Source organism: Globicephala melas, chromosome 14 (assembly GCF_963455315.2).
Source record: "Globicephala melas chromosome 14, mGloMel1.2, whole genome shotgun sequence".
NCBI lineage: Eukaryota > Metazoa > Chordata > Mammalia > Artiodactyla > Delphinidae > Globicephala > Globicephala melas.
The window spans coordinates 79,952,870-80,210,695 of record NC_083327.1 but is presented as its reverse complement, the minus strand read 5'-3'; the positions used below and the strand labels follow the sequence as shown (position 1 = coordinate 80,210,695).

At 44.9% G+C, this 257,826-nt stretch overlaps 2 protein-coding genes and 1 long non-coding RNA gene across 8 annotated transcripts; 2 read left to right on the top strand and 1 right to left on the bottom strand.

The window, feature by feature from the left end:
• The first annotated feature begins 72,608 nt into the window (after positions 1-72,608).
• On the top strand, positions 72,609-110,916 carry LOC132593384 (uncharacterized). Its single transcript, XR_009558822.1, has 4 exons — positions 72,609-73,113; positions 76,495-76,652; positions 99,911-100,047; positions 110,666-110,916. It is a non-coding gene; the product is annotated as an uncharacterized lncRNA (long non-coding RNA).
• Positions 110,917-113,563: 2,647 nt separating this feature from the next.
• Positions 113,564-163,143, top strand: EZR (ezrin). Its single transcript, XM_030853036.2, is given in 15 exon segments — positions 113,564-113,937; positions 113,939-114,257; positions 115,204-115,290; positions 139,098-139,181; positions 143,650-143,745; positions 144,584-144,858; positions 145,425-145,508; positions 146,491-146,637; positions 153,362-153,458; positions 158,780-158,943; positions 159,316-159,446; positions 160,085-160,245; positions 160,531-160,623; positions 161,885-162,136; positions 162,234-163,143. Coding segments are annotated over 15 exon segments (2,514 nt in total). The 5' UTR covers positions 113,564-113,578; the 3' UTR covers positions 162,399-163,143.
• On the bottom strand, positions 161,173-242,897 carry SYTL3 (synaptotagmin like 3). Of its 6 annotated transcripts, none has more exons than XM_070043519.1 (15): positions 242,297-242,894; positions 239,551-239,769; positions 224,781-224,845; positions 201,083-201,134; positions 199,995-200,067; positions 198,246-198,324; positions 196,739-196,863; positions 192,466-192,597; positions 179,760-179,938; positions 172,453-172,555; positions 169,307-169,477; positions 167,183-167,288; positions 166,157-166,262; positions 164,994-165,199; positions 161,173-164,234 (listed from the first exon to the last, which is right to left on the bottom strand). In XM_070043519.1, exons 1-15 carry the CDS (start codon positions 242,404-242,406, stop codon positions 164,125-164,127), a joined length of 1,836 nt encoding a protein of 611 aa, XP_069899620.1. In that variant the 5' UTR covers positions 242,407-242,894; the 3' UTR covers positions 161,173-164,124. The 6 variants fall into 6 exon arrangements, with proteins under 6 accessions (XP_069899620.1, XP_069899619.1, XP_069899618.1 ...); XM_070043518.1 differs by having other exon boundaries at positions 192,466-192,600; positions 199,995-200,064; positions 242,297-242,892; XM_070043517.1 differs by having other exon boundaries at positions 192,466-192,600; positions 242,297-242,871.
• Between the last annotated feature and the right edge of the window lie 14,929 nt (positions 242,898-257,826).

Genomic DNA, 257,826 nt, shown 5'->3' with positions numbered 1-257,826 from the left:
CTAAATAGTAATAAAACGGATAATATGTAAGAACTTTATAGAGATTGTCATCCCTGACAAAAATTCCCATATCACTGAAATAGATCTGAAAGGTAGAAGTGATTTTCTCTAGTGTAGGTATCATGGTGTTTAAGCCATTCTGACTTCTGTTGAGCTGAGGAATATTGGCGTGGGCTGAGAAGTCACTCAGAGCATCACATGGTGGTGACTGAAAGGAGACACCAGAGCCAGACTGCCTGGTCCTGAGTTCTTCGCCACGCATAAGGGGTTCGCCTCTGTAGTTGGGAAAAAGAACTGTTTTATCAGACTGTGGTTTATTTTGAAAACATGTAGGGGAGTGGAGGTTTTGCAGAAGGAAAAAGTATTTGGACATGATAGTTCCTTTAAAACTCATAATGGGTGTGGGAGAAGTGGCATTTTGCATATCATATCAAAATGTTATGGTACCATAACCATCCGAATGTTAATGGTACTCATTTCTTCGAACCTAAAAAACTTTCATTTTCTTGTCATGTTGTTAAAACATATTAACCACATCAGCTAAATTTTTTATCTATAATTTTAGTTTTCATATGTTTTATTTACTATGCAAAATCTGTTCCATTCTGCTTTTCTCTTTTGTTTGTGGGTGACTCACAGTTTTATTATGTGTTCTATAGCTCAGTAGCCATAGCCATTTATCTCAGTTTATTTAGCATAAAGGCATTCTGAAGAGGCCCAAATATGGGTTTGATTTCCCCATAGCCCAATTAACACCTATTGTTTTTTAGCCATAGCTCCTAGGTCTAACCAGAACCAACCTTCTCCAAGCTTCTCCAAGTTTGTTCACAGAGACCCAAACAAAAATGTTACAGATCAGGTGTCACTATCATGAAAAACTACTATTAATGGTATTGGATTGATGTCTCTAATTCTCCCTTTGAATTAGAGCATATTAACCTTTCTGTTTTAGTGCTTTCAACTTACAGATTAAAATTTAATAAATTGATAGCTTAGGTGATATTTTTCTGTTTTTCATAAACCATGAAAATAGCATAAATGAAATATATGAGTTAAAAGATACAGTAGTGGTGTTATAGGTTTGCTTATAAATAAAATCAATCAAGGTATCGAAGTTTGAAATTTCAGTATAAAAATATAACATTTAAAGAATTTAAAATTCTTTTTGAAAATAGAATTTGAAACATTAATACATTTTTATCACAATGTGCATTTATAACTTTCGTAAATTACACATTTTGTTGTTATACATCTTTATATTTATAATGAACTTGTGTGTATGGTCTTCTAACATTTTGGATTATATTGATGTCTATTTTTACCACTAGGTGTCAGTAAATCCCTAAAGTAAAGTTGACTTGCCTCCAACGTCATACATAATTTAATGACCCTAAAGAGACCTTGGTAGACAAAGAGTTCAGAAATATATTGTACTCCTTGGAGACTCTAGACCAGGGGTCCCCAACTCCTGGGCCGCGGATCACTACCGGTCCTCAGGCTGTCAGGAAGCGGCCGCACAGCGGGAGGTGGGCAGCGGGCCAGCAAGCAAAGCTTCATCTGCTGCTCCCGTCACTCGCATTACCGCCTGAACCATCTTACACCTCCCCTATCCCTGGAAAAATTGTCTTCCACGAAACCAGTCCCTGGTGCCAAAAAAGTTGGGGACTGCTGCTCTAGACTCACACTGAATATTTTATCTTGCCCTAAAGTCATCTGCCAGCTCTGCAGGGACTGCAGCAGACTCCACCCTGTACCTCAGACCCTTAAAATGGTGGTGTTAGAATGGACGTTAGCTGTATGTACTCCAGTCTTCTATCCAATACAGCATCCTTAACAGGTGGTCACTTAGTCTTTGTTTAATCACTAAGGACGGGGCTTTCGCTTTATGAGCTGCCCTAGAATAGTGATTCTATCTTATTTAGTTTTGTCTCCCCAGGCTCAAGCTATGGTAAATACTTAGTCAATTACATTGTTTGACAGTTCTCATTATGAGAAATCTCTTCTATACTGAGTCAAAATCTGTCCCATTATAACCTGTTCTTTTTCGTTTATAACCTGTAATCAATTGGCATGATTATGGTGGAGGGAGACAGAATAATTTTATTACCATACCAGCACTGTCCTGTACTCCAATAGTTTTTTCTTTTTTCCAAGTTTTTCTTTCTCCCAATGAAGTACCACCACTGTTCCCAATTATTCCTTGTATGGCATAGTTTTAGAACTACTCACTCTCCATCCTGGTTACTGTTACCTTGAAATTCCTATTTGGTCAAAGTCATCTTAAAACATGTTACCCAAAATTAGGTATCCTACTATAGATATAATCTGACTCAGCAAGGAGTATTGTGGGACTATTATCTCCTATGATTTGGACATCACCAACTCACTTCTTCTAAATTCAGATATCTAGAAACCTCATTTTTAGAGCATAAGAGAGAGAAAGCCAAAGTGACTTCTGAGCAGTCACAGTGTCCGAGTCCACACATTTTGCCATGGACCATCTAAAGCTATTCTAACATTGCTACCCAATTGGGCTGTTTATTAACCCCACAGCGTATTAGAAGTAGCATATTGACAAGGAGAGAGGGACTGCTATGGGAAGACCGTGGGCTAACATTTATAAGAAAAAAAAGGTAGAAGAAAGGCAGGAAACAATAGATAGCTCAAAAGGCACAGCAGTCTGGGGCCAAAATTGAATATTCCTCATCAGCTCTTGAATACATGATTACATTACAGCACAGTACAGAAATTAATGTTTATGGAAGAAGCACTTCTGGAATGGTGGAGTAAGGACCTCTGAAACTCAGCTCCTCCATAAAAGCAATGAGAACACAGGCAAAAATTGTCAAAAAAATAACATTTTCAGAACTCTGGAAATTAACCAAAGGCTTGCAACAATTAAGAGTATTCATTCAAGAACAGTAGCTGAATCACAGAAGAGTAAGCTTTGTGGCATTTTAACTTGCCCTATTCCCATCTCATTCTTCCCAGCTCCACAATAGCCTTGAAAACCAACAGACTCAAAACCACGGTAACTGAGAAAACAAGCAGCCTATCAGCCACTGGAGGGAGCAAAACATGCCCTAGAGCTCTCCGGAAAAGCCATATCCCTAGAAAACTGTCAGTATTTGACCTGTCTGGGGGCTAGCTCCCTGGATAAGTCTTTTTACAGGGCTTATCTTTATTTGACCTGACTCAGAGCTTGCTCGGTGAGGAAAGTCCCAACACCAGGGCATTTGTTTAAAAATAAATAAATAATCAGCAGTAATTGTCTAACATCACAGCTGCCTGAGGTGGAAATGCCAGTTGGAGCAAACAGGAGGCTGGCCAAAAAACTTGAAAAGGAAATCTGAGGAATGTGATGTCCACAGGAGGTTTTGAAAAGCTTCAACATATTCCTGGGAATCTATATGTGTAGGGTGCTTTGTAGGGCTGTTTGCATGCCCAGGAGAGACCTGGGAAGGCCCTTATCTCTCATCCCTGGCTGACCTTGAGGATCTACACAAGCAGGAGTTAAAAGCTAAGTCAGAGTTGTAAACTGCTGAAATACTGAGGGTATGTCTCGACACACACACAGAGCCCCTCAGCAAAGGGTGTAAGACTTACTGGTTCAGGGCACTTAAGAAATCTCTCTAATCATTAGCTGAACACTAAGCTAACTGAGCAGACTTCAGTGGCAACACAAAGAATACAGACTTTACAGAATTTGTTCAGGAAGGCCATTAAACAGACAAACACCAACAAAAAACCCAGGTTGAAGGGGTAGAGCAAGAATCTGATGTCCAGAGTTACCACATTTTAATTCTTTAAAATGTTCAGGGCCTCTCTGGTAGCGCAGTGGTTAAGAATCCGCCTGCCAATGCAGGGGACACGGGTTCGAGCCCTGGTCCGGGAAGATCCCACATGCTGTGGAACAACTAAGCCCACGAGCCACAACTACTGAGCCTGCGTGCCACAACCACTGAAGCCCATGCGCCTAGAGCCCATGCTCTGCAACAAGAGAAGCCACTGCAGTGGGAAGCCCACGCACCGCAACGAAGAGTAGCCCCCGTTCGCTGCAACTAGAGAAAGCCCGCGCGCAGCAACAAAAACCCAACACAGCCAAAAATAAATAAGTAAAATAAAATGTTCAAATTTCAACAAAAAATACACGACATGCAAAGAATAAGAAAGTATTGCCCATGCAGAAGAAGAAACAAAGCAGTCAATAGAAACTGTCCCTGAGAAAGTCCAAATTTTGAACCTATTTAACAAAGACATTAATCAACAATTATAAATATGTTCAAAGAACTAAAGGAAACCATGTCTAAAGACGTAAAGTATGAGAATGATTCTCACCCAAGAGTGAGTACCAAGAGGCAGAAATCATAAAAAGGAACCAAATAGAAATTCTCGTGTTGAAAAGTACAATAACTGAAATGAAAAATTAACCAGAGCGCCTCAGATGTGAACTGTTAGAAGAAAGAAGCCATGAAATTGAAGTTAAATCAATTGATATTATCCATTCTGAGGAATAGAAAGAAAAATGAATGAAGAAAACTGAATAGACCCTCAGAGACATGTGGGACACTATAAGAACACTGACAGACACATAGTGGGAATCCCAGAAGGAGAGGAAAGAGAGAAAGGGGCAGAAAGAACACTTGAAGAAACCATGGCTGAAAACATCCTCAATTTGATGGAAAAAAAATGTTAATATTTACATCCAAGAAGCTCAGTAAACTCCACGTATAATAAACTCAAAGAGATCCACAATTGCACACATCATAGTCCAACTGCCAAGAGACAGAGACAAAGACAATTCTGAGACAGCGCCACCAGGGAAGCCCCATAGTGGGTTTTATATATCATTTTTTTCACTGACTGTTTCTCAAGTAACTTTAATTCAAAATAATCAATATGCCACTGAGACATATTTGGGGGCAGCATGCCCTGGGCCTCAACAGCAGCAAGACAAAAATAACTCATCATATACAAGGGCTCCTCAATATTAACAGCTTATTTTTATTCAGTCACCATGGAGGTCAGAAAGCAGTAGAATGATGTACTCAAAAGTGCCAGAAGAAAAAGGCTGCCATTCAGGAATTTTATATCCGACAAAACTGCTCTTAAAAAAGGAAGGAGGGGGCTTCCCTGGTGGCGCAGTGGTTGGGAGTCTGCCTGCTGATGCAGGGGACACGGGTTCATGCCCCAGGCCGGGAAGATCCCACATGCCGAGGAGCGGCTGGGCCCGTGAGCCGTGGCCGCTGAGCCTGCGCATCCGGAGCCTGTGCTCCGCAGTGGGAGAGGCCACAACAGTGAGAGCCCTGCGTACCACAAAAAAAAAAAAAAAAAAAAAAAAATGGAGGAAGTAGGCAATCTGAATAAGCCTATATCTGTTAAATAAATTGAATCAATAGTTAATAACCTTACAAAACAAAACACCAGGCCCACATGAGTTCACTGGTGAATTCTACCAAACATTTAACACATTATACCAATTCTCTACAATTTCTTTCACATAATAAAAGCAGAGGGAATATTTCCTAACCTACTCTGTGAGACCAGCATTACTCTAATACCAAAATCAGACATAGACATTACAAGAAAACTACAGACCAATATCTCTCATGAACCTAGTTGCAAAAATCTGCAGGAAAATATTAGCAAATTGAATTCAACAACGTATAAAAAGAATTATAGGGGGCTTCCCTGGTGGCACAGTGGTTGAGAGTCCGCCTGCCGATGCAGGGGACACGGGTTCGCACCCCGGTCCAGGAAGATCCCACATGCCGCGGAGCGGCTAGGCCCGTGAGCCATGGCCACTGAGCCTGCGCGTCTGGAGCCTGTGCTCCACAACGGGAGAGGCCACAACAGTGAGAGGCCTGCGTACCGCAAAAAAAAAAAAAAAAAACAATGGAATGGCACATGGAAATGCTAACTGGTCAGTAATTACATCAAAATTAAATGGGTTAAATGCTACAATCAAAAAGCAGAGATTGGCAAAATGGATTTTTAAAAAACAATTTAACTGTACTATCTATAAGAGACATAATTTAGATTGAAAGAACCATTGGGTTGAAAGTAAAAGGATAGAAAAAGATGACATGCAAACAGTAACTAAAAGAGAACTGGAGTGGCTATACTAATATCAGACAAAATAGACTTTAAGACAGAAATTGTTACAAGAGATAATGAAGTGTATTATATGATGATAAAAGTATCAATTATCAGGAAGACATAACAATTATAAACACATAGGAATATAACAACAGAACTCCAAAATAATGAAGCAAAAACTGACAGAACTAAAGGGAGAAATAGACAATTCGAAAACAACAGTTGAGGACTTCAAAACCCCACTTTCAGTAATGGATCAAACAACTAGGCAGCAGATCAACAAAAAAAATAGAACATGGGAACTACATTATGAACCAACTAGGATTACACATCCATAGAGCACTCCTCCCACCAACAGAATATATATTCTTTTCAGGTGTACCTGGAACATTCTCCAGGATAGGTGATGTTCGGCCATAAAATAAGCCTTAATAAATTTGAAATATTAAAGTCGTACGAAGTATGTTCTCCAACCACAATACATTTAAATTAGAAGTCAATAACAGAAGGACATTTTGGAAATTCACAAATATGGAAATTACACATACCCCTAAATAAATAGGCCAAAGAAGAAATCACAGGAAAATTAGGAAGTATTTTGCAATGAATGAAAACTAAAATATAACTACCAGGGCTTCCCTGGTGGTGTAGTGGTTGAGAGTCCGCCTGCCGATGCAGGGGACACGGGTTCGTGCCCCGGTCCGGGAGGATCCCACATGCCGTGGAGCGGCTGGGCCCCGTGAGCCATGGCCACTGAGCCTGCGCGTCCGGAGCCTGTGCTCTGCAACGGGAGAGGCCACAACAGTGAGAGGCCCGCGTACCACATACACACACACACACAAAATATATATATATATATATATATATATCTACCAAAATTTATGGGATGCACCTACTTTTTTTGTTTGTTTGTTTGTTTGTTTTGGGCCATGCTACGCAGCTTGCGGGATCTTAGTTCCCCAACCAGGGATTGAACCTGTACCCTCAGCAGTGAAAGCGTGGAGTCCTAACCACTGGACCACCAGGGATTTCCTTTTGTTTAAAAGAAGAAAGATCTTAAGTCAGTAACCTAACCTTCCACCTAGGAAATTAGATGATGAAGAGTGATATAAACTCAGAGGAAGCAGAAGGAAGAAAATAATAAAGGTTGGAGTAGAAATAAACGGAGAATAGAAAAACAATAGAATCAATAAAGCCACAAGTTGGTTCTTTGCAAATATCAACAAAATTGACAACCCTTAGCTAGACTGACCAAGAAGACTCAAATTACTAAAATTACAAATGAAAGAGAGGATATCACTACCAACTCTACAGTAATAAAAAGGATTATTATAAGAATATTATGAACAACTGTATGCTACAAAGTTAAATAACCTAGATGAAATGGACAAATTCCTAGAAAGACACAGATTACCAAAACTGACTTAAGAAGAAATAGAAAACCTGAATATACCTATAACAAATAAAAAGATTGAGCTAATAATTTTTAAAACTTTTCACAGAAACCCAGGCTAGGATAGCTTTACAGGTGAATTCTAATAAGCATTTAAAGAAAAAGTGATACCAATCCCTCACAAACTCTTCAAAACATAGAAGAGGGAATACTTCCCATTTCATTGTATGAGGCTAGTTTACCTTGATACCAAAGACGTCAAAAGAAAACTACAGATCAACATCCTTTAAAGTCATAGTTGCAAAAATACTAGCAAATTGAATCCAGCAACATATAAAAAGTATTATGGGGCTTCCCTGGTGGTGCAGTGGTTGAGAGTCTGCCTGCTGATGCAGGGGACACAGGTTCGTGCCCCGGTCCGGGAAGATCCCACATGCCGCGGAGCGGCTGGGCCCGTGAGCCATGGCCACTGAGGCTGCGCATCCGGAGCCTGTGCTCCGCAACGGGAGAGGCCACAACAGTGAGATGCCCGCGTACCGCACAAAAAAAAAAAAAAAAGGATTATGTATCATGACCAAGTGGGATTTATCCCAAGGATGCGAAGTTGTGAAATCTGAAAATTAATTGATGTCATATACCATATTAATAAAATAAAGAACAAAACCTGATCATCTCTGTAGATGCAGAAACAGCATTTGACAAAATTCAATTTTTTTAATTAAAGCAGCCAACAATACTGGGAATAGAGGAGACCTCCCTCAGCCCTATAAAAGGCATTTAGGAAAACCCCACAGCTAACATCATAATGTAATGTGAAAGACTGAATGCTTTTTCCCCCTAAGATCAGGAACAAGACAAAAATGTCTACTCTTGCCGCTTCTATTCAACATTGTACTGAAAGTTCTGGCAATCGCAGTTAGGCGGGAAAAAATAAATAAAAGGCATCTAGCATCCAGATTGGAAAGGAAAAGTAAAACTATAATTGCAGAAGACATGGTACTGTGTACAGAAATTTTAAGGAATCTACGAAAAGACTACTAGAACTAATAAATGAGTTCAGCAAGTTTTCAGCCTATGAAATCAATAGTATGCAAAAGTCAACTGTATTTCTATACACTAGCAATGAACAATCTGAAGGGAAATTAAGAAAGCTATTTTATTTATAATAGCATCAAAAGGAATAAAATACTGAAGTATAAACTTAACCAAAGAGATGCAGAACGTACATAATGAAAACAACAAAACTGATGAAATTAAAGACCTAAATAAATAGAAAAACATTGTATGTTCATGTTGGAAGACAATATTGGAAAGATGGCAGTGCTCCCCAAAGTGAGCTGCAAATTCAGTGCAATACCAGTCAAAATCCCAACAGTCTTTTTTTCAGAAATGGAAAAGCCTATCCTACAATTCATATGGAATTTCAGGAGAACCAAAAAAAAAAACTAAACAATCTTGAAAAAGAAGAGCAAAGTCATAGGACTCACACTTCCCAATTTCCAAACTTACTACAAAGCTACAGTAATGAAAACAGTGTACTGTGGGATAAAGATAGATGTATAGATCAACAGAGAGTCAAAATAAACCCATACATTTATGGCCAATTCATTTTAACAAGTGTTCAGAACTATTCAGTGGAGAAAGAATAGTCTTTTCAACAAGTAGTGCTGGGACAACTGGATATCCACATGTAAAAGAATGAAGTTTGACTCCTACTTCACACCATATGCAAAAATTAGCTCAAAATGGATGAACTCATGGATTTAGCTCAAAGACCTAAATGTAAAAAGCTAAAACTTTAGAACTCTTGGAATAAAACATAGGAGTATAATTGTGTGACCATGGGTTAGAAAATGGTTTCTTATATATGACATCAAAAGCATAACTGACAGAAGAAAAAAATAGATAAATTTGATTTCATCAAAATTTTAAATGTTCTTCAAAGGACACCATCAAGAAAGCAAAAAGACAAACCACAGAATGGGAGAAAACATGTTCAAACTGTATTCCTAATAAGGAGCTTATATCCAAAATATACAAAGAACTCTTAGACATTTTTCCAAAGAATTTAAACAAATGGGCAATGAGCACATGAAAGGGGTTCAATGTCATTAGTCAACAAGGAAATACAAATCAAAATCACATTATTATACTACTTCATACCCACTAAGGTGGCTAAAATCAAAGCCAGACAATAGCAAGAGATGATGAAGATAAAGAGAAATTGGAAAGCTCATTTACTGCTGCTGGAATTGTAACATGGTACAGCCACTTTGGAAAACAGTCTGGCAGTTTCTTAAAGTGTTAAACGTAGAGTTATGTATGACCCTGCAATCCACTCCTAAGTATTCCATTTCTCCACCCAGGAGAAATAAAAACATATCCCCACAGAAATGTGTACATGAATGTCCATAGCAGCATTTTTCATAAAAGCCAAAAAATGGAAAGAATCTAAATATCCATCAATGAATAGATAAACAAAAAGTAGTATATCCAAACAATGCAATATTATTTGGCAATAAAAAGAAAGAAGTGCTGTTTATATGCTATAACATGGATGAAGCTTGAAAGTAAATTATACTGCAGAAAGAAGCCAGTCATAAGTCACATTATGTCATTCTATTTTCTGTGAAATGTCCAGCATAGGCAAATCCTAGAGGCAGAAAGTAAATTTGTGGTTGCCAGAGGCTGTAGAGGGTGTAACTGGAATGCCTGCTAATGGGTATTAAGTAATGAAAATGCTCTGAATAGTGGTCATAGTTGCACCAAGTAGTACATTTTAAATGGATGAGTTTTATTATATGTAAGTTATGTCTCCATACAGCTGGCATAAAAAAGTTAATGTTTATAAAGATAACCTTGAAGCATCAAAAAATTAGTGAAATTATGTTCAGTGCATTCCATGTAAGATTCTTAGTGTGTAATGCTCTATAGAAAAAAATTGAAGATCAGACAACTGCACAATTTTGCTGTCCACAATAATTTATTCTTCAGTCTTCCTGGATAGATGAAAGACTGTTTTTCTGCCCCAAATATGTTCAGTAATTGAGGCTTCCTATAGATAAACTAGTTTTTGCTGTCGCACAAAGAAAGAGCACCATATTCTCAGTCTTTTGAATTGTTGCTCCTTCAGATATACCTACCTTAGGATAAAGAGTTCCATGAAAGAATTTCAGAGGAGCAGATTTCCACCACCCAATAAGTAACCAATAACTAAAAAGCTTTCCCCTTCAAAACAACAAAATATACATAGGGAAAAAACCCAGCAAACATACTGCTTTTAATTTTCTACAAGTGGAATTTTTTTTTGCAAATATTCTTTGCTGACTTAGGGTATATGACTATATCTTAGTCATTTAGGAAATATTTAAATCCATTAGGAAATTCCAACTGTCAGAATAGTAAATATTTTTAAAATTCAAAAAAAATAAAAAAAAAACTTAAAGTTTTAAACCCTAAAGATGGCTGAGATACAATACCAATTTATTTACAAGTCAATCCTTCTTGCCACATTATGGTTTCTAACCCATTCTACTATGAGTTCACTATGAGTCTACCAGAAGAATTTCTGCATTTCAAGGTGAAAGAATTTTCGTAGCCATCAAAATTCAGCAAGCAAATAAAGTTAATGATTTATGGCAGGACATTGGTTATGTATGGATTTCAGGCCCTAAAAATGAGTTGAAGACCATCTAATCATAGTACAGAAAGAGACTTGAGAACCTTTCCAATCCTGTGGATCTCAAAATTCGATTCAGTCCACAAAAACTCTTCATCAAGCATGGCAAACGTCGAAAAATAAGGACAACGCTATGAGTTTTTTGTTTAAAGATCTTTAATTCTGAGATTGTATTTGGGAAGGGGGTGATGAAAGAAATTGAAATAAAGGTAACAGAGGGTAGTTGCTTGGGATTTTTCCCTCTACATGTGCATTCTTAAACTTGTTTTTTAAAAGTTATGAGTCTGTGGAATCTAAAAATGTAGGAATATTTGTCCAGACCTCCCTCATCTCTTGAGTAGGGTACATATATTAATAACTCATGACAATGCCTATCCTATAAATGAAACTAGCAAAAATTCTTTTCATTGGGAGTGAGAGGAGGCTTGAAATTTTACTTTCTATTATCACTTTCAAGATCTATAGACTTTTTTTTTTTTGTGGTACGCGGGCCTCTCACTGTTGTGGCCTCTCCCGTGCGGAGCACAGGCTCCGGACGCTCAGGCTCAGCGGCCATGGCTCACGGGCCTAGCCGCTCCGCGGCATGTGGGATCTTCCCGGACCGGGGCACAAACCCGTGTCCCCTGCATCGGCAGGTGGACTCTCAACCACTGCGCCACCAGGGAAGCCCAACAAGTCTTTTCCTACCTGCTTTAGAGGCCCCAGAGAGTCATTTTCACCACCTACAGGTCAGAGTAGACTTTTTTATTGAAGTGTAATTGATTTACAATATTATATTAGTTTCAGGTGTACAACGTAATGATTCAATATTTTTATAGATTGTAATTCATTTAAAGTTATTATAAAGTATTAGCTATATCCCCTGTGCTGTACAATATGTCCTTGTAGCTTATTTATTTTATGCATAGCAGTTCGTACCTCTTAATCCCCTATCCCTACCTTGTCCCTCCCCTCCCCATTCTTCTCCACACTGGTAACCACTGATTAGTTCTCTATATCTGTGGGTCTGTTTCTGTTGTGGTATGTTCATTCATTTGTTTTATTTTTTAGATTCCACGTATAAGTGATAACACACAGTATTTGTCTTTCTCTGTCTGACTTATTTCACTAAGCATAATACCCTCCAGGTCCATCCATGTTGTTGCAAATGGCAAAATTTCATTCTTTTTTATGTCGGAATAATACTCCATCATATATATACCAGATCTTCTTTATTCAGTCATCTGTTGATGGACACTTAGGTTGCTTTCATATCTTGGCTATTGTAAATAATGCTCTATGAACATTGGGGTGCATGTATCTTTTCAAATTAGTGTTTTTGTGGGGTTTTTGGATATATATACCCAGGATTGGAATTGCTAGGTCATATGGTAGCTCTATTTTTAGTTTTTTAAGGAACCTCCATACTGTTTTCTATAATGGCTGCACCAACTTGCATTCCCATCAACAGTGCACTAGGGTTCCCTTTTCTTCACATCCTTGCCAACATTTGTTATATGTGGTCTTTTTGACAAAAGTCATTCTGACAGGTGTGAGGTGATATTCATTATGGTTTTGATTTGCTTTTCCCTGGTTATTAGTGATGTTGAGCATCTTTTCATGTGTCTATTGGCCATCAGTATGTCTTCTTTGGAAAAATGCCTATTAAGGTCTTCTGCCTGTTCTTTGATTGGGTTGTTTGTTTTTTCTATATTGAGTTTTATGAGCTGTTTGTATATTTTGGATATTAACGCCTCATCAGTCATACCATTTGCAAATATTTTCATATTTTCCCCCTTTCCGTAGGTTGTCTTTCATTTTGTCAGTGATTTCCTTTGCTGTGTAAAGGCTTTTAAGTTTAATTAGGTCCTATTTGTTTATTTTTGCTTTTGTTTCCTTTGCCTGAGCAGACAGATCCAGAAAGATATTGCTATGAGTTATGTTAAAGAGTGTTCTGCCTGTGTTTTCTTCTGTGGTTTCAGGTCATACATTTAGGTCTTTAATCCATTTTGAGTTTATTTTTGTATGTGGTGTGAGAAAATGTTCAAATTTCATTCACTTTCCAGTTTTCCCAGCACCAGTTATTGAAGAGACTGTCTTTTCTCCACTGTATATTCTTGCCTCCTTTGTCATGAGTTAATTGACCATAATTGTGTGGGTTTATTTCTGAGCTCTCTATTTTGTTTCATTGATCTGCGTATCTGTTTTTGTGCCAGTACCATTACCTTTTGAGTACTGTTGCTTTGTGGTATAGTCTGAAGTCAGGGCATGTGATACCTCCACCTTTGTTCTTTTTTCTCAAGATTGCTTTGTCTATTCAGGATCTTTTCTGGTTCCATATAAATTTTAGGATTATTTGTTCTAGTTCTATGAAAAGTTTGATAGGGATTGCATTATATCTGTAGATTGCTTTGGGTAGTATGGACATCTTAACAATATTAATTCTTCCAATACATAAACATGGGATATCTTTCCATTTTTTTGCGTCATCTTCAGTCTCCTTTATCAGTGTTTTGTAGTTTTCAGAGTATAGGCCTTTCACCTCCTTGGTTAAGTTTATTCCTAGGAATTTTATTCTTTTTGATGTAATTTTAAACAGAATCATTTTATTGCTTTTTCTTTTTGATAGTTCATTATAGTGTACAGAAATGCAACAGATTTCTGTATATTAATTTTGTATCCTGCAACTTTACTAAATTCTAATAGTTTTTTGGTGGAGACTTGGAGACTTCAGGGTTTTCTATATAAGGTATCATGTCATCTGCAAATACATGACAGTTTTACTTCTTCCCTTCCAATCTGGATGACTTTTCTTTTTCTTGTCTGAGCGCTGTGGCTAGGACTTCCAATAATATGTCAAATAAAAGTTGCAAGAGTGGATATCCTTGTCTTATTCTTGATTTTAGAAGAAAAGGTTTCAGCTTTTCACCATTGAGTATAATGTTGGCTGTGAATTTGTCATAAATGGCCCTTATTATGTTAAGATATGTTTCCTCTATACCAACTTTGATAAGAATTTTTATAATGTTGAATTTTGCCAAATGCTTCTTCTGCATCTATTGAGATGACCCTGTGATTTTTATCCTTCATTTTGTTCATAGGGTGTGTCAGATTAATTGATTTGTGGTTATTGAACCATCCTTGCATCCCTGGAATTAAATCCCACTTAATCATGATACATGATCCTTTTTAAATCTTGTTGAATTCTGTTTGCTAATATTTTGTTGAAGATTTTTGCATCTGTATTCATCGCAGATATTGACCTGTAGTTTTCTTTTTTTGTTGTGTCTTTGTCTGATTTTAGTTATCAGAGTAATGGTGGCCTTATAGAATAAATTTGGGAATGTTCCCTCCTCTTCAATATTTTGAAATAGTTTGAGAGGGATAGGTATTAGCTCTTCTTTATATGTTTGGTAGAATTCCCCTGTGAAGCCATCCAGTTCTGGACTTTTGTTAGCTGGGAGGTTTTTTTGTTTGTTTGTTTGTTTGTTTGTTTGTTTTTTGCGGTACGTGGGCCTCTCACTGCTGCAGCCCCTCCCACTGCGGAGCACAGGCTCCAGACGCGCAGGCCCAGCAGCCATGGCTCACGGGCCCAGCCGCTCCGCGGCATGTGGGATCTTCCCAGACCGGGGCACAAACCCGCGTACCCCGCATTGGCAGGCGGACTCCCAACCACTGCGCCACCAGAGAAGCCCCAGTTTGCTGTTGTTTATTCCATTATTTTATTTCATTGAGACTATTTGGAAGTTATTAAACATTACTAAAAAGGAAAAAGATCACCTATAGTCTCACCACCAAAAGCTAATAGCAGTTATCACCTATAATATTTTCTTCCAGTCTTTTTTTTTTTTAACATGAATGTGTATGTTTATAATTCCACCAAATTGGGATCATGTTGAATATCGTTTCATTTTCTGCTGTTATCATTTAATCTCTTTTGCATTTCACACTTCATTCAGTATTCTTTACAAACAGTACCTAAAGTGCAATTACTGGTTTAATGATGTCCTACTGTTGGTCCTTGAAGAACTTTAGGCTCAATACATATTGATGTTAATTGCTTTCCAGAAAGATTGCCCCAGCTTTTTTTTTTTTTTTTTTTTTTTTTGCGGTACGCGGGCCTCTCACTGTTGTGGCCTCTCCCATTGCGGAGCACAGGCTCCGGACGCGCAGGCTCAGCGGCCATGGCTCATGGGCCCAGCCGCTCCGCGACATGTGGGATCTTCCCGGACCGGGGCACGAACCCGTGTCCCCTGCATCGGCAGGCGGACTCTCAACCACTGCGCCACAAGGGAAGCCCTGCCCCAGCTTTTTACCCTCCCATCAAGGTCAGTGTAATTTGGATGTTATATTTTTACCTTCTTGAAATAAATCACCTTTAAGCTAAAAAGCAAATAGGAATCTCAACCTCCAGTAATGACAGAATAAGACCTGACTGGAGAATTCCCCACAGAAAGCAACTGTAAGCCCTAGACATAATACAAAAAGCAACTATCTCAATGAATTAGAGAGTGAACAGAGCAGACAGAATTTGGTGGAAATGACAAGCTCAGAGTAGGAGAGGAGGGAGCTGCACAAAGTAAGTTCCCTGTTTTATGGCTTCTATTCTGGGGTTAAACGTGGTCTATGAGTAGTGCATGGTCTTGGAGGAGGTGCTAATTGAAAACAGCAATCTCTTTGGCCAGAGAATCATGGCCACTGAAGAGAGTAGAGGAATCTTGGAAGGGAAAGAGCAAGAAAGGGTTCCACCAAATGTGTCTACTCACATCTGAGTGACCTCTGAACCATGTATATATAAACCAAACTGAGCAGCCATCTAAGGACAAAATATCTGAACTGAGACTGGAACTGCCACCCAAAAAATAGATTTTACAATTCAAGCACAGACAAGATAGTTGCCTGCTTAAACAAAAGAAACAATCATGTGAGAAAAATAAAAGAATCCAGAATTTCCCCAATTTAATATTTATCATTACTGGGATACAGTCGATACCTACTTGTCATATAAAGAACCAAGAGAATGGAACACATTCTCAAGGTAAAAGAAAATCAACTGAGTCCAACACCAGGATGTTCCAGATACTGGGACTAGAAGACAGTGATTTTAAACTGCTGTCTTCTTCAATGAAGTAAAATAAAATATGCTTTCAGTAAGTAAAACCTAAGAAATATCAGGAGAAAAGTAGAAATGATTAAAGAAAGAACAAAATGACATTCTAGAACTGAAAAATACAATTTCTGAAGTTTTTAAATTATTGGATGGACTTATCAGACAAATGGAGATGACAGAATAAATAGTATACTTGAAGAAAAATCAATAGAAATTATTCAGTGTGAAGAACAGAGAAAAAAGTAAAAGATATCAGATTGTCAGTGAACACCAAGCAGAATAAACAGGAAAAATTTCACACCAGGGCACATCATAGTCAGACTGTTGAAAGCCAAAAATAAATAGCAAATGTTGAAAGTCATAAGAGGAAAATGACACATTACATACTGGGGAAAAATGATTTGATTAACAAATGAGTTCAAATCAGAAACTATTCAGGCCAGAAGAGAGTGGACCAACATCTTTAAAGTGTGAAAGAAACAAATGACCTGGAAATATATACCCTTCAAGAATAAAGGTGAAATAAAGACATTTTTAGACCAAAGAAGACAGAATTTATCACCAAGAAACCTACATTTCAAGAAATGCTAACAGAAATTCTTCAGGCTGAAGGGAAATGATACCAGATAGAAAGTTGGATCCTCAAAAAATAATAAAGAGGATGAGAAAGGATAAATATCGAGACACGTAAAAGATGATTTTCTTCTTTTTGCTTTTTCCACTTTTAAATTCTTTATACAGTATAAGTCTTATAGCTGTTTAAAGCAAAAATTATAAAAATTGTCCTTGATAATAAATAATTAAATGTTTACTCAGCAAAGGTTTATGAGTACCTTTGAGAACAAAATTGCGTACTTAATATATGCCAGGCACCATATCAAGCCTTTTTGCATGCCTCAATTTAATTATCACAGCAGTCCTATAAGATAAGAATTCCCATTTTACATTAGAGGAAACTGAGACTATGAGAACTTAGGTGACTTGCCTGTGGCTGGCCTGCTCGTTCACAGCAGAGCCAGTACCCGATTCCAGTTCTGCCTGATCCTCAAGCCCAGGCTCTCAACTCCCTATACGGAGCTGCCTCCCATCTATTTGGACTATAAGGTATGAGACACATCTGGAAATACGAAGTGCCAGAAGAGAGATAGAGACCAGAGCCTGCAGTGCTAGTGGGAGGAGAGGTCAATGTGGACTGCAGAGAAACAGGGAAACCTTTAATGAAGAGGGGGAGATTTTAACAGGGCCTTGAACACTGGTTAGGGTTTGTATTGGCATTAAGGTAGGAATAAGCAAAATACTTGGGAAGGAAGTATGGGGTTAGTAAGCCTACTAGACTTACACTAACATTTCATGGTGGAAACCAGTATGAAATTGGTTTAGAAAAGGAAATTGGAGGGAATTCCCTGGCTGTCCAGTGGTTAGGACTCCATGCTTTCACTGCCGAGAACGCAGGTTCAAATCCCTGGTCAGGGAACTAAGATCCTGCAAGCCATGCCAAAAAAAAGAAAAAAGAAAAGTAAATTAGAGCCAGGCTGGAAAAGCTTGGATATAAGTATAAGGTATAGCCATGTGTCTGTGTGTGTGTGTGTGTGTGTGTGTATGTGTGTGTGTGTGTGTGTGTGTGTTTTATATATATATGTATATAAAATCATATCAGAGGCACTTTTCCAAACCTTAGACACCTCACTAGTATAATCAATCCTCTCTCTTTCCTTCACACCTACTTCTTGAAACAGGGACTGCACTTGTCCTCGCATTCTTACCTCCTACTGTTTTCAAACCCATGGCAATCTGGATTTTGTCTTCATCACTCCCCTGAAACTGGTCATCCTAAAGTCTCCAGTGATTTCTCAAGTTTCAGATACAGACTTGCTTATCTTACTGACTTTCACAATAATTAACATTCCTAAGCCCTCCTATGTGAAGCCGAAACTAATTCTCATGTGTCTCTGTCTTGGTCTGTCCCATGTGCGCTTCTCCCTTCCTTTCTCTGCTAGTAGTCAGTGTTCTTCAAGGTTCTCTTCTCTCTCATCTCTCACTTAGTGCTTCTACTCCCCAAATCCCAGGTAATCTCATCAACACCCACGACTTCAACCCACCTACACTCTGATGAGACCTCGGGCCTAAGCTCCAAATCTATATCACTAACCATTTCTAGATAGCTCTGTCCAGAACTATGAACTACTTCCAAGTTATCAAATTAGCCTGCCAGAGATTCATGGATGCTGGTAAATTTTGACATAAGACTCCTGAGTCGGAGACATAGGGTGATATGTTACTCACAGCAAGAGTTGTACCCAGAATATCAGCGTTTTTGTGCTGGCTCTGGAGCTCTAGTTCCCACAAGGCAAAATGAAGGCCAGACGGAACTTGCACATGCGGTGAGTGGCCTTATGGGAAAGGAACGTGAGCTTAGAGAACTCCAGTCTTCTATAGTGGGCAGCAGGCATGCCTGCTCTTTGCTCCAGAGGGAGACACTATCATTTTCTTCAAAAGTTGTTCAAGTGTTTTGGGACTTCCCTGGCAGTTCAGTGGTTAGGACTTCACCTTCCAATGCAGGGGGTGCAGGTTTGATCCCTGTTTGGGGAGCCAAGATCCCACATGCCTTGCGGCCAAAAACCCAAACCATAAAAGAGAAGCAATATTGTAACAAATTCAGAACAGTCCACATAAAAAAAAAAAATCTTAAAAAAAAAAAAATGTTGTTCAGGTTTTCTTCAAAGGTTATTTGCTATCTAAACACCCCTGAAAAGATAGAGTCTGAAACAGAGGGCAGTCCATGACTTGCTCTCAGGATGCACAGAAACTAAGGTGACTCACAGAGAACTGTTTCTTTACAAGTTCCATTGTGCTTTCACACCGGCCTCTCAAATGCAAGACATAGTTAAACAAATTCATCATCATCTTCTGAATTGGTTCCTTTCTGTCTTCACTATATTGAATTAACGGTACTACCCACCATTGATTTCCTTACTTCTATACATCAATATAGGCTAAAAGCTGAAATACTTAAAAAGAAATCCAAAAATCTCAATGGCTTAAACCCAATAAAACTTTATGTTACTCTTATGTAAAACCCAGTTCAGATGTTCCTGGGATGGTGACTCTCCTGAGAATCTCCCTTACAAAAAAATAAATCAAATATCCAGGCTGTTCCTGTTTTGTGGCTCCACAATCCTGCGGCTTCAGGGTCTCTTTGGCTTAATCACATGTGCAGTCATTCAACTCGACAGCATTCCCTCTCCCGTCATTTTCTTCTAGACCATTGCAACCACCTGCCTCCAGTCTTAGCGTCCTCTCACTTATACTCTGGCAATCCATCAGAACTTTAGATCTGATTGTGTCACTTTCCTCCTGAAAATCCTTCATTGTCTTAACCGTAGTATACAAAGTATAAAGTCCAAACTCCTTAATAGGACATGCAGGGCCTCTGTGATCTGGCCTCTTCCTATCTTTCCAGGCACATTTCCCATGACTCTCGCACACATAACCCTTTGTTCTCACCAAATCAAATTACTAATGATTTCCTGATTTTTATTTCCTCTGGTTTGCTTCTCTGCTTTTGCACGTGTTGTTCCTCTTGCCTATAAACCTCCCCCAACCACTGCCACACACACACATACACACATATGCACACACATACACACACACCATTTGCCTGTTTAGCAAACTTCTCATCCTTAAATACTCAGCTAAAGTGTCCCCACTTCATGAAGCCTCTGCCTTAGGACTGTAGCGTTCTGGCAGCACACATACCAGCCTGAATAGTACTTACGGGAGAAAAACTTAGAAACAGGAGTAGTGAAGTGCAGAGTTTCCCCATTCTCCATCCCAATCTGGGGGAGCTGACAGGGATTGAGCAGAGCTGGAATTAGACTCCAGGAGAGAAACCTCAGCCCTGTGTTACGACATGCATCTGATCAGTTGCATAATAGGTAAGTATTAGGCCCTCCCCTAGCATGATCAGGGTCTGAGATCCAGGCCTTATAGCTGCGGCTGTATAACGTGGTGGATCCGTGATTTCCAGCTCTGATCTGCCACTCGGCATTCCATCAGGACTGACTGCACTGCCTTAAGCACTTAGCTATGGCCGGTTTCCTTAGCGCAGACTGAAGATCCCAGTGGTCTCCATGGAAAGCCAGCTCTATCTCTGAAAGGCCAATTCTGCAGAGGCGGAGTCCTGGATAGGTTGACCTCTACCTCAGTTCACCTCCCTGCATCCAAAAGCTGCCTCATTCCTTGTTCCATCAGCATCTCGTGCCATTTCACTCACGAGGACTGAGATGCCAGTCCTTGACATACTCTAAAGAGGCATTGCAGAACAGACTAGAGGCTGTAAGGTCCAGATCCAGGCAAGAAAAGAGGTCACAAGATCAGAGCCAGCGTCATGGCTGTGGCACCTGTGTCCCGTTGCTTTTATAGGGGCTCGAGCTTGATTTAATGCCCTGTTGTCACTACCTTGAAATTTTTAATAGTTTTTGCACAGGGGCGCCACATTTTTATTTTGCATTGCAGCCGCAAACTAACGTAGCCAGTCCTGTCCAGGGTGTTCCCTGGAACGTCGGAAACAAGCGTCCTTCTCATTCTTACATGTGGGAGACTGACTGTTCTAACTCCCTGCTGGGTTGGCCCATATTCAGCATGACGTGTTGGCCAGTGGGCAGACAGGCACACCCTTAGGCAGACAGCACAATGTCAGGAGTGATCCTCTTATCCAGAACCACCCTGGCCAAGGAAGCAGGCCAACCTGCTGGGTCTTTATGCCTTGGAAAATCTCACTGGCTCTTTGTCTAAGCACAGCTAACAGGTCACTATCACTGTTGTCAGCTCAGTTACCCCCAGCCAAGAATGAAGCCACTTGAGCAATTGTGGTGTCTCCTGTATTCCACCGGAATATTCCACCATCACAGGAACTGGGGCCGGGGGCCGGCTGCTCTGGATAAGTGTCACGTGTAGTCACAGGGATCAGTTGGTCAGTGGCCATTCTCCCCAGCAGTGGGCACAGCGATGCCATGAGAATGGACTCTCTGAGGTCAGCAGTGTTGCCCTCAAGCATTCTCCAGTGGCGTCCCTGTCATCCTGGCAGACTGAGCATGGCCTGCTCAGTCCCAGGGCCGAAGGTCCATTGCTGGCACTATGTTACCTCAGATTCAGCCCCCATCACGTGGTGTTATCACTGTTCATCAGCCAGTTTCTACCACTAGACTGTGAGCTCCCTGAAGACCGAGATATGCTTTACATTTGAATTTTCGGATCCACATCGTGGGCATCGACAAATGTCCACCACGTGAACAAAACCAAGGAAGGGTTAGCCAACATTCGTCTGGCTTAAACTTCAACAAAGCTATTACATCAAGCTCACTTCATTTAATTGTTTTCCATATTTTTCTGACCCCTTGGTTTGCCGGTACCCATTCTTATAATTCACCTCAACTCATACATTCACACTTGTAGTGTATGAACAGTGCTTGCCCAAATGACCAACGCCTTGTTTACTTTTTCACATACCTAGTAATATTTTTGTGTCAACCAATTTTCATGCTTTCCTATGACTTTGGTTTTTCCTAAATTTCTAGTATCTGATCACTTTTTTAATAAGATGAATCAATAAGATACACTCTTTAGGATGCTGTTACTAACATCACCTTAAAAAAAACTCGTTTCAAAAGTAATTTTGGCAATTAAGTTAATCAGTGACTCATTTTTGTTAGTTACCTTGTTGGATAAAACTAAGTTACTCAGTGCTTTAAAGGTAAACTTATTAACTGCCTCTTGGTTGAGTTTCTGTGTTCTCTGTAATGCAGTCATGCCACAGGGTGGTAAACTGGACTCCGTTCTCAGGGGTTGCGCTGAGGCCGCTGAGAAAGAGGCAGGAGGTGCAGGGTACTGCCTGGGGAGCAGGGGCGCTTGGAGCAGTGCCCCGAGGAGCTGCAGGGAGCCAAGTACCCCAGAGTGGGGGTCCTTTGGGGGTGACTGGAGTGCTGTGCAGTTTCTAGGTGGGAAAGAGGCTTCCCGGAGACCACTCAGGAGTTTGACCTGCAATCCCTGGAGCTGGAGTTAATTGCCATTGAAGGGTTTATAGCAGACTTTAAGAAGTATCACCAAATAATAAAGAACGGATTTACACAGCATGTCATGAGTGACATGCTGCTGGACAGGAGCATTCAGACGCCCCTCAGGACATTCTAGGGCAGGACCTAGCATGCCCCTTGTTCCCGCCCGCCCCACCGACCAACAGCTCGGTGACGTGAGCGTCTGGCTGGCAGGCCCTCAGAGCCACCCTAGCAGCCGATGGCAGAGCCCGCTTCTTCAGGCAGTGTGAGTGCAAGAGTCAAGCCCTCACATCCGCCGTCCAGAGGGCCCAGATGGCAGAGCACAGCTGCCCACCTTGGGGGGGGTCTCCCTCTCCCTGGCCCGGGCTCGGAGGGGAGAGAAACAGGCGTTCACAGCAAGCTGGGGAGACTGGGGGAGAAAAGGAGGAGGGGCCCGACACACCACCCCCGGGCCTCTGCCACCCCGCTGCAGACCAGCAGACCTGAAGCTGGCTGAGTCCCGGAAGGGGAGGCACTTCCGGTTGGATGAGCGTCTGGATTTTGACCGTTGCACTGCGTTAGACTCAGTTATTAAACTGGAGGTTTAAGTGCCTTAAGAGTGACCAGAGGGCTTCCCTGGTGGCGCAGTGGTTGAGAGTCCGCCTGCCGATGCAGGGGACACGGGTTCGTGCCCCGGTCCGGGAAGATCACACATGCTGCGGAGCGGCTGGGCCCGTGAGCCATGGCCGCTGAGCCTGCGCGTCTGGAGCCTGTGCTCCGCAACGGGAGAGGCCACAACAGTGAGAGGCCCGCGTACCGCAAAATAAATGAATGAATGAATGAATGAATGAATGACCAGAATCCAAGAAGCAAGGAGAAACAAGTCCACGGAGAGGGCCTAACGAGCCAGTGGGGGAAGAAAGAAGTTGTGTTCTGCCTGCCCTGCCTCAAGTACAGCTTGCTCAGTACTCTGCTACCTCTGTGTAGGAGTAAAGTGTATTCATTAAATGCCGTGAAGGTCAACTTCTCGACATTGCCACCCTGTATAGATTCTTTTGTTCTATTGCACAATCATTTATCTTTCTCTAAACATAACACAAAGGAAATGCAAACACACATGTTTACAGAGCATTGAGTTTCTAAGCAGACATACAGCCAGCTTGCGATCTTGCCCTGGTAAAGTTGAATACTTTGGCAGCCAGCAGCGTTTCAGCAGGTCCCTGAATTGTAAGCGAAGCCACCGTAATCAATAGAAAATATCAGGTAGCGACTTCACATCTTTTATTCTCATTCCTTTTAGGAAGAGTCCTTAGAAGTTTAAAAGTTTACCAAAATAACAGGATTTTGCACGATGCTGAACTGAATCAATTTAGTTAAGAGGGTTCTCAATATTTATCTTCAAACTACTATATCCAGTTATCTGTTTTTAAAAAATCTATCAGAAAATGAGAATGGAGTTTTTAAATATAAAATAGTAAAGCTAAATAAAAGGCTCTCCTATAAAGCTGAAGTTCCTTGACAGCTGAACCCAGTGAGTTCAGAGGAGACAGGATAGGCCACGCTGGCCTTGGCAGTAACATTGCGAGAACTCAGCAGCGGTGTGCCAATGTTGCATCAAGGAATGCTGTGACCCCGCTACTGTTCGTCTGCTTCTCTAGAGCTTCACTTCAGACTCTGAAGTAATAAAACATTTGAGTTTTATTTCCACGAGGTCTAGGAATTATTATTTAGTAGGTGGCTCAGCCTGATGGGTCATCCAAGACCATTCTAGCACATGTGTGTGTGATGAATGTTAATTTTTAATATAAGAACAATACTGAATAAGAACTATTCCCTTTAGCCTGACACACCAGAACTAAACTGACTATATCTTATAGACAGATGTATTTGCTGTTGTTACATTAATACCTCTATACACATATAAGGGAATGCTACTTGTGATATCTTTGTCTGGATTTGGTATTAAAGTGGTGCTGGCCTCATAGAAAAAGTTCAGAAGTATTCCTTCCTCTGCAAATTTTTGGAATAGTTTCAGGATAGGTGTTAACTCTTCTCATTTAGAGAAGAGTTTAGTTTTGTAGAATTCACCCATGAAGCCACCTGGTCCTGGACTTTTGTTTGTTGGGAGTTTTTAAATTACTGATTCAATTTCATTACTGGTAACTGGTCGATTAATATTTTCTGTTTCTTCCTGGTTCAGTCTTGGGAGATTGTACCTTCCTAAGAATTTGTCCGTTTCTTCTAAGTTGTCCATTTTCTAGGCATATAGTTGTTCATAATAGTCTCCTATGATCCTTTGTATTTCTGTCATGTCGGTCGTAACTTCTCCTTTTTCATTTCTAATTTTATTGATCTGGCTCCTCTCCCTTCTTGATGCGTCTGGCTAAAGGTTTATCAATTTTGTTTACTTTTTTCAAAGAACCAGCTTTTAGTTTCACTGATCTTTTCTATTGTTTTTCCTGTCTCTATTTCAGTTATTTCTGCTCTGATCTATATGATTTCTTTCCTTCTCCTAACGTTGGGTTTTGTTTGTTCTCCTTTCTCTAGTTGCTTTAAGTATAAGGTTAAGTTGTTTATCTGAGATTTTTCTTGTTTCCTGAGGTAAGCTTGTAAACTATAAACTACTGAGGGAATGGTATTTGAAGTGTGCCTCTTTTAAAGAATTATGCTGAGAAATAACATAGTACTTTCAAAAGATTGAAATCATACTACCTACTCCCTGAAGGCCAATTGAAAATTGTGTATACCAACTTAATTTTTCTCTGCTCTTCAGTCTGGATTGTGGAAACTTTCATTCTGGCTTCTGTATTATGATGTCTGGTCAAGGATAAAATCTTCTGGGAGGGCAATAGTAGTTTTAAGAAAGGAATGACCTCAGATTTGTATTTTGAAGATAATTCTAGCAGAACTTTAAAATAGATTTTCGGTATTATTGGAAACAGGAAGGTACAATCCCAGTTGTCCAGACAAGAGATAGTAAGGTATTGAGAGCGTGGAAAATGAAAGCAAGGGACAGTTATGAGAGACAAAGCTGAGAGATTATAGATGAAGCAAAGTCTGTAAGTTAAGAATTTAAGAGAAGATGAAATCAAATTCAGGTGAAGAAATTGGACTAATTAATTGCTCACTGAGTCTCAGTTTTCACATTTCTAAAATGGAGATTTAACAATATATTCCCTCAGCCTCATCACAAGATTTCTGTAAAAAATAAAATAGGTAAATGTCAAATGGCTTTGTAGTTTCAAAAATGATCCACAGATATTTTTTCTTATTATCTCTTGAAATAGATTTTTAAAATTTGTGTGCCAAAGCAAAAATATGTCACCAACAGATTGAGCCACAGCCGCTTGTGCAATAAATACACACTGCATGCTTGCTGTGTGCTAGGAACTACTATTCTAGACACTGAGGTTCCAGCAGTGACCAAAACAGACCAGAGGCCTGCCCTCATGAAGCTCCCACTCTAGTATCAAAAGACATAGGAACAGCCTTTGGGAACCTACCCTGCTTCTGAGTAGAGACAGTGAAAGATGAGAAGATAATGGAAGTGCCTGTGATAGAAACAGGACTGAAAGGAACTGCTGGTTTGCAGGGAAGGAACAGGGCGGCTGTGATTTGGAACCTGTTCAGGTTGTGGGGAAACATCCTCGTGGAGGTGTGCAAATAAGCTGTTGGGGTGACAAGAGTTTGGGCCACAGGGAAACTGGACTGGTTTGGGGGCACCATCTCATAAAGGTGGTAACTGAAAGTGAAAGAATGAATGAGATCTTGGAGAGTGAAAGAGGAGAGAAATTCACAGGGTGATAGTTGTAGAATGCAGTTAATGGACAGGAGGAAGGAAGAGGAGGCAGTGAAAGGAACAGATGATATGACAGAAAACCTGGAGGAAACCTGAAGAAATGGGACAGTAGAACAGAAAGTTGGATTTAGCTTCTAAAAAAATCATTGTAGGATTCCTTTAGGCAGCCTTCCATCTTAATTTAAAATTAATTAAACTTGGGCTTCCCTGGTGGCGCAGTGGTTGAGAGTCCGCCTGCCGATACAGAGGACACGGGTTCGTGTCCCGGTCCGGGAAGATCCCACATGCCGCTGAGCGGCTGGGCCCGTGAGCCATGGCCGCTGAGCCTGCGCGTCCGGAGCCTGTGCCCCGCAACGGGAGAGGCCACAACAGTGAGAGGCCCGTGTACCGCAAAAAAAAAAAAAACCAAAAAAATTAATTAAACTTGTAAAAATCACACTTTATACAGACTCTAGATATACCTCAACTTCATCTAAGAAAACCATACCTGAATTTTTCACATTTCTAGACTAAAAGTTAATATTCAGTCATAATAGGATACTTTAAAAATAATTCTCTAAAATGAATATCAAAACGTGACTAATTAGTTTCTGATATAAGTTGTCAGCAGTTCTTTTTATGATTTATTTAACATAGTACCACATTTCATCATTCACAGCATAGTTGTGTATTAGAATTTTGCTACCACACCTCCCCGCAAAAAAGAAATGCTGGAAGTGATAAGCTGAATAATGGTTCGCCGAAGATGTCCACATCCTAATCCCCAGAAACTGTAAAGATGTTACCTTTCATGGCAAAAAGGACTTTGTAGATGTGACTAAGTTAAGAATCTTGAGATGGGGAGATGAACCTGGATTATCTAGTTGGGCCCAATGTAATCACAAGGGTCCTTATAAGAGGAAAGCAGGTGGGTCAGAGTCAGAGAAGGTGATGTGACAGTGGCAGCAGAGGTTGTAGTGATATGCAGCCACAAGCCAGGGATTGTGGGCAGCCTCTAAAAGCTGGAAAAAGCAGGGAAATATATTGTCCTCTGGAGCCTCCAGAAGGAACCAGCCCTGCTGACACCTCAGTTTTAGCCAACTGAAACTAATTTCGGGCTTCTGACCTCCAGAACTGTAAGACAGTAAACATGTGCTGTTCCAGAGTCACAAAGTGGTCATTTGTTATGGCAGCAATAGGAAACTAATATGCTCAATAAACATTCTTAGTGGAAGAGAGGACTTTAAAGTCAGATGAGTTAATTGTCAAAATTCCTAAAACTTCAGGGATTACTTTCATAAACTGTCTAAAAACAAAAACAAATAATAGAAAACAGACCTATGCTCTGGACTGCACTAATAATTGACATGCCTACTGTCATGTTGTTACTGATGGCATAGTGATTGCCACCAGCAAGTCCACTCGAGGAGAATTCTGTGTATGTACGATATTAGAAACCCTTGTTGTTTTACTTTTCATATTTTTTCAGATTCATATGATGGCTTTTCTTTTTCCAAGTTCAATTACTATGCAAGAACTTGACCCTTTATAATGTAGAAAATACTGGATGTAAGCACCAGGTCAGTGGTTGCTCCCTGTGCTATCCCAAGTTGCTCTCCCACACAGCCTTGCACACAGCAAGGGGGTGCTCAGTGGCTGTCTGTTGAGTAAATGAGCAGCGTGAAGCCCCCTCAGGAGCACTGCACCCTTGTCCTGGCCCCTGCCTGGCGGCTGTGGAAGGGGGAAAGCCCTTCCGTTCTCTCATTTCACTTTCTTCATTTGTCGAGTGAGGGCCTCAACTAGATCTATGTAAAGTCTCTTCCAAATTCCTGAATACTGTGAATGACGGCATCATGCTCACTCTTGTTTACTTCTCACAGGCAGTGATGGATGTAAAAGATTGTGTCAAGAATCCTCCACCATTTTCATTTGTGACCCTCCCTCAAATGCCCACTTTTTTTTTTTTTTTTTTTTTTTTTTTGCGGTATGCGGGCCTCTCACTGTTGTGGCCTCTCCCGTTGCGGAGCACAGGCTCCGGACGCACAGGCTCAGCAGCCATGGCTCACGGGCGCAGCCGCTCCGCGGCATGTGGGATCTTCCCGGACCGGGGCACGAACCCGCGTCCCCTGCATCGGCAGGCGGACTCCCAACCACTGCACCACCAGGGAAGCCCTCAAATGCCCACTTTTAAAGTCAATACCAATGTCATCTCCCTCAAGCCTCCTGAACATCCTCCAAGGAACCTTTTTTGCAGGGCTTGGACGAGCAGTGCAATGGGACTCCAGCCACAGCATCAAATGTGGTAAGACTCCTGGCTGCTGCAGTCATAGACGTCTGTAACAGACATTTAAGGGTGCCAAGTGCCCAGGAAAAAAAAAAAGCCCAAAGCATGTGAGGCTTTGTCAGTGTGGAGAGAATAGCTAAGTGTACAAGACGTAGAGCCATGCTAAGCTCCCTGCACTCGGTGTGGCACTGCAGCCCCCCAGCTGCCCCAGATACAGTGAGCACTGTCATTAGCCCCCTAGATACAGGGGGAACTAAGACCACTGAAGCTGAGTAATTTGTCCCAAGGTCACATAACTATGCAGAGGCAGGGCCAGGATTCACACCCAGCAGGCTGGCTCCAGAGGCCCCTCCTACTAAGCTGGGAAAGGACAATCAGCTCTACAACTACCATCTAAGTGAATTAGCAAATAGGAAGCTTGCCTCTAGAAATTCTGTTTATATGCTGACTTTCGAGAGAGAACTGACATTGCTTAAAAAAAGAGATATCAGGGCTTCCCTGGTGGCACAGTGGTTGGGAGTCCGCCTGCCGATGCAGGGGACACGGGTTCGTGCCCCGGTCTGGCAAGATCCCACATGCCGCGGAGCAGCTGGGCCCGTGAGCCGTGGCCGCTGAGAAAAAAAAAAAGATATATCAGCATCTGGGTTTTCAGATTAACCCTGATGCTACTTTTCTGGTCATATTTAGACCATATAGAACCTCAGAAAGTTTGTATCACTTTAAAATAAAAAGTGACTGCATTCATATACTGCACACAGGATTTAATTAGTTATAGAGCTAGTTCCACATAAATGAAGACAATGGTATAACAGTTTACATGACACTGAAATAGTGTAGTCTTCCCAGAAGTCAAGAGAGAACAGTTTGGTTTACATGTGTGTAACGTGTGCTTCGTTTTTTCTTTTTTTTTTTTAGTAGTATCCAATAAGTTGCTATGCGTGGGTTTTTTAGGGAAAAAAAGTATTTGTAAACAAATGAATATGCCCCCAATTTTAATGAAAAGTTATCATTTAAAAATTGTTTAAGGTTCAGGTTCCCATTCTTCAGTTAATACAGGCAGCAAATATCCCTGAAATGACTCATCTACTTCTGATCATTAAAAAAAAAAATCTTATTTCTTCTACTTAGGAAAATTTTTTTAAATGTGATGGCAAATAAAAGCTGTCTATAGCACCTTAAGAACAGACTATACAGGGACTTCCCTGGCAGTCCTGCGGTTAATACTCCACGCCTCCACTGCAGGGGGCACAGGTTCCTTCCCTGGTTGGGGAACTAAGATCCCACATGCCACGCAGTGTGGCCAAAAAAAGAACAGACTATACAAAGGACTCATAAATACACAATACACAAATTTGTTATTTCTAATACTTTTTATTTCTTGTGTAGTACCTGCTAAAATTATTCCTAACAAAGTCACAACAAGTGAGATACATTTAGATGGCATACCTATATAAATCACAAAATAACTTTAGTAGATCTAGAGATTACAGTGTTGTAATTGCTTCAGTATTATTCATGTATAAAGTATTAGTCATTCCTTTAATACTGTTCATGTAAGTTCTTAAAGAAATCATCATGCATTGCTTTCTCTTGGGGGCATGTCAGCTAACAATTTCCATTGGACTCCCTCAGCAGGGTCATGTCTCCTGTCCTAAAAAAATGGGTCCCATGGAAAATCATGTTGTTTGGTCAGGGTTCTGGATTTTTTCAATGAGAGAACTGTCTTATATTCAATGTGCTTTTATATTTTTTTATATATTGTGTATATGTAATTTTACAGATCTTTATCCAAGATCACTCTTCATCCTTTGCATCAAGAAGATTTTGACTACAACATTTTGAATCATCTGTTTTCATTTTTTGGATGGAGGAAGAAGGGATAAACGAAAATGTGAACATTTCTATTTTGTGGTTGGTTTATCTATTCAGTATAGATTCTTCATGAAACCCTTTTTTTTGACACTATTGTTTTCACTCGTGAGTCAGAAAAAACATAAACCACTATCTACTCCTTCCTCCAACCAAAAAAAAAAAAAAACCCAACATAAAAAGATAGTATTCAATAAGAAGAGGCATAAATATCGCCTGTCAAGCAGATGACAGTTTTGTTAGTGGGATGATCAGGGAGGAGCCAGCCGCACGTTTGAAGGAAGAGTCTAGAGTGCACAGCTGAACCACGGGAAGAAAACAGTTAGTCTCCATAGTGTGTCATTTATTTATTCAACAAATATTTATTCAGTACCTACTGTGTGTCAGGCTCTTGTTTGTGACTAGGAACACGATGGTGAACAATCAGATAAAGTTGCTACCCTGACTTTCACATCTCCTGAAAACAAATAAATAAAATTCTGCCCCCCTCATTTAGCAAACTCCATCAGCCCCATTATGATCATTATGAGATACACCTAAAAGTACTTTTCAAACAACACTTTTTTTAACTTTTTTTTTTTTTTTAATTGGGGTATAGTTGTTTTACAGTGTTGTGCTAGTTTCTACTGAACAGCGAAGTGGAGTTCCCTGTGCCATACAGCAGGTTCTCATTAGTTATTTTATACGTATTAGTGTATATATATGTCAATCCCAATCTCCCAATTCATCCCACTCCCTCCCCCGCCAAACAACACTTTTTTCAGTGAGTATAAGTTGTGATTCAGCTGGTCTGGGTGGGGGCCTGGCTATCATTTCTTTTAAAGCTTCCCAAAGTTAGTGGAATGTGCAGCCACACACACTGGTGAAAAGTTGAAAACCTCTAAGCATTGTTTCCTCTCTGGGTTCTTTCCTAAATGGTGGTTTCTTTATTCTCATTTGACCCAGAATATACTTCCCAATGTTAACAGAAAAAATAGAATTGGAGCCACTGAATTAGGGACTGCTGCCAAACCCTAGCCATGCGTGCCAGCCTCCCAGCCCCCAAAGAACGGTGGCTGGAGGGAGTGTGGGCCATAAACACGGTGCTGAGGGGAATATGGTCGTCACTGACCCCATCTGCCCTCCTTAGCCACCTGCTACGTAAAGTGTTCAGGTAGAAGTGTGGATAAGAGTTCAAGCCCCCTGGAGGAAAAAATGCCCCAAATCTGTCTTATTTATAATTAAAATGACTATAACAAAATTGTGTCTTATTTACTTTGGTAAATGGTAAAAACAATATTATAAAATTATATAAAAACAATCTATTCCTTTTTATTCAGAAATTTAGGAGATATCTATTGATAGATTTTAAGAACATAGTCATGGATTTATTTTCAGGTACTATTGGCCAAAGCAAATATTACAATATTAAAATAGCATCACATAATAAAAATCAATGAAGTATGAATGCTTCAAGTTTAAATAAGTTATCTATTTTAATTGATCAGTTATTTAGTGTGATTATTATAATATATATATAATTCCTACAACGCTTTCATGTCCTGTAACTTGCTTTGGTTGAAAATGTAGTTTAATTAAAGGTGGTTTATGAGTTTCTAAGTTGATAATTAACCATAAACTGTAATGAATCTCACCGGGTGGGAAAGTCTCACAGTGTACAGTGTGGTCTGACAATCCTGACATATGGCTTATTGACTGTAAACCTCATATCATGTTCTCTTAAAACTATTCCATAAGTTCCAAGACATACTCGGTGCAGCATATAGTACTTTTTTAAGAATATTTATTTATTTATTTTGGCTGAGCCGGGTCTTCGTTGCGGCATGCGGGATCTTTTAGTTACGGCATGTGGACTTCTTAGTTGCGGCATGCATGCGGGATCTAGTTCCCCTACCAGGGATCGATCCCAGGCCCCCTGCACTGGGAGTGTGGAGTCTTACCCAGTGGACCACCAGGGAAGTCCCCAGCATATAGTACTTTTTTTTGTTTTATTTTTGTTTCTTTTGAATTTTATTTTATTTTTTATACAGCAGGTTCTTATTAGTTATCCATTTTATACACATCAGTGTATACATGTCAATCCCAATCTCCCAATTCATCACACCACCATCCCCCCCAGCCACTTTCCCCCCTTGGTGTCCATACGTTTGCTCTCTACATCCGTGTCTCAATTTCTGCCCTGCAAACCGGTTCATCTGTACCATTTTTCTAGTTCCACATATAATACAGTACTTTTTAAAAACAGAATTGCTATGCTTCAACAGCTTCCAAATTAAGCAAAACTGATTTTATATTTTAAATTGCTGCCTGGGTGAGCAAAGAGGAGAATATAAATCCTAAAAAAAAACATTTGTACCTCTATAATATGTTTGGAATTTGTCAGAGACCACTAATAAATATCTTTTCTTCACTCATTCATTCCTTCAGCAAACATTTATCGGGCTCCTGGGTTTGCGATATACAAGGATGAACAAGACAGACAGCGTCCCTGCCTTTCCAGAGCTTAGACTACTTCAGTTTGTTTTACTGCAGAACAGTGTGCCAAGGCGCACAGCAATATCAGAAGGAGGAGCCCAGATAGGGATTTAGCCAATGTCCAGCATTGAGAACTGAAGTAACAATGGAGAGAGTTTTAATTTGGTAGTAATCTTAAAGTATGTCCATCTGGAGGCAAACAAATGGAAAGACATTTTGTAAAATTCAAATTATACTGTTTAAATAGCTAAAACTAGCATTTACAAATAACTGCACTTAGAAAGCGGGGAGGAGGTTAGTTCTTTGAAGCACTGTGCTGTTTAGGAGATAATCAGGTGTAGGAGCACGTTCTTTATGATGTTTAGAAATATTGTGGATGTTGACTGCATTACCCACAACCCGATCCTCCCCGGAGCCTTGTGCGAGGAGGCATCGTATTTCACCAGTGTCTTTTCATCAGCTTCATTGAGTTTACTGACTGAAGAACCAGTGTTGAGAGACACTGTAAACCACCTGCTAAAATATTCTGATACTTACTTAAGACTGCACCAAACACTCCCTGGGAACGGGGCGCTAAAGTCAGCACATTAACTCTTTCAGACCGAAGAGGCTGCATCAGGCAGATGCAGCAGTGCCTGGAAGCAGAGCAGTTAGGTTGATGCTGCAGGCTGCTCAACTCTGAAGCCCTTTGCAGAGCCTCTGAGATTCTGGGAAAGAGGCCTCAGAGGGTTTATTCAATTGAATTCAATTCCATCTACAGAGCAAGGTTAACAAAAGAACCAGTATAAGTTACCTGCTTCATCACAGAGAACATAGACAGAGGACCTGTGATGTTAGCCAAAGGGTCCAGGGCACTAAAGTATAGGGAACACAGGTAACTGAGCCTGCTGCATCCACCATTAAATCTTTGGGACCAAAGATTCTGAAATTATGTAATAAAGCTCTGAGCCTCAACAGATTTAAAAATAATAGAATCAATGTTACTGATCTACCAACAAGACAGTCTAATCCATAACTTTGTTTTATAGCAATTTTATAAATGTATCATTAAAAAAAAGTTTGAGTTCTTGCTTTTTCTGGTACGGAATAAAATTGGTCAATAAATTTTTGGTAAGGAAGGTTGCGGGTCTAGTATTCTTAACTGAAATCAAAAGTAAATTGCAAAAATATAAATGAGGTTTTCAGTCCATTCTTTAGACTTGAGGTTTGAACACTGCCAACTGCCTGTCTTCTGTCATTAGTGGCGGAGTACATTCTTGGGGAATGATGTCAGCGGAGGGCTCTGAATGCTAATGGAAAATCACATTTTGTCCTTCTGAATTGTTAATGCAAAATGTTATTGACTATAATCAGCTACAAGAGATGAAGGAAAACTAAAAAAAAAAATTACGTTCATTCCATGACCACACTCTCCATTGGGTGATCAGACAATGAAAAGTATTTTAAAAGGGGATTTTCCTGGAAAATCCAACAGTTTTACTATACATCCAAATTAAACTTTTATGAATCTTATACTGTAGAGGCACTGTACTCCTAAGAGAACACAAAAAAGTAGGGTTATTTTTTTTCTCTCCTGACTCACAGTTAACTTAATGCCGCTAAAGTTTAGAAGAAGAAAATATTCTTATCTGATAATAAAGTAATTGTGGGTTCTCTGCTTTATGAGAAAAGAACAGTCCACACTTGTAAAATGCAATTCCAGTATGCAGACAAAATCACTATTTATATGCATTTATTAGTTAGGTAGTAGCCATCAAATAAAATGAGCTTTGCTACCCCTGAAAAAGATTTCACTTAAATTTCCAGTTTCAGAAGCTCAGTCTTCTTACGTATACTAGTTTTTCATTGTTTTTTATGCACTATTACTTTTCTAAGTGCATTTGTTACATAAGGTGAACTTACCTTGGATTTCCCAGGCAGCCTGTGTAATTGAAGTGAGCTCAATAAGCATTTTTAAATGATGGTAATAAAAGTTCCACTTCTGGCAAAACTGAGTTTTTTCTGGGCCAGCACTCATACCAAGAACAATTTAGAAAACCTGGACAGAATATAACAAAAACAGGTTTGAAGATTTCAGAGATCTCCCAAGGCAGTGAGTACCTTCAGAGCTAAGATATGAAAGAGGTGAGAAGCCAAGAGAAGTAAGCCCGACATCCGGGACCACTTTTCTCCTTGAGGCAATTGTCAATTCAGAAAGCAAAAGCAATAGCTGACAGGTTAAAAAGCTGAACAGAGCTTTTGATTGCTTCAAGGGCTGAGGAATAAAACTTGGACTTCTGAGTCCACCCAGGTTGAAGGGCCCCTGTAAACACTCTAGGCTTTTAGTTGGGACCCCTAAGAAAGATAAACCAAAAATAGACCAGCTCTAAAAGACTGGAGCCCGGCTATGAAACCTCTCAATCTCTGACAAAAATCAGGTGATCTATCCCCAGCCCAGCTGTCTGCCAAAAGCAAAAGTAGATCTTCTCTGGAGGAAAATACCATCATGCAGCACCTCAATTTATCACTAAAAATTGTATGCATAACATCCGGCACTCATTCAAAAATAACCAGAGCATAGGAGAAATCTGGCAAATTCTGCTTCAACCACGTGATCAAAATAAACGTCACTAAAAGTGGGACTATCTAAAATTTTGTGCCTCCTTAGTGATGCACTAAGAAGGACACAACATCAGTTATTATCCAGTATTTCTGCCAAATAAGCGTAACTTGATTCCAATCAATCAAACTCAAGTTGAGAAAGCTGTAACACAACTGATTCATACTCGTCAAAATTTGTCAATGTTATGAAAACAAAGGCAGAGGCAATGTTTCAAATTAAAAGAAAACTAAAAGAAATGTGACAACTAAATGCAAGATGTGACCCTGGATGGATCTGAGATAAGGAAAAAATATAAAAGATTGAAACAAAGGGCATCAATAGGAAAATTTGAATATATTGGGTGGGCCAAAATGTTCATTTGGTTTTTTCTGTAAGATGGCTCTAGTAGCACTTAGTTGTCTTTAACTTCATTCGAAACAATTTTGTTAGATTGTATGTGACAGCTGTCATATCAGCACGCATTTAAAAAAAGACATCAAAATTGGTGAATTTTTGTGTAGCCATGTTAACATTGAAGACAGAAGAAAAAAGCAACATATTCGGCATATTATGCTTTATTATTTCAAGAAAGGTAAAGATGCAACTAAAACGCAAAAGAAGATTTGTGCAGTGTATGGAGAAGGTGCTGTGACTGACTGAAGTGTCAAAAGTTGTTTGCGAAGTTTCGTGCTGGAGATTTCTCGCCGGACGATGCTCCACAGTCAGGTAGACCAGTTGAGGTTGATAGCAATCAAATCAAGATATTAACTGAGTACGATCAATGTTATACCACGCGGGAGATAGCCGACATACTCAAAATATCCAAATCGAGCATTGAAAGTCATTTGCACCGGACTGATTATGTTAATTGATGTTTGGGTTCCACATAAATTAAGAGAAAAAAACCTTCTTGACCATATTTCTGCATGTGATTCTCTAGTGAAACGTAATGGAAACATTCCGTTTTTAAAACCAATTGTGACAGGCAATGAAAAGTGGATACTGTACAACAATGTGGAACAGAAGGGATGGTGGGGCAGGTGAAGTGAACCACCACCAACCACACCAAAGGCCGATCTTCATCCAAAGAAGTTGATGTTGTGTATATGTTGGGATTGGAAGGGAGTCCTCTATTATGAGCTCCTTCCGGAAAACCAAACGATTAATTCCAACAAGTACTGCTCCCAATTACACCAACTCAAAGCAGCATTTGACGAAAAGCATCCAGAATTAGTCAACAGAAAACACATAATCTTCCATCAGGACAATGCAAGACCACATGTTGCTTTGATTACCAGGCAGAAACTGTTACAGCTTGGCTGGGAAGTTCTGATTCCTCCACCGTATTCACCAAACACTGCACCTTCAGATTTCCATTTATTTTGGTCTTTACAAAATTCTTTTAATAGAAAAAATTTCAATTCCCTGGAAGACTGTAAAAGGCACCTGGAACAGTTCTTTGCTCAAAAAGATAAGTTTTGGGGAGATGGAATTATGAAGTTGCCTGAAAAATGGCAGAAGGTAGTGAAACAAAAGGGTGAATACGTGTTCAATAAAGTTCTTGGTGAAAGTGAAAAATGTGTCTTTTATTTTTACTTAAAAAACCGAAGGCACTTTTTGACCCACCTTATAGATTGTATTTTAGACAAAATTATCATACCAGTATTAAATTTCTTTTTTTATTGAGGTATAATCGACACACAACATTATATTAGTTTCAGGTACACAACATAATGATTCAATATTTGTATATATTGAGAAATGATCACCACAATAAGTCTAGTTAATGTCCAACCATACATACTTACAGAATTTTTTAAATTTTTATTTATTTGGCCATGCCATGCAGCATATCAGATCTTAGTTCCCCGACCAGGGATTGAACCCATACCTCCTGCATTGGAAGTGTGGAGTCTTAACCGCTGGACTGCCAGGGAAGTCCCCAGAATTTTTGTGTGTGTGTGTGATCACAGCTTTTACGATCTACTCTCTTTGCAACCTTCAAATATGCAACACAGTATTATTAACTATAGTTGTCATGTTGTTCATTACATCCCCATGAATTACTTACCTCATAACTGGAAGTCTGTAACTTTTGATGCCCTTCATGCATTTTGTACAACACCCCCTCCCACCTGCACCTGGCAACCACTCACCTGTTCTCTGTATCTATGAGCTTGGTTTTTATTTTTGTTTTGTTTTTAGAATCCACATATAAGAGAGATCATACAGTATTTGTCTTTTTCTGTCTGACTTATTTCACTTAGCATAATGCCCTCACGGTCCATCCATGTTGTTGCAAAGATTTTATGGCAAGATTTTATTCTTTTGATGGCTAAATAATATTCCATGGTGTGTATGTGCATATGTGTGTATCACATTTTCTTTATCCGTTCATCCATTGATGGACACTTAGATTGTTGCATACCTTGGCTATTGTAAATAACACTGCAATAAACATGTATCTTTTCAAGTTAGTGTTTTTGTTTTCTTCAGATAAATAACCCGAAGTGGAATTGTTGGATCATATGGTAGTTCTTTTTTAAATTTTTTGAGGAACGTCCATACTGTTTTCCATAGTGACTGCACCAATTTATATTCTCACCAACAGTGCACAAGTGTTCCGTTTTCTCCACATCCTCACCAACACTTGTTATTTCTTGTCTTTTTAAAAATAATAGTCAACGTAAGAGGTGTAAGGTGATATCTCATTGTGATTTTGATTTGCATTTCCCTGATGATTAGTGATGTTGAGTAACTTTTTATGTACCTGTTGGCCAAATGTATGTCTTCTTTCAAAAAAATATCTATTCAGGGAATTCTCTGGCAGTCCAATGGTTAGGACTCGGTGCTTTCACTGCTGTGGCCTGGGTTCAATGCCTGGTTGGGGAACTAAGATCCCACAAGCTGTGCAGCATGGCCAAAAAAAAGTTCTATTCAGACCCTCTGCCCATTTTTTAATCAAACTGCTTGTTGTTTTGCTATTGAATTGTATGAGTTCTTTCTATATTTTGGATATAAACCACCTATCAGATAATGTGATTTGCAAATATTGTCTCCCATTCAGTAAGTTGCCTTTTCATTTTGTTGACGGTTTTCTTTGTTGTGCAGATGTTTTTTAGTTTCATGTAATCCCACTTGTTGATTTTTGCTTTTGTTGCCTGTGCTTTGGTGTTAAATCCAAAAAATCATCACCAAGACTGATGTCAAGGGGCTTACTGCCTATGTTTCTTCTAGAAGTTTTACAGTTTTAGGTCCTATATTCAAGTCTTTAATCCATGTTGAGTTAATTTTTGTGTATGGTGTAAGATAGTGGTCCCATTTCATTCTTTTGCATGTGGCTGTCCAGTTTTCCCTACACCATTGATTGAAGAGACTGTCCTTTCCCCACTGTATATTCTTGGCTCCTTTGTCATAAATTATTTGACCATATATTCATGAGTTTATTTCTGGGCTCTCTGTTTCATTGATCTCTGTGTTTGTTTTTATGCCAATACCATACTGTTGTGATTACTATATTTTTCTAATATAGTTTGAAATCAGGAACATGATACCTCCAGCTTTATTCTTCTTTCTCAAGATTGCTTTGGCTATTCAGTGTCTTTTGTGGTTCCACACAAATTTTAGGATAGTTTGTTCTATTTATGTGAAAAATGCCATTGGAATTTTTATAGCGATTACACTGAATCTGTAGAATGCTTTGGGTAGGTAGTATGGACATTTTAACAATGTTAATTCTTCTAATTCATGAACATGATATACCTTTCCACTTATTTGTGTCTTCAATTTTTCTTCATCAACCTCTTATAATTTTCATTTACAGGTCTTTCACCTTCTTTGTTGAATTTACTCCTCAGTATTTTATTCTTTTTGATACAATTGTAAACGGGATTGTTTTCTTAATTTCCCTTTCTGATAGTTTGTTATTAGCATATAGAAATGCAACAGATTTCTATATCCTGATTTTGTATCCTGCAACTTTACTGAATTCATTTATTAATTCTAACAGTTTTTGTTAGAGTCTTTCGGGGTTTTAATATTTAATATCATGTCATCTGCAGATAGTGACAGTTTTACTTCTTCATTTCCAATTCGGATGCCTTTTGTTTCTTTTTCTTGCATAATTGCTGTGGCTAGGACGTCCACTACCATGTTGAGTAAAAGTGGCAGGAGTGGACATCCTTGTCTTGTTCCTGATCTTAGTGGAAAAGATTTCAGTTTTTCACCATTGAGTATGTTAGCCATAGGCTAGACATATATGGCCTTTATTATGTTGAGGTACGTTCCCTCTATACCCACTTTGTTGAGAGTTTTTATCAAAATGGGTGTTGAATTGAATTAAATTTATTGAATTCAATAACTGCATTGTAGTTATATAGGAGAATGTCTTTGTTTTTAAGACATATGCTGAAGTATTTAGGGATACAATTCCTATAAGGTGTCAAAGCAAAAAAGAATAAGAACAGTTGGTCAAAGTTGAGTATTTCTGTCCACATGCCCCTCTTCCTGGGGTCTTGAGCAGGAAGCAGAGACGGGGCAGCCTTGACAACCATGTTGTAGTTGTGTGATCCTGTGCTCTGCCCCCCACCCCCCTTGCCGATTGGTCCATGATAAGACAAGTGACCCAAGGGAGACAAGGCACATTCTTTCACACTGAAAGCTGGAATTTCGAAGAGACAGAAAGAAACAGAGAGTGGTAATTGCTAGTATAAGTCACATTAAAGACAGTGCCTTTTCAGGGGCTTCAGTAGTTGTGGTTCACAGGCTCTAGATCATAGGCTCAGTAGTTGTGGTGCATGGGCTTAGCTACTCCACGGCATGGGCATGTGGGATCTTCCTGGACCAGGGCTTGAACCCGTTTCCCCTGCACTGGCAGGTGGATTCTTTATGACTGTGCCACAAGGGAAGTCCATGGGTTTTTTTGTTTTGGTTTGGGTTTGTTTTTTTTTTTGCGGTACGCGGCCCTCTCACCGTTGTGGCCTCTCCCATTGTGGAGCACAGGCTCCGGACGCGCAGGCTCAGCGGCCATGGCTCACGGGCCCAGCCGCTCCGTGGCATGCGGGATCCTCCCTGACCGGGGCACGAACCCGCGTCCCCTGCATCAGCAGGCAGACTCTCAACCTTCCCTGCGCCACCAGGGAAGCCCAGGTTTGGGTTTTTTTTATCATACTTCTGTTGTTTGTGTGTTAACACAATCTGACTTTAAAGGAATTGTTTCTTAGTAATAATAATCTGGCTTCTATGGTTCACATAAGTAACAACAAGAAGTATAGCCCTTGTTACATTGTTCAGCTGGTCATAAAATCATAATGTGATGTGCCTCTTTCCACTTCTGACAAAAGGAACAGTTTACACACTATTAAAATGCCTGGCTAAATTTACTGGATAAGAAGCATGAATTAGAACATTCTGTCAAAAGTGTATTAATTTTTGTATATTAGATTTTCATAAATTATGGCTAAATGATGATCACTTACAGTATCTGCACCTACTAAATAAGATTTGTGCCAGATCAAGTATTCTGCCTAATTCAGCCACATCAAGTTCTGAAACATTAAAAAATAAAGCATATACCATTTGTTTTAAGAGAATATTTTAAAATTTGTCTCATTGAAAAAACACTCTCTCTCTTATTTTCCAAGGCAACCACAGGTGGGCCACTCCTCAATAAAGGGAATTCCAGCACTCTCCAAACTTCCCCATAGTGAGAATTATCTGGTTGCTTGTTAATCACACAGCTCCCAAGGTGATCCTAATTTAGTGGGTCTAGGGTGGAGCCCAAACTTCACCTTAGGTAGTTGTTATCATCAGAAAAGCTGGATTTGATGATAGTTTTGTTCCTTCTCTGTTGCTTTTGAAGTTGCTGACGTTGACAGTTGTGGTTCTGCAGCAGTTGGATATTGTTTCCATAGCTATCAGTTAGGTCAAGCTGGTTGACAGTGTTGGTCAAATCTTCTGTAACATACAGATTGCCTATTTGTTCTATCAATTACTGAGAGAGGGGTGTTAGAAATCTCATTTTAACTGAATCTTTTATTTCTCTCTTTAGTTTTGTAAGTTTCATGCATTTTGAAACTTTTTCATTAGGCATATACACATTTAGGATTCTTAGGTGCAACCAATTGCTTTGATTAATTGATCCTTTATCATTACAAAACTTCCATATTTTTCTTCAGTAATACTCCTTGTCTTGAAGTCTTCTTTGTGTTATATTAATATAATCACATCAGCTTTTTTTTTTTTTCTTTTTTTTTCTTTTTTTGCGGTACGCGGGCCTCTTGTGGCTTCTCCCGTTGCAGAGCACAGGCTCCGGACGCACATGGTCAGCGGCCATGGCTCACGGGCCCAGCCGTTCCGCGGCATGTGGGATCTTCCCGGACCAGGGCACGAACCCGCGTCCCCTGCATCGGCAGGCGAACTCTCAACCACTGCGCCACCAGGGAAGCCCACATCAGCTTTTTTATACTTACTGATTGCATAGTGTAACTTTTCCATCCTTTTGCTTTCAACTTGTCTCTATGTATTTGAAGTATGTCTCTTCTATACAGCATATAGTTATCTTCCTTTTTTCCAATCTGAAAATTTGTAGATGTTAATTGAAGTTTTTAATCCATTTATATTTAGTGTAGTTATTGTATAGTTCAGTGTAAGTAAGTCTACACATCTATTGATATGATCAGATTTAAGTCTACCATCTTCCTATTTGTATTCTAGTTGTGCCATCTGTGTTTTGTTTTGGTTTGGTTTTTTCTTCCTCCATTCCTCCTTTCCAGCCTTCTTCTCAGTTAATCAAATATTTTTTAGTATTCCATTTTAACTCCTTTCTTGTCTTTTTAGCTGTACCTCTTTATTTATTTAGTGGTTATTCTGAGATTACAATATTTATGCTTATCTCACAGTCCACTTAGAGTTAATATTGTCATTTCACATAAAATCTAAGACCCTTATGAGAGTAGAATGTCTGTTTAAGTCTTCTGCCCATTTTTTGATTGGGTTGTTTTTGGGTTTTTTTATAAATTTATTTCACTTATTTTATTTTTGGCTGCTCTGTGTCTTCGTTACTGCATGTGGGCTTTCTCTAGTTGTGGTGAGCGGGGGCTACTCTTCATTGCAGTGCATGGGCTTCTTATTGTGGTGGCTTCTCTTGTTGTGGAGCATGGGCTCTAGGTGCGTGGGCTTCAGCTGTTGTGGCTTGTGGGCTCTAGAGCGCAGGCTCAGTAGTTGTGGCACACGGGCTTAGTTGCTCCGCAGCATGTGGGATCTTCCCGGATCAGGACTCGAACCCATGTGCCCTGCATTGACGGACGGATTCTTAACCACTGCACCACCAGGGAAGCCCGGTTGCTCTTTTTTTTTTATCTTGAGCTGTAAGAACTGTTTGTATATTTTGGAAATTAATCCCTTGTCAATTGCATCATTTGCAAATATTTTCTCCTAAGCTGTAGGTTGTCTTTTCATTCTGTTTGTTTCCTTTGCTGTGCAAAAGCTTTTAAGTTTAATTAGGTCCCACTTGTTTATTTTTGTTTTTATTTCCATTACTCTAGGAGATGGATCCAAAAATATATTGCTGCAATTTATGTCAAAGAGTGTTCTGCCTATGTTTTCCTTTAGGTGTTGTATCTTGTATCTGGTCTTACATTTAGGCCTGTAATCCATTTTGATTTTATTTTTGTATATGGTATTAGAGAATGTTCTAATTTCATTCTTTTACATGTTGCTGTCCGGTTTTCCCAGCACTAGTGATTGAAGAGATTGTCTTTTCTCCATAGTATATTCTTGCCTCCTTTGTCAAAGATTAATTGACCAGAGGTGTGTGGGTTTATTTCTGGGCTTTCCATCCTGTTCCATTGATCTATATTTCTGTTTTTGTGCCAGTACATACTGTTTTGATTACTGTAGCTTTGTAGTATAGTCTGAAGTCAGGGAGTCTGATTCCTCCAGCTCTGTTTGTCTTTCTCAAGTTTGCTATGGCTATTCAGGGTCTTTTGTGTTTCCATACAAATTAAAAAATTTTTTGTTCTAGTTCTGTGAAAACTGCCATTGGTAGTATGATAGGGATTGTATTGAACCTGTAGATTGCCTTGGGTAGTATAGTCATTTTGACAGTATTGATTCTTCCAATACAAGAACACAGTATATTGTTCCATCTGTTTGTGTCATCTTTGATTTCTTTCATCAACATCATAGAGTTTTCAGAGCACAGGTCTTTTGCCTCCTTAGCCTGATTTATTCCTAGGTATTTTATTCTTTTTGATGGGATGGTAAATGAGATTGTTTCCTTAATTTCTCCTTCTGATCTTTCATTGTTAGTGTATAGAAATGCAACAGATTTCTGTGTGTTAATTTTGTATCCTGCAACTTTACCAAATTCATTGATGAGCTCTAGTAGTTTTCTGGTAGCTTCTTCAGGATTTTCTATGTATAGTATCATGTCATCTGCTAACAGTGACAGTTTTACTTCTTTTCCAGTTTGGATTTCTTTTATTTCTTTTTCTTCTCTGATTGCTGTGGCTAGGACTTCCAAAACTATGTTGAATAAAAATGGTGAAAGTGGACATCCTTGTCTTGTTCCTGATCTTAGGGGAAATTCTTTCAGCTTTTCACTGTTAGTATAATGATAGCTGTGGGTTTGTCATATATGGCCTTTATTATGCCCACTTATGGAGAATTTTTATTATGCCCACTTTTGTCATATATGGCCTTTTTCTGTGCCCACTTTCTGGAGAATTTTTATCATAAATTGGTGCTGAATTTTGTCAAAAGCTTTTTCTGCATCTATTGAGATGATCATATGGTTTTTATTCTTCAATTTGTTAATGTGGTGTATCACAGATTGATTTGCAGATATTGAAAAATCCTTGCATCCCTGGGATAAATCCCACTTGATCATGGTGTATGATACTTTGAATGTATTGTTGGATTCGGTTTGCTAGTATTTTGTTGAGAATTTTTGCATCTATGTTAATCAGTGATATTGGCCTTTAATTCTCTTTTTTTGTGGTATCTTTGTCTGGTTTTTGTATCAGGGTCATTATGGTCTGACAGAATGAGTTTGGGAGTGTTCCTTCCTCTGCAACTTTTTGGAATAATTTCAGAGAGATAGGTGTTAACTCTTCTCTAAATGTTTGGTAGAATTCACCTGTGAAGCCATCTTGTCCTGGACTTTTGTTTTTGGGAGTTTTTAAATCACAGATTCAATTTCAGGCTTGTAATTGGTCTGTTTATGTTTTCTATTTCTTCCTGGTTTAGTCCTGGGAGATTGTACCTTTCTAAGAATTTGTCCATTTCTTCTAGGTTGCCCATTTTATTGGCATATAGTTGCTTGTAGTATAGTCTCTTATGGTCCTTTGTATTTCTGTGGTGTCAGTTGTAACTTCTCCTTTTTTATTTCTAATTTTATTGATTTGGGCCCTCTCCCTTTATTTCTTGATGAGTCTGGCTAAAAGTTTGTCAATTTTGTTTATCTTTTCAAAGGACTAGCTTTTAGTTTCTTTGATCTTTTCTGTTGTTCTCTTAGTCTCTATTTCATTTATTTCTGCTCTGATCTTTATGATTTCTTTCCTTCTACTAACTTTGGGTTTTCTTTTTTCTCTAGTTGCTTTGGGTGTAAGGCTAGGATTTTTATTTGAGATTTTTGTTGTTCCTGAGGTAAGCTTGTATCACTATAAACTTCCCTCTTAGAACTGCTTTTGCTGTGTCCCATAGGTTTTGGATTGTCCCATTTTCATTTTCATTTGTCTCTAGGTATTCTTTAAATTTCCTCTTTGGCTTCTTTGGTGATCCATTGGTTGTTTAGTGTTACTCTGTTGTTGTTTTTTTAATATTTATTTATTTTCTTTATTATTATTAGTTTTGGCAGCGTCAGGTCTTAGTTGCTGCATGCGGGATCTTTTGTTGCCACGCGTGGGCTCTTCGTTGTGGTTCATGGGCTTCTCTCTAGTTGTGGCGTGTGGGTTTTCTCTCTCTAGTTGTGGCGCGTGGGCTCTGTAGTTTGTGACATGTGGGCTCTCTCGAGGTACACAAGCTCAGTAGTTGTGGCACACGGGCTTAGTTGCCCCGCGGCATGTGGGATCTTAGTTCCCTGATCAGGAATCGAACCCACTTCCCCTGCATTGGAAGGTGGATTCTTTACCACTGGACCACCAGGGAAGTCCCAGTGTTACTCTGTTTTTGAAGGTCATTTTTATTAACCTATACCATAACAACATGTTCTAACACAACACCAACATGTGTTTACTGACTGCTTTAAAGATTCTTTAGACCTGAAACTGCTCCAGTAGAACCAAGACAGAACATTGAATTTGTATATTAGAAAGCCCATAGCTAACTTTAGAACAAAATTGGGTTCAAGAAGTTAGCCAGGGCCTTCCCTGGTGGTGCAGTGGCTAAGAATCTGCCTGCCAATGCAGGGGGCACAGGTTCGAGCCCTGGTCTGGGAAGATCCCACATGCCGCAGAGCAGCTAAGCCCATACACCACAACTACTGAGTCTGCGCTCTAGAGCCTGCGAGCCACAACTAATGAGCCCACATGCCACAACTACTGAAGCCCGTGCACCTAGAGCCTGTGGTCTGCAACAAGAGAAGCCACCACAATGAGAAGCCCGCGCACCGCAACAAAGAGTAGCCCCTGCTCACCACAGCTAGAGAAGACCTGCATGCAGCAATGAAGACCCAACGCAGCCAAAAATAAATAAATAAATAAGAAGTTAGCCAGGCCAATTCCCATGAATCCTAGTTACTAGTGGTAGGAGGCGGGTAGCACCCAGGGAGTGGATGAAAGTGTCAGGAGCATGAAAGCATCTTCAGAAACATCCCTAGAGTAGAGACCACCACATTTTTTATCTTCTATCCCTATTTTTTTTATGTTTTTTTATTGTGGTAAAAGTCATATAACATAAAACATACTATCTTAACTGTGCAGTTCAGTGGCACTAAGTACTTTCACATTGTTGTCAACTCTCACCATCATCCATCTCTCAAATTTTTCAACTTCCTAAGCCAAGACTCTGTCCCCACTAAACACTAACTCCCCATTCCCCTCCCCACCGCCCCCCACCCTCCAGCCCCTGGCATCCACCAGTGTGCTTTCTAACTCTGTGAATTCGACTATTCTAGGTACCTCGTATAAGTGGAATCAAACAGTGTTTGTCTGCACCTAATGTATATTGGAATGCATTTTTAAGGTTAACAGAAGGTAGCTTCTATTCCTATTAATGGGGTTTCCAAAATAATGTTTTATTTTATTATATTTGTTAATATTACCAAAAGTCTTATCCTCATTATATATATATATATATATATACATATATATATGTATATATATATATTTAGAAACCAAATGTGATTTGAAATGTTGCATAACTTTTTTTTTAACATCTGTATTGGAGTATAATTGCTTTACAGTGGTGTTAGTTTCTGCTGTATAACAAAGTGAATCAGCTATACGTATACATCTATCCCCATATCCCCTCCTTCTTGCGTCTCCCTCCCACCCTCCCTATCCCACCCCTCTAGGTGGTCACAAAGCACCGAGCTGATCTCCCTGTGCTATGCAGATGCTTCCCACTAGCTATCTATTTTATATGTGTTAGTGTATATATGTCCATGCCACTCTCTCACTTCGTCCCAGCTTACCCTTCCCCCTCCCCGTGTCCTCATGTCCATTCTCTACGTCTGCATCTTTATACCTGTCCGGTTCTTTAGAACCATTTTTTTTTAATTCCATATATATGTGTTAGCATACTGTATTTGTTTTTCTCTTTCTGACTTACTTCACTCTGTATGACAGTCTCTAGGTCCATCCACCTCACACAAATAACTCAATTTCATTTATTTTTATGGCTGAGTAATATTCCATTGTATATATGTGCCACATCTTCTTTATCCATTCATCTGTCAATGGACACTTAGGTTGCTTCCGTGCCCTGGCTACTGTAAATAGAGCTGCAATGAACATTGTAGTACATGACTCTTTATTTTTTATTTTATTTATTTTATTTTTGGCTGTGTTGGGTCTTCATTGCTGCACACAGTCTTTCTCTCGTTGCAGCAAGGGGGGCTACTCTTCATTGCAGTGTGTGGGCTTCTCATTGCAATGGCTCCTCTTGTTGCAGAGCACGGGTTCTAGGCACAGAGGCTTCAGTAGTTGTGGTGCGTGGCCTCAGCAGTTGTGGTTCGTGGGCTCTAGAGTGCAGGCTCAGTAGTTATGGCACACGGGCTTAGTTGCTCCGCAGCATGTGGGATCTTCCCAGACCAGGGCTCGAACCTGTGCCCCCTGCATTGGCAGGCAGATTCTCAAGCACTGCGCCACCAGGGAAGCCCCTACATGACTCTTTGAATTATGATTTTCTCAGGGTATATGCCCAGTAGTGGGATTGCTGGGTCATATGGTAGTTCTATTTTTAGTTTTTTAAGGAACCTCCATACTGTTCTCCATAGTGGCTGTATCAATTTACATTCCCACCAACAGTGCAAGAGGGCTCCCTTTTCTCCACACCCTCTCCAGGATTTACTGTTTGTAGATATTTTGGTGATGGCCATTCTGACCATCAGATACCTCATTGTAGTTTTGATTTGCATAAAATATTGCATAACTTTTAAAATTATTGGTTTAATACTTTATGGTACAGTAATTTGAAGGTCTGGTTTTAAGCTCGTTTTATTTCATTACTTGGTTAACTGAAAAAAGTATCTCATGAAGATGAGTAGAGTCAAATGGAAGAAAGGTATATATCATTAGCTGTGTTTGTTAAATTACAATACTCATTTATTCATCACATTCACCAATACACAAAAGTTTTGGGTTGAAATTCAGCTAGCAAATTTAAATCCTCTCTGATACCCATCACTTGTTCTTGCAAACTAATCAGAGAGTGTTCCATTTTTATAATTTTAATAAATGGTTTGAAAGACTGAAAATTTTAACTTGGAACATTTTAAGCAGGTTAGAAAATTCTGTTTCCAACTTTTGAAGTGGGGAAGTATGAAAAATTTAACAAGTGACACATCATTTTCAGTAACAAAATCACATAATAATAATAGAAATAGTTCCAAAACAAAACAGTGCATAAAAATGATCCTCCATGGACAAAGGAAATAGTTTAACCTTGAGTATATTTTATTTTGGTTTCCAAAAGTAGCCACCAGGAACTTGCCATGTCAGAAAGCATTTACAAATTTGGAACAGTTTTTTTACATAAGAAAACTGTGTATATCATCTTTAACTTTCATAACTCTTTTAAAAAACTTTTCTGTGAGAACTAGTGAGCATCTGCGTGGTACAGAAGATTTTCATAGTCATTTCCTATCATTAAAAATCACTATCGGGGGCTTCCCTGGTGGCGCAGTGGTTGAGAGTCCGCCTGCCGATGCAGGGGACGCGGGTTCGTGCCCCAGTCCAGGAAGATCCCACATGCCGCGGAGCGGCTGCGCTCGTGAGCCACGGCCGCTGAGCCTGCGCGTCCGGGGCCTGTGCTCCGCAACGGGAGAGGCCACAGCAGTGAGAGGCCCGCGTACCGCAAAAAAAAAAAAAAAAAAAAAAAAATCACTATCGGGAATTCCCTGGTGGTCCAGTGGTTAGGACTCGGCACTTTGAGTGCCGTGGCCCGGGTTCAGTCCCTGGTCGGGGCACTAAGATCCCGCAAGCCGTGTCATGGCCCAAAAAACAAACCAAAAAAATCACTATAAATAACTCTAGTTCACAGATTTTTTTGCTAATACGTCTTTATTGAGGTATACTGACATGTAATAAGCAGCACACATGTAAGGTGTACAATTCGAGTTTGGACCCATGTACATTCCCACCAGCACAATCAAGGTCATGAACACGTCCATCATTCTGAAAAGTTTTCCCACGCCCCTGGGAATCCACACACACCCCCGTCCTGAGGCAACGGCTGATCTGCTTTCTCTCACTGTAGATGTGTTTGCATTGTCTAAAATTTTACAGAAATTCAGTCATACAGTATATACTTTTTTTGGTCTGGCTTTCTTTTACACAGCATGATTATTTTGGGATTCACCATGTCATTGCATGTACAATAGTTCATTCTTTTATTAGTGAGCACTGTTCCGTTATATGGCCACACCCTAATTCATTTATCTATTCACCAGCTGATGGACCGTGGCCTCATTTTCCAGTCCTTACTTGAGATGTGAGCTTCTTATTTCTGTTAAATGAGTCAGTCAAGATCTAGGATGTGGGATGGGAGACGAGCCAGTACTTAGGGCTGATGTCAAGTGTGGCATAATCCTACAGACTCTCCACTTCAACAAGAACGGGACCAAGCAGCCTGGCGGTTCCTGTGTGAAGAACGTTCTCTGGGAAGAGACGAGCCATCTTTGTGTTTGTCACTGATCCCCAAGCTCAGCTGTGGAATTCTCTGGTCCTCTGTGAAGCCAAGCTATTATTTCTTCTAAAACATCTTTATATCCTGAAGGGAAAAGAATGTGTGTGTGTGTGCGTGTGTGTGTGTGTCACAAAAATGTGAGACTTGCTTAATGAGATTCATATCAAGAAATGGCTAGCAAAGTCCCCATGAAAATGCCCTTGCTCGACTCTGCACGACCCATCATGCAGTAACCACGGGGCCCTACATAAGGAACCCAGGGTCAGTTCAGAATTCAAATGTGTAATTTGACCCAGCTGTTTAACGGTCTACCACAATAAAAGGGTAATCCTAACAGCTCTAAAGCTATTTCTAGCGCAGATCCTTACCCCAGCAGTCAAGTTACAGCCAACCATGCCCACATGTTTCCTAAGGGAAAAGCAAAATTAGAAAAGGGCAGTCTCTCCATTTGTTTTAACCTCTCTGATCTAAGATGAATCTACTTATCAGAAGTCTTGTGGGAAAGCCACAGAAGGTCTTCTTTCCCTGGGCAATAATACAGCTTCAAGTAACGTGTGCACTCTCACAACCCCGACCTCCTGGCCGTGCTCCGCCCCGGGGGAGGGGGAGAGAGAGGAGGAGGGGCTTCAAATGCCCTTCAAGGCACACCAAATCATCTTCTGCCCGTTTCTTTCTTTGGACCAAGAATTTAATTGAAAAAGAACTTTAAGTCTAACTAAGTATATGTTTCAGAACTCCTACCATTTTACCTACATTAAAGTGACTGGGGATGGAGAAGAGTCAGTTAGAGATAACGGTACCGCCCACCCATTCTAAAAGTCGACTTGGGCAACAACAACAACAGGCCCTCTGCCTGGGTATGTAGGTGTGTCTCTGAAACATCTAAGGAAAGGTTGTCAATCTGAGACCATCTTCAAGTTTCCGTAAAACAACCAGGGATGAGCTTGATGACCTTGCAAATTCCCTTCCCGGTCTGACATTCTGCAATCTGATGGGAAGAGACTTGGAGAACCAGAAACAATTCTGCAAGGACGTTCTTTTTAAAGGTGTTTCTCAACATTTGTTCCATTTCTGTCTTTAAGTCCACATGCAGAATATGTCATCACTCTTTCTTCGCTGCTCCAGTAACCTACCATGTCACCATCTGAGGTCGTGCTGCCCACTCACTGAGGGCCACGGGCTGTCTTGTTCACCTGTGTGTGTCTCTAGAATCCAGTGCAGCGCCTGGCAGCAAGTAGGGACTCCGTAAACGTTACTGGGGAGCGACTGAAGAAATTCGATGGATGGATGGATGCCCAGTGTGTAGTGCTAGGATCACGGGGTGGAATAACTCAGAAGACAGCTGTGGCCCTTTGGGAGGCAGGAAACGAGGACGGCTCGAATCCAGTGAAAAATTAGAGAGAGTCTGGCAGAGACAGAAGTGCAACTTCTCCATCGCAATTACTCATGGACCGCCCTGGCTGGAGCCTCTCTATAGCTCTAGGTTTCTTATCCGATGGCCTAGTATCTGCTAGTCTGAGGGATTTCCTCTGTGCTTCCACCTTTCAGATAAATTACCCTCCAGGACCTAAGCTCCCTGAGCAGGAATCTTTGTCATTTTGAGTAGCTTCTATGTATGTCCATATATTTATTATGAACACAATGTATTTCAAGTGTCTAGAACAGTGCCTGGCACTTAATAGATACCCAGTGTATATTTATTGAATGAGTGGATACATTCAGAATGAGAAAGTTCACTCTGAGTCTGAAGCGAGAGCCATTATTTTCTGACCAAGCCGATATTTTTTGTGGTGCAGAGTGGTTGCAGACTTTGAAAACACAAGGCTTAGGTGAACGAATGACGGCAAACAGGCTCTACAGAGCAAAGCAGTGGGGCGGATGGGCCAGCTGCCTGGCTGCAAGGCCCAGCTTTGCCCCTTAGGGGCCGCGCGCTCAGGAGCCTCCAGGTGCCTCTGTCCCCCGCAGCCGCGTGGGCTTAACGACAGCACCTTCCTCTCAGGGTTTTTAGGAGGATTAAGTAAATCAGTAGGCAAAACGCATGCAGAAAAGAGCCTGGTGCATCCTGCTAAGTACTATATATGCCGCGTTTATTAGGGTTTTTCTGGATCCCTTGAATTTGCTGAAATTGTGTGCAATCATTAGCTGAGAGAAGAGTGTTGAATTCTCTTAGCAGTGTGGACCAGGCAGTCCTAAGTGATCATCCAAATGGCTTTACTCCTCCATAGTCCCAAAGGGTCAGCAGGATAGCAGCTCTAATAACTTGAAAACAACGTTTGCAGTTACTACCCTTTCTGCAGAAGCCCAGCGCTGTGGAGATGAATCGAATGCATACATCAAGTTATAATCCAGGAACTGTCTTTATTAAAGCTAAAATACAGCCAAGAATCCCAGCCCGTCACCCTACCCCCGCCCACCCCCCACCCCCCGCCGGAAAAAAAATGTCCCCACTGAAAAGGTAAACTGGACCAACTGCTTAGTCTCCCCAAGGAAAGGTTTCCCGGCCGTCACTGCACTGGGCTGCAGCTCCTATAGGTTCAGGGATTCAGTCCCTGTTGCAGGAACCAAAGTTCCGGGCGTTTTGCTAAATTCCATTTTTGTTCTATAGCCCCTTCTCAGATTATGGCGCCATGGAGGCAGGGACTGTGTCCTGCGGAGCCCATCTGTCCTCCACTTGGCCCTGCACGATCACTACACAGGGGCCCCGCGCCACACCCGACATTCTCACCCAGGAAACTGCTTAAAATCCGGGCTGCCTTAAAAGGAAACAGAGGGGCAGAGCACAGAAGCACGAGAGGCCTCCCAGCCAGCGAGCACTGGGAAGGCAGGCAGGCACTAATCCCAGGAGGGGAAGGGGTGGCTTGGTCTGGTTTCAGCCCCAGTGGCCGTTACCAGACCTTGGAGTACAGGGTTTGGTGTTATGCCTCGCCAAGAATCCTCGGCGCATTCTGAAAGAAAGAAGTAAGGCGACAGAAAAGAGATTCATAGACCTAAACTCTGTATAGCTTACATAAGGCTATATAAAAAGATGCTCACTGAGGCAGAAAGCTGTGAGCTCTCTAGACAATGTCTTTATTTACATACATTTTGACAGGCATATATAATGATGATATAGATGATATTTATTGAAAAGGAGAAGTGTTCACTGCATGATCAATTTTTTTAAAGTGATGAAAACGTGTATTGTGCAATATCACTTTTTAAAAAATGAAATAAAACTCTTCCTATATAGCTTTTTTACCTCAAGTATAAATAGTAACCATATGTATGTAGTACTTTATTCATTATTTTAGTGGTTTAAATTTTAAAAATTAATAGGGCTTCCCTGGTCGCGCAGTGGTTGAGAGTCCGCCTGCCGATGCAGGGGACACAGGTTCGTGCCCCAGTCCGGGAGGATCCCACACGCCGCAGAGCGGCTGGGCCCGTGAGCCATGGCCGCTGAGCCTGCACGTCCGGAGCCTGTGCTCCGCAACGGGAGAGGCCACAGCGGTGAGAGGCCCGCATACCACAAAAAATAAATTAATTAATTAATAATAGAATACTAGCACTTAATGAATTGTTAATGAATACGTATCACTTTTGAAGAAAGAAACAAACTTTTTTTAAACTCACAAAACTGCCAAAGAGAGGAAGCGAAGCCAGAGGAATCCGTTTCTGATGAGGGATTTCAAAACCGAAGGCCTTTCTTTGGGGAGGGGCTGTCTGCCCTAACTCCCTATGTCATGTCACACCTCCGTCCTGTTCCCCGCTCACACGGTCAGAGCCCCGGGTGGCATCTTGTTGAGGCATGTGGCTGCCACGTCCCTGCCTAGAGTCCTAGGGTCACCCCTGTGGTCCGTACAAGGGACTTGGTACATGAGTCCATCACCTCTGTATTCAACAGCCAGCCCCATGCTTGGACTGCTAAGAGGTAACACCCTATAAAAAAGAAACATGAAGGAGAAAGAAGCGATTCACCGGGACGACACCCAATACTGACTTTGAGAAAGAGGCCAGTTTCTTCCCAAAGGTAAGTGAGCATGCCTGGAGAAGCGGCCTCTGCTGGGTAGGTATGCAATGCCAACCTTGATCTGTCACAAGCATTACTGAAGAAAGCGCTCTGAGGGCACGTGCCAGCTTTAATTAATAGCTAACCACCCCATATTGGAGATGGTTTTTCCTGCTGGAGTGGAATTTTCCATGAGACTTACTGACAATATTTTATGTCAAATAAGTTAAAAATCGAGCTGAAAGGTCCAGGCTGGAATGGGGTGATCAAGAAAGGAAGGCCGAACAGAAGTGCCGAGGGCACAGTTTAATGTACTATTACATCCCTGGCGCAGTCAGTTACATGCGTTAGCAAACATAAGGACTTGAAGGTAACCTCTGAAACACAGAATTCAAGAAAAGTAGGGCATTCTTGGCCCTCGTTTAATTGCTACCTCTGAGGAGAGCAAACCCAACCGCTAAGAGGCAACGCCTGCAAATTCCCTTCCAGTGAATCTTTCCAGGGCCCTAAATTCAAACAGCTGGAATTATCATTCAAGCACCATCCACTTAGCCTTTGAAAATGAGGGATCTGTCTCCTGATGGGAAACGTGCATTTCGTTTCACCAGCGGGACACAGTGTTCTGGGCCTCGTTTATTCTCCACATAAACAGCCTTTGTGGAGGATCGTGTGTTTGGCATTTACTACTTAACACAGGTTACAGCAAATTCATTTCTGTCATGAAAAGTTCCAAGTGTACAGAGGAAGTGAAGAAGAATAAAAACCTTATAACAAAACAACCTCTGCTTCCCAAGTTTTCAATTGCAAATAACAAAAAAGGTGGCTTGAAAACATCACTAAATTCCGTTTTAAACATCCGAAATTCATAAGGGGAGACCCAGTCATGGGAAGAGGAAGTAATAAAATAAATAACCGAGCAATGAAAACTTGGTGGCCCAGATGGTGGAGGACGAGTAAGTCAGCATCGTGTCCGGACAGGGAAGCCAAGCGCCCGCGCCGCGTCCTCAATCCTGCCTCGAGTGGGGAAAGTGATATGCGGCTCAAATCCCTAGAACTTATAACTACAGGTACTTTAAGAGGAGGAGAAAACCTTTGCATAGTAAAGCCCAGACTCTTGGGCTTCCAAACTGGGTCCCAAACAAGAGATATCAACGCACTCATACTGGCGTGTAAAACTACCCGGCATGCAGCAACCTGGATGGACCAAGAGATGATCATACTAAGTGAAGTAAGCCAGACAGAGAAGGACAAATACCACACGACATCCCTTATATGTGGAGTCTAGAAAAGTGATACAATTGAACTTATTTACAAAACAGAAGTAGAGACATAGAAAACAAACTTATGGTTACCAGAGGAGAAAGGGGTGGACGGATAAATCGGGAATTTGGGGTTAACAGATACACACCACTATGTATGCAATAGATAAGCAGCAGCAAGGACTTACTGCAGAACACAGGGAACTACATTCAATATCTTGTAATAACATATAATGGAAAAGCATCTGAAAAAGGACATGTATATGTATATACACATCTAGATATAGATCTGAATCACTTTGCTCTATACCTGAAACATCGAAAATCAACCACACTTCAATTTTTAAAAAAGGAAGCCCCCCCAAAAAAATCCACAAAACAAACAAACAAAAAGATACCCAACATGTATTTGTATCTCTGTTTTCTAAATCAATTAAATATGTCTTGGCCCTGAGGCACCAACCTGGCAGAAAATCCAGCCTGATGGGGCTTTGCGAATTTCCCGTTCTACGTGGCCCTGGGCTCAAGCAGGAGCAGGGGACTGAGGAAGGGCCTGTGGACCAGGGGCTCCCGCCCGTGTCCACGTGGCCCTCATGTCGGTAGGTTGTCCACTTCTTCCTGGCTGAGCGTCAGCGTGAAGACCCAAGCCAAGGCTTCCAGGTCGGGCTGGCTACTCCTAGAGGGCACACGGCTCAGGTGACCCATCCAAGACATTGTGGGTACACAAGGCACAGTTCTGCCCCCAGGGGGGAACCCCACAGGCCTAAACTCAAGCCATCCACCCTCTCTCCAGGGTGTCACACTCCTCTCTTCCTGTCCACGCAGCAGCCTCCTTCCCCTTCACTGGTGGTAGAGAAGGTGCAGGACGATTTCAGCCTCATAACTGCCTTCCCCCAACCAAAGGGGTAATCGGACTCTAGCCCAGATATTACAAACCAGACGCCTGAAGGCAAAATTCTGAGTTGTTTTGCCCCACACTCTGTTTGCTTTTGTTACTTGCCAACACACACCCACACAAATCTAGAATTTGCACGTAAAAACCCAGCTTCCTATTGTTTATTGAAAACTCAAGTGCTCTGGAAATATCAGGCCTACGTGCCCACGTGCCGTTAACTGATTGGAGCTAATGGCTTTTCATGGGACTGTGTTCTCTGCTTTGCCACAGTCTCCACTATGCCCTATTGTTGCCATAAGGCCACTTCACAAACTTACATTACCTACTTGTGAGAATCAGATTTGGCAATACTTGATCTAGGCCTTAGGACACAGATATGTGGCTGCATTTCTAGGGATAGGAAACGGAATTCTTTCAGATTTCCCAAAGAACAAGACAAAACATAATGTTTCAATAGCTTATCCTGTTATATACGTACAAATATGATTCCTTTGATGGCAAAGCACAGGAGGAGCTAACCACCAGCAACTTCCCAGTCGCACTTGGCACACAGCCACCAATTCATCCACGTGTTAGAGAAAGAAACCCTTCTGATACTTGTTAAAATGGTGAGGCAGACTTACTCACGACTGTTGTGATCCGTACAGGGCCCACTGCAAAGGGGTTTTGTAGCAGGGGAGAGACTGGGCTCAACTCCGGATACAAAGAAAAGTGGTCATTTAGAGTCAAAGGGCAGGATGAGGGCAAATAGATGGAAAATTACTAAGAGGAATCATCAAGGGTGACAGGGGATTTCTGGCTAAAACAAGCTACCAGGACTCCTGCTGAAGGCGGGCCAGGCTGATCGGATATCCATCACCTGGGGTCGAGGGATGAGGAACTTGGTCAGATTTCAGGGGTGGTCAGATATTGAGGGTGGGGTTCTGGTGGGGCTGATGTAAGGCTCCCCAGAGCCCGGGCCTCCTTGAAAAGGTGCTCAGAGGAGCCTGACTAGAGTGCGGCCCAGGAGAGCCTTTGTCCTGCCTCCTCTCCTCGGAGACAGCCCCCGCCCTCCCAAAGCCCAGAAGGCCTGTCACCGGCTGGCAGTGTCTGTAAAATGCCAGCCTTTCCTCCCGCAGTTCAAGGAGCTGTGACTAAAATTTCCTTGGGGCAAATCCCCAAAACAGCAGGGATTGCGGCTGGTGAAAGGCGGCACTAAGTGACCGGTGGCGTTAACCGTGTATCCCAACAGCGGAAACAAGAGAGCTAGCCTGGAAGTGATAGCGGCCAGGAGCTCAGCCCCACCACTGTCCACTGAGGGCACACACCCCTCCCAGGTGCTGTGTCACCACACAACAATTGAAGGTAGGAGGCTGTATCACACGTCACAGAAAAATACTAGAATGCATGCAAGTAGACTTGTTGTCGGGCAGCCTCCCAACATCCATCTCACTCCCTTAATCAGAACGACACAGTTCTAGAGTGAGATTTCTAATGTATCTGAGTCTCAAGGACGACTTAAGATAGGAGCAGACCCTCTTTCCTGGGCCCAGGCCACCAGATGTACACCCAGAAAGGGAGCTCACCCCACTGCCTTGGCACATTCAACCGCAGGAATCAGCGCTCCATATTGCTTCTAAGACTCCCATCTGTCCAGTGAAGACACTCAGCACACCATGTAAGCAGTGCATTTTTGCCTTCGAAACGTCTCATATTTCCAAGTCCAGTCTCCAAGCCGCTTGACCTGAAGTGTGTTTGTCTTTAGAAAGCAGCCATTCTTGACAAAATGCACACACGGAGGACTTCCCTGGTGGCTCAGTGGTTAAGAATCTGCCTGCCAATGCAGGGGACACGGGTTCGAGCCCTGGTACGGGAAGATCCCACATGCCGCAGAGCAACTAAGCCCGTGAGCCACAACTACTGAGCCTGTGCTCTACAGCCCGCGAGCCACAACTACTGAGCCCGCGTGCCACAACTACTGAAGCCCACACGCCTAGAGTCCATGCTCCGCAACAAGAGAAACCACCGCAATGAGAAGCTCACGCACCACAACGAAGAGTAGCCCCCACTCGCCACAACTAGAGAAAGCCCGCGCAGCAACAAAGACCCAACACAGCCAAAAATTAAAAAAAAAAAAAAATGCACACACAGAGAGACAGCTATCTACCTGCTAGAGCCTCCACGAGAGACGCGCCCCTCCCTCTCCAACGCCTCCACTTCTAAATTGCAAGCTACAATTTTTGGCATGAGCATTAGAAACCATGATACATAAGAAGGTTAGGGAAAGGAGAAACATGATTTACTCTTCTCCCTCCCACCGGGTTACCTGAATTTCTAAAGGTAGCGGTACACTCAGATTTTTCTTTAGGGTTAAGTACGCAAGAAACTCAATGATCAGAAATGAGGCTAATGATAAATGCCTTTCTTCAGTCCTCATAGCCCTCTTCTCAAAGAGGTCCACAGAGCGGGAAAGATATAGGAGACAAAAGAGATAAAGAAAAATCTAGGGCAAACCAAAAAAGTAGAAAACCTCACAGCAGTGTTCTTGAAATCTAAATTGAATCCTGATTCATCAAATATTTTGAGTTTGAATCCTAAGATCAATCTCTTCTTTTTCATTAAAAAGAAAATATCTACCTACTAACATTGTATAGAACAAGTAAGAAACAGAATCGAAAATATAAATTCAAGAATATTTTACACCTAACTGAAACCATGAAAAATTTAGAGAAGTGAAAGTAGCTAAAATAAGCCCTCATTCTTTTGTTAAACCTTTGCTGATGCCTGCTTAGAGCAGAGCCAGAGAAAGGCTTAAATACAAAGGAGAGGGAGGGTTGCCCTCTGATCAGCAGTCGTGAGAACATGGGGGAAGGCAGGGGACTGGCAGGGGGAGGGAGTTGGGAGTTAGGGGCTCAGGCCAGGGGTCCTACTGCCCCCTGCCTGGGTGCTTCCACCTCCCAGCAGCTGCCCTTTTTCCACCTGCAAAGCCCCTTCCCAAGTCCAACTGCTCTTACGAAGGTCTGTTATGGTGTGTTTGGTTAGAAGCCCCCAGCCTTCCTGGGCTCAATTGCTGCTGAGTCTTTTTAGATGTTAATTTGATGATTCACTCAAAGGCTTTCAAAAGAGGCTTTTAAGTAATGAAAGACGCAAAGGGGTTTTAAAGCCCTGGCAAGCGATTCTGGAAAGGTACAAAAGCATGCTGCAGAACTGGTTTGGCTTGGAACTGAAACCACACAGAGGAGAAAATGTTTGCAGTATAGGGAGGCGTCACTTCCAGAAGGGAACTTAGCAAGGGGCCCATTTCCCAGTGTGGTTTATTTATCTTAAGAGGTTTCTTCCCTGTCCAGGTATCAGTATCACAGGAGACTGGAAACAATCACCAAGTAAAAACTCCTACATTTAAATATTTAAGATTCATATCCAAGCAATAAGTTTCCTATGATTAAATTTAATATATTAAGTTTCATTATAGAACTATTTGTTCATCAGTCTTGTCCAAGATGCAGGATTCTGGATGACTTTTACACTTAACTTTACTGTGGAATTTCCTTTCCATTTGCAAGATTTAAGTGTTTAACAAGTATTTGCTGGTGAAGGGATTAGCAAAAGCACTGGTGAGTCACACGAGAATCTGTTTACACACTAAACCGCTAAGACGGAGGGAAAGTGCAGAGGAGGGGTGTCTTCTCAGGGGAAAAGGTAGAGACTAGGATGCACGACCCCTCCAAGAGTGTGGCTGCCACCACTGAAGTCCACCCACACACCCGCCAGCCCCTACCAGAGCAGGGAGGGGCTCAAGTGACTTCTTTTCTTTTCTTTCTTTCTTCCTTTTTTTTTAAAATGAAATATTTCAAACATATGGAAAGATGTAAAAAGGCATACAATCAATACTTTTTACTCCCCACCACCAACTTTTAAGAAATAAAACATTTCAAATAGTTCCCAGTGTAACCCTAATTCTCCTCTCTCCCTTCAGGAAGCAACTCCTGTATTGAATTGAGTGTCCTCATTTCCATGTTCCTTTACTAAGCGTGTACATACTACTAAACACTAGTTAGGTATTATTTTGTACATTTTAAAGCCCCATCTGAATGCGTTACTGCAGGGCTGCCCCAAGATGTGCAGGGTCCTGGGCAAATATTTTTTGCAGGGTCCTTGAGTTGCCCAAAATTGTGTGTCAGCACCCTGCTGGCAGCCCAGTCTTGCTCTATGAAGTTCAGCCAGCAGGGACCACCTGCCCTCAGTCCCAAGGAAGCACAGGCCAGAGCGCCTCCGGGCTTCTGGTCAACCTTACATGCTGTGCAGGGAGAGGGCAAGTCCATGGTCTCTGCCTCAGCTCAGAACGCCGTACCCAGACATCTGGGCCCAGGCACCGGAGAGGCGGGGTGGAGGAGTCCCTCCAAAGTGCAGGGACACCTAGACAGGAGGACCCAGGACAGGGGCCCAACTTGCCCCAGTCTAAGACTGGCACTGGTTTACTGTATGTCCACTTCCGCAACTCACGTTTGCCACTCAACACTGTGAGATCTCTCCACGTCGACCACCATAGCGCCAGCTCGTTCATTTTCATTGCTATTTAATGAATAGATAATTTCTTTATCCATTCTCCCGATGATGACATTTCCTTTGTTTCCAGTTTTCCACTATAAAAAACTCAGTGTTGGGGCTTCCCTGGTGGCGCAGTGGTTGAGAATCCGCCTGCCGATGCAGGGGACACGGGTTCGTGCCCTGGACCAGGAAGATCCCACGTGCCGCGGAGCAGCTGGGCCCGTGAGCCATGCCCGCTGGGCCTGAGCGTCCAGAGCCTGTGCTCCTTAACGGAAGAGGCCACAGCAGTGAGAGGCCCGTGTACCACCAAAAAAAAAAAACAAAAAAACAACAAAAAAAAACTCAGTGTTGATTCAAACCTCAAACTCCAAACCCATACAAGTGGAGATGTGTTGTTACAAGGTCTTGGAAGCTATTTTTTCCCCCCACTCAGAGCAACGGCAAAGACAAATTTCCTTATTATTTCTCTTTGCTAAAAGTCAGATTTTTTTTTTCTTCTATTCAGCCCTTTCCCAGAGGACGTAGCCCTTTGAGGGTCTTGGAACTATGTGGAGTTCTCTTTTTTGTCTCCCTACTTGCATGGGCCCCCAAGACATTGTTTACCAAGCTCACGGGGCCAATCCAAGCATCTAGGTTACCAGATTGGCAAATACTCCCCCCATGGCAGTAGCTTCAGCATTTGCTTACAACTCCCATTTCCAGCCCCCTTTCCATTTGTGACCCCTGGAAATTTCCTTGATCGTTTTCTGACCTCAGATAGGTTTTGAAAAGGATATTTGTTACATTTAACCTAACATTTCTAGGTATTTTGTATTTAGGTTGTTTTCACTTGGTTGTGGTTTGTCTGTTTGTTCTGGTGGTAGAATTAGCAGAGGTTCCAGTTTAGTTCATAGCGTTGTGTGTCTTGGGAGCAGGGCACAGGGCATTAGTTTTTGCTGGTAAAGTTCTAGCAGACCAAGCAGGGCTCAGGTTCAACCACTGTGGCAGCAGCTGCCCCACATCTAGAGTGAAGCTGACTGGGGCAAAAGCAGCAGCTCACCAGAGGCGCCGCTTCCGGGGCGCTGTTCTCAGAGCCATTCTTGGAAGCCCCACGAGGGTCCTGCCCCTTCAGCTCTTCCAGCAACCCTGGCAGAAGCGGATTCCCTTTGTCAAAGCTCTTCCTCCTTAAAACAGGAAGAGTGCTATTTGTTATCTCCAGCTGAACCCGGCCTGACACAAACACCAGAAGCCTAAAGATAGAAGTGATTAAATATATAAAAAAGGAATCAGCCATATTTGTAATTGAAGAAATGCAAATTAAAGCAAGATACATTTTTTAAAATTTTCCTATTATTTTCTAAAGAGACATTTCACCTATCACATTGGCAAATATTCAAAATATAATGCCCAGTCATGGTAGAGACTTGAGGAAGCAGAGATATCATACCATCATTCACTGCTGCTGCTAATATAGAATTAGTACAATCTTCCTGGACGAGAAAGTTTTAAAAATGTGTATGACCTCGGACCTAGTGATTCTACTTCTGAGAGTTCATCCTAAAGGAATAATTAGGATGTGCACAAAGATTTAATTGCAGGAATGTTCAATGAATTGTAGTCTAACTTATTTAAAAGGAAATTATGTCATGTTGAACAATTGAGGGCTGGTCAAATAAATTATGGCATGTACGTAATATAGAACACTATCCAGATTTAAAAAATCGATAGTAGAAGAATGCTAATAACGGGAAACTCTTGCCAATATATTAAATGAAAATAGCCGTTGTAAACAATGGGCACAAGAGGGTTCCATTTTTGGTAAAATAAGAAGTTGATAAAATAATGTTTTCAAAATATTAACTAATAATATGGATGAATCTCACAGACATCATTTTTTTTTAACACATTTTAAATATTTATTTATGTTTGGCTGTGTTGGGTCTTCGTTGCTGTGCACGGGCTTTCTCTAGTTGCGGCGAGCGGGGGCTGTTCTTTGTGCCGGTGCACGGGCTTCTCATTGCGGTGGCTTCTCTTGTTGCGGAGCATGGACTCTAGGCGTGCGGGCTTCAGTAGTTGTGGCACACGGGCTCAGTAGTTGTGGCTCACGGGCTCTAGAGCGCAGGCTCAGTAGTTGTGATGCACCACCGGCTTAGTGGCTCCGTGGCATGTGGGATCTTCCTGTACCAGGGCTTGAACCCATGTCCCCTGCATTGGCAGGCAGACTCTTAACCACTGCGCCATCAGGGAAGTCCCTCCCGGACATCATTTTGAACAAAAGGAGCCAGATATAAAAAGTGCACATTAAAAGAAATGAAAATGGTGTTTACCTTCATGTGTGGGAGGCAGGGGTGCAGGGAGAATGGATATTGACTGGGAAGGAACATAAGGGAAAGTTCCAGGGTGCTGGAAATATTTTCTGTCTTGAGCTGGGATGTCAGCATGTAGGTGTCCACAAAAGTAAAACTGTTTTGAGTTGTGCACTTAAGATGAGTGTTCTTCAGGCACTTTATTGTTTGTGTGATAAACCTCAATTTAAGAAAAGTAAAAATCTTTCTGCTGATTGTCCCGTGCCCTGCCCCTAAACACCGCTACCATCATATTAGAGCTTCCAGTATGGTCGGTCACCTGTTCAACGTCTGGAGAGAGGTGTGAGGGAGCGGTAGTCCGAGCAGCAGCAGAGTTAACACCCAGGGGCGTTAGGCCATCGGCAAGGTGCAGCTTCACACTGAGGCTCGGCTTAGTCTCTGATCCTACCCATGAGGATAACCCCATCTTAAACTGTCCTAGGGTATGAAAAGATGAGAGGAGAATATGCCCCAGGAGAGGAGGGGGATGAAGGTGAGCGGTGGGGAGCACAGACACTGAAAATATCTAGTTCATGAAATTCCTAAGCAGAGAAAGTGGTTAAATGCCTCCCATTGCAAAGGTATAAAGGAAGGAGGGAAAGAGAGAGGAAGGAAGGAAGGAAGGAAGGAAGGAAGGAAGGGAGGAAGGAAGGAAGGGAGGAAGGAAAGAAGGAAGGAAGGGAGGAAGGAAGGGAGGGAGGGAGGAAGGGAGGAAAGCAGAGAGGGAAGGAAGGAGCAAAAAAGACTTAAAAGATGTAGCTAAAATATAATACAATTATGGATGATTTTTTAAATTTTCGCTTGTCTGTATTTTCTCAATTTTTGTTTTTTACAATTGTGTATTATTTTTGCAATAAGAAAAGGAAGCTGTTTGTTCCTGCTTCATGATACTTACACTGCATGCCGTGGTGGGAAGTCAACAGTTCCCAACAGGTCCTGTTCAATTTTGACCTTAGGTCAATCCACCCTGGTTTTACGTGACCTCAGGTGGACCCACCCTTGTCTATGAGCATCTTGGGTAATTTATCACCTTTAGGATTGTGCAAGCAACATGACTTTGTTGGGAGTCTTTTTTCTTGATAACAAATTACTAAAGACATAACCCAGAAAGAAAGTGTGCCCAGGAGCACGTATGCGCAGAGCAGGCTGGTTTCTCTCCAGCGCTACACACAGGTGGGCCCTAGGCACAGAGCCGCAAAGGAGGGGGTGGGTTACCTTAGGCCACCAGGGCCTCGGCTTTCCATGCTCCTCCCCGCTTTCAACACTTGTTCCCAGGAAACGTTCTGTAGTCTCTTTCATACTGAATTTAAAAGCACTTAGAGAGAGATCAGAGCTCTCAAGGGGCTCAGAATCTAAGATCAGAATCTAAGCAGAGACGCTCTAGTTGCAGATTTCTGCAAAAACAATCAACCGCTGCACAGGTGTTTTAATGATAGAATAGGAAGCCTGCGTCAGCCCTTGAATAAAAGCTGCCACCAAGTCTGCCACTCTAAGGCCCTGACCCCACCCCAGCTCCCACCCCAGGCACTGCTCCACGTTCCCTGTTCCTGCCTGGGATGGTCCGTGGTTGTTGGCACGTTGTAAAGCCATGTCAACATTGACTGGACCCCATTCTACACTCAGTTTGGTGACCAGACGCCACTGAACAGAAAGTTTGAGGCAGGCTGTATTGCCCCAAGAGGCTTCTCTGGGGGAGGCGGGCTCATCAAGTACCAGAAAGATGCAAGTACAGACGGTCCCCAACTTACAGTGGTTTGACTTACAATTTTTCCACTTTATGATGTTGCAAAAGTGAAACACATTCAGCACTCGCTGTCACTGCCCAGCATCACGAGAGACGATGGTCCCGCATTTCCCTGGTCCAGGAAAAGATCCAAATTCCAAATCTGAAGTACGATTTCTACTGAATGTGTGACGACAGTCAACAAACCAATACCTTATAACCACTCTGTACCCAGACAAGCATTGTTTTTCACTTTCAGTACAGTATTCAATAAATCACATGAGATATCTCAACACTTTATATAAGATAAGCTTTGTGTTAGATGATTTTGCCCAACTGTGGGCTAATGTAAGTGTTCAGAGCATGTTTAAGGTGGGTGAGGCTAAGCTATGGTGTTTACTACGTCGGCTATATTAAATGCATTTTTGACTTAACGATATTTTCCATTTACAATGGGTTTCTCAGAGTGTAACCCCATTGTAAGTCAAGGAAGATCTATAGTTGGGACCAGTAGGGATAGTTTGCGTAAATGATTGAAGGCAGGACAATGATGAAACTCATGTGGCTGGAGCAGAGACTTCTAGATGGAGCTCCTTCTCCCCAAAGGCTGGAGCAGAAACTGAAACACACTTATTGATGGACAGATGGATGGTAGGATAACAAAGAGTGAGCTGATTAATTTGTATTTTATCTTAAAAGTGATAGTGAGTCAAACAAATGATACTGAGCAGCCCAGTGATAAGTTGAAATTGTACTTTAGAAAGATGTATCTGCAGGATGGATAAGGAAGGGAGAACTGGTGATGAGGAAGCTAGGCTGTAGCCTACTCCCCAGGAGAGAAAGCACTTAGGGAGCCAGCCACAAAAACAGACATTGTGAATTAAGAAGCATTGGACTTTAGTGCCTCATTGGGTGTGAAGGGTTCAAATGAGGAAAGAATCGAAGACAGTGCTGACATATAAACCTGGAGAAATCTGATACATCCCCTAGCTCTTCCCATTCGTTCATTCACTGAACACCAGTTGAGCACTTACCACGTACAAAGAGCTAGAGATTTTTAAAAGATGGGTAAGAGAGACAGCATGTACTCTTGAGAGGCTCATAGCCTAGTGTGAGAGAAGATAGAATCCACAAAATGATGTGAAGATGCAGGACTTGCACTTGGTCGGGGTGCTGCAAAGCATGGAGAAGGGTCTTTAATTCTCATGACAGGTACTGTCATCGACATGAACCCTGCTCCCCCATGCTGGCTCATTCTGTCATGGCTTTAAATAGAGGCAAAGGCTGGAAAATTCCTAAGGGGCTGGGTGGGGGGTGGATCTCTGGGACCAGTGAGAAGGAGAGCACTGCAGATGGGAAGGAGCCCCAAGAAGCATGTCTCCCTTTCCTGAGCACAAGGTGTGGTGGGTGGACCCCAACGGTACCAGGTCACCTCACATTTGGTTACATCCCTTCTTAGATTCTCACGTATTTTTCCTCTCACTGTTCTGCAGATAACGCTGAGAGTCCTTGATGCTGGAGCTGGAAAAGACAGTTTAGTATATACAACCTCATCTGTAGATGAAGAAAACTTCCCTTTCAGTGCTCCTTGTTCTTCATTCCTCTCCATTTGCTCTCACTAACAAGGCTTAACTATGCTGGGTCATTAGAAAGCTAAGTGGGGACTTCCCTGGTGGTGCAGTGGATAGGAATCCGCCTGCCAATGCAGGGGACACGGGTTTGATCCCTGGTCCAGGAAGACCCCACATGCCACAGAGCAACTAAGCCCACGAGCCACAACTACTGAGCATGCGAGCCACAACTTCTGAGCCCACACGCCACAGCTACTGAAGCCCGTGTGCCTAAAGCTCATGCTCTACAACAAGAGAAGCCACCACAAGGAGAAGCCCGCTCACTGCAACAAAACAGAGTAGCCCCCGCCCGCCACAACTAGAGAAAGCCCGTGTGCAGCAACAAAGACCCAGTGCAGCCAAAAATAAAATTAAATATTTTAAATAAAAAAAAAGCTAAGTGATAAGTACACAATAATTTTTTTTTTTTTTTTAATTTATGGCTGCATCGGGTCTTAGTCGTGGCATGCGGGACCTTTCGTTGTGGCACTCGGGCTTCTCTCTAGTTGTGGTGCTCGGCCTCAGTAATTGTGGCGCGCGGGCTTAGTTGCCCTGCGGCATGCAGGATCTTAGTTCCCCGACCAGGGATCAAACCCATGCCCCCTGAATTGGAAGGCAGATTGTTAACCACTGGACCACCAGGGAAGTCCCCATAATAAAGTTTTAATGGAGTCACAGAATGGTGCTAATAGCTGGTAATGACTTAATGTGTTTTTCCTTCTAGGGTCATTTACATTTTATAATAGAAAGTTCTTAAACACCCTTAACAACAACAACAACAAACCCCAAACAAATATTAATAAAAGCCAACAAAACAAAATGAAAACAGATGAAGGTATGCATGCCCCCAGGTGGATTGTATCAGATTAGAGCAGAAGAGGGTAGACAGGCTTTCTGCAGAGGGGAGTAAGAGCTTCTCAAATTTCACCCTCCAAACCCAGGTTGCTGCCCCCTTGGCCTTCTATGAACGCAGCTGACCCTGTACATACAAATTCTTCTCACACGGACTAAGATGATGGATGTATGACCTAACTGGGAGAAAGGGGCAGGTGGGAGATAACAGTATGAAGGCAAGAGGACACCAAAGAAACACAAGACATGAGTGATGACAATCCCTCACTCCTCTTTCCTAATACTGGGATTTGAAATTATTTTACAAGCAATGTAAGGTATGTAATGTCACTTGCATCTCAGAGATACAGATCAGTGAGTTGGGGTCAGAATCCCTGGGAATCATCAAAAGACAGGCCATCTATTTTCAGTGCTGCTGCTGATGAGCTGGGACCCACCTTCCCACAGGAGGCTGACTGTGTTCTCCAGTCCTCTGGCCTGACTTCCTCTCCAAACAATGTAGAAATGTGTACACTGTACAGAGGCCCAGCCAAGGGGACAGAGAAGCTGAAATCCAGCTCACGCTCAGCTCACTAAGCCTTGAATCATGGGCAGGTCTGCACCGCACCAGAGAAAAGAGCACTTTTTTTTTTTCTTTTTTAGTGGTCTGACCAAAGAAGTGTCTGTACCTAATTTGAACACAGGAATATGTAGGTTAGGGACATCTATCTACTTCTTGTCTCCCTGGAACCTACACAAGACTAAATTGATGCCTCTGGAAATAAATAAGCTACTCTTGGTCTCTCCAACGGTCCATGTCAGACCATGCCAAACAAAACAGTGCTGAATTTAAAAGAACACTGTGAAGAGGAATCTCCCTTGTCTTTCCAAGTCCCTTGAATGAGTGTCCACTATTACCCCATCTATTCAACATTGCACTGGAGGTCCTAAACAGTGCAACAAGGCCAGAAAACGAAATAAAAGGTTTAAAAACTGGACAGCAACAAGTAAAACTATATTTATGTGTAGATGACAGGATTATATAGAAGAAAATGAACAAATTATTAGAATTAAAAATAAACTTAGGGCTTCCCTGGTGGCTCAGTGGTTGAGAATCTGCCTGCCAATGCAGGGGACATAGGTTCAAGCCCTGGTCTGGGAAGATCCCACATGACGTGGAGCAACTAGGCCCACATGCCACAACTACTGAAGCCCACATGCCTAGAGCCCATGCTCCACAACAAGAGAAGCCACCACAATAAGAAGCCCACGCACCACAGTGAAGAGTAGCCCCCGCTCATTGCAACTAGAGAAAGCCCAATGCAACAGAGACGAAGACCCAATGCAGCCAAAAATAAATAAATAGATAGATAGATAAATAAATTCATCAAAGTCACTGGCTATAAGGTCAATATACAAAAATCAATCATATTTCTATATACAACAAAAAAATTGAAAATGAAAAATATTTAAACACTATTTATAATAGTATCGAAAATATAAATACCTAAGAATAATTCTAACAACAACAACAACAAAATGTGCCCAATCTCTATGCTGAAAACTGTAAAACATTTCTGGGAGAGAAATTAAAGAAGAACTAAATAAACAGATATTCCAACATAAATGAGGGAGAGTAATCTATAGAGTAATAACATTTCTATATTCTACTTAAAGTGATAAAATATTAGTTCTAATTAGACTGTGAAATATTAAGTATGTACATTATAATCCCTAGAGCAATCACTAAAAACATATACAAAGAGATATAATTTTAAAACTCAATAGAAAATTAAAATGGAATACTAAAAAATATTCAAATAATCTAAAACAAGGCAGAAAGGGGAAATAAAGGAAAGAAAAACAGAGAGAACAAACAGAAAAGAAATAACAAAATGTTAAAACAACCTAAATCCAGACATATCAATAACTACACAATTAAATGCAAATGATCAAAACCACAGGTCAGCAAACTTTTTCTATCAAGTGCCAAATAGTAAATATTTAAGGACTTCTCAGCTATATAGTCTGTTATAACGACTCAGCTCTGCTTTTGTAGGGGAAAAGCAACCATAGAAAAGATTTAATCAAATGAACATGGCTGTGTCTCAATAAAACTTTATTTACAAAAACAGGCAACTGGCAAGATTTGACCCACAGGCATAGTTTGCTGGCCGCTGGTCTAAACACATCAATAAAAAGATAAGAGATTTTCAAAGTGGATTAAAAAACAAGACCAAACTATATGCTGTCTATAAAACAAAACAAAACAACACAGACACACACCCTGTCTTAAATAATAAAAGGATGAAAGGAAATGTACTGTTTAAATACTAACCAAGAGAAAGCTGGCGTGGTTAGGTTGATATCACAAAGTGGACTTCAGAGCAAGAAAAATTACCAGGGATAAAGAGGGACATTTTGTCGAAAGACAATTCTCCAAAGGCTCTAACATTGTCAACATCTTGTGAGCAGAGGCAATGACTGTCTTGGATCTGGAGTATCTTTTCAAGGATGTTGTACAGTCAGCAGCGCTGGAAATAGAAATGGCCCTTCCCTCCTTAGCAAGGGGCTGGTTTGTTTTCATTCTAGTAGAATAAGGATAATGTCTCCCTTTGGATCAAAGGTCAGGAAAGTCTGCTGCCCATTATGAGATTTGGGTGCTCTAATCTCAGGGATCCTCTGCTGTGATGCAACCCACTGCATGTACAGGTGCCATCTGGTCCCCTTTGCATCATCCAGTGGGAAATGGGGCTCAAGGCAGTAGTGCACATGCTGAAACTGTGGCTACTGCTTTAGTGGCCAATAAAGTCCTGTGACATTGACCTGGGAGCCTGTGTCTTCTGTCAGTACCCATAAAACTGTGGCAGGATAGCTTGTTAGTTTGCAAGGAGGGTAAAACCTCAGACCCTTCACTGTTCTTACAAATGATAAAAAGGGTCACCATGATAACACAGCCATTCTAAACGTGTATGCACCTAACAACAGAGCTTCAAGATGCCTGCGCAAAAAGTGATAACACTGAAAGGAGAAACGGACAAATCCACAATTACAGGTGGAGAGTTCAACACTCCTCTCTCAGTAATCACTAGAACAAATAGAGAATTAGCAAGGATACAGAACTGAAAAACACCATTAACCAAATAACCTGATTGATATTTCTAGACTATTTCACCAGATACATTTTTCCTGAAGAACATTCATCAAAAGAGACCATATCCAGGTCATAAAACAAACTTTGATAAATTTAAAAGAAGTAAAATCATATAAAATATGTCCTATGACCATAATGGAATTCAGAAATCAATAAGAAAAAGATAACTGGAAAGGGCAGGGCAACTAAGCCCACAGCCTGCAAGTAGAGAGAAGCCGGCACGTCACAACGAAGACCCAGCGCAGCCATAAATAAATAAATAAATAAATAAATAACCCAACAACCCTCTCGCATGTATTTAATCTAGAAAAATGAAAACGTATCTTTACATAAGAACCTGTACACAAATGTTTACAGCAGCACTAATTATAATTGTTAAAAAGTGGAAACAACCCAAATTTTCTTCAACCAGTGAAAAAACAGTGGTACCTGCAGCAACACAGATGAATCTCCCAGGCGTGACACTGAGTGAAAGAAGCCAGACCCAAAAGGCTACCCATTATATGATTCTATTTATATAACATTCTGGAAAAGGCAGAACTATAGCCACAAAGAATAGATGAGTGGTTCCCAGAGGTTACAAGCAGGGCAAGGATATGACTACAAAAGGGCAGCACAGGGAGTTCTGGTGTGATACAACTGTTCCCAATCCAGATTATGGTGGTTACACCCTACATGTGTCAAGTCCCGTAGCACTGTAATTTTTTCTTTAATTTAAAAAACTCAATGTTATTGTATGTTCACTTTAAAAACAAAATAAAATAAAGACACCATAAGAAACTTAACAGGCAAGACACAGACTGGTAGACTATATTCATGATACATGTGCCTAATAAAAGACTTATATCCAGAAAATATAAAACATTCCCAGAAATTGTAGGGAAAAGACAGACGAACCCATTAAAAAATAGAAGATCTGAACAATCATTTCACAAAAATAAGTAACCTAAAAGGTCAATAAGTTAGTAAAGGGGCTCAACATCATTATCCATTAGAGAAAACCAAATGAAAGCCACAAGGAGATCTTGGTACATACCAAGAAATTGTTTTAAAAACTGTTAATGCCAGGGCTTCCCTGGTGGCGCAGTGGTTGAGAGTCCGCCTGCCGATGCAGGGGACGCGGGTTCGTGCCCCGGTCCGGGAAGATCCCACATGCCGCGGAGCGGCTGGGCCCGTGAGCCATGGCTGCTGAGCCTGCGCGTCCGAAGCCTGTGCTCCGTAACGGGAGAGGCCGCAACAGTGAGGGGCCCACGTACCGCAAAAAAGAAAAAAAAAAACTGTTAATGCCAACGGTTGGCAATGATGTGAAGTAACTAACTCTCATATATCAATTCAACTTTGGGGGGGAAACTGCTAAGCAGTGTCTATTAAAACTAAACATATACTTATCCTATGACATAAAATGTCCACTCATCTGTATAAACCCAAGATTGTGTGCATGTACTCACCAAAAGACCATATGAATGTTCACAGCACCTTCATTCCTAATAACTGAAAACTGAAAACCAAAATGCCTGTCAATGGTGGAACGGATAAATTAATTGTTGTATATTTCATACAATAGGATACTACCCAGTAGTAAACAAACTACTGATGTACGCATATACCATGGATGAATCTTACAGATATTACGTTGGGTGAAAGAAACCAGATGGGAGAAGGCACACTATTTGGCTGCAATTATATGAAGTTTAAGAACAGGCAAAATTAATACACAGTAATAGAAGCCAGAATACTGGTTACCTCTGGGGTGATAAGTATTAACTGGGAAGGAGCAGGTGGACACCTGGGGTGATGAGGTATATTTTCAATATCCTATATCTTGATCTGGGAGCTGATTACATGTGTAAAAGTTCACCCAGCTGTTCTCTTAGGATCTGTGCAGCGTATTATGTGAAAGTTATACCTCAATTTAAAAAAAGGGAAGAAAGATGAGGAATGAAGGAGGAAAGAAAGAAAATGAAGGAGAGAATGAAAGGAAGGAAGGGAGAGGGAGGGAAGAAAACGAGACAGAGATGAATATGATCTCCAGGGGAGCTCCTCAAAAATACGTTATTGGGTAGGTACTGTCGTCTGCATCTTAAAGACGCGACACGCCGAGGTTTGTTGATGTGTTCAGTGTCACAGAGCGGGTGTGTGACGCGAGCAGAGGCTGGAACCCCGTGTGCACGACGCCAAAGCCTTTGTTTTTCCACCTACTATCTCAAGTCACCTCCTCCTAGAAAGGTGATCCCAAGAAATGCCTCCCTGAATTGATCATTTCTTGGTGGGAAGGATGTCTATCTTACATCCTTTTCAAACAGGAAAGCAGTTAGAGGAGTGTAGCGCTGAGTTCTGTTGAAGTGGAGCCCGACAGCGCCGCGTCACTCACACAGAAACGCAGATTCCGCGGCTGATGACGAGCCGCAGCGGACCACCCTCCCCGCCTACGACAGGCGGAAGCAGGCGCGCGAGGGCCCGGCTCTCGCCGCCCCTCCCCGCAGGTGGTCGGGCCTGGCAGCTCACCTGCGAGCGCGCGGCTGTGAGCTGGCGGCTCAGGCCCGCACGCATTTATAAGGCGCTATTTTGGTCGCGCGTCCTGATTGGCCGGCCGCGGCTGAGGACACGCTCGCGCGCGCCGCGGGGCGAGGCGGAGCCGAAACCCGGGGGAGGAGCGCTTCCGGCGGCCTAGAGGTCTGACGAGTACGGGGGCTGCGGCGTGCGGGGCTGCCGAGCTTCCCCGAGGGCGATCTGGGGCCGCCGTGGCCACTCAGCAGTCTGTCGGTTGGGTGACATTTTAACGAAAGAGCCTGTGTCACCGAAAAGGGGCTGCTAAGAATCAACTGATTCACGCTTTTGGAGGGAGTTGCCAGAAGCCCTGACACTCACGAGCCACATGGCGGGAACTGCGAGAACCATAGCAGACGCGAGCTCGAAGCTGCTCGAGTGTCAGTTCCTGTGTGTACAAGCGCTTGCCAGCTCCCTCTGCAGACCTGTCTTTCTGTCATTCTTACCTCGCCCTTTGCTAAACCAGCCCTCTGCGGCCGCCAGCCCTCTGAGGCCGTCATCCGACTGTGGCCGGGCCTCCATTCCTCTCTTACCTCGGTGCTGTCATTTACCCTTTTCTGAAGCAAGAGGAACAAAACACTCCCTGGAAGTCTCAGGAGGATCTCATTTCCACCACATTCCCCTATCGTGGTAAGAGCCACGTCTGGCCTTCCCTGCTTTCTGGCTGTCCATCAATCAGGTGGTATTACTTCTCTGAGTTTCAAGGTTTTTTCTTTTGGTGACAGAGGCTGGTTTGAGCTTCTTTGGTGAAAGTTACTAAATAACTACAGAGTGTGATTCACGGAAAATCCTATCGTGCTTAAAAAGATAAGCAAAAAGGACCATCTGAAGGCACCACTAGCTATTGGATGGGAACTTAGCTTGAAAAGGATTCTGTTTAGGAGTTCTGTTACCTCATTAGAATCACAAATATTACCTCTGGTTGCAAAACCCTTAAAGGCCTTTGAGATTTCCTGAGCTCACAGCCTTGAAAATCATTTGCATTTAGATATGTAGAAAGAATATAACTTAGTAACTATTGAACACATCAATAAAAATTATCATTCATTATCTTTTTTTAATTGGGGTTTCTCTAGTTGTGGCGGGCGAGCGGGGCTACTCATCGTTGCGGTGCGCGGGCTTCTCATGGCGGTGGCTTCTCTTGTTGCCGAGCACAGACTCTAGGAACGCGAGCCCAGTAGTTGTGGCTCGCGGGCTCTAGAGCACAGGCTCAGTAGTTGTGGCTCATGGGCTCTAGAGCACAGGCTCAGTAGTTGTGGCACACGGGCTTAGTTGCTCCACGGCATGTGGGATCTTCCGGGACCAGGGCTCAAACCCATGTCCCCTGCATTGACAGGCAGATTCTTAACCACTGCACCACCAGGGAAGTCCCTCATTAAGTATTTTCAATAAGCCAGGCATTGTAAATGCTTAACAGGCATTTCTCTTAATGCTTACAAAATCCCCATGACTTGGATACCATTATTCCTCCCATTTTACAGAAAGGAAAAGTAAGGCCAGAGGGATTGAATAATTTGACTGAAGTCACATATTAATCTGGCGTCAGTGCTGGGATTTATACCCACGGTGGTCTGATTCCAATGTTTGTGCCCTTAAGTACGAAGCTCTGTAGTTTCTTTTTTCCTTGTCTTATCTGATTAGGAATTCAGTCTTGTCTGGCACAAAAGGAGTTGAGGTCAGTCAGTAAGTGCTGTAACTTCTCAGGAAGATGTTTGTCCTGCTGCTGGCTTAAGAAAAGGATTGCTAGGAAGCGAAAATAATGGTGCCAGGGGTCTTAACATTCTCTGCTTCCCCTGAACAACAGACCGTATTCAACCTGGAGTACAAAGTTTTGGAAAAGATTTTGAATTCTGTTGTGCCCCTTGATACGCAGACTGGACTGTTTACAAAGTGGCCTCACTTAGATCCACTTGGTTGGTTAGGAGCCGAGAAGCAAACTGGTCTTAACAGTGACTTTCAAACATTTTTCTACACATTCCCCCACAGAGCTACCAGAACCACCTGATGGAAGTTAAAAATGCAAGACACGCAGTGGCTCCAAGGCTCCAAATCCCCAGCCCGCCACCCTCCTTCTCTGTCTGATGTTGTGTGCGTTTCCAAGCTTCTCTGAAACTCATTTTTCTTATCTGCTGCAAGGATTAACTGAGATCTGTGAAGTTCCTGGGTTAGTGTGTGGTGTATATAGATACTAGATGTTTATTCTCTTTCTTGCCCTTTTCCTTGACTGTTTAAGAAGGAAAGGACCTAGTTGTGACGATTAGCCCTTTATTTCTTTTACAGAGCTACACTGACGGTACTAAATTTCATAGTCAAGTAATAGTTTACATTAAGGCCATTTATTATCATCTATAACTTTAAAAATTCTTATTGAAATTTCAGCAACATCATTTCCACATAGCAGCTTCAGCTTTCTTTGTGTCTGTCATTCATTGAACAGATAGTTACTAAAAATCTGTTAGGTATAAGACATGGTTATTCTTTAATAGAGCTTTCTGAAAACATTTCAACAAAATAGCCTGTTCACAAATAGGCATTAGGGAAATAGACTGTATTTTATGGTAATAATAGCTTGTTCTTTCTTACTGGGCCTAAGCTTCAACTCTGAACTTAACTCTTCTTGAAAATTATTTGGTCTGACAAGACAAAAAAGAAAAACAAACATAAAAAACTAAGAACAGGAACAACTAGGCATTAACAAAAATTAAAGGCATGTTTAAAAAATATATAATGCAGAGGATGTTTCCCCTTAAAAGCCAATTCATTTTTGTTGATTGATCTTGCATAATCAATGAACAGATCGTTTTCATCACTGCTAATCAGGCAAAGAGACGCTTTTAAGTCTTCTTTTCAAATATAAAGTTATAAATATGCTGTGTTCGTGCGTGTGTTGCACGGCGAGGTGGCAGTGGATATTACTACAAAAATGCAAACTTCACGAACCATTACACATCCAAGTAAGTTTTAAGTAAACTGAGCCTCCAGAAACTTGCAAGGCATTACGTTTAACTACATGGTTTGAATTTAAGTGGAGCTGCTTTTTCCTAATTCAAAAGTGTGTGTATTAGGCAATGGGCAACACGTACTTGATACAGAAATACCTGTTTGGATTATTTGATTCAGTCAAATGAGCAGCCAATTCAGTTGGAAAGAAATGAGACAAATCCACTTTTTTCGGCCACTTTAACCTATACTTTTAGACTTAGAAGTCTTTCATAGAATTTGTGTCTTAGGGGTGAGAAATTAACATACAATTATATATGATACGAGAAATTAATATATACCATAATATACAAGATCAGCTATTGAAAGTAACTGAGTTATTAACTACAAAAATGTAGTAATATGAACTGAGCACGTAGTGTAATAGACACCGAATGCCAATATTGCTCAGTATAATGGTTTTGATTCATCCTTTTAACTCCTTTCATTGCCAGCAAGAGTAATTTAGGGTGTGATTGGCTCAGATTACTTTTTTGCTCCAATAAAGGGCTCCTTTTGAAAACCTGCCTGTCACTCTTTACTGTTGCCCCAATACAACATCTTCTGTTGACAAAACTGAGAAACCAAACAGTAGCAGGTAATGGAAGTGCCCTCTACTCTTGCAAAGCAAGTGAACACAGCCTCCGCCCCGGAGTCTCACCCAACGAGGATCTACATGTTAAATGGCCCTTCTGAAGCATGCATGCATGCATTCATTCATTCATTCAACAAATAATTCTGGGTCTCTTCTTATGTCCCAAGCATACAAATAAATATGAAAGTCATGGTAACTGCTATAACTGGCTTGCAGTCTAGAGGAGGTGAGAGATGAACAAGCACATAACGCAGCTGAGAACTCATTTCTACCACAGAAGAATTTAAATATGTGTGCAAGGGCGTAGAATTGGAGAAAGCTACAGAGACTGTAGGCAACACCAAGTTCAAGGGCTCAGGCTGTGGGAGTCTTAGGAGATGAAGACAGAACACAACAGCCTGAGATCCACACTAAAGCATTTGATCACCAAACTGCAGGTTGTGTGGAGTCCAGAGGCGTTAAGAGGGTGTCAGAAAAGCTGCTTCCTGAAGTCTGCAGACTGGCTGTCCGTGCTCTACCAAGGGAAGAAAAATGGAAGACTTGGATCTGGTCTACGGTTCTCCTGAGTGGTGGTATTGCCCAAGCACATGCCATGGTAAGGTATTTTACTAGCTCTGCTTTACCCAGGATTAGAACTTCAGCTGCACTTGTGGGTTTTTAGGGAAATTATCTTGCCAGACATCAGTCCTTGTTCTCTGACAGTAAACAAATGGTTCCAGCAGCCTGGGGGATAATTGTCACACTTAATACACACAGTATTATAATATGTTTAGACTTGGACTTTTGTCTAAAAACTGCAAGTTTAAGGCTTTTTACTGACATTGCTCACTTTACTGTGAAACACACGATAAGCCTCTTTGCTTTACTTGGGAGTTTATAGTAATGGCTCGTTCAAGGTCCTGGCCAGTTTGCATTACAGAACGCCACAGTCACTACAGGGACACATTTGAACACAAGCACAATCGATAAGATGAAGGCTGAGTGTTCCTGCCGAAGGAATCAGTAGAGCACAAGAAGTGCACACGGTGGCATGAACACCTGAAGATCGGTTCAGAGGTACATCTGAGCTAGGAAAGGTGCTGGATACTGACTCTGTAATGCCTGTGTTTAAAGACTGCGTAACTCAAATTTCGTTACGCAGTCTTTATGAATGAAATACAGAAATATGAAAGTCGTGGTAACTTTGAAATACAGAAATGTTCCTCGCCATTCACTGTGTCTTACACTGGGCAATCTTGATTATTCCCTTGACAGTAAAACTAGGGAATTATACCAGGTGGATCTGGGCAGGATGGTTCATGATGGTAGCATTTTACAGCAGGAATCCTAAAAATGCCTGGAATGCAAGATAAACCCTTCTCTGGCTAACATCAGCAATCATCAGATACCTTCCCATGGTCCTTGGTCACAAGCCCCTTCTTCAAAGCTCACTTCAGATGACAGAGATCACTGGCTGAAACATTGTGGTGATTGCTGTGGGAATCTTGACTAAAGGGAGCTAGCTAGCTAGATAGATAGCTAGATAGCTAGATAGCTAGCTAGGGCAGCTGCACCAGGTGCATGAAAAGCCTTTTAGGAAGGAGCTGTTTCACACCACTAGGGATAGGCTGTCAAGATGGGCAGACTTTGAAAAAGCCTGATGTCTAGCCATTTCCTAGGCATTCTCCAAAAACTGGAAGTTTCCAAGGAAGAGCCAGTGGCATACATTCTAGAACTGGCTGCATAACAACTCACTTGCCAGTAGAAGTGTAACTTTCAGAAACATGCTGGTGCCTGCAGCCCCAAGGGTCTGAAGCTCTGCTGGACAAAGACCAAGGACAAGACTCAAAAGAGGCTCCAGCTCCAGTTCTGGCTCCAGCTCAGGCCTCCTAAAGGTGGCTACGCACCATAAAGGTCTCCATGTGCCATGTGAGGAAAGAAGGACGGGTGTCTTCCTGGGCTGCTGTCTGCATGAGGCTGGCGTCCTCCTGTGCTGTTTGTACAAACAAACCTGAGGCAGGAGCTGTCCAGAAAAATTAATGTCGTTGATAATGGGACAAAGAAGATTATGTGTCACCTGATAGGATGCAGTAAGAACATGAAGCACTTCTGTGAAATTCCTACCCAAAATGCCTAATCTGAATCTAATTATGAGAACATATCAGACACACACGAATCGAGGAACATTCTACAAATTAACTGACCTATAACCTTCACAATGTCAGTGTTGTGAGAGACAAGGAAAGACATATCAACCATTCCAGACGGAAGGAGATTAAAGACATTTGACATCTAAATGAAGTGCCTAATCCTGGATTGTATCATTTGTCTCTAAGGAATGTCATTTGGACAAATGGTGAAGCTTGAATGGAGTTGGTAGTAGTTGTAATGTTCCAGCGTTGATTTCCTGGTCTTGATGGCTACGTTGTGGTTATGTAGAAGACTGTCCTGTTGGTAGACCATCTGCAGTAAAGTTTTTAGGGGTAAGAGGAAATCATGCCTGCAACTTACTCTCAAATTGTTCAAGAACTAACAAGATCTTTGAATTATTCTTGCAACATTTTTGTATTTTTGAATTTTTTTTTTTTTTTTGCGGTACACGGGCCTCTCACTGTCGTGGCCCCTCCCGTTGCAGAGCACAGGCTCCGGACACGCAGGCTCAGCGGCCATGGCTCACGGGCCCAGCCGCTCCGCGGCATGTGGGATCCTCCCAGACCAGGGCACGAACCCGTGTCCTCTGCATCGGCAGGTGAACTCCCAACCACTGCGCCACCAGGGGAGCCCTGAAATTTTTTTTTTAAATTTATTTACCTTATTTATTTATTTTTGTCTGTGTTGGGTCTTCGTTGCTGCATGCAGGCTTTCTCTAGTTGCGGCGAGCAGGGGCTACTCTTTGTTGGGGTGTGACGGCTTCTCATTGCGGTGGCTTCTCTTGTTGCAGAGCATGGGCTCTATGAGCACAGGCTTCAGTAGTTGTGGCGCGTGGGCTCAGTAGCTGTGGCTCGCAGGCTCTAGAGGGCAGGCTCAGTAGTTGTGACACACGGGCTTAGTTGCTCCATGCCATGTGGGATCCTCCCGGACCAGGGCTTGAACCCGTGTCCCCTGCATTGGCAGGAGGATTCTTAACCACTGCGCCACCAGGGAAGCACATATTTTTGAAATGATTAAAACAACACAAAAATCCAAGGACTTCAAGCGTGCTAGGGCTAATACTTTGTATTCTACCATTCGTTCATTTACTACCATTTACTATTATGTACTACTATTCATTCAATTACTACCATTCGTTCATTAAGCATTTAGTAGGCACCCACCAAATGTGAAGCAGTCTGTCTAGTCGCCCTTGCTGAGCCAATTGTGCCCCACTTTAAAAAAAGGGATTCTGAAAAGTTGGGCCTGGCAGCACAAATTTACTATTTATTTATTTATGGCTGTGTTGGGTCTTCGTTGCTGCACGCGGACTTTCTCTAGTTGAGGCGAGCGGGGGCTACTCTTCGTCGCGGTGCGCAGGCTTCTCATTGCGGTGGCTTCTCTTGTTGGGGAGCACGGGCTCTAGGTGCGCAGGCTTCAGTAGTCGTGGCGCACGGGCTTAGTTGCTCCACGGCATGTGGGATCTTCCCGGACCAGGGCTCGAACCCGTGTCCCCCTGCATTAGCAGGCAGACTCCCAACCACTGCACCACCAGGGAAGCCCCCAAATTTACTTTTTGAGATCAAGTGTCTATTGAAGTCAGAATCTTCAGCACAGTGAACACAACCCCTCGTTCTTTCCATTGAAGCGTCCTTACAGTTAGGCGCCATCTTGAATCATAAAATGCTTACCTAAATGTTGCTAAGGCTCTAATTGCTTACTGCTCAAGATTAATGTCATCTTCAGATTGGAAATACACCCAGGGGCAGGTCCAAGTTTTATTTATGCCCCCCCAGATAAATAATACAAAATTATGAGTTAAAAACTTGGCACAGGACCTTTGCAGGGGACCAGGCAAGTGAGGTGCCTGAAACTCATGATCTACTTTCTCCGTAAATCCACCCCTGACTCCACACAAATCAGACCGACCACCCTGTTCATGAGAGTCAAGAGGTCACCTGACTGGACGACTTCCTCTGCGGTGGTGTCTTTTAAATCTAGTGAATCAAGATTCTTCTAGGACTTTTGTCTCCAGATAAACCTAAGCTTTGATTTGGGCTGTCGCCTTAGACACTCTCTTGGTATCAACAGAATGACCGAACCCACATGTGAAGGAGACCTGTTCAGTGGAATGCCAGAGTTCTCATGGGTTTGTTCACCAGGGGGGTCATGTTTCGTGCACAGAGGTCATATAATAAGGCCACAGAGAACGACTGTGGACTTTACGGTGTCATTTGTATAGTCATTCTGGAGAATGTCACAAGGCTGTTAAGTAGAGTAACCATTTACTGCAGTATTTTTCTCACCTTTACCACGTAGGGAGTGTCACCTACATAATGAAGTGCCCGGACATGTGTGGTACTGCAAGTGCCCGGGCACGTGTGGTACTGCATAAGATACTACAGACCCTTCTTAACAGGGAATCCCCAAGCCTCGGCCTTATGTGATCCTCCATGACACGTCCCCACCTCCTTTCGGTTCTCAGGGTCCCATCATTAGAGCCACCGTGGTCCTCATTTAGCTCCTTACTGCCCACAGGTCAAGGTTTTGACTCCTTGGGTGCACACAGGCCCTCACATCAACCTCCACTGTGCCTTTCCAGCCTCCCCTCCCCTTGGCCCCGTTCCCTCCTCCACTCCAGCCAACCTGGATGCTCTCCCGAAAGAGACCACGTCCTTTCACACCCACCTCTTTGCCTTCACATCCTTCTCGCAGGGCCCAATGCATCCTTTTACCTCTTCTCCCTCTGGAGCCCTGAAGAAACAGCCTGTCTTAGTCGGCTCAGGCTGCTATAACAAAATACCACAGACTGTGTGGCTTATAAATGATGGAAATTTATTTCTCACAGCTCTGCGGGCTGGCAGCATGGTCAGGTTCTGGTGGGAGCCCTCTTCCTGGTTCATAGCTGAGGCTTTCTTGCTGTGTCCTTATGTGGTGGGAGGGCTGAGGGACAGCTCCGGAGCCTCTTTTATAAGGGCACTGATCCCATTCATGAGAGTTCTTGCCTCCCAACCTGAGAACCTCCCAAAGACCCCACCTCCTGATACCATCATCTTTGGGGGTTAGGGCTTCAACATATGAGTTTTGGGGGGACACTTTCAGACCATGGCAGAGCCCGAATGTCACCTCCCCTCTCAGAGATAGATTGGGCACAGAGTGTGCTAGTCTTACTTCTACCTTCGTCACCTTCAGTTTAATAATACATTTTTTGTCAGTTGTTCCCAGTGGCCCTGAAACAGCCAGAGGCAGCAGGGGCCTCATCTTGCCCATCTCTGTAGACCCAACACCCTCACGCCGCGCCTGGTGTATGTTTGCTATGCGATTGTTTCAGTAAGCTTCAGCTACTAATAATATCAGCAAGTATTCTATTCACTGACTGCTTATTCTCTGCCAGGTTGAACCAATACATGCAGCTGCTAAAATGCATGTGACCCGAGGAGCGGGTGGGGCCTCTGGAAGGCCTCCTCCCTCCAGTAAATGAGGGTGAGATGCCTGAGTTGTCCTCTTGGACTGAGACCTGGGATCCAGAGGTCCACGGGTGGGAGGGGCTCCCAGGTGGCCAACTTTGGTCAACCAGAGGCCACTGTGGGAGCCTCCCAGGTTAGGGGACATTCTCTGAGGTGGGGCTCCTCAGGAGGGCGGGGCAAGGAGAACAGGCCATAGGTGATAGGGCTCTCCAGCCAGTGCCAGGGAAAAGAGGAGACACAAGAAGTGGCCTTGGGTCTCTTTACCTGTACAGCTGGGAAACATCCTCGCATGTTGGCTAAATCCTTGAAAGAACAGATGAAGGACTGGAGTAGCGCTGATGCACTAATAACGACCGTGTAAAACCTTCATCATTTCACATACAAATCCGTCTGAGGAAAACGCAAAGCTCAGCCAACTGGCCTTAAAATTGTTCGTTGCGCCCCGTTAAAGAGAAAGGGAGGAGAAAAAAAAGGCTTGAAAAGTGCCAGAGACTGTGGAAAATAAATCATTGCTGTTTAGATTCTGCCCATTTCGTCAACGTTCCCTGCTGCTCTTCCAGAGAGGTCTGGCCTAGCTGGAGCTTGACATTGCCTGATACCTTCCATTTGTCTCTTGGTTTATCTCTTAAAGGGAAGTATTTGGGAGAAGCGAACGCCCCACTCTCTGCCGCAGGTGCCTTAGTGACCGCATTCAGCGCGGCTCTCGCTGTCGTGGAGGGCTAGAGTACGCGGCTTCAGGGCCTGGAGATAACCAGCCCTAGAAAACCTGCCGCTAGGACATTCCGATCCTGGATCTCGTTGCACCTTGGGTTCAAACATGCCCAGGTCCACTGTGGCTGAAATAGGGTCTGCTGTATGGTGCCATTTCAAGGTAAGGACAGGCTTGTTTAGAATATGTTAAAGTCACTTTTTCCACCGATAAATTAGTCCTGGGCACCTTGAGTCCTTTCCCCTGTTTATGTCCGGGAGCAGGGGCAGTCTCAGTCCTTCCTAGGCCCTGGGATCAAGGCCCTTCTGCCCTCTCGTCAAGACCATGCAATTCTCCCATCCATCCCAGCATCATGGGCTACCCTGCACCCTGAGGGCCACACCTGAAAAGAAGGGGGCTCCTGCTTTAATTGGGAGCCCTGTGTTCTGGGATATGTTGGCCCAAGGCTCAGAAATAAATAGGAGACCTAACCCTCTTCTGCTTCAGCTAATAATAATAACAGCAACAACAATATCAACAAGTATTCTAGCTACAGATTGCTTGTGCTGTGCCAGGCTTTACACCGAGCACTTTACATATCGTCTCATTCCATCCTCACTCCAGTCCTAGGGGATTGGTGTTACCATCCTCATTTCTCAAACCTACCTAGTCTCCCAGCTACTGAACGGCAGAGTCCAGTTTCCAAGCTCCTAGCCTCTCCAGCCCTTCCGCGCCCCCAGGGATATCCGGCAGGCTGATCCTGTCCTTGAACCTGGAGCAGTTGCCGTACACCATGAGGATTCCCCAGGTCACCCACTGCCTTATGGACGATCTGGGGTATTTTTACTCTCCTTCCCATCCAATCTCACCACGGGGGACCCATCTCAATCCCTCATGCTCCAGGAAACCTCCCTGACTCTACCAGGGTCCACTGACCAACCCCCTTCAAGAGCTCTCTAGTACCCCAAATACTCAAAGTGTGATCCACAGACCAGCAGCCTGGGCACCGACAGGGCGGTATGTGGAACCTGAGACCCTATCCCAACACATGTTTTAACAAGACTCCAGGCGACTCCACTGCATTTAGGCCCTCTGTGATCTATGTCTTCCTCACTTATCAATGGCCTTGTATGGTTGTAGAGCTGTTTCTTAGGTGGCCCCTTTGTCTTTCTGGAGAGATTATAAGTGGAATGTTGGTTTGCCGCAATCACTGGAGGCAGTGTAAATTGGATAGTTGGAACAGAACAGGTAATTCGGGGTCCTTGCCCCCAGAGCGATCGTATCGTAAGCCCTGTTGAACGGCGTCTTGTACATCAGTATTATCCCAGGGATCCCAGTGGCCTTTTGGACACCACCTCCCCTTGACTTTTGTTTGGGTCCTGGAGGTGCATAAACATTCATTGATTTATGTAGGGGTTTTAGGGCGCTGAGGTTCCTGGAAGAAGTGACACTTTGTTTTTTTTAATGCTGAAAGAACCCAGCCCAACCTCTGGAATTCTCCCCTAGGGCTGTCTCTCTGACCCCACGTCTCAGGTGTCCCAAGTGCCCCAATCCTTACTGCATTCTTGGCAGCCCAGCTACACTGAATCAAAGAGGAAGCCACCTCCTGGGGGCTCTGGAATTTCAAAGCCCTGTTCATGAAAGAGTTCGTAGGAATCCTGCGGTTTCTACCAGGCTACCACCAGGTCCCCTGACTCATTGTTCTTCTCCAGAGCTGTCGCTGCCTCTTAAACAGCTCTCACTTTTAAAAATCACCTATTTAACATGTGCATCAGTGCTGAGAGAAAAACTATATATATATTTACTTTTTCTCACTTCCTGGGGGAAGGGTGGGACCCACACTGACTACTCTTTAGCAGGTGCAATGACTCACTCTGGGAGTGCGGGCCTTTCAGCAGGGAGGGGAGTGATTTGCGTGGTCTTTGGAATGCAGGTATGGGCTGTACTTTCAGGCGTGTTTGCTGATAAAGGATAGTTGTGAGAGGCAAACCTGTTACCTAAAATCACGTAGTGTGTGTGGTGTGTGTGTGTGTGTGTGTGGTGTGTGTGTGTGTGGTGTGTGTGTGTGTGTGTGTGTGGTGTGTGTGTGTGTGTGTGTGTGTGGTGTGCCTTCCGCCAGCCCCCATCCCTTGGAGGAGAGGACAGTTTATATTAGGGCAGCCTTTGGCAGGGCTGGCGTGCCAGAAGGTTCTCTCTGTAATGGGAGTCAGTACATCTCCTTGGGCGTAGCCCCAGGCCTGCCCTCGCAGGGAATGTACTTCCTCTTGGCGGATGCCAAGTTAGATGCTCTTGAGGCTGTAAGGATGCAACTGAGGCAGGTGGTGTCAGAGCGCGTTGCCTGGCTCTCCACGAAGACCAGTCCCAGGCTTTCAGGGCGCAGGTCTGGAGCGCTGAGTCTCCAGTCAAGGTCAGGGGGGGGCATGCTCACCCACAGCATAGGCTCAGCTCGTGGACAAGGGAGCTCTGGGCTGGCTCTTGCATTCACGGTTTGCAAGACCCTTGAGCCTTGGTGCAAGTGAGCCAGTGGCCTTAGAACAGCTCAGAACAAGGCCAAGGAGAGTGCAGTTGCGGAAAGCAGCAGTTGGGTGGAGAGGCCTGGTGTGGTGACGATTTGTGCGTTGGGCCATCCTTTCCCCTTCTCTGTTCCAGAGGTGTGTCATAGAAGGGTTAGGACAGTGAAGTCCAGCGAGCCTGTCAGGGTTCCAAACTCAGTTCTGCGGCATACTAGACGTAGAGCCCTTAGGCAAGTTACTAAACCTCTCTGTGCCTCAGTTTCTTCCTCTATAAGATGGACCATAATAGCATCCACCTCATAAGATTGTTGTGAGGATTGAAGGGATTAATTCATGTGAAGAGTTTAGAACAGTGGCTTAATGAGTATACCATTATTCTTTGGGAACAAAACTCAACATCCTAGAGGGTGGCAGGGATGGGGTAGGGGAAGCATTTTAATCTTCTGAAACCCAAGAGACAAACTTCACCCATAGATTTTTCTATACTGTCAAAAAGAAAGACCAGCACATACGTCACTTCCTATTGTCAGGGTTACCTTTTCAGATTATGCTGTAACGTGGTAGCAAAGCCCTAACTCTGCTTTAGGAGAAAATCATACGTTAAGAAAAAAAATTGAACATTGAACATGGGGCTGGCTCTCAAGCCATTTCCATTTTTAGAATTAACTCTATGGTCTCCTAAAATGAAAAGAATATCAGTGTTCCGAGTCTATAGCTGAGAGCTTTTGATTGATATTTCTATGTAAAACATATGGTTTTATGGAGGAAAGACAGGTCTTCAACTTAAGTGTGTTTAGATTTCTGCCTCTTTTTACAGTACCTGTAATACCAATCACCACTTCACTTTTTTCAGGGTCTGCCCTGAATCTGTTGAAAATCCATGTAACTGGAAAAGGCAACACTATATTAATCTTTGTGCATCCATTCGTTCATCTGATAGCCAACAAGCATTTACTAAGCATCTACTACGTCCCAAGTTAGATGTTGTTAAGACTGTAAGGATGCAAGAGATCCAGGGCCCTATCTTGGGGAGACTATAATACAACAGCACACAACACACATACACTAAACGAGGATGGAATCTGTAAAAGAAGAAGAAATACAGAAGACACCACAACATGTTCACGTCAGGATTAGCTAACTTGTTTAAAATTATAAAATCAAATCCAGTAACATTTGCAAATGTGGACATGTTCTCTGTTGAATAGCTCAGAGGCGTAGTGACTACTCAACCTGAGGAGTTTAGAGGCTTGGAGAGAATCACAGTCACACAAGCCACAGCCAGACGAGCCAAACAATGGTAATCAGACGAGAAAAGCAAACAACATGTCTCTTTAAGCAAAAGATTTCGCAGGTGGCAATGAAAAGCAAACAAAAGAACAAAGATCTAGCATAGCGTTCCCTTTCATAAACAGTTTACTATAATCTTACGAATTAATATAAACTCCATATGTACTTCTTGTACTAAGAAAATGCCCTGCTTTCATGAAACAAAAAGAGCAATTCCCTTTAGAGAAAGGGAACTGTTGTCACATAAAACCTATTGCCTAGCAACAAAACAGCAACTCATCACGCCTTTCTCCCAGCCACAGACACACACATTTGTAAGTCATGCCTCCTGACTTAGAAATACAGGATCCTTTTAATAGGATCCGTGGTTACGGTAAATGGGTTTTAAGGTTCTAGTTTAAAACGCAAATCAGTATGAAGTCCTGCCAATTGCTAAGAAGTTAGTCGTATAGTCAGAGCCTCGGAAAAAGCCATGATATAATAAAACTGGGTTCCTTTGGGCTGGGTTCTCTTTTTCTTTTCCTATACTGAAAGTTTCTCAGAAGTGTTTCTCTCCCTCTCTCTCTCTCTCTCTCTCTCTCTCTCTCTCTCTCTCTCTATCTCTCTCTCTCTTGCCCCTTAGCCAGGGGCACTGGGATGGTCCTTCGTCTCTGGCTCTCATGCTCAGTGTGAAAATGGAATCATGCAACACAGCAGCTCTCTTCAGAGTCTAAATCTATTGCTGAAAACCCAAGCCCATTTCAATGTCAGATTTGTTTCATTGCCTGATGCTAAGTCAAAATGAGCCGCTCATCTCACTTTCAAATGTTGTGTATAACAGAACCAGTGGACTCGATGTTTGGGAGTGAGTTGCTTACCAACATTCTGTAGAATAGACTGTTTCAGTGATATGACTCACAGATAAATTACTTCACCCTCCTGGACCTCAAACTGGGTGTGCCGTTTGCTATAGATTGACTCAGTGCTTAACCCTTCCAGGTATGGGGAAATTCCACTCACCTTCTTTCTCCCACAAGTCTCAGATGTTTCTGAGTGGTGGCAGGGGCGTCCGTGGGAGGCACAAACTGCTGGCTTGGGAAGATGGTGGCCCTCGGGGGCCACCTCACCTGAGAGCTGGATTCATTGTTTCTATGTTCCAGCTATCAACAGGGGCATTAATTACAGGAAAACGCAAATCTCAGCAGTTTGGCAAGTAGGGGTAAACACTGGAATACCTTTCATCACTAGCTGTGTAGGCAGTTTTACGTTCAGGAAAAGTTCAATATTCCATGAGATGAAGCATGTTATCCCATCCCATTTACTGCCTTTTTGAAATAGACATTTAAAGTGTGTTTTTCTTGTCAGCATTCCAAGGTCTTAAACCTCTAATGCTAGCTGAAGGCGTGAATAGGAGGGAGGAGTCTGTATACCTGCTCTGTGTGTGCCCCATCTAAATGTTTATAAATGTTTTCTTGTGCAAATAAACGGGGACATTGCTGTGACACCAATAGGCATACATTCAGCTTCAGTCATCAGGGACTTTGTGATTTGATGATTTGTCATATTCTTCCAATCTTTTTTCTGCTTAAGATCAGTTACAGTAGGAGTCCAATGACTTGTGATAACAGCAAAGGCAAAATATTTAATCTGAGCTCTGAAATGTTGCGATAGTCTTATTACTGCTAATAGAAGGCTGATGATTTCTGCAAGAGTTTAGAAGAATCTAGAGTGACAAGCTGAAACAAGAGACTGAGAAAGAAGTTTTTTTTTTTTTAAAAGACATTCATTTTTTAGAGCAGTTGTAGATTCACAGCAAAATTGAGGGGAAGGTACAGAGATTTCCCATATGCCCCCTCACCCCCCTCACAGACTCCCCCATTGTCAACATCCCTCACCCCAGTGGTACATTTGTTACAACTGATGGACCTGCATGAACACATCATCGTTACCCAAAGTCCATAGTTTGCATTAGGGTTCATTCTTGCTGTCGTACGTTTTATGGGTTTGGACAAATATATAATAACATGCGTCTGCTATTATAGTATCATACAAAATAGTTTCACTGCCCTGAAAATCCTCTGGGCTCCACTTACTCATCCCTCCCTCACCCCAGTCCCTGGCAACCACTGATCTTTTTACTGTCTCCTTGGTTTTGCTTTTTCCGCAGTGCCGTATAGTTGAAATCATACAGCCTTTTCAGGTTGGCTTCTTTCACTTAGTAATATGCATTTAAGTTTCTTCCACATCTTTTCATGGTTTGATGGCTCATTGCTTTTTAGTGCTGAATAATATTCCACTGTCTGAATGTACCACACTTTGTCCACCACCTAGTAAAGAACATCTTGTTTGCTTCCAAGTTTTGGCAATTATGAATAAAGCTGCTATAAACGCTCATGTACAGGGCTTTGCGTGACATAAATTTTCAACTCATTTGGGTAAATACCAAGGAGTGTGATTGCTGGATTGTATGGTAAGAGTATATTTAGTTTTGTAAGAAACCACCAAACCGTCTTCCAAAGTGGTCGTATCAAAGTGAGGAATGAGCGTTCCTGTTGCTCCACACCCTTACCAGTATTTGGTGTTGTCAATGTTTTAGATGTTGGCTATTCTAATAGGCGTGCAGTGGTATCTTCTTGTTGTTCTAATTTGCATTTTCCTGATGACAAATGATGTGGAACATCTTTTCATATGCTTATTTGCCATCTGTATATCCTCTTTTTTTTTTTTTTTTTTACTTTTTGGAGCTTATTGAGCTTTTTTTTAACATCTTTATTGGAGTATAATTGCTTTACAATGGTGTGTTAGTTTCTGCTTTATAACAAAGTGAATCAGTTATACATATACATATGTTCCCATATCTCTTCCCTCTTGCGTCTCCCTCCCTCCCACCCTATCCCACCCCTCCAGGCGGTCACAAAGCACCGAGCTGATCTCCCTGTGCTATGCGGCTGCTTCCCACTAGCGATCTATTTTACGTTTGGTAGTGTATATATGTCCATGCCACTCTCTCACTTCGTCCCAGAAGGTTTGGGCTGAATTTTATTCAGGTTCTTTGTTTTCTTATTCTTGAAAGAAAGTAGTTGTAAGGAGTAAGTAAGTCTCTTCATCACCTAAACACCCAGATATGTCGCTGTGCCTCTGGACCCCATGGTGCAGTAACATTCCACCTTCCAGAACAGCCCTCATGCTGCCACAAAGGTGACTCAGAGGCTAAGGGGACAGCCTTGGAGACCCCGACTCTGTACCCTTCCTACTAGATGACCTTAGGCAAGTTAATTCACATCTCTTACACTTAGGTTTCTTTTCCATAAAAATTAAGATCATAACAGTCCTTATGTCCAGGAGTTTGTACAGACTAAATAACATTGACAGTGGTCTAGCACAGTGCCTGACACATAAGGTAAGGGCTCAGGAAATATTACTTGTTATTAATAAGAAGTGAACCATGGTATGGAATTATTAAGTGAAACTGGGCTTTAAGAATAGGAGTATTGGGCTTCCCTGGTGGCACAGTGGTTAAGAATCCACCTGCTAATGCAGGGGACACAGGTTCGAGCCCTGGTCCAGGAAGATCCCACGTGCCGTGGAGCAACTAAGCCCACGAGCCACAACTACTGAGCCCACATGCCGCATCTACTGAAGCCCACGCGCTCTAGAGCCCATGCTCCGCAACAAGAGAAGCCACTACAATGAGAAGTCCGCACACAGCAACAAAGTGTAGCTCCCGTTCGCCACAACTAGAGAAAGCCCATGCGCAGCAACAAAGACCCAACATAGCCCAAAATAAAAATAAATAAATAATAAAGCAAGCTATAGTATTTGAAAAATAGTAACGTATCAGTGAATATGGGCAAAGTCAGTACAAATTTGAGTATTATTGTGGAAATAAACTTTTTGCAAAGTTGTTTAATGTTAAGAAGCTCTTCTTCGGCTTCCCTGGTGGCGCGGTGGTTGAGAGTCCGCCTGCCGATGCAGGGGACACGGGTTCGTGCCCCGGTCCGGGAAGATCCCACATGCTGCGGAGCGGCTGGGCCCGTGAGCCATGGCCGCTGAGCCTACGCATCCGGAGCCTGTGCTCCGCAACAGGAGAGGCCACAACAGTGAGAGGCCAGCATACCGCAAAAAAAAAAAAAAAAAAGAAGCTCTCCTTATCTCTGAAAATTAATTTCCTCCTATTACACTTGGAATAGATTTCCTGTATATTTACTAAATATTCTATTTACTAAAAAATCTCTCATACATGTTTAGAGAATTTTTTTTTGTGTGTGTGGTACGCGGGCCTCTCACTGTTGTGGCCCCTCCTGTTGCGGAGCACAGGCTCCGGACGCGCAGGCTCAGCGGCCATGGCTCACGGGCCCAGCCGCTGCGCGGCATGTGGGATCTTCCCGGTCCGGGGCACGAACCCGTGTCCGCTGCATCGGCAGGCGGACTCTCAACCACTGCGCCACCAGGGAAGCCCATGACTTGTATTCTTTTTTAAAAGTTTCTCCTACTGCTCAGTCATTGCTCAGAGAATTCAAACTAATTGAAATCTGAGCCCAGTTATAAATTAGGAAGCTTATTTGCTAAGAGACAAAGAAATAATCATGATGAAAACCAAAGGACATCACAGATGATCTTAGGCTTTGGACTATACATACATTTAAATAATATGTGTGAAGTATGTAAAGAAGTTAGTTCAAAGTACCACGCAAATTTAGGTCTATTTTTATTGTTGCTTAGTAAATTTAAGATCTAGAATATTTTTTAAAGGATGGACTGGCTTTTATCCTTTAAATACCCTAGCAATGGAAGGAATATTGGCAAAATAGGACTCTTTTAAAATTAGTAATTTATTTTTCTAAGTGCTTTTCTTTCAATAAAAGCACAATATGCATTCTAATTGTTCTTTCATAGAACCTATCAGATGTATTACTTACATATCACAGTTTAGAATTTTTAAAAGAGGGCTACAAAATGCTCTGTATGTCCTGATGATGTTTCAGTGGTTGCATGATAATCCAAATTTACATTCAGGTTAATATCAGTCACAGTGATCTATAATTAGTTGAATTTTAAAGGCATTGTACTGCTCCGGATTTTTGGTGGTGATTGACAAAATACCCAACTCAAAAAGGCGTAAGAAAGAGAAGGGAATTTCTTAGTTCACTGAACTGAAAGATTCAGGGGGATTGGCAGAGTTGGTCCCAGGAGCTCAAACAATGTCATCCAGACCCAACCTTTCTTTCTTCTCTTGGTGTGGTTTCTTCCGATTTTACTTAGTATTCGGCTGTGCTGATGTCACATCCTAATAGTAGGAAGTCCATTTCTAAGTCTCCCAATAGTTAAAAATATAAAATAAAATAACATAACCCAGATTTGAGTCCCATTGGAGGAATTAAGGATCACATGAAGCTAATCACTGTGGACAGGGGACTCTCACCTTCTTATTGGTCATGTTTGTGTCACATGCCCAAACTTGGAGCTAAGGTTTGAGTCAGCTCACCAAACCACATGGACCAAGAATGGGGAGTGAACAGATGTCCAAGGCAAGTATTGATGCTGTTACTGGAAGAAGGGGGAAAGAATGTTGGGTAGCTAAAATCAAGAGATGTCTGTGATTGGCTCAAATAGCACTTTGTGTATCCAAGACCTCTAATTGTACTGTTTTATCATTTTTTTCTCTATTCCCTATTAGATTGTAAACCCCTTAAAAGAAGAGAACATGATTATTTGATTATGGCCACCTTTTCCCCTTTACTCTCTACTTTGGACAATGCCTAACATTTAGCTGGTACTCACCAACTGATTTTTGAATGAATGAATGAATAGCAATTGATACCAGCAAGAAGTATTTAAATTATTACAGCAAGTAACAGTGAGATTAGTGCTATTAAAAGGTTTACTTATTTTCAGTTCATACCACTTACTGGTTCTCTTTAAGGCAAGTATGAACATCTTAAGTGTAGTCTGAAATTATCTAACATTTATAAGTTATATGATTCCTTTATAGGTTGTGTACACTTAATATTCCCCAAACATAGGACAGAATTAAAGGTTGTTTTCATTATTCAGGGTCCTTTGAGATTCCATATGAATTTTAGGATTGTTTTCTATTTCTTCAAAAAATGCCACTGGTATTTTGATAGGGATTGCATTGAATCTGTAGATAATTTTGGGTAGAATGGACATTTTCACGACATTAATTCTTCCAATCCATTAACACAGAATTCCTTTTCATTTATTTGTGTCTTCTTTAAATTTTTTTTCACAATCTTTTGTAGTGTTAAGTGTACAAGTCTTTCACTTCCTTGGTTAAGTTTATTCCTAAGTATTTTATTCTTTTTGATATTATTGTAAATGGAATTGTTTTCTTAACTTCCTTTTTCAGGTTGTTCATAGTTGGTATAGGAATGAAACTGATTTTTGTGTGTTGATTTTATATCTTGCAACTTTGTTGAATTTTTAAATTAGTCCTAACAGTTTTGGGGAAGGGAATCTTTAGGGTTTTCTACATATAAGATAATGTCATCTCCAAACAGAGATAATTTTACTTCTTCATTTTTGATTTGCATGACTTTTATTTCTTTTTCTTGCCAAACTGCTCTGATTAGAACTTCCAGTACTGTGTTGAATACAAGTGGCAAGAGTGGTCATCCTTGCCTTCTTCCTGATCTTAGTGGAAAGCTTTCAGTTTTTCACTGTTGTATATACTGTTAGTTGTGAACTTTTCATATATGGCCTTTATTACAGTGAGGTGATTTCCTTCTATTTGTAGTTTGTTGAGTATTTTTATCATGAAAGGATGTTGAATTTTGTCAAATGCTTTTTCTGCATCAATTGAGATTATCATGTAGGTTTTTTCCTTCATTCTATTAATGTGATGTATTACATTAATTGATTTTGTTATGTTGAACCATTCTTGCATTCCAGGAATGAATCTCACTTGGTCATGATGTACAATCCTTTTAATGTGCTGTTGAATTTGGTTGATAGTATTTTGTTGAGTATTTTTGCATCAATATTCATCAGGGATATGGGTCTGCAGTTTTCTTTACTTGAAGTATCTTTGTTGGGTTTTGGATTTCAGGGTAATGCTGCCCTCATAAAGTCAGGTTGAAAGTGTTCCCTCCTCTTTAATTTTTTGGAAGGATTTGAAAAAGATTATTGTTAATTCTTCTTTAAGTGTTTGATAGGATTCTTCAGGGAAGCCATCTGCTCCTGGACTTTCCTTTCTTTTTTAAATAAATTTATTTTATTTTATTTATTTTTGGCTGCGTTGGGTCTCACTGCTGCACATGGGCTTTCTCTAGTTGCGGTGAGGAGGGGCTACTCTTCGTTGTGGTGTGCGAGCTTCTCATTGTGGTGGCTTCTCTTTGTTGCAGGGCATGAGCTCTAGGTGCACGGGCTTCAATAGTTGTGGCGTGCAGGCTCAGCAGTTCTGGCTCGCGGGCTCTAGAGCACAGGCTCAGTAGTTGTGGCGCACGGGCTTAGTTGCTCTGTGGCATGTGGGATCTTCCTGGACAAGGGATCAAACCTGTGTCCCCTGCATTGGCAGGCGGATTCTTAACCACTGCACCAGCAGGGAAGTCCCCTGGACTTTTCTTTGTTGGAAGTGTTTTGATTACTGATTCACCTCCTTATTAGTCACAGATATGCTCATATTTTTAATTTTATGATTCAGTCTTATTGTTTGTTTCTAGGAATGTATTTACTTATCTAATTAGATAATCTAGCTTATCTAATTTGTTGGCATATAATTGTTCATATTAGTCTGTTATGATCCTTTTTCTCTTTGTGGCTTCAGTTATAATGTCTCCTCTTTCATTTATGATTGTTGTTATTTGAATCTTACCTTTATTTTCTTAATTAGTCTAGCTAAACTTTTTTCAATTTTGTTTGTCTTTTCAAAAACCAATTCTTAGTTTTAATTTTTTCTATTGTTTTTCCATTCTCTGTTTTGCTTATTTCTGCTAATCTTTGTTATTCCTTCCTATTGCTAAATTTGGGTTTGGTTTGTTCTTTCTGTAGTTCCTTAAGGTGTAAAGTTAGGTTGTTGATTTGAGATCTTTCTTGTTTTTCTCATATAGGTATTTACCACTATAAACTTCCCTCTAGTATTGCTTTTGCTGCATCCCATAAGTTTTAGTATGTTGTATTTTCATTTTCAGTTCTCTCAAGATACTTTCTAACTTCCCTTGTGATTTCTTCATTGACCCATTGGATGTTCAAAAATGTGTTATTTAATTTCCATATATTTTTGAATTTTCCAGTTTTCCTTTTGCTATTGATATCTAGTTTTGTTTCATGTCAGAGGAGACACTTGGTGTGATTTGAATCTTCTTAAATTTGTTAAGACTTGTTTTGTGGCCTAGCATGTGATCTATAGTGGAGGATGTTACTTGTGCACTTGAGAAGAATGTGTATTCTGCTTCTGTTAGGTGGAGTATTCTGTGTCTGTCTGTTAGGTCCTGTTGGTCTATAATGTTGTTCAAGTCCTCTGTTTCCTTATTGATCTTCTGTCTGGACGTTCTACCCTTTACTGAAAGTGGGATATTGAAATCTCCTACTATTATTGTGTTACTATTTATTTCTCCCTTCAATTCTGTCAAAATTTCTGTTTGCTTCATATATTTGGGTGCTCTGATATTAGATCCTTATATGTTTATAATTTTTATATCTTCCTAGTGAATTGATCCTTTTATCCTTCTATAATGTCCTATGTATCTTGTGACAATTTTTACCTTAAATTCTACCTCTGCCCTCTTGGTTACCATTTATCTGGAATACTTTTTCCATCCTTTCGTTTTCAGCCTATGTATGTCCTAAAAGCTTCAGTGAGTTTCTTATAGACAGCATAAACTTGGATCTTGTGTTTTGTTTTGTTTTGTTTTAATTTATTCAGCCACTCTGTGTCCTTTGATTGGGAAGTTTAATCCATTTACATTTAAAGTAATTACTGAAAGGAATGAACTTACTATTGACATTTTATTCATTGTTTTCTGTGTGTTTTTTAAGTTATTTTGTCCCTCTTTTCTTTATTGATGCCTTATTTTGTGTTTTGTTGATTTTTTCAAGTGACATGCTTTGATTCCTTTCTCATTTTCTTTTGTGTATCTCCTAGATATTTTCTTTGTGAGTAATGGAGATTACATAAAACATCTTATTGTTATAACAATCTATTTTAAACTGATAAAACTTAATCTGAATCACATACAATAATTCTACTCTTTTACGTCTCTCCCCCCAATTTATTGATGTCACAAATTACATCTTTTTATATTTTGTATCCATAACATAGTTTTATAGAGTTTTTATGCTTTTATTTTTAAATTCTACAGTAGAATTAAATTGATTTATGTATCACCATTACAGTATTATATGATTTTGTATTTGTCTATGTATTTACCTTTACCAGAGAGCTTTATATTTTCATATGTTTTCATGTGCTGTACAAGTCATTCACTTTAAGAGGAAAGGGGTGTGTGTGTGTGTGTATTTTTTTTTAATTGGCAGTACTCAAAGTCCTGGTACTTTAGTAACCTCAAGGTTTGTTTTTGTTCTTTCTTATTGCTATTGTCTTTTTTTAAAAAGTATTATGATCTTTTCCTTTAAGCCTGAATCACTTTCAAGGTGCCTTCTGTCTCTTGCTGGATTTTTTCCAGCATTTCAAGTAACTCAAACCTAGTCTCTGAACTTAGCAGAGCTAAATCCCCATCCTCATGTCTTAAAAAGACCTAACAATTAAGGGTCTCAAAGAAGTTGTTCTCTCTCCAGCCTATTTCTCTCTTTGATTGTTCAACCCAGAATCCCATCAAAATATAACGTCTTCCAAAATCCATTTATAGTGAGCACTTGGCTGGATCATGCCTGGCGTGGTTCTCTGCAGTGGTGTGTCCTGTCTCTAAGAGCAGAGGTTCTGGAACCCTGGAGATTTTCTGCAGGGGAGCTTTATGACCTCACTTCCTAGAGTGATCCCAGACCAGACAGTCCCTCATTTAATGCACCTTGTGGAACTCAAATGGGAAACCCAACTTTCTCAAAGCTTCAAAGCAATTACATTATGCAGATAGTGAAAGATTTACACAGTTTGAGTTACTTTTTAGTCTACTTCAGATCACAAAGTTATAAATAACAAACATAAAGGTTCAATGCTGAAAATATATTGAAATAAGTTTCTAAAAGGTGTTGTCATGCTTACCTAAAATATCACTGTAGTATTATCATTTTTTAGGTTTGAGGACCTGCCAACAGTAGTGTCCATTTTCTGGCTGCCATCCAAACTACACATGAAGTTTTAGGTACTTTTTACTGCAAATTAAATGCTCTCCAGTAGTTTCTGATTAGTCATGTGGTTTACTGGTGAAATTATTGGGCAGCTTTTGCTAATAATTATCTAGGCTTCTGAACTTAGAATTCAGCACTTTTACAACATTCTGTTATGGTTGCATAGCTCACTAGACAAGATAATTGCATGCCCTGTATTGCAGACTGCCTTACCTGGGTAAATGCAAATACAATAAATAACTAGAGAATCAGAATAGAAACTGAATGTGCAATCAACATACAAATTAGGATCCAAGCCATGCTAGTTAGTGCTTGATTTTCTACCTCGGATCACCTGCTTACTAAAGTTTTCTCCCTTCTCTTTATCGGGCCCTGAAGTCTCACACATTGGAAAAAGGACATCAGGTCCTTTTCTTATTGCCCTCAAAGGGTGTGAGCTCTTTATTCTTTGACCTCATCACATTCTGTACCTCTCACAGAGGTCCCCTGCACCTGTGCTGTGCCTTGGTTATCTGTGCGTTTCTTATTCTTGCCCTCACCAGCTATGCTGGAAGATGTAAATTTAATAATAAAACTACCCATGTTTTGCAGTGTCTCTCACCACACAGGTCACCTGGTGCAATGATATCTGACTCTTAGACGTGTGGTGCCTGGATGAAATTCCATCATTTTCTTCTTTCCTAAAAATCTACAACTCACTTTGGTATATCTCCTTGAAACAATTTCCTCATAAACTTCAAGGAGTTGGTGATTAGTTTTTATGGTGGAAGTATTTGTCTTGTTTGAAGTCTAAGGGAGCCATATGCCAGGTCAGGGTTTGTTCTTAAGAAAAGGAAGCCCCTTTAAACAGACGCATGCAACCTCAGGTGTTAATGAAATACGGAGAGGAGAAGGGATGCTGAGTTTGATCCTGTGGCAGAGGAATGTGTCCGAGCCTTAGACATATTCTCTTTTTTTCTTATAGTAATTAATAAATGTTTCACTTTTTGTTGTAAAAATGAAAATCAAAACAAAGCAAAGCTGTGGCAGTGCTTTGTAAATGCTGATGTTACCCTGGAAATGTATCTTCAAGGGCTGGCAACAGCGGGACGTAAATACTCGTGGCTGGCCTTTGAATCCTGTTCCCATTCGATAGGGCAGATTTTATCAGCCCCACTTGATAGAAAACTGTGTTCACTGAGGTCACCCCAGCCACTCCAAGGTCTATTTCTATTTCCGACGCAGGTCTCTGATTCCCTTCTCCTTGGCTGTGCCCGCTACCCACCATCTTTCTGGAGGAGAATCTCGTCTTCACAGAAATCAGGAAGGTCCCCAGAGCTGGTGGTTATGCTCTGGCTGCCATCTTTCATTCCAGCCTGAATATATGCTTTCAGAAAGATGCTTGGCTCCCCTGTCCCCTGTCTCCCAGGCGCTCCCCCAGTGCGAGTACACACACACACACACACACACACACACACACACACACACACAGCCTAGAGGACGAAGAGCAGGGTTCCCACAGAGCCAGCCAGGATTCCGTGCCATGGGGCTGGGGGCCAGAATCTCCCTGCCTTCCAAGCAGGCATGGGCAGCTGCCACATCGTCACCTCAGCAGTTCCCATGATGCCAGGAGACAGAACAGTCTCCAGGGCTTGTTGGCCACGGCTTCTCCTGCCCTCTGGAAAAAATGATCAGGTCTGCAGTCCTGCCACTTTAGTAAATATTTATTAGAGGAAATGGTGACTAACATTTATTAACTGATCATCTGCTCTGTTCAACACACAATATTAATAATAATAATTACAATTTCCTGGGTACTCACTATATATGTGAACTGACTCTAATAAATATCACGATAACTCTAGGTATTATGGTTATTTTACAGATGAGAGAAGACAGATAGCTTAAGTATGTTGCTCAGCTTACGCCAGAGGGTGAGTGACAAACCCAGGTCTGTTTCACTCCAAAACCACCAGCTGTAGGCAAGGCGCTTGGGATATTGTAAAGAATGTTGGCCTGTGTACATTTAACTACCATACCAGGTGTGATGGGTTGAATTGTTTTCCCCCAGAAGGTATGTTGAGGTCCTCACCTGCAGTACCTCAGATTATAACCTTATTTGGAAATAAGGTCATTATAGATATAATCAAGGTAAGACAAGGTCAGGTTGAAGCAGAGTGAACCCTTAATCCAATATGACTGATGCTCTTTTTTTTCAATTTTTCAATTTGTTTCAAAGTTAAACCCAAGACACACTGACTTCATAGGAAATCCACTGAGAAATGTTTTTCTAGGCTGAATGTCTGTTCCCCCTCAGTCTCCCCCAACAGAGCATGTACTGTTAATTACTTTCATTTTCCAATCACTGCTGTCCCACCACTATACCAAGATCACCTAAACTGTGTGTGTGGTATTCTCAATGTTCTTAGTTATACCCTAAGTTCACTAACTGCAAAAGATTTTCTGGGATAAACTGTCACTTGAATTCTTTGGCCACTTTTGACGATGACGTCCAAGTAACTCTTAAATGATTCTCCTTTGCACAGGGCTGTTACTTTATAGGCATTAACAACTAGCACCTGAGGCTGTGCTGATCCCATCTGGCATCACTGGGAGACCACTTGTAGAACCAAAGAATCATCTGATGCGAGAACCAACTAAGTGACTCAAAACTGAAGGTTAAATTTGAAGAAAAAACTAATTTAGAGGAAAAAAAAAGGCAATCCTAGAGGAACTCATTCTAAGCAATCAATCAATCATTAGGCGTGTGTGTGTGTGTGTGTGTGTGTGTAAGGCACAACCAGATCAATTCAGTGCAGGCTGGTGGGTCCCAGATGACTCTCCTTTTTGGGAGACAGCGCTCTGAGGGAGCAGAATCTGGCAAATGGCCAGTAAAGAGCAACCATGGGGTTTCCCTGGTGGCGCAGCAGTTGAGAGTCCGCCTGCCGGTGCAGGGGACGCGGGTTCGTGCCTCGGTCTGGGAAGATCCCACATGCCGCGGAGTGGCTGGGCCCGTGAGCCATGGCCGCTGAGCCTGCGTGTCCGGAGCCTGTGCTCCGCAACGGGAGAGGCCACAGCAGTGAGAGGCCCGGGAACTGCAAAAAAAAAAAAAAAAAAAAAAGAGCAACCATGAAGTACTGGGGACATTGATGCTCAACCCCCCTCTGGAGTCAAACCTACAGGTTCACTTGGGTCCCACAGAGCAATGGCTGATGTTCTTATGAGAGGAAAAGAGACAGAGAAAGAAGGCAGCCACGTGTTGACGAGGCAGAGACTACAGTGAGGCAGCCACAATCCAAAGGATGCCTGGGGCCACCAGAAGCTGAAAGAAGCAAGGTAGGATGCTAGCCTACAGGTTTCTGAGGGACCACGGCCCTGCTGACGCCTTGATTTCAGCCTTCTGGCCTCCAGAACAGTGAGACAATAAATTCCTGTTGTTTTAAGCCACCAGGTTTGTGACACTTTGTTATGACAGCCCCAGGAAACCAATATGCTAGGCAAAATGAGGAGTGTTTTAATAGGGGTATATAGCAAGTATTATAGGAATTTGTCTGTTCTATAGGAAAACTGACTGGGAAGGCCTGGGAAAGGAAAAAGAAAAGCTTGCTGTCTTTGCACCTGCTCTTAAAGGAGAAGTAGTCTTCAGGAAGAGAAAGTGGAGGATGGAGGGGCTGAAGAGCACACCCGGCCAGTGGAAAGGTACAAACTCAGACCCAGAGGAAGGCACATCTGAGATGGGCCTGTGAGAGGGAGTGAAGCGGGGGAGTGAGGAGGGACGAGTGGGGTGATGCAAAGGGTTTGCAGCCAGGGGGGCAGTGATGGTCAGGCTGTGTCTGCCCCCCAGCATCTGCCCAGCAGCCCTCCTCAATGAGGGGCCCAGGTTGTCCCCTCTGGGCCCGGGACCCATCTTTCCATGAAGCACGCGTTCCTCTGCTGGACGTGATACCAAGCTAGCCTTGGTCCGCCCCCCTTTCTGCCTGTTCTTATAACGGCACTGCCCGGGCCCCCAGTCTCCATCTTGCCGCACCGTCTAGCAGCTGGGTGTTCTGGGGCAGGGCCCTCCGTTCATTTGCTTGTCCCCTCACAGGGACTCAAGTCCTCCCTCTGACCTGGCGAATGGGCCCTGCACCTTCCCTCAGTCTGGTTGGCTCCAGCCTGGACCTGCATCCTGTCACTCGCAATCACCCCCCTCTGAGCCTCCGGGACACCAGCCCGCCTGGCTGCGCCCTCTGCCCTGCCGGGCCCTGCCCCTCTGGCCCCGTGCATGGCCTGGTTCCAGGTGCCAGCGCTTCCTGGCCACTCCAGCGGGCTCTGCCCTGAGTGAGCCCCAAAGGTCTGTGAGCGTGACAGGGTCCAAGCTGGAGCTCTGTCTGCTCTGTCAGTGCCGAGCTGAAAACTCCATCATGTGGAAGCTGTCAGACAGGAGCGGGCTGCCTGATGAATGCTTGTTTTGTAAATGGACAGATAGAGGGGAAAGAATGTGAGGATTATAGTGACTGTCGGGGAGAGAGGCGCTGAGCACCTCTGTGCGGCCTCGTCCCGCTTCGGGTACGGATGGCAGCAGGACAGGGGGTCGAGGTGGGGGCCAGGGGTCTGTGATGTAGAGGGAGAGCGAGGGCTTTGCTGCTCAACAGTCTGGCTCCAGTCCTGGCTCTGCTGGCTTCTGGCCTCTGGGCCTCAAATTCTTCTCCAGGGCATCCACCTCGCAGAGTAACAGGAACAGGTGATTTGTAACGTTTGTGCTGATCTGCATCCAGGAAACGGGTCGACAGGTAGTAGGACCCTCACCCCAAATTCCAGTTCCTTGGAAGTGGGATCAAACGAATAAGGCATCGTCCAGGTTCTCAAAGGGTCTGGAACACCTGGAGAAGGGGGTTACCTGGCAGGCACACAGGCTCAGGAAATAAAACAAGGCTCCAGTAATCAGGACCAGTCTAGTGCTTTGCATAGGACTGGAACTTACTAAGTAAAGATGGAAACGATAGAATATCAGGACTTTCATATGATTGCATCCAACAGTTCTCAAAGTGGGGCGCCAGGACCCATAGAGGTCTCCATGACCCTTTCAGTGGGTCTGTGAAGTCAAAACTATTTTCATAGTGACAGTAAGGTCCAATTTGCCTTCTACACTCTCATTCTTTTTTTTTTTTTTTTTTTTTTTTTTTTTGCGGTACGCGGGCCTCTCACTGTTGTGGCCTCTCCCGTTGCGGAGCACAGGCTCCGGACGCGCAGGCTCAGCGGCCATGGCTCATTGGCCCAGCTGCTCCGCGGCATGTGGGATCTTCCCGGACCGGGGCACGAACCCGTGTCCCCTGCATCGGCAGGCGGACTCCCAACCACTGCGCCACCAGGGAGGCCCTACACTCTCATTCTTGCATGAGCATACAGAGGACTTTTCCATGAGGCAGCCTGACATATAATGTTGAAACGGATTGGCTGGGGCTCCTGAAATGATTGTCAGATGATGAAAAAGCACGTGCAAACTTTATTCTATTGAATCTATTCGACTGAATGCAAAGGCAGAGATGAGAACCCAGCTGTCCTCTGCCCAGCTAGCCATTAAAGAAAGTTGAACAAAAAAAAGAATTTTTTTGGTAATTCTATCATTCCCTTGCATATTAATAAAACGGATTATTATCAAGGAATTTAAAAAAAGATGCTTGAGAAAATAAGATCAGTTACATGAGTGACCAGATCTGGGGTGCAACATGACAACAAGATGTAGAACTGGACTACTCAGACGCGTGTCGTGGTGCCCAGTCCCAAGGTGTTGGGTCCACACTGACCCTTGGGGTCACAGGGCTAGTGTGGACCAAGTGGCTCTAGCTGGGGGAGCAAAGGGCTGTAAAGGCTGGAAACTGGGCTGCGAAAATATCAGTGGGTGTCGGGCTGGAACAGAAGAGATGGGTAAGGGTGGAATTGTCAGGGATTAGACCAGAGGATGTGGGTGGGAAGGAGGAAAGAATGATTCAGACATTAATAACCAGTATGAGTGCCAAGCAGGCACTGAGTGCCCTCACTTGTGGCCTGCCAGGCAGAGGTCTTGGAGGGGGAGCAAGGATTCTCGTACCATTCCCAGAGTGACTGGGGGCGCAGAGGCTAGGCTGCTCTGCCATTTATCCACACGATGGGCAAGCCAGGCCCAGTCCTGGTCCCTTAGCAGCAAAGGTGCCCTCCTCAGGTGACACAGCTACATTCACCTTCTTAGACCTTTGTGCTAAAAACGTTCACAACAATTGTAACTGAGTAGAAATGAAATAGCACTCTGAATTCTATAACAAAAACTTAAAATTTGTAAAGAATCCTTCACATTTAATGATCAAACGAAGACCATGATAGTAAGAAAACAAGGTTAAGACAAAATATCTAAATGGAGCAGCTCCACCTTTTCTGGACGTATTCCAGCAGAGATCTTTATGAGATTCATTTGTTTATAAGGGGATCTCATGAAGAGCTTTGTTGATAATGAGGGGAAATTTGCCCTATGGGCTATTAAGATACAATTACTACAAAGCCATCCTGCAGTAGGATGCAAGCACGCACAGACTGATGGAGCAGAACAGAGAACCTGTAGACCCAGGAACACAGGGGAACGTCACACGCGATAAAGCTGACACCACAAATCAAGGGAAAAGGAAGGATGGTGAACTGAATGAGCTGGGAAACTGCTTCTCTGTATGGAGAAAAATAAAACTGCATCCCTATTAATTCCACGAAAGGGTGGACCACACTTCCAGGGAGGTTAAACACCTACATATGGAAGGTAAAACTAAAAAGCTAATAGAAGAAAATGAAGGAGAATGTTTTTCTGAAATTGGGGAAAGAAAGTCCTTCTAAAACTGAATGTTAAGAACACAAAACTATAAAGACAAGAAAACTGGTGCGTTTGGCCTTCCCTGGTGGCGCAGTGGTTGAGAGTCCGCCTGCCGATGCAGGGGACGCGGGTTCGTGCCCCGGTCCGGGAAGATCCCACATGCCGCGGAGCGGCTGGGCCCATGAGCCACGGCCGCTGAGCCTGCGCTCCGCAGCGGGAGAGGCCACAACGGTGAGAGGCCCGCGTACCGCAAAAAAAAAAAAAAGAAAAAAGAAAACTGATGAGTTTGGTTAGAAAGAACACCATGGACAAAATTAATTAATTCCAAATATGGAGAGCATATTTGCAATGTCTAAAACTGATAGGGGATTAATAACCAGAAAACATAGGAAACTCTCGCAAACAACAAGAAAACCCCAACAAAAGTAGGCAAAGGAAAGGAACAGTTTCCAAATAAGGAAATCCGAAAGGCCAGCAAACACATAGAGACGTCAGACATGTTGGTGATCAGAGGAATGCAGATTTCAACAGTCCTGAGGCATTTTATAGTTATCGTCATGGCACCAAATAAGTGTAGTGGGACGTGGAGATGTGAACCCCCCTGCCCTGCTGGGGGAGTGCAGGTGTGGCAATCATTCTGGGAGGTCCTTGTTCCATTTACACGTACTCAGACCTTTTGACTACAGTGAGCACGCATCTCGGTTTGCCTGAGAGTCACGGTTTAGGCTTCTTGTCCCCATGTGATCATTAATAGAGCTGCTTTCATTCTTCTAGACTGTCCTTGTCTGGATGATAAGTTATAAGACCATCTTCCTGGGATTCAAGTCCTCTTAGACATATGAGCCAGTGAAATTCTCAGGTCCATAGGGATCTGTATGCAATATTTGTGGCCTCTGTGGAGGTAACTTGAATGTCCAATCTGGGAGGGGGGACAGGTGACATGCGGTGGATACACACACAAAGGATCATGCAGGTGCAAGGAGCAAGGGTTTAGATGAACCCTCAGCAAGCTGGGTGGGTAATAAAAGCAGTGCTGAGTGGGGAAAAGTGAAGCAGAAGGAGATACACAACTTTATATCATTTATATAAATTAAAAGTGTGTGTACACAGAACAACATACATTGTGCAGAAAACACATATAAACAAAGAGATATGCATTAAACACACAAGGATGGTGAGGAAATGGAAAATGGGAATAAAAAAGAGTAATTACAACCCGAAGACCTGGATTCCATTTTAATACGTAGAATGTTCTGTGAAAGGTCTCTGGGAGAAATGTTCAGTGAGTCACCCATTGCAACATCCTGGTTGCCGCTACTTGCTAAGAACTCTTAGTGCTATGGGGAGTTGCAAAAGAAAACATCCTGGTCCATTCAATCACACTGATGGGAGAAAAATGTAGATACCAGGGAATGAGGACAAATGTCTTCAAGTTGCCATAACCAAGTTCCTGCCTCAAATTAAAACACTTTTACTCCTGAAAAGTTCTCTTTGATGTAACTATAGCCATAGCATAAATATTTGGAACAAGTAAGTCTCAGCTCAAATATTTTGAGAGTTGGTACAGTATTTAGAGAGAACGGAGTCCAATTTATTACTCAGGGGCAGCTGGAGTCCTGAGTAGTGTTTTAAAAGCAGGGAAAGATACAGTTGCTGAAGATGGGTGTCCCTGATGGAGAAAGTGACAGAAGCAAAGAGAGAATGGAGGGGAAATGGGAGGGAAGGGTGCGAGGCATGCGTGGCTAGAACAGAACCCAGGCTCTCACTCAGATATTGCAGAGATGAAAAGCATTCAGATAAAAAGCCTTGCTGTCTGAGAGCACCTTGAAGTCTTTAATAAAAGGACATTTTCATTTGTTTCAGGAGGCATAAAGAGAACAGGAGCAGGAAATTTATGGCACTGAAATGACACTTGAGGGATGATTGTTCTTTTCAACTTGCATGGAACAGACTGGGGGAGAGAGATTAGAGGCCCGTGTTGCAGCCTGAAGGCGCCCAGTAAACTGGCTCCTCTCCCCATCCCAGTTCTGAAAACCCGAGAGCTTTATTGCTGATAAAGCCGCTACCAGGGAATGTGGCCCAGATCTGTGAGTGAGCGGCCATTCTAAAACTGAACCACAGGAGTAAACAAATGTGCCCCCTCACAGGGAGCCCTGAACCTCACAGCCCTCCCAGACAGGCCGGGCCCTGTAACATGCATGGCTTAAAGGGGCAGAGCAGTCCTCTTTGCAGGCAGGCAGACTGGACACACGCACGCACGCACGCACGCAAACACAGAGCCAGGCTGCACGTGACCAGGTTCTTCCCTCCAAACACACCAGTCAGATCACATGAGGCCTTCTCCATCAGAGTTACAGGGGAGCCCTACATGTTCCCCTCGTCCCTCAGAAGCAAGGAGATAGTCTGTCTTCCATGTGAAAGCAGGAAGGGGTTCCTTAGTTAAGGGGTCTTCTCGGTTGCAAGTTCTAGAAGACTACGGCCAGGCATTGGGACAAGAGGAAGAGAACAGAGGACCCCAGGGTTCTGAGCTTCAGGAGCTCAGCCGTCCTATCAGCTTCACCCCTACCCACCAGTTAGTGTGTGCCCCAATCCTAGGAAATCCAGGATGTCGACCCTGGCAAATTCCACCCTGAGACTTAAAATAGCTTTCTGATTGTGGGTGGACTGCCTTGCTTTTTCTTTCTTAAAAATCGTTTCAAAATGAAAGCAAGTCTTGGGAAACACGTGCCTAACGTCCCAGGCTTGCTGTTGGTGGGCCCGGGGAGAGAAACGTGTTCTAAGATGGTCAGGTGTCTTTAGAAGAGGAAAGGGGCATGTGGTGGTGGTGACTCTGCCCTCAGCACCCGCTAGGTGTTGTTCTAGGTCGTCTTTCAGAACAGGTTTCGCAGCGACAGCGATGAGCGGCCAGAGGAGTCGGCCAGTCCCGAGGGTGTGGGGCATTGCTAGTCTAGATGCAAAACACAGCCGTCGGACAAGGAAACGTGCAGAAACCGGAAGCCCCGCTCTCTTGCCCAGCGTGCGTGTGGGAGGGAGAATGGGAGGGCAGGGCCGGGCACGCTGCTCAGGACCAGCCCCGGGAGGCAGAAGGGAGGATGAGTCTCAGCCAGGCATTCAGGGGGTTGTGTCCACCACAAACAAGGGGAACCTTTTCTCCAACATCCCTTAAGTGTACAGCCTTGAGCTGCCAGCTGTAACAATTCTCAGCACGGAAAGCATGACCCCAAGAACTGACTCTGTGCGTGTGTGGGATGGAAAGGTTGTGCGCCAGGGCCTGTGCGGCCTGTGCGTTTTCTAGAGCACCCAGACACACGGAGAGCATTCCCACAAGCAGCGTCGCCGCCATGCAGGAGCTGCGTGCCTGCAGCGCCAGCGCTTTGGAGCTGAGTGGGGTATCACGGCCCCGCGTGGAACCCCTGTGAACACAGACGACAAAGCCGGCCTAGAGAGCGCAGGGGATGCACACACCCAGCCTGCAGATGTGTTTCGTCTGGCTTGCATAGTGTTTTGAAAAAAAATTTTAACTCATTGCCAACATTTAAAAGTTGGGAAATTTCATATGAAAATCAGGATTTCAAGCTTTTCTTGAAAGCTAGACGTGTGACAGGGCAGGGCCCACACTCCAGCATGGCAACAGCCGGGAGCAAAAGCTGAGGGGCAGCCGGCGCACCCTGCCTGCAGCGACCACCTTCCTCCAGTCCAGCAGCTTCCCTCCTGCAGCTGAGCTGCCTGCTCTGCTGGCCTTGTGTCTGCGGCGTGGTCCGAAGCCATGCACCACCAGTCACGGTTAATGGCAGAGTTGGCACCAGCTCCAGACTGAACAGTTGTCTTTGGACTCCACCGCCCTGCCATCCATGCATTCCTGAATCAAATTGTTGGGGGTCACTTGAGGACCCAGTCTGAAGAAGTAGCTTGGAATTGCAGATTGGCCAAGTGGCACTGCCAAGTTCATAGAAATTCATGGAGAATCTGGTAAATTCCAAACAGCCAAAGGTCAAGTTTAATTAAGTGTAAGCTTCAGGGGTTTGTTTCATCTGTTTTGCTCCCCCTATAGCTAATTGCCTGACAAGGGGTAGGAGCTCAATAAATATTTGTCAAATGAAGCATGCGGTCCATGTTTCAGCCTAAAGCATTCCTCAAGATGTTATAAAGATGAGTTCATTCCGGAGTGAGTCTCTTGCTATTCGGTAGGATCCAGCCGGGTCAGGTAACATCTATCATCTGCTACAGAAATTTGCCCTGTTAGCAAACAGCTTTATGTTTTTTAAGTGCCAGTTTTCCAGGTTACATGTCAAATCTCTAGGATTCAGACCTCTAATACTCAGTGAGATATTGTAATCACTACAGAGAACACCCAGGGCGCCTCTGTGTTCGAGTCAGTGCAATAAATATTTACTGAGCTCCTGCTACGTACAAGGTTCTCTTCTAGGTGCTCGAGATACCGAGAAAGCAGAGAATGGCCCAACCTCCGAGGAGCACCTGACGTGAGTGGACGGCGGTGCAGACGCCCGTGGAAAAGTCTGTATCGCGCCGGGCGTTCCCAGCACATTAACTGCTTTATTAAGTTAGCTTTTGACAATCAAAAAAAAAGAAGAAGAAGGAAGAAGGGAGGAAGGAAAGAGGGAAGGAAGAAGGAAGAAAAATTCATGGTGATTTTTAAATGTTTACTGTTTATATTCTGCAACCAAACACCAAAATTAAAAAATCTAATTTATTTGGGAGCTAATTTGTTTCACATAAGTGGATTTTTTCGTATAAAACATTGAACCACGCATAAAGGAGATACAGCAACTTCAGAAGGAGGCCTCCTCCTCCGGAGGGCTTAGTGGGTTTTAGTGTTTTTTCTTTTTAAAAAAATCTGAAAATAATGAGATAAAATATTACCAATTGTTAAATCTGGATAGCTGGTACATAGTTGTCTATTGAATTATTTTGATGATTTACACCAATTTTAAAAATTACAAAATAATATGCTTCCCGATAGCAAAGACCAGACATAAATAGACCCCTTTTCTGAGAAAACTACCCATCTGAATATCAGTCAGTGGCCTGGGCTCTACTTTGTGCCCTCGGGACTCCCGAGGAATGGAACGCTGTCTCTGGGCTACATGACCCCAGCTGGCTGTATTCTGAGTTACTGTCTGTTTTGTGTAGTCTTTCTGCCTCTTTGCTGTCAGGGTGTCTGCTTGTCCCTTGCACCCTCCCTTCTAATCTGCCATGCCCAGAAAAGAGCTAATCAAACCTGTTAGAATCCCAACTAAAATTGGAATGAATAAACTTTAAGAGAAACCTAGAAAGTTTCTAAATAGATGGACCCTTTTTTCTAATATTTTTCCCCCCTTCATCTGGCTTTCAATGGTGTTTTGGACAGTTGGAATCTAGGTAAGTAAACCGTTTCCATGGTTAGCAATCCGGGAGACAGCAGTATGGTATGTTGGAAAGGAAACTAATCTGAGTAACCTGGCTTTGGTACTAACTAGCAGTGTTCATTCCTTCATTTATTTATTCAGCAAACACTTATTGAACAATTATTAGGTGCTTGTTTTAGCTGCTGAGGGCATAGCAGTGAACAAGAGAGCCAGGAGTTCAATTCTTGTGCCAGAGACAGGAAAAAAGACACAAACAAGCAAGTCTATAGCAGAGAGTGCTAAGTGCTCTCAACACAGTAGATCAGGTGAAGTGGCAGGGAATGATTCCTAAGGCAGCACTTCACATGGGGAGCTGGAAGTACTCTCAGAGGAAGTGGTGTTTGGGCAAAAAACTGGAACACTGGAAAAGGCCAGGCTGGCAGAGATGGGGGAAGAGCATTCCAGGCAGAGGGAACCTCAAGTATGAGACCCCTGAGGCAGGCACCTAGAGCATCTGGAACACGGGGAGGATGGGACACGGAACTGGGGAAGTGGGAAGGGGCCGGGGCACACGGGGTGGTGGGTGGGGAACAAGGAAGGGGTTGGCGTTTTATTCTAAAACCCACTGGCAGGGGAGAGACGCCATCTGAGGTACTCTTAAACAGGGCTGTTAGGTCTGCTGGATTGGATGCACAACGGGTGGAGGATGGAGTGCGGTCAAGGGAAAGAGAGGAATTCAGGTTGACCTTTAGGGTTAGGGCCAAGGGGAAGGTTGGAAGGGGGGCAGTTTTCAAGAACTCCAGAGTACTGGAGATACCGAGTACACAGTCGTTGCTCTAGGGAAAGGTCGGGGCTGGAGATGTTATTTAAGCCTTGGAGCAGATGAGATGACCTAGGAAGGGAGTGTGCATAGATACGGGCCCAGGAATGAGCTGGGAGCCGAGTCCACAGGGAGACGGCAGCGGAGGAGGAACCGGAGAGGAGAGCCAGCTTCAGAGGGGGAACCAGGAGAAGGGGGGGAGGAGAAAACAGAAACGCTAAGAACAGAATGTTCCCAGGGAGTGCTACATGTGTCCAAGGCTGCTTAGGAGAAGGGTAAGGTGAGGCAGAGAAGTCCGGCCCCTTGATTTAGCAAGATGTAGGTTGCTGGCTATCTTGACAAGAGAAGTTTGGGTGCAGGAGTACAGACAATTTAATCTCTGTGGGGCTCTTTCCTCTGTTAAATGTGGGTATCTGAATAGAGGATGTTCAAGGTCCTGTCCACTATGTTATCATACAACATGGCTGTAAACTGGAAACTTTTTTTTTTAATCTCATAAGTTGATCAGAGATAAGAAAAATAATACTAAAAGAAGCTACAATAGTTGGGAGTTTATTAGTCAAACAAGTGTTGTCATTAGTACTCTTTTACATAAAAACTATTAAGGTTATTTATGCCAAATTTTAAAAAAGCCAAAGAAACAATTAAAATAGAACACCTAGTGGCCAGAATTATTCTTAGTGGACTCAAACTATATAAGCCATACCATCAATATAGTGCCAAGAGTCTCCTAGATTCCTGTCCTGTAAAGCCTTAAAAATCTCTAGGCACAATGCAGAGTGGCCCCGTCTCAGGCCGTCTGAGTCCTTATTCATTCTCGTGCTCTTGCACCCACTGTCCTGAATTTTCACCCAGGTTACTGAGTCCTGCAAGATAACACAAGTCATCATTTTGCCAAGGGTACTCTCTTTCCCTGTTGCCTATTGCCTATTCTTTACAAGTGATGGAGGCTAGAGACTGTCGTGCTGTGAGCTTTTTCTTGAGATTAGGCCGCCACCAGCATGGAGATAGGCTCCAAAGTGACCTGACAGAGGCAACCTGCAATCAGGGGGCGTGGGTGCTCCGTGCAGACAGTTCTCGTCCTTGTCTGCGTCTAAAGCTTCTGAGAGGGCTGCCTTAACTCGATTTCGTGTAACCTTGCCTGAAGAACTCCAAGCAACATACCAACAAACAGCCTTTCAGCTGGGCTCGTGGGTAGACTTTGGATTTCCCTCCTCTGGCTGAAAAACCAAAACACTGAAATGAGGCACAAGTGGTTCAAGGTCAATAGCTAGTCGAAACGAGAGCGGGGAATGGTATCTAAGACTCCCGGCTCCAGGTTTCTTCTCTTCCTGCCAGGGCACTGATGATCATACGTGAACAAAACCATGACTTACAAGATGGGGGAATAACTTCACCAAAGAAGGGTGAAGGGTGAGGCCAGGTAAGTAACATTTGTCAAGATCCTGCCACACCTGTGTCAGTGGTTCTCCAATCTTTGGGTACATCAGGTTCACCTGGAGACTTGTTAAAAACAAGATCCCAGGGTTTCCTAGAGAGGGAATCCGTGAGTGATTCTAATGCACACCTGATTCGGTATCACCACCCTAAGCAACTTGCATAGATTCCTTGGAGTTCAGTCTTGTGTGCGTGTTGGGCGGAACGGGGTTGGGGGCAGCGGTTGGGAAGGGGCTTAGGTTCTTCTACCATCGGGTGAAAATAAATGACCCTTGAAAAATCCTTTTAAAACATTCATAAGTTTGACAGTATAAATTTTTTTTTGTGGGGAGATAAAAACCTGTACAGTAGCGTGTAATTTAAGATTTAATGCTTTCAGTAATGTAAGACATGAGAAATGCATATGCAAAATATGGCTGTACTATTTTACTTTTATTAGTTAATTAAGTTTATTAATATAATTTTCCGATTTCTGTAGTGGCCATTCTCTTTTGTAATCATTCCTTGCCTCTCTGTATATTCTTTTTTTTATTGAAGTATAGTTGATTTACAGTATTGTGTTAGTTTCAGGTGGACAGCACAGTGATTCAGTTGCATATATATATATATATACCTCCTAATTTATCCCTCCCCCCACCTCCCTTTCCCCTTTGGTAACCATAAGTTTGTTTTCTGTCTGTGAGTCTCTTTCTGTTTTAGAAATAAGTTCATTTGCATCTTTCTTTTTTAAGATTCCACATATAAGCGATATCATATGATATTTGTCTAGCTTACTTCACTTAGTATGATCATCTCTAGGTCCATCCATGTTGCTGAAAATGGCATTATTTCATTCTTTTCTTTATGGCTTAGTAATATGCCATTATATATATATTCCATATATACAGAATATATAGTAATATGTAGTAATATTATATATATATATATATGTGCCACATCTTCTTTATCCATTCATCTGTCGATGGACATTTAGGTTGCTTCCATGTCTTGGCTATTGTAAATAGTGCTACAATGAACACGGGGGTGCATGTATCTTTTAGAATTACAGTTTTCTCTGGATATATGCCCAGGAGTGGGATTGCTGGGTCATATGGTAGTTCTATTTTTAGTTTTTTAAGGAACCTCCATACTGTTCTCCATAGTGGTTGTACCAATGTACATTCCCACCAACAGTGTAGGAGGGTTCCTTTTTCTCTACACCCTCTCCAGCATTTATTATTTGTAGACTTTTTTAAAAATTGAAATATAGTTGATTTACAATGTACTATTTTAACTTATGCAAGAAAGTTATACCTAGAAGTTGCATTTGAGTTAGTTGAATGCTCACATTATACAATTCAGTGGCAGAAGAACACCATGAAATATACATTATTATCTCCAGTCTATAGATGGAGAGGTGGGAGTTCAGTCAGGTTAAAAGACTTTCCCAAAGTGACCAGCTTGTAAGTGCTGGAACCAGGACGCAAACTTAGGTCTGTATGCTTCTGAAACCTGTGATCTTTTCATTTTTATGACACTGCCACAGGCCAGTTCATCTTTTAGCATTCCCCTGAAGGGTAAAAGTGCAGAAATGCTCCAGAAGGTCTTGGGCTACTGTTATTTCAAACATCCAGTTAAAACAATATACTATAAACTGGATGAGATAAAAAATTAGATTACAGTCATATCCTATCAGTAGAGTTGGGGACCAAAAACAGCTAACAAGGCTCCAGGCAATGATAAGAGGTGGAGATAGAGTGTGCTAGGAATGACATATCCAACCTGAACCTTTATCACTGTAGTTTAAATATCTTTCATAGTTTCCTTCCTCATGCAGTTCCCTTTACATTTTCACTTTAAAATAGAAAGTCAGTTTTCCAGAGGGAACAGACTTGCCCAAGTAGAGAACCAAATCTCAAAAAAGGCCTCCCTACTCACCTGGACTTCTGAAATACTCCCTACTCACCTGCAGCTAGGAGGGGGTCACAGGAGACAAGGAGTACCCCAGAAGTAGTCCGTCCCAATGACAGGTTAGGCATTACTAGGAGGCCAGAATGGTGCTAAACACTCTGCATACATTGTCTTATTTAATCCCTTCAAGCCCATGTAGTGGGTGCTACTAGTATCTCTATTCTACAAAGAGGGAAACTGAGTCTTAGAGTTTGGTGCTTTGCCCAAAGTCACTAGTTGCTCTCAGTACCAGGATAGAGTTGAGTGCTTACTATGTGCCAGGCGCTGTTCTAGGCATCTTAGATGTAGTGACTCCTTAAATCCTCAGAACAACCCTATGAAATAGGTACCATAATTATGCCACTTTACAGATGTGAAAGTGGTAAACAACTCTTAACTCACCAAGGAGTTGAATAACTCACTCAACTCAAACAGGGAGTTAGTGGTGAGTCCAGGAAAGGAATTCAGGAAACTCTCCGGTCTCAACCCTTAGCCTTTCACCTTTCCGATTGCTGGGCCCCAGCCCTAGAGTTTCTGATTCCGTAGGTCTCCGGGCAGTACCTGTGAATTTCCATTTCTGCAAGTTACCAGGTGATGTTGTTACTGCTAGTCTGGGAAGCATGCTTTGAGAACCACTGCTCTAGAGCTAGCTCTCTTAATCATTGCACAACAAATCCCACTGGCCACCAAAGTCCGTGTGTGTGTGTGTGTGTGTGTGTGTGTGTGTGTGTGTGTAATTCCTCTTGAGAAGCATTTACAAAAAATATATATATTTAAAATAATTCCTAGAATTTCTCCCTATGGAGATTTCTTTTCCAATAAGCTTTGTGCTAGTGAAACTCAGAAGAGTACACAAGTGTGTCTTTTAACCAAGAGCGTTCGGCGATGGAGCGCCTTCTAATGCTTGTGTTCTCCGCCGAATCCGAGCGCGGAGGCGGCCACGTGCGCGGAGACACAGCGGCCAGGTCCCAGGTTCTCAGAAGCCCGTCTCGGTCCCGGGGCAAGGACAACAAAATGACCCGACCACGGGACAGGCCGACCCCAAACGGCCCAGCACCTCCTCGGTGGCCGCCGGCCGGCTCCTCCAGGCTAATTTACATTTTCTTGCTCTTCCTCTGTCCACTACGGAACAATCTCACACTTTACATCTACCGTCGGGAGCTGAGTCGAACTCGGCGAAGTTCTTCTCCAAGGGCAAGGGGAAGGGCAGCGAAGCGGGAGAGGTCTTTACGAAAGTGGGGTGTGGGGAGGGGAGCGGGGGGAGGCGGAGGGTGCCCCTCCCCGGGTCTCCGCGGCCCTCGGGGGCGCCGGGAGGGCGGGGCCCGGGAAGGAGGGGAGTGCCCCCAGGCGCGGAGGCCGGCCGCAGCCATCTTGCCCGCGAGCCGCACCTCGCAGGTCAGGCGGGCGGGCAAGCGAGCGAGCGGGCGGGGCGGTTAGGGGCGCCGCCCCGGGGCCCCGCCCCGCCGGCGACTCTCGGGAGTGCGGGCTGCGGGCGCACTGCGCGGGCGCACTGTACCGACGCACAGACAGCGGGGAGCGAAGCCGTCCTGTGCGGGAGCCGCGGGTGAGCCAGCCGCGCGTTCCGGGGTCGACAGGCTGGGGGGCCGGGCCGGGGGGTTCGCGCCGCGCGCTCCGCGGAGGGGACAGTGGCCGGAACTCGACGACAGGTGCGGCGGGGCGGCCGGCGCGCGAGCCCGGGACCGGTGGTCCCGACGGAGCCGGCTCGCTCCGCCGCCGGCTTCTGGGGTCTTGGGCCGGTGGAGTCCCGACCACGCGGTTCTCCCTGCGGCCCAAACACACGGCAGGTGAAGCTGAACCTGCGCGCGTGGCCGCCCCGGTTGCTCCGCCACCTTCCTCTTTCTGCTCTGTCCCCTCGGGTTCCTCTCCCAAATGCTAGCGAAGCCCGGTCTGCGTGGGTGCGCCCCCTCCCTCCTCGCCCGGCCGGGCGGCCCTCGCCGCTCCCGGGCGGGGACAGTTTTTTAAAAGTGTTTCTCAAAGGTTTGACGGTTGCGGTTTCAGCCCTGGGGCAAACAGTTGCTTCACAAAGTGAAACTTGCAGTCTTACGGGCTCCAGTCTGGTTTCCCGAAAGCCCCGAAGAATACCTCGGGGGACCCCCGCCCCGGCGACCCCCGCCCCGGTCCCCTCCCGGCCCAGCGGCCCCGTGCCCCTTCGCCGCCGGCTTCCCCGCCTGCTTGCGCGCCCTGCGCCGAGGTCCCCTCCCCCGCCGCTCAGGCTCCGCGCTCCCCGCCCCGCCCACCCGGCCCCCTCCCCGCCCACCCGGCCCCCTCCCCGCCGGGTGCCCGCCCCTCGCCCCGCGGTCCCCCGCAGCCCCTCCGCGCCGGTCCCGCCCGCCCGGCCCGCGGTAATTGCAGGTTGGGCGGTGACTCATCCCGGCGCCCGCCCGGCCGGTTCTTAAGCAGCAGCGCGGGGTGGGCGCCGAGTCTCGGGGCGGCGGCGGGAGCCGGAGGAGGGCTGCTGGGCGCTCTAAAGGGGTTTCCTCTGCCTCTAGGTCGGGAAAACCGTTTCAGCTGCTGCTGGAGAGTGTGTTTCCAGGAGACTGAGAAAGACCCATCAGGAACCGAAAATGCCGAAACCAGTAAGTAACCCAGTTTCTGGGCGGGGTCGGATGCTTCGGGCTTTATTTTCAAGTGGAGTTACCTGGGCGAGGTGTTGGGGCAGTTTTTTTTGTAGAATAGAGCTCTTTTCTAAACGGACGAGAGGACAGGAGTAGTCAATTGTCTCCTCTCTTTGTTATTAGTTGGTCCTTTGTGGAACTCCTGGAGAAAACAAGGTTATGATGCTTTTCTCTCTACAGTCTTGTTTGCGAGCCCCCGCCCCGCCCCCAGTGGTTTGGGTCTTTTATAAAAATTAGAATCCCCTTTTACGCGGTTTCGATCTGTTTAAAATCTGTATTCTAATGCAACTTGGAAGTTTCTTAAAAAGAAAAGTCGTCTAAATCGCAGGGAGAGTCAGGTGGCTTCCGACGGAGCACGCCAACTCCCTTCGAGGGTCTGGAGCCAGCTGCACCCCAGCTCTTCCTTTGGCGCTTTAAAGGGCATCCGGCAGAGAAGACGCTGTCCTTCTGGGGGCAGCTTCGTTCCAGTCCATTTTACGACAGGCCCGTGAAGCTGTGCTCTGTTAACCCGGGAATGTGCTGGTGGCAGCAGGATTCCTATCTGAAAGAGGTTTAGTAATGAATTTGAATTGCAGATGAAGGAAGGTAGCCCTGGAGTTTGATTAGGAGGCTCCTGGGCCCTCTAGTCCTGCACTGCCGGTGCATATCGTAAACGTCAGCTGACTGGAGAGCTGCTGTGTGCCCATCTCTGTCCCCCTGCATCTGATTATGTTGCCATCTCGGGTAGATTGTGGCCAGGCTGGGCTTTTATATAAGGCTTTCATTTAAGTTGTGGGAACGAGGCAGGTTCTTTGTGACCAGCGTTTCTTTTAGAGTTGTATCTGTTCTACCAGCTTTAACACAGGTGAACTGGTGGCTAGATATTGGGGAGAAGATTTTGGAGTTTTGAATCACGGTGGAGAGAATATCTGGATTCATGAAAAATTGCAATAAAATACATGTGGGATTTATTTCTTGTTTTTTCAAAAGAGTTCGTTCTGTAGTCAGTGCTTATGTGTTTTTTCTACTGTTAAATTTTAGATTCTCTAAAAGGAGTTCTTTATTAATAAAGTTTTACTTTACTGTTAGGTTAAATAAATTACTATGTTAATATGCTAAAAGATTCAGAAGCCAGTAGAGCTTTTGCCTAGGTTACATAATCAAGATGATTTATTCGTGATGCAGAAATTTTTTTCCTACACAGAATTCTTCTTTTCATTTACAATTTGCGATTGGCATGTGACATTCAGGGTTTACAATTCCTGTGATATAAAACAGACCCAGGCACAACATCTTACTCAGGGCACAGTCCTGTGCTGTGTTACACAGAGCAGTGATCAGGAGATTACGTTTCCTGGTGAAGTTTTCTTTATTTCATTAAAAGAAAAGATGCAGAGTTCAGCTTTTAAAATATCACTCAGAAAAAAAGTCAGTAAATCTGTTTCCTGTCACTATTTTTCTTTCTCATAAGGATCTGTAATTTCTTTTATTCTTTTTCTGTCTTTTTTAATTTTGGTAGTAAAATTTACATTAACATACAGTTTACATTCTTAATTATTTTTAAGTTATGGTTCAGTGGCATTAAGTACATTCACATTGTTGTGCACCCGTCACCACCATCCATCTCCAGAACCTTTTCATCTTTCCAAAGAGAAACACTGTACACATTAAGCACTAACTTCCCATCTCCCCCTCCCTCCAGCCCCTGGCAGCCACGCCTCTACTTTCTGTCTCTGAGTTGACTCGCCTAGGTGCCTCATATAAGTGAGACTACACAGCGTTTGTCCTCTTGTGGCTGGCTCATTTCACTTAGCATGATGTCCTCAAGATTCATCCATGTTGTGATGTGTGTCAGAGTGCTCTTCCTTTTTAAGGCTCTCTTTTTATTTCTTAGGGCAGGTGTGTTTTTATTTGGCTTTGAAGTTCCTTTATGATGGATCAGAAACTTGGAAAATGTTCTTCCGACAAAGTGAAGATAGTTGTTGAACTGTTAAGGAAGGATGGTAGCCATCCTTAACTTGTAACATCTTTGTATGTTAGGGTCCCAATAACCAGAGTAAGATTTTGAAAGACTATATTTTGTATAATATTTTCAATTATTTCCAGGTGGTATTGTGAGTGCCCCTTTTACGTGAGTCACAGCTGTTTTCCATAGGAAATTTCTACCTGACTCTTTTTTGGTGGGGGAGGGTCTTGCAGATTTTGCCTTGTAAGATGGATACACTTAAGTCTTTCTCCAGGTGAATCGTATGAGGGCCACTCCAGAGATCACTAAGAGCTTACTGGCTGATAGGCACTTCTAAGGCTGTTATAGAGGATCTAGTTTTTGTTACTGTTGTTTTTTGCTCCCTCCTAGATGTTAAAGCTGAACCATCCAATAACAAGCTCTACAGATGTGTCCTTTGAACAAATGGTTTATTGATTCCTATTAAGCCCAGATTAAGAATTTTGTTAGGTGGCTTCCCATGATGATTTCTAACAGCAGGATTGAAGGCAGACCATAAAGATGGCTACGTCTGCGTAGTCACGGTTTGAGTCTCCTCCAGACCTCTTGAATTCGTCAGGCAAAGTGTTGTTGATTGGTATGTCTGAACAGTCAGTGGATGACTCTGTTTGTAAAACAATTATATAAATGAAATAATATTTACTTGCTGCGTTTTCTCTTAATACTGCTTCTGCGATCACCACTCGTTAAAGACATTGCACGTCCACACGTTCAGTGAGCATCTGTCGCCCCGGCGCCAGGCACAGGGTATCGCACAGACGGTTGCAACAGATCTTGTCTTTGGGGAGCTTGCAGTCTGGGACCCAAGCCCAGACACAGGCAAACACTGGAACGGGAGCTGGAAAACCCGCTGGGAGCCATCCAGGAAGGAAAGAGGCTTAGGTAAAGTGTGACACAGCTGAGAGGAAAGCCACCGGTGCAGAGATGGGCAGGCAGACTGAGAGGTCTTGCTCCATCCCCCCCCCGCCCCCCCCCCCCCCCGGGGCGGCCCCCCGCCGGCACTCCAGGGCTGTGGTGCATTGCTTTTCCCAGGTGCTCTGGGCTCTACTCTTGTGTGATGGGTAGACTTTGAAGGAGGATGGTTTGAGGTCCAGAGGCACCATGCCCTCTGCCCAGCTGGCCGGTTTGGCCTGGTGTGTCCCTGTCATCTGGGGAGGGGCACGGGCTTGGTGCCCAGGGCTCTGGCTCAGGGAGCAGCCCTCCTGCCCACGGTCCGGCTGAGGGTGACCAGCGGGCTCCTTTCCCCTTCCTTCTTCCTTTCCCCCATACTCGCTTTCTTCATTGTGACAGAGAGGAGGCGTGGGGCGTCAGGAAGGAAAACCACTGCCGTCAAGCTTGGGGATGAAAAGGGTGTTGTGCTCAAGGCCAAGCTCTCTTAAAGCTGTTTTCTGAGAAGTTTAGCCTGAACTGCCTTTAAGTGGCACCTGTGGATGCCTTAGCTGTTCATTCCTAAAGTGTCGATATGGAAACTTCTAATGTAAAAGTAAGTTTTCTCCCTTCAGTAGGAAAACTCTGAAAGTGTGTTCAAAATTCTGCTCTATGCTAAAATCTTAAGGTAGTTTCTGAGATGACCTTGTCTCTTGAGAATACTAGCCTCTTCCACTAAATATTTTAACATGGTCAGAATTCACTGAATATCCTAATACATCCCCCCGCCCCGTTGAGGAGCACACATGGGATCTGTTTTCCCCGTGCCCCTCCTTCACCGCACGCAGATGGTGAGTTAGGCAGCTAAGGTTTTCCCGTGTGGCGGTAAGGAGCGCTGGCTGGGCTTAGTCATTTGTCGTCACACTGGAAGGCACAGCGAGTGTGTCTGTACGTTCACGCGTTCATTCGGCAGACGTTTACTGCGTTACTGTGCTGGATGTCGAGGCTGCCGAGGTGAGCAGACACGAAACAGTCCCTGTCGTCATGGATTTACAGTCTGGTGAGAGGAACAGACTGTAGTCGTAGAATAACTTGAATGTGTGCGATGGCGTGTGCGTAGGGGGAGTGCTCATCGGGGGTCAGGAACGCACCCCGACGCACGTCGTGACTGTGCTGAGCGATGTGAAGAGTGAAGGGGCGTCCTCCAGGTGAAGGAGGGAGACAGGGGACATACCCTGCAGCGAGATGGGAAACAGCTACATGGGGGCTTAACTCGGGGAAGCGCTGAAGGGTTTTGACTGGAAGGAGGTGACCTGATCAGATCAGCCTTTTGGAAGGTCACTGCAGCTGCCGTACCTGAGTCAGCAGGAGGTGTTGGGCTGTGGGAGGTGGTGGCAGCCTGGACCAGGGCCGGGCTGCGGGTGGAGAGAAGCACATGTGTCTGGGAGGTGAACTTGATAGGACTCGGTGATAGATCACCGTGCAGGGGCAGAGCGGTGTCGAGGCTGCCTTCTGGTGTCTGGCTTGTGTAAGTGTTTGGATGGTGGTGCCGTTCCCTGAGATAAGGAACCTGGAAAAGGATCGGGTGTGGGAGGGGAGGTTGAGGGTTTGGTTTGTACATGTTAATACATTTGTGACTGTGATTGATGAAAGAACTCCTCACCTTCTTTCATTATTGTAACCGCTGCCCCCTGCCAGAATGTATACAAATACCAGACTTATTAAACGATAGTGTTTTTAAATCCACGTAGACTAAAAATGACCCAGCAGCTTTCTTATGTTCCTCCTGAGTGTACGTACACACTGTAGACGCACGTAGTTCAAAGTTAGCATTAATTTACTACAGGGTTCCCACATTCGGTTACGCGATTATCTGAAGACGTTAAGCTGCCCGGTCCCTCACAGGACTGCTGAATCCCCATCTCCAGGGCTGGGAGGACTGGATGTCTGTGCTTTAGGTCCCCAGACGGTTCTGATGCACCCCAGAGTTCGGGCACTGATGATTTCATAGGAAAAGGACAGTTTTTATATATTCCTCTCTCTCGGTGGGGTTGATGCTGGTGGTCGTGCGTGGGCAGCGAAGCCCAGTGTGGTTCCGGAGCCTCCATCCAGGCGAAGGCTCTCATGGTCTCATGAAGGCGGGTACGCGGTCCCAGCTCCTAGCGCCACGGGTGCCCTCATTGGTGTCTGGAACACGGCCGAGGTGGGAAAAAGGAGATGGGGCTCAGGCTCCAGAAAGACAGGACCAGCTGCGGTGCAGGAGAGAATCTCTCTGATTTGAGCTTCTGTCCGCAGGTGTCCAGCTGCAGAGTTTAATTTGGCAGTGATCGGCGAGCTGTCAGATTTTGGCTCTCTTTGTTTCTAAAGGGGAAAAAGAGGCCAACATTTCCTATTAAATGGCAGGGAACAAAGAGACCCCATTCCTTTGTCTTCTTTTCTTGCTTCTCTTAGCCTTCCGTGCCGGCCTCTCTGTTTAGTTACCATCCTAAATAATATTGTGATTTCTAACAACATTTTGAATAATTTTATTCGTACTTGCAGTTTGGGAAAGGAAAGCACCATCACTATTCTTAGTGAATTATCGTAGTTCTTTAATTTTTTTTTAACTTCTGTGAATCTGACAATTTGGAGATTCTTTGGATGATTCAATATGCCTCTTTCTTACAGTATTTAGACATTTCAACTCTAATCTGAAGTAGTAGAATTCAGTCTTTTTTCAAAATCAGTGAATGCATTTTGAATTATCCTCTATATTTTATTTAATTTCAGTAGTAACTACACTTGGGATTCTTCAACCACTCCAATCAGTTTTTAATTTAAACACTATACAACACTGTAAAACAATTATACTCCAATAAAGATGTTAAAATATATATATATATTTATATAATTTAAACACTGTGTGTCTGCCACTATTAATTAAATATGGAATACTTACTGAAGAGACCAGAAGGTTGCATTATTTTCCTTCTAACATGCTTAGTATCTATGGCTTTTGATGTAAAGAATAAAGATTTTATTCCAGACTTCTGTAGTTTTTTTTTTAAGAAAGAAAGAAAAATAAACATTGTGCTGTGATGTGAGTTAGAGACTTCTGACTATAAAGTGAAATACTTAATATATAATTAATATACATAATTTTTCTAAGTAAAAATGCAAAGAGCTGTAAAAAGAATAGTTTCATAATTAATTTATTATATTTACCTGTACTTTGGCAAGCCATTTAGTTTCTGTGAACCTCAGTTTCGTCATTTGTAAAATGGAAGTAAAAAAACAAAGTTTTTAAGTGAAGAGAACGTGAGATAAACTGAGATAGAGCTTATACCTATGAAATCCAAACAATTTATCTTCAGATGCTGTAAGCTTTATTTCCTGTGTGCTCTTTTCCCCTGAAACATATTTTACAAACGTTTCAGTGCAACCTGTAGCTAAAGCTAAGGGCTTTAGTTCCTGAGTTGCTATAAACCAGGTAAAGTTTGTCAATAGATCTTCCAAGGGAAACAGCAACGTGAAACATTTGAGTTATTTAGTAAAAAGGAACACTTTATCTCTTTCTCATCCTCTATGTCTTCTGTGTCTTCTAGTTGTCAGTATTCCCTTGTAGGTCACATGGGTTCCTTCCTCATTTATTGAAGCCCTATTATATGCGCTAGGTGCCAGGTCTATAAAAATAAATAGGATAGGTTTTTGCCTTGAAGGGATTCTCAGTCTAGTAGGGGAGTCAGATATGTAAACAAAGAATTGCAGTGCAGTATAGTAAGTGTGGTAATAGAGATACAGAATATTGTGTACCCTAGAGAGCCAGGGAATGCCTCCCAGCTGGGTGAGATTCTTTAGGTGGGTGTTGAGGGGTGCATAGGAGTTACCCTTCTGCCTTTGGGCACTGGCGAATTCAGGCAGCAGCAGTGGTCAGTTCTGTTTTCCTTGGATTATGATTCACATTGCATTCTCCAAGACCTTTTAAACACCTATAGATAAACAGTAATGCTGTTTCAAAGGAAATGTGCATTAACATAATAATTATCTTTTTAACCTAATATACTTGAGAAAACAAACCTTAAAAGCAAAATGAAAATTTTCTGACCTTGATCCGACTTTTATTGATAACGGATGAAACTATAATAAACAGTGTGAGACTTTGCTTTCCATTCTGTTAAACTTGAAGTCACTTTCCACAACCTAATTTTCTTTTCTGTTTTTGCCTGAGAGATGATCAGTTTGAAACTGTCAAGACCAAAAAAATTGTCATATCAGATAGTGTAAATAATTGTTTTTACTTCAGGATGGGGTAGGTAAAGGCCACATCTGGCTGTGGCCTGTTTTTGCGTGGGCTACCTAGCTAGGATTGGTTTTTTACAATTTAAAGGGATTTTTCAAAGCAACAACAACAAGAACATGCAGCCGGTGACAAATACGGCCCCCAAAGCCTAAAATACTTACTGTCCGGCCCATTACCGGAAAGATTTGCCAACCCCTGCTTTAGGATAAAAGTAATTGTTGTTAAGCCTTTGTTACAACCTTGTATATATTTAATGACTAAGCTAATAATATTTGGAAGCGGATCCACCCCATTGGTTCCAATTTTTAAAAATTTTTTGCTAAAGTACGAAGAACCTGTTCTGTTCGTCTGTGTCCAGTGCGTCACAGGCCTGAGCCTGGACGTGTACTGTGAGTGCTGTCACCAAGGAGCAGGCATGGCTGGGGCTGAGGTCATGTTTTAAACAAGGCTGCTGTTCCGCGGGTCTTGTTTCTATGGAGAAGGTGGTAGCGTCTTGTGTCCCGTTTGCTAAGCTATTGTGTGATGACAGGTTTCTGGCATATGCTAAAAGAAAGCAATTTGTACCTGATGTTTGAGTTGGAAAGAGAATGTTAGATGAATGAGTTGTGTTTTTATCACTGATAGTTTAAAATTAACTATTGTCTGTGTCTGAAAGTTTGAGTGTAGATAGTTTTATAATTTGATCCCCGGTTGGTAGAGCCCCTCCCTGTCTACCCCTTGCTGCTTTATTTACTTCAACTTATTTCTACCCTGAACAGTGACAGATACTTGTTTCTTTGCTTTCTATCTTTCCTGGCCACAAAGTGAGAAGCCAAGTGCTTTGGGGGAAGAGAAAGCATCATTATCTGCTTCTAGAACAAACTTTAAATGCTTGCTTTATTGGCAGATAAATACAGGGAAGGAGGATGAGCAAGCAGGTGAACAGGCCTGCCTCTGAGTGGGCGACCTCGGGCGAGCATCCCAACCTCCCTGAGCCCTGCTTCCTCATCTGGGAAGCAGGATCCGAGGACCTGCCTGGCACAGAGGACAGAGTAAAGGTGGCCAACTCCACTTGTAACTACTGAATTCTAATCCGATTAAAAGCTTTCATACCTCATGATGGGCATTTTTTTTTTCTGACTTAGACTAATAATGCAATAGATTGGGCCTCCCCTTTCTCCTGCTCCCACATCCCTCCATAAAATTCCTTTGTTCATTCAACAAGTAGAGTACCTACTGTGCGCCAGCCAGGTTTTTTAGGTCCTGGGGATACATTGGTGCACAAAAGGGGAGCAGTACCTGCTTTCAAGACGCCCGCACTGTAGTGGAGAAGACAAATACCTGCTGTCAGGGAGTGATGAGAGCTGAGGTCAGTTCTCATCCCGGCTTTGCCAAGAGGTACAGGTAGTTTTGTTCTTTCCACTGACTCTTGTTGCGTGAAGAGTTGAAACCATTGGGCAGAGTGACTTAGGAATGGGCAGAGCGTGACATATTTTTGTTTGTTTTTTGGTAAATCACTTGACATTGCACCACGAACCAAGGTGATATTTCTCCAAGGACCTGTTTTCACCTAGGTTTGGTGATAAGTATGTCGTCATTTGCCATACCTGCTTGGATTCTTCCATCATTTCTCAAGCATGTGGTTTGGTGAAATTTATACTTTTTGAATAATATTTTGCCTATTGTACAATTATTGCATCTATAGGTTTTTTTAATAAAATAAGTCTTAGAAGGATATCCAGTGTTATTCCTTACTTTTTTTTTTTTTTTGCGGTACGCGGGCCTCTCACTGTGTGGCCTCTCCTGTTACCCTTGTTCCTTACATTTTTAAAGAGCAAATTGAATCACAGATCACTTGGTAAAAGCTTAGGACAAATTTTAAACTGGAACCACCTCTTTATTTGTGAAAATGTAATATGTATGTTAGCCTAGTATCCTTGTTGAGATGTTTCATTGCCTTGGTTACATAATTACGGATGTTGTTTCTTGGGCGTTCAAGTATCTGCTTACATAATACATTGCTATTTGCCACTTAAGTGGGACTTAGATGGGGAGATAAGGTGGGGGTAACTTGATGTTTATTAAGAAAGTGGCCAAACAGGGCAGTTTGGAAATATAATGGGATGACAAAGCTCCAAAGGGCATTATATGATTTACAAATCAACTGTAAAAAGAGAGTTTTGAGGCAATGGGGAGCAGTTGACTATTGACTAAAGTTTAAATATTAAGGAATAGTTTTTAATTATGTTGGCTATGATAGTGGTGTGGTGGTTTTATATATGTGTATGCTTATATATATGTGTGTGTGTAAGCTTAAAATATATTCATATTTAAAGTCCATTAGGGCTACATACCAAAGTTTTTACAAGTGAAATGATACACAATGGTCTTAAAATGTGCCAGAAAAAAAAAAAAATGTTTTAAGTGGTAGAAGGAGTAAATGAGTCAAGAACGCTGGAAGAGAAGTAGCCGTGTCGCAGGTGGATGTAGAGCACACGCCAGCTCGTCGCACTGTTCTCTCTGCTTTTGTGAATGTTTCGAATTTTTCAAAATAAAAAGGTGGGGTTTTTTGGGGGGTTTTTTTTGGTTTTTTTTTTTGTTTTGCGGTACACGGGCCTCTCACTGTTGTGGCCTCTCCCGTTGCGGAGCACAGGCTCAACGGCCATGGCTCACGGGCCCAGCTGCTCCGCGGCATGTGGGATCTTCCCGGACCGGGACACGAACCCGTGTCCCCTGCATTGGCAGGCGGACTCTCAACCACTGCGCCACCAGGGAAGCCCCAAAAGGTGGTTTTTTAAAAGCATATTATAGGGGTGGAAGGGAAAGATGCTGTCACTTTTCAAATCACCAAATCCTTGAGTCACTAGAGAGAGAAAGCGGGAAGGGACGCTCCTTCCCCTGGGGTCTGGGTTCCTGGGGAGCCTGCCCTGCCTGCTGCTGGGTCCCAGGGAGCAGTTCTCCATGGATCCCCGGAGCAGAACCGCAGTTCTTAGACCTTTGGTGTTCTGATCAGATGAGGGACTGATTTAATCCCACCTGGGCCCTCTCGCCCTCCACACACCTTTTATTAAAGGAGAGCTCTAGTCAGAATTGCAGTCGACTTGGAAACGCACAGAACTGTTTGTTCCCGGCTAGTTCCAATACGGCTCTGTATTCCCACGATTTTTTTTTTGATGGGGGAGGGAGTGACCCAACTAGAAATAGGTCATTGTCTCAATAGCAGCATTCTCAAAGCTGAAAATTGGAAGTGAGCACACTCAACTGTGGGGCATTACTTAGTGGAATTGTATGCAGCCGTTTTAAGAGATGAGTATGCAGTCAGTGCTGGGACTGGGGATGGGGGCAGGCTGTGAGGGGCTGAGACCCTGAGTAAATGCAGCAGCCCGTGAGCTGCAGGGGCGAGGTGGGCGAGAGCATTACTCCCAATCAGGGAATTAGGTGCGTAATTCTGAGCCCACTCGGGATGTAGCATGCTTGATTGGGACAGAGTACGAATTGAAGAGGTCTTTTTTTTTTAAACTTCGCATAATTTCAGAGAGTGGTTTAAAAAAGCATAAATTCAGTTGAAGTGGCTTATTCAAGCAGATTTTGTTAGCTGGCTGATTTAGCTTGGACTTTTAAAAAATAAAACTATTGGGGTCTTACTCTCTATTTTTGATAGATAGCAAAAGTAAAGACTTTTTGGTCAAGTTCAGATATATCTTATCTAAGCTCCTTATAGGAGAAATGTTCTTTAATACTGCAAAATATTACGGCACATGTGATCTTAACTAGGGGCAAAGATTTATTTCAGATATGGCGCAGGTTTAAGTATGGCTTATTTTATATGCCCTTCCCTAAAACAGCAGGTTAGCAAAGGAATTATGTTGTTTTGACACTTTCATTCTTCCATAGGCTTTCCTCCCATCAGATTAGAAAACTCTTCACAGACTTCTAAATTTACAAAGAAAACAGTCCACTCCAGGTGGAATGAGTCTGTAGGCCTTTAATTTCCTATGTTTTACGAGCCTGGAATTAAAATCCATCTACCACGTGCTAGCCCTCTTGGCCCTGTCCCTTCCTTTGCGTCTTTTATGGGATCCTAAGTTTGTGGATATAATTAACCTCGCTTTTCAGTGAACTAAATCGGTGCTGAAATACGTATGACACACCTAGTAAAACTGAAATGACATACTACAGAATCGAGACTTCAGCAGCTTGTTAGATACAGTGACCTTGAACGATCATTTATTTTGCCTCCCTTGGGGCGGGAAGAGGAGAGAGGGATAATGATTATTTGTGTTTCTAGAAAGGAACAGTTTCTTTTGCAGAATGTAACATTCTCTGATTATGTATTTACCCCTTCCTGTGCAAAGTGGTGTCCAAGTGTCCTAGTTTAAATTTACACACAGGGTGTATGTCATTCCCCGTGTAGAAGAAATCAGTTCCTACTTACAGACACTCCCCAAAAAAGATCTTAAAAATCGACAGCCAATAGGTATCAGGAATATTATTTTTACATGCCATTAGCAGGTAAGGAAATCCCCACCAGTGTTACCCTGCAGCACGGATTTGGAACTTGGGTGAGAATGACAGTCCTTTCATTTTGTCAGGTGCTTGGAAAGCGGTTTCTTACTGCCTTCCATTTCCTCCTTCCAAAATTAGTGCCTTAGCCTGGTGAACAGTGGGGAGGGCTTAGCACAAGCTGTTTCCCAAACCCCGGTTTTACAGTAGAGGAGGGAACTGTGACCCTCTTTTTAGTGGGACTGTTCAGAAAGTTCCCTTCCAGCTCTAAGGTCATGATTTTTCTCTAGTTATATTGCGTACAGACAGGACTGGTTTGTTCACTTTTTGTATTGCTAAGCAGGCTTGGCTGACAGGAAGTGGGTCTGGGGGCAGGAAGTGGCTTACTTTCAGAGGCAAAAGGAGCTGTTTAGAAAGACTTGGGAGTTCATTTCATGTTCTCGAAATTATGCGATGGATATTAGTGGATCTGAGCTCTTCCTGTCTATATCTGTCTGTATATATACTTCACATAATTTTCACCCTGGAGTTTGAAAATACAAACTTTTCAATTCAAAAGTTTAAAGTCATTGACTTACATTGAAAGATACAACTTTAGGACTAACATGTAAGAGCTATACAAATATAAACAGTTTTAGTAGGTAAGGAAATTGCATAAGCCTTTCCAGGCCGCAGTTTCTCAGCCTTTAAAAGAAGGTAGTCAGACTAGGATGACTTTTTACCTCTCACCAAGCAATACCCATTTAGAGTCACCCTACGAAACAGTTACCCCTCCTCCCTTTTTTAATTCTTCTACCTAGAACATATACACGTATATAACATAAAAACAGGGTATACAGTATAACGTAACGTAGATACCCGAAACAGAAGTTGTTGGGAAATTCCGAGGCCCGGCTTTCATGTTTCACTCTGCCCTGTCATTGTCCACAGCGTATTAAGGACTTCGCTTTTACACTGTAAGCTTAGCCTAATGGTGGCGGAGGAGAGCAGCTTGGAAAAGGAGATGAGGGGTGTGTAGTGTAGGTTTTCATGGTTACCTTTAAGTTATCCTCAGTACTCCTTAAAGTGGTACTGAATTCTCTGTAAAATGAAGTGCCTACCCTAGGGCGTTGTGATTCTCGGAAGACGTGAGCTAAGAAACTGCTTACAGCTCTGTGGTTTATAAGAGTCAGTTTGGCTCGTTTGACACTGAACTCTGTAGTTATGACCTTACTTTTCATTAGTGATTAGCAGCTGGGCGGACACTAATCCATGGCTGCTTTTTCACACCTGGTGGAGAAGGAGTGGGCGGGAAGGGCAGGATTGTTGGACTCCCGAAGGTCCACGACCTCACCTGAGGCACTCGGTTGTGGTAGGTTAATTCACTTTCTTGATAGATAGCACCTACAGGGAATTGGGAGTTATTCTCATCAACTGTGAGCATCAGTACGCACGTCGCAGAGCTTGAATTTTCCTGCTGGGGGAGCGACCACAGCCACAGGGGTTGGAGTATCTGGAGCTCTGAGATGGACAGCGGGAGGGAGGCTGGGAGCGGCCGACACAGGCACTGCCCCCCCCCCCCCCCACTTCTCGGTGACTTTCCAGACTGCGTAGCCCTGGGCATAGCACCGGTCCGTGACTCCTGGGAAGTGCGGATAACAGGAACTGCGGGCCAGCACTTCGACCTCCTTAGGAGTTGTCTCGAGTGGACTCTTGTCAGCCCTAACATTCGATGGTTTTATTATTCCTATTACTAGGCAATAAAAGGCTGGTGTATTTATTATCCTGGGATCGTACAGTTATATGAATACTTGATTAGAATATGAGTTTGTGTCTGTTGGCTGTGCTACAGACAAAATGGTGGTGCGCAGAATTCTTACTGCATCGCCTGGCACTTTGTGTTCTGATTAATTCCGTAGACTTTTTGCAAGATTTGTGGAGCTAGATGGCCAGTTTTCTTTGGCATTTGATAATCTTTCCTAAGCCTAACAAGCCATTTTCTTCACCTTCACTCAGTTTCTTCTTTAACCTCAAAAAAGAAGACTAGGGCTTCCCTGGTGGCGCAGTGGTTGAGAGTTCGCCTGCCGATGCAGGGGACATGCGTTCGTGCCCCGGTCCAGGAAGATCCCACGTGCCGCAGAGCGGCTGGGCCCGTGAGCCATGGCCGCTGAGCCTGCGCGTCCGGAGCCTGTGCCCCGCAACGGGAGAGGCCACGACAGTGGGAGACCTGCGTACCGCAAAAAAAAGGACTAATTTTAAAAAGTTATTATCCGTTGGTGGTTAGGTTTGCCATAGCGTTATTAGTAAGATATACTGTTATTCACATCTTCTTTGAAGGTCAGTAAACCTCAAGAAGTCTGGTGTTAAGAGCTCGAGCTTACGCATGTACCCCTGAAGTTTCTAACTTTGAGGCCAGCTTGCCTTCAGGCACCCGGTGACATGTGGATACTGCTGTTGTTGGCAGCATTTTAGAAAGACCGATGCCTCCCTCCTGACTGACAGCAGAGTTGATGTCTGCCAGTACAGTCAGTATCAGGTTACTACGGACTTGACTCCAGTTAATGAAAGGTTGTGTTTTAAGAACCACATTTCTATTTTACTTGTCTTCTCTCTGTATAGTGTTTTAATATTTTGACATTGGTTTTTATTTTGATCTCTCCATGCTTAAAAGAATGGTGTACAACAGGGTGTTTTCTCAGCTGCCTTTCTTGAATAGAAAGGACACTTTAAAGTGGACACACTAAAGTGTCCACTTTAGAAGTTGGACACTTCTAAAGAACAGCGTGCTTATTAGAAACTATAACGATGTAAACTATGGTCATTGGATTTTTAATGGCAACTACTTTTATAGAATTTTGTTGTTTATATAAACAGTGTTACTGGGAGCAGTGTTGCACATTTAACTAAGACAAACATTTTATTTAATAGATAGAAACAAACATCTCTATTAGCCATGACCGTGACAGCCTGTAAAGGGTTAGTGATACGGACAGAGAAGAGCTAAAAAACAAAAAATCCATTGCCTTTGGGGCTTTCCAACTTTGCCTTCTAAATTGGCTAAATTCACAGGTCTGCATTTCTACATTAAGCTGATTAAGGTTTGCTGAGTTACTGGTAATGTTTTACAGAGGGTGATTATTATTTGTAAATGACCACTGTGTGTCATCGCTAATGCTGTGATTTATTGAGCTGCAGTATGTTCATGAGACTGATTTTTATCTTAAAGATAAGGAGATCAGGATCCAAAGAGAGTACAAAAATTGGCATCCCTCTGTAGAGATACAGTTTCATTAAGAAAAACCTGTCTGCGAGTTTAGGTCTAGTACTGAACGAAAGTCTAGTAAAGGTATTTTCACATAATGGAGTATAAATAGTAGCAGTGCATACGTTAATCTTGCCAGGAGGAGTTGTGGCCGTTTGCTTGTTCAGGATCCTAGCCTAGCCTCTTTCCCTGAGGGCAGGGTCTGTGTGGGTGTGGCCTTGCTTATGAGATGGGAGGAGCTGAAGATGGATGGGCCCATCCCAACCTCCTGAGTCAGAATCTCTGGGCCTGGGGCCCAGGAAACTGTTTCAACAAGCTCTCCAGGTAATTCCTTTGTGTGTTCAAGTTTGAGGAGCACTGAGGGCCTGGGGAGAGTAGCATATGAGATGTGGCTGGCCATGCTTCCTGTGCACTTGCTAACAGACACCAGCCTTCATGAAGCCTGTCTGGTATTGCCGCAGTGAGCAGGGCTCTGGAGGGGTTAATGTTCGTCCAAGAAAGCGAAATTCAAAGATCGCGTTCCGTTAAAAAAAATTTTTTTTGGTACTTTAATTGGGTGCTGGGCGATGACGAGTTCGGCACCAATTGGAGTTAAATGTGAAACAAGACTCAGTTTGCTGCTCAAAATTTACAAGAGCCTGAGCTCTCCCCTCTGCCCCGAGCTGGCTCCTGGTTTGTTAACGGAAGGGGCTGACTACAGTTCCTGCGGCTGGAATGACTGCTGGCCTCAGGGGAGCGCAAGTGTGCACCTGGAGGAGACGTGTTTCCTGCTGTGGTCACAGCGGTTTGTTTAGCAGCTGTGGCACCTTCTTCCTGAGAACGTAGCATATTTTTACTCACAACTTAAATGAAACAGTGAACTGAAGTTGAATTTTAGTTTTAAAAAATTCATTTTCTTTCATCTTCGTTTGCCCCTAACATTGTTTTCTTATCAATTTGAATACCAAATTGACCATAGTCTAGTTCAAATGACTTGTTTTCCAGCTGTTTCATATTTATAATCACTAAAGCAGCACAGAAAGCAGTAAGATCCTCAACCCAAATGTCCATCAGCAATGAATGTATATAGAGACAAAAGTGAGATATCCAGATGGGGGAATGTTACTTGGCAGTAAAAAAAAAAAAAAAAAAGGAATGAAGGGCTGATACATGCTGCAACCTGGATAAATCTTGAAAACATGTTAAGTGACAGAAGCAAGTCACCAAAGCCCACATAGTGTATGATTCTGTTTCTATGAAATGTCCAAAATAGGGAAATCTGTGGAGACACAAAGCAGATTCTTGGTTGCCAGGGTTGGAGGGAAGGAGTTATGGGAGTGACTGCCAGTGGGCATGGGGTTTCTTTTTGCGGTGATGAAATGTTCTAAAATTAGATAGTGGGATTGGTTGCATAACTCTGTGAAGTTGCTAAAGGCCACTCAGTTGCATGTTTTAAAATGGGTGAATTTTATGGGATGTAAGTTGTATTTCAACAAAGCTGCTGTAAAGAGTAATGACTCAATGATGAAAATCAAAATACAATGTCTCTAATTATTCAATTAAGTGAACCAAGTAGCATCTGAAGGTTTTATAATTCATTTCAGTTGTGAGAATTTTTCCTCATCATACTCCCCTGCGTTTCTTCCCCCATTTGTGGGAGAAAGTTTACCATACTACTTCCTGTCAGAGCCTCTCGAAGTATTTGAAAGGTCTTACCCAGATATTTGAAAGCTGCAGAAGTTGCTGAAGTGGCACCTGCAGAAGAGGCTGGAATGTTGGGAAACAGCACGGCCACTTTAAATGACCGCGAAAGGTCAAGCTCTCAGTGTAATCCTGGCGGTGCTTAGATAGTTCTCCTCAGACTAATTTTTGAGTAAATGCAGGTGTGATAATACAGGGATTAATCTGTTATCACTGAATCCACTGCCTGCAATTCAAGCATTCAGACGTTACTCTTTGAATTTCCCTTTCATGGTTTTCCTGATTCCGCGTACATAGGAAAATCACTGCAAACTTTTATTTCCCCTGCAGTGTCCTGGCTACTAAAATTACCTAAACCTGGTTAGTCTAAGAAGATGTAAAACGGCTGCTTGTCTGTAAAGTTTGTGGAAGAACTGGTCTTGAACTTTTCCCTCCTGCCTTGGTGTTTAGTATGGTGTGAATTTATTCTGTAAACAGTGTGATGGGGGCGGGAGGTTTTCTTACATGAAGTTTAAAGTAGTTCAGGAGGAAGTAGACATTTCTCAAAGGAAAAACTGCAGGACTAGATTTATTTACCAAAATGAGGAAAATGAGTGAGATAATTTGACAGCCAAAAATTCAGCAATCATACATGGGTTAGAAGTAAAATACAGTATTTTATTGTCAACTCAGTATCTTTTCTACATCTCTTAGACATTTAGAAGGCATTTTAGATACCAATTTGATAAAATGAAACCGAGAAGACTCAAAAATCATGTTCTTCCAAAGTGTATTCTGAAAAATACTGGTCCTTTGGGATATTCCATGGGAAAAAACCTGTAGGCAGAAGAATCTGGGAGACCTAGACTGAGGCACCATCTTGGAATTTCACAATTTGCATTAATACAGCAAAGACTCTCAGAGCCTTTCAGTTAAAGAAAGAAAGAAAGAAAAAGAAATAGAGAACCTTAACCTGTGTGACCCGAAAATACTGCTTTCCCACCCACCATGCTTTGTCCCTCTCTCTTTAAATTCAGATAATTTTGCAGAAACTACACAGCCAGTGATTTGGATGGTGTCAGAAGCCACTCCTATAATTAAGCTACAGAATGTTAGAAGATCCCTTACAGATAGAGTCATTTCCATTTTATAAAGGAGCTGGGAGTGCCTCCAGACTGGGGCTAGGCCCGGAGGCGATCCTGCCCACCGCCTGCTGTCAGGCCTGTGTCCCGTGATTGCCCAGCAAAGCGGGGACGGTGGATTCATTTGATTTTAATAGGGTGAATTGTTATTGAACTTATATTTTTAAAAAACAGCTTGGGGTTTAACACCTTTAATTCCCTTTTTTATTGGAAAAAGAGCTGTCAGTTGCATTGGAGCAATAAAACCTGTACTATCCTCTGTGTCTGGTTAGAGAGTTACATCCCTGTCCTTGGAAATGTGAAAACAGGTGTGAGCTTTTCCTTTGTCCATGAAAACAGCCTCCCAGCCGGCTCGTAATAGTGGCATGTAGTTACTTATTTTCTCATGAACCTTCCCATTCCCTCTGCATGTGCACAGCTCTAGCTCCGATTGCATCTCACCTTGGGCCTTTGGACTTCAGACCGAGCAGTTCAGAGCTGGAAAGGACTCAGGTCATCTAACCCAGACCCTCTCTTTGCAGATCAGAGAGCCGAGGCCCCAGGGAGGAAGACCTTCACAGGTCACCGTGCCATGGGGCCTCAGGGCTCCCAGGCTCTCGCCCACTGTTCCAGGGGTCAGTGAATCTGGCTGGTCCTCAAAATCATTTGAGTGGCTTTTAAAAAATACAGGTTCTTGGGTTGAGGCCCAGAAACTCAGGTGTTTGAGAAGCTGCTCTGGGGATTCTAATGGTTAGTCCTGAAGGACTGGGGTGTGTGGCATCTATTTGAGGGCCACCTATTTAAGTCGTAAGCGGCAGGCCGCCGCGCCCCCCCCACCCCCCAGGAGGCACTGATTGGTGCCTCGAAGGCACGCACGGTGCCGACCTGCTGGAGTGGGCTGGGAGCAGAAGGTGAAAGCTATTATGGTTCCTCAGCCTGTTGATGGTAGTTTTGAGCTGAGCTAACCCATAATGAGAATAGCAAATAGCATTTTTAAAAGGGTAGATTATTAAGCAGAAGGAAATTAGGGAGTATTACAATTAGGTGTTCATCATCTTCATTAACTAAGGCAAAGGTAGGTGGGTTTATGTGTTGAATTCTGATATTAAACGAGATACGCATTATATAGTTAAGTGGCCTGGTGCAAATACCTGTGAAACACCAGTCATTATATTCATGAAAAAGAAAAGTGCCTGGTGTTTTGCTTAAATTTAAGAAGCTTTACTGGCTAGTTTCATTAGTTCTTGTTTTAGAAATAAGACGAAATTCATTGCTATTTTTGTTTTTAGGCATTTGTCTCTTGCATATACTGATATTTTAGTAATAGGTCAGAAACCTACCTCTCTTATTGAAATGAAAACTCCTGCTAAGCTGGCTACTATCAGAGGCAAAAAAGAAGAAAGATTTTTCTGCTGAATATGGTCAGTGTGAAAAACACACAAATAACTCATTAAAAACCTCATTTTCCTCAAGGGGTTCAGACACCTTCAATACCAAGTTTTGTGTCTAGGATACATTATCTTACTCTAAAATTCTGACCCAGTATATAGCTGGGTTTTTTAAAAAAACCTTGTTATTTTAAATCCGTAGAGTGCTAATGTAACTCATACTGAAACTTATGAATTTCCATTATAAATAGTGGACTATGATTATGTCTGGTTCCTTTTAGATTCTAACATTTTGGAACTGTAACTACAGCTTTGTGCCATAGCTTCAAAAGGAGTAGCATTTGGAGGAGAGACGTGAATTACTAAATTATCATCTACACCAACCACATGGCTCTCTGTGTGTACGTAATGGGTTGGGGTACATGGGCAGAATTAAACTTCTATCACCACTGCCCCCACCAAACAGAGCAGAATGTTAGAAAGGGTTTCAGTATTTTGACCAGCCTGGCATAAACATTGCCCTTTTGGTGGGTAGATTTTAAATGACTAACTGCATACTGTACACACCTGTACCGCACGTTACTATGTGATTTTGCTGCCTTCAGAGAATATTGCCTTTGAGAAAAGTGTGTGATCTAGGGGGAAATACGAAGACGATAAAAATTGCAAACCATGTGCTTTTCTCCAGCCTTTGCACGTGGTTTGGGTTTGTGTGGTGATACGTTTTACCCTGGACCTCCAGCTTTTCGTGGGACCATTCTCACATTTATCGTGCACAACCATGTCATCCCACTTTATTTCTGTGGCACCACTGCAAACACGAGTGCTAGCTTTTTCCAGGTACACATTGAGTTCCCTAAAAACAATTGAGGGGCTTCCCTGGTGGCGCAGTGGTTGAGAATCTGCCTGCCAATGCAGGGGACACGGGTTCGAGCCCCGGTCTGGGAGGATCCCACATGCTGCGGAGCAACTAAGCCCATGAGCCACAACTGCTGAGCCTGCGCGTCTAGAGCCTGTGCTTCGCAACAAGAGAGGCCGCGATAGTGAGAGGCCCGTGCACCGCGATGAAGAGGGGCCCCCGCTTGCCACAACTAGAGAAAGCCCTCGCACAGAAACGAAGACCCCACACAGCCAAAAATAAATAAATAATTAAAACCACATATTGTAAAAAAACAAAACAAAACAAAAACCCAATTGATTACCAAGGAGACCTAACAGGATAATAAAAAGGAGAGTTGGGATTTAGGTATGTTTCCTTAATGTGCCAAAGGCTGATCTTCTAAAGCCCCTGGCTGAGTGGACCAACACATGAACATAGATGGTCCTGTCGTCCGAGTAAATGCTCCATCTTAAACTTTGATGGAAGTTTATGCTGTATCAGTACATTATTACAGAGCCGTAAAGTTTAAAAGAATCTTAGTAGTCTTTCTAAACATGGACCAGCTTAACATGCTGCTGATTTAGGCAGTGCCGTGCTGCGATCCTCAGTCAGGGTAGGAGCATCCCCTGTATCCAGAGGGCATTTTGGGGTGCGTGTGTGTGTTGGGGGTACTTTTAGAGGACTGGGGATGCCTGGTGTTTAGTGGGTGGGCTCGGGGATGCTAAACATCCTGCAGTCCTTGAGGTAGTCTCGCAGAAGGAACACTCGTGCTGGCCCAGAATAGCATTTCACCCCCGACCCCATGAGAGACACGAGTAGGGTGACGACTAGTCAAGGGACACGCGCCCAATCCTGCAGGGCAGCTTGGCTGGAGATCATTAACGTGCTGTTCATTCGAGTGTTTAGCTTTCACGAGTTCTCCCGTCTCAACCTTGGTCTCAAGATTGTAGACCATGCACTGTAAATGAAATACACATATATTGATTAAAATTACCTTGCTTTTGTAATTTCAGGGGGTGTCTGAAAATGGACATTTTGGTGCCTCCCTAGATCAGAGCTGGGGGTTGCTCTTTCCGACGGGGCTGGTGGGCACAGCAGAGGGGAAGGCTGTCTGCCTCCCGACACTGGTCCCAGCCGTGCCTGTGACTGCAGCCCGAAGAGCTTAGCCTGATCGCTGTCTTGACCCCTTTGTTTGCGGCCATACACCAGACTGCAGGATTGCCTGGGTGTTGCAGCTCAGGGAAGGACGTTCCTGGAAAGACCAGAGCAAGTGAAGCTTGGCGGAATGTCTCACTGGAGCTGCTGATGGGTTTTTTTTTTTTTTTTTTGCTTATTTTTGGCTGTGTTGGGTCTTTGTTGCTGCACGCGGGCTTTTCTGTAGTTGCGGCGAGCGAGGGCTACTCTTCATTGTGGTGCGTGGCCTTTTTTCATTGCGATGGCTTCTCTTATTGCGGAGCACGGGCTTCAGTAGTTGGCGGCACGTGGGCTCAGTAGTTGTGGCTCTCAGACTCTAGAGCGCAGGTTCAGTAGTTGTGGCACATGGGCTTAGTTGCTCCATGGCATATGGAATCTTCCCGGACCAGGGCTCGAACCCGTGTCCCCTGCATTGGCAGGCGGATTCTTAACCAGTGCGCCACCAGGGAAGCCCTGATGGTCATTTTAAGTGCCTGTGATGGGAGGTGCAGTTTTTGTGGGTTGCGCAGACCTTCCCAATCCACTTAATTTTTAAGAAAGTTCACTTTCTACATACTACTGGCTTGTTACATCTAATCTCAGCAAAAGTATTCATTTTGCAGGTTCTTTGCTTTTTCAAAGAGTTGTGTGAACTTTGAGTCAAATATGAACCAGCTCAGAACCTTAAAATAGTTTTTTTCTAAATTCCTGTTAATGAGTTTGCAAAATGGTTAAAAATAGTGTGACGATCACTTTTTTATGTTAATTATTAGCATTGGTTTCCAGAGGTGACATTTTTTTCTTGGTCCTCAAATTTAGAGGTGATCGAGATGTAGGAGTTAGAGTCTGAAATCTCCTACGCGTGAACCTCTGGTCTCTTATACGCACCTTAACCAGGGTAGTGGCATTCGGTACACACTGTTTGGTGGTTCAGTTTCTGAATCAATAGGTGACAGAGAAAGAAGAGCGTATCTGAGGCCCAGCACTTGTCAGCCCCGCGTCCCTCCACTTCAGTTTCGAGTGTGACATTCATTGTGGGCTTATGAGTGTAATTTAATTTGGAGCTGCGTTTGTTAGAGAGTATTTGACTTTGGGGCTGCTTCTCACATCTCTCTCATGTGCCCTTGGAACCGTAATTGAGAGAGCAGCCATTTTGTGATTTCTTTAAATTATTGCTGGCAGGAAAAGGAAGAAACTTAGGTTTTTATATTTTAATAAACTTGAAGAATCCAAAACGTGCCTAGTCTTCTCAGTAAACTTCAGTTCTTTAATTTGTAGACTTGTGATTGGAGAGGAAACGTTTATTAAAATCTGGAAAATTATGCCTGACTTCTCTATATGTTATATCAGTCAGAGAACCTTTAAGACAGGCTGTATGTGTGTCAAAGTATCTCTCAATCATCACAGTCTTGAGTGTTAGGGGATTTTCGATTTGTAAAGACTAATTTTTGTTCAACTTAGACAGAGTCTAAGTATCCAGCCAGGGCATGACACACGTTCGGAACTCGCCACTTTTTAGTTCTTATATCAGGAAGCTAAATAATACATTTAGGGGACTTCCCTGGTGGTCCAGCGGTTAAGAATCTGCCTTCCGATGTAGGGGACACGGGTTCAATCCCTGGTTGGGGAACTAAGATCCCACATGCTGCACGGCAACTAAGCCCATGCGCCGCAACTACTGAGCACACGAGCCACAACTAGAGAGAGAAGCCCGCACGCTGCAACAAAAGATCCTGCATGCTGCAAGGAAGATCCTGCGTGGCCGCAGCTAAGACCCGACGTAGCCAAAAATTAAATAAATAAATAAATAAATTTTTTAAAATAATAAATACAGTCAGTCAGTCTGTGTCCTCGTTACATTTCTGTCTGTGTTAGGACGAATTTGGAATATATGTCTATCCAGCTATTTATATATTTCACGTGAAAAATAGTGAGAAGCAAGCATTTCTTAATGTTAAGCATTATAGCTGCTGTGTTATTTTCCTTTGGGACCGTGATATAAGGTAGCTGGATTTGCATGTTTTCCATATGCTAGCAAATTCTGGGTTTTTTCAAGCGATAAATTGGAAAATGACCTTGAAATAAATTTCCTTAAACCACCAATATGGCACTATTAGAGACATTTTTTCAGGCCTTCCCATCACTACCACCTTGTGACCTTACTATGCTAGTAATGCTTCCATGTTCCCACTGTCTTCATAATTACCTTTTCAGATTACTACATAGTATTCTGTCCTCTCCGATGTGCCTGTGACCATTTCGCCGTTTCTCTCTTCACTGTCGAGGTGCTTTCTGAAGTTGCTGGCAGCATTCTGGTGCACAGACCCTCCTCTGTCCTCTCCCGTCACTTACAGACTTGGTGTGAACGCCCAGAGGCGGCTTCACTTAGCTGTCGTGGGGCCAAAATGTGAGACGGTGTATGGAAAATACGTTGACGGTTATCAAAGTATTTTGTAGAGAAACAGCTTAGACCTGAGCGTGCCTGTGCTTTATTAAAGGCACGAGGGCACACATTTGGATCCAGACTGCACGCGTAGGCACAGAGCTGGGGGGGTGTGGTGACAGGTATGAGAATGGGTGCGGAGGAGGGACATACTCTCACCACGTTGCTCAGGACCGTTGAGTTCAGGTGGGGCACTCGGAGATTATTAAAAACACCCGGTTAAGTGTAATGTGTTCCATTCTGTTTTCTAGATCAACGTCCGAGTTACCACCATGGACGCGGAGCTGGAGTTCGCCATCCAGCCAAATACAACAGGAAAACAGCTTTTCGATCAGGTTGGTTTCTGTGAACTTGAGAGAGCGGGTTCCCAGGTAGAAAAGAGTGTTAGCAGCATCGGAATCACTTTGCCGAGCGTATTTACTACCTTGGTTGGCTGCTAGCTTCTCGCTGTGGAGTAGACCCTGCCAGCGGGGTTCAGCTGCCGTAAACACTCTCCCCGGGGGGCCCCTGTTCGCAGTCCCGAGGAGAAGGGGCGCCGTGCAGTCTTCACGAGCCGGAGCCTCACCCGAGAGCTCTGGCTGCCGCCTCTCCCGCTGGGGTCTCCACGGTCCCCCTGGCCGTTTCCTGCCATCTGGTTCGCGGCCGGGGTGCAGTGGAGGACAGCATGGGGCCAGGCGGCCTCTCTCCAGCACTCCCTGCAGCCGCAGAGTCCTGAGCCCCTCGGAGGTCAGCACACACCCTTCCCTCCAGCCAGGTAACAGCCCAGCCGCGCTCCTGCCCCTCTCTTCATGGAAGCTGAAGGTGACGCAGAGTTCTAATAAGCGCGGTGCACCACCGTGAGGGCCGTGATAACTCTTCCATGAAACGGTTCCAAGCTTTAGACAGAGCGAGAGCTACCTTTCTGGGCTTTGTAAATTCTGCTCTGGGACTGAGGACCCAGTAGGGCGCCGGGGCAGGGTGTGCGTTCACAGGCACCTGCACCGTCGGCGGCCTTCCTGAGAGGCCCTGCCGGTCGGCCAAGCCATGCTCTGCATCCCAGCACCAAACTGGAAAGTGGAGCGGAGTCCTGGCAAATGTAGAAACTATAGGTGACTCACCCTGGGCCTGATGGGCTCTCCCTTTCATCCCCAAAGCCAGCACCCAGCAGGTTAATTTCCCCAAGCCAGTGAGCAGGGCCTGGGGGCTCACACCTCAGCGGAGGGGTCGAAGGCAGCCTCCGCTCTCCCTGTGCTGTGATTTTGAGGCCATTCCCTGGCCGTGCCTCACCTGATAACGATAAAGACATTTACTGCCTGGGGCGGGACTGGACTTGGGGTGGAAATCTAAGGGTTTCTCCTGAAAGAAAATCCTGGCACCATATGGGGGCAGTGGTGAGAGCACGGACGGGGAGGAAGCGGGGGCTCGGGTCAGCGCTGCCTGCAGCTGGCGTGCCCCTCAGTCACCAGAGTTAGTGTTGGAATTTTTTTCAGTATTGTGTGTTCCTGTTGTGAAATACCCTGTAATCTGAGGATTTGAGGCTGGAGCGGACCTGTGGAACCGCTCCTGGAACCGCTCGTGGGTCAGCGGAACATGACTCGGTCTGTGTTAGAATTGTGGACGCAGAGGCCTGGCAGGAAAGGCCGTCTCCACAGCCTTGACCCCAGTTGCACCTCGCTCTTTGAAGATCCGCTTGTTCATACCTCCGCCGTGGTGCGGTGAGGCGGGGATGCTCAGGCCCCGTCGGCGCACGTGGGCCGGCGCCCCTCCGCCACGCCGGGCATGTTTCCTCCTGAACGGACATCCGGGAGGGGCTGCGGGCTGCGCGGGGCTCTGTGTCCTTTCTCTGCTGCTCCACCTGATGCGCTTCTAGGTCTCGGAAGCTCATCCACGGGCCCAGCTGCCAGTCACTGAAATGTGGTCCTTAACTGGCATCGGTTGAAGGAGACTTGGAAGGTAGTTAGTCTGTCCGATTCTCTCCTACCCCCTCTGTCACTTGAGTCTCCTCAGCAGTAGCTGTCCCCCAGCCCCTGTCCCAGTGCTGTTGCTTCGTCTGTGACTAGATTCTAGTCCAGGGCTCCGAGGTGACGGAGGCCCTCACAGAGACCATCGCAGAGGCCGGGCGGGGCCATGGTGCTTTCCCACTACTGCAGCTGCCGACGTGCTGAGAAAGGAGTTCCTGCCACGTGACTCTCTGCTCACTGTTTTCATCACCAGAAAGTATCAATAGTATTTTCCAGCTGTCGCTTGAGACTGACTTAAGTAGACACATCCCTGCCTTTGCCTTTCCCAAAACGTGCCATTTAAAACAACACAGAGGGGCTTCCCTGGTGGCACAGTGGTTAAGAATCCACCTGCCAATGCAGGGGACACAAGTTCAAGCCCTGGTCAGGGAAGATCCCACATGCCGCAGAGCAGCTAAGCCCGTGCACCACAACTACTGAGCCTGTGCTCTAGAGCCCGCGAGCTGCAACTACTGAGCCCACGTGCCACAACCACTGAAGCATGTGTGCCACAACTACTGAGCCTGCGCTCTAGAGCCCGCGAGCCGCAACTGCGGAGCCCGAGTGCCACAGGTACTGAAGTCCGCGCGCCTAGAGCCCGTGCTCCACAACAAGAGAAGCCACCGCAGTGAGAAGCCCGCACAGCGCCACGAAGAGTAGCCCCCGCTCGTCGCAACTAGAGAAAGCCCGTGCGCAGCAACGAAGACCCAACGCAGCCAAAAATTTAAATACATAAATAAATAAATAAATAAAATGATAAAAATAAAACACCACAGAGGCATAGATGAAGGAATGGCCCCCACACCCGTCCAGGTGTGGCTTGCGTGCTGTGTGTCGGCTTTAGGCTGAGGTAGGGACATTAGAGAGAACAGTGATTGTATTTTTCTAGGAATGCTGGGTTTCCCTCGCAGAGAGGACCGACAGGTCAGTTTTTAGAATGGACTGCAGAAAGGAAGGTTGTTTACTTCTGTTTTGTTGTTTTGGGGGAGCCGTAGGGAGAGAAGTAGGGCTTTGAAACACGTTGAGGACAGTTGTCCTGGAAGTAGACGGAAGAGTCATACGTAAAGATGGGTGGCAGATCAGGGAACCCAGGGACAGGCTTCCACCGAGAGAGTGAGGGACCCGGGTCAGGTCCACGGCTCCAGACTCTGATCGGCTCCGTGAAGGGGGACCGGCCACATCGGAGCAGATGGAGAAGAGGAGTCTGAAGATCAGCGAGGGTCTGACAGGCACGGGGCAGGGAAGTCAAGTGGACAGGAAATGGTTTCACGCCGGTCAGACCCAGGCTAAGGCTGCAGCTGGGTGGATGGAGTGGAAGGAGAGGTAGAGTGGCTTCTGTACATGGGGCTTTCTTGTGCGGCTTTGGACAGCCCGCAGAGGAAGGCGAGGCAGGTTTCGTATCCAGATGTTGAGATGGAGGTTTAGGAAACTAGCAGGATTGGGTATAGAAAACCTGGTCTTTCAGTCAGCTTCCTCTATACTTGGCTACCACGAAAAGCAGAACTGGGGCTTCACCAGACTTGCGGGGAGAGCTCTGGTAAGAGTCAAAACTGCCTTCCTGTCGCTTCGTGATGAGGACTCGGGTCTAGTCCCTCCTCCCCTTTTTTGGGTGAGTGAAGGGAGTGAATGAGCAGGTCATTCCCTGGCCTGTAGTAAACGGAGACTCGGGAGCTCCGCAAGCATCTGGCCCCACAGCCCAGGCCAGTGCAGAGACAGGCTCAAGGCAGACTTTGTTTGGTGTTTCAGTTTTTATTGTAAGTGCTCCAGATACCTGATTTTCATTTCTAGTGTGTACATCCCTCTTTCCCTTTAAATATGATAGAAGCCACATATTTGAAGAATAGTAACCTTTTTTTTAAAGGCTTAACATTATATGTCATGGAATTTAAAACTATGCGGCAGAGTTTTGACAGTATTCAACAAGTGTCCACGGCAAGTTGCTTTTTGACTTCAAGACACAAGAGTAACCATCGTGGGGCTGTCAGTGTAATGGACCACAGGAGACTTTTGTCCTAGTACTGGAGAGAATTTTAAAAACGTGAAACGCACTGTGACCTAGGGCTGAATTCCACCTTCCTGTATCAGAATTTCACGTTTCTGGAGGTTGAAAGTGCTCGTCGCCCCTTGGCATGCGTGAAGCTGAGCACTCCCCCTCTTCCCTGGAAGCTGGTTGCCCGCCGCCTTCTATACCTTCCCGGGACCGCTGCTGCCCTGACCCCACTGAGCGGAGGCCCGGCCAGCTGCCGAGGAGCAGAGACGGGCATCCAGGGGAGGCTCTGCTTCACGTTGGTGTCTTTCAGCCCCTTTTTCATGTGGGCTCCCCGACAGGTGCAGTCACACCTGTGACGCACACACACTTTTACCGGTGGGTGTACCTGGGTTACGGCCCATTCCCTGTGGCCCACCTAGCTGTCTTTACTCAGAAACGCATAATGGAGGACAGAGGAGTAGGGGTGACATTTTATAAGATTTAAAGTTAACCCTAAATCTGCTCAAATTTATATTAAAAGTAAATGGCTCAGGGGCTTCCCTGGCGGTCCAGTGGTTAGGGCTTGGTGCTTTCACTGCAGGGGCCTGGGTTCAATCCCTGGTCGGGGAGCTAAGATTCCACAAGCTGCACAGTGTGGCCAAAAAAGAAAGAAAAGTAAATGGTTCATGTCTTAGTAACAGACGGTGTAGCGGAGGCCCGCCCGCGGCGTCTAAGCTGGCGCCTCGCTCTCCTGGCAGCTCTGCTGCACCATGTGATGGTGGCAGCCCAGGGCCACTGCCATCCAGAGAGTTCCTCATGACTGCTTCGCCCCCCTCCCCCGTCTCTTTCACACAGGTGGTTAAGACCATCGGCCTTCGGGAAGTGTGGTACTTTGGCCTCCAGTATGTAGATAATAAAGGATTTCCTACCTGGTTGAAACTTGATAAAAAAGTAAGTCATGTTAACTATTTACAGGCTATTAATTGGGTTTGGTCTACTCTGTTGACATTGAAACTCTGTCTTTTGTTTTGTGTTCCTTTCTATTTGTGTAAAAGTTTTTAAAGACAGAGAGGTTGCAGGTTTCCAGTAAATGGAGGTGGTTGCTGGAAATGAGATCCTGGCATTTCTCCTTACTGCTCCCTTATTGGAGTGTGTGATGCTTAATTGCTCAGCTTTTAGTTGACCTTAGCTTTTGTTGTTTTTTTTTTCCAATGAGATTGTTAATCTTATAAACCATGAATCATCCACTGTTTTGTAAGAATCTGTTATTGCTCTGTTTGAACCTGTGATAAGAGTTTCAACTCCAAAGACTGGATAATTCCATTAACAATTACAGAGAACAGCAGTGAGCTAAATGTGTTTTCTCCAGGCAGTTTCTCTCTCGTCTCCAGCTCCTGCCCTCCCTCCCATGTTACTGGGCCCATCAGGAGGGTGATTGGAGGCATGGAAGGGGGTGGGGGGGCGTGAGGAATTACTGAGAGTGAGCTCATGGTCCAGGGCTGGCCTGGCCATGTGGACAGAGGCCAGATTCACGGGTCACTCAGGCAGTCCCCTGGAGCTGATAGCATCGCCCCCAGAAAACCAAGGCTGGGGCTGGGGCTAGTGTGAGGGTGTAACAGGACTCTCACTGGCCTTCTGTCTTCCATGCTAAAAAGGTGACTTTCAGAACAAACATTATCTTCTGAAAACTGGCCTGAAGGATGCTTTTGAGTCAGTGGTTAAAACCTGTGTTGGGAAGGCAGGTCTTTGTCTTTTGAACTTGCAGTGAGGTTTGGCCTCTGCCGCCCAGGTGTCCGCCCAGGAGGTCAGAAAGGAGAACCCTCTGCAGTTCAAGTTCCGGGCCAAGTTCTACCCCGAAGACGTGTCCGAGGAGCTCATCCAGGACATCACCCAGAAGCTTTTCTTCCTGCAAGTGAAGGAGGGGATTCTCAGCGATGAGATTTACTGCCCGCCCGAGACGGCGGTGCTCCTGGGCTCCTACGCCGTGCAGGCCAAGTTCGGGGACTACGGCAAGGAGCTGCACAAGTCCGGGTACCTTGGCTCCGAGCGGCTGATCCCCCAAAGGTGAGCCGGCGGGGGCCGGGCCCGCGTGCGAGCATCGTGTCAGGAGGGTCGGGAGGCAGAAGGGCTTTGTGGAGGGCGAGTGTTCTGCAGGCTGGGGACTCTGTCTGCAGTCACGGGCTGGCCTTCCGCAGGCCCTGCCACCCCTCGGTGGACCCTGGAGTGGCCTCTGCGACAGCGGGACTCAGCAGGGGAGGGGGCCCTCCTCACAGGAGCCGCAGGTGCCGGAGCGGAACCATCTTAGCTCTCCCTGGTGTATATGGTAAACCGGCCCCTGTTCAATCTTTTTATTTACTGGCGGTCACATAAATTACCTCTTTTGGAAGGAGAGGCCACTTAAAATAAAACACCTTTTAAAAGTGTTTCCAGCAAGACTGGGTTTGTCTCATTCCAGGTTCTGAATCGTCCAGGCTGTTAATTGTCATAAATAGAAATGCCGCATCTTAGGAAGTAGATGGTTTTATTTGAAAGAACAGTCAGGGTCTGTGTGAGGGTGCTCAGTGGCCGGTCGCACGCTGCTCCCGGCCCTCTGGGGTGACGGCTCTGTGCCCTCTTCCTTTGCGATCCAGAGTCATGGACCAGCACAAGCTCACCAGGGACCAGTGGGAGGACCGGATCCAGGTGTGGCACGCCGAGCACCGCGGGATGCTCAAGTGAGTGCTGGGCTGGGAGCCGGTCTTCTTTGTAGGGGACTCGGGTCCTTCAGGTGACTCGCTCAGAGCCGTGCCTAGAGGGGCAGGGAAGGTAAGGAGCTGCTGGTGAGGTTTCTTCCCAAACGAAGCCAGCTGTTCCTCCCCACCGCCACCAGGGCAGAAGTGGTTTGGTTTACACCTTCAGTCCCTCCAGCCTTCTCCCCTCCTTGTTTCAGAGGAAAGAAAAGCTTGTGTCTGAAACTCTTCATTTTAGTCAAGGGGGCCGGAGCATTGCTCGCAGCCCACCAGGCATTTTCTTTTCCCTGTCACAGAGGTGCTGATTCGTTCATCGTCCATAAGGTGGTTGCCTTCAAAAGGTTGTAAATGTAAAAAAAAAAAAGATCCCAAGTGAGAAACACTTGCTAATAAAGGAGCACCAGCGAGGTGTGGAGAGGGTCGGAGTGGGACCTGCGGTGGGTGAGAACGGAGCGACCAGATGCCTGTCCTAGAATCCTCCTCTCGGGCACTGGCAGCAGCTCTTGGCATGATGTCCCGTCCTCAGAAGTTCATTTGCAGTTTGGGCCTCAGAGACTTTGTGTCCTTAGAGTTTCCTGCCTGACCCGAGCATCTTCTGTGGAGAGAAATAACTCAAAACCCAAGCAGTGGCCCCAAGTGAGGCAGACGGTGGGCTCCCTGAAGCACGGTGTGGGCCACAGAGAGAGAGAGGTCGTGCCCGGTGATAGAATTTCCAAGGGAAGCCCTCTGTGTCCAGAGTGGGCAGCACGAGCCAGTTTGGTTCTTTCCTGACACGTGACGTACGCCCGTGGTCAGTGTCCAGGGTGGCTGGGCGCCCACTTGGGGCACAGGCCGGCAGAGGGACGGAGGCACCTGGCTGTCAGCCCGTCCTCCATGATGCACTACGTTTCAGATCCTGGTGACGGTGTAACTGTTGAGCGCGGGGTGCACGCTGACGACGATGCCAATGTTTGTTCTCCCCACCCAGAGACAGTGCTATGTTGGAGTATCTGAAGATTGCCCAGGACCTGGAAATGTATGGGATCAACTATTTTGAGATAAAAAATAAGAAAGGAACAGACCTTTGGCTTGGAGTTGATGCCCTTGGACTAAATATTTATGAGAAAGATGATAAGTGAGTTGAACTTTATATTCTCTTTAGTTGGTGGGGTATCAGGCCTGGAAACCATGGAGAAAATGGCAAATGTGCATGTGGGTTCTTTTCAGAGTATTTATCTAGCAACTTACTGGCCCAGTGTCTGACGCTTAAGAGCTTTGCGACTGTGACGTGGCCATGTCGGAGGTCGGTTCAGAGGTGTGCGTTATTCCTCTCTTAGCCTGTTCATTATTAGCACGTGTAGCACGTGCCGAGGGGCCCAGCAGGTGGACCACACCGGTCCGTGACCTCATGGACTTTGGAGCTTGTGAAAGAACAAGAGCTGCAGGAAAGCCAACTCCCGCCCCTTCCTGTGAGGCCGCCCCAGCTGCCTGTAGGTACCAGCACGCCCACAGCCACCAGCCAGCAGTGCTGGGCGGCTTGAGGTGTGTGCTGATCCGACCCAGAATATTTATGGTGCTATCAGGGACCTTGAGATTCTGCACACGGTAGTAGCCTTTCTGTGCGGACAGTCTAGCTAAATCCTCTGAACCTGCAGGAGGTACCCGATTGCCTCAGTGTGTTAGTTTGTGGAGTGGGCCCTGCTGCAGTTCAGTGCAGGCAGGCTGGCCTCCCCCGGCTTCCTTTGCCCATTCCTGTGGTTACCAGTTCTGCGCAGATGCCTTTTTCCTGCCAAGGGGCTAGACACACACACACACACACACACAAATCATTCTGATTCGGCAAGGACAAGTTTTCCGCGGCGGTTCCCTGTTCCTTGGGCTTGGAGTGGCAGCTCACCTGTCTCACCTGCTCTCGGCTCCCCCAGGCCCCAGGTTCCCACCCCTACCCTGACGTTCTTGAGGGCAGCAGCGCCGCTTCTGACACACGATAACCTGTACAGAGTCCACCATAATCCCGGCCACAGGCGCTCTGGCCAGGACCCACAGTCCAGACCCATTTCCCCTGGGGTGGGGACCGGTGCCTGGCGTTCCAGCCCCTCCACCGCGCGCCCAGAGTGGGTGGAGGAGAGCGTCTCCGCCGGGAGGCGCGGTGCCAGTCGGACGAATCCAGTTACACTTAGGACGTGGCGTGCTTAGCAGAGGGTCGCAGGGACTTGCCTGAGGACCCCGAAGTGAGTTACTGGGGACTCCTGGTTTGCTCCTTCCCCGGCGTGCTAGACCCAGTGCTGTGGACAGGCAGAAACAGTCTGCATCAGTCAGGGACTCGGGAAACCAGCCCTAGTTCTTGTGGAGGCCCCTGGGCTGGAGGGCGGGAGCTGGTCAGCAGGGAGCACCGCGGCCTCGTGGGAGTATACATGGGAAACCGCCTTCCTGAATGAGCAGATCTTGTGACGTAGCCAAGGCCGGGGCTTCCAAACAGGTTTTTCGAGCTGCCAGGTAGAGCCAGAGGCAGGGACGTGCTGTCAACTTGTGACTTCCCTCACCCACGCAAATCCCGAGTGAAACTCCGAGCAGCTTGGCTCTTCCAGTCCTGCCTCCGCTCTCCTCCCCTCCCCCAGCTTAGCTGTGAAACGGGCAACCTCTCAAAAGGGTCTTCTCCCCAAAGAAAAAAGTCTCTTGGGGTCCCTTTTTCATTGTACGTATAACAGTCAAGTTGGGAGCATGTAGGACAGGAAGCATTTGTCTTCCTTTCTGTAAACCCTTAGATCTGAAGAGGAGAGAACATCGAGAGGGAGGAATTAGGCAGCTTCCCCGCACGCTGCCGTCAGCGTGGGACAGAAAAAGTTGAGATGAGCTGTGTTATAACCCTACCCGGCATCCTCAGGCCACAACAAAAACTAGAGGAGCTGATCCTGCCCCAGATTCTTCAGTGCTTTGCAAGCACGCTTCTCCCCCGGCTTCGTCCCTCCCAGGGCTCACTCCCCTAGTCCTTCTGTCCGGAGGAGTTTCTGAATGTGCCACGGGCCCAGGGCTGCAGCAGGGAGGATGCTGGGAAAGGGCTGTAGACCAGGAGGGGGCGAAATGAAGGCCAAGTGTCTTTTCCCTTACATTCCTTCCCCAGCGTTGCAAATCATGTATTCTGATTTACATTTCTATTTTATTGGCATTAGAAATGATGTTTCAACCATTTAAGTACATTCTTTTTTTCCAGTTTCTAAAATTATGCTCACAGGCAGATTTCTTTGGCGGGCGCGGGGGCGGTTACGTCTTCGTGCCTTACCGTCAGTGGCTTAACCTGTATCGCAGAGGAGAGCAGAAGGCGATTCTCGGATCTGTGTGTGCTTTGTTTTAACAAATACGTCGGGTCACAGCTGTCAGACCATCCTCTCCTTTCTGTCCTTGGTACCCTAACTTGAACGCGGAACAGACAGAATTTTTGAATAACTTAGTTTCTTACAGAAGTTTGCCGCTGCGAGGACTCCGGTGAGACCACCTCTGGGGGATGTTTAGAAGCCCAGCTCAGACTGGCCGAGAAGAGAGGCTGGACACGTGCGGGGAGGGCCTGAGGAGAAGCCATGGTGGCTTCTTAGTGTGGCTGGGCGGGTGGCAGGAAGGGCGGCTGTGGGGAGAGTTTTCTGACGGGCCTGCCCTGCAGAGGGTGGGGGCAGGAGCGGAGGCCCAGGCGCGCGCGCGCCCCCCCCCCCCCCCCCCCCCCCCCGCCTAAGCGCCTTTTCTTCCACAAGGAAGTGTGGGAAGAGCTTCAGCCACTGTTGCTTATCTCCGTTATCACTGCCGCGGCCTCCGGGTGGGGGGGGGGGCGCCTGGCAGCTCTTCTCTGTCTCTGTTCTTCCCCCTCCGTGAGGCATGCCATGATCTGCAGCCCATCCCCCCACCCCAGACCTTTCTAAACTCTTCAGTGAAAACTTTCAAAACACTGCAAAATGAAAAGCATTTCACAGTGAAGCCCACGTGCCCGTGGCCACGAGCAGCCTCCCATCAGCATGTCGCCACGGACCTTGTCACGCCCCTCCCCGTCCTCATTTCATGGCCCTCCGCCCCGCTGGCTGCCCCCACGTTGCAGAGTAAATTGCAGGCATCGGTATACTTCCCCCAAAATGCATACTGTTCACTAGAGCTCAGTATGTTTTGATTTTCTTTTGCTGTAAAATTTAATTATAACAAAATGCACAATTCTGAGTGTTCCTTTGCTGACGTTAGACAGACACACGCCTGTGAAATCCAGGCTCCTGTCGAGAGGCGGAGCATCGTCCTCACTCTCTGCCACGCATTTTGAATGTAAATGTTTTAACCCTTCATTTTGAAATCATTTCAGACTTTAAAAAGTTTCCAAAAATAGTAGGTACAAAGAATTCCCATGTGCCCTTCCGCAGCTTCCCCAGATGTCAACACCTTAACATAAACACAGTCAGGATGGTCACCTTGATACGTGATGCCCTTAACGGTCTTATCAGTTGTCCACCAGTGTCCCTTTCCTGCCCCAGGATCTGCCTGGAATCCCACCTACATTTAATTGTCACACTCCCCAGTCTCCTCCCATCTGGGACAGTCCCAAAGTCTGTCCGTCTGTCTAGCACAGCCTTGACACTTGTGAAGAGCACTGACCATTGACTCTTTAGAAAATCCCTCACCTTGGATCAGTCTCATACCTTCCCATGATAAGATTTGAGGTTTGCGCTTTGGGCATGAATCTGAAAAGTGCTGTCGCACCCTTGCAGGCAGCGTGTGGCGTCGGAACATCCTGCTTCTGGTGTTGACTTTGATCTCGGGTCAAGGTGGCATTGGCCAGGCTTCTCTGCAAAGTTACTCACCTCCCCTTCGTAATGGACAAGTGTATTTAGGGGAGAGTCTTTGAAACTATGTGAATATCCTGTTTGTTAAACTTTCATCTATTAATTCTACATCCATTGATGAGACTTGCATGAAGCAGTTATTGTAATATTTGAGAAATGGTGATTTTTTTTAAAAAACCATTCTATTTACACATATTAATGGAATTCTATAAGGAACCAATTTCTCCATTTATTGTTTAGTCTTATGTAAATATGTGTTTTCTTCTATGGGCCGTAATCTATACTGTTATTTTGTAGCTAACATCGTTTGAGATTTGCTTTTCGGAGCCCCTCTGAGGGGCTCCTGGGCCCTCCTGACCCCATTATTTTCAAGGCACTTCCTACATACTGGTACCTCCAGATGCTCCAGCCCTGGAATCGGCTGTTTCTCCAAAGAGCTCTGGTCCCCAATCTTTCGAGAATTGCACTTTTAAAATTCGTGACTTATAAATCCTTTAGAAATCTTCTCTGTGGGTCCTTCTCTGTTTGTGTCCTCTGAGTGAACTCAAAAAAAAAAAAAAGAGAAAGAAATCCTTGTAAGACTTTAATCTTCCAACTGTGGTCAAGAATAAAAGGAGGTTCTTTAACTTAGGGGTGAGTCATAATTTTCATGTTTAGTCCTCATCTTTCGATACTGCAGTCCTGCTTATGGGGCTATAAATTGTTATACGACGTTTCAGAGTCTTAAAAAAAGACAAACTTTGCAGGTACAGCAGAAAGAAGAAGCTGGAAGCCGTGGTGACAGGATGCCCAACCCTTGAGAGAAAGATGTCTGTCTAGCCTGAAGGTCCAAGTTTTCTGGGTTAGAAACTATTTTGAGAGACTCGTATAGAACTAGGAGGCAGAGAACAGATCGTTGCGTTGGAAGCCGGGCCCACAGTGCTGCCTGCGTGGCTGAGAGCTGAGCAGCTGCTGGTTCCTGGCTCTTCTGCTCTGCCCAGCACGTTGGCCTTGTGTTTTGGAGGAAAGTGTTCTGAAGCAACAAGTGCCTACCCGATGTCTCTCTTTTACGGCCTTTCCACGTAAGGATAGAGGTTACGTCCATGGCAGGACCAGGTGTCATCCTGAGTTCCTTTCCAGTGCTCAGACACCTATATACAAAGTTACTTCTTCAAACAATTGTGTGTGTGTGTGTGTGTGTGTGTGTGTGTGTGTGTCCCATATACAGTGGGAGATAAAATAACTGAACAAACTCCCTGCATGCGTTTTTGAGTGCTGTGAAGCATGTTAACCAGATGTATTTCAACAGGCATTGGTGATCCTATAGGACAAAACTAAAAAAAGGATGTATATCAAAAAGATTGGACACTTAGAACCACAGCCTGGCCAGTGCCCTGACTGTTGGGTCCCAGAAGCCTGTCGGGCTTAGGTGCCCACTCCTGGCCCTCAGAGGCCACGCCCACTGCCTTGACCTGGCTCGTGTTGTCATAACAGGACCTACATTGCCCATCAGTTTTTATTTAAACATGTCGGTAGGCAGTAGAGTCCTCCCCACTCCTGCTCTTTTCTAAATGGGAAGTTTCTATGGCTCATGGCAAGGACCGTTTTCATGGCAGCATCTCTGAAAGGTTGCTTGAGGATCTGTCATTCCTTCTGGAATGGCATCCATGGTAAATGTGTTGAAAGAATAGGGTGGAGGAGATGAAGAAGAGGGTGGAAATTATGAGGTAAGTAGAGCAATGTGGTCTTGAAGTCATACCATAAGCTTTCCCAGAAATGCTAATTAAAAATCCGGAGTTTCGGCCAGTAGTGGACTAGTAGCGATTAAGTAGGACAGTAGTGGGGCTACTGTTAGGGTGTGTGATCTGAGAGCTCTCTTGGAACTTGGAGGATGACATGGGAAGGTGTCTGTCTGACCAGCCAGGAGAGCATGCATCACCGAGATGAGAACTAGAGGGGCAGAATCCGTATACCAAGCCCTCAGCTCATCAAGAAGCTATAACAATTGTGAATATACATGCACCCAACATTAGAGCACCTAATATATTAAGCAAATGCTAACAGTTTTCTGAAGGGAGAAACAGACAACAACACGGTAAGGAAACCTTGGACTTGGACCTTACCAGCGCTTTCCTTTTCCACTGGTGAACAGCTGCCCTGGGCGTAGCATGTACAGGAAACATAAGGTGTGGTCTTTGCCATCAGACTGCTCACCTGCCTGGTTTTCAAAGAACTAAATAATAATGCAGTAATTTAAATAACAAGAATAGTTTGTGTAGCATAAGGGACTGCACGTTGGTTGAGAGGGGAAAGGGAAAGGCGGCTGAAAGGGAGAGTGAGCTGGCCTGATGGTGCACGTCTGGGAGTGGTGGGGGAGGGAGGAGGGAGGCCCTTCCGTGCGAGGGGCGGCAGTGAACGCTGCGTTGAAAGGATGGGCTGAGCCAGGCAGCTGGGTCTAGGTTAGAAAGCTGTTGGACGCCAAGTTAAGGACTGTGGATGTCATCCTGTAGAAACCGGGGCGGGGGGTATTGGGGCGGCAGTGTTGACATTTTTCAGGAGGGGAATGGATTGACCAAAAGGGACATTAATCAGACAAGCAGACTGGAAGTAGGGTTCTGTAGGCAACAGAAGGAACTTGGTTGGTTAGGCTGCTGGCATGTGAGAGGTGGGATTAGGGTGGTGACGTGGGAATGAATTGCAAAAGATGGTCATGAGAGATACTTCAAAGGATGAAAGGATGTGCCTGGTTAGGAATCAGAGTTGACCTCAAGATTACAAGCCGGGGTGACTGGACGTAGTAACTGAGAAAGACAAATGCCAATGGGAGCATATCAAGGCTTCCTAGAGCTTGACCCTCAGTGACACCCACCTGTCAGCTAACCTAGCACAGGTGGCAACTGTTCAGTTATGATGTACACTCAGTTATGATGTACACTACATAATAGGATTCTCGGGCTAGCTTTGTACTTTTTAAAATTAAACTAAAAGAAATTAAGAATAGATTTACAAACCTTTCTTAGCCAATCCAAGTACCCATCTAACTCTCCCACCTTTTTTTTTTAACCTTAGGTTGACCCCAAAGATTGGCTTCCCATGGAGCGAAATCAGGAACATCTCTTTCAATGACAAAAAGTTTGTCATTAAGCCCATCGACAAGAAGGCTCCCGTAAGTTCATAACAGTTACAGGTTACTGTTTTTCATCTTGCAGCCAAATACGTTTCCAAGATAGAGGTCAGATTTCTCTGTGTGACAAGGAGCCGGTGATACTCAGAATTACCTGTGTGTGTGTGGGCGGGGGGAAGAAGTCCCAGTAGGTTACATGGAGGGTTAAGGTCCCCTTGGGCCCTGCCACTGGGCATTGCAGTAGGAGGTTATGGTGGAACCCAGCGGTCCACCCGTCAGAAGCCAGCTGACTCTTGTCATCTAAGTTTCCAAATGGTCTTCATGCCTTATGAAGAAAAGGGCAGTTCTGAGTCATCGACCTTTGCTAAATGATAAGCATTTCACAAAGTGTTGCATTTCTGGGCTTGTGAAATGTTCATATTCGTGTGGAAAACCAGCCTGCCTCCAGGCAGTGGGCCTGGGGTGGGGTGCTCACGGCAGCATTGCCCTGGTACCCCCTGGAGCATGCACTGTGATGGTCAAGCCTCGGGGCCGGGCTTTGACTTGGTGAGCTGTCCTTGCAACTTACCCACGTTAGGATACGTCAGACTTGCTGGCCCCCGCATCCCCCCCTCCTCCTGGTACGGACTGCGCCTTGTTTTCCCCTGACTGCCCTGTGCCCCGCAGGTGGTCTTCACACTGGCACCTTCACATCGGTGCTGATGTAGGAAACAGCCCCTCACAAAGAAGAGCCTGTTGGGCAGTCATCCTGGGAGGACTTAGCTAGAAAAGGAACGTCATATCCTAGAATTTGAATACCAACTGTTAGCTAATAGCTGTAAAGACCGGTACATTGTGGAAATTATGTAAACTTTCAGCTGCGTTTGCTCAAAAGATTAAGACAATACGTAATGTAGAGTGGTGGAATGGGTGAGGAGTTTGTGTTTTTTTTTGAAAAGACATGGAGGAATTTTTTTTTTAATTTATTTAATTTTGGCTGCGTTGGGTCTTCATTGCTGCACACAGGCTTCCTCTAGTTGTGGTGAGCGGGGGCTACTCTTCTTTGCGGTGCACAGGCTTCTCACTGTGGTGGCTTCTCCTGTGGAGCATGGGCTCTAGGCGCGCAGGCTTCAGTAGTTGTGGCTCGCGGGCTCTGTAGAGTGCAGGCTCAGTAGTTGTGGCGCACGGGCTTAGTTGCTCCGCAGCATGCGGGATCTTCCCGGACCAGGGAATGAACCCGTGTCCCCTGCATTGGCAGGCGGATTAACCCCTGCGCCACCAGGGAAGCCCAGGAATTCGTTTTCTAATTGGAAATCTGTTCTTTAAAAAACTGCCACTAGAAGAAATTCTTACCCTTCTTGGAGCCTGTCGTGAATTTTACCAGAATTACAGTTTGGAAGGAACTTGGTGTCTCATGTAATTTGGTTCCTTAGTTACAGTGTTCGGCTCAGAGAGGCACGTCTGGGAGCCGTCCAGGGCTTGGGCACCGCATGGTGACGGTTAACGCTCAGGGGACAGCGTGTGGCATTACTGTCCAGCTGCTCCTCCCACGAGGGGTTAGTCCCGAGGAAGGGAAAACCAGAGGTCTGGACGCTGTGTGTAGAAGTATTGTCTTCACTGAAAGACACTTTCCGTGTTCCTGCTGTTCGCAAACTCATGACTCCTGCTCCATGGGCAGTTGCACAGCTATTTTAAATTAACAAGCGTTTAATACAGGCTCTCCAGCTCCATGGTAACAGGTCACATTAGTATGCAGCACCGTGAACCGAGGGTCGTAGTGTTTGTTACCAGTGTTACGTGGGCAGTGAGATGGGGCAGTCAGAGCGAGAAGATCCTGCGATCCTGTGTAGGCTACTGTCTGTTCATGAGACGTTACTGATTGTTCAGAACATTTTTTGAGAAGTGACAGAAGCAGGAATTCTGGGTAGACTGTTTAAGAATTAAGTTGTATGGTTTTTTTCACATTTGGTTTAAGTTTAGCTTCCGAAAAGCTGAAGAATATTGTACAATCACAAGCTCCCAGGCAAAGGCAGTTGCGGTACATCTGGTTGAATTAGCCGAGTATACTTTTGCTATAATCTGGTTTTATGTGAAGCCATCACTTGAAAGGGGAAAAAGGGAGAGAGAAACATTTGCTGGTCACACGCCGCGTGTCAGGCGCGATACTAGGATGGTGTGTACGGCGGAACAGGACAGGTCCCGCCCCACGAGGTGTACACGCCAGTGAAGAGATGGGTGAAGACAAACGAAACAAGTAACGTGCTTTCTGGCAGAGAATTTAACAGTGCAGCTGTACTGAGTGACAGATCGGGGGACGCAGATGAGAGGTGGGGTGGGCGATGGCTTCAGGTGGGTGGGTCTGGGGGGCCTCACGGAGGAGGCGTCCTCTGCTTGGGTGCCTTATGGTGGGGGCTGGCTGGGGGGACGGGTCCCTTGGGGCCCGCACACCTCCCAGGGCTGTTCTGCGCAGCCGCAGGCAGGCTTAGCGCCTGGGGCGGTAGAACACCACATGTCCAAGTTCACGCCTTTACGTAGAAGACAGAAAAGGAGACGCGGTCGTGGTCGCGTCACCACTTCGGGGGAGGGATTCCTGAGCTTGCGTGGAGGGCGGTCCCCTGGGCAAAGCCCCGGCTGAGCGCCGGCCCCGCGCCCCAGCCAGGCAGCTTCCGCCCCCGGCCACGCGGGTGCCGCGGTTCGGGGCCGTGATCTTGACTCTTGTGCTGCGTAGTGCCTGCCTGGGTGGCTCACGGGCCGAGACAGCTGGCTCCCCTCGAGAATGGGCCTTTTGTTCCTGCCCCACGGGAGAGGCGGAAGGATGGAGACCTGCACGTGACAGCAGCGGGCCCTGCCCAGCCTGCGCAGAGGGCGGCCCCGGGGCTCCCGTGTTCACCCGACAGCTCGCCAGGGCTTCCCTCCTTCCTCCTCCGTGTCCCTGGGGACTTGGGTTCGCTGTCCTCATGCCCGGTTTCGGTTTTTAGGACGTCGTTCTCTGCCAGCTAAGATGGCCTGCCCCAGGTCTCCTCAGGAGGCCTGGGCTGGAGACGTGGGTTTAGAAATCTCTAAGTAAAAGCTTCTAGTTTTTGTTTTTAACTTGAAGTCAGGAACTGGCCTCCTTCAAGGCGGCACGCGAGGGCTCCTCCACCTCCCGCGAAGCCATCGATGCTCTCGCTGTCTGGTGTTCACAGGCCCTGTCTTCGGGCGACCGGACGCTGTGGGGAGTGTCACCTGCAGTTCTGACCCTTGATATTTTTCTGAAGAGGAGTTCGTGCTAATTAGAGTTTCTTTACAAATACTTAGGAACCACAGTCAAGACCCATTTGGGTAGCATGGCTGTGCAGCCGTAACGAGAGATTATTTTCTCTTTGTGTAATAGGAGACAGGTGGGTAATAAAAATACCCGCTTCTCCCAGCTCCGCAGACACCTCCTTGGGAAACCCGATGACTTAATAACAAGTGTGTGAAACCCCAAGGAGAGCCCCCCTCCGCCCAGGAGGTCCGTGGGCTCTCAGGCTCGACATTACTGCCTCCCTAGCATTTTTGGACAGGTGTACCAGACTGAGGCACTAAGCAGGCCCTTCCTGGGCCTGTTGCTCAGCTCGCGCAGCGTGCTCCTGTAGGTTTTGGAAGTCGCTCTGGGACACGCGGCACCACCTCTTGGCCGCAGCCACCCTCTCCCTGTTGCAGTGGTCGGCATCTGGGTGCTCAGGGCCCTGTGCCTCAGAAGAGAAAGCGGGAAGAGGAAGCAGATGCCCCTTTTCCAATATATATATATTTTTTGGCCGTACGCGGGCCTCTCACTGTTGTGGCCTCTCCCGTTGCGGAGCACAGGCTCCGGACGCGCAGGCTCAGCAGCCATGGCTCACGGGCCCAGGGGCTCCGCGGCATGTGGGATCTTCCCGGACCAGGGCACGAACCCGCGTCCCCTGCATCGGCAGGCGGACTCTCAACCACTGCGCCACCGGGGAAGCCCTCCAGTAGCTTTTAGCAAGAGTTTCTAAACTATACTGCTCCTCTGTCGCCTCTGTTAATTACAGGGGTAATCAGGAGCTAGGAAACAAGACGCTGTGTCATCCGTGTCCCGGACTCGTGTGGTCACAAATCATGAAGCTCTTGGATGCTGTGATTTTGTTCTTGTTTTTAAGAAGGCTTTCCAGGGCTTCCCTGGCCCTGGTTTTGGAAGTCGCTCTGGGACACGCGGCACCACCTCTTGGCCGCAGCCACCCTCTCCCTGTTGCAGTGGTCGGCATCTGGGTGCTCAGGGCCCTGTGCCTCAGAAGAGAAAGCGGGAAGAGGAAGCAGATGCCAAAAAAAAAAAAAAAAAGCGGCTTTCCAGTAGCGGTTTTGTAAGACAGCCCGAAGTCTGAGGCAGCTTTCATTGTGCCAGACGCCTTTCTAAGTCCTTGTGAACATTTTCTGAGTTAATCCTCACAAGACAGTTAATTGTAGCGAAGATGCTGAGGCTCAGTGGCGGAGTGACTCGCCCAGTATCACGGGGTCAGATGCGACAGTGCCGCGGGAACTGTCAGTCACCGGCAGAGAGTTGTTCCCTGGGCACATTGGTCTGGTCCTGGGAACGCAGAGATGAATGAACGTGGCCCAGCTCTCCAGGGAGCTGACCATCTGTTGGGGGAGAGAGAGCGGAACAAGCCAGCGGGGCAAGGCACCAGCAACGCCACAGCTGACCTCTCCATCAGGTGCGGGGGGCACAGAAGTGACAGCCGTGGAGGAGGAGAGATCTCATGGAAGTGCTGTGGCCTCGGGTGTGTGGGATTGGACATGACATGCCAAGTAGGAGGGACTGTGTGCGGATGTGCTCACGGTGTGAAAGAGTGCAGTTTAGGTGAACAAGGGGTGGGTCAGGGCCGGAAGGCCTTCACGTGCGCCAGCCCAGGGCGTTTGCACCTGGTCCTGGAGCTGACAGGCTGGCATCAAAGTTCCGCCGGTGACCCTAGCGGTGCGCTGGTAGCAGCATGGGAGACGAAAGGCTGAGACGGAGGAGACGGAAGCTCAGTGAAGTAGGAGAGGCTGTGCTGTGCGGGCAGGAACCGGGGACAGACAGGGCTGTGGGGCTGGAGAGGCCGGACGAGGATGTTAGCCTGAAGGCCGGGGGGGCTGGGCCCAGAGCAGCTTTGTGGTCCAGCCGTGAGGTTCAGCACGCACACCCCCTCTGCTTGTCCTGCAGAACGTGCGCCCCGCGGCACCAGGAACATCTGTCTGTCATTCGGGGTCAGTGGCTTTACCTTGAACCCCCTTTCTGGCCCGTACTCTCTGCTACGTTTGTCCTTTTCGAAGAGGTATCCAGAAGTGGGTGAAGTCGGGTTTGGAACAAGAAAGCCAAAGGAAGGCGTTCCCCTTGTCGCAGTCTGCCCTGTTCTCTTCTGCAGGACTTCGTGTTCTATGCCCCCCGCCTGCGAATTAACAAGCGGATCCTGCAGCTGTGCATGGGGAACCACGAGCTGTACATGCGCCGCAGGAAGCCCGACACCATTGAGGTGCAGCAGATGAAGGCCCAGGCCCGGGAGGAGAAGCAGCAGAAGCAGCTGGAGCGGTGAGCAGGGGCGGGCGGTGGCAGGAGGGCCGGTCAGGGCGTGTTCTCCCGGGCACGGGGACGGGCAGCTGTGTCTGCGCTGCTCCCCGCAGAAGGGCCGGCGGATCACAGTCTGCAGGGCCGCGGCTCAGCCCTCGGAGCTGTCTCGCTGTGGGCAGAGCCCGAGCCCGAGGTGGAGAGCAGTCAGGGCACCTGGGGTCAGTGCTGTCACCAGTGTCCTCTGCTGGACGGACGGGCCCGGGGCCTGGACTGGACGCTGGGGACGGCTGGTAACCAAGACACAGCTGCCCCTCATGTGCCTGGGCTGGGATGACCAGGCCGCTGTGCGGAGTCTGAGCCCCGTGCCACCACCGATTCCCCTCCCGGAAACAGGCAGCAGTTGGAAACCGAGAAGAAAAGGAGAGAAATCGTGGAGAGAGAGAAAGAGCAGATGATGCGTGAGAAGGAAGAGCTGATGCTCAGGCTCCAGGACTACGCGGAGAAGACCAGGAAGGCGGAGAAAGGTGGGCGGGGCCTCTGCCCCGGGGGGCTGGGACGGCAGGGCCGACGGTCGGCACAGGCCAACCAGGAGGGAACCCCGTCCCAAGGACACACATCCCAGTTAAGCACACACCCGAAGTAGAGACTTGCAGAAGAGACGTGATAAAACGGTTGTAGAAAATAATTCTGTATTTTATTAACACCTGTGTGGGTTCTGTGCCGAATGCTTTATGCACAGTAATCCTTTGAATTGCCCCCAGGCCTGTGAGGGCAAGGCTGAATTATCCCCCGTTTCTGATGAGGATGTTAAGGTTCCGTGAGATAGAATGCTTGGCCTGCGGTCTCCGGAGCTGCGCTGCATCTCCCCCGCTATAAGCTGAAACCCAGGCGAGCGGTGCAGATGCTGAGTTTCTGGGGAGAGCAGCGCAACGAGGGTGCGGCCAGGGCCTGGCCGGGGGAGGGCAGTTTCACCACCGTGAGCGTTCCCTTCAGTGTCCCGGGGAGAAGAGGTCCCGGCACCGTGGAACTCGGCCCACCGCTTTGCAGCGTTGGTGTGTTCACGCTCATGTCCCATCCGGTCCCCTCTGGGTGGGAATTCGGGGCAAGACTGCAGGGTCCCTGGCAGGAGCCTTGAGCAGCTCTGGTTCTGCGCTGTGTCTAGAGCTCTCGGACCAGATCCAGCGAGCCCTGAAGCTGGAGGAGGAGAGGAAGCGGGCGCAGGAGGAGGCCGAGCGCCTGGAGGCCGAGCGCCTGGCCGCGCTGCACGCCAAGGACGAGCTGGAGAGGCAGGCGGCGGATCAGATCAAGAGCCAGGAGCAGCTGGTAGGGGGCGCGGCCACACGGTGCTCAGTTACAGAGAGGCCGCCTCTGGGGATTGAAAAAGTGACACCCGCCTTATAATAATTGGTATTGGGGCTGTAAGGTGACCTGCCTGAGGGTGTAGGGTGGCCCGTGGGGAGGGGGCCCTGCGGTGGTTGGCCCTCGGGCGGCGGGTGGAAACCGCTGGACGGGGACGCGGCCATGTACCAGAACACGTGGCCCTCCGTTCGCGAGTGGCACCTGCCGAGCGCGTCCCGGAAATCACCTTGGCTCCGGCCCCTTTCCCAGGCCACGGAACTCGCCGAGCACACCGCCAAGATCGCCCTCCTGGAGGAGGCGCGGCGGCGCAAGGAGGACGAGGTGGAGGAGTGGCAGCTCCGGGTGAGTGCTGGCGGGGGGGGGGGGGTGTGGGCAGCAGGGGAACGAGAGCCACTTGCTCACCGTGCTCTGGCTGCCCCCATCAGGAACTAGCTTTGTGTGGGATTACGCGGGTGTCCCCAGCCGCGGCCGTGGTCCCTGCGCGGAGCCCTCCTGCCGCTCCCAGCGCCGGTCCACACGTGGGAAGACCTGGATCCTGGGGGTCTCCAGGCTCTGCCGGGCCGGCGGCCTCGCCTCTGAGGCTCGGTTTCCTTGCAGGTCGGGACGAGCAATACCCGACTCGTAAGGACCCCCAGGGGTTTAGTCAGTTTTCGCTGTCATAGTGAGAACCGCGTTGGTTCCGGCGTCAGGGGCGCCTGTCTCCATCTGGGAGCCCCCAGATGGGGGACCGTGCTGTGGGTCGGGTTCAGAGTGAAGACCATGGCCAGGCCGTGGGGCTCCTCTCCCCTCCCCCAGCTCTTTCCAACGCTTCCCCCTCCGCGGTGGTCCCTTCTGGGGATGGCCGGCACCTCCCCCTCATGGGTCTTCCCCCCTGACCCCCCATCCCCCTACTCTAGCTGTGTGCAGAACACTTCAGTCCTTAGGTTTTCGGAGAAAGTGCTCCTTATAAAGTATTAAATGAGGAACTGGTTACAGAACGGGTACAAGCTAAGCGCGTCTCGGGGTCAGGATGGTGACGAGGTGGGCGGGGTTGAGTGTGCGGACCCCCAGGAGTTGCTGGAAGGACTACTGGGTGGCAGGTAAGAAGGGCTTGAGCTGGGGGCTGGCAGGCCGGGAGGGGCTTGATAGCAGCGCCGCGCAGGGGAAGAACAAACCAAACACCAGCATGCTGGAGTGCTCCTCAGTGGTTGGAGGGTTTGCTTCTTTGACAGTTTTTTCAAAAGCAGTGAACATATACAAGGACTACAGACATAAAGAAGTTACAGTACTTAGAAAAATGTCAAGACCTGGTGTGACAGTTTCTCTTGGTGCCGTGGGCACAGTTGATACCTGCTCAGGGGATCCGGGTCCGCAGACCTGGAAGAGGCTGCACAGGCCAGGGCCACCTGCTCAGCCACATTCCTGGCGCCTCGGCTCTGTGCTGCTTCAGGCCAGGCGCATCTCCAGCCCCCAGGAGAAGGGAGTGGGGGGAGGGAGCGGAATCCTTCTTCTCTTAGCACGGACGGTGGCCTTCTTGTAGAGCAAAGGCGGCTCTTAAGAAAATGGTCCAAACACGAGGTTCCCCGTGAAAGGTTCTCAGCTGTCCATTAATCTGCTTTCAAAGGCCAAAGAAGCCCAGGATGACCTGGTAAAGACCAAGGAGGAGCTGCACCTGGTGATGACCGCGCCCCCGCCGCCTCCGCCCCCAGTGTACGAGCCCGTTAACTACCATGTCCAGGAGAACCCGCAGGAGGAGGGCACAGAGTACACAGGCTACAGCGCCGAGCTGTCCAGTGAGGGCATCCTGGACGACCGCAACGAGGAGAAGCGCATTACCGAGGCCGAGAAGAACGAGCGCGTGCAGCGGCAGCTGAGGGTGAGCGGGATGCGGGCCGGGCCCGCTTTCCCCGCGGGGCGGGGTGGGGGGGCTCTGTGTGGGGCCGCGAGCTGACCGAGGCTGCTTCGCGTTGCAGACTCTGACCAGCGAGCTGTCCCAGGCCAGAGACGAGAACAAGCGGACCCACAATGACATCATCCACAACGAGAACATGAGGCAAGGCCGGGACAAGTACAAGACGCTGCGTCAGATCCGCCAGGGCAACACCAAGCAGCGCATCGACGAGTTCGAGGCCATGTGAAGGGCGCTGCCGCGCGGGCTCGGCGGAGTGAGAGGGCCGCTGGCCGACTCCTAACGTGTACTTGTATTGATCGTTCTCGAGACCTACGGCCCTCGTCGTCCTCCAGGCCCTTTAAAAAGAGAGTAGTTATTTCAGTGGGAATGTTCTAGGGCTGGGAGTTTATTTTTCCCAACTGTATCATAGTGCCAAACAGGCCTGATTTTTATTTTTATTATCATTGAATCACTTCCTGTTTTATGCTTGGAGCAGGGCTGAATCAGTTAAGATGCCTGTACTGTCTGAATAACTAACTCCGTGCTGGCATGTGTGATAAAAGCCACATCGTGGCTTATTCTGTGCCATACTTTTTTCTATTTGAAATTAGCTGAAATTGATTTCTTGTTGATTTCTATGAAGGATGCATCTTTGTATATTTGGTTTTTGAAGGATGAAATTTTTGAAAAGTCTGAAGTACTCTCTCACCCACACTTGCACACACGATTTCCTTCCTCCAGGCCTTCCGTTCAGTTGATGAAATCCTGTGATCATTCGATCACTCAGGATAATTTTTTTTCTTTCTTTTTTATGCTTAACAGCTAGAGGGCTACATTGTTGGACTTATACACCTAAATAATCAGCTGTAGAGTACAGTATTTATATGTAAGTGATGAGATGGGTTTGTAACATTAGTTTAAAAAAGGGAAAGTTTCATTCTGTATATTTTGTTACCTTTTACAGAATAATAAAAATTACATATTAAAAACCACGTAACCATAGCACTTAATCTGATGTGACCTGAGGGCAGCAGTGAAGCTGATTAACTGTTGTAATCTCGTCTGGGAAAATGGCTTTTTACTTCTAAGCGTTCCTTGTGCATGTAATCGACTAAACGCAATTTGAATTTTCTATCAGAGCTGCTTGTTTGGAAAATGACTCGCAGGCTGTTCTGATAATTCAGACTCCAGCCCTGAGGGCCCTTCTGACCCGGTCAGCATCTCGGTCCCTCCACAAGCACAACCTGTTCCGACCTCCTTCCCTTCTCGACCACGTCCTTGAAAAGGCGGCAGGTGTCCGTCGCTGCCACTTCTGCTCACTCGCGTCCTGCCTTTCCACGCTCTGCTCGGTCCTTTTCCTTTCAGGTGTCCTGTGAGGATGAACCCAAAGGCCTGCGGGATGCGGCGGCAGGCGTCTCTGGGCAGGTGCTGCTGGAGCAGCCCTTCTCGGACTCAGCGCCCGCGCAGCCTGGCAGCCGCGCTGTGTGGGGCTGGGCAGCCCTCGGGTGACCTTAGCACTGACCCACCGGAAACGGGCATCCCTCAGCACCCCGTGGGGACGGCTGACCTCCTCCAGAAACGGTTTTCCACGGCAGAATGGTAGGAATTGACTACCCACCACGTCCTTCTTTTCCCTTTGAAACGCACATAACAAGGTCATAATTTTTGCTATTTGATAAGCACAGGGAGACCAGGGTAACTGTTGAACATTTATTGAAATCGGGTCATTTTCCACATCTCTCAAAGCACAGATAACCAACCTGAGACCTAACTAATGTAGCATCGATGATGGTGCCGACTAGATACACACGGGAATGTGGAAGAACGTCTCAGCAGCAGGACGGCTGTAGACGGGGAGAGCTCACACTCCCCAGGGTCCTTCGCCACCCTCCACCCCCGTACCCGCACGCCCAGCCCCGCAGCCGACCATCAGGCCCCGGCACCTGAAACCCCGCTGCGCCCGGAGCCTCCGGTCAGTGCAGGGTGAGGGTCATGTCTGTCCACAGGTTGGGGCTGGAGAGCACTTTCTGCCACTGGAGCTTTGATTGTGAGCACGAGTCTGTACCGCCCGCTGGCTCTTCCCCTGTGTGTGAGCGAAGGGACAGATTAGTGATGGCGGCCAGGGGACACTCGCCGTCCTTTCGCAGTTTTAAAAAGGACCAGCAGCAAAGTATACAGTAACTTTTCACCAGAACTTAAGACCATATTAAAATGTGCCCCGCCACAGTAAGGAGAGGAGTTCCTTAGAGGAAAGGGTGTTCTTTGGACAGTCTTCCTTTTTAAACAAATTGTAATTTAACAGCGAGTCTCATTTCTCTTCAGTGGTCTCGGAGGCTCTGGGAATGTGTGCGGGTGTTTTGGTTGTGACAGTGTTTGGGGGGCCCTGCTGCCCCCCCACCCCCACAAAAAGCCAGCAGCACTTCTGCTGAGCAACACTGAAAAGCGTCACCCTCTAGTCCCTCTATTAATGAAATACTTTCTGAATTGCCAGTTGTTTGGGTTAAGAAGATATTCTCCTTTAAGAAAATAATCCTTTTATGATGGACGGCCAAAAACAAAAGCAAATACTGTACCCAGCCCATTTTGAGACGTTGAATTTTTGTTTCTTTAGCAGAGCTAAATCTCATTTAAATCGTTGAAATGCTTTGCTGTATTACCGCTCAGTTGTAAAGTAAAAGCTAGAACTAAGTAATTTCCATTTATGATGGGTCAGGCAGTTTCACAGCCAGTCAAGTCACCTGCCATCATGGGAACACTTTTTCTTTTCATGGTAGCCATGGAGGTAGGACAGTGACTAAGGATCACCGATGCAGCTTGGGCCTTAGAAATATCTCAGACTCACTGGAACCAAGCCTGGCGCCTCCCAGCAAGCGGTCGCTCACACCGAAGGTGGCCTGGTCCCAGACGGTTAATTCCAGGGTGGACTGCCTCAGCTGAGAAGGGGTGACCCCTTTGAAAACGAAGGCGTACTTCCACTGGGGACAGGCTTGCTTCTTCAGGACGGGGGACTTCAGTCTCAACCTCTGCTGGTCTGGCAGAGTGAGACAGCTGCACGAGGAAATAGATTCAAACCCTGTAAGCTCCGCCCACCACACGGCCCCCTCTCTCTGTTGGCACCTGCTCATCAGTGAGGCTAAGTGCTCAGAGAAGCGCTAAACCCACTGCAGAACAAAAATTGTGAGCAAGGAACAAGAAGGAAATTTGAGATTGGCTACGTGACCTCTCACACTAGGATGTTCCAAATTCCCCTTAGAGCTGAATTCTGTCCCGAGTACTCTGTTAAGGGGACTTCGGGCTTCGAGGCCACGTGGCCCTTGCCTTAATCCGCCTCCTTGGTGTGATGACCACCAGGCCACAGCGAGGCTCGTCAGACCTGCTACCCAGGGACCAGGACTCTGCACACACGTTATCTCCTTTAACCCTGCTCTCAGGAAAATAAATGCAGAAGGGCTAAGTCACTTGCTCAAGGCCGTACAGATAAGTGGAAGGAAGGCTTAGGAGATGCACTCAGTTCTGTGTGGATGAGGTAAGCCACCATTTTTCCATTATGTCACCGCCTGGGGATTTAGCAATTCTATACACTTATTAATGCCGTTTGCTTTACTTTTGGAGACACCATTACACCCGAAGTGAGTAAGAATGAAGCGCGCAGAGTCATCCGTCTTACTGTTGATCCAAGAGGAGATGTTAAGCTAAAGAAATACTTAGCGACCACACTGCTTTCCGCTTGCTCCCCACTCAGTCCCTAGGGCTGAGTTACTGATGTCACAAGGACTGACAAGATTTGGGTTTAGTTTACAATGTGGTATTCCAAAGCCAGCCTCAGCACTCCCAAGTCCCATGAATTCTTGGAAACGCGTCTTTAACACGCATTATGTCAGATTTTCACAGGCAAGCTAAAGTAAGTTTAAAACGGCTGATACGTTTTGGTGTTCCCTTACAGAGACTATGCCATATGTGTGATACATCATCAATAAATCATATTTGATTAAATGTAATACTTACCCCTTAACAAATGAGTTTAAGGTACCATCTGAGCGCACAGGTAGATTCTGGGCTCGCAGCACTACCAAACAGAGCTGACCGTTACGTGATGGCTCGTCTCCCGTCCCTGGAAGGAAAGCTGGCTTTCACCGTCAGCGCTACTTCTGCGGCCTGCAGTGGCACCAACCCAGACTGGCAGCTTAACCAGAGGGTGGGCTGCAGCCCTCAGATCCCGAGAGCTCGCGGGCAGAGGAGCACATGCACCACTGCACGGGCAGCATGGCGGCAGCAGGGAAGGACTTAAAATCCAGGGAACCAGAAGCTGCCGAGAGTAACGAGGGGCCAAGGAGAGGCGGCAGCAGGGGTGCGAGCCAGCTGTGGCCAGCAGGTTGGGGAAGAGACCTCTGCTGATGGGGGCTCCCGTGGACCACGGGGGGTGTGTGCTGCTGGCCTGCTGGGGCCCTGTGAGCCCGGCAGCAGAACCCCCTCTTTGGGCAGACAGGAAGTCACGAGTCACTTCGTAGAACTGCCCCTCCTCCCGTCTTCACTCTCCACCCTCGTCTTTTCCACGTGCCCCACGTTATGAGTCGGTGACGTCTCCTGAAGCTCCTTGAGGACCCTGATCCTGCCATGCAGCCGCTGCTCACGTGGCCCAGGAGCAGGGAGCCGGTCACTCAGAGCCTTGCAGGCGCCTGAACCTGGAGTTGGGGACCAACTCCCGGCCGTCACGCAGGTGGTCAGTCTGCGAGGGGGGCCCCAGCGGGACTGTTGGCCCAGGCAGGCCAGGCAAGCCGGCCCCCTGGGAGGAAAGCCTCAGGGCAGGTGTCCTAGGAGCCCGTAAAGCAGGCACCGCGGCCTGGCTTTGGTCGTTCCTTTCCCTTCCGAGCCGAGGCTTCCAGAGAACCCGCCTCCCGGGCTGGGCTTCGCGGGTTGGGTGGGAGTTATTGGAGCTCGTGGGTTCGGGGGCGATAGGAGGAAACGCTGGGAAACTGCCCAGGCTCTGAGGACAGTGACAGACAAACGTTTGTGGGGCTGGAGGCCACCCACCTTCTTGAGCCTCCTGGAGCTTTCCGGGCCCTGCAGGGAAGACCAGTTTGGCCCGGACCACAAGTTCTCCGTTATTCTTGGGGACGCTGTCTTCATCTTTCTCTGCCTGTGGGAAGAGAGGATTCCCCAGAGCCAGAATCTCCTGGGCTTCTCTCACTGCCTCAGCTCTGTCCATGAGCATACCCTTCCAACCTCCCCCTGCCAAGCCTCTGGGAGCCCCGGTGGTGTGGGCACACCTGTGGCAGGGCTGGGCTTCCTTCCGTTTGGGGACGTTTCACTCCTACCCTCACCAGCCCCAGCTCTGCCACCCCGGCAGACGCAGCCCACCAGAGGCAGATGAGCCGAGGAAGCAGAGGGGCCCCGAGGCCCTGGCACGTCCCCATGGGCCTTAAGGCCACTTAAGGAAGCCTGGGCACAACCCGGAGCTGAACAAGTAAAACAAGCCCACATCGATTCCACCCAGGTTAGTAAAGGTTCGAGCTACCCGTCCGTGCCAGGGACTGCGGCAGGCACGGGAAACCGCGGGGTCCGGGGCTCGGTGCCCCTGGCGAGGGGCTCCCCCGGCTGCTGAGTCGGCCCCGCCCACCCCAGAACCCACACTGAGGACCCAGGTGGCTTCTCTGGTCGCGAGGGATTTCTGCCAGAAAGTGAGCAAAGGAAGGGCTTGGAGAGGGTGACCGTGACCCCATCAACATTTCACCCAGCGGGGTGACGCTGGGACATGTCTAGATTTGTCCGGTCCCACCGGCAGGGAGGAGCAGGCTTCCCCCTCAGCATCCCCATGGTTCCCTCCTGTCAGGACCGAAGGGGCAGGCCCGTGAGTGGGCCCTCCGCCCCGATCCAGCGTGGGCTGTCACTCCCTATTAGCTGGGATTAGGAGGGAAACCTTTCAGTCTGGTGATTTCTGTTCCTCGCCTGCTTATCCAAAGGTGACCAGCCTTGGTGGCAGCCTGCCTCGACCCGAGTAAGGGGTCCTGTGGGGAGAAGGTGGGAAGGGCCCCTCGGATGCAGGGGAGACCACATCTGGCAGGGAAAATCAGGAAAGCCTTCATGGAGGAGGTGGGATTTAAGGACCGTCTTGGGCAGAACTTAGACTGCAGAAAGAATATCCAAGTGGATGTTCCCAAGTGGAGTTCTGAAGACGGGCTCGGGTTCTGAGAAGAGGAAGCGCAGGGCACCGGAGGGTGTGTGCGCGGGCTCACAGACCCCACCAAGAAAAGAGACAGGAGGCCCCGGGCTTAACCCTGTAGAAACCGGAGACGCTTCTCAGGAGGGGCATTGTGAATCAGAGCCTGCCTGGCTTGGGAGAGGAAAACAGAGGTAAGATGGTACGGGGGACCCTCGTAAAGACTCAGCCTCGCTGCCAGGCTTTCGCTGGTGGGACTGCACACCCTGCTGCCATTTCTTACGAGGTGGCAGAGCCCACATCTTATCCCCCTTCACAATCTCACATCTTGGATCTTGGCACAGAAATGCACAAAGCAGCCGCCCCAAGAAGCGCTACCCTTTCCCCCCTGCCTCTCCCTCTCACCTGCGTGGCCACCAGCCAGCTCTGCTCTCCCAGCCTATCCGACACGGAACCCCTGGCCCTGCCTTCCTGAGGTCACTGGGTCCAGTCATTCTCACCCGTTACTGTTTGGGGAACGCTGCTTGGTTGGGAGTGAAGATACAACACACGAGAGCGCGCAGTCTGAGGCGGGTCCCACCAGCAGGGCAGCCTGCCGGCCCCAGGTGTAGACTTTGGCCCAAGAAGGTCAAGGCCTCCCCCGCTGGCAGTAAGTGACCCTGAATGCTGGGAAGCGCGTGGACCCACCAGGCCGGGTCCCTGCTTATGTCGGGGCCACACTGGGGGTGGGACTATTTGGGACCTTGAACAAACCTGAGCAGGTAAGAGTCCCTCAGCCCAACCCCCTCCAGCCCCGCCCCCCCGGGGCCCGGCCGTGAGCCTCTGCTCCCCGGAAGCTCCTACTGCAGAGTCACAGGCTGGCAGGTGTGCACTGGGTCCTGGGTCCCAGGCTCCCCAGATGGGTTTTCTCTCCTTGGATCCCCTTTGAAAAGTGGGTTTGGTTCTCGTGGTGGGATGGGGGTAGGGGCTGCCCAGACATCACCCAAAGCAGACATCACCTTGGCCTGGAGTGGATACCAGCAGGCAGACTGGGTCGTGCGGTCCTCAAAGTCCCACGTGGCCAGAGGGATGATCACTTCCCCAAGAAACACCCTCCGGGTGAGCGTGCCCAGGTGCCACACAGACACCTGCAGCTGCCGGGTCGCCAGCTGGGTAGGCTCCACCTGGTACTGCGGAGGGGGAACAGAGACGGTCAACCTGGGCACCTGAGCCACAGCTCCCAGGCCCACAGCACCCAGGCCACAGCTCCCAGGCCCACAGCTCTCAGACGATTTTTAGTCTCTTCCCCTCAATTGCATGCCCATTTCCAACTCTGCCCCTTGTTCCATACTCTATCTTTAAACTCTAAATTAATATAGTTATTTCCTTCATGGCTACACGCCCCATTAGTCAAGTCCAGGCCGACAGTGCACCATGCTGTGTCTGCTCCCTCTCAGAACGAGCTACTTTGCGGAGGAAAGTTGACCGTCCTTGGGGCAGCTGCATGGTCTCTGCACGCTGGGCAGCCCTCCTCAACTCCCTTGGAAACACAGGCCTACTTCTCTTTGGGTCCTGACTACTTCCTTTGGTTGACTGAATCTGCGTTTTAAAATTAGACCTAGAGGCTTCCCTGGTGGTGCAGTGGTTAAGAACCCTCCTGCCAATGCAGGCGACATGGGTTTGAGCCCTGGGCCAGGAAGATCCCACATGCCACGGCGCAACTAAGCCCGTGCGCCACAACTACTGAGCTTGCGCTCTAGAGCCCGCAAGCCACAACTGAGCCCACGTGCCACAACTACTGAGGCCGCGTGCCACAACTACTGAAGCCCACGCGCCTAGAGCCCGTGCTCCGCAGCAAGAGAAGCCACCGCAACGAGAAGCCCATGCACTGCAATGAAGAGCAGCCCCTGCTCGCTGCAACTAGAGAAAGCCCACGCGCAGCAACAAAGACCCAATGCAGCCAAAAATAAACAAAATTAATTTTTAAAAATGTAAAAATACCATAAAATAAGACCTATTTTCCATTGCCTGTTAGGTCCACAAGGCCGTGCCAGCAGGCCCTGGATTGCTAGCTTCCACGGGGTACCAAGTGTAACCAATGCCAGAGAACAAGGATAAGGCAACAGCCAACATCACCCAGACCTGGTGTCTTGTTTCATCCTTCCCAGGCCCCCCACTGAGTGGTCTTCAAGGGGAGTGCCAGCACCCCTTGGAGTGCAGAAAGTCTCCCCCAGGAGTGTTCTACTTAGAAAACTTGGAGGATCAGTTTCTAGATCCTCAACGTTCACATGCACTTTTCTCAAAACTGGTGAAGACAGTTCTCACACCTGGTATCTTACTCCTGTGCCCTGCCCCAGGGGTGCAACCTCAGGGGGAATTTGAAATACTGGTTTCTGCCAAACTGTTAATGATTGCTCAGCTTCTTCATCTTCCCGTCTTTTCCATCTTACACATACTTCTATGAAGGCTAAGCCTGGGTCTGTGTTGAGATGTTCTACATTTAGAATGAAGACACTGATTCTTTTCCATGCATCTGGAAAGTTCTTCACGATATTCACAGAATATTCACAATATACTAGATAAAACCGATGGATAACAGATTGTAGGTGATTCCTTTGAGATTCTGGGTGCATTTTAAATAAGGTAGTTAAAACTTTAAAAACCGAAGTATAGGGCTTCCCTGGTGGCGCAGTGGTTGAGAGTCTGCCTGCCGATGCGGGGGACGCGGGTTCATGCCCCGGTCCAGGAGGATCCCACATGCCGCGGAGCGGCTGGGCCCGTGAGCCATGGCCGCTGGGACTGCGCGTCCGGAGCCTGTGCTCCGCAACAGGAGGGGCCACAACAGTGAGGCCCGCGTACCGCAAAAAAAAAAAAAAAAAAAAAAAAAAAAAACCAAAGTATATAATGAAGTATTTAAAATAGTCAATCCTCATCTTTGTCTCGTTTCATAAAACAGGAAATATTTGTCTGCCTCTGTTTAGTACGAAACACCTTAAACCTGTGATGAGTAATTTTATATATCAGCTTATACCTTTGAGGGGGTACAGAGCTTTTCAAAATTCTGTCAGCAGGTACATGAGCAAAACCACATGAAGACTAGTGTCCAGTAATTCACTACCAGAGTGTCCCAGACAAGCAGCACCTTAGGCCCTGCCCACACTTGCTGAATCACAATCTACTTTAAATAAAAAATCCCTTGGGGAGTCCTTATGAACATCAATTTTGTGAAGGAGTGCTAGCCCATCATGGGTCACAGCTGTACTTTTAAGTACTCTCTAAGCCTCAGTTTCCCCTATTGCTAAGTGAGGATTCTAACACCTGGCTCAGAGGGTATATAAAGTACTTGGCCACAGCAGGCGCATGGAAAACAATGGCTATTTTCATGTCTCGAACGGGACTCTTGTGCCAGCCACCCGGATGGCCCCTGGCTGGGAGTTCACAATGCTATCTGCCCAGGAAGGCAAACAAAAGTCCTCTCCTTTCTCAGGCTTGACACATGGGATCCCCGGGCTACCCAGCCTTGAGTGGGTACGTCTCTGGACTATTCTTCCACCTCCCACACCCATCTGCCATCTGCACTCGCCAGACGTCACCTCCAATTTTCCATCCTGAATCCCAGCAGGAGGCACTGCCTCCCTGATCTCTGCCCTAAACCACAAGTCACATTTCTTAGCACCAAAGAAAATGAAAACCCAAACAATTCCTCTAGGCTTTTTTTTCCATAAAATGACTAGTTTTTCATAAAATAAGAAATCTAGGTATACCAGACATTATCTTCATAAAAGTACTTCATCATGATAACTCAGCAGTTTCACTTACAGGGTCCCTTACTTGAGAATACCTCCCTGACAGTCATAAAAATTCAACAGGACAAACCAATTTTAGAAATTGAGAGGCACGCAGTTTCTATTCTACCATTTTCTCGCAAATCATTAATCAAAGGCCATTCTCAAGTTCAGCAGACTCTGCAGTTTTCCTGTACAAAGGCTGATATTTATTTTCTACCACTTGCCACTGACTGACAGAGCCCTGCAGAAACGTTTAAGTGTCTGCACTTACATTTAACTGACTCGAGAGTTTAGAAGAACCATCTGCTGGACTCTGGCCCCAGGGGCCCATCCCGGGATGGGGAGACTCAGCACATGAGTATTTGTCCAGCAAGTACCTTCAAGGTCTCCTGAAAGGTCGGCTCCACCGTGTTCTTTTGGACTCCAGTCTTGCGTTTACCCTGGGAGGATCTGTCAGGCAGCAGATAGGTCTTTACATACCTAGTGGCCAAACACAGGACAGGGTGAAAAGCTCAGCGTCAGGGGTGGACAAAGGGTTCAGGAGGAGAATCACACGTCAGCGTTTTCTTTACCCTGCTTCCCGCTGCATTTGGGGTTGACAGAAAGGGCTTAGTGGCCGCCACTCAGTGAACAATGACAGTGCTGCGTGCACAGCCCCTGGCTTACACAGTCTCTGGCTGTGATCCTCGGGAATGTTCCTGGGGGTGTGAAGCTCCCTGCTTCCCTCATGCCCTACTCCTGGAATCTACTCATCACACTCCGTCACCTGTCACTGGGTGACCACCAGGGAACCAGAGGCTCCCAGGGCTCTGTGAGTGGCAGATGTCTAACCCACCTGGATGCCGAGGCTGTGTGCCAGCTTGTCCTCCCTCCACGTACCTCTTCTCCCCAACCCGCAAGAAAAAAAAGTTGAAATGGAAAGTGTATGTCTCACACTGGTTTTCCTTGTGTGGCCTCAGACACTGCGTCCTGCCTGCTGAGGACCGGTGTTCCCGAGCCCTGTCCCTGGGTCTGGAGGCCACGCCAGCAGAGGGAGCCTGACCAAGGCCAGCCCCGCACTGCCTCCTGCCCACTCCATTAAGCTCCGTCCCAGGCCGGTCCCTCCACTCAGGTCCCAGGACTGCCCTTCCTGGCTCTTCCAGCAGCTTTACTGATGCAGTGACACCACTTGCCCAGGTCCTGTACCCACAGGCTAGAAACAGGCTCAACTTTCTCAAAGCAATAAAGGGCAGGAACCCTCCCGCACCTGGGTTCCCCCTGGAGCCCCAGTCTCAGGCCTCTTCCCGCTTTCAGCAAACTTCCTGGAAAAGTACTCAAGGCTCATGGTCACCAATACCTCACTGTTCGTCGACTCTTAAATTGTTGATCATTACGAGACCCCTCACACATGTTCAACAGGAGGTATAAAATATACCTGTATAGCTTAAAGCATTACAATAAAATACACGCCCATGTATCTAGTCCTTAAGTCCTCTATTTCCTTTCTTATCCTCTGTCTGGATGTCCTATCCGTTACTGAGAGCAGAGTATGACATTTCCAACTATTACTGTAGAACTATTTCTCCCTTCAATTCCGTCAGCTGTTGCTTCTTGTCTCTTGATGGTCTGTCATTAGGTACACAGACATTTGTAATTGTTGTATCATCTTGCTGTACTGAACCTATTAATACAGAATGCCTTTATCTTTTCTAAACTTTTCTGACTTAAAGCCGATTTTGCCTGATACTGGTACAGCCACCTTGCTCACTCTTGGTTACCATCTACATGGAATATCTTCCACTTGTGTCTTTGGATCTCAAGTGAGTCTCTTGTAGATGGCATATAGTTGGATCTCATGTTTTTATCCATTCTGCCAATTTCTGTCTTTTGACTGGAGAGTCAAGTTCATTTGTATTTAAATTACTGATAAGAAGTACTTACTTCTGGGCTTCCCTGGTGGCGCAGTGGTTGGGAGCCCGCCTGCCGATGCGGGGGACGCGGGTTCGTGCCCCGGTCCGGGAGGATCCCGCATGCCGCGGAGCGGCTGGGCCCGTGAGCCATGGCCGCTGAGCCTGCGCGTCCGGAGCCTGTGCTCCGCAACGGGAGAAGCCACAGTGGTGAGAGGTCCGCGTACCGCAAAAAAAAAAAAAAAAAAAAAAAGAAGTACTTACTTCTGTCATTTGCTGTTTCTTTTGCCTTATAGCTTTTCTATCCCTCACTTTCTGATTTTTTTTTTTTTTTTTTTTTTTTGCTGTACACGGGCCTCTCACTGTCGTGGCCCCTCCCGTTGCAGAGCACAGGCTCCGGACGCTCAGGCTCAGCGGCCATGGCTCACGGGCCCAGCCGCTCCACGGCATGTGGGATCATCCCAGACTGGGGCACGAATCCATATCCTCTGCATCGGCAGGCGGACTCTAACCACTGCACCACCAGGGAAGCCCTTTACTGTATTCTTTTGTGTTTAGTTGATTTTCTGTGGTGAAATGTTTAAATTCCTTTCTCAATTGTTTTGTTTTGGTTTTTGTTCTATAGCCGTTTTCTCTGTGGTTACCAAGGGGATTACATTTAATATCCTAAAGTTATAACACTCTAATTTGAATTTATACCAACTTAACCTCCGTAACATACAAGAGCTCTACTCCTTCTCAGCTCCATCCTCATCTGTCCACTGCTGATGTCACAAAAATACATCTGTATATATGTGTGACCAAAAACACAAAGTAAGAATTCTTTTAAATGCATTAGTCTCTTAAATTATCTCGAAAACAAAGTGTGGAGTTACAAACCAAAATGACAGTAAGAGACCAATAATCTTTTAAAATGTCCGAAGGCATATAAAAAACAAAAAGTGGAATTACTTACCACTGTTACAATAATACTTGCTTTTATAATTGCTAGTGTATTTGCCTTTATTGAGATCTTTATCTTTTCATGTCTTAAGTTACCATCTGGTGTCATTTCATGCACTCTCTCACCTTTTGTTTAGCTGAGGATGTTGTAATTTCTCCCTCACTTTTGAAGAACAGTTGTGCTGTGTTTGTTTTTCCTTTTAGCACCTTGAATATATTGACTCACTGCCTTCCGGCCTGTAAAGTTTCTGATGGGAATCTGCTGATAATCTTATTGAGGATCCCCAGTACATGACAATGCACTTTCTTGCTGCTTTCAAGATTCTTTGTCTTTCAAATGTTGGTTTATAATGTGTCTCAGTGTGGGTGTCTTTGAGTTCACCATACTTGGAGTTCAAAGAGCTTCTTTGATGTTTATATTCATGTCTTTCATCAAATTGGGGTAGTTTTCAGCCATTATTTCTTCAAGTATTCTCTCTGCCCCTTGCTGTCTCTTCTCCTTCTGGGACACATGTTGCTTATGTTGGTCAACTTAATGGTGTCCAGAAGGTCCTTTAGGTTCTGTTTGCTTTTCTTTAATCTTTTTTCTTTCTGTTCCTTAGACTCAGTAATTTCCATCATCCTATCTTCAAGTTCACCTATTCTTTTTTTTTAAATTTATTTTTGGCTGCATTGGTCTTCGTTGCTGCGCGTGGGCTTTTCTCTAATTGCGGTGAGCGGGGGCTACTCTTCATTGCAGTGTGAGGGCTTCTCATTGCGGTGGCTTCTCTTGTTGCAGAGCACAGGCTCTAGGTGCATGGGCTTCAGTAGTTGTGGCACATGGGCTTAGTTGCTCCATGGTATGTGGGATCTTCCCGGACCAGAGCTCGAACCCGTGTCCCCTGTGTTGGCAGGTGGATTCTTAACCACTGCGCCACCAGGGAAGCCCACCTGTTCTTTTACCTGCTCATACCTACCTTTGAATCCCTCTAGTAAATATTTTGTTGTTAAGGTTTTCTATCTCTTTATTGATATTTCTGTTTTGTTCATACATCATTTTCTTGAGTTTCTCCACAGCTTTCATTAGTTCTTTGAGCATCCTTAAAACAGTTGTTTTCAAGTCTTTGTCTAGTAAACCTACCATCAGATCTCTTTCAGGGACACTTTCTGTTGATTTATTTTTTCCCTGTGAATGAGCCATACTTTCCTGTTTCTTTATATGCCTTGTGATTTTTTTTGTTGAACACTGGACATGTGTCTAATAATATGTTAACTCTGGAAATCAGATTCTCCCCCTTCCCCAGGGTTTGCTGTTTTTTGTTATTGGGTTTTTAATTGGGTTTTTCATAAATTTATTGATGCAGACTGTCTCTGTGCCAAGGATCAGCCTGAAGTGTAAAATTAAGATCATCTCAGATCTTTTCTGAACCTGAACCTTTCCCTGGGCATGTGTGGTCACTTTTTAATTTTCCTTGTATATACAGTTACTCTTGAATGTCGCGGTCTGTAGTATCCAGTTCCCAAGAAGGGAAAAAAGAGAAAAATGAAGAAGGGAGTCAAATAAGGGCACTGGCCCTTTAAGTACTTTGTAAATCACTTCAGCCCAAGGAGGAGGGGATTGCAACAATGAGGGGAAGTGAAACAACAATGGCTGCCTGCCGTTTTTTTTGGTACCTCTGCAATAAGAACCAGCAATCAGAGAACAGGTCCCTGATATTTGGAGGACAGGATCCTTTGCCCATCTGGCTCCTACAAGCTGTGTTCAAGGTGCTCTAGGAACACATGCACAGCTGTCCGCCAAGGGGTTGGGCATAGGGGGGATGGGTAGTTAACACTGCTAAGAGCTGGAATTGACTGACATTAATCTCAATTTACCATCCAAGACTTCCCCTAGGAAGTTGAAAGCCTTCAAAAGACTCCAGAATTCCAAAATAGTTCCATCAGACAGATTCTGCCAGTGCAGCTATCTACAGGGGGAGATGGATTCCTGAGGCCTCCTACTCCGCCATCTTTCAGAATCCTCTCTTGACCATGTGTTTCCTTTACAAAGTATTGAGTTTTGTTCTAGCAGGCATTTCACTTACTGGAAACTCAGTTTGATCCTAACAAGGATTGATTTTGCTTAGTTAGGGTGGGTTAGAGAAGCCCTAATACTAAGCTTTTCTTTTCTGGGGTCCACTCAATGCCCCACTCCACTTTGACTGGTCAGAACGCCAATCCTGGGACTTCTCTGGTGGCACAGTGGTTAAGAATCCACCTGCCAATGCAGGGGACATGGGTTCGACCCCTGGTCTGGGAAGATCCCACATGCCACGGAGCAACTAAGCCCGTGCACCACAACTACTGAGCCTGCGCTCTAGAGCCCGTGAGCCACAACTGCTGAGCCCACGCACCACAACTACTGAGCCCACATGCTACAACTACTGAAGCCCATGTGCCTAGAGCCCATAGTCCACAACAAGAGAAGCCACTGCAGTGAGAAGCCCATACACAACGAAGAGTAGCCCCACTTGCCCCAACTAGAGAAAGCCTGTATGCAGCAATGAAGACCCAACACAGCCAAAAATAAAATTAAAAAAAAAAAAAACACACCTATCTTTCCCAGCACTGTGCAACTCCCAGATTTTTCATTCAACTTACGACCCTCCAGCAGCTCTCCTCTGACAGACCTCATGAAATCTTGTATCTGAACAGCTTAGTATTTGGCCAAAGCCTCAAGGGATCCCTATGTGGATTTTAGGTCTACTTCTCTATGCACTTCCCACCTCACCTGCTTAAGAATAATATTTGTTGAATGTTTATTATGTTCTCAACACTGTTCTGAAGACTTAATACGGGCTAATTCAGGGAAACACCACAACAATCCTTTGAAGTAGGTGATAATATAACCTCCATGTTACAGTGAGGACACCAAGATATGGAGAGGTTGAATAACTTATCAGAGGTCAAACCCTGTAGAGAATTATGGGAGAGACCCAACATGCTTGGAAGGTGAAGGATTGAATAAATGGAGCTGATGGATTGGAAATGAGTCTGAAGAATGGACAGGATTGCAATTTCCACTTATGGGAGTAGCATAGGGGAAACAGTCTCAGAACAAACACGGGAAAAGCCTCGTATTTGGTAAAAGTCAGGGGATCGTTTTGGAACAGTGACTATTCCAATTTCTCCAGAGCAGAAGGTACAGATAGGGGAATAAAGGACGACTGGAAATACAGGAGGAATCTGTTATGGAGAACCACAGGTGCTATAGTGAGGCACCTAATTTGTCTGGCACTGAGGAGCTACTGAAGATCTCAGAGCAGAGGAGAGTTTGATTGGACCAACAATCCGTTCCTTTCGCCTAGCTGGTCCTGAAAACAGTATGCTAAAAATGTTCCATGGTGGGGGGAAAAAAGAAAAGAAAGGCCAAAATGTGGTCCGTACCTTAAACCATGCACAGAAAATCAATTCCAGCTCTAATATGAAAGGATCTAAGTGGGAAAAAACTCTAATAGAAGAAAACAGAGAAGAACGTATTTATAACCTTCAGGTGGAATTCTCCTACAGACTCAAACAGCAGATATTTTAAAGGAAAAGAAGGATAGATTGGACATTAAATTCTTTATAAGAAAAGTCATCATAAACAATGTCAGAAAACAAGTAAAACTAAGAGAAGACATGTGCAATATGTAGAACCAATGGAGAATTGTCTTGAAAATGGATTTTTAAAAAGCCAAACCCCTGGGCTTCCCTGGTGGCGCAGTGGTTGAGAGTCCGCCTGCCGATGCAGGGGACACGGGTTCGTGCCCCGGTCCGGGAGGATCCCACATGCCGCGGAACGGCTGGGCCTGTGAGCCATGGACGCTGAGCCTGCGCGTCCGGAGCCTGTGCTCCCCAGCGGGAAAGGCCGCAACAGTGAGGGGCCCGCATACCGCCAAAAAAAAAAAAAAAAAAAAAAAAAAGCCAAACTCCTGTAAATAAATTTTTAAATGACAGACAATTCGATAGAAAATTGGACAAAAGATATGAAATGGGGAGTTCATAGAAGGGGAGTGTATCTTAAGTGATTAATTCATATATATAAGGTTGCTCATCTTTGTTATTAATCAGTGAGATGTGTGTTAAATAATGAGACATTTCATATCTACCAACTGGAAAAAAATTAATCTCTTTATGGATTGTGTGAGACAGGATTTTAATTTTATTTTTCCTACACGGAAAATCAAATTTCCCAGCACCATTTACTGAAGTTCATCTTTTCTGCATTGATTATTAATAGCCTCTTGATCATTTAAGTTCCCATGTATGCTAAGATCTGTATTTGGACTTTCGATTCTGCTCTATTGACCTCGTCTATCCTTGCATCCATAACACATTGTTGGAATTACTAAGCTTTTTTTTTTTTAAATTTCATTTATTTTTGGCTGTGTTGGGTCTTCACTGCTGCACGCGGGCTTTCTCTAGTTGCGGTGAGTGGGGGCTACTCTTCGTTGCGGTGCGCGGGCTTCTCATTGCAGTGGCTTCTCTTGTTGTGAAGCACAGGCTCTAGGCGCGTGGGCTTCAGTAGTTGCGGCACGCGGGCTCAGTAGTTGTGGCTCATGGGCTCTAGAGCACAGGCTCAGTAGTTGTGGCACACGAGCTTAGTTGCTCCGCGGCATGTGGGATCTTCCCGGGCCAGGGATCGAACCCGTGTCCCCTGCATTGGCAGGCAGATTCTCAACCACTGCACCACTGGGGAAACCCTGAATTACTAAGCTTTATGGTAATTCTTAACATGTCCTTTTATTTATAAATATTTTTACAATTACCTTGGTTATTCTTGGACTTTCACTTTTCCATATGAACTTTAGAATCAATATGTCTATTATCATATGCCAAAACTTAGAGAAACTTACGGATTGCACTTTTTCTTCTTTTCCTCCCCATAGGCAAGGTTCTTACAGGCCTTGATGCATATTTCTAAAGAATGAGTTCTGAAGCAGTAGCGAATGGCAAGTTCTATCTCTCCAGTGACATTTGCGTTGTCAAAATTGCCCATCTCTGTACAAGTGCTGTTAATGCTAATTAAACTTCCCTGAAATCAAGAATGACAGATATAATGTTACTTCACAGTTAATCAATGTTTTTGCAGTTCTGCTTTCAAGATAGCAAATAAATCAAAATTTATACAGAGCATGCGTCCTGACTCATGGTAAGTTAGTAACACACCAGCCAGCTTGTACTTTGCAAAATAAGTTGCCACACACTCTGTCTTAAGGAGACGAGGAGTCCTCAGAAGGGCCTGTCTTGCCCAGATACGGTGTTTGCCTAGCAGTACGGGTTGCGCAGTCTCGTTCTTGAACACAGACCACTTGGGAGGCAGCAGACTATCTCCCGGGCAGTTCTGCAAGGCTAAATCTCCAAGGGCGGATAATAACCCCATGGCAGGAAGAGCCCTGGGGAGAGCAGCGCGGTGCCGGGGGCCGAAGAACCGGGATCAGAGGGTGCTGGACTCAGAGTCCAAGTGGGAAAATCAGTCCTGTTCTCACCGGGTTATGGTGAGGCGTACATGGACGACAGTACGTACGATATGCAAAGACAACAATAAACTGTGTTTAAATTTTTAATGGGTCCCCAGAATGACCAACAGAACTACCACCGTAAGGTAGGGCACCCTAAGCTGAGGTGATGTGGAGAAGTAGCGCAAGTGACAGAACCAACCGCCTCATCACTGTTAAATTTGCTTAGGAATTTGCCACCCTGTGCGTGCAACCAATCTCAGTGACGACTCTATAGACAGAGGGAACCCCACGTGATTCCCACTTTCCCAACTGGCTCCTCGACACCATAAAACATCCCGGAAACAAGCTAAGGAGAAAGCACGAGTCTCTCTCACTAGAGAGAGATCAAAACAAAACCAACTTAGAGGGCCCCGAACCTGAACTAGCTCATGCCAGGCACCCAACCACGTTCACCACACCCAGTCACTGGCCCTGAAAAATGTTATCCACCAACAACACCCATGCGACTGTTGTTAGGGGAAACAGTTTTTAAATTTCACACACCCGGAAAGGCGTGGAGTGGTGAAACCGCACGAAAAGAGTGCAGACAGAAGGTGACGGGGGCGGGGGGGGGGGGGCGCTTGGCAAGAGGTGTGAGCTGCTTAAGAAAAGCTGAAGGTAGGTGTTAAAAGTTCCGATAATTAACCTGCACTCATCACGGGACTCCACCCCGGGCTACGTCGGACTAAACTGTACTACACCGACTCTTCTGCCGAGAACAAGCAGAAAACTGAATTGAACGACAAGCAGCTTGAAGGCACTGTAGAGCTACCGGGACCGCCAGGGTACCAGGGTCCACGATACCAAAGAGGCGCGCAGTCAGGGGAGCCTGACGTCCTGGCTGTGTTTCCCTCTGAGGCATCTGTCGGTAGGTGAGCAGTACAGGAGGAAAGGCTGCGAGGCTCCGGAGCTGGGCACAGTGACCAACCCAAGTGCTGGGGGCTGTGAAGGAGTACAGAACTTGAGGAGAAAAGGGAGACGCACTAGGTGAGAGTGATGCTCAAGGCTGCTTTTCCCCTCAAGGTCTTTGCTGAGTTGGAAGCCGATGCTAAGAGGCTGAGTAGTTTAAAAACACCTTCGGAAGTTTCACCTTACTAGAGAGAAGAAACTGGAGTTCAGGCCCACCACAGAGGAGAGGCCTGGTAAAAGTCCAGACCCTCAGCTGGGACCCCTCAAAGGCTTTCCTCCTGGGAGTCCGAGTGCCCTGGAAGCGGACCAGTCCTCCCAGAGGCTGAAACCCAGCTCTGAATGAGCTCAGTACCAGATGGGCAAAGACTCCTGGCCTCCACCCTGGCGGTGCACTGGAGCAAAAGCAAGTCTCCCTGAAGGACGGTCACATCCCTCTCTCCCATTCGGCTGGAGCTCGAGGACAGCAGGGACCCTGCATGTCTCTGCCCTCTATCAACTCTCCAGCGCCAGCTCAGAGCCTGGCTCGTGGTAAATCCTCAAGAAACATTAATGAAATGAATAAAGAAAGCGCATGAAGTATTTTCATTTAAAAAGTTGTCTCTGTAAATATTATGGCATGATGTGTTGTGTCCCTGTCCTGAAGGAGCAGTAGACTTGAGGTAAGAAGACTCGGGTGATAGTCCTGACCCTGGATGACTTTAGTTACATCCCTTAACTGCAGATTCCAGAGGAAAAATATTTTAAAATAAAACTACATGGGGACTTCCCTGGTGGTCCAGTGATAAGACTCCGCACTGCCAATGCAGGGGATCCGGGTTAGATCCCTGGTCTGGGAACTAAGTCCCACATGCTGTGTGGCATGGCCTAAAGATTTAAAAAAAACAAAAACAAAAACAAAAAAAGCAATAAAACCTATATGTAGGCACATCATAAAAAAATTGCTGAGAATCCAGGACAAAGAGAGAAAACTTAAAAGCAAAGGCAAAAAAGCTATGTTAACTTCCATGGAAGAAACAATAAGGGCAGGAGAGGGTGGGGTGCAAGCACTGCTGGGGAGACCGGCATCTTCTGTTCGGGTGGGGAAGGAGAGTCGTGTGGGTGCAGACTCTTTTGGTATCAGGAGGATTAGGGAATTCCAGGCTTGCTTTTTTTTTTTTTTTTAAGAAGTGGGAAGGGAGGTTTATTTGTTAAGAATGAGGAAGAAACGTGGGGAGAAGTTTTGAAAAGAGGTTTAAAACGACCGAAGAAGGTGTGAAAATGATTGTTGTGAGAGCAGAAACCTGAGTCGCCCAGAGAAACGCATCAGGATGGCTGGCACTGTGCGTGCGTTTGGAGCTGGTGACACAACAGGGCAGACCTAATACCATGCACTCACACTGGGCATTAGGTCTGCCCTACTGTGTGCACGGCTGCTCAGGTGCAGGTACAGAGAAGGTGCACAGCTGGCTCATCTAGCTTGGCGTCCAGAATTAGAAAGCATCCAGGAAGCACTAAAAGTACTCATCCTTCATTTTATAAGATAAGCAGAGGTCAAGACAGGTTGAGAACACATTCATAGTAGGGGACATTAACACCCCACTTTCTCCAATGGACAGATCATCCAAAATGAAAATAAATAAGGAAACACAAGCTTTAAATGACACATTAAACAAGATGGACTTAATTGATATTTACAGGACGTTCCATCCAAAAACAGCAGAATACACTTTCTTCTCAAGTGCTCATGGAACATTCTCCAGGATACAGAATATCTTGGGTCACAAATCAAGCCTTAGTAAATTTAAGAAAATTGATATCGTATCAAGTATCTTTTCCAACCACAACGCTATGAGACTAGATATCAATTAAAGGAAAAAAAATTGTAAAAAATACAAATACATGGAGGCTAAACAATACACTACTTAATAACCAAGAGATCACTGAAGAAATCAAAGAGGAAATGAAAAAATACCTACAAACAAATGACAATGAAAACATGACGACCCAAAACCTATGGGATGCAGTAAAAGCAGTTCTAAGAGGGAAGTTTACAGCAATACAATCCTACCTCAAGAAACAAGAATCATCTCAAATAAACAACCTAACCTTACACACCTAAAGCAATTAGAGAAAGAGGAACAAAAAACCCAGAGTTAGCAGAAGGAAAGAAATCATAAAGATCAGATCAGAAATAAATGAAAAAGAAATGAAGGAAACAATAGCAAAGATCAATAAAACTAAAAGCTGGTTCTTTGAGAAGATACACAAAATTGATAAACTATTAGCCAGACTCATCAAGAAAAAAAGGGAGAGGACTCAAATCAACAGAACTAGAAATGAAAAACGAGAAGTAACAACTGACACTGCAGACATACAAAGGACCACTGGAGATTACTAGAAGCAACTATATGCCAATAAAATGGGACAACCTGGAAGAAATGGACACATTCTTTGAAAAGCACAACCTTCTGAGACTGAACCAGGAAGAAATAGAAAACAGAAACAGACCAATCACAAGCACTTAAATTGAGACTGTGATTAAAAATCTTCCAACAAACAAAAGCCCAGGACCAGATGGCTTCACAGGCGAATTCTAACCAACATTTTGAGAAGAGCTAACACCTATCCTTCTCAAACTCTTCCAAAATATAGCAGAGGGAGGAACACTCCCAAACTCATTCTACAAGGCCACCATCACCCTGATACCAAAACCACACAAAGATGTCACAAAGAAATATCAGGCCAATATCACTGATGAACATAGAAGCAAAAACCCTCAACAAAATACTAGCAAACTGAATGAACCAGCACATTAAAAGGATCATACACCCTGATCAAGTGGGGTTTATCCCAGGAATGCAAGGATTCTTCAATATACGCAAATCAATCAATGTGATACACCATATTAACAAACTGAAGGAGAAAAACCAGATGATCATCTCAATAGATGCAGAAAAGGCTTTCGACAAAATTCAACACCGATTTATGATAAAAACCCTCCAGAAAGTAGGCATAGAGGGAACTTACCTCAACATAATAAAGGCCATATATGACAAACCCACAGCCAACATTGTTCTCAATGGTGAAAAACTGAAACCATTTCCACTAAGATCAGGAACAAGACAAGGTTGTCCACTCTCACCATTATTATTCAACATAGTTTTGGAAGTTTTAGCCACAGCAATCAGAGAAAAAAAAGAAATAAAAGGAATCCAAGTTGGAAAAGAAGTAAAGCTGTCACTGTTTGCAGATGACATGATACTATACATAGAGAATCCTAAAGATGCCACCAGAAAACTACTAGAGCTAATCAATGAATTTGGTAAAGTAGCAGGACACAAAATTAGTGCACAGAAATCTCTTGCATTCCTATACACTAATGATGAAAAATCTGAAAGAGAAATTAAGGAAACACTCCCATTTACCGTTGTAACAAAAAGAATAAAATACCTAGGAATAAACCTACCTAAGGAGACAAAAGAGCTGTATGCAGAAAATTATAAGACACTGATGAAAGAAATTAAAGATGATACAAACAGATGGAGAGATATACCATGTTCTTGGATTGGAAGAATCAACACTGTGAAAATGACTCTACTACCCAAAGCAATCTACAGATTCAATGCAATCCCTATCAAACTACCAATGGCATTTTTCACAGAACTAGAACAAAAAATTTTACAATTTGTATGGAAACACAAAAGACTCCGAATAGCCAAAGCAATTTTGAGAAAGAAAAACGGAGCTGGAGGAATCAGGCTCCCAGGCTTCAGACTGTACTGCAAAGCTACAGTAATCAAGACAGTATGGTATTGGCATAAAAACAGAAATATAGATCAATGGAACAGGACAGAAAGCCCAGAGATAAACTCACACACATATGGTCACCTTATTTTTGATAAAGGAGGCAAGAATATACAATGGAGAAAAGACAGCCTCTTCAATAAGTGGTGCTGGGAAAACTGGACAGCTACATGTAAAAGAATGAAATTAGAACAGTCCCCAACACCACACACAAAAAAATAAACTCAAAATGGATTAAAGACCTAAATGTAAGGCCAGACACTATAAAACTCTTAGACGAAAACATAGGCAGAACACTCTATGACATAAATCACAGCAAGATCCTTTTGGACCCACCTCCTAGAGAAATGGAAATAAAAACAAAAATAAACAAATGGGACCTAAGGAAACTTAAAAGCTTTTGCACAGCATGGAAACCATAAACAAGACAAAAAGACAACCCTCAGAATGGGAGAAAATATTTGCAAATGAAGCAACTGACAAAGGACTAATCTCCAAAATTTACAAGCAGCTCATGCAGCTCAATATCAAAAAAACAAACAAACAAACAACCCAATCCAAAAATAGGCAGAAGACCTAAATAGACATTTCTCCAAAGAAGATATACAGATTGCCAACAAACACATGAAAGGATGCTCAACATCACTAATCATTAGAGAAATGCAAATCAAAACTACAATGAGGTATTACCTCACACCAGTCAGAATAGCCATCATCAAAAAATCTACAAACAATAAATGCTGGAGAGGGTGTGGAGAAAAGGGAATCCTCTTGCACTGTTGGTGGGAATGTAAATTGATACAGCCACTATGGAGAACAGTATGGAGGTTCCTTAAAAAACTAAAAATAGAACTACCATACAACCCAGCAATCCCACTACTGGGCATATACCCTGAGAAAACCATAATTCAAAGAGTCATGTACCACAATGTTCACTGCAGCACTATTTACTATAGCCAGCACATGGAAGCAACCTAAGTGTCCATCGACAGATGAATGGATAAAGAAGATGTGGCACATATATACAATGGAATATTACTCAGCTATAAAAAGAAGTGAAATTGAGTTATTTGTAGTGAGGTGGATGGACCAAGAGTCTGTCATACAGAGTGAAGTAAGTCCGAAAGAGAAAAGCAAATACCGTATGTTAACACATATATATGGAATCAAAAAAAAAAAAAAAGGCTATGAAGAACCTAGGGGCAGGACAGGATAATGACGCATAGAGAATGGACTTGAGGACACGGGGAGGGGTAAGGGTAAGCTTGGATGAAGTGAGAGAGTAGCATGGATTAATATATACTACCAAATGTAAAATAGATAGCTAGTGGGAAGCAGCCTCATAGCACAGGGAGATCAGCTCGGTGCTTTGAGACCACCTAGAGGGGTGGGATAGGGAGGGTGGGAGGGAGACGCAAGAGCGAGGAGATATGGGGATATATGTATATGTATAGCTGATTCACTCTGTTATAAAGCAGAAACCAACACACCATTGTAAAGCAATTAGACTCCAATAAAGATGTTTAAAAAAAAAAGGTTGAGACCCACCCAAAAACTGCAGGGCAAATCAGAAGTAGAGCTGGAAGCGGGCCTTTGTTCTTATCCCTTGGGCCATCGACTAATGGTAGTGTCTCCCGAGTAATTCAACTGCTATCTGCTTGTCCAGGGAAAGTGCAGCCTCAGATAATGAGAGGACTGCAGAGCACGTCCTTTGGTCTACCGCATTCCCTCAGAGATAACTTAGGACTTCACCACCACTGCCCTGGGACGGTTTTTTCTGCTTCTATTTTCCCTGTAGACAGAGCAGAATCTTCAAGCAAGTTGAACCTTTTAGCAGCAAATGGGTTAATCAAGAGGTCCCAGCCCAGAAGAACTAAGAACTCAGCCTGACTTTATTAGAGCCATGGGCTCTGTCTGGTTGTGAAAGAAAAGTGAATCTGAGCAAAAGCGAAGGAGAACTGCTTTAGTCAGGCAGGGAGCATTCAGCGACTTTCTCTGAAGGTCACGAGTTATCTATTATAACCGTAAGCAAGGCCTGATGCCCTTTGATTTTACAAAAGCAGACATCAAGGAAAGTCAACTGAAACCACAGCTATACTAAAAATACATAAATAAATCTTGATCCACAAGAGCACGCGGAGAGCATTACTGCAGGGAGGTCAGATGGCCGCTGTTTATCAACGTTTACGCATAATACATAAATGTTTTTGAAACCTCAAAGTTCTTTGATAATTGCAATATTGTTTTCAAACAAACATGGTCGAACCTTAAACATTATAGCATTCAGATGATGTTTTCGAGTGATAGACCTCTAAGAGGTCACTTCAATATAACTGTCTATTATTTACTCTGGTTTTCGCTCTTAATAAAAAATAGATTAATATGAGTATATAGCTAAATACAATACTCTTTTTTAAAAAGTCACCGCAACCAGAGATGTTCAGAAATACTAAAGGAAAGTGGAAGTTTCCAAAACCCCAATGAGTGCTGTGAGCAGGGGCAGTGAACGCTTTGAGCCGCTCCCCACTTAGTAGTGGCCCAAATGCCACATCTCAAATCGATGTTTAAGAGAAACAACTAGGGAGTTGGATTGTTACTTCAAAGATTAAAAACCCTTCCATCATCCAAGCTCCTGCCCATCCGTGTGCAAGGAACTCCGATGTGTATGCCCGGCATGTGGTCACTTCACCAGTCACAGTGTCTTCACTGTCAGGGAGAATGCCAACTGCATGAAAACATGGACATAAATGCATTCCTTTTGAGATTTTTTAAAACACAGAAGTGAAGGCAAAATGGAAACTCAGACAGGAACTCTAATGATTTTTCCCCCCAGGGAATCGGTAAAAAATTACCACTCTACCAAGTTCTAGCTCCTAATGACTGGAGGGGTTTTTTGGTTTTTTTGTATGTCTTTTTTTTTTAAAACACGAATTGGGGTTTTTCTTCTCACAAACATTACATGTTTATGGAGAAGATACAGAAAATACAGATAAGACCAAAAAATACTTAATAAAAAAGCACAAGCCCACCATTCTCAACCTCTTGGTATAATCCTTTCAGTTGTTTTAGTGTCTACAGTATAATCATTTTGTTTTTATAAATATGGGCTACTATATACTGTTTTGTAACTTGATATCTTTGTTTATCAATTTCCACATTAATATTCTTTAACCACATTATTTTTAATAGTTGCAAGGTATTCCTCTGAATAAATGCACCATAATCTATTTAACCATTGCCCTATTTTAGACATTTCTGGCTATTTTCAATGTTTCAAAATTTAAGAAGATTATAAACAATGTTGTCTTTGACATCCACATATACACAGTTCTGGCAACGTTCATGATGATTCTTAAAGAATATTTCCTGTAACTAAAGTATCTGGATTAAAGAGAACATGCATTTTAAAGCCTTTGATGTGCATCGCTGGTTGCCCTCCCGCTCACCGCAGCAGTTCACATGAACACCTGCCTCTCCCACGTGCTGGCCAGCAGTAAACCGTGCCACTTTTTTTGTCTTAAGATTTTTTTTTTTTTTGACGTGGACCATTTTTTTTTAAGTCTTTATTGAATTTGTTACGGTATTTCTTCTGTTTTCTGTTTTGGTTTTTTGGCTATGGGGCACGTGGGATCTTAGTTTCCCGACCAGGGATCGAACCCGCACCCCCTGCATTGGAAGGCGAAGTCTTAACCACTGGACCGCCAAGGAAGTTCCTGTGTCACTTTTTAAATTTGCTAAAATGGTCCCCAAATAGCACTTGCTTTAATTTCGTACTCATTTAACTACTCAGGAAGTTGAGTGTTTCCCCTATTTATTGCCCATCTGTATTCCTACTTTTGTAATAAGCAGAGACTTAATAAGCTTTTTCTAGCTCAACTTCCTGTTTCTCAGAATATAAGTGTCTCTCAGAAGAGAAGGCAACATCTTTGGGCAAGAAACAAAACGTATTTGCTTTGTGGGAGTTTAGTTTCCTTAAACAAACACTGCTTCAGACTAAGGGGAACAGGTTCGGATTGAATATGTAATAATTCAATCTCATGGTGATAAATGTTCAGGGCACAAATCAGAGAAGAGTTTAGAAGAAAGGGAGTTGAGAGAGCCGGGTTGAATTTGCACTATAGTTTGGAGGTACTTCCCTAAGAAACAGTCTGAGTAAGATGCATACACTCGCCACATCCTCTTACCCGAGCATCCTTCCCGACGACTCTGAAAGATCTTCTAGGTGTGGATCAGCCCCAAGTGAGCAGAGCTGAACCAGGGTGTGGGGGGCAGTTTAAGAGTTCAACAACTCCCCTGGGATAAGACAGGACAGAAGACCTGGGCTTTGACTCACAGAGTTCTGCAGTGACTGCGTGACCTTAGCAAGTTACGTAACCTCCATGAGCCTCAGTTTTCCCATTTGTGAAATGGGATAATAGCATTTATTATTATCCCATTTCCATGGACAAGATCGTTGTGAGAATGATTGGGAGGCGAAGCTCCTAGCTCTGCAGTTAGCACACAGTAGGCTTTCAATAATAGCTCTGATAGGAATGAATCCAACCATGTCACAAATATTTACTGAGTGTCACTGAAGGGTCAGGCACCACGCTGGGCACCTGGGTATTACAACAAATGATAAACCACAGGTAAGCTAATTATATAGCTGTAGAAGGTGATAAGAATGAACAGAGAGCAGGTGAAGGCAAGGCGGGCAGGGCAGGGGGCAGACCTCCTGAGAAGGTGACTTTGGAGCAAAGACTTGAAGGGAGGGAGGGAGGGAGGAAGCCTGGTGCCTGGGAGAGGCAACCACCCCAGGAATGCCCGGGGCAGGCATGAGTCTGGCTGTTCTAGGACCAGTGCCGCTGAGCGGAATGAGCAAGGGGGCAGGTGTGGACGGTGCGCAGCTCGTGCAGGGCCCCGTGGAGCACTGTGGGGCGGATCCTAGCCCACGTCCCTGCCGCTGCATTGGTTTCTGGGCCTTGAAGGAGCTTAGAGGCCAGTCTGGCGGACTGTGCACAGTTTGGGCTCCCTGGGAGGAGGGTTTCTCATCCTCCCGGATCAGCCTTATAAAGGCTCGAGCTAGCTGGAGTCTCTGGAGCCCGTATGTTACCTGGGGGGGAAGCAAACCTTCCCATGGATCTCAGAGAGGCTCCCAGAGGCCACTCCCGTGCTTCGCCTGCCTGTACCCACCAGGGGTTCAACCCTAGGACAGAACGTTCTGGAGCCGCCCTTGCTTGCCTCCCCCTCGGGGAAGCATTTCCTCAGTGCTTTCACCTTTCTCAACTATTCTCCACTATAAACACCAGGAAGGTGCTGCGTCATCCTCCAACACCTGCGCTCCGAGATACCACCCCAGACTCTCATGACCTTAGGGCATCCAAGAAGCGGAGGGTAACTCCGTCTGGCTCTGCTAGGACCGCTGTGCGACCCAGGACAGGAGGCTGCCCTCAGCACGAGTTGGGAAGGGCCCACGAGAGGAGCTGTGTGAACAGCTACTGCCTTGGACAGCACAGTCCTAGACTGTTCAAGAATCCTTAACAAACACCATACTTTACTCGGGTTTGAAACTGCCAGGGCTCAACCTGTGTGTTTCTGAAACCTCACCGTGATATGAATCTCCTAGGGCTCTTGTTAAATTGTAGGTTCGGACTCCAGCAGGCCTGGGGTAAGGCTGGAGATTCTGGTTTCTGACAAGCGCCCAGGTGGCGCCAGTGCTGCTGGGTCCCACATTCTGAGTAGTGAGTGTGCAGAGCAGGGGTCTTCATGGAGGCAGGACCACCCACAGGAGACAGTGGCTGGAGCCAACAGATGGGCTGGAGCTGCTGGCATTTAGTGCATTGAATCAAGGATGTCAGCTATTCTTCAAGGTCTAGCCTGCTTCTGCCGTGACTTCTGAATACTCGACTGGACATTCGTGGAGATTGGGGAAGTTTGTCTGACGTGCACACCATGTTCCACTAAAACACAGCCCCAAGGAACAGAAAGGTTAAAGTACTAGCTCTGGACCACACTCCTTGCCACTAAAGGAGCTGGAAGGTGAACCAAGACGTTGGTTTCTAGAAGCTGAGTTCTTAACCACTGTATTACGCCACGGAATATGAGCATTCATTTGATTCCCAAGGCAATCCAGTGAAATGAACAACTCTTCAGACTTCCCTGGCGGTCCAGGGGTTAAGGCTCCGCACTTCTAATGCAGGGGGCGCCGGTTCGATCCCTGGTTGGGGAACTAAGATCCCACAATGCTGTGCGGTATTGCCAAAAAAAAAGAACAACTTTGAATCCATCTCCTTGATGAGGACTCTGAAGTTTAGGGAGTCCTTATGATTGTTTAAGATCACTGAATAAGTCAAAGACCCATGACTGTAACTGAAGCCTCATGGCCCCTCACCCAAGGCTCCACCTAACATATCAAGCACATATCACATGTTTAGGCACAGAGTAAACATTCACTCAATGTTTTTGAATAATGAATAAAGTAATAAAAAGGCCTATGAACAGACACTACATTTAAAACACCACAGAGCAATCTCAAAAAAAGGAGGAGCAAAGTTGGAGGACTTTACTCAACTTCAAGACTTCCTACAAAGCTACGGTAATCATGTCAGTGTGGCCTTGGCATAAGGACAAAGAGATCACTGGAGCACGAAAGAGAACCTAGGAAAACATCCACATTTATGTGGTCATTTGATTTTTAACAAAGACACCAAAGTCAATGGAAAAATGAGTTTTGTTTTTTTTTTTTTTAAATGGTGCTGGAGGGGACTTGCCCGGTGGTCCAGTGGTTAGGACTCTGCACTTCCGCTGCAGGGGGGTGCAGGTTCGATCCCTGGTTGGGGAACTAAGATCCCACATGCCACAAGATGTGGCCAAAATAAAATAAATAATAAATGGTGCTGGAATAACTGTGTATTCATATGGGGAAAAATGAACCTCAGTCTGTACCTTACACCCTTCACAAAAAGGAATGAGCTGGAGCATGGACCACACATAAAAGCTAAACTTTTATAAAGCTTCTAGAAGAAAACATAGGAGAATATCTTCATGACTTATGGGTAGATAAGACAGAGAAGTAACCATGAAAGAAAAATCTGACGAATCAGACTTCATCAAAACTGAACACTTCTCATCCAAAGACACCACTACTTATTATCAATTACTCTCTGTATGAATGAAAATGTTCACAATAAGATGTAAAAAAGAAAACCACCATCAGAGTACAGCAAGGTTTTTCCCAGCTCTCAAGCTAAATAAGATATCACCTCTGCGCTCTATGTTCCACTCCAGTTTATCCCACAAGACAACACGGCACTCGTGTCGCCTAACAATCCAATTTGACGTCATGGCAACAATCACACGTCACATGTCAAGGATATCAGACAAGACTCACGTGTCTCAAGCCTCCTGAGAATAAAGTGTTGGGCACTGGACTGCATGAGATACCCTCTTGCTTCAAAACAGGGCTAGTAGGGCATCTGGGACTCTCTTGATTAAGAGGATTCAAAATATCCGGTGCGCTGACCTTCTGAAAAAGAAAACAGAGAATTAGCATAGTACAGTCTGCATCCCAGTCTGAGTTTGTTCAAATGTGATGACTTCAGCAAGCATGGCCTGCATGTCACTAATATGCAAACTTCCGGGTGCCGAGTAAGAGGCCACACTTCCGTTTGGATAAATGCCTACACACACGGGGCCCCAAGACAGACATCACCAAGCTTTGGGACATTCATGAACAGTGATGGGTGGGTTACTTATGGATTAGTACAAGTCTTAAAGAAACTGATGTCCACATTTGACCTTATTAATGATGCAGGCATTTAATCACATGAAATATAGTATTCAGCCTGACAGCCTCTAATGTGCTTATAAAAAAAGGAAAAATCAAAATATGTCTCTAAATTTTATAAAAATATTTTTTTAATAGTTGGCACTTATATAACATGTACATCTTGTGCTTTCTAATATGGTAGCCACTAGCCACATGGGGCTATTTAAATTCCAATCAGTTAAAATCAAATAAAATAAATTCAACTCCTTGGTTACACTAGACACATTTCAAGTGCTCAGTAACCACATGTGGCAGTGGCAGTGGCAGGAAAGTTCTGTCGGACAGCGCTAGTACAGAGCAGGGAGGTAAACCTCATCCTGGTCGAAAAGACAAAGTTTCCAAATCGAGACTTTAGGTTTTGACATTGGGTTGGAAGCAGAACTTGGAAATATAAACAGCTGCACTATGGTCATAATTTTCAGGAATAAAAAAGCTAAGACTATTACAGAACAAATGAAAGACGTGATTACCTCTAGATTATTTTCACGCTCTCAATTCCCAGAACTCAACTCAATTCTATCAGACATTTGTTAAGCAACACTCTATTCAATGTGCCGCTGCTCTACGTCCTGGGAGTGGGAAGAAGCTGGGGGGGGGGGGCGGGAAGGAGGAGAAGATGCTTGTCTGCCCTCCACAGGCTCACTAGCTCATCAGAAATACGCACCATTAAAATGGAAGTATGAGCCACGTCAACGGGAAAGAGTGGGAGGCCTTATGCAGAAGAGGCACCTGGGATGGTCTTCAGTGGGAGTGTGACCTGAGTGGGTGTCAAGGGCTGGCTGGGGAAAGACCCAAAGGTAAGGCATCCCGAGTGGAGGGGCTGTCGTGATGGTCAGGTATGGAGCATGTTTCTAGACCTGCTAGAGGCCAAAGCAACGGCAGAGACTCGGACGCGAGATGACACACGCACAGTGATGCGTGATGTCGTCCAGAGGACAGGTAGCTCGGGGACACTAAAGTGTGGGCACAGGGAGGAGACATAGGGCTGGAGGAGCTGGAGATCCAAAGGGAGGATTTCAGAAATGAAGGTGTTAGAAAAGGTTTTTCGTATAGTTCAAAAGCCCGTGTGCTACACCTACTGATGTTATGTCACCAGGTCCATGTGACAATCTCCCTAAGCCTCAGTAAGTGTAAACAGGGTCGCATGCACTACCCACCTGAGGGGTGGTGTGAGGGTAAAAAGAGAGCCCAGGTAAAGCTTTTAGCAAGAGCCTGGCACATAGTAACAAGTGCTGGTAATTTAGGTTTATATTTAGATAACTTAGGTAGCAGTTTAGCGGCTATGTTATCTCAGGGCATCTGCGCACCTAGAGCCCGTGCTCCGCAACAAGAGAAGCCACCGCAATGAGAAGCCCGTGCACCACCACAAACAGTGTCCCCCGCTCGCTGCAACTAGAGAAAGCCCGTGCGCAGCAACGAAGACCCAACACAGCCAAACATAAATAAATTTAAAAAGTATTAAAAAAAAAATAAAGATGTACTCTTCATACTCCAACCCTATAGTTATTTAGCATTTCTAGATCATGCCACGATTACTGAGTACGTTATAAACATTTGGCTAAATTTCTCTTTGAAACAGCCATATCCTCAAGTGGGGAGAAAGAATGGCTACAAAGTCATGAGCACGTCCTGCCAAGGGTATGGTGGTGAAGTGGACACACACTGGACAGAGGGTCTACACAGTGGAGGCTCTCTAGCCACGGCCCCCCCAGTTCGTCCTCACTTCTACCCTTGAGCACCACCAGCCCTTCAGAGAACCCTGCACTCGTCCGGCAGGCCCATTCCACTGCACGGCAGCCCGGGAGGGTGATACCACAGATGCCACGTTACGTCAGCTCCAGAACGGCAGGAGCTATGCCTACAGACACTTGGGATGCCCCAGCGTGTGGCACATGACGCCAGAAGTGGGAACCGTGCCAGTCTGCAAACGTTGCTGGCATCTCCTGGCAGGCATTACAGGAATGGTCCCTGGAGCAGGCTCCACCTGGCCCTGCCACCCTGACCACGTTCCCTCTGGGTCATCTCTCAGCCCCAGAATCCCCATCTTTAACGGGACAGTAACAGCACAGACCTCACAGGGTTCTTTAAGGATTAAAAAAGTTAATTTGTCCTCCTATGTGGGGCGTATGATGAAGAGGTTAAGAGTTTAGAATCATACAAACCTGGGTTCTGTTCCTAGCTCCACCTTTTACAAGCTATTGCTATGAGACAAGGTGGGTAACCTCTCACTAAAACTCAGGTTCTAGACCTTTACCATGGGAGTAACTTTCTAAGTATGAAATGTAATCAAGTAGGTGACAAACGCTCCATCGTGCCCAGAACACGGTGCCGCCTGAACGCACGCGGACCCTCTCCTCCATCCACTGATTCAGGGACAGCAGGTCGGGCGGTGGAGACGACAGGAACTCACACTTGTCTGCACCTGAGGGTCTCAAAGACCTTCCGTGTACACATCACGCACTCTCCAAGCCCTGCTCTTACAGTGAGGTCTGAGGACCGCGGCAGCATTGCCTGCTCACCGGCGAGTGCCTTAGACACACACCTGAGATCCTGCATCTCACGCCCATCCCAGATCTACCGACTCGGAATCTGTATTTCAACAAGATCCCCAAGTGACTCACATACGCGTTAAAGCGGAGAATCGCTGCTCCAGAGTTCGCCCTCCAAACTAAGACTGCCCACCATGTCTGGTTATGTCACCAGGTCCATGTGACAATCTCCCTAAGCCTCAGTAAGTGTAAACAGGGTCACATGCACTACCCACCTGAGGGGTGGTGTGAGGGTAAAAAGAGAGCCCAGGTAAAGCTTTTAGCAAGAGCCTGGCACATAGTAACAAGTGCTGGTAATTGAGGTTTATATTTAGAACTTAGGTAGCAGTTTAGCGGCTATGTTATCTCAGGGCATCTTTACAAGATCACTGTGCTGCTCTGGGCAGAACAGGTATTATCACCGTCATTCCCTGGGGGGGCAGGGGGTGTTCGGAGGCTCAGGGAGTTCAAGTGATGTGACGGGGATGGAGGCTGGATTTAGCATCTTGAGAGCACGTGGAAGTCCCAGCAGGAGAGTAAGGCTGTGCTCACCCGCTTGCCTACACAACAGTCTGTCTGGGGACATCCTGAATAGAGCCCACTGCTGCAGAAAAGGGCACTTGTCCTGTCCAGCTAACCAAAGCTGTCACACCAACCCTGAAAACAGCCAGGTGGTGGCACCTGCCACAGCCAGGTCACCTCAGCCGGACTAGAACCCAGGTTTTCTGACCCTGAAGTCCGCTTCCCCTCACACTCCAGTGCATCTGCTTCTGGCTCGGTCAATCCTGCTGGAAAGAGTAATCCTTTCCCTGAAGACCTTTATTAGGTGAGATCTCTTACAGTTTAGGTACCTGGAGAGTCTCCCTGACGATCACACCTGAACGTGCAGCCTTTATGGTTTCAATAGTTTCAATCAGAGATCGGGACAGATTTTAACCAGAGGTTACTGGAAGCAGGACATAGGACAGAACGAGCGTATCCACGGACCAGGAATAACCGGGCACATTGCAGGCCTGCCTTTGCCTTTCGTGTGGCCTTGAAGCCAGCAGGGAGCTTTGGGGGTCACGTGGAAGCCCCGGGGGCTTGGAAGGAGGTGGAAGCCTTTCCCTGTTCTGAACCACTTTCCAAATTCAATAAAATTGAATCTTAAGCCTCATTTGGCCTGTACCCACACCCCAGCCAATGGACGGGTTTATAAGTACGTTTTTCAGACTGCTTGCTGGTTAACTATGAAGTAAGAGCACGAAGAAACCTATGGAGAAAACGGGCAGAAGGGTGATCTTGGGGCGGCCGGAGGCCTGGGATACCCTGGTGGTGACGTTGACCGCGGTGTCAGACTGACTTCTCCTCTCCGACCGGCCCTCACACTGCCTGGGACCCACAGCTGGGCGTTGCTTGTCAGAGGTCATGTCGTTCTGCGACTTGGAGAGTTCTAGAAAATCAATACAAGGATGACAGGTGGGAGCGCGCAGCTCTGCCAGGACCTGTGGGAACCCTCCTCCAGGATTCCTGCACTCCGAGCTCTGGGGCCAGGAGGAGAGTCCCCAACACCGTGCTGGACCCGGGGCACCTGCACAGGACCGAGGGGCTGGATCCTGAACGTGGGTGACTGTGTGTCCCCACATCTCTGCAGGCGGAGCCACCGTCAGGGTGGGGGTTACGGGCGACCTCCCAACCCAGGTTACTCTGCATTCAGGGCACATGTCCCGAGTGTCCGGTTGTCCAAATGCAAAGAAGGCAGCCGAACAAACCAGCTGTTTTTTTACAAAGATTGTATAACTAGATACCACATCTTGAGATGAAAGCAAGACTTGGGGTATCCTCATAACCATTTCGGGAAGCAAACCCTGAAAAGATGACTTAAAATTTTTCTTTTACAGTATAATAGTCTAGAATAAAGATGAGTGAAGGGAAGAGGAAGGACCCACACACAGTGAGAGCCTCTCAAAGGTGAATGCATCCTTTAAAAAGAGCTTCCTTTTCCCATGAGATCCTTGTCTCTATCTTGAAACTACCTTTAGAGTAGCGCCGTCCAACAGGGAGATAATACAGCTCACATATGTCATTTTAAATATTCTAGTAACCTCACTTTAAAAACTAAAAAGAGACAGGTAAAATTAATTTTAATACTATATTTCATTTAATACTATATTTCATTTAATGCAAAATATCCAATGTATTGTGAAAATATATAATCGATAGTAAAATTATTAATGAAAAATTTCACTCTTTTTTCGATACTAAGATTCCGGAATTCAACGTGTATTTCACTCCGGCCCCATTTCGAGAGCCACGTGTGGTTAGAGGTTACCACATAGGACGGTGCAACTCCAGAGCACGCCTCTGTCTTCTGATCCACCATGAGTCCTCAGGCTTTGCTATTTATTAGGCATCTCCTGCATGCACTGAGCAGGGGTAAGGCTGTGGATCATCTCTTTTCTCTAGAGGAGATCCTGCACATGGCTCGCCAAAGCGCCCGGGTATTCATCTTTCCCCCCAGGATGTGTCAGAGCCCCTCCTCTCCGAGAGCAGTGCCAACCACACTGTTCTCAAGTCTACTGTCTGGACTCTTTGGGGCATCCTTCTACACCAGGCAGCTAGAAAGGTCCCAACACACACCAGCCCTCAGAGCTGTCGCTGATGCAAATACAGGTGGAGAGGTGGAGGGGTGAAGGGCCCAGGGCTGTGGCTTTCCCCAGGAGCCAGAGACAGAGAGTGGCCCTTCCCCAGCCAAGGTCACCGGCCAGGCCTTGGCCAGTGGGAATGGCTGGCCTGGACGGTGGTAGAAGAACCCCTGGAGAAGCATCCACTTACTTTTCATGTGGGTGGTGACAGACAGGAACAAATTTTCCACAGACTTATTAAATCCTTTAAACTGACCAAGTTCCTGGAACTGAGAGAGAGACAGAAGGAGAGAGAATGAGAGTTATGTCTGATGACCTGTTTCCCCTGGCAGCCTCCAGGCCGCCAACCCCCAAACCCAGGCACGTGTGGGCGAGGGTGGGTGTGCGTTCTCGGGTTGTGTGCAGACGTGCGTGTGTGTCTGGGGCAGAGGGCACTGTCCTCTCTTTACTCAGCTTCTCCCCTCTGAGTTTTGACCCCTGCATTAAAGGCAGGGGCATCACCACGGGGTTGTTGACAAGATAGCAACTACCTCATAGAAATAACAGCTGACACTTCATGGGCTCGAAGACTGTGCCACGTAAACTCCTGCTTCTTTAGCCTCCTTCTCTTAGGACCCCACCCCAGCTCTGCACAGAAGGGATGCCAATACAGGCAGAATGCACGTGACACAGGGCTGAGGGTGGTACCAGGGACAAGGTAAGCAGACTGGAGCCAATGGTTAGCTCCACCTCCCACAACAGAAGAGAGAAGCAAAAGGAAGAGAAACAGAAATGGGATCCCTCCCCTGTGCGAGTCTCATCCACCCACCCGCCCATCCACCCACCCACCCACCCACCCATCCACCCATCCACCCACCCGCCCACCCACCCACCCATCCACCCACCCGCCCACCCATCCACCCACCCATCCACTCACCCATCCACCCATCCACCCACCCGCCCACCCATCCACCCACCCATCCACTCACCCATCCACCCATCCACCCACGCATCCACCCGCCCATCCACCCATCCACCCATCCATCCACCCACCCCCCCCAGGAATATGTCTTGAGCACATCTGTGCTTGAGTAACTTCAGAGCACTTGAAATCTCTCTCTAGGAGAAAGTAGAGCAGAATTTTGAAGGTCACTCCAGGGTCTCAGTTTGAAATTGAAAAAAGAATACATATTCTGTCTCTCTCACCAGCAGACAGGTATATCCTCCTTTGTTCAGATATAGTTACTCCCCTTAATACACAGAGTAATAACAATGAAAATAATCAAGACCATGTGTTTCTATAGCACTTTACAGTTTCCAAGTACCAGCAGAGACGTTATTTTGTTAATTTCTCACACCACCCACGGGAGGTGAACCAGACGAGAAGAATTATTTCCACCTCCCAGGTGGAAGCCCAGGTAAGTCCCCCATGATCACACAGCTAACTTCCTTGGACGGAAACAGTCCTGGTCTTATGTTAGCGCCTACGAACCCTCAAAGACACACACGCACATTTCCAGACACTCCCAGGCCTGCGAGTCACACACCTGCGCATCAACCTGTATTTCCCTTTCCGCCCCCAGAGACCCCTGACACGTGGCAGCCCATCCAGAACCCCACGCTCAAGGGCACAGTTAGGGGAGAGAACCAACAAAATGACAAGAGTAAAAAGATGGGGATGCAGGGTGCAGGCGAGGACGTGGGGTACAGGCAGCACATGCGTCCACTGACAGTGCGGGGGACGGGGGATGGTCCCATGGCCCCCAGAGCGTGATGGAAGTGCAGACACCAGGCAGGGCCCAGCACTCCCCAGCCTCCGATCGGGGCCCCCATTCTCTCGCCTTATGACCCACTCCAGCCACGGCTGGATCCCTTTGCCGTGAGGCTGAAGCTCGCAGGTTCCCCCTCTCCTCCTCTCGCATTTCCCCTTCCCAGGAGGCACACAGAACAGGCACGTTACCCTGCCAGGGCCGCCGCCGCACTGGCTTCCACTGAGAGGGGGTGGAGAAGAAGGAACCACGGAAATTTTGCTGCTGAGGAAAAATACAAGGGTAAGAAAGGAGATATGAGTCTTCAAATATTAGTCTTAGAAATACACAACATTTGTATTTATCCTATAATTCAAGTTCTCTGCCTTTTTTTTTTTAAACACTGCCTCACTTTTCAGAAGAGGGGTCAGCAGCCTGCCTGGATCTGCTCTGCACAGGGCCTGATTCCCTGGGGGCTGGAATGTGGGAAATGGGCGTCATGTGGTCTAAGGTCTGGGCGTTGCACTCCATCTGTGTGCTGCAGAATAGCTGGGGTGCTCGGGACCGGCTCTGTGGAATCCGGGCTCCACACGTGTGTGCCGTGTGGCCTTGAGCGCCCTCTCAGTGGACACCATGCAGCAGAATTCCCCACATGTCATGGATGTAAAAACTGACCATAAGAGCAATTAGAAGCTTGTGCTAAGAGAAGTGGGGGTGGGGGTGGGGGGATGGAGTAAAAAAATGAAAAAGTCCTGAGATTGGAAAATCTCACCATGAGCAAGAAAAAAGCTGCTGGTGGAGAGCTTCCAGTAATACTGTAATAAATTCAGCACAGTCAGGTGTGTGAATTACTGCCATAGCTTCAGGACGGCTGGGCGTTCAGTAAAGTTACTGTGTCTCAGGCCAATATTCAAATCCACCAAGGTTTATTCCACAAATGTCTCCAAGGTGTCAAGCGCTGGGCAAGATGTTGGCGACATGAATGATTCATAAAGGCAAAGGCTTGGTTCAGAGTCTCACTGGACGCGCCATCAGAAACAATATTTAGTTTGCTCACAAGATTTCAGAATTCAAGGAACAAAATGTTTTGTGAGAAAATCCTACGCTAGCTCCTTCTAGCTTTTCATAAGAATCTGGAAACATCTCTGAATCTTTCTCAGGCACTTTATCATCTTTTTTAAAAAAAGTTACATTCCAAAGCAGTGACATCTGAAAGTCAAGAGATCTGTCAGTTCTTTCAGCACGTCCTTAGTGCTCTAGCCCGAGGGCCCAGGACGGCCTGTCCTTTGACTACACTCACCTCAGCTTCTGATAAGATTTCAAGAGCTTTGCTCCAGCTGTCTCGTGCTTGCCTGGAAGAGATAACAATAAAGGTCATTTATTACTAAGAATATAACTTAGATGATGCAGATACAGGATGTAATAAATTAGAATTATTTTTCTAATATCACATCTTGTGATTAAAAAGTAAGACACCGTTTTGGGGTGACAGAGATGCTCTAAAGTCAGACTGTAGTGATGCGTAACTCCATACATTTACCCAAAATCATGAAATTGTACATTCAAATGTTCCACTAAAGCTGCTGTTACACACACACACACACACACACACAGAGTAAGAGACCATACTTGCTGGAAATGACCGCTTTTATTGAAAGTTGATGCTGGATTAGATTTTTAAATTCTGGATAATTTGAAAACCAGTTCATGCTTCTAAGCTTCCATTTGTCCTTCGGAAACATTTCATAACGGAACGACTACATTCCTTTAAACATTCTTTGTTATGGAGATTAATTCAATCTTTTAAAAAATGTAATCTACTTATTTCTAGTTATAGAGGCTAATAAGTTCCTAAATAAGACTCCATTTGATAATAGTACTCTTTTTGTTTCAAGGAAAGGGGATTTTATGATGTATTAAGACCCCCAAAATAGAATTCTCCAAGTCCGCAGTTCTGTGAACACAATGTTTCCTGACCCAATGCAAAGGGAGAGGTCAGCCCACTGCCACCCCGACCCCAGCTGGAGGCCAGAAGTGGATTCTGCTGCTCTGGGAAGTTCCCTAGAGGCTCCACAATGCCCAACACAGCTGAGAACCGCCAGACCTGCCATCCTAGGAGGTCAGTGGAGCTCCCGTCTTGTGTGTTCGGAAGGCTTTAATCCATCCCAAACTCCATAAGACAGGAGGAAGGGCGGGGATAGTAAGACAATCAGGAATTACAGGGAGGCCTTTGGGAGGAGGGCATATGGCTCTGATATCAAGTCCAAAACCTTAAAGCTGGGGACAGCTAACCCCTCAGCTGACCTTGAGCTGACCACCACCCCGTCAGGGGTCCTAAATTAGGGGGCTCAGGACGCACATCGGCCCTGAAATCCTATCTCAGATTTTGAGTCCACCTGCCCGTGTGCATTTTTCTGGGGTTCACAATGGTGGTCACCAAATTCTAACAGGAGTCTCTGAGCCATGTCCCTGCCCCACCACAAAATAATTCTTTAAGAACAAAAAAGGCCTCACCCAAAGGCTGAGTGCTCAGCTAGCAGAACCAGCTAGTAATGGGTGAAATCCCGTATCTGCGGGACCCACAGGAAAGAAGAGAGCCAGGCCAGAAGCAAAAAGACAGCCACCCTAAGTGCACTGGAGTTGCGAAAGCAGAGAAAAACAAGGCAAACAGAAAGGAGAGAGAGACGCCGTTCGTCCAGCCTGTCCTGGGTGAAAATGCAGAATCCAGGGGACAGGGTGCTGGCGAGCTGTTGGCTGTGTCACAGCTCAGGTGCTGCCGGCCCCTCCCCACTGCCCTGCCACCTCAGCCCCTCGTCCTCTCGACCCTGGACTGTTGTGGTCGCTTCCCAGAGGCACAGCCACCAGCTACAGCCCCTCCCTCCAAGCTGATGCTCTCTCCTCCGCTTACAGTCCCCCAGTGGCTCCCTACTGCCTTCGCGGAGGTCCCAGCCCCACTGGCATCCCTGGGCCTCCAGCCCGTTCTCCACTTACCCCGCCCCACCTCCCCAGGCTAATTGCCCTTCTACCTCAGGCCCGTACCTCCCTCCTAAACCCCAGCTTAGGCCCTGTCCCATTTCTAAATACCCGTCCTGAGCCCCAGGAGGCCCAGCCCACGCACAGGTCTCTGCTGCCCCCTGCTGGCTGCACCGGGCCGCACCGCCAGATGGCAAACATTCTAGGCTCTATGCCTTCTCTGTCTCATGCCCTCAACGTTGCACTTGGGACAGCAGCCACAGACAAGGTTAAAGGGTGGGGGCGTGTCTGTGTTCTGATAGTGGACATCGAAATTTGAATTTCCTGTGTTTTGTGTGTCACAAATATTATTCTTTTGACCATTAAAAAATGTAAAACCCGTTCTTAGCTCATGGGAAGTACGAAAACAGGCAGAAGGATAGGTTTGGGCTGTGGGACCTAGTTTGCCCCACGTCCTTGCTGCTCCAGGTGTGGATGGCAGCCCTCGGCAGGGCACCGGCGGGGAGCTTGTGAGCAATGCAGAGTCCCAGGCCAACCCTAGCCCTGCAGGGTGGGCCTCTGCTCGCTGAAGGTTGAGGAGCGCCGCCCTGTGGCTCTGTCCCTGTTTATTGCCATTTTGTTTTTTTTTTTCCCCTTCTGTTCCTCAGCCATTTCTTACCAGAGGCTTCCTTAAAAAGCACTATTTACTTGTTAACATTTTTTTTTTAATGCATGTAACTACTATGAGGAAATGCTCGTGGAAACAAACGCCCCCCCTTCCCCCAAGGTCTCCTGACAGGCAGGCTGGGGCCCTGCTCTGGCTGCCTCGTTAGGCCTCACAGGGAGCAGCTGTGGGTCAGGGCCCCCAGGATCCTAGGCTTTGGGGCACGTTCAGGGAAGCGCAGTGGCATTTATTAGAAGCTAACTGTCCGCCAGGGGCTGTGCGGGGCACTCTGCATGCATTTGCTCCGTGGTTCGTCACCAGGTGTCATCCCAATTCTATAAGTGAAAACCAAGGCTCGCGGGTATTGTGCAACAGGTCCTGGGCTCAGTTCTCCCTGCTGCCACCCACCCTCCGGAGCACACATGACGTCCTGTCCTCTGCTAGCAACTCACAGCCCAAGTGGCTACAAAAGAAACTTCGACCGGCATAAGAAAGCTGCTTAGGGTTGAGCTGTGTCCTCTATGAAAAGATAAGTTGAAGCCCTACCCACAGGCAACTGTGAATGTGACCTTATTTCGAGATAGAGCCTTTGCAGATCAAGTTCAGGTGAGGACATTAGGGCGGGTCCTGAGCCAATAGGACTAGTGTCCTTGTAAAAAGGGAAAATTTGGACACAGAGGCAGACAGGCGCAGAGGAAAGGTAAGGAGGCGATGGCGGTGTCACGACAGAGGCAGAGACTGGAGTGGTGTGTCCACAAGCCAAGGAACACCAAGGGTTGCTGGGAACCGACAGGAGCTGGAAGAGGCAGCGAGAGATTCTCCCCAAGAGCCCGCAGAGGAAGCATGGTCCCTCTGACAACTTGACTTTGGACTTCCAGCCTCCAGAACTGTGAGACAATACGTCTCTGCTGTTCAAAGCCACCCAGTTTGCACTTTGTTACAGCAGCCGGGGAAAACTACTACAGAGGTCCCGTGTGATTCGGTCCCTACCGACCTGTCCAGTGCCACCTGCTGCCACCCCCGTCCCATTTGCAGGTCCAGCTGAAGCTGCACTCTCCTGATGCCCCACACCCACGAGACTGCACCTCTTCCACACCACTTGCTCCATCCTTCTAGTGGTTTATTCTCCAGATTCTGGGCCTGTCCTCACCAGGCTGGTCTCCTCATGGGTGCCACACACACTTGCTTTGAAATTCCTCTGACTGCACTGCGATCACTGGCATATGTCTGTCTCCCCCACTAGATGGTGACAACTTTGAGGACACGGGCCTTGTCGTATATATCTCAGTGCCCCCAGCACCCAGCAGAGGGCTTGCCATGCAGAGGTGGTTACAATAAATGACAACAATAGAAACCAACGCTATTTTAACAAGAAGCGTGACATCATTTAATAAGCCGTACCAAATATGTACGAAACAAGGTCATTTTTTCACCACTTGGCCTAATTTCATCCATTTGTTCACATTAATTGCATGTAATACACACAGGCTCTTTACAGAGATGAGGATAACGGGACACAACCTCTGCTCAGAAGCAGGAGCTTATGATGCTATAAGCAGCCCCATGAACCGCAGGACGGAACAGAGGCTTCTCGATCAAAAAGCAACCTGCAACTGGCACAAGCACATCCGTGGCATCGTTATACATCTAAGGACTACCGTATATACTGTATCTACTTCCCCATCTAAAAACAATAGGGATAAGGCAACATACTTCAGGTGTTCATAAAAAGTCCTCTAGAACGGATGCCCATCTTGAGCCAGGCTCGAGTGTGACACTGGCCGAGAACACCAGTTGCCTACCAGCCAGCACCCTGGGCCTCAGGTCCTGCCACAGATGCCACGCTCTGTCACCCCGACACCTCTCTCTGGGGTGACATGTTTCCCAGGAAAGAGGGCATATGGCAGACTCCCTGGAATGCTCCAGTGCAACTCTGTCAACCAGCCACATCACGTGGTCACAGGTGACTGCAGGGCCTCACATCCTGAAGCATGGGATCTGTGTAGCTTAGTCTTTTTCTAAGACATGGTCGTTAACTTCCCCTCCTACACTGTAAGGCCCCACAGAAGCCCTTCACCCACGTAGTCACGGACACCCAGAGAGTCATGTCGGACAGCTGTGGAGCGAACAGACAGGGCCAACAAACGGAAGGGTGGCCTGGCCCAGAGCCGTCTCTCTGCTGGGGCCCATGGAGTGGGAGAGAAGCATCCTTCGTAGGAAACCATACTGTGCAGTTCCAGGCGTGACCCAAAGCAAAGCGCAGGTAGGTCTACCCACACAGAGCCTCCCTGGGAACTATACAAATACACTCCTTCATCAAAGCTGCTCTGTCCACCCCTAAGAGTTGGTTGTAATATATGGATTTTGTTAGAACACATTCTGCTGCATCTTCCAGAAAAATCATCACAATATACACACAAACCTAGGATGTCTACGATGTGAACAGTAGCCCCTCAGATGTGGCTCCCTTGTACAGTGCCCAACCTGTACAACTGTATGCGACAGTCCTGAGGGTTGGCCCACACTGGAGCTTAAGTACCCTCCAAATGCTAGAAAAAGGTGACTAAAACCAGAGGTTCGGTGTGTGTGTTGGCTGGGGTTGGGTATTGGACAATTATAATCTGTTTCAGGACTTGTTTCTTTCATAGGAAAGAAAAGGTCTCTAGGACAATAAAGTTTAAATAAACCAACCTTTGGCTCACTTATGCAAAGTGGAAAAATCTCTCCAAAAAATTGAAGAATTTTTTGAAGAATCAGAAGAATCAGAATGTGAAGAATCTTGATATCCTGTCATAAATGGTTTCAGAGCTGGATTCCAGAGCCTTTTTAGGTATATTTTAGCCCTTATAGAAGTTTCAGCTTAGATAGCACTGGGGCCAAGACATCATTCCAGGATGAAAGGAGACACAGTGCACAACTGTGAGTCAGCCACCAATGCCTGCCAGAAGAACTGAAATTAATAGATTTATAATCCTGCTGGCAGAAAGTGTATCTCATCCAGTGTCTTTCTACCACTAGACATTACTCTTCTGCTTAGCTGCAAGAAAGAAAAATAATTTTTCCCTTTAATTAAGCTCCCTGTATTCTATCAGCAGAAATTCTGGATGGCTTCTGTGTTAATAATCCTCAAGATCTGGGCAGTAACTCTTCCACAAAGAGACACTTGAGGTTGAAGGTAACTGGTCCAGGAGTGGTGCGAACCTGGGGATAAATGGGTATAAACTGCTTTTCCACAGCCTTTAATTTTCTCTAAATATTGAATGTGGGTTTTAAGAGTTCTCTATCCTAAAGATTCTAGATATTAATCCCTTATCAGAAATGCGATTTCCAAATATTTTCTCCCATTTCATGGGTTGACTTTTTCTCTGTTGATAATATCCTTTGATGCACAAAAGTTTTTCATTTTGATGAAGTCTAGTTTATTTCTTTTTTCTGTTACCTGTGCCTTTCGTATCATATCTGAGAAATCACTGTCCTCTCAGACTTCAGACAATACTACAAAGCTACAGTAATCAAAACAGCATGATATTAGCACAAAAACAGACATATGGATCAATGGAACAGAATAGAGAGCCTGGTAATAAACCCATGCACCTACGGTCAATTAATCTTTGATAAAGGTGGCAAGAATATACAATGGAGAAAAGACAGTCTCTTCAGCAAGTGGTGTTGGGAAAGTTGGACAGTCACATGTGTATCAACGAAGTTAGAACACTCCCTCACACCATACACAAAAATAAACACAAAATGGCTTATAAAGACTTACATATAAGACATGACACAACAGAATTCCTGGAAGAGAACATAGACAAATATTCTGACATAAGTCGTAGCAATGTTTTCTTAGGTCAGTCTCCTAAGGCAATAGAAATAAAAGCAAAAATAAGCAAATGGGACCTTGTCAAACTTGGTTTTTGCACAGCAAGGGAAGCCATAAACAAAAAACCTACAGACTGGGAGAAAATATTCGCAAACGATGAGACTGACAAGGGCTTAGTTTCCAAAATATATCAACAGTTCATACAACAATATCAAAAAAACAATCCAATGTAAAAATGGGCAAAAGACCTAAACAGACGTTTTTCCAAAGAAGATACACAAATGGCCAATAGGCACATGAAAAAATGCTCAACATCACTAATTATTAGAGAAATATAAATCAAAACTACAATGAAGTATCACATCACACTGGTCAGAATGGCCATCATCAAAATGTCTACAGATAATGAATGCTGGAGAGGGTGTGGAGAAAAGGGAACCCTCTTGCACTGTTGGTGGGAATGTAAATTGATACAGCCACTATGGAGAACAGTATGGAGGTTCCTTAAAAAACTAAAAATAGAATTACCATATGACCCAGCAATCCCACTACTGGGCATATATCCAGAGAAAACGCTAATTCAAAAAGATACATGCACCCCAATGTTCATAGCAGCACTATTCACAATAGCCAAGACATGGAAACAATCTAAGTGTCCATCGATAGATGAACAGATAAAGAAGATGTGATACATGTATACAATGGAGTATTACTCAGCGATTAAGAATGAAATAATGCCATTTGCAGCAATATGGATGGACCTAGAGATTATCATAGTAAGCGAAGTAAGTCAGAGAAAATGAATAACATATGTTATCACCTATACGTGGAATCTTTTTTCTCAATTACAAATGACATTATTTTCAAAACAGAAACAGATTCACAGACATAGAAAACTTATGGTTACCAAAGGGGAAAGAGGGGTAGGGAGGGATAAACTAGGAGTTTGGGATTAACAGATACACACTACTATATATAAAATAAACAACAAGGACCTACTGTACAGCACAGGTAAGTATATTCAATGTCTTATGATAACCTATAATGGAAAAGAATTTGAAAAGAATTATATATATGAATATATATGAAACAATATATACACGAAACTGAATCACTTTGCTATACACCTGAAACTAACACAACATTGTAAATCAACTATACTTCAATTAAGAAAACAAAAACATTGTCAAAGCCAATGTCTTCTTTCCCTGTTTTAAGAGCTTTATAGTTTTAGGTCTTACTTTTAGGTCTTTGATCCTTTGAGTTAACTTTTGTTTAGTGTTAGGTAAGAGTCTAACTTCATTCTTTTACACATACACATCGTTTTCCCAGCACCCTTTATTGAAAAGGCTGTCCTTTCCCCATTGAATGATATTGGCACCCTTGTCAAAAATCACTTGACTATAAAACACAGGGAATATAGCCAACATTTTATAATAACTATAAATGGAGTATAACCTTTGAAAATTGTCAATCACTGTTGTACACCTGTAACTTATATAATATTGTACATCAACTATACTTCGATTAAAAAAAAAGTCACTTAATCGTATGCGCAAGAGTTTTGTTCTGGGATCTCTATTCTATTCCACTGGTCTACATGTCTGCCCTTATGCCAGGGCCTCACTCTTTGGATTACTGTGGCTTTGTAGTAAGTTCTGATATCAGGAAGTATGAGTCTTCCAGCTTTCTTTTTCCTTTTCAAGAAACAACCAAAACAACCCAATTCAAAAATGGGCAAAGACTTGAATATACATTTCTCCAAAGAAGACATAGAAATGGCCCAATAAGCAGATGAAAAGATATTAAACATCACTAATCATTAGGGAAATGTAAATCAAAACCACAATGATATAGCAACTATGGAAAAACAGTATGAAGTTTCCTCCGTTTATTTCTTTAAAAATAGAACTACTACATGATCCGGCAATCCCACTTCTGGGTACATATCCAAAGGAGATGAAATTACTATTTTAAGGAAACATCTGCAGTCCCATGTTCATTGCAGCATTATTCACAATCGCCAAGACATGGAAACAGTCTAAGTAACCATCAACAGATAAATGAATAAAGAAAATGTGGCATACACACACACACACACACACGATGAAATATTATTCAGCCATAAAAAAGGAAATCCTGATATTTGCAACAACATGGAAAGACCCTGATAGCACTAAGCTAAATGAAATAAGTCAGAGAAAGAAAAGTATCACATGATGTCAATTATGTGTGGAATCTAAAACCACTGAACTTGTAGAAACAGAGGAGAATGGTGGTTGCCAAGAGCTGAAGGCTGGGGGAAATGGGGAGATGTTGGTCAAAGGCTACCAACTTTCACTTATAAGATGAGTAAGTTCTGGGGATCTAATGTATAGTGACCATGGTGACTACAGTTAACAATACTACATGTACACTTGAAAGGTGCTTTGAGTAGAGCATTAATGTTCTCACCATGACAACAACAAAATGGTACTTATGTGAAGGATGTGTTAACTTTATGGTGGTAAACATTTGAGATACATACATATATATATACATACATACATACACACACACACACACACACATATATATATATATAAATCATCAAGAAATAAAAAGAATCCATACACAGAACTGAATAAATGTCAGGCTTGCAGATACCCAATAAAGGCAGACTGAATGCCTAAAACCACCACAATTAGATATCACCTCATACCCATTACAATGGCTCTTAAACAACAACAATAAAAAAGAGAAAACAAGTGTTAGCACAGATATGGAGAAATTGGAACCCTTGTGAATTTCTAGTAGGAATATAAAATGGGGCAGCCACTAGGGAAAAACAAAATGGCAGTTCCTCAGAAAATTAAACATAGAATTACCATTTGATCCAGCAATTCCAATTCTGGGTAAAAACACAAAAGAAGTGAAAGCTGGGACTTGAATAGATATTTCAGTGTTCATAGAAGCATTATTCATAATAGCCAAAAGGTAGAAGCAACCCAAGTGTCCACTGATACATGAATGGATAAACAAAATGTGGGATATACATCCAATGAAATATCATTCAGTCTTGCAAAGGAATAAAATTCTGATATATGCTACAACATGGATAAAACTTGAAGACATGCTAAGTGAAATAGGGACAAATATATTATGATTCCACTTATATGAGCTACTTAGAGTAATCAAAATCATAGAGACAGAAAGTAGAAGGGTGGTTGTCAGAGGCTGCAAGAGGGGGGCAGAAGGGACGGAGGAGTTGTTTAATGGGTACAGAGTTGCAGTTTTGCAAGACGAAAACATCCTAGAGATAGGTGGTGGTAGTGGTTAAAGAACAATGAAAAGTTACTAATGCTACTGAACTGTACACTTAGAAATAGTTAAAATCATAAATTTTATATTATGTATATTTTACAACAATAAAAAAATGAACCTGGAGTTCTTCAATTTAAAATGATGTCTTGGATAGCCTCATCCACCAGAGGGCAGACAGCAGAAGCAAGAAGAACTACAATCCTGCAGCCTGTGGAACAAAAACCACATTCACAGAAAGATAGACAAGATGAAAAGGCAGAGGGCTATGTACCAGATGAAGGAACAAGGTAAAACCCCAGAATAACAACTAAATGAAGTGGAGATAGGCAACCTACCAGAAAAAGAATTCAGAATAATGATAGTGAAGATGATCCAGGACCTCGGAAAAAACATGGAGGCAAAGATAGAGACGATGCAAGAAATGTTTAACAAAGACCTAGAAGAATTAAAGAACAAACAGAGATGAAAAATACAATAACTGAAATGAAAACTACACTAGAAGGAATCAATAGCAGAATAACTGAGGCAGAAGAATGGATAAGTGACCCGGAAGACAGAATGGTGGTATTCACTGCTGAACAGAATAAAGAAAAAAGAATGAAAAAAATGAAAATAGCCTAAGAGACCTCTGGGACAACATTAGACGCAACAACATCCGCATCATAGGGGTCCCGGAAGGACAAGAGAGAGAGAAAGGACCAAAGAAAACATCTGAAGAGATTATAGTCGAAAACTTCCCTAACACGGGAAAGGAAATAGCCACCCAAGTCCAGGAAGCACAGAGAGTCCCATACAGGATAAACCCAAGGAGAAACACGCCGAGACACATACTAAGCAAACTGGCAGAAATTAAAGACAAAGAAAAATTATTGAAAGCAGCAAGGGAAAAACAACAAATAACATACAAGGGAACTCCCATAAGGTTAACAGCTGATTTCTCAGCAGAAACTCTACAAGCCAGAAGGGAGCAGCATGATATACTTAAAGTGATGAAAGGGAAAAACCTACAACCAAGATTACTCTACCTGGCAAGGATCTCATTCAGATTCAATGGAGAAATCAAAAGCTTTACAGACAAGCAAAAGCTAAGAGAAGTCAGCACCACCAAACCAGCTCTACAACAAATGCTAAAGGAACTTCTCTAAGTGGGAAACACAAGAGAAGAAAAGGACCTACAAAAACAAACCCAAAACAGGGGACTTCCCTGGTGGCGCAGTTGATAAGACTCCACGCTCCCAACGCAGGGGGCCCAGGTTCAATCCCTGCTCAGGGAACTAGATGCCACATGCATGCCGCAACTAAGAGTTCACATGCTGCAACTAAGGAGACCTGGAGCCGCAACTAAGGAGCCTGCCTGCTGCAGCTAAGACCTGGCGCAACCAAATAAATAATTAAATAAATATTTAAAAAACCAAAACAATTAAAATGGTCACAGGAACATACATATCGATAATTACCTTAAACATGAATGGATTAAATGTTCCAACCAAAAGACATAGGCTTGCTGAATGGATACAAAAACAAGACCCACATATATGCTGTCTACAAGAGACCCAATTCGGACCTAGGGACACATACAGACCAAGTAAGGGGATGGAAAAAGATATTCCATCCAAATGGAAATCAAAAGAAAGCTGGAGTAGCAATACTCATATCAGATAGACTAGACTCTAAAGAATGTTATAAGAGACAAGGAAGGACACTACATAATGATCAAGGGATCAATCCAAGAAGAAGATATAACAATTTTAAATATATATGCAACCGACATAGGAGCACCTCAATACATAAGGCAACTGCTAACAGGTATAAAAGAGGAAATCGACAGTAACACAATAATGGGGGGGGACTTTAACACCTCACTTACACCAATGGACAGACCATCCAAAATGAAAATAAGTAAGGAAACCGAAGCTTTAAATGACACAAAGACCAGATAGATTTAATTGATATTTATAGGACATTCCATCCAAAAACAGCAAATTACACTTTCTTCTCAAGTGCGCATGGAACATTCTCCAGGATAGATCACATCTTGGGTCACAAATCAAGCCTCAGTAAATTTAAGAAAACTGAAATCATATCCATCTTTTCTGACTGCAACACTATGAGATTAGAAATGAATTACAGGGAAAAAAATGTAAAAAACACAAACACATGGAGGCTAAACAATACATTACTAAATAACCAAGAGTTCACTGAAGAAATCAAAGAGGAAATAAAAAAATACCTAGAGACAAGTGACAATGAAAACACGATGATCCAAAACCTATGGGATGCAGCAAAAGCAGCTCTAAGAGGGAAGTTTATAGCTACACAAGCCTACCTCAAGAAACAAGAAAGATCTCAGATAAACAATCTAATGCTACACCTAAAGGAACTAGAGAAAGAAGAACAAACAAAACCCAAAGTTAGCAGGAGGAAAGAAATCATAAAGATCAGACCAGAAATAACTGAAATAGAAACAAAGAATAGCAAAGATCAATAAAACTAAAAGCTGGTTCTTTGAGAAGATAAAACAAAATTGATAAACCATTAGCCAGGCTCATCAAGAAAGAGGGAGAGGACTCAAATCAATAAAATTAGAAATGAAAAGGGAGAAGTTACAACAGACACCGCAGAAATACAAAACATCCTAAGACACTACTACAAGCAACTGTATGCCAATAAAATGGACAACCTGGAAGAAATGGACAAATTCTTAGAAAGGTATAACCTTCCAAGACTGAAGCAGGAAGAAACAGAAAATATGAACAGACCAATCACAAGTAATGAAACTGAAACTGTGATTAAAAATCTTCCAACAAACAAAAGTCCAGGACCAGATGGCTTCACAGGTGAATTCTATCCAACATTTAGAGAAGAGCTAACACCCATCCTTCTCAAACTCTTCCAAAATATTGCAGAGGAAGGAACACTCCCAAACTCATTCTATGAGGCCACCATCACCCTGATACCAAAACCAGACAAAGATACTACAAAAAAAGAAGATTACAGACTAATATCACTGATGAATATAGATGCAAAAACCCTCAACAAAATACTAGCAAACAGAATCCAACACATTAAAGGGATCATACACCATGATCAAGTGGGGTTTATCCCAGGGACACAAGGATTCTTCAATATATGCAAATCGATCAATGTGATACACCATATTAACAAACTGAAGAATAAAACCCATATGATCATCTCAATAGATGCAGAAAAAGCTTTTGACAAAATTCAACACCCATTTATGATCAAAACTCTCCAGGAAGTGGGCATAGAGGGAACCTACCTCAACATAATAAAGGCCATATATGACAAACTCACAGCAAACATCATTCTCAATGGTGAAAAACTGAAAGCATTTCCTCTAAGATCAAGACAAGGATGTCCACTCTCACCACTATTATTCAACATAGTTTTGGAAGTTCTAGCCATGGCAATCAGAGAAGAAAAAGAAATAAAAGGAATACAAATTGGAAAAGAAGAAGTAAAACTGTCATTCTTTGCCGATGACATGATACTACACATAGAGAATCCTAAAGATGCCACCAGAAAACTACTAGAGCTAATCAATGAATTTGGTAAAGTAGCAGGACACAAAATTAGTGCACAGAAATCTCTTGCATTCCTATACACTAATGATGAAAAATCTGAAAGAGAAATTAAGGAAACACTCCCATTTACCATTGTAACAAAAAGAATAAAATACCTAGGAATAAACCTACCTAGGGAGACAAAAGACCTGTATGCAGAAAACTATAAGACACTGATGAAAGAAATTAAAGATGATATAAACAGATGGAGAGAGATACCATGTTCTTGGATTGGAAGAATCAATATTGTGAAAATGACCATACTACCCAAAGCAATCTACACATTCAATGCAATCTCTATCAAATTACCAATGGCATTTTTTTTTTTACAGAACTAGAACAAAAAATCTTAAAATTTGTCTGGAGACACAAAAGACCCTGAATAGCCAAAGCAGTCTTGAAGGAAAAAAACAGAGCTGGAGGAATCAGACTCCCTGACTTCAGGCTATACGACAAAGCTACAGTAATCAAGACAATATGGTACTGGCACAAAAACAGAAACATAGATCAATGGAGTAAGATAGAAACCCCAGAGATAAACCCACACACCTATGGTCAACTAATCTATGACAAAGGAGGCAAGGATATACAATGGATAAAAGACAGTCTCTTCAATAAGTGGTGCTGGGAAAACTGGACAGCTACATGTAAAGGAATGAAATTAGAACACTCCCTAACATCATACACAAAAATAAACTCAAAATGGATTCGAGACCTCAACATAAGACCAGACACTATAAAACCCTTAGAGGAAAATATAGGAAGAACACGCTTTGACATAAATCACAGCAAGATCTTTTTTGACCCACCTCCTAGAATAATGGAAATAAAAACAAAAATAAACAAATGGGACCTAATGAAACTTCAAAGCTTTTGCACAGCAAAGGAAACCATAAACAAGACGAAAAGACAACCCTCAGAATGGGAGAAAATATTTGCAAATCAACCAGTGGACAAAGGATTAACCTCCAAAATATTTAAACAGCTCATGTAGCTCAATATTAAGAAAACAAATAACCCAATCTAAAACTGGGCAGAATATCTAAACAGACATTTCTCCAAAGAAGACATACCGATGGCCAAGAAGCACATGAAAAGCTGCTCAACATCACTAATTATTAGAGAAATGCAAATCAAAACTACAATGAGGTATCACCTCACACCAGTTAGAATGGGCATCATCAGAAAATCTACAGACAACAAATGGAGAGGGTGTGGAGAAAACGGAACCCTCTTGCACTGTTGGTGGGAATGTAAATTGATACAGCTACTATGGAGAACAGTATGGAGGTTCCTTCAAAAACTAAAAATAGAATTACCATATGACCCAGCAATCCCACTACTAGGCATATACCCAGAGAAAACCATAATTCAAAAAGACACATGCACCCCAATGTTCACTGCAGCACTATTTACAATAGCCAGGTCATGGAAGCAACCTAAATGCCCATCGACAGACGAAATGGATAAAGAAGATGTGGTACATATATACAATGGAATAGTACTCAGCCATAAAAAGGAACGAAATTGGGTCATTTGTTGAGACGTGGATGTATCTAGAGACTGTCATACAGAGTGAAGTAAGTCAGAAAGAGAAAAACAAATATCATATATTAACGCACATATGTGGAACCTAGAAAAATGGTACAGATGAACCAGTCTGCAGGGCAGAAATTGAGATACAGATGTAGAGAAGAAACGTATGGACAACAAGGAGGTAAAGCCACGGCGGGGTGGTGGTGGTGGTGTGATGAATTGGGCGATTGGGATTGACATGTATACACTGATGTGTATAAAATTGATGACTAATAAGAACCTGCTGTATAAAGAAATAAAAAAAACTGTTGTCTATCAGCTTCAGAATAAAGACTAAATACCTAAAAAAATAAAATAAAATAAAATGATTTCTTGTTTAAGTGTATGTGTGTCTGGTCTTTTAAAAAATGTATTCATATAAATAGTTTACTGTCCAATTGTCAAGATACTCCCTGGAAACTACCCTAGTCAGTATTTTAGTCTAAACATGTAAACATATGAATTCTGAATTCAGAAATCGTATTCAACTATTTCACCTTGGTTTCCCATTCTGTTCATTTAACTAGGAAAAGTGATGACGGAGAGCAAGTTGGTCTTGACAATTCAAGACCAAAGACGTGGGCTGCCTAGACAGTCTCATTATCAAGGAGTAGTGGACAGAGCATGGGGGATGGCGGGAGGGGCAGAGACAGAGATATGGTCCTGGTAGGAGCACTGTGGCTCAGAAGGCAGCAGGGAAGCCCTAGTCTCCTGGCAAATATTTGAGATACAAAAAATATGTATCTGGGGTGAATTGATAGTTTCCAAGAAACTTGGACAGTCTAAACAATTCAATTTTTGAGTTGCTGCTATGGACAAAGTCAAAGGCATCACGAAACCAAAGACGATCAAACTCAAGAACCTGCCTCCAGAAGATTATCACCTAGAAACACTGGTTGAAAACAAAGTTCGAAGGTCAAGATCTTACTTCACTGCATTAACCATAATCTGACTTGATAGTTTCTGTTCTAACCAGTTTAAATGGTCCAGTCTAAACATCTGTCAGGGACGTGACAAGCAATCCAATCAGCTGGGAAAATCACTTCTGAAAATCATTTCACCACGCTCTTTTCTGGGTACCTATTTTGTCTTTTCCTCCTAAAGAGAGTAGTGAGAAGAAAATATTCAACCGAGTAAGATGCCACATTTTCTTTAAAATAAGACAAAAGCATATGCAAAATTTTATACCTGGAAATAAACATGATTTCATAAAGACACCCTCTCATGCACGTAAGCACTAAACACTGCATTTGTAACCTACAGAACGCTTGTGCCTGAATCATTTTTGTGGAATCCTCTAAATTGCGGGGGAAGGGCTTTTCAGAGCCAATAAGTAGAGAGGCGATAAAGGCAGGGTGTTGTGATAGAGTCACTACATACACACTGGTACCCACTTCTTTTAATTCACAAACCTGAGTGTTTCAGGCACACACAGCCAGTCAGATGCCGTCATGATGGCCCTGCGATCAGATGGACTACATCCAAGAATAAAACTCTGAAAAGTCACATGAAGAACTGAATCACATTCACCACTGACAAGGGGAGAGAAAAGTTATTTCCCTTCATAATTATTAGGCATAGTATCATCCTGGTTAGTTATACAGTAGGTCCCCAAGACCATTAACAGAGGCTCTGTCTAAAGTGAAGCCTTCCTACACGATTTCCCCAGTTATCGACAAGAGCAAAACCCACAATATATTGTTTATATATCACATTTGATCATTTTTAAACTTGAAAAGTACTAGTATTAAAAGTATTAGTGCCATGATCTTTCTGCTTTTAAACTCAAATATCAAGTCATAAGATGTCACGGTTGTAAAAATATCTCTTTTTAAAGAATAAAGTAAAAACATGTACCTGTACAGCAAGGAGCCAGAAGAGGGCACTATCTTTATATGGTAGCAGATGCCAAAAGAGGAAGTAAAGATGGGTTTCAGTTTGCTTTCTAGTTATTAGTGATATCGAAAAGTTCCATCACAATCGTTCATTAAATTTGCTACTTTACCAGCGCCTCTCAAACTTAAAGTGCGTAAGAAGAATTACCTGGGGACTTGTTAAATATAGTTGGACCCTGTGTCCACGGGATCTACATCTGTATTCAACCAACCTCGGTGGAAAACTTTCAAAAAACAAAAATTCCAGAAACCTCCAAAAAGCAAAACTTGAATTTGTGGCACACTGGAGACTATTTACATAGTGTTTACATTGTATTTACAACTATTTACATCGTATTTACATCGTATTAGGTATTATAAGGAATCTAAAGATGCTTTAAAGTATACGGGAGGATGTGGACAGGTTCTATGAAAATACTACACCATTGCATATAAGGGACTTGAGCATCCTCAGATTTTGGTACCCAAGGGGTACTGGACCCAAACCACGTGGATATCAAGGGATGTCTGTACATACTCTTGGGTCCCACCTGGTCCCACTGAATCACAACTTTGAATTTAATATGGAAGAGCCCTCAGCTGATCCTCGAGCAGGGGCCTCAGAAGCGGCAGTAAAACCCTCTGCAGGGAGACTCCCAAATGCCTGAGAGTGGAGGGGGAGGTAACAGTACCAGAAGGGCAGGGAGCTGCCCTCTGATATACCACAGATGAAATGCAACTATGGCATATAAGGAATCAAGACAGCAAAACTAAACATTAAATTACAAGATCTTTCATATCATCTCCCTGCAAAAATGGAGATCTGGGGCTCATTGTTTGGTTTTAAATCTTTTTAATGGTTGGAAAATTAGCAAAACTACCTACCACAATTAATACCTATTCTTCTTCATTGGATTATTACTTACACCTTATCTATTTTCGAGGGAAATTTGGGGAGCATTTATCTTAAACGGCACATATCCAATAGGACCATTAAAAGAGATAAGTAGAAGCATAAAAGAAGGAAATTGGGTGACAGAGGGCATACTGATTCCTGGAATTACTTCAACTGGACAGTAAATTTAGCTGTAGGTTTCTGGATGCCCAAAAGGAAAAGAACCCTAAGTTTTCGTCCTTAGGTGCCTAGTCGATGCCACCAGTGGCAGTGGGCACTACTACACATGGCAACACTTTTATCTCCGAACAGCTCTATCCTTGCTTCATTCATTCACTTACTCATTTGCTCACAGCGCACACCCTCAAAGGATTCAAAACCTGGGTGTGTCATCCATGTGGTCAACCCTGCCACCCCGCCAGGGCTCAGGGCTGGGGTACAAGGTGAGCGGTGCCCCGAAGCTATGCAAATCAACGGCCCCGGGTTACAAGCCAATGGGGAAGGGACTGATTATAGAACAAATTCTACTGAGAAAACTGATGCTTGGGAGAATAAAGTAAAATTAGATCCGGCCTCCTGATGCATTGTGAAGAGCTGAACGTAAATAAAACATAAAAATTAGAAGTAAATATGGATATCCAACCGATAGCAGGATAAGGAAGGAGTCTTTAAGCATTAAAGAAAGAAATTATACAGGAAAAGGTAGATGTGACTATCAACAAGGAAAAAAAAACTCTATGTCAGAAAACAAAGATACACATTCAGCTTACAAGACCGAAGAGGGCAAAACACCCTTCACATGAAGAACAACTACAGAAGGTCAAGAAGGTGGAAAATATTCAACCCCATTAGTCATGACAAGAATTTAAACAGCGAGCAACTATTCTGGATGACAAATGTGGTTTTACCAGATGACAAAGTTGCTGTTGTTTATTTTTAAGGATAGTTCCTACTGGTGAGAAGAAGGGTACACCCCTCCTGGAGGCAATGTTCAAACCTTTCATCTTGTCCTTCTGCTTCTGGAAATATTCAGAGACATGACAAGGATTTATCTACCAGCGTGTTCACTGCACTTTTATTTATTGTTTTAATAATATTATAAGCTCCCAAAAATGTAACAACAAAACTTGAAATTCCCTAACTTTACAACAATAGCAATTTGGTTACATAAATGCTGTCACATTCCAATGATGGAATGAGATGCAGTCACCAGAAATCATATATTAAATGACATTTAAGGATATGAAAAAAATGTTCTTTGTAAATTATTAGGTGAAGAAATATAAGTCTATATACCATTTGATCCCAATTTTGTAAACACATTAGCTCAACTCATAAAATTGCCTCTATTCAATTTTTTTACCTAATAATATCAATTCCTTATGGCTTAGTCTAAATGCTTTTTAAAATGTGTGTGTAGAGTTATCCATATACATATATGGATACATATATTCACCAAATAACAGAAATGACACGCCCCAACTATAAACAGTTCTCAGGGTGACGTCACCATATTTTCAATACGCTTATGCTTTTTTTTTAAATGAATGTATATTAGGTTTACATTCAGAACAAAATCACAAATATAACTTGAAATCATGTTCAAGAAAACAGGATGTAATGGAGGCCAGAGTGTGATGAGGGGGCCGCTCTCGGACCCGAACCTGCCAGGGTCGGGAGAATGAGCACACGCTTCCCCAAAGGGAGTCTGGCAAAACACGTCAAGCCTCTCAAGTGTTCACACGTCTGACCAATCATTCTCCTAAGAATCTGTCCAAAGGAAATGAACAGAGATGCCAAGATACCTGTACAGGCTGTTCATCGCAGAATTATCTACAATATGATAATTTGAATACAGTGATACACTCACAGACAAGAGGGAACAAGTTAATAAATGGTAGTACATCCATCTGATACATGTCATGCAGTCATGAATGTATGTTGGAAGGTCTTAATAGCATGAGTACATGTTCATGCTAAGCTGAATTTTAAAAGCAAGACAAAAACCTATATATACTCTGACCACAAACACACTTTAAAAATTGCTAAGTCTGGGGACTTCCCTGGTGGCGCAGTGGTTAAGAATCTGCCTGCCAATGCAGGGAACACGGGTTCAATCCCTGGTCCGGGAAGATCCCACGTGCCGCGGAGCAACTAAGCCCGTGCACCACAACTACTGAGCCTGCGCTCTAGAGCCCACGAGCCGCAACTACTGAAGCCCGTGCACCTACAGCCCGTGCTCTGCAACGAGAAGCCACCGCAATGAGAAGCCTGCACACCGCAACAGAGTAGCCCCCACTAGCCGCCACTAGAGACAGCCCGTGTGCAGCAACGAAGAACCAACACAGCCAAAAATAATTTTTTTAAATTGCTAAGTCTGTATGTGCACCCACATGCACAGGATCACCTAGAAAGAGGGCCAGGAGAGTGTGTGCATGTGTGTGTGTGTGTGTGTGGTGCACGTGTGTGCAATTAACAGTGGGTTTTTTGTTTTGGGGGTTTTTGTCTGTGCACGTGACGTGTGGGATCCTAGCTCCCCCACCAGGGATCAAACCCACGTCCCCTGCAGTGGAATTATGGAGTTGTAACTACTGGACCTCCAGGGAGGTCCCTAATTAACAGTAGTTTTAACCAGCGGTGGGATTTTTATTGCCTTCTGTCTATTGTTCTACATTTCCCAAATATTCTGCAATGAATAGGCATTACTTCTATAATCAGAAAATAACTTATTTTAAAAGAGAAAAGAAATCTCCCCCCTCACAGAGGATGGAGTATGGGGAAGCAGGTGGAGTCATGGAGATGAGCCAGGGGCTACAGCACTGAAGTGGGAATGAAGGGCCAGAGGAAGATTGAAGAGATGGGGGCAGGAGAAGTAGCAGCATTTGCTGACTCACTGGATGTGGCCTGGGGAGGAAGAGGGAGGAGTGAAGGAGGATTCCAAGGTCCCAGGCTTGGGATAGGGAATACAGGATGCGGTAGCCAGCCTCCTCAAGGGCCCCAGTGAATCCTCCCTCCTGATATCCACACCCTTGTGAATAGAGCTGACTTATAGGATACAGCAGAAGTGACAGGGTGTGACTTCTGATACTAGGCCATAAGGATATTGATGGAGACAGAAAATAGAAAGTAGGATCGTGGTTACAAGGGGCTTTGCAAGGGGAGACCGTGGGATGATAAATTCTGAAGATGGACAGTAGTGATGGTTGCAGAACAAGTGCATGTACTTAACGCCATTGAACTGTGTAGTTAAAAACGGTTAAAATCGTGAACTTCATATCATGTATAAATTTCACCACAATAAAAAATTTTTTAATATGAAGATGGATCGCAAGAGCTCTGCCTTGGTCTGTCTTGGGTCACTTGCCCTGCGGGAAGCCAGTCGCCATGTCGTGAGGGCCCTCAAACTGCTCCGTGGAGAGGTCTAGGCGTGGAGGAAACGAAGCCCCCTGCTAACAGCAGCACTAACGAGCCAGGTACGTGCGTCCTGAGCCCCCAGAAGGCAGATCCCCCAACCCCAGGCAAGCCTTCAGCTGGGGATAGAAACCATGTAAAATGATAATGTTAATTGTTTTAAGCCACTAAGTTGGGGAGGAATTTTTAACCAGCAATAGGTAACTAACGCCTAGAAAGAGGCCCAAATCTGAGCTGTCTCGTCCCCTTTCCTGGTTTAAGCCACCATCGCACTTTCCTAGCTTCCGCTTAGGAGGCAGAAGGCTGGAAAGAGCCGTGTTCACACCATTACGACAAACACACTAGGGAATACGCAGAATCACACTTTTTCTCAAACACATCGGAGCACGAGGGGGCAGCTGGCTGCCTATTAGGGCCCAGCAGGGAGTGGGAAAGGGAGCCGGGAGTCAGGGAGCGGGGAGGGGCCCAACCCTTCCTCTTCACCAGCGGCCCTGGCAGTGTGTACTGCCTGCAGTCACCATCTCTGTGCTCCCTCGCTGGTCTCCTTTTGTCTTCCCAGTCCTCCAACAATACCTGTTGAACCTATTCCCTAAACTAAATTGTTTCTTCAAATCTGTGTGGTTTCTGTTTTCCTACCTGGCCCTCAACTTGATAGAGCACCCAAACTCAGTTCAATCTCTTTTGGGGACAGAGATAAGTGTGGCAGAGTTCCCGCCTGTCCAGGTAAACCTGCCGCATCCTAGCCTGGACCACCTCTGCTGATCATCTCCTCCCCACCTCCCCCCACCTGTGGTCAGGCGCACAGTCCTACTCGTGACCCCCAACACGGCACTCTTCTTCACCTCGCCACGCCTTCCGAGCCCAACTCTACTAAAATCGGACAGTAGGAAAACGAGGCACCTCAGCATCTGAGGAAGCACTGAAGAGAAGGAAGGAGTCGTTTTTCTTTGGTTGGTTTTATACCTTGGGAATAGACAACAAAAACTGAAAAGGATGATTTGTGCTTAGGCTGACTTTCATTCCTCTAATTTTTTTCCTCACTGATGTTTTCACTCTGGTGGAAAGTCACTGGACAAGAACCAGAAGCCCGGGAAATCAGTCTCATTTCTTTCCTCCTCCCCTTCCTATCACCAGGATAACCTACTTCCTCCTCTCAGAAGAGGAAGAGTGCTGGACACGTGCACACACGTATTCTGGCCTGCAAATCACTTTCCCTATCAGAAGTAATGATACCGAAACTTACAATGTATTAAAAAAAAGTCTGGGATGTCTTCAGTGAGGTGGTTTCAGAAGTAACAGAAACTTCACTTCCTACAGACTTTTTATGAACTAGGACTAGATGTGAAAAAAAAAATGAGAATCTACCTACCGCCTGAAGAAAACCCTAGCCTCCCAACCGAAAAGTATTTTCAAGAAACAAAACAATAAAATGTATAGGAAGACTCCAGACTGCCACTGCTCGCTTAGATGATGCAATGGATATAGGCTGATGGCCCCAAGGGAGCAAACAGTGCGCGGAAGATGAAAAAAATCTTAGCTATCTCAATGGTTTGTGCTCTGCTCCAAAAGGCCTCCATACATAAATATATAGCTGTAGCTATGCAGTATATCTGGGATATGAAACTTTCATGGACTGGTAATATTTAGGGAAAAAAAAGTGTTAACAAGGCTGTTTGGGAACTAGAGAGAGGACACTAGAGAAAAAAGGATTGAGAAACACAGGTCTAGATAAAAATCATACACGCTGCAGTTTTTTTTTTGGCTTGAGCACTCCCATCAGTATTATATATTCCTCCAGATTTCTAATAAACTGCAGAATCATCACTTTTTCTTGAGTAAGAAGAGTCAGGAATGTAATCCAGGGGAGAATTTACCGCCGACTAAATCTCGGTGCACAGTGCTTTTATGAAAGCTGACTGTCAACACTCAGACGAATGGCTTCCTTTATGTGCCAACACACACTTTGGTTGAGGCTAAACGGCTTATTTTTCCACCTCAAACTGTTACTATTCCCCCCCACCAGAAAAAAAAAAGCGTTTCCAGCCACCCACATCCCCGCTAGGTCAGTCCAGGCTCCCCTGTGTGCAGTCCCCACGGTGACACATCAGAGACGGGTGCCCCCCATGTTACCACCGTGGACAGATGGGGTGTACAGAGCACGCTGCCTCTGCTCTATTCTGATGACACGTGTGTGCGCCTTTGCCTGATAAGTTATCCTCTTACCTGCACAGCTCACATGCTGTGACGTGACACTTCTGTAACCAAAGCATGACCCGTTTTCTCCATGGCCTTGAGTCCCAGTTACTAATCACACCGTTATGTCAACTTTGCAAGTACTTTATAAGACATCCGGGGTCCACGAACCAAATACACACCTCCACTCACATCATCACACGTGCTCACTTCATGGTCGCCAGTATCTGCTAATTCTAACGCAGTCCACTCACTGTGGCCTTCAGTTATTCATTCAATCATTTTGATCAAGGTTTGGGGCTAATAAGATTTTAAAAGCACAGTTTCTGCTTGTGGAGAGAAAGAGAAGCGCACAAATGATGATATAATATGAGGCATTTCAACAATGATGGAAGAGACGTATCTACAAACCGGTGTTTCGGAAGAGGGAGACATCACCCCCAGAAGCAGAAGTCAGGGAAACTTCATGGAAAACAGGTGGATTTCAGCAGGGTTAGGGGTGGGGTAAGTGCGGGGACAGAGGGAAGCCCCACAAGCGAAGGTGGTAAACCACATGCACTGAGGGGCAGAGGCAGGAAAGTTTAGACAAAAGGAACAGGAGGGCTGACCGGACAGAAGCCCATATATCATGCCTTGTTAAGTTTTTCATGTTCAAAATCTTAATAGCAAATGTTTTTAAACTGGGAATATGTCATCTTACTTTAGTAAACGTTTTGAGAGCATTTACCTTCAGTTGGAAATTTCTTGGCTCGTTCCTCAAAGAACCATTCTCCAGTTTTTATTTTCACGTTTCTGAAAGGCAAGCAGAAAGGAAGCCTCAGAGGGAGATGTGGGTGGTGCCGTATTTGGCTCATACAAGGTAGGGAGACATCATCAGAACACTAGTCTGGCAAAGGACCTGAGTTCAAATTCCTGGCCCAAATCCCTAACTATACAGATTTCCCATAGAGATTAAGTGATCTGACTAGAAAGCTGCAAATCTGAAAAAGAATATATATAATACATTATACATATATATGTAAACTGAATCACGTTGCTGTACACCTGAAATGAATACAACATTGTAAATCAACCATACTTCAATAAAAAATAAAAGCAAAATAAAAAAGAAATTTTTTTAAAAAGCAGCAAAGCTGGAGTTTCTACTTGGGTAGATTTTACCCTGCATGTCAATGTAATGTAACAATAAACATACAAGGAGAAACAAAGTTACCATCAAAATGATCAATTTATCATGTTCATGGCGAGCAGCCATGGCATGAAGGAAAATCAACAAAGAAATTCAGTGCTGTCTATTTAGCTGGGAAAGAGATCACCCTTAGGTTAGGCTGAGGTTAGTTTGAGCTAACTACAACATTTACCAAGAACCAACAGCGCAGATTCACCTGAGAAGTTTCCTGGGAGCACCTGAAATCTGGGATATGGGATCAAAGGGCTTCAACTGGAGATTTGGGGACCACTTGAGAGACAGGGGCCGTGACCTCTCGTTGGGAAGCCGGTCTGACAGCAGCTCCCTGGGCATCTCTACATCCCCTCCCATCCTACTCACAGGCACAGCAGCATGGGAGCACTTTGTACGGTCACTGGTTCAAACTCAAGTCCCAAAGCCTGTTTTACTCTTGACGGTTTCCAAGTTTCCAAATTTCTAAAGAAACCACCCTCAACCTCAAAGAGCCTCAGAAAGGTAGAATTGTCAATAGCCTTTCAGGACATAAAAAGTTAAGCACACAGATACTATAAATTGTTCACACCATTAAAATAATATGCCATAAAACTTGTCAATTCCTAAGTCATGCAAATTTAAGAAAAAGGAAAACTTCAAATTCTCTTCTGTAAGTACTTACTGAAATACACTCTCCATTAGGTTCTTTCAGGCTATATACGATCTCAAATGGATTTTAAGTTAATGCTTACAAATGCAGTAAATTCACAAATACGTTGCAATCTTTTTTTTTTTTTTTTTTTTTAAGTATCCTATCTTTCTCTCTGGAGCTTTAGTAGTTGTCAGAAGACATCAACCAACTCCCTCCCCTTCATCTTGTTAACAACTATTATATTCTCTGATTAGTATGCAAATGATTATTCCCAATGCTTAGTGACCAGAAGAAGGAAAACATACGCAGAGCATTTATGAATTTTGGCAGCAGAATTTTGATAATCAGTCACTATCATTAAGAGCCAAAGATATATCACAGTTGCATGTTTTATATATCACTAGAGAGACAGGGGAAACTTCTCATCCGTAAAATCAGAAACTCAGATATCTAATGTACTAAAACGACACAAACCCATGAAGGAGAACGCAGCATCTCAATGGAAGTTTTCCCCTCTGGTACTTGAAGACAAGCAGAGGATCAAAACCCAGGGAAAGTTCGCAGAGATTAACGGGGGGCGGGGGGTGCGTTCACGCCCCTTTGCATTGCCATACCCACAACTGCTCTATTTCTGAAGATGCTTCCTCCATCCTTATACAGCGGGACGAAGTCTAAGGGGAGAGTAGGAAAGGAAAATCAAATGTGGAAAGAAGGAGGCCGCCATCTGATAACAAACGTCACTTCCTGATGTTTATTTTCCTGGGGGTGGTGACCCTTCCAGCTCATCTACTCTCTCACACTCTCCAGCCCGTAATTACCTGTGATCAAAAGCATTTATATATGAGACAGGTGCTGGGGGCAGGGCATGGCCTCAGACTGGACCTGAGAGAGATCAGAGCTAAGAATTAAGCAGCAAATCAAACCATGAACTTACAGTCAGCTGAGCTATAGCCAGACACAGGCCACCACTGAGGAGTAATCACACCTGGAGATGCACAATCACGAAAAAGGAAGAGCAGCTAAGGGGACGGAGGAGAGGAAGGTGAGAACGCCCGAATAAACATTTTATTTTTATTACATTTTACAACATTTTATTACAAAGTCCTCTTCTAGCCCTGGTCTCAGAACCTATATGAGAAGCAGATAACGTAGAATATTAGTATCTCCTAGGGCTAGTCATCTAACGTTACCGTCTAATCATCTAACTGAATCTCAACGGATTACTTGCGAAATTCAAGCAGGACCTTCCTTGGCAGGGACAGATTTGAACACAAACCCACAGGTCTCTTTAGGCTTACCTGTGACTACAGAATGGAAGGATAAAAGTACCACAGGCCTAAACCACACGACGGCAAGTACTTCTTGCATTTGAGGCTGTTTCCTTTGAGAACTAGATGAAGCTGGATCTCATAAACACTTCTGCAGAATCAGCTGTTTCATAAGCATTTATTCCCTAGTGGTTTTCATAAGGGCTCCCAGTCCACACACATCCCAAGTGTTATAAGGACCATTTATGGCTGTTACTGTCTAAGACAGAGGTGAGCAGATCTTGCAGTGTCTCTGTCCTCATTAGGGCCAGCACAGGGTAGCATGACTCACAGTAACCAAAGGAAACATCGATTATTTCTCTCCCCCCCTCACCGATGACTCAAGCAGAATTTGGCTATGAAAGCTTCTTGGAACATTTTCTGAACCCAGCAATAGATTAATGGTTTTAAATTTCTCCCACAGAATCATGACTTGTTTCTTCAAAACTTTTTCAATCAATTGATAAATCCATCTCAGAAGGCAAAATCCAAGGATGGTGAAGGGAGCAAGAGATCTAGAGTTCCATGTCTGACTTTCCATGAACTCTGCGTGAGGAAAACGGTAACTAGAAACGCCAAGCACACGGAACACCGACAGCTCCTGAGAAACTGCTGGGGGCTCCAGCATCCATTTTCATAGCCTTGAACTCGGTTAACGCTGTCATTTCATTAGCAAAAGGGAAATAACTGTTGAAAAGCACTTCGCAAATTCTAGCACGCAAACGTTCAATAATACGATGAACGGAGGACCCTAATAGAAAGATCTTCAATAGTCTGACCCCATTTCTATCGCAAGCAGTGAGCCGAAGAGGCCTGCTGGAATGCACTTTTACTCTGCATTCAAATTACCAGCATCTGCAGGTGGGTAAGCTGTCACGTCCAAAGCACCTGCTTTATGCTCCAAGAAGAACCAGCATCATGTCCCTAGAATTGCTTAATGTATTTCTACCATTCAATGAACAAGAGGTAACAAATTTATCTGCATGTCAGGATTCTCTGAATGCCTTAAAGACACACATCTCCCAGGCAGATCTGTGCTCTAACCAGTGCCCTGATGGCAAGGAAGCCCCAAGAAAAGCCTTGGGGGCTTACCAGACAAGCTATAAAAACACCAAAAGCAGCCAAATATTGTAAAACTAAGATCAACCTAATTTCTTTGCACCGGCTTGTCCAACCGCTTGGTAATTCCCAGCTAAAGTGGTCCTTTGCACCCATACAGTTGAAGAAAATTTTTTTTACTTCAGATAATCTTATACCTAAGGCAGTTTTTAGTTACAAAGCAAAATACTGAGGTTTTTTCCCTCCATCAGCTAGCTCAGTTGATCTGATTTCAATGTTCTTATGGGGAAAAAGACTGATCATTGTGATTAAACCCTAGGTAACCAGGAGTCAGAATCAAGATAAAGAAACGATTTTAACCAAGCAGCTACCATCACTTCTTGCAAAACATGAATAACTCTACTTAACTGCAGAGAGAAGGCAGGTTCCCCACCCCCGCGTCATATTCAGCGCTGTATCCACAGCCACGAGCACAGCCGAGGGACACGGTGGGGCTGGTGACTACATGTGGGTTGACGAATGAATATCCCCACCTCTGCAGGGAGCACCCTGAGAATTGAAGGGATAAGGTGGGACCGACATAGGTGGAGTCCTGGTGGTACCGAGGCATGACGTGCATCATGCCCTCTAAACGTGTAGGGGCAGGAATCACAAACTCGGGCACCAAGCAGACGCTCTAAACGAAGAGCGTGGCTAAGGGATGAAACGAGAAAGAGGGGTGGGCACTGTCGTGGGCTGCAGAACCCGTGCCCCGTTTTAAAGCATTACAATGATAAATACAGACATGGGGCAGGCCAACACAACAAGGCCCGTGGGCTGTCTGCAGCCTGTTGGCCATGAGTTTGTGATTCCTGGTTTGTTACATCAGATAATTAGTCAATGAAAGAAATACCAATTCTACTGCAGCTGGACGGAGCTGCACTTGTTAAAGCCTCAAACAGAAATCGAGTTAGACGTTGTGCATCTCTCTGTCCTCCCCACAGATCTAAGAAGGGACTCCACCACCACCGACAGGTCACGAGACCAAAGAAGCGTGTACTCTGCTGGCAAACCCTGAACCTGGATGTCTGAAGACAACGCAGAGCCTCTGACAAAAGGCCACGGGCAGGAGAAACAGTCCTGCAGACCAGGAGCGACTACCCAAGGTGCATCACTGCGGGAGCCAGGGAAAGTTTCAGAAAGCAGTTGTCTTCAAAAGCATTTAAAAACCGCCTCCACGAAGGGCTTCCCTGATGGCGCAGTGGTTGAGAGTCCGCCTGCCGATGCAGGGGACATGGGTTCGTGCCCCGGTCCGGGAGGATCCCATATGCCACGGAGCGGCTGGGCCCGTGAGCCATGGCTGCTGAGCCTGCGCATCCAGAGCCTGTACTCCACAATGGGAGAGGCCACAATAGTGAGAGGCCAGCATACCGCAAAAAAAAAAAAAAAAACCCGCCTCCATGAAAAGGAAATAGACATAAGTAAAAGCCAGGCTGACGTGAAGAGACAACAGACTAAAGGAAAATTTACAAAACGAACAATGCAAACGCAGAACAAGCTGCTTTACCAACAGGAAAGAGCAGAATGGAGAGTCTGGAAAGTTGAATCAGTTATGCTTTCACAGAACATGAGAGAAAAAGATATTAAATATTGAAGGAGAAAATAATACAAATGTAGGATAGAGAACAAGGCCAACCTAAGTTATTCCCAAAGAAGCCAGGGCAAGTGGCATAGAAGAATAATTAGACCGGACTGAAGAAAACGTTACTGAATCAAAAAATAAGCAAACTCCGACCTCACACCCATTAGCGGCTACCATTAAAACAAACAAACAGAAAATAACAAGTGTTGACAAGGACGTGAAGAAACTGGAACCCTTGTGCCCCTTGTGCACTGTTGGTGAGAATGTAAAATGGCACAGCTGCTGTGGGAAACAGCATGGCGGATCTGAGAAAATTAAACATAGAAATACTATGGACCCAGCAATTCCACTTCTGGGTATGTATCTGAAAGAACTGAAAGCAAGGTCTCAAAGAGATGTTTGTACACCCATGTTCACAGCAGCATTATTCACAGAGCCAAAGGGTAGAAGCAACCCAAGCACCCATCAGCAGATGAAATGGGCCAACAAAATGTGATTACATACACGCTAAGGAATGTGATGCAGCCTTAAAAAGGGAGGAATTCTACAAGACGCTACAGCACGAATGAACCTGGAAAGCAGGATACTTAGTGAAATGAGCCACTCACAGAAAGACAAACACTGTATGATTCCACCTATGTGGGGGACCTAGAGTAGCCAAATTCACAGAGACAGAAAGTAGGACGGGGGCTGCAGGGCCTTGGGGTGGGGGAGGGAGAAATAGGTAGAAATGTTTAACGGTTACAGGTTCAGTTTTGCAAGATGAAAAAGCCTGGAAACGGATGGCGTGTTACCTAGCCGAGTTGGTTTGCCCGTCGCGCAGCAAGCCGAAACGCCGGGACGCTGAGGTTAGCAGCAAACAGCGCAGAGACAGGGAACAGACCTCAGATCCACCTCCTGGAGGGCAAGGGGCTCGAGGCATTTATGGGATGAAGTAATTAAGAAGCAGGGCGGTCTGAGCGTGGGGAGCGTGGGGAAAGGTGATTGGAATAAGGTGGGTCATCGCCCTTCTGCGCAGTAACTAGGCTACAGGTCTATGCACATGGGAAGATGGAGGAGCTCAGCACGACCTGAGGGTGGAGTTTTCTGCCCTCTGCCTTCAAAAGGTCACTGCCCGGACGCTTGCGCATGCCCAGTTGGAGGGTTGGGCCAGTCTTAACCAGTTCAGCTCAAACGAGACGCAGCTGACTCCAAGTTCCTGGAAAACAACTGTGGCAAACATCTCACTGTTGAGGACAATAACGGAGGGCATGTGAATCTTCTAGATGACCCTAATGAATTAGTGGAGACCGGTGAAATGGATTTGACTAACGATTACCCATGGTTTCGAATGTATTTAATGCCACTAAACTGCACACATGCAACGGCTAAGATGCTGAATTTTAGGTTATGTGTATTTTGCCACAGTAAAAGGTAATTTTTAAAAAAACAAAACAAGCAAATCCAAGAGACAGGCAGCTCAAAGGAACTTTCCTTCTTCCATAAAAATCAGTGTGGAGAGACTCGGACCCAGGCATGTACTGGAAACTGTTTTCAATTACAAGGATCCAGCAAAAAACCAATATGCTTCTAGTACATAAAATCCAGGTGATCAAGAAAGAAAGAAAAATAAAGCTAGTCTCCAACGTCTGTCACATTAAATTCCAAAAGACAACGATAACACATTAACTGAACTTTGAGATGAAAAGTTGGGACTTGAGCTTTAAAAGCCAGTGAGGTCCTTACTCATGAGAAAAGGCTACCGAAGGCATCCTCAGATAGGCAATGGCTTAGGACACATGCCACCCACGTGCTCTTCTAGGAAGAAAAATCTTTGAAGAGACACTTCAGTTCACTGAAAATGAATCAGAATAAAGGACCTGCAAATTGGGAAATCATGGTCTCAAAGATACCTGCATCCATGAAACAGTGCAGCAGTGGAATCATCTAAAATCGGTAAATCCACCCATGACTTCTATTCGGCACTAGGATGCGCTCTTGGTCTGATCTATGGACGTGGGTCTGTTATTGTAGAAATTCCTGTGAACACGTGACTGGAAAGGACGTACAAGCCTGTCTGGTATCCCTACGTCCCCAGTATCCTTAACTCTCACGGACATTTCAGCCCAGAGTTTTAACCAAGGCAGCACTTCACCACCATGCTGAGTGCCAGACTGGGAAAATGGCCTCCTGGCACTGACCTTCCTGCAGGGCGAAAAGTTTCAGCTGAACTGAGTGAGCTGACTACTTTGAACATGAACTCAAGGGTATGGAAAGCTTACTCATCTCAAAAAGGCTTTAAAAGCAAGACCTGCCATGACTAATCAAGTGCTGACCACAGAAGAAATTTCAACTTCAACACCAACAATAAAAATGATACTCAAACTACTGTGTAAACATTCCCTTCAGTAAGCACAAAATAAGCTTTTCAAAAATAAACTTTTCCAAAAAGTATCCCACAGGGCTTCCCTGGTGGCGCAGTGGTTGACAGTCCACCTGCCGATGCAGGGGACGCAGGTTCGTGCCCCGGTCCGGGAAGATCCCACATGCCGTGGAGTGGCTGGGCCCGTGAGCCATGGCTGCTGAGCCTGCGCTCCGCAACGGGAGAGGCCACAACAGTGAGAGGCCCACGTAACACACACACACACACAAATCCGCCTCCATGAAAAGGAAAGAAAGACATAAGGAAAAGACAGGCTGAAGTGAAGAGACAATAGACTAGAATAAAGGAAGATTTACAAAACAAACAATGCAAACGCAGAACAAGCTGTTTTACCAACAGGAAAGAGCAGAACGGAGAGTCTGGAAAGTTGAATCAGTTATGCTTTCACAGAACATGAGAGAAAAAGATATTAAATATTGAAGGAGAAAATAATACAAACGTAGGATAGAGAACAAGGCCAACCTAAGTTATTCCCGAAGAAGCCAGGGCAAGTGGCATAGAAGAATAATTAGACCGGACTGAAGAAAACGTTACTGAATCAAAAAATAAGCAAACTCCGACCTCACACCCATTAGCGGCTACCATTAAAACAAACAAACAGAAAATAACAAGTGTTGACAAGGACGTGAAGAAACTGGAACCCTTGTGCCCCTTGTGCACTGTTGGTGAGAATGTAAAATGGCACAGCTGCTGTGGGAAACAGCATGGCGGATCTGAGAAAATTAAACATAGAAATACTATGGACCCAGCAATTCCACTTCTGGGTATGTATCTGAAAGAACTGAAAGCAAGGTCTCAAAGAGATGTTTGTACACCCATGTTCACAGCAGCATTATTCACAGAGCCAAAGGGTAGAAGCAACCCAAGCACCCATCAGCAGATGAAATGGGCCAACAAAATGTGATTACATACACGCTAAGGAATGTGATGCAGCCTTAAAAAGGGAGGAATTCTACAAGACGCTACAGCACGAATGAACCTGGAAAGCAGGATACTTAGTGAAATGAGCCACTCACAGAAAGACAAACACTGTATGATTCCACCTATGTGGGGGACCTAGAGTAGCCAAATTCACAGAGACAGAAAGTAGGACAGGGGCTGCAGGGCCTTGGGGTGGGGGAGGGAGAAATAGGTAGAAATGTTTAACGGTTACAGGTTCAGTTTTGCAAGATGAAAAAGCCTGGAAACGGATGGCGTGTTACCTAGCCGAGTTGGTTTGCCCGTCGCGCAGCAAGCCGAAACGCCGGGACGCTGAGGTTAGCAGCAAACAGCGCAGAGACAGGGAACAGACCTCAGATCCACCTCCTGGAGGGCAAGGGGCTCGAGGCATTTATGGGATGAAGTAATTAAGAAGCAGGGCGGTCTGAGCGTGGGGAGCGTGGGGAAAGGTGATTGGAATAAGGTGGGTCATCGCCCTTCTGCGCAGTAACTAGGCTACAGGTCTATGCACATGGGAAGATGGAGGAGCTCAGCACGACCTGAGGGTGGAGTTTTCTGCCCTCTGCCTTCAAAAGGTCACTGCCCGGACGCTTGCGCATGCCCAGTTGGAGGGTTGGGCCAGTCTTAACCAGTTCAGCTCAAACGAGACGCAGCTGACTCCAAGTTCCTGGAAAACAACTGTGGCAAACATCTCACTGTTGAGGACAATAACGGAGGGCATGTGAATCTTCTAGATGACCCTAATGAATTAGTGGAGACCGGTGAAATGGATTTGACTAACGATTACCCATGGTTTCGAATGTATTTAATGCCACTAAACTGCACACATGCAACGGCTAAGATGCTGAATTTTAGGTTATGTGTATTTTGCCACAGTAAAAGGTAATTTTTAAAAAAACAAAACAAGCAAATCCAAGAGACAGGCAGCTCAAAGGAACTTTCCTTCTTCCATAAAAATCAGTGTGGAGAGACTCGGACCCAGGCATGTACTGGAAACTGTTTTCAATTACAAGGATCCAGCAAAAAACCAATATGCTTCTAGTACATAAAATCCAGGTGATCAAGAAAGAAAGAAAAATAAAGCTAGTCTCCAACGTCTGTCACATTAAATTCCAAAAGACAACGATAACACATTAACTGAACTTTGAGATGAAAAGTTGGGACTTGAGCTTTAAAAGCCAGTGAGGTCCTTACTCATGAGAAAAGGCTACCGAAGGCATCCTCAGATAGGCAATGGCTTAGGACACATGCCACCCACGTGCTCTTCTAGGAAGAAAAATCTTTGAAGAGACACTTCAGTTCACTGAAAATGAATCAGAATAAAGGACCTGCAAATTGGGAAATCATGGTCTCAAAGATACCTGCATCCATGAAACAGTGCAGCAGTGGAATCATCTAAAATCGGTAAATCCACCCATGACTTCTATTCGGCACTAGGATGCGCTCTTGGTCTGATCTATGGACGTGGGTCTGTTATTGTAGAAATTCCTGTGAACACGTGACTGGAAAGGACGTACAAGCCTGTCTGGTATCCCTACGTCCCCAGTATCCTTAACTCTCACGGACATTTCAGCCCAGAGTTTTAACCAAGGCAGCACTTCACCACCATGCTGAGTGCCAGACTGGGAAAATGGCCTCCTGGCACTGACCTTCCTGCAGGGCGAAAAGTTTCAGCTGAACTGAGTGAGCTGACTACTTTGAACATGAACTCAAGGGTATGGAAAGCTTACTCATCTCAAAAAGGCTTTAAAAGCAAGACCTGCCATGACTAATCAAGTGCTGACCACAGAAGAAATTTCAACTTCAACACCAACAATAAAAATGATACTCAAACTACTGTGTAAACATTCCCTTCAGTAAGCACAAAATAAGCTTTTCAAAAATAAACTTTTCCAAAAAGTATCCCACAGGGCTTCCCTGGTGGCGCAGTGGTTGACAGTCCGCCTGCCGATGCAGGGGACGCGGGTTCGTGCCCCGGTCCGGGAAGATCCCACATGCCGTGGAGCGGCTGGGCCTATAAGCCATGGCCGCTGGGCCTGCGTGTCTGGAGCCTGTGCTCCGCAACGGGAGAGGCCACAACAGTGAGAGGCCCGTGTACCGCAAAAAAAAAAAAAAAAAAGTATCCCATACATTTCCATTTTTAACTAGATGTTTGGTAACATAAGGCTTCAAAGGCTGTTAGGTAATCCTTACTCTCATTTGGCCAACGGATAAAAAGAATATCACGATCCTTTATGTAATCATCATCTGTCCTGTTCCCACAGAAAGCAGTGTACCTACACCACGTGAAACAACCAAGCTTTCTCGTGAGAACTAAAACAGATGCTATCTCCAAATCAGAGCTAAGAAGAAAAAGCTGTATTTCAAAGAACAAAAGGCTTTTTCTCTGGGAAATTAATCTTAGTGGCTAACCTTTTGAAAATTTATGGCTAACCTTTTGAAAATTTAGTAATGTACAGCTATGTGAAATATTTTACTCAGTATATTTAACTTGTCTATGTACTCTTTCATGTGAAACAAATTAACATAGTTCCTATCGACAGTGCTAAAAATCAGATTAGAAAAAAGAAGAAATCAAGTCTTGAAACAAAGAGAAGCAGTAGAAGAATGTCCCTTTAGCCTTGGCACCAAGCTAAAATCCTTCCTTGGCCAAATCTGTTAAACCGTACCTGGCATTCAATTTCTTTTCAATCTTTTATAGAGTTATACCTTTTCCTCACTTGAAGGGCAGAAGGATTTACAATCATGATTTGGAATTATTCTATTCTCATACATTAGTTATTTGCCTTGTGGATATAAAGTGGTGATTCGGTGTTTTACCGAAACATGAGATTATGAAAATACTGGGAGTATCAGTCTGAAATTTGAAAGATGACATTTTCCAAATTCTAGGAATCTGACTCTCTCTTCTTTCCTTCTCCCAAATCACGCCTCTTTTGATGGCTCCTGCTAAGGATAACACACGGCCCCCATCACTGGAAGCAACTTTCAACCAACCTTCCCTTCTAAGTCCTTTCCGACTTGCCTTTGTTTACCTAGTTCTTTCTGTTGCTTCTCTTTTACTCTCTATTTCCTTTGGTTCTTCCAGTTAAGCATGAAGAGCTATCAGTTTTGCTAGTCCACAGAACTGTTTTTCACTTTTCCCTCTTTCATCCCCTATGACCAAGTTCAATCACCCCTTTGTTGAACTCTCCCTCACATTCCCCATCTCTGTTGCCGCCCGCCTCATCCCTTCACACCTCGTTCACTGAAAAGACTTTCACCTGCTTCATTCACCTTCCTCTTCCCCTCCTGAGTCTGTCCTGCAGAATGCAGGCAGACTTTCACCTGGCTTTCCTCTGGCAAAGTGCGTATGCTCACACCCCATTTCCTGCAGCCTCCAATCCAAACTCTTCCGAGTGGCTTTTAAGACCCCGTCCCTCCGGGCGAGTCTCCCAGAAGGCAGGAGAGAGAGGAGATCAAGAAGGGATGGGATAGATTAGGAGTTTGGGATTAACAGATATACACTACGATATATCAAAGAGATAAAACAACAAGGACCTTAGAAATTTAAAAAGAGAGAGAAAGAATCATTTCTTTGATATATATCCTTCCAGATAATTTTGTTTATGTATCTTTTTTAAAATGAAAGAAAAGTGTACCACAAGGTTTGATAAGCTGCTCTTGAAATTCACAACAGCTGGTATGCATCTGTTAACAGAGCATCACATTGTTAATGACTCTGTAATATTCTACTTGATTGTATGTGTTCATTTTTACCATTAAAAATAATTTTGGATCACTCACAGTGATTTAAAACAAAAAGAAGAGACGGGACTCTGGAGACCTGGTTCTAGGCTTACTGACCTCACGGCCTTGGGCTCCCTTGTGTCTCTAAGTCTCCGTTTCTTCCCCTATAAAATTGGGATAACGGTGGTAGCTGTCACGTAAGATTGTTTGAAGATTTAAATAAAACATTTGGTGTCAAGAAATGCTTAACACAGCCTCCCACACGGTGAGTGGTCCACTCTCATGCCCACGACATTCCCTCTCCCGGACAATGTCTGTCTCCCTCTCTAATCCCGACCCGCTTGCAGAAATGCTCCCACCTGGGTGCTCTGGGAAGTCACCTTGAGCCAGTTCAGCCCTCCCTCGCCTCTCCCTCCTCTGAGCTCCTGGGGTCCTCAGCAGAAAACCTGCTCAGAAGGCAGAAACCTCAGGTGTCTCCTGGACCCTCAACACAAGCCCGAGGCCAGTGCTGGTCACAGGACTTTGGCCCTGACCACAGCAATGTGTACATTGGTTTTGCTTTTTTAAATCGCTGCCCTAGAGCTTCTTCTTTCGTGACTTGAAAACCTATTTTCTCTCCTGTTCCCACAGCAGATCCACTTCTCGAGGAATGAGTCTCAGGCTGAGGAAGAAGCAGGGAGAGGAAAATGATAGGGTCAAAAACCTGTCCAGGACCCAGTTCAGTTGTGACTATCGTCTACCCTCAAGTTTTCCCAAGCCTTTTCTTTGGTTTGGCCCCAGGATTGGAAGGCAGCCCAGCGTGGACAAAACTAGAGAAAGAGAGAGCAGAGAGCTTCGAAGAAAGTAGGCGGGGAGGGGGGGAGTTGGGTTATAAATTACTTAGCTCTCTCCCCAAGCGATTTCCTATGTCAGTTCACTCAGAGCAACGCAGTCATCTTGGATATTTTGGAAAGCATCCTTATTTCAACATAAGGAGGCTGGGGTTTCAGAAATCACGCTTCGTGAGCTTAGAGCGGTGAAGTTACAATGCCCCGGGCATGGTGCCCTCCAGGGCAGAGCCTTCAGCGGGGCCAGCTTCCTGGGAGGTTGCCTCAGCCCCTGTCCTATAACCCTGTGGCTTATAGCTAACCACTAGATGAAGAAAAAGTGCTGAAGAATTTAATACCTTACGACGCAGTGTTTATCCTTAGTGTTTATCGACCAAATATATATGGTTGACTGGAGATCTTAGGACCTTTCCTCCTCTCTCAAGAGCCCAGGCCTGCTTGAGCACAAGTGCGGGCCAGGCGGCTCACAGTAAATCTTGGTCTTTCCCTCTCAAGCTGAGAAAAGCCTGCAGGGCATCGGCTTCACAAACTGAGGAAACGCGAGATGTGCGGAGATAACTCTGACCACGTGGGAGTGACCTGGCGTGCTGCTTCAGAGAGGGGGAGCTTAGGAACAAGGAAATCTGGTTGAACAACCTGCCTTCGAATGACTGACTGAAATACATTAAGCCTTGCAAAGGGATGGGAAATTTAAGGAGATGAATATCAGGATATGCCCACAGACACAATCCTCCCGATTTAGGGGGAGAGAAAACCCAGCTGCTGTGCCCACACTGTGTAAGCACCTCTCACAGTCTCAGCCCCCGGGGCACTCACGCATCTGCAGCAATATTTACAAGTTGTTTTCAAATCTCAGTCTCTGATTTCTCTCCTAGGTTCACACCAGACGAACATATCTACCTCTCATAAGTTCTGTGATGTCCTTGTGCACGCTACCCCACAAGAGGCAGAAACACTCCCCGTGTTTCCAAGGGATTGGCAACCAGCCTGTTCGTGCTTCGGACGGTGTGAGATCAAGCCACAAATATGCTTTATCATTTTCAAAAATGCCAATTCCATGTTTAAAATATTTTAAAACCTCACAACATCAAAAGATTAGAATGAATGTAGACTCCCGCTATCACTAACAGAAAGCACGCCCATTTCTTGAGGAGAGCGTCCAGTGCAGGTCAGCGTGCCTCCTTCAAAAGGCCTTGATAAAGCTGCACGGGACACGCTAACATTCTCTGTGTTACAGTTCACTCCACTTTTCCTCAAAGAGATAAATTAAGCTCTAAGAAAACTAACAAAATGAACCAGTTAAGAAATTGAAAGGAATCTTAATTCCTACGCTAACTGATCCCCAGCCATTACAAACAAACTTTTGTAAATTAAAAAAAACAACAAAACTTTTTTCATATAACAAAACGCATTTTTTTTTTTTTTTTCGGTACGTGGGCCTCTCACTGTTGTGGACTCTCCCGCTGCGGAGCACAGGCTCCGGGCGCACAGGCTCAGCGGCCATGGCTCACGGGCCCAGCCGCTCCGCGGCATGTGGGATCTTCCCGGACTGGGTCTTCCAAACCCGTGTCCCCTGCATCGGCAGGCAGACTCTCAACCACTGCGCCACCAGGGAAGCCCTCAGAACGCATTTTTGAATTACAATAACTTCCACTTCTAGAAAGGCAGCTCCATATTAAGCACTCGGCAAACATTTCCCGATTAAGTTTGAGGAGTGACAGCCGTCTTTGTCAACAGTTTGTCCTGGACCATCTCTGAGGCTCCCTGGCCCATCCTCACCTGTCCTCAAAGCACACGGTGCACTTCCAGGCGCGGGTCATCCTCAGGAACACTCGGCACTTGGCGCACACGCGGTGGCTGCAGCCCTGGCACACGGCCCCCCGGTTCAGCAGGAGCCCCAGGGCCTGCCGGCAGCGGGCACAGGACTTCTCTTTGTACTCCTGGCTCCCGCTCTTCGAGCCTTTCCACCTGAGATGCTGCAAGTGTGTCTTCAGTTTCCTGTGGCCCAGAGAGTTAAATGATAAGAAGCGATTGAGTGGAAGGACAGATGCCAGCCAAATTCCTACATGGCAAGGGCCCCAACAGCACCACCCATGGCGAGAAAGAAGGGGCTTTGGCATCCAGCACCCCCAGGTTCCAACACGGCTGTGTGAACCAGGATCTCTTGCGACGTCTCGGAGCAGAGGCTCAGAGGTTTTCTCGGCTGTGCAAGCCTTACCTCCCAGGGTTGCTGTGAGGATTAAATGGCAAAGCATAAACACTATGGCTGGCTAGGTTCATCCCTCTGTGCCCAAAGGGCATTATAACAGCAAGCAAGGACAGTGAAAGAAGAGGAAAAATGCAGAAAATGGCATCAATTCTAAAATGCAAGGCAGGGAATGACCTGTAAACATACAGTATACATGCCTGCTATTGTCTTAAGTTCCCCAATAAAGTTATTTAGCTGATGCTGTGCTTTTTTTAATGGAATAAATTTTTTTAAAAATGTTTTTATTGGAGTAAAATTCCTTTACAATGTTGTTTAGTTTCTGCTGTACAATGAAGTGAATAAGCTATATGTGTACCTATATCCCCCTCCCTCTTGAACCTCCCGCCCCGCCTTTCTCCCGCATCTAGGTCATCACAGAGCACCAAGCTGAGCTCCCTCGATGCTATGCTTTTGCTACTGTTTTTTATGGGTGGTCAGTTACTTTCAGTCCCTATTTCCCCAGGACAATAGCCCTAGTACAAAGGGACATTACATTGGACCCCAGGAGGTATCATTAGCCAGAATACTCTATGAAATGTCTCTGTTACTTACTTTTATTATTATTTTTTAATTTTTATTTTTTATTTTTTTTTGGCGGTACGCGGGCCTCTCACCGTTGCAGTCCCTCCCGTTGCGGAGCACAGGCTCCAGACGCGCAGGCTCAGCGGCCATGGCTCACGGGCCCAGCCGCTCCGCGGCATATGGGATCTTCCCGGACCGGGGCACGAACCCGTGTCCCCTGCATCGGCAGGCGGACTCTCAACCACTGCGCCACCAGGGAAGCCCTACTATTATTATTTTTTTAATTTTTATTGGAGTATAGTTGATTTACTTACTTTTTTTTTTTAATGCTTGCTCTCATGTCCTTTCTTTTTTTTAAAATCTATTTGTTTATTTTTTGGCTGCGTTGGGTCTTCGTTGCTGTGCGCGGGCTTTCTCTAGTTGTGGCGAGCGGGGCCTACTCTTTGCAGTGCGCAGGCTTCTCATTGCGGTGGCTTCTCTTGTTGTGGAGCACAGGCTCTAGGCACATGGGCTTCAGTAGTTGTGGCTCGTGGGCTCTAGAGCACAGGCTCAGTAGTTGTGGTGCACGGGCTTAGTTGCTCCGCGGCATGTGGGATCTTCCCAGACCAGGGATTGAACCCGTGTCCCCTGCGTTGGCAGACGGATTCTTAACTGCGCCACCAGGGAAGCCCTACTGTTACTTACTTTTAGAAAAGAGAAGCTAACCCCAAGAAACAAGCTTACATCCAACTTTCAGGATTTGCTCTAGAATCAGTACCCTTTGTAACAAAACTTTTACCACAGTATCCATGTTACTTTGTTGATATTCAAAACGGTGCTTCTAAATCACCGTAAGATCTTGAATCATCAAAGAAAACTCCATTTTGTTCAGTGTATTTTTTTAGTGGAATAAAGTATCAGTACACTTAGAGAGCTTTGGGATAACAGAGGAGGGTAGAAAAAGAACATTGTACCTTCTAGTTAACCAGAAATTTTCGCTCCTTCCAAGCATTTGGTGGTCCAAAGTTTTATTTTATATGTTTATTTTTCTTGGCAGACTCTGAAGGAGTTCTGCCATTAAAAACAAAGCAAAACCAAAACGCCTATTCCAATTACTTACCCTCTAGACCTCACGCTCTCCATAAACATCGATCGATAAACAAAGCATCAGCATGACAGCTAACCACGGACCCCGCCCAGCCCTGCTTTGTTAAGTGTTAAACTCATGTCCAACAGCCCGCGGAGCTCAGAGAGAGGAAAGAGGCTCTCTGTTGACAGATCAGTCGGAGAGCAGGCTGGGCAGGTTTCCCCTTCCCTCAAAGCCGGCTGGGAAGCAAAAGAGAGCAAAGAAAAGGACAGGAATGGATGCCAGCAGCTTTGCTGTTTCTATGACGCTTTCTTTGTGCCTTCGGTTACCACCAAAAATAATTTAGGAAAACCCTTAGCTGGAGGTCTTTCCCTTGAAGGGCGTATGAGAAGCCTGAAAGCTTCCCTTGAATTATTCCTGCCAAGTAGGCAAATGGACAAGCTGACAGACAGCAAACTCATCACAAAAAAAGGCATTATTTTAAAGGAAAAACAAAAGGCATTCTTTCCCTTACCATCCCCGAAGCTTAGTGACACAGCAAAGGTCACCTCCCCCATAGCCCTTCATTCCGACTCTTGTCAGACAGGAAGCTGAGTAGGCAACAAGCAGCAATACGCCAGGTAGAAGCAGCTTGCAAGCAGAAAAAGCCAAAAAAACGGAAGAATCCCACCCACTAAATGACAGCATACCGTATCCTTTCCTCCTCTATGTTTCGAACCTCCCGGTCCCGGTGCAGGACCTGGAGGATCACCTCGCGTTCTGATTCCCGGAGGGACTTCAGGCTGACTTCTTGGGCCATTTCTGTCTCTTCTTAGACCCACGCTGAGGTTCTACTCCATGGCCGCTCCTGTCCCGTGGATGAGCTCAGAGAGTCCAGTGAGAGTCCCACGTGCTTTTGAAAGCAATCCCTCTCCTATTTCATTGGCAGCTGTGTTGCTTGTGGCTCTTTTTTTTCTTTCGTTTTAACTGTGTCACACTCCTCAGGAGAAGGAAGTTCCAAGAGGCCGTCCCTCGGTTGGGATGGTCGCTCCCAGAGCCTCATGCCACCTGGGGAGCCTTTTCCCTGGGTCCTGCCGCAGCCTCTGACATCCGGCTAAGTCAAAAGCATATCTTTTTTTCTGAGGTTTTGCCAGAGATTGTTATAAATTATGCAGAGCCCCCTGCAGATAATTTCTGCAAAGCAGAAGTAATCCCCAATCTGAGGGAATTTACGAAGAGCAGTGAGAAGCGTATCAACGACTTATAGAAGTCAACCTTCCCCTTCATATGTTTACAGGTAGCAGTAATGATGGTTAAAAGCCCAGCCAGTTCAATACCTGTAGAAAAGACAATAAAAATGGCATCATTTTTCCTGGCTGATGTACCTATACTGCAGCATGAGTCCAGAAGAGACAAAATGCTCTACACAGACAGATCTTTGCATTTTCTGCCATGATGATAACGTAAGATTTTAAATTTTATTAAATTGGCCTTCTCGTGTTTCTAAAAGCCTCAAACTTACACACTTGAATTTTTCTAGTATGAATTCTGTATCTTGAGTGATTAGAGGCATATAGGTCTATCTTTAACGTACATCATCCTAATTGAAAGTACATTAGAACAACCATGTTCTCAACTGCTAACTGTAATTTTTGCAGTTAACTTCAAGACTCAAAAATAAACTGTTTAATCAATTAAGGATGTATAAAGGGATATCACCACAACCTCAATCTACCCATTATCTATGGTCTTTAATGGTTTTCAGTGGCTGCCTTATGCCCGGGGTCTTGTTTCTGGTTAATGCTAGTTGCCAGGTTCTGCATACGTTCCTCCTACTTTCTTCTGCCATCAGTGACGTTGGACACACATCACCTTCAATCTGTTCTTCCCCCCAACCAAGAGGATGGCATTGAATTGATAAAGCACTGGATAGATGCACGTCAGTGAAAAGCAGAAAATGCAGCTCTCATTGATGCACTTTCTAGAATGCCATTTTGTTATCAAATCTACATGGATTCCTTAGTAATAAGACTTCCTTTCAATTCTTTAGAAGCTAAACTCCCTTTGTTCGGCTGCAACAGAAATGCACATTATATTAATTTATGATTCATAGCAAATCAATGAATGAGAAGTTAATAGAACCCTAAGGAATCATTTCTTTAAGCAGAGATTCTTAATCTTTGGTCATCTGGTGAAGCTTCTGTATTTAAGTGCATAAAATAAAATACATTATTACAAAGGAAATCGATGATACTGAAATTTTTAAAGATTATAACATAGTAATAGATGCGTCCATTGATGCATGAAATCTAGCAGTGATCTAACAACTAATTTCAGAGTAGTGATGATTGCAAACAACGTTTTCAGATATCTGCAACACACAATGTGGCATAAAAATATCTGTGATTTCTATTTGTGGCAGTCACCAGTCCTGCTAGTTCTACTGTGGTTCAGTGCCTATACTCATAATTGCAGGAAATGCTAAATTTTAGTTACGGGTTAATGAAAACAATGATGTAAAATTTTTTCATGTCCAAGGTCATGGACCTACAGGCTAAGGACCCCTGGCTTAAGGGATTCTCTATCTGTCAGTTTCTCTATTGTAGGATAAAGTTAAAATATGTGGCCCACCCAAATTGCAGAGGTTGCATGAGAAGTAGGAAAGCCCAGGGCTGCCAGGAGACACTCCCGGCCTCTGGTCTCCAGCCAAGCAGTCCCAAGTGCCTGCTCCCAAAAGGTGTCCTATGTAGACGGTGGGAAAATGACAGGGACAGACAGGGACAAGGACTTGGGGCTCCAGCCCCACCAGAGTCAAAGCCACATCCCTCCTTGGGCCCGTGTTTCCAGATGAATAGACGGAGCTCCCCAAGGCTCTGAGTCTCTGGGAAAGAGGAAAGTGCTGGGGCTTCCCTGGTGGCGCAGTGGTTGCGAGTCCACCTGCCGATGCAGGGGACACGGGTTCGTGCCCCGGTCCGGGAAGATCCCACATGCCGCGGAGCGGCTGGGCCCGTGGGCCATGGCCGCTGAGCCTGCGCGTCCGGAGCCTGTGCTCCACAATGGGAGAGGCCACAACAGTGAGAGGCCCGCGTACCACCAAAAAAAGAGAAGAGTGCTGGGAAACAGCGTGTAATCAAGTGCTAAGTGGTAAAGTGCAAACTAGCCACCGTGTCACCAACGTCATGAGCCTATTTCTTCTAATCACGCCCTCGGTTCTTCCTGCTTTTTTCTTATTTTAACCTATTAACCATACTACTAGGCCAAGTACTATCCTGTTTGTCTGATTCTCAAGTGTTTTAAATGAAGATTTTTGTAGTTGGCTCAAAACATGTGATCTATGCACTGAGCTTTCTCTCCCTGTGGCCTTTGGACTCTGCTGTCCAGCAGAAGCAACGCGGCCCTGGGCTGGAAGAGAGTGCTCCTGCAGTACTCAGTGTTCACCCCTTCAGGGGGAAAGGCCCTACCCATTCCAGAAATGCAGGATTCGGTTACTGAAAAACACTACTGTTCTCTACCAAACGCATGCCTGTGGCTTCAGAGAGCCGTCTGCAGGGAGGAGTGGGCGCTCTTCCTCCCCCTAGTGGCCATCCACTGCTATTTACAGAAAAGTGAAATTGAGCTCGTTTCCAGCATCCATCCATCACCCATTCATTCAGTAAATGTCGATAAAGCACCCAAGTGCCAGGCACTGTTCAGGTGCTTAGGATACAGGACTTAATGACTGGTAATTTACACTCTATCCTACTTCTCACAAGAATATGATGTAGCTCACAATAAAAGCACAGAGAGGACGATTAAAGTCAGAGAAACAGCAACCAGAGCGAAAAGGGGCCGACGATTTCTACCAGGAACCTGCAGTGAAACAGTCACTGTACTTGAGCATTAGCTGTATCTCTGACCTTCCTAGTAACCAAGGCAAAACAAAACAGAACGAAACAAAACCCCAAATCAAAGGGGTGTATATAGTTCTGATAAATCGAAAGAACAGGTGCTGCATCTTATTTGGATTTGTTCAGGCTTTTTCAGTAGGGGCAGTACCACGCTTCCCTCTAGATATTTGTGGGGTGCTTTTGGTTGTCACAGTGACAAAGAGTTACCTTGCATTCCCATACAAATGTTGGCTATCTTACCAGATAATTCAACTAGGAAAAAAGTATAATTTTCTGATAATAGAATTTAACTCATAGAAACACAAAGTATATTTTGCAGGGTTTTCACATACTCTGAGTTTTCCAGAATGCAACTATTATGTAAATTGAAGAAAGACTGTACTTGGTTTCATTTAGAACTTTAACAAAAATTGTTTATCATTTCAGAGAGTTGCATCACCGAGGGCAGCATGGCTTGTAGTATTTGAATCACTAATGCCACAATACTGGTAATGGTCTGCATTTGTAGATGTTCTAGTCAATGTGATTCTATGTATGCGAACATTTGACAACTTCACTGTGTCTTCTAATGTAGTTTACATATATGAGTACATATTATATTCTTATAATTTACTGCCCCTTTATTTCTTCTTTTATTACAGTAATGACGTATTATTGTTGTTGTTGTTATTGGTGTAGGTAAATTATATTATACATGAATTCCAATTCCAGATAGCAAAAGGTGAACTACAAAATATTTCCTATAAAGGGTGAGCATTGGGTCCTTGGGGTTTAAGAACCACTGAACTAGAGACTCCAATGATTTCTCAGGTCACTTACAAATTAAACTGTGTATATCATTCTCTTGTTCATTTTTCAACATATTATTGGGTTTTAGGAGAATGGGGTGGGGAAATTAGAGGACTGGTCAGTTGTTTTTATTGTTTTAAGCTGTGTTGGGGTTTTCGTTTGAGTGTAAATTTGCTTATGCAATTCCAGGTCTGATTTCCAGGTTCTAACTGAGAGCTCAGAGTTTCTCTTTCAACAGCAATCATCCAAGTTATTTCAACGGCATCTTTTCAATCCTCTCGAACAGAATCTGGAGTTCTTTCTGCACTTTATCCCTGGTAGGCTGGCATTTGAATTCCTCTATGTTTTACATCAACAGCCAAATTGGAGATTTGACTCTGTAATCCACCTGTCAAATCACTCAAACCCAATTCACTAAAACTAATCTTCGCCTATAGTCTATTTATCCAAGACAAGGTGCCCCAGACTTATGGCAATGATTTACTTATTTTTTTAAAACTATTTATTTATTTATTTTTAGTGAACTTTTTCCTAGTCAAGAGAGGTTTCTAGGGTGGCAGATGGAGCTAATTAGCCAGCAGCATGCGCCCATGGTAAATACCAAGAAAGTAAGAGAGCATTCCATCCACCTGGCGGCCTTAGCAAGCTAAGGTCCATCTTTACAGATTCCATTTCTGGTCACCGACGCTAGCAGGAAACTAGAAGCCACCCTGGATTATTTTTCATATTCTTCAAAACATGGATAAAACAAATAGACTTCTCTGTTGGATGCTTTGATCTCTCTGATGTTTTTGAGTCAAAAAGTGGAGACTGTAAAAGAATTCTATGAAATCTATTAAAATCAGTTGGCGTGTCCCTTGCCCTATGCTGGGATGAGGGAGCGAGGTGTGAGCATGGCATCTGTAACACAAAGTGGGTAACAGGAGCAACTGATGGGGTCCGGAACTGGCTGTGTCCATTAGCCTGCAGCCGACCAGTGGGAACAGGAGTGACAACACTGAATGGATGGTGAGTAAGAGGGAGACTGGTGACCGGAGGGGACAGGAAAATCTTCATGGCTGAGCCCGGGAGAAGAAAAGGAGCTGGTCTGAGGAAGGAGAGGAACATCTCTAGGGTGAGGGACAGTCCACTGAGCAATATGTCACTCCTCCCCCAGGAAAGGGGCCCAGGGTCTCCACCGCCTACACGTGAGTTCTAAACTACAAAACGGCCTTTCTCACCCTGGCTGATCTGGCCTCCTCCCTACTCCTCCATCCTTAATTCCCACAGAATGCTGCAATGCTCCCAAATTAGACACATCCGAGACTGCTCCCTGAACACATCATGCACTTTTCTTTTTCCGTGCATTCACTCCTGCTCTTGCCTCTCCCTACCAAAATCTAATTTCCTTGGAGGCAGTGAGGGGAACAGTCCGCAAAGCAGGGTTTGGAGCCTCACTGGGTGAGTAGCTCTGCTCTGCCCCTTACTGACTGCTGAGATGCTGGGCAAGTTACCTAAGCCCCTTGGGATTTAATTTCCTTGCCCATAAAGTAGAGAGAATGACAACACCCACTTCCTAGAGTTGCTCTGAGGATTAAGTGTGTTGTTACCCGTAAAGTACTTAGATCACAGTGGTGAGCATATAATAAGCCGTTGACAAATGTTAACTGTAGTTAATAGTAGTAGTAATAGTACCATCATCGTCACTATTATTATTAATCTTTCAAGGTCCAGATTAATTGCTAACTAATTCAGGAACTTTCTCCTTATTTACAAGCACAGTAAATTGCTTCTTCATTATGACCCCGTTTTCCTTTGTGTATTTCTCTATCATGACTCGGACTTCTTTCTGTCTGATTCAAGGGTCCTTCTAGTGGTCCCATTGGTTTTTAGTGACCCCTCATCACCCAGCAAATAGGTCCTTAATGTTTCGCTGGGGTTGAGAAACCCAGTGAATACTGTAACATGCGGGTTTACTTGCCAAAGCAGGAAGCATGAATTCGAGTAGAGCAGGAAGGAAGGACAGTCAGGTGAGCAAACAACACTCATCTCAGAAAGCTCCAGGCTTCAGACATCTGGAAAGCATCGGGAAATCTGAGTCATTTCAAATCTGAGAAGCACACAAAAAGGTATTTTAGTTTAATGATCTCATGCAGAAATTTACAATCTCATATCTTGAATAATGAAATCTCCCAGATCCGGTTTTTCTATGATGATATTTAGTCACTCGCTCATGCACCCAACAAATTCTTAAATTGTGTTTTTGTCCCAAGAACTGGAATCAGGCTCTGTCCTCACCCACATGGAGCTGAGTCTAGCCCCCAATCTCCTTTCTCAATTGCATTTTTGTACATTTGAAACGGTGACTGCCCTTTGTCTTACAGTATCCCATCTACCAGTCTAATTTTATCTAACAATTTAAAAATAAATAAAACCTACACCAAAGCACCACTTTGAAGGAAAAAGTCTCCCAGAGCCACCTGGAGAAGCACTTCACAGCAATCCATCCCATCTCAGCATAGGTTTGGGTGTCAGACAACCTGGGATCAAACCCCAATTCTGGAATCATCTGGGTACAGCTCTAGAGCAACAGCTGGAACAAAGCAAGCAGCACTCAGAACTCGTCCTCTCTGCTCCCCCTCTGCCCCTACAGGAAGGCCCCAAAGCAGGACTCAAGCCATTTCTCTGGGACCGATAGGGACTGAGACAGCAGGGGCCCCTCCTAAACCCAGCACAGTGCTTCAGTCCGCGTATTTCCGTCTCGCCGGTAGCCGGTCGTGCCGTGTCCCAGTGGAACTTTGCATCCAGACCAACGCGGTTTGGTGATTAGTGCATTGATCCATAGCGCTGATTTCATTGGTCCTTGTGTGTGCCAGGCATGTGCCAGGGATTGAGGATATAAAATAAGTAGGAGCCAGTCTCTGCGTTCAAAAAGCTCACACTCCAGCCAGAAAATGGACATGCGAACGAATAAGTTACGACATGTAGGATGAGTATAAACACATAAGGATCTACAGAGGAGGCCGCTCAGAGGAAGGCGTGATTCACTGCATACGGAGAGAGCAGAAATGGATGGGGGGCAGGGGAGGGGGCACGGAAAGAGTCCCAGGGGAGAAACGTGTGGGACCCCTTTTGCCAGGGGAAAGGAACATCCAAACGTGTCTGTTTTTAAAATTTTTTTGGCCGAGCGGCTTGCGGGATCTCAGTTCCCCGACCAGGGATCGAACCCGCGTCCCCTGAAGTGGAAGCGCGGAGTCTTAACCCCTGGACCTCCAGGGAAGTCGCTAAACACGTGTGAGTTTTGAAACCACGCTTGCTTGCTTTCCTCAGCCTAACAGCCAATTGACTTCGGCTTTTTAGATCTGATGAGGGGGAAAAGTACAAGAAACGTGAAACTGAGGGCAAGAAGAGAAAAGGAGGACAGGAAAGGAAACGCTCTTTATCTGCAGGCCGTCCCCACGTCCTTTCATCTAAATATCTATCACCTCTGAGCAGCTGGTCATCACATCAAAGGAACGAAAGCACCACCCCCTGCCTGTGATGGAGGGAAATGCGGCAGATCAGGCGACATGCCTGACATGCCTGCGTGTGAACACGACGGTCATCGCCACCCAGACTTTCAAGGCAAACTAGAGACCGTGCCCAAGGCTGAAAGTCACAGCCCAGCGAGGCTCACAGCCCCCCGTCGCTTCAGAGACCGCACCCTCCGCTGCCGTGTTTCACCACAGCTGTTTCCTTGAGAAGCTGCAGTTTTCTCCGAAGGCAGCCACAATACTTTCTGCCTCGAATGCAGGGGAAAAGTTGAGTGACTACGCAGACCTTGCAGCTTCACCTGAAAATGTCATCTCTTTTTTGCACATAGACTTTCCTTATGGACGCCTGGAACAGCCGCAGGGACCACCAGTCCGTCCTCCTAAGGAAGGAGCTGAACGCAAGGCGGCTCTTGTGTCTGTGGTTCCAGCTCAAGCTGGCCTCGTACTCACAGGCTTGATGGGCTCCTTTTTGCAAAGGTGAGACAACTCACCTGTGTGTCCCTCAGGAAGTGTGACATGGAAAGAGAGACAAGCCTTTGCAAATTCTTTGTCTCTCTGGTCACTGAACCAGAGGTGGATTTTCCAGGAAGCCAGTGACCTTGGGCTTCTCCCCCCTTCATTTGCAATTCCTGATCTTGTATTTGTTTTCTTAAAGTCTCCAGACATCATATAAGCTTCAGGTCCCTCAAAACTCTGTCCTTAATATATGACGTTTTGTGTTCGTGGGTTTAAGCCTAGAAAACTTGACACCTACAAGAGACAGGAGAAGGTGGAAAGGGTGCCCCTTCTGGAAGGTTCCTGCATTCACTGTGGAGTCTATTCTTTCTCATTCACACAGACATCTTGCCACCAAAAAAAACCCCCAAATGCCTTTTTAGAATCAAAGTTAAACACTGAAATAGAAATCCATGATATTTCAGGCTTAAACTTGACCTTTTCTCATGGAAAAGTAAAAAGATGAGAATTAATATTATCATATTGTTATATACAGGAGGTACTACTCATAATTATTGCTACACTTTTTTTGTACCAACCGCTACTGTTTATTGACATGTGGCACTTACTCTGGACCAGACAGTTTGACAAGTTCTCTACACACACAATCTCAGTCTTCGTTGCAACCTTATGATGAAAGGATACCCATTTTACAGACGAGGAGAGTGAGGCTTGCAGCAATTAAGTAATTTACCTAAAGTCACACTCTAATCTGGGTCTGTTTAACTCCAAAGTCTTATGCTTTGTTTAGACAGGAAAGTTAAGAACATAGAATCTTCTACTATCTTGGCTAAATAATCTTTTTCTATACCAATTCTAACGTCTCAGTAGATACTTAATATCTAACATGCATTTTCTTCTCATAATCTCTCCTCTTGTCAGGAAATTCTGTTTGGGGGTTAAGGAGGCTGAATTGCAAGACATTTAAATTAGACCCCGCTAACTTAATTTTCTTAATTTTAAAATTACATTTATGTTCCACCTCCAAACTAAAGATTATGGGGGATCGAAAAATTGGAATCTGTGAAGTAGATTCAGAGCCAAACAATAATAAACTGTATGTATAAGAATTTACAAACCAAAAAGGAAATCAAACAATACTCTCTACCCCCACAGAAAAAATTCACACCGTATAGCTTTCGGGTAGTGTTCTTTGCTTTAGTTTGGTTTAGTTTTTTAACTAACTCTAAAGTATTCCTCCTTTCCATTCAAATCATTCTTATCCTACATTTAAAATGTATGCTATTCAATAAAATTACAAGTTATCCTTTGTCTGATATATCATTGCTTTTATTTCCTACATTTTCAAAGCCATTAGTTTAAGAGAAGTTATATAAACTGTAATCTCTATCCACCCCACCCTTAAAACAAGCTGCCCGAAGGGCTGGACGCAGGTGTTCAGCCTACCTTTGCCTCAGCTTCAAGAGAGGAGACCAGGGGAGCTCGTTCTGGAGAAAGAAGTCAATTTTTCTTCATGCTAGAACAATTGACGTATTTCTCTTTCCTTCCTGTCGGGCAGGCGGGCCCTGAGTGCCTCTGTGGCTACTAACCCCCATTCGCCAAGGACCCCGGGGCAAAGCCACCTGAAACCACACCCAGGCGCTCTTGTACGTCAACAGTGTATGTTTTTTGGTGGAGGAAAGACCACACTGATGCTACTGCAATGTTTCACCCAGACCAAAGAAACCCCCAAAGAGACTAGAGGCTTCAATTAGTCAAACGTTTCCACGTTTGCAAGGGGTTTCTCCATTGACCTCAAGTGTAAATGACTAATGTAATGACATCTCAAAGACAGCTGTTAACTCAAGAGTTGATTTATAACAAGACGGGCATGGGCTTTTGGGGGGTAAATTTCACTGAAGTATAGCGTACGTATGGAATATGACACAAATCATAAGCACAGCTTGATAAATTCTCCCAAAGTGAACGCACCCCATGAAGAAACAAAACTTAAACAGCATCTCGGGAGCCCCTCATAGGCCTTCCAGTTACACCTTTCCCCCCGAAAGGTAACGACTAGCCTGACCTTTAACATCATTCATTAGTCCTCCCGATTTTGCACTTTGTGTAAATGGAATCATACGATATTAACAATTTTTTGGCCTGGCTTCCGTTGTTCAGCGTGTTTATGAGATTCATACTATTGCATGTAGTTATAGTTTGTTCATTCTCATCGCGGTGTTGTATTTCATTGTATGAACAGATTAAAACATTTGTTTATGGTACTGTTGATGGACGTTTGTGCTATTTATAATTTTGGGCTGTTATGAATAGCGTTGCTACCAACACTTGGGTGAATATTTGTATACGTGTCTGCTGGTTATGTGTCCGGGAGTGGAATTGCTAGTCACAGGTTAGGTGTACGTTCAACCTTAGCAAATGCTGCCACACAGTCTTCCAAAGCTGTCGAACTAATTTATATCCTCTACTGGCAACAAGTTCCGGGGGCTCCACATCCTCCCACACACTTGATACTGTCTGCCTTTCTTATTTTATCCATTCTGGTGGGTGTATAGTGGTATCACATTATGGTTTCAATTTTCATTTCCCTGATGTATAGAGTAGCTGAGCAATTTGGTATCTTTTTATACGTTTATTGATCATTTGGATATCTGCTTTGGTGTAGGACCTGTTCATGTCTTTTGCCTGTTTTGCTATTGGGTTATCTTTCTGTTATTGATTTGTACAAGTTCTTTATATATTCAGGATATGAGTCCTTTGTCAGATATTTATATCACAGATATCTTCTCCCTCTCTGTGGACTTGTCTTTTTTTCCCCCTTAACGGTCTCTTTTGAGGATCTCAGACTCACTCTCGAGGGTGAACTAGTATAAACTCTAATTGAGAGACTATGATTCAGGCGAGTCAGTTGATGACCAAGATTAAGGTATGCTGTGTGGCCTTGGGAATCACTAGATCTCTCCAAATACTCCTGGGCCTCGGCTTCCTCAGCTGTAAGTGAGATTCACTTTGATCATCCCTTCGGCTCTTCGGTTCTGAGATCTCATTCTTCTGTGGCCTAAGGATGCCCACCTGAGATGGGGAAATTCCATCAGGTGAGGAGCAGGGGTGGGGTAGGAGGATTAACATGACAGGAGGGAAGAAGAGTGAATTAAGAGGGCCGGCTTTTAAGGGCTTCCCTGGTGGCGTAGTGGTTGGGAGTCTGCCTGCTGATGCAAGGGACACGGGTTCGTGCCCCAGTCCAGGAAGGTCCCACATGCTGCAGAGTGGCTGGGCCCGTGAGCCATGGCCGCTGAGCCTGCGCGTCCGCAGCCTGTGCTCTGCAACGGGAGTAGGCCACAACAGTGAGAGGCCCGCGTATCACGAAAAAAAACCAAATAAGAGGGCCGGCTTTGGGGTGGGACAGACCTGAGTCACCTTGAGCAAACCACTTGGCCTCTCTGAGCTTGTTTCCTGGGGAGGGTCACAGGCTTCTCTCTTAGATTACAGCTCATTCAACGCATTCACAGATATTTATTGTGCACCTACTACGTCAGGCACTGATCACTGTGATCGTGGTCTAGGACCCATGGCCTAAGAAGATCCTTAATAAATAATAACTGCTGTTTCTTTAGTAGTAGTATTACTATTTTGCAGCATAAGATAGTAAGTGAATCCATTTAGGAGTATTTGGAAGAAAATGTTTTTAGAATGAGGGTATCCTAGACTAATTATTTCCAAAGTAGGTGTATTACTTTGCTAAGGCTGCTGCAACAACTACCACAGACTGTGTGGCTTAAACAACGGAAATTTATTTTCTCACAGTTCTGGAGTCTAGAAGTTCAAGATCAAGGTATTTCCCAGATTGGTTTTCTCTGGAGGCCTTGCTCCTTGGCCTGTTGATGGCTATCTTATCTCTATGTCTTCACTTGATTTCTCTGTGCCTTTCTGTGTCCTATTCCCTTCTTATAAGGACATCAGTCGTATTGGATTAGGTCCACCCTAAGGACCCCATTTTAACCTAATTACCTATTTTAAGACCCTAAATAGGTCTCTAAATACACCTATTTCCAAATATAGAAGGTCACATTCGAAGCACTTGGGGTTAGGGCTTCAACATATGAATCTGGGGAGAGACACGATTCAGCCCATAACAGTAGGATATACTAAGAAAACATTAGAACTTCTTTTTATATTTATTTTCAAAAAGATAAAACTTAAACTTTATTAATATTAAATAAATGGATTTGTAGTTTAACATATCACAGTTGAGATAAACACACTTTTGAGTTACCCACTCAAAAATTATTCATGCTAGATGGGCACGATTACAGAAGTTTGGAGACCACTGACCTATGGCTTCAGGCTACAGTGGACAGCAGGGGAGAGCTGGCAAAGATCGGATCTACCTGGGTGTTGAAACTGAATGGGTAGAAACAGGTCACATCTGACACTGAAGTGAGGTGACACAGGGCTGGCCTGGGGATTAGACCAGAGTAGCCGTGGAAGGGGAGAGTGGTCAGGCTGATGAATGGGCGGGAGTCAGGCAAAGAGCGCGTGAACGTGATATCAATAAGTCAGCAAGGGAAGCCTTCAGCATGCTGTGCGGCAGGTTGTAGCATTCTTCTCCCGTAAGCGCGCCTGCCCTATGAACCCAGGTCAGCCGAGGGACTTGCTCTGGACGACGAAGCGTGCCCATTCACGAGCGGCACCCTCCAGCCAGCACTGGGGCCGCTGTCCCCTCCCCCTTCCCTCGCCCTCACCGACTTCGCAGTAAGCCTGCTCCATCAGCCTGGTCCCAGCCGATGCGTGGAGAGCACGCCGGGCAGAGCCACAGCAGACCCTTGACGGTCATGTAGCTCGAGCGACAAATACACATTTGTTGTTGCCGACCACCGAGAGTCTAGGGTCGTTGGTTTCTTCAGCTAACCTAGCCTATGCTGACTGATGTAGTGTGTGTGTTTTTTTCGTATACACAGAACTGATAAACTAGTTAATAACCACCACAGCATGAAATGATTGGGCAGAAGAAACGCCCGCTGGCGGCCCTGCTATGCCCCGAATTATCCTTTAGTTGTTGGATCTTGGGATGAGGTCCCAGGGAAGGGGCAGGGGTGGGCAGGACTGGAAGGAAGAGGGAGCCTAGGGGTTCAGAGCAACAGCCATTCCCAGTTGGTACAGAGGTATTTCAGTCCCACTGTGCCCGTGCTTCCCAGCTGACAGCAGACCTAAATATAGGCATTTCTTAGCCAATCTTGTTAGCATGTAACTTCTCAGCACAGGATTCTCACTTTAGATCTGTGTCAGTCACAAGTTTATTTTCTTCCCCATTACAACGTTACATTCCTCACACTGGAGTGTTTTGCAATCGCCATTATCACCATCGGCATCTTCCTCATCATCATCATTAGTGACTCAGCCTGACTCCACGGTACATCTCAGTAACACTCCTAGGCACAGGGAGAGGAAGGAAAACTCGAACATCCATCCCCAGGATTGGATTTGGACGGCAAACGGCTGCAGAGCATAGACAGCACTGGGAGACCCAACTGTGGCCGTGGATATTACTTGTTGAGGTGACGGGGCTATGGTTATTTGGCCCACACTCGCTAAATAAGGCATTGACAACAACAATCCTTATTTCTAAAGAGTGTATTTAAGAGACTCGCCTCGAAGAAAGAAAGCACACAACATCTGCCAACTTACGGCTAAGCCCCAAATTGAAAAGCAAATCCAAGATCCACTTCACTTACTCGCTGCACAGAAACCTAAACGTTATCCTAAAATATGGCTAAATACGGGAGATTCATGAGCAGCCCTGGGTCAGCGTGTTTATACTCCAGGACTTCTAATGGACATTCATTCTCGGCAGAGTCGGGGTGCTGGAACGGCAGCTAGTCAACGGCCAAATGCCATAGTGATTGTAAATTCCTTAGCCCTGCAGAGTGTACATCGATCGGGCAGAAGACAACCCCTGCACTGCATTTTTCCAAGCACTACAACATCACTGAGCCTAGAGAGTTCAAATCCTCCCACGGACAGAAGTAAGTTTTTCAAGTTTTTCCATCAAGGCCGTATCCTAGTCAACTCTGTAGCTTCCACTCCAGCTCAGAGGCTGCAGCAAAGTGAGTGCTTACTGTCATGTGTGTTGAATAAGTTAACAAATAGCTCTGAAGATAAACAGACCAACTTACCTATTTCTGGGGCAGACTCAATATAACTATGGCATGTATTATGATCATTTAATGAATGTTCTTTGACAGTTAAAATTGGAGAGTGGTACCCAATGCAGATAAGCTAAAGTCATGTAAAATTTTTAAAAATTCACATTTACATGTTTTCTGTTGATTTATGCCCATGCTGGTGATTTTCAGTCACAGTGTAACTTAAGATCTAAGCATTACTAATGCACTATCCCAGCAGCCATTCAGGACACTCATTTGAATTAGGAAATTCTTAAAAGGTTATGGAACAATTTAGAAAAGATGTCCCAAACCTCACTCAGGATTGTTCCCTCTTGCTTTGCACATAATGCTAACACACTTAGCTAGTGGGCCTGCGGGGCCACCCTAGGAGAGCAGAAGAAAATTAGAAGAGGGTGAAAAGGCCCCTGATTGGCTCAGGAGTGTGGTGCTGCTGAGGGGCTGGAACTGGGGTCAAGTGATGGAGAAGGACACCTGATAAGGGATCTTGGGATCTTAGGTGAAGCTGGGAATGTGAGGAAGACAAAACAAAGAAATGCCAGACTTAGAATCCCATGTAGACTGAGGCTTGAGGCTGAAACACTGGAACAGGTGAATCGAAGCCAGATTAACAGGAAGGGAACAAAGCTCAAAAGGTAGAGTTCAGAATCTGAGAAGCAGAAACCAGGTGTGAGAGGGCAGCCGGTTCCCACCCAGCAGGTCCCCTTGCTCAAGCCAGGTGTCCAGGGCAGGGCAGTCTTGTGTCTTTCACCCTCTCCCCCTCCCCCTTTCCCAGGAGGCAGGCGATTGCCTCTTCCTCCACTCCCAGTTCTCTGCAACTGGGTATGAGGCAGAACTAATGTGTAGGGAAATCATTCATTCAATAAATTTTAATTGTGCACCTACCATGTGCCAGGTACAATGGAAGGGGCAGGGGACGCATTAGTGAATAAAACGGATTCTGCCAGCATGGAACTCAGATTCTGTAGCACAGAAACAAGTGTTGCAGATGAACTGAGTGTGGGCTCTGCAGCTTAATTCTACCAAGTCTCAGGGTCCTGTGGTCAGCCCTTCCTGGAAGGATGGGAAGTGGGTTTTAGCTACTGGTCTTTAGAGAGGTAAGAAGTGACGGATTGACTTTGAGGTTGTGGTAAAAACAACAGAAAAAGTAGCCCCCAAAGTCAAAGGTTTTAGCCTCAGATCACATGCAAGCAAGCAGGTACATATATCCCAGCCCTTCCTGGAGAGCGCCATACCAGTGCCCAGCGCCATTACTAATTCTTTTTTTTGCAGTACGTGGGCCTCTCACTGTTGTGGCCTCTCCCGTTGCGGGGCACAGGCTCCGGACGTGCAGGCTCAGCGGCCATGGCTCACGGGCCCAGCCTCTCCGCGGCATGTGGGATCTTCCTGGACCGGGGCACGAACCCGTGTCTCC

Excerpts from the sequence above, each read along its gene's own strand:
- SYTL3 (XM_070043517.1), bottom strand. The coding sequence starts at position 242,406 with ATGGCCCAAGAAGTCAGCCTGAAGTCCCTCCGGGAATCAGAACGCGAG. Across the intron at positions 166,263-167,182 it reads GCTCCAGGAGGCTCAAGAAG|GGACGGGAGACGAGCCATCA; the intron begins GTGGGTGGCCTC and ends CTTTCCTTCCAG. Across the intron at positions 164,235-164,993 it reads AGGCGCCAGGCTTGGTTCCA|GGGAAGAGCCAGCGGGCGGT; the intron begins GTGAGTCTGAGA and ends GCTCACACACAG.